Below are 216,573 nucleotides of genomic sequence, written 5' to 3'. Positions count from 1 at the left end.
CTGCCAAGGAATTTTCTCAACCTCCATCAGCGCAGTGAGGTAATGGGGGAGGGGGGGCGCGGGGGGAGGGGGCGGATGATGCAGACACGGGAGGGGGGGGGGAAATCACGGGACCCCCCCGCTGCCCCCCCCAGGGTCCCCCACCCCGTGGGTCACGCCTGGTCCCCGTCCCCCACCCCCAACGTGGTTGATGTGTGTGTCCCCCCCTACCCCCTCCCCCCCCCGTGCCAGCTGTCCCCCCCCCGCCCCCCCCCTCTGTCCCTGCTCCCCCGCCCCGCTCTGCCGTCCCCATCCCCCCCCCATCCTCTCCTGTCCCCATTGTCCCCTTCCCCCTGCCCCCCCCCACTGTCACCTGGTGGCTGGCACCTCCGGGGCATGTCACCCCCCCTCCCCCAGTGTCCCCATCCCAGCTCCTGGGGTCCCTCCCCCTCCTTCCCCGTATCCCCATTGTCCCCCGCTGTCCCCCACTGTCCCCATTGTCCCCCACTGTCCCCCTGTTACCCCCACATTGTGCCCTGTTGTCCCCCACTGTCCCCATTGTCCCCCACTGTCCCCATTGTCCCCCATTGTCCCCCTGTTGCCCCCACATTGTGCCCTGTTGTCCCCCGCTGTCCCCCACCCCGCAGCAGGAGCTCCCAGGGGGGACCCAGCAGCCCCCGACCCCCCCTTGGCCACCCGCGGCGAGTGACATCGTCAGTGGGGACCCCCCGGGTGTGGGGACACGGGGGACGTGGGGACCAGGAACCGAGGGGACACGGGGAGTGGGGACCCGGCGGACGTGGGGGGCAGGGACCCAGGGGATGTGGGGACAAGGGACGCAGGGGACACAGGGGTTGGGGACCAAGGGGACACGGGGACATGGGAGCAGTGACCCAGGGGACACGGGGACCAGGGACTCATGGGACACTGGAAGAGGGGACCCAGGGGACACCAGGACTGGGGGCCAAGGGAGCCCAGGGACCCGGGGGACAGGGGACCAAGGGGACACTGGGCCTGGGGACAAAGGGGACAATGTAAAGAGGAGACCCAGGGGGACTGAGGGGACACGGGGACAGTGAGGGGGTGGCCACCTGCTACCTGTGTCATAGCCCCGGTGCAGGCGGGTGACAAGGGTGACAAAGGGCTGCCACCATCACCTGCACCCAGCTCAAGGTCCTGGGGACATGGTGGGGACAGTGGGGACATGGCGGGGATGGCTGGGGACACTGCAGGGGACACGACAGGGACAGCTGGGGACATGGTGGGGACACAACAAGGGAGGTGGCAGCGTCATGGTGGGGCCGTGGGGACACTGCAGGGACATGGGGATGTGGCTGGGGACATGGTGGTGACAGGGCAGGGGACACTTCCAGCGTGTGGTGGGGATGAGAGAGGGGACATGGAGAGGACAGCTGGGGACATGGCAGGGTTGCAGTGGTGACATGGCGGGGACGGCTGGGGGCACTGCAGGTGACATGACAGGAACGGCTGGGGACACGGGGGGGACACAGTGGGGACAGGGTAGGACATGTTGGGGATGGCTGGGGACACTGTAGGGGTCACAGCAGGGATGCAGTGGGGACAGCTGGGGACACAGTGGGGATGCGATGGGGAGGGTGGCGACACGGTGGGGACATGGTGGGGACAGCTGGGGACACAGTGGGGATGCGATGGGGAGGGTGGCGACACGGTGGGGACATGGTGGGGACAGCTGGGGACACGGTGGGGACACAGTGGGGATGGGTGGCGACACGGTGCGGACGTGGCAGGGACATGGAGGGGACAGCTGGGGACGCAGTGGGGACACGGTGGGGACAGGTGGCGACACGACTGGGAGGTGGCAGCACCGTGGTGGGGATGGCGGGGGACACTGCAGGGCCGTGGGGCTGTGTCAGGGGACAGTTGGGGACACGGGGGGACGTGGGGGTGTCACGGCTCGAGCCCAGAGGCCACCGAGCCCCCGGCAGCCGCTGGCCCCCCCCTTCCCCCCCCAGCGCTGGGAAGGAGGGAAATGGCTCCGGGGGGGGCAGGGAGATGAGGGGGGGGAGGTCACACACCCGTTAGGGTCCCGGGCAGGGGGCGGACTCGCCGGGGGGGGAAAATCGTCAACTGAACCCCAAGGTGACGATAATGACACGTGACAGGCGGGGGGTCACGTCCCGCCCGGACGGGGGCCACGAGTGACTCGTGTTGGTAAATCCCCGACGGGGCGGGCGGGGGGGGGGGGGGCGAGTCTTGGAGTCCAGACGTTTATTAACGACCCGCAAGGTGCTAATTGGATGCGGGGTAATTAGCTGATGTGTAACGAGCCGGGGGGGGGGAGGGACGGGGACAGGGACAACCGGGCCAGGCCAGAGCCGACCTGAGGGTGAATCCTACAAGAGCCGGAGCCGGAGCGACCGGCCCCGAGCCGAACGTAACTCCGCGTGGAACCGTCGGTGGGACGTGTGCGGAAAATGGAGCGCAAACATCATCGACCGTCTCCGTCCCCAAGAGATCTTTCCCTTTCTCTGTGTGTGGATAAAATAACGGGCTCACAGAGACAGTGCTGTGACCCCGGGACCTGGCGTGTGACCTCGCTCATAAATCCATCCGATAATCAGGGAAACTCCTTTAGCTTCTCCCCCGAGGCCTGGCCAGGCTCCGGGGGAATCTCCCGGGAGAGCCAAACCCGATTATTTCCGCCCAAAACCGAGGCGCCGGCTCTTCTGCCTGCCTGATTTTGGGGTCTCTAAGGCCGGGCCCGCTCCCAGCGACCCTGGAGGCCTCAGCTCCGGGCGGAGGCACCGCGGAGGATTTCCCCCCGCCCGGGAGAGGTTCCCCAAACCCGCGTGGAACCGGGGCTGCCCAGCGCCGCGGGGCCGGGCTGGTGCAGGCTGTGGCGGGGAGGGATGTTCCTGAAGCGCCATTTTCTCCCTCCTGCAGCGATGATTGGATGCGTTACCCCGTGTTTTCCTGTTTGTCTGACTGCACTGCTCTGTCCTTTCTTACCGCGTGTTTTCTGTATCGTTCTGTTACACTATTTGGTTATCCCCAGTAAAACACACCTGCTCTTTTCACTCTGCTCTAGTTTATTTGGTATCCTTACTCAGCAAAGCAGAGGTGGGGGGAGAAGGGGCAGAAATCCCCACTCTGGGCTCTGCGTCCACCCCGCCCGCGAGGCTGAGGGGAGACCTCCCGGCCCCCCGCAACTCCCTGCCAGGAGGGGGCAGAGAGGGGGGATGAGTCTCTGGAGCCAAGGCCCCAGCGCCAGGCCCCGAGGGAATGGCCTCAAGCTGCCCAGGGCAGGGTCAGGCTGGCTCTGAGGAAGGATTTCTGTGCAGAAGGGGCTGTTGGGCGTTGGAATGGGCTGCCCAGGGCAGGGGGGAGTCCCCGGGATCCCTGGGGGGGTTGAAGAGTTGGGCTGAGCCAGCGCTGAGGGATCTGGGGGAGCTGGGAAGGGTCAGGGGGAGGGTCATGGTGGGGCTGGAGGAGCTTCAGGGGCTTTTCCAACCCTGATGGTTCTGGGATTGTGTGTGAGGCTCCAGGAGGGCTCCGTCATCTTTGCTCCACTGTGCTTTCTGCCCTCCCCCCTCCACCTCCACCCCCCTCATTTTAGAACCCCAGAACCATCCAGGTTGGAAAAGCCCCTCGGGGTCAGCGAGTCCGACCCTCAGCCCGACTCCACACAGCTCTCCCGTACCCCACATCCCCCCCAGCTCATCCCAACGGCCCTTAAACCCCCCCCGGGATGGGGACTGCCCCTCCCTGGGCAGCCTGTTCCCCTCTCTGGTGAAACATTTTCTCCTCCTGCCCAGCCTGAGCCTCCCCTGGGGCAGTTTCCAGCCGTTCCCTCTTGTCCTGTCCCCGATCCCCTGGGAGCAGAGCCCAGCCCCCGCCTCTCTGCAATGTCCCGTCAGGAGCTGCAGAGAGGGATGAGGGCTCCCCTCAGCCTCCTCCTCCTCACACTGAACACCCCCGGCCCCTTCCCTGGCTCCGCGCAGGATTTACTCTCCAGCCCTTCCCCAGCCTCGCTGCCCTCCTCTGCCCTCGCTCCAGCCCCCCCAGATCTCTCTGGGATTGAGGTGCCCAAACCCGGACACAACCTCCAGGTGTGGCCTCCCCAGTGCCGAGCACAGGGACTGTCACCTCCCCGCTCCTGCTGGCCACGCTGGTGCTGACACAAGCCAGGGTGCCGTTGGCTTTCTTGGCCCCCTGGGCACGCTGCTGGCCCGTTATCCATCAATCACCCCCCAGGTCCCTCTCTGACTGGCAGCTCTCCAGCCGCCCCTCCCCGCGCCTGTAGCCACACCGGGGGTTGTTGTGGCCCAAGGGCAGGACCTGGCACTTGCCCTGGCTGAAGCTCACCCTGTTGACGTTGGCCACCGACCCCGTTCTATCCAGGTCTCTCTGCAGCCTCCCTGTCCTCCTGCAGATCGACACTCCCGCTGCACTTGGAGTCACCTGTGCCCTCACGCATGACACCCTCTGTGTCCTTATCTGTCCAGCCAGCCAGGGCTTGACCCAGCAGACCCTTCGCTCCTCCAGGCCACGGGCAGCCAGTTTTTCTATGAGAATTCCATGGGGAAGCGTGTCGAATGCTTTTCAAAAATCCAGGTAGACAATTTCCACAGCGTTTCCCTCGTCTAATAGCCGGGTCATCTTGTCGTAGAAGGAGATGAGGTTTGTCAGGCAGGTCCTGCCTTTCCTAAACCCGTGCTGGCTGGGCCTGATCCCCTGGCTGTCCGTTACATGACTTCTAATGGCACCCGAGGTGACCTGCTCCAGGACCTCCCTGGCTCCGAGGTCACACTGACACGTCTGTAGTTCCCTGGATCCTCCTTTCTGCCTCTCCCGTAGACGGGTGTCACATCTGCCACCCTCCAGCCCCATGGGCCCTCCCCAGTCAGCCACGACTCCAGGGAAATCATGGACAGCGGCTTGGCGAGCACATCTGCCGGCTGCCTCAGCACCCTTGGGTGTAACCACAGACGTGTGTGCATCCCAGGGGTGCAGCAGGTCTCTGAGCCCCTCCTGTTCCCCTGCGCTGCCCTCAGCCTGCTCCCCCTGCCCATCTCCCAGCTCCTGGGGCTGGGGCTCCCGGGAACAGCCAGTTCCTCTGCTACGGGCTGAGGCAAAGGAGGTGTCGGGCACCTCAGCCTTTTCCTCATCCTTAGTTACCAGGTTTCCCTCCGCATCCAGGAAGGGAGGGAGATTTTCCCTCATCCTCCTTTTGCTGTTAAGGAATGTAGAGAAACATTTTTTATTATCGTTAAGAGCTGTGGCCAAGTTGAGCTCTACCTGCGCTTTGGCTCTCCTAACGTTCTCCCTGCACAGCTTCACGACATCTTTGGAGTCCTCATGAGAGACCTGCCCCCTCTTCCAAAGGTCACAGATTCTCCTTTTTCTTGAGAAAAATTCTCGAGATCCAGCCCAAGGTCCCTGTTTAGCCCGGCGGGTCTCCTTCCCCGCCTGCGTGTTCCCCGGCACACGGGAACAGCCGCCTCCTGTGCCTTTAACGCTTCTCTCCTGAAGCGCGTCCAGCCTTGCCGGGCTCCCATTTCCTTCAGGGCAGCCTCCCGAGGGATTTTGTTAATCAGGTCACAGTCTGCCCTCCGGAAGGCTAAGGCGGCAGTTTTACTAACCCCTCGCTTTGTTTCTCCTCCATCATCTCATGATCGCTGCGCCCTAGACGACCTCTGACCTTGACCCCCTTTACAAGCTCCCCCTGTCCCCGGGCAGCAGGTCCAGGAGGGCACCTTCCCTGGCTCTGCTTTCTGGCCGCTGCCGGCATTTCCCACCCCCCGTCCCCCCTGTGCCGACCCTCCTCCCAGCCCCGTAGCGGGGACGTGTGGGAGAGGTCGTGTCTCCCCTCTGGTGCTGGTGGCACCGTCAGCAAGACCCCAGAGCAGCGGGTTGGGGACAGGGAGGTGGCCCTGGGTGACACCGTCTCTTCCTCTGGTCCCCGCAGTGATTAACACGTGACCGCCCGAGGAGGGGCCGGCGCGTGGCTGGATGCGGCCCCCTGCCCTCTCACCGCCTGGACAAAGGCCGAGGACGCGGCCGCGGCGGTGGCTCTTCTGGTTGCCGATACTTTTAAAATCAGGCAGTGCAGTTGTTACGAATGTTATTTATGGTTTAATCTTTGAAGTTCTTCAATTTAAAGTTCTTTCTTTGGGTTTTTTTTAATCCTACGTGCCGGTACCGAGTTGCTGATAATCCTGCGCCGCCGTTATTACCGATGTGCTTTAATTTCTGGGTGTAACCGATTCCTGCTCCACGTGCACATGCCCTGTGTCCTGGTTTCGGCCAGGATAGAATTAACTTCCCCTGGGCTGAGAGGGAGCACAGCCGAGGGCCGGGTCCGCGTGGATCAGCTGAGCATTCCGCGTCATGTGGCGTCACGCTCAGTATCCAGGCGGACGCTGCTCTCTCTCACCCCGTTTTGCTTTCCGGGTCGCTGTGGCGGGATTTTCTGGTGCGGCCAGGTCGCTGCTGAGGGGGGGGACTGTGTGTGTGGGGGGGGCTGCGTAGCTGTCACCGCGCTTGGTGACCATTGCTGCATTTTGCCCGTTTTGGACCTACAGCTATTACTGTTGGATTTTTTTCTGTTAGTAAATTTATTTGTAGTTAACCTATGAATTTCCTCTTTTGTCCCTCCCCTATTTCACCACGGCGGGGCGGGGGGGGAAGTAAACAGCTGCCCACGTGATGACCGGCTACCGGCTGAGTTCAAACCACAACATCCTGGCGCACACAACAAACGCTTTCCCCCCCGTCGGGGCTGTGCCTCCTCTCCCGGGGCCTGGGCTGCTCTCGCAGCCTCGCCTCGAGCCTGGGCCGGTTTTGGCTGGAGCTGAGTTGATTTTCTTGCTGGCAGCCCCGCAGGGCGCGGTGGGACAGAGACCCCCCCTCTGTCTCTGCGTCCATCCTGCCCGTGAGGGGCCAGGAGGGCCCCATCGCCTTCGCTTCACTGCGCTCTCTGCCCCCCCTTACCCCCCCTCGATTTATACCCCCTTGCCTTGGGTCCGTCCCCAAGGTCGCCCCCACACCTACGAACCCCCTGTACGGGGCGGGGTCAGGTGTGTCAGGGGATGCTGTAATTAGCGCGATCCTGTCGGCCTTCATTAGCATATTGAGGGTGTTCACTTCAATCTCATTTGGTGGCTAACGAAGCAAAGGTCGGTCACCGCACAGATGCCCCTCGGAGCTCGGGGGGGTGCCCCAGAGCAGAACCCTCCTGTCCCCACCGGGCCCCCCCTCCAGCCGCCCCCCGTGTTACTGGGGCGGCCTCGTCAGCTCCGGCCTCCCCTCCACCCTCCCCGCGAGCGGAGTTTCCCCCTGCGAGAGTCTGAGACGCCCCTCGGCTCGGAGGGCCCCCGCTCCCCCCGGCCTTTCTCTCTCGCCCAGGCTGGTTTTCTCGCTCCGGGTTTCTCACGGGCCAGTTTCTTCCAGGGCCGGTTTTTACAAGGCGTCTCTCACGGAGGGGGCAGGGGGAAGCGTCGACGGTTCTTAAAAATACAAACCCCCCAGCGTCCCCCCCGCGCTTCCTTCCTCCCGGGCTCAGTTTTGGTCCCGATCCTCCACCCGCCCCCCCCGCGCAGGGGTGGGGGTGCGGCCAGCCCTGCTGCTTCTTCCACCCGGAGGGGGGGTCCCTGCTCCCCCCGAGGACCCCCCCGGGCTGCGGGTGGGCGTCTGCCCCCCCCCCGGACCTCCACAAACCGCGGGAGTGGCCCAGACCCCCTGTCGCAGCAGGACGACGTTCCCGGCTGGTGGCCCTCCGCCCCCCCGCACTGGCCCCGGGGCTCCGGCCGCGACCCCCGGGCGCCGGGATGGCCGACGGCGACCGCGGCCAGCGCTCCCGAGGGGCTGGTGGCCTCGTCCCACCGCTCCCGGCGCGTCCCCACGCGGGCGGGGCCACGGGCTGAGTCTGCTCTGAGGGACGGCGGGACCGAGGGACACGGGGGGGCCCCGGGCTGGCGGCGGGGGGGTCCCGGGGATCCCCTGCCCCCCCCGCCCCCCGCGCTGCCTCCGGCGCTTTCGCTTTCGCTTCTCAACCTGCGCAGACGGGATCTGCCCGGCGACCGGTGACGTCAGAGGCGAGTCGGGCTGCCATTGGCGGGAGGGCGGTAGCTGCACCAATAGCGAGAAGCGGTGGGGCTGGTGGGCGGAGTTTGCCGGTGGGAGGGGCGGGGCTTGTGTCGGGAGCGCGGCGGAGCGGAGCAGCGCGATGGGCCCGGGCCGGGCGCTGGCTCTGGGGCTGCTGCTGGGGGTCCTGGGCGCGGCGGCGAGCGGTGAGCGGGGACCCGGGAGCCCCCCGGGCACCGGGACCCCTCGGACCCCCCCGCCCCCCCGTGCCCCGATCCCCGTCCTTGGCCCCGGGAGCCTCCCCGCACCCCTCTGCCCGGCACCCCAGGTCTCCCGCCCCCCCGGACCCCCCTTTTCCTTGACACCGGGACCCCCCGGGCTCCCCTTCCCGGGAGCCAGGACCCCCCTCAGGACACCCCTCGCTGCCCCCATCCCCCCCAGTCCCGCCCCCCCGGTGCCCCTGACGCTGCCCCTTCCTCCGCCCCTGCTCCCCTGGGACCCCCCAGCCTCGCTGCCCACCCCCGGGCCCCCTCACCCCTGTCCCCCCCACCCCTCACCACCCCCCGTGTCCCCGCAGGCCCCCACTCCCTGCGGTACTTCTACGTTGGGGTGCGGGATCCCAGCCCGGGGGTGCCCGAGTTCATGTTCGTGGGGTACGTGGACGGGAACCTCATCTCACGCTACGACAGCGAGACGGGGAGGATGGTGCCCCGGGCGGGCTGGGTGGAGGGAGCTGTGGACCCCCAGTTCTGGGACAGGAACACCCGGATCGGACAGAACAACCAGGAGATCAACCGCGTGGACCATGAGACTCTACAGCGCCGCTACAACCAGAGCGGGAGTGAGTGCGGGCTGGGACGGGCTCCGTGGGGCAAGAGAGCTCCCCCCAACCCCCCCCAGCTCCTGCCCTGCCCCCCGCTGCTGCCCCGGCTTGTGCCAGCCCTTCCCTGCCCGGTGTCATTGTCACGGGGCTCCGGCCACCCTGTGCCCCAGCCCGGGGGGTCCCGGCTGCCCTGTCCCAGCCCCACAGTGTCGGGGATCCCCTGTCCCAGATCCTGGGGGGTTCTGGCCACCCCAGCCCAGCGCATACCCCGCCCCACAGTGCCCAGTACGGCACTGGGCACCGCATCACAGCCCCTCGCCAGCCCCACGGCAGCCGAGACCCCCAGAGCCAGAGGGACCCCCACCACCAGTGTCCCACCCCTCGCCCCCCAGTGGTACTCAGGCACCATCCCAGAGGCACAGGGGCTCCCCCCACCCCATCCCATCTCCTGGTCTCCCCCCAGGGCATTTGGGACCCCCTCCCAGCACCTCACTGTCTGTGGGTGCCGTGGGGATGGGTGTCAGTCCCCACCCCCCCAAACCCTGGGTGCAGGGGGGCTGCATGGTGGCTTGACGTGACACCTCGAGGGCTGTGGGCCCCGGGCAGGACGGGGGCAGCTCTCATGCCGGTGCCCGATCCCCCCAAAGCCTCCCGCAGGGCTGGAGTGGGGGGTGCTGCCGGGGGCTCCGCGCCCCACTGCAGGCCCAGGGCTGCCGCAGCCCCTCAGCCCCGTCTCGGGTTCTGTTTCAGGGGGTCACACGCTGCAGCGCATGATCGGCTGTGACATCCGGGAGGACGGGACGTTTATCAAAGGGTTTAATCAGCACGCGTACGACGGGCAGGACTTCATATCCTTGGACATGGACACGATGACGTTCACTGCGGCGGACGCAGCGGCAGAAATGACCAAGAGGAAGTGGGAGGCGGACGGGACGGAAGCTGAGCGGCAGAAGCACTACCTGGAGAACACCTGCGTGGAGTGGCTGAGGAAATACGTGAGCTACGGGCGGGCCGTGCTGGAGAGGAAAGGTGAGGGCGAGCCGGGGGGCCGGGGAGCGGGTGCTGTGGGGCGTGTGCCGGCCCTCACCCGCACCCCCTCCCCAGAGCCCCCCACGGTCCGAGTGTCGGGGAAGGAGGCCGACGGGTTCCTGACCTTGTACTGCCGCGCTTACGGCTTCTACCCGCGGCCCATCGCCGTCAGCTGGCTGAAGGGCGGCGAGGTCAGGGACCAGGACACCGAGCGGGGCAGCGTCGCGCCCAACAGCGACGGCACCTACTACACCTGGGCCTCCATCGAGGCGCGCCCGGAGGAGAAGGACGAGTACCGGTGCCGCGTGGAGCACGCCAGCCTGCCCGAGCCCGGGCTCTTCGCGTGGGGTGAGCCCGGTGGCCTTGGGCACGGGGAGCGGTGGGCCGGGCTGGTTGCCCTCCCCCTCCTCACGGCCCTGCTCTCCCCCAGAGCCGGAGTCCAGCCTGTTGCCCATCGTGGCGGGGGTGGTTGTTGCCGTCGTGGCTGTCGTCGCCATCATCACCGGATACATCACATGGAAGATCAAGTCAGGTAAAGCGCTGGGGCCGGCGAGGCAGAGGGGTGCGGGAGGAAGGCAGGGCCTGGGGGTCCGGGAGGGGCTGCGGGCAGGAGCCGCTGCGCTGTGGGGAGCCCCCGAGCCTGGCGGTGGAGTGCGGTGGATGCTGACGCCTCTTTCCCTCTGCAGGGAGGAAGGACAAGGACAACAACTCGGTGTCAAGTGAGTACCGGTCTGGCTCCAGCCGCTGCCCAGTGCCGGGGCCGTCTCCCGTCTCCTGGCTCTGGTTTCTGGCCGCTGCCGGCATTTCCCGCCCCCCCGTCCCCCCTGTGCCGCCCCTATTCCCAGCCCTGTAGCAGGGACGTGTGGGAGAGGTCGTGTCTCCCCTCCGGCGCTGGCGGCACCGTCACCGAGTCATGGAATCGTGGAATCCCGGGTTGGGAGGGACCTCAAGGATCTTCTGGTCCAACCCTCCTGGCACAAGCCCGGCCTGGACAAGGTGGCCCAGCCCCAGCCCAGCTGAATCTTCAAAGTGCCCAGAGTTGGGGAATCCACCCCTTCCCGGGGGAGATTATTCCGGTGGCTGCTTGTTCTCGGTGTGAGAAATTTCCCGGTTGTGTCCCAGCGGCCTCTCCCCAGCAGAAACTTGTACCCGTTACCCCTCGTCTTTCCCATGAGCCTCCCCGCCACAAGGGAGTCGCCGTCTCCTCTGCAGCCCCCCTGACCACTGGGACGTGGGGGTAAGGTCTGCCCTGAGCCCCGCAGGAATCCCGGCAGGCAATGCCCACCGCTCGCCCCCGTCAGCCGAGCAGGTCCCTGTGTCGGAGCAGGCGACCGTCCTCCTCTCCCAGGGCTGCAGCGCGGCCGTGGCTCCCGGGCGGCTCCTGGCCCCTGCCCGTAGCCAGCCCAGGGCGGCAGCTCACGGTTCTTTCTCTCTCGCAGGCTCGGCCGGGGGCTCTGGCAGCTCGGGCACAGGTACGGCGTGGGACAGGGGGGATGGACGGGGCGGCCCCAGCTCTCTGCTCCCCCGCGGGACCCGCAGCCGGAGCAACACGGGGCTGTGGGAGGGGGACACCGAGACCCCCAGAGCAGCGGGTTGGGGACAGGGTGGCCCTGGGTGACACCGTCTCTTCCTCTGGTCCCCACAGGTTTGATCGCCTGAGCGCTCGAGGAGGGGCCGGCGCGTGGCTGGATGCAGCCCCCTGCCCTCTCACCGGCCGGACGCAGAGAGAGGCCGTGGCTGTGGCGGTGGCTCTTCTGGCCGTGAACTTGCTGTTCGCAGAGGCTTTGGGAATCCTTAAAGACGAAAAGTTTGTTAAGTTGAAGTTTGTAATGCTAAAGTTTGTTCAGCTCAACCAGATTTAGCTGAACATTCGTTACAATCCAATTTGTTACGCTCAGATTTGTTAAGATCATGTTGGTTAGGCTCACGTTTGATAAGCTAAAGATCGTTTAGCTAAGGTACGTTAAGCTAAATTTCGTTAAGGTAAAATTTCAAAAGCTAAAGTTCATTAAGCTAAAGATTCTTAAGGTAAAGTTTGTAACGCTAAAGTGTGTAACGCTAAAGTTTGTTTAGCTAAATTTTGTTAAGCTAAACTTCATTAAGGTCAAGTTTGTTAAGCTCAGGTTTGTTAAGCTAAATGTCGTTTAGCTAAGGTACGTTAAGCTATATTTCGTTAAGTTAATTTTTAAGCTAAAGTTCATTAAGCTCGAGTTTGTTAAACTGAAATTTTTTTAAGCTCACATTTCTTAAGCTACAGGTCCTTAAGTTAAAGTTTGTTACGCTTACATTTGCTTAGCTAAATTGTTTTTAAGCTCAAATTTGTTATGCTCAAATTCTTTTAGCTCGTTTGTTTTGCTCAGGTTCGTTTACCTGTAGTTTTTTAAGATAAACTTTATTAAAGTAAAGTTCATTAAATTTTGTTAAGCCAAATTTTGTTAAGACGAAGTTCATCAAGGTCAAGTTTGTTAAACAAATTTCTTAAGATCACATTTGTTAAACTGAAGGTCGTTAAGCTAAATTTCATTCAGCTCAAGTTTGTTAAACTCACGTTTGTTAAGCTCATGTCTGTTAAGCTAAAGGTGGTTTAGCTACAGTTCATTAAGCTAAAGTTCATTAAGTTAAAGTTAAATAAGTTTGTTAAAATCCGTTAAGTTAAAGTTCTTTAAATTAAAGTTCTTCAGTCTTTTTTTAACCCTCTTTGCTGATGCTTTTAAAACCCGTCACTGCCGTTATTACCGATGTATTTTCATTTTGAGGCTGCAACTGATTTCTGCTCCACGAGTACTTGCCCTGGCAAATAAAATAAACCCTTGTCCCCCCCTCGGGGGGCTGTGCCTCCTCTCCCGGGGCCTGGGCTGCTCTCGCAGCCTCGCCTCGAGCCTGGGCCGGTTTTGGCTGGGGTTGAGTTGATTTTCTGGCTCAGGGCCCAGCAGGGCGCGGAGTTGGGTGTTTGTGACCCCGGCAGCGTTGGTGACACAGCGATGGGCCTGAACAGCGTTGGCACAGCGTCAAGGCCGTCTCTGTCACTCGGCCACCCCAGTGAATAGACGGGGGTTGTGCAGGAGGTCAGGAGGGGACACAACCAGGCAGACGACCCAACCTGCCGGAGAGATCCCCGCCCCATCAGATTGTACTCGATGCTAAAAAGGCAAAAGAGAGGGTTGAGTGGGGCCGGCTCTTCCTCAGGCCCTGGCTGGGTGTCGCTGTCCCTGGGCTGAGGTGGTGTTGTGAGGCTCTCGAGAGAAACGGATAATAACTAACAGAAAATTTATTTTACAACAACCACTTGGCACTCCAGCCATCACTCAGAAAGGGCAGATCCACACGTCGGTGAGAGGAAAGAACTGTCACTGCACAGACTCCTCGGATTTATCGACAATCCCAAGCGCAGGAGGGTGGTGCCTGTGCCCAGTCCTGGCAACGCAGCCTGGGCAAGAGAGACGCGGGCTCCTCTCGGGGTGAGGACGGGTTTGTTTTGCCAATTATCAGGCCTAGCATAAAGGACACAGCCAGCACAAAGATGAACCGATAACCAAATTGTATTTGATACAAAAGGGTCAGTCCATGGGTGAGCGCTGGGGGTACAGACAAGTCAGTCAGATTGTACATAATTGACATCAATCCCACTGACCCCAGCAACGACACCGCACGACCAGCAATGGGGGGGATAAATGGTGACATGCAGTTTCCCGTAGAAGGGACGGGAGACAACCGAGTCAGCAAGCCAAACACACAGAGCAAGGCAGCCACACACTGAATCTCTGCACAGCCCGCGTTTACAACAGCCAGACCTGAGTGGAGCCCAGTCCCAGGGAGGCGGGAGGTCCTTCCCCACCAGGGAACTCTGCACAGGGCATCCACCCCACACACAGACACTGCCCCTCCTGCCAGGGGTCCCAGCTGTTATCCCTGCGTGGGACCCCTGACCTTGGGTTACTCACTGCGGGACCCCCGGGGCTCCTTTACCCCATGGCTCTGTCTGCCAGGCCGGCCCACCCTGGGGGGAAGCCTAAAGGGAACCTCACCCCCCTTGGGAAGGGCTGGGGGAATCACCCGTATGTCAGCCTTAATTTGGGGCTTGGGGTTGAAACCCCAGCAGTTCAGGGGTTTGGGTTGCGGCGGCCGCAGTCGGGTAACGGACGCTCTGAGAGGGACGAGGGGTCCTGCCCCCGGCTGGGCTGAGGAAAGGGACAAACGGCTGCGACGGCTTCGAGAGGGACCGTCCTTCACTGGGTCAGGTTGCTCAAAGGTCCCGTCCAGCCTGGGCTCGGTCACTCCCAGTGAGGGCGTCTCCCCAACATCTTGTTGGGGGTGGCCAGTGCCCTGCGGGGGTGGCTACAGCGCTGGTGGCAGAGGTGGAGCCCCCCGGGCCGCTGCGTTCTGGCAGCAGGACCTCGCTGCCTGGGTAGAGCCCCGTCGCGGAGATGCCAAGAGCCAGGCCCCTGGGGACCATCAGCGCGAGGAGCACGTAGAGCGGGAGGCAGCAATGGGAGCGGTTCAGGTAGTCCTGGGCTGGGAACGTCCCTGGGAGCTGGTCACAGCTCGGGGGGGCCGTGGGGGAGACACGACGTACGGGTGGGCTCGTGAGGGAGGGGTGGAACCGGCCTGAGCACTGCAGCCCCGCACAGGCCCTTCACCCGCGGCGGTGATGCGCCGGGATGGAGCGCGGGAGCCTCTGGGCTATGAAGGACGGTGGCTGCGGCCTCACGAGGGGGAGGCAGCAGATTAATCACCTCCCCCCGCGGCGAGCGCCACGCGCTTCCCGGGCCGGCGGCCACAACCCGCGGGCGAGCGCGTGGCTTCGGTGGCCGAGACCCCGCAACCAGGCTGGGCGGCTCCCCCCGGCCCCCGCGACCCCGGGGGCTCCTCACTGAGCCATTCTGCTTTATTTGGTACAAATTTCTGTCCCAATGGGGCCACACTTTTCCCCCCAGCCCCCCACTGCTGCCCCCACCCCTGCAACCCTTTTCCCCCGCCGCTCCAGCGTCCCCCGACACACCCTGGGTACAAGCGGAAGGATTTATTTCAAACTCCGTGTCCTGTGGCCAGCCCTGTCGGTCACCACCCCCGCAGGCACCTGCTGGCTCCCGGTGTCACCCGATGTCACCGTCCCACGGCAGGGACAGGGCTCCCCCCTCACAGCTCTCACAGTCCCTTGTCGCAGCTTTTCCTGTCCCCACACCTGCTCTCGCTGTCCCCACCCCTGCTCCTCCTGTCCCCGTTGCAGCTTCCAGTGTCCCCAACGCCGAGCCTGGTGGCCACATCCCATGTCTCCTTGTCCCCACCCGTATTCTCACTGTCCCCTTCCATCGGTGTTCCCAGCTCCTGCTGTCCCTCCCCCTCGTTCCCCGCTGTCCCCCGTTGTCCCCCGCCCTGCAGCAGGTGCCAGTAGCGGCTGCCGGGGCGCAGGAGCTCCCCAGGGGACCCCAGCTCGTGCAGTCGCCCCCCCTCCAGCACGGCCACCCTCTGCGCCCGCGTGGCCAGGGCCACCTGCCCGGTCACCAGCAGCACCGCGCGCCCGGCCCCGCTGGCTCCGAAGATCTCCTGCTCCACCTGGGGAGGGGGACATCGTCAGTGGGGACCCCCCGGGTGTGGGGATACGGGGTACGTGGGCACTGGGAACCGAGGGGACACGGGGAGTGGGGATCCAGGGCACATGGGGGACATGGGGCACAAGGATACAGGGGACATGGGGACAAGGACTGAGGGGACATGGAGAGCTGGGACCCAGGGGATGTGGGGACAAGGGACACAGGGGACACAGGGATTGGGGATCCAAGGGAAACAGGGGGACATGGGGACTGGGGACAAGGGACTTGGGGAACATGGGGACAAGGGATGCGGGACCCCGGGGACATGGGGAGCAGAGACCCAGGGGACACCAGGATTGGGAACAAAGGGACCAGGGACCAGGGGTTCATGGGACACTGGAAGAGGGGACAAGGGGGAAAACCCCCCCTCCGGACATTGGGGCTCCTGGGAGACAGACCCAGGGCACACCAGGACTGGGGGCCAAGGGAACCCAGGGACCCAGGGGACACGTGACAAAGGGGACACGGGTGTCCCCTTCCACCTGCAGCTGGCTGTCGGCGTCCAGGGCGCTGGTGGGCTCATCGAGGACGAGGACACGGGGGTCCCTCACCAGGGCACGAGCGATGGCCACCGCCTGCCGCTGTCCCCCGGAGAGCTGCACCCCCAGCTCGCCCACCTCTGCGCGAGACGGGGGTCAGGGTGGGGACGCGGGGACACGGGGATGATGGGGGGGGGGGGGCCACCTCCTACCTGTGTCATAGCCCTGGGGCAGGCGGGTGACAAAGGCGTGCGCACCCGCTCGGCGAGCTGCCACCGTCACCTGCGCCCGGCTCCAGGTCCCCGGCCCGTAGGCGATGTTGGCGTGGAGCGAGCGGGAGAAGAGCACCGGCTCCTGGGGGACGGCGGCCACCTGCGGCGGAGGGGACAGCTGGGGACACGGCAGGGGACGTGGCGGGGATGGCTGGGGACACGGCAGGGGACATGGCAGTGACATGGCAGGGAAGTAGCAGGGATGGCTGAGGACTTGGCGGGGAGGTGGCAGGGGACAATGCAGGGACGTGGGGATGTGGCTGGGGACATGGGGACAGAGCAGGGGACACTGCTGGCATGTGGTGGGGACAGGGCGTGGGCCGTGGTGGGGACATGGAGGGGACAGCTGGGGACGTGGCAGAGTTGCAGCAGTGACATGGTGGGGACATGGGGGTGATGGCCGGAGACACTGCAGGGGACACGACACGGACAGCTGGGGACACAGTGGGGACACGGCGGGGATGGGTGGAGACATAGCGGGGACACAGCGGTGACATGGCGGAGATGGCTGGGGACACAGCAGAGATGCGGTGGGGACATCTGGGGACGTGTTGGGGACATGGGACGTGTCGGGGATGGCCGGGGACACCTGGGGACGCAGCAGGGATGCCTTGGGGACGTGGTGGGGACACGGCCTGGACGTGGCAGGGACGTCTGGGGGCACGGGGTGGTGGCGGGGCCTCGGTGGGGCCAGCCGGTGACACGGGGGGGCAGTGGGGACCCGTTGGGGACATCGCGTGAGCGGGGCGGTGGTGGCACCTGGCAGCGCAGGGTCCGGTGCTGGTAGGCAGGGAGGGGGTGACCGTCCAGCAGCACCCGCCCGGCCCCCGGCGGGCGCAGGCGCAGCACCAGGGACACCAGGGTGCTCTTCCCCGCCCCCGGGGGGGCCACCACCGCCAGCACCTCCCCGGGGCGCAGCTCCAGGGACACGCCCTGGGGGGACAGAGGTGACACCCCACGCCCCCTCCCTCGGTGTCCCCGTGCCGTCCCCGTGCCCTCCCTGACATGGCCCCACCCTGTCCCCATGGCCCCCCACCGTGTCCCCACACCCTCCCCAACACCCCTGGGTCCCCATGTCCTTCCCCGCCATGTCCCCATGTCCCCACCATGTCCCTGTATCCCCCCACCGTGTCCCCACACCCTCCCCGCCTCCTCTGTGTCCCTGTACCCTTCCACAACATGTCCCTGTGTCCCCCCACCGTGTGACCATGTCCCCCCACCATGTCCCCGTGCCCTCCTCACCACCTCTGTGTCCCCATGTCCCCCTACCATGTCCCCATGTCCCCACCACGTCCTTCTGTCCCCCTCCCAAGTCCGCACAGTGTCCCCATGAACTCCCACCATGTCCCATGTCCCCACCGTGTCCCCGCACCATGTCCCTGTCCCCATGCTCTCCCCACCACATCCCCCCACGGTGTCCCCGTGTCCCCTGCCCTGTCCCTGTGCCCACCTTCAGGACGGGCTCTTGGTGCTCGGGGTAGGAGAACCAGACGTCCTCCAGCTGGAGGTGGCCCCGCACGACATCGGGTGCCAGCGTCCCCGCGGGTGTCACCTGCTCCTCCTGGTCCAGGAACTCAAAGATCTTCTCGGAGGAGCCCACGGCCTTGGTCATGTTGGGGTAGTAGTGCAGCAGGACCTGGGGACACAGAGGGGACATGGGGACACAGGGGATGGGGACAGGGATGCACCCAGGAGGGAATGGGGACATGGGGACACGGGGAATGGACATGGGGACATGGGGACACAGGGGATGGGGATGCATCCAGGAGACATGGGGACCTGGGGAATGGGCATGGGGACACTGCTGGGAGGGCGTGGGGACACGGAGGACATGGGGACATGGTGGGGGGGACAGAGGAGGGCACAGGGACACGGTGAGGCCAGCACAGGGACGTGGCAGGGAGGATACGGGGACACAGCAGGGGACACAGGGACATGGAGAGATGGGCACGGGGACACAGGGATGTGGCGGGGAGGGCGTGGGGACATGGGTGGCCATGGGGACACACTGGGACTGGCACGGGGACACGCAGGGAGGACGTTGGGGACACGGGCTCACCTCCACAGCCTCGGTGAACTGCATCTGGTAGATGAGGAAGGTGACGAGGTCCCCGGTGGTGATGGTCCCCAAGGCCACCAGCTGTCCCCCGTAGCAGAGGAGCCCCAACTTCAGGGCCAGCGCCGAGAACTGGGGACACCACAGGGAGGTCACTGCTGGGGGACTCCAACGGGGGGGTGGCCCTGTCACCCTCCTCACCCTGGGCACCTCTCCAGAGGGACACCGAGGTCCCAGCCTTGCTCTGTCACCTCCCCCGTGCCACCACGCTCCCCCCATGTCCCAGAGATGTCACATCCCCCATGTCACCGAGCCCTGTGCCCCACAGCCCCCGTGCTGTCCTGCCGCTGGGTCCTGGTGTCCCCACCTCATCACGTGCCCCACCCCTGTGCCACAATGTCCCCATGTCCCAAACCCCTGCATGACCACGTTCCCCCAGCTTCGGGCCACCTTGTCCCCGTGTCCCTCAGCCCCGTGCCACCATGTCCCTGTGCCACCCCATCCCCATGTCCCATCGCTCCCCCACATCACATCCACCTGCCCCCGTGCCACCGTGTCCCCGTGTCCCCCAGCCCTGTGTCACCACGTCCCCATGTCCCTCATCCTTGTGCCATCGTGTCCCCCAGCACCGTGCCGCTGTGCCCCCACGTCCTGTCACCCCCACACCATCACATCGCCCAGCCCCATGTCCTCATGTCACCACATCCCCACGTCCCGTTGTTCCCATATCTTCGTGTCCCCCAGTCCCATGCCACCATGTCCCCATGTCCCCAGCCCCGTGCCAGCCCATCCGCACGTCCCCCAGCCCCGTGCCACCATGTCCCTGTGCCACCCCATCCCCACATCCCATCACTCCCCACCACCACGTGTCCCCAGCCCCGTGCCATGTCCACATGTCCTGTCACCCTCACGCTGTCACATCCCCCAGCCCTGAGCCACCCCATCCCCATGTCCCCAGACCCCGCAGCCCCCCCGTCCCCGTGTCCCCGTGTCCCCAGACCCCGCTGGCCCAGACGCTGCTGGCGTAGGTGGCCGCCTCCTTCGCCTCCAGGCGCTGGACGTGCCGCAGGCGCTGGTGGTACCGCTCGGCCGCCCCGGCCTCGTGGGCGAAGCTGCGGATGGTGGCCATGGCCTGGAAGGTCTCCACCGCCACCTTGGTGGCACCCGCCAGCGCCTCCTGCACCTGCCGCGACAGCCCCTGGGGACAGCGGTGTCACCTCAGGGCTGGTGGGGACAAAGAGGGGGGACAGGGGGAGCAGGGAGGGGACAGGGAGGGAATGGGGGGAGCAGGGAGGGGACAGGACGAGCAGGGAGGGGACAGGGAGGGGATGGTGGGGACAGGGAGGGGACAGGGAGGGGACAAGTGGGCATATGGAGGGGATGGGGAGCAAGGAAGGGGCAGCGGGGGGACAGCAGGTACGGGGGACAAGCAGGCACAGGGAGGGGACACGGAGGGGACGGCAGGCACACGGAGAGGACAGGGGGCATGGGGAGGTGAGCAGGGGTGCAGAGAGGGGACAGTGGGTGCAGGGAGGGGACAGGGACATAGGGAGGGGGACAACGGGCACAGGAGGGGACAGCGGACACGGGAAGGGGACAAGGGACCTGTGCCGTGTCCCACAGCCCCGGTACCTGCTGGATCTGGCCGATGCCCCGGGGCAGCAGCAGGAGGACGGGCAGTGACAGGAGGGTGACAAAGGCCAGGTGGGGGGACAACCAGGCCATGGTGACCAGGAGACAAAGGCCCCGCGCCAGGTACCACAGCAAGAGGCTGAGCGCCTCGGCCACCGCCGCGTGGGTGGCCTCCACGTCCCCCGTCACCCGCGCTGTCACCGCCCCGGCCCCCGTCACCCGCAGCGAGGTGACATCCCGGCGCAGGACGGCGCCCAAGACGCGGCGTTGGAGACGCCCCAAGGCCCGGCTCAACGTCCCCGTGTAGGTGACGTCGCAGGTGAATTCGGTGACGGCGCTGCGGGGGTGGCACCGGGGGGGCTCAGCCTGGGGGACGCGAGTGGCCCCCCCGCCCCGCGGGACACCCCCGCTGCCACCGTCCTACCTGCTGAGCCCCAGCAGCGCCATGGGCCAGGCGGCCGCCACCTCGTCCTCGCTGGCCACCCAGTCGGTGACGCGCCCCGTGAAGTAGGGGACGGCCACCTCCCCTGGGGGGGGCACGACACACGCGGCGTCAGGGTGAGGCGCCCCCCCCGCGGCCGTCTGTCACCCCCGCCAGGGTGCGGGGACCCCGCGGTGGGACCCCGAGGGGCTGCTGAGGCATCTGCTCCCCCTGACCCCGTCCCACTGGGTGCTGCCCCCCCCGACGAGCTCACAGCACCCCCCCCGGGTGCTGCCCCCCAAAACGATGTGCTGACCCCCCCACATTGAGTGCTGCCCCCCCCAAGCTGGCTGCTGACCCCTCTGTAGCTCAGAGTATCCCACCCTTGGGTGCTGCCCCCCCACAAGCTCAGAGAGTCCCCCCCCCAGGATACTGCTGCCCCCCCGAGTTGGGTGCTGCCCCCCAAAGCTTAGAGCATCCTCCCCCGGGTGCTGCCCCCCCCAATTGGGTGCTACCCCCCCATGCTGAGTGCTTCCTCCCCCCCCCAAACTGCCCCCTGACCCCCTCCCAGCTCAGAGCATCCCCCCTCCCCCCACCTGGGTGCTGCCCCCCCCCAAAGCTTCATCCTGCCCCCCCCAAGCTCAGAGCATCCCCCCACAGGATACTGCTGCCCCCCCAAAGCTGGGTGCCGCCCCCCATAGCACAGAGCATGCCCCCCCCACCTTGGTGCTGCCCCCCCCAAGCTGCATCCTGCCCCCCCCAGCTCACAGCACAGACCCCCCCGCGTGCTTCGTGCACAAATCTGGGTGCTGCCCCCCCCAGCTCAGAGCATCCCCCCCCCCCCCAGGTGCGCCCCCCAAAAGTTAGGTGCTCCCCCCCCCCAGCAAGCTCAGAGCACCCCCCCGGGTGCTCCCCGCTGCTCCCCCCGAAATCTGGGTGCTCCCCCCCCGCTCAGAGCATCCCCCCCCGGCTGCTCCCCCCGGCCTGGGGGTGCCCCCCCTCCAGCCCCCCGGTACCGAGGACCGAGGCCGCCATCAGCGCCGCCACCCCCGCGCAGCGCCGGCGCTCGGGGCTCAGCAGCGCCAGGAGCCGGCGGGCGGGGGCCGCCCCCATCGGCCGGGCCCCCCCAAACGCTCCCGGTGCCGCTCCCGGACCCGGGCCCGGGCCCCCCCGGCAGCCGCCGCCGTCCCTCGGAAAACGAAACCGGCGGGGCGGGGCCGGCGGCGGCTGCGCAGGGTCCAGCCCCGGCACCGGGGGGCACCGGGGGGGCACCGGGGGGCACCGGGGGGGGCAGCGGGGGGTCCCTGCGGGTCCCGGGCACTGAAGGGGGGTCCCGGGGGTCCCCGCGCCCCGAGTCGCTGCTCAGGGGGGTCCCTGGGGGAGGGGGAAGCGGAGCGGGAGAGGGAGGGGCGAGAGCCGGGAGAGCGGCGCTGATTGGCCGAGTGGGAGGCGTCATCGGTTGCTGGGCAGATCGGGCGGGAGAAGGTTAGAACGGCGCGAGGCGAGGGGCGGGGTGAGGGGCGGGGCGAGGGGCGGAGGGGGCGTGGCCGAGGAAACGAAAGAGACCGGGGGCATCGTGCTGGGAGGTACTGGGTGCGACTGGGACTACTGGGGGGCTGTACTGGGAGCACTGGGTGAGCCTCAGGGTGTTGGGAGGGGCTGAGGAGCGGCCCAGGGGAGATGATGGGGCTGGACTGGGAGCACTGGTGTTGACTGGTGAGCACCCCAGGGTGCTGGTCAGGGTCAGGGGGATCCAGGCTGGGACTGGGAGGCGAGACTGGGAGCACTGGTATAGACTGGTGAGCACCCAGCGTGCTGCTCAGGGTCTCGTGGATCAAGGCTGGGACTGGGAGCACTGGTGTTGACTGGTGAGCACCCCAGGGTGCTGGTCAGGGTCAAGGGGATCCAGGCTAGAACTAGGGGGCCGTACTGGGAGCACTGGTGTTGACTGGCATCTTCTCTAGGGTGCTGACACCGTCCAGCAGTGCTGCTCTGGGAGCACTGGTCTTTACTGGTGAGCACCCCCGGCCATGGCGCTGCTCCCCGCCGTCCGCCTGGCCTGCCTCCTCCTCCTGGTTGACCTGGTGGTGCTGGCGGCGCTGGCCCGCTTGGCCCCGGCACTGGCCCCCCTGGGCCCGGCAGCCGCCTGGCTGGAGGCCGCGCTGCGGCTGCCGGCGTTGGCCGTGACCGCGCGGCTGCTGGCGCCGGGGGGTCCCCGCGGAGCCGCCGTCGTCCTCGGCCTCAGCCCCGCCACCTTCCTCACCCTCCGGAGCCTCGTTGCGCCGGACGGTGCCGCGCCGGCGCTGCTGGCGACGGCCTCGCCGCTTTGGTTGGCCTTGACCCACGGCGCGGCCGCCGCGGCGCTGCTGCTCTGGGCCGCGCCGTCGCCCGGCGGGGCCGCGGGCGTCGAGTCGTCGGCGGCCGTGTGGCGGCTCTTGGCGCTGGCCTGGGCCGAGTGGCCCGTCCTTGGCGGCGCCTTCGTCTTCCTGGCGTTGGCCGTGTTGGGTGAGTGATGGCGGACGGGGGGTGGGCGTGGGGGGGTCCCGGCATCGCCGCCGGCGCCGCTACGGCACTGACCCCCCTCCCCGCCAACCGGTGCCTTCCAGGGGAGACCGCGGGGCCGTATTGCACCGGCAAAGCCCTGGACGCCGTCCGGCACGGGGACGGGCTGACCGCCGCCACCGTGGGGCTGGTTCTCGCCGCCGAATTGGGCAGGTGGGGGTCCCTGTGTCCCCCTTGGCCGTCCGTCTGTCCCCCACGGCCGGGCTGACGGGGGCCCCCGTGTCCGTCTGTCCGTCCCCTCCCTCCCAGGTCGCTGTTTGCCGGCTGCCGCGGGGGTCTCTTCGTCCTGGCGCGAGCCCGGCTCAAACTGAGCACCCGCCACCGGCTCTTCTCCCGCCTGGTGCGCCAGGATCTGGCCTTCTTCCAGGAGACCCCGGCAGGTAGGGGGGGTCCCCGTCACCCCCAAGCCCCCACCCCAGGACCCCCAACCCCCCCACTGACCCCTCACCATCTCCGCAGCTGACTTGTCTGCCCGGCTGAACAACGACGTGCCCTTGCTGTGCGAGGCGGTGCCGTACACCGCCAACGTGGCGTTGAGGAGCTTGGGGCTGGCGTTGGGGCTGGGGGGCTTCATGGTGGGGCTCTCGCCCCGCCTGGCGCTGCTGGCGCTGCTGGAGGTGCCCCTCGGCATCACCGCGCGCAAGGTCTACGATGTCCGGCACCAGGTGACAGCGAGGACGGGGTGGGATGGGGACGAGGTGGGATGGTGGGAATGGGATGGGGTCAGGGAATGGGGATTGAGGGGGATGGGATGGTGGGGACAGTACGGGAGAGTGGAACGGTGGGAATGAGAATGGTGGGGATAGGATGGGAATGGTGGGAACAGGATGGGATGGGATGGGATGGGGCCAGGGTGGAGAACAGGGGGATTGTGGGAATGGGGACAGTTGAGATGGGACGGTGACCAGGAGCATGGAATGGTGGGGACAGGATGGGAATTGTGTGGATGGGATGGGGCCAGGATGGAGACCAAGGAGGGCAGGAAGGTTGGAATGGGAATGGTGGGGATGGGATGGTGGGGATGGAGGCAGTATGATGGGATGGGGGCTGGGGGGGCTGATGGTGGGGACAGGATGGAGACCAGGGGAATGGGAATGGTGGGGATGGGGACAGGAGGGGATGTGGGATGAGAAGGGCGTGAGGGGGATGGGATGGTGGGATACAGACTGGGTGGGGTGGGCTGGTGGGAATGGGAATGATGGGGATGGGATGGGACAGTGAGGAAGGGATGGAGACCAGGAGCATGGGATGGTGGGGATGAGAATGGTGGGGACTGGATGTTGGTGGGATGGGGATGGTGGGGACTGGAATGGCGCCAGGATGGGACAGTGGGGACTGGAGGGGTCAGTGGGGACGGGTCAGTGGGATGAGGACAGGGAGACGGGATGGCACGGTGGGGGTGGGGACCCTGGGATAGGGGAGGGACCGAGGTTTGGGGCTGGTGGGGGTGTCCCATTGCCACCCCGCGGGCGCTGGATCCAGACCCCCCCTCCCCAAGGCGCTGCAGCGAGCCTCGCTGGACGCCGCGGCCAAGACGGCGGCGGTGGTGCAGGAGGCCGTCGCCTCCATCGAGACGGTGCGGACCTTCGCCGGGGAGGAGGAGGAGGAGCGCCGCCACAGCCAGGCCCTGGCTGAGAGGCTGAGGCTGAAGAACCAGATGGACGTGGAGTGGGCGCTCTTCATCCTCATCCGGCGGGTGAGGCGGGTGTGGGAGGGGACCCCGTTTTCCTGCTGTCCCCCATTCCCTGCCTGCTGACCCTCATCCTTGTAGGGGCTGCAGTTGGCCATGAAGGTGCTGCTGCTCTGCCACGGGCACCGGCAGCTCCGCCAAGGGACCATCACCGCCGGCAGCCTCGTCACCTTCCTCCTCTACCAGGAGAAAGTCGGCCGCTATGTACAGGTGAGACCACGCGACACGTGTCTCCCTCCCGTGTCCCCCCCGTGTCCCCCCGTCCCCGCTGCCAGCTCCTCTGCCCCGCGCAGAACCTGGTGTTCGGCCACGGCGACTTGCTGAGCAAAGCAGTAACCGGTCGCGAGATCTTGGACTACCTGGACCGGGAGCCCACGGGGGACACAGGGGGCACCCATGCGCCCGCCGCGCTGCAGGGCCACGTCACCTTCCAGCATGTCTCCTTCGCCTACCCCACGTGCCCCAAAGACCTTGTGCTGCAGGTAGAGTTGGGGGTCTCGGGGGTCCCCAAGGAGGGGCCAGGGGGGTGCCTGAGCACCCGCCACCGCCTCCTGCCCTGCCCTCTCCCCCGTCCAGGACGTCTCCTTCGAGCTGCTCCCCGGCGAGGTGACGGCGTTGGCGGGACTCAACGGCAGCGGGAAAAGCACCTGCGCGGGGCTGCTGGAGCGATTTTACGAGCCCGGGGCCGGGGAGGTGCTGCTGGACGGGGTGCCGCTGCGGGACTACGAGCACCGCTACCTGCACCGCCAGGTGAGGGCAGCAGCGGGCAGGCGGGCGGGCAGCACAACGGCACCGAGCGGTGCCGGAGCTCAGCCTGCGCCTGGGGGCAGGTGGCGTTGGTGGGGCAGGAGCCCGTGCTTTTCTCCGGCACCATCCGAGACAACATCACCCTGGGGCTGGAGGGCTGCGGGGAGGAGGAGGTGAGGGCGGCCGCTGATGCCGCCGGCGCCCTGGGCTTCATCTCGGCGCTGGACCAGGGTTTTGACACCGGTGAGTGCCGCGGGGACTGGCACGGGGACCCCCAGGGTCCTGGGTCCCGCTCAAGCCCCAGCCTTTCGTCCCACAGATGTGGGGGAGAAAGGGGGGCAGCTCTCGGTGGGGGAGAAGCAGCGCATCGCCATCGCCCGGGCCCTGGTGCGCCGACCCACCGTCCTCATCCTCGACGAAGCCACCGGCGCCTTGGAAGGGCAGGGCGAGGCAGTGGTGAGTGGTGGGAGATACCGGGGGTGGGGGGTCCCAGCCCCACGGCGGGGTCTGAGGGGTGCGGCTATCTCCCACAGCAGCGGGTGCGGAGCTGGGGGGTCCGGACGGTGCTGCTGATCACCCACTGCCCGCGGACGCTGGAGGCGGCCGATCGCGTCGTGGTGCTGGAACGCGGCACCGTGGTGGAGACGGGGACCCCGGCCGAGCTGCGGGGCCGCCGCGGGCCCTACAGCCGCCTGCTGCAGCACTGCCCCGGCGCGGGGCGGCCAGAGGCCACGGGGATGGGCTGCGGGGAGCGGCGACCACCTCCTGGCCAGGAGGAGGGGGCTGCTCCCACCCGGATGAGGATTTGAGTGAAATAAAGCAGAATTGCTTCAGCGAGGTGTCAGCGGGGTCGCGGGGGCCGGGGGGAGCCGCCCAGCCTGGCTGCGGGGTCTCGGCCACCGAAGCCACGCGCTCGCCCGCGGGTTGTGGCCGCCGCCCCGGGAAGCGCGTCGCGCTCGCCGCGGGGGGAGGTGATTAATCTGCTGCCTCCCCCTCGTGAGGCCGCAGCCACCGTCCTTCATAGCCCAGAGGCTCCCGCGCTCCATCCCGGCGCATCACCGCCGCGGGTGAAGGGCCTGTGCGGGGCTGCAGTGCTCAGGCCGGGTCCACCCCTCCCTCACGAGCCCACCCGTACGTCGTGTCTCCCCCACGGCCCCCCCGAGCTGTGACCAGCTCCCAGGGACGTTCCCAGCCCAGGACTACCTGAACCGCTCCCATTGCTGCCTCCCGCTCTACGTGCTCCTCGCGCTGATGGTCCCCAGGGGCCTGGCTCTTGGCATCTCCGCGACGGGGCTCTACCCAGGCAGCGAGGTCCTGCTGCCAGAACGCAGCGGCCCGGGGGGCTCCACCTCTGCCACCAGCGCTGTAGCCACCCCCACAGGGCACTGGCCACCCCCAACAAGATGTTGGGGAGACGCCCTCACTGGGAGTGACTGAGCCCAGGCTGGACGGGACCTTTGAGCAACCTGACCCAGTGAAGGACGGTCCCTCTCGAAGCCGTCGCAGCCATTTGTCCCTTTCCTCAGCCCAGCCGGGGGCAGGACCCCTCATCCCTCTCAGAGCGTCTGTTACCCGACTGCGGCCGCCGCAATCCAAACCCCTCCTCACCCCGAGAGGAGCCCCGTCCCTCACCCAGGCTGCGTTGCCAGGACTGGGCACAGGCACCACCCTCCTGCGCTTGGGATTGTCGATAAATCCGAGGAGCCTGTGCAGTGACAGTTCTTTCCTCTCACGGACATGTGGATCTGCCCTTTCTGAATGATGGCTGGAGTGCCAAGTGGTTGTTGTAAAATAAATTTTCTGTTAGTTATTATCTGTTTCTCTCGAGAGCCTCACAACACCACCTCAGCCCAGGGACAGCGACACCCAGCCAGGGCCTGAGGAAGAGCCGGCCCCACTCAACCCTCTCTTTTGCCTTTTTAGCATCGAGTACAATCTGATGGGGCGGGGATCTCTCCGGGCAGGTTGGGTCGTCTGCCTGGTTGTGTCCCCTCTTGATCCTCCTGCACAACCCCCGTCTATTCACTGGGGTGGCCGAGTGACAGAGACGGCCTTGACGCTGTGCCAACGCTGTTCAGGCCCATCGCTGTGTCACCAACGCTGCCGGGGTCACAAACACCCAACACCGCGCCCTGCTGGGCCATGAGCCAGAAAATCAACTCAACCCCAGCGAAAACCAGCCCAGGCTCGGGGCGAGGATGTGAGAGCAGCCCAGGCTGCGGGAGAGGAGACACAGCCCCACAGAGGGTGGGGACAAGCGTTTATTTTATTTGCCGGGACAAGTGCACGCGGAGTAGCCATTGGTTACAATCACAAAATGGAAGGACGTTGGTAATAACTGCAGGATGTGATTCTCAGCAACTCAGTATCAGCGAATGAGATTAAAAAAATATTGAAGAACCTTAAACTGAAGATCATTAAAAACTAAATATTCCCAAAGCCACTGCAAACAGCAAGTTCACGGCCAGAAGAGCCACCGCCACAGCCACGGCCTCTCTCTGCGTCCGGCCGGTGAGAGGGCAGGGGGCTGCATCCAGCCACGCGCCGGCCCCTCCTCGAGCGCTCAGGCGTTAATCACTGCGGGGACCAGAGGAAGAGACGGTGTCACCCAGGGCCACCCTGTCCCCAACCCGCTGCTCTGGGGGTCTCGGTGTCCCCCTCCCACAGCCCCGTGTTGCTCCGGCTGCGGGTCCCGCGGGGGAGCAGAGAGCTGGGGCCGCCCCGTCCATCCCCCCTGTCCCACGCCGTACCTGTGCCCGAGCTGCCAGAGCCCCCGTCCGAGCCTGCGAGAGAGAAAGAACCGTGAGCTGCCGCCCTGGGCTGGCTACGGGCAGGGGCCAGGAGCCGCCCGGGAGCCACGGCCGCGCTGCAGCCCTGGGAGAGGAGGACGGTCGCCTGCTCCGACACAGGGACCTGCTCGGCTGACGGGGGCGAGCGGTGGGCATTGCCTGCCGGGATTCCTGCGGGGCTCAGGGCAGACCTTACCCCCACGTCCCAGTGGTCAGGGGGGCTGCAGAGGAGACGGCGACTCCCTTGTGACGGGGAGGCTCATGGGAAAGACGAGGGGTAACGGGTACAAGTTTCTGCTGGGGAGAGGCCGCTGGGACACAACCGGGAAATTTCTCACCCCGAGAACAAGCAGCCACCGGAATAATCTCCCCCGGGAAGGGGTGGATTCCCCAACTCTGGGCACTTTGAAGATTCAGCTGGGCTGGGGCTGGGCCACCTTGTCCAGGCCGGGCTTGTGCCAGGAGGGTTGGACCAGAAGATCCTTGAGGTCCCTCCCAACCCGGGATTCCACGATTCCATGACTCGGTGACGGTGCCACCAGCGCCGGAGGGGAGACACGACCTCTCCCACACGTCCCTGCTACAGGGCTGGGAATAGGGGCGGCACAGGGGGGACGGGGGGGCGGGAAATGCTGGCAGCGGCCAGAAACCAGAGCCAGGAGACGGGAGACGGCCCCGGCACTGGGCAGCGGCTGGAGCCGGACCTGCCGCCGGTACTCACTTGGCGCCATCTTGTAGTCCTTGTCCTTCCTCCCTGCAGAGGGAAAGAGGCGTCAGCATCCACCGCACTCCACCGCCAGGCTCGGGGGCTCCCCACAGCGCAGCGGCTCCTGCCCGCAGCCCCTCCCGGACCCCCAGGCCCTGCCTTCCTCCCGCACCCCTCTGCCTCGCCGGCCCCAGCGCTTTACCTGACTTGATCTTCCATGCGACGTATCCGGTGATGATGGCGATGACAGCCATGATGGCAACAACCACCCCCGCCACGATGGGCAACAGGCTGGACTCCGGCTCTGGGGGAGAGCAGGGCCGTGAGGAGGGGGAGGGCAACCAGCCCGGCCCACCGCTCCCCGTGCCCAAGGCCACCGGGCTCACCCCACGCGAAGAGCCCGGGCTCGGGCAGGCTGGCGTGCTCCACGCGGCACCGGTACTCGTCCTTCTCCTCCGGGCGGGCCTCGATGGAGGCCCAGGTGTAGTAGGTGCCGTCGCTGTTGGGCGCGACGCTGCCCCGCTCGGTGTCCTGGTCCCTGACCTCGCCGCCCTTCAGCCAGCTGACGGCGATGGGCCGCGGGTAGAAGCCGTAAGCGCGGCAGTACAAGGTCAGGAACCCGTCGGCCTCCTTCCCCGACACTCGGACCGTGGGGGGCTCTGGGGAGGGGGTGCGGGTGAGGGCCGGCACACGCCCCACAGCACCCGCTCCCCGGCCCCCCGGCTCGCCCTCACCTTTCCTCTCCAGCACGGCCCGCCCGTAGCTCACGTATTTCCTCAGCCACTCCACGCAGGTGTTCTCCAGGTAGTGCTTCTGCCGCTCAGCTTCCGTCCCGTCCGCCTCCCACTTCCTCTTGGTGATTTCTGCCGCTGCGTCCGCCGCAGTGAACGTCATCGTGTCCATGTCCAAGGAGATGAAGTCCTGCCCGTCGTACCCGTACTGATAAAACCCTTTGATAAACGTCCCGTCCTCCCGGATGTCACAGCCGACCATGCGCTGCAGCGTGTGACCCCCTGAAACAGAACCCGAGACGGGGCTGAGGGGCTGCGGCAGCCCTGGGCCTGCAGTGGGGCGCGGAGCCCCCGGCAGCACCCCCCACTCCAGCCCTGCGGGAGGCTTTGGGGGGATCGGGCACCGGCATGAGAGCTGCCCCCGTCCTGCCCGGGGCCCACAGCCCTCGAGGTGTCACGTCAAGCCACCATGCAGCCCCCCTGCACCCAGGTTTAGTGGGGTGGGGACTGACACCTCCCCACGGCACCCACAGACAGTGAGGGGCTGGGAGGGGGTTCCAAATGCCCTGGGGGGAGACCAGGAGATGGGATGGGGTGGGCGGAGCCCCTGTGCCTCTGGGATGGGGCCTGAGCACCACTGGGGGGCGAGGGGTGGGACACTGGGGTGGGGGTCCCTCTGGCTCTGGGGGTCTCGGCTGCCGTGGGGCTGGCGAGGGGCTGTGATGCGGTGCCCAGTGCCGTACTGGGCACTGTGGGGCGGGGGATGCGCTGGGCTGGGGTGGCCAGAACCCCCCCGGATCTGGGACAGGGGATCCCCGGCACTGTGGGGCTGGGACAGGGCAGCCGGGACCCCCCGCGCTGGGGCACAGGGTGGCCGGAGCCCCGTGACAATGACACCGGGCAGGGAAGGGCTGGCACAAGCCGGGGCAGCAGCGGGGGGCAGGGCAGGAGCTGGGGGGGGTTGGGGGGAGCTCTCTTGCCCCACGGAGCCCGTCCCAGCCCGCACTCACTCCCGCTCTGGTTGTAGCGGCGCTGTAGAGTCTCATGGCCCTCGCGGTAAAACTGCTGGTTGTGCTGTCCGATCCGGGTGTCTCTGTCCCAGAACTGGGGGTCCACAGCTCCCTCCACCCAGCCCGCCCGGGGCACGGCCCTCCCCGTCTCGCTGTCGTAGCGTGAGATGAGGTTCCCGTCCACGTACCCCACGAACATGAACTCGGGCACCCCCGGGCTGGGCTCTTTCACGGCAACATCGAAGTACCGCAGGGAGTGGGGGCCTGCGGGGACACGGGGGGTGGTGAGGGGTGGGGGGGGACAGGGGTGAGGGGGCCCGGGGGTGGGCAGCGAGGCTGGGGGGGTCCCAGGGGAGCAGGGGCGGAGGAAGGGGCAGCGTCAGGGGCACCGGGGGGGCGGGACTGGGGGGGGATGGGGGCAGCGAGGGGTGTCCTGAGGGGGGTCCTGGCTCCCGGGAAGGGGAGCCCGGGGGGTCCCGGTGTCAAGGAAAAGGGGGGTCCGGGGGGGCGGGAGACCTGGGGTGCCGGGCAGAGGGGTGCGGGGAGGGTCCCGGGGCCAAGGACGGGGATCGGGGCACGGGGGGGCGGGGGGGTCCGAGGGGTCCCGGTGCCGGGGATGGAGGGGTGGAGCCAAGGGGGGTCCCGGTGCCAAGAACAGGGGGTCCGTGGGGTCCCGGTGCCCGGGGGGCTCCCGGGTCCCCGCTCACCGCTCGCCGCCGCGCCCAGGACCCCCAGCAGCAGCCCCAGAGCCAGCGCCCGGCCCGGGCCCATCGCGCTGCTCCGCTCCGCCGCGCTCCCGACACAAGCCCCGCCCCTCCCACCGGCAAACTCCGCCCACCAGCCCCACCGCTTCTCGCTATTGGTGCAGCTACCGCCCTCCCGCCAATGGCAGCCCGACTCGCCTCTGACGTCACCGGTCGCCGGGCAGATCCCGTCTGCGCAGGTTGAGAAGCGAAAGCGAAAGCGCCGGAGGCAGCGCGGGGGGCGGGGGGGGCAGGGGATCCCCGGGACCCCCCCGCCGCCAGCCCGGGGCCCCCCCGTGTCCCTCGGTCCCGCCGTCCCTCAGAGCAGACTCAGCCCGTGGCCCCGCCCGCGTGGGGACGCGCCGGGAGCGGTGGGACGAGGCCACCAGCCCCTCGGGAGCGCTGGCCGCGGTCGCCGTCGGCCATCCCGGCGCCCGGGGGTCGCGGCCGGAGCCCCGGGGCCAGTGCGGGGGGGCGGAGGGCCACCAGCCGGGAACGTCGTCCTGCTGCGACAGGGGGTCTGGGCCACTCCCGCGGTTTGTGGAGGTCCGGGGGGGGGGCAGACGCCCACCCGCAGCCCGGGGGGGTCCTCGGGGGGAGCAGGGACCCCCCCTCCGGGTGGAAGAAGCAGCAGGGCTGGCCGCACCCCCACCCCTGCGCGGGGGGGGCGGGTGGAGGATCGGGACCAAAACTGAGCCCGGGAGGAAGGAAGCGCGGGGGGGACGCTGGGGGGTTTGTATTTTTAAGAACCGTCGACGCTTCCCCCTGCCCCCTCCGTGAGAGACGCCTTGTAAAAACCGGCCCTGGAAGAAACTGGCCCGTGAGAAACCCGGAGCGGGAAAACCAGCCTGGGCGAGAGAGAAAGGCCGGGGGGAGCGGGGGCCCTCCGAGCCGAGGGGCGTCTCAGACTCTCGCAGGGGGAAACTCCGCTCGCGGGGAGGGTGGAGGGGAGGCCGGAGCTGACGAGGCCGCCCCAGTAACACGGGGGGCGGCTGGAGGGGGGGCCCGGTGGGGACAGGAGGGTTCTGCTCTGGGGCACCCCCCCGAGCTCCGAGGGGCATCTGTGCGGTGACCGACCTTTGCTTCGTTAGCCACCAAATGAGATTGAAGTGAACACCCTCAATATGCTAATGAAGGCCGACAGGATCGCGCTAATTACAGCATCCCCTGACACACCTGACCCCGCCCCGTACAGGGGGTTCGTAGGTGTGGGGGCGACCTTGGGGACGGACCCAAGGCAAGGGGGTATAAATCGAGGGGGGGTAAGGGGGGGCAGAGAGCGCAGTGAAGCGAAGGCGATGGGGCCCTCCTGGCCCCTCACGGGCAGGATGGACGCAGAGACAGAGCGGGGGTCTCTGTCCCACCGCGCCCTGCGGGGCTGCCAGCAAGAAAATCAACTCAGCTCCAGCCAAAACCGGCCCAGGCTCGAGGCGAGGCTGCGAGAGCAGCCCAGGCCCCGGGAGAGGAGGCACAGCCCCGACGGGGGGGGAAAAGCGTTTGTTGTGTGCGCCAGGATGTTGTGGTTTGAACTCAGCCGGTAGCCAGTCGTCACTGGGCAGCTGTTTACTTCCCCCCCCGCCCCGCCGTGGTGAAATAGGGGAGGGACAAAAGAGGAAATTCATAGGTTAACTACAAATAAATTTACTAACAGAAAAAAATCCAACAGTAATAGCAGTAGGTCCAAAACGGGCAAAATGCAGCAATGGTCACCAAGCGCGGTGACAGCTACGCAGCCCCCCACACACACACAGTCCCCCCCCTCAGCAGCGACCCGGCCGCACCAAAAAATCCCGCCACAGCGACCCGGAAAGCAAAACGGGGTGAGAGAGAGCAGCGTCCGCCTGGATACTGAGCGTGACGCCACATGACGCGGAATGCTCAGCCGATCCACGCGGACCCGGCCCTCGGCTGTGCTCCCTCTCAGCCCAGGGGAAGTTAATTCTATCCTGGCCGAAACCAGGACACAGGGCATGTGCACGTGGAGCAGGAATCGGTTACACCCAGAAATTAAAGCACATCGGTAATAACGGCGGCGCAGGATTATCAGCAACTCGGTACCGGTACGTAGGATTAAAAAAAACCCAAAGAAAGAACTTTAAATTGAAGAACTTCAAAGATTAAACCATAAATAACATTCGTAACAACTGCACTGCCTGATTTTAAAAGTATCGGCAACCAGAAGAGCCACCGCCGCGGCCGCGTCCTCGGCCTTTGTCCAGGCGGTGAGAGGGCAGGGGGCCGCATCCAGCCACGCGCCGGCCCCTCCTCGGGCGGTCACGTGTTAATCACTGCGGGGACCAGAGGAAGAGACGGTCTCACCCAGGGCCACCTCCCTGTCCCCAACCCGCTGCTCTGGGGTCTTGCTGATGGTGCCACCAGCACCAGAGGGGAGACACGACCTCTCCCACACGTCCCCGCTACGGGGCTGGGAGGAGGGTCGGCACAGGGGGGGCGGGGGGTGGGAAATGCCGGCAGCGGCCAGAAAGCAGAGCCAGGGAAGGTGCCCTCCTGGACCTGCTGCCCGGGGACAGGGGGAGCTTGTAAAGGGGGTCAAGGTCAGAGGTCGTCTAGGGCGCAGCGATCATGAGATGATGGAGGAGAAACAAAGCGAGGGGTTAGTAAAACTGCCGCCTTAGCCTTCCGGAGGGCAGACTGTGACCTGATTAACAAAATCCCTCGGGAGGCTGCCCTGAAGGAAATGGGAGCCCGGCAAGGCTGGACGCGCTTCAGGAGAGAAGCGTTAAAGGCACAGGAGGCGGCTGTTCCCGTGTGCCGGGGAACACGCAGGCGGGGAAGGAGACCCGCCGGGCTAAACAGGGACCTTGGGCTGGATCTCGAGAATTTTTCTCAAGAAAAAGGAGAATCTGTGACCTTTGGAAGAGGGGGCAGGTCTCTCATGAGGACTCCAAAGATGTCGTGAAGCTGTGCAGGGAGAACGTTAGGAGAGCCAAAGCGCAGGTAGAGCTCAACTTGGCCACAGCTCTTAACGATAATAAAAAATGTTTCTCTACATTCCTTAACAGCAAAAGGAGGATGAGGGAAAATCTCCCTCCCTTCCTGGATGCGGAGGGAAACCTGGTAACTAAGGATGAGGAAAAGGCTGAGGTGCCCGACACCTCCTTTGCCTCAGCCCGTAGCAGAGGAACTGGCTGTTCCCGGGAGCCCCAGCCCCAGGAGCTGGGAGATGGGCAGGGGGAGCAGGCTGAGGGCAGCGCAGGGGAACAGGAGGGGCTCAGAGACCTGCTGCACCCCTGGGATGCACACACCTCTGTGGTTACACCCAAGGGTGCTGAGGCAGCCGGCAGATGTGCTCGCCAAGCCGCTGTCCATGATTTCCCTGGAGTCGTGGCTGACTGGGGAGGGCCCATGGGGCTGGAGGGTGGCAGATGTGACACCCGTCTACGGGAGAGGCAGAAAGGAGGATCCAGGGAACTACAGACCTGTCAGTGTGACCTCGGAGCCAGGGAGGTCCTGGAGCAGGTCACCTCGGGTGCCATTAGAAGTCATATAACGGACAGCCAGGGGATCAGGCCCAGCCAGCACGGGTTTAGGAAAGGCAGGACCTGCCTGACAAACCTCATCTCCTTCTACGACAAGATGACCCGGCTATTAGACGAGGGAAACGCTGTGGAAATTGTCTACCTGGATTTTTGAAAAGCATTCGACACGCTTCCCCATGGAATTCTCATAGAAAAACTGGCTGCCCGTGGCCTGGAGGAGCGAAGGGTCTGCTGGGTCAAGCCCTGGCTGGCTGGACAGATAAGGACACAGAGGGTGTCATGCGTGAGGGCACAGGTGACCCCAAGTGCAGCGGGAGTGTCGATCTGCAGGAGGACAGGGAGGCTGCAGAGAGACCTGGATAGAACGGGGTCGGTGGCCAACGTCAACGGGGTGAGCTTCAGCCAGGGCAAGTGCCAGGTCCTGCCCTTGGGCCACAACAACCCCCGGTGTGGCTACAGGCGCGGGGAGGGGCGGCTGGAGAGCTGCCGGTCAGAGAGGGACCTGGGGGGTGATTGATGGATAACGGGCCAGCAGCGTGCCCAGGGGGCCAAGAAAGCCAACGGCACCCTGGCTTGTGTCAGCACCAGCGTGGCCAGCAGGAGCGGGGAGGTGACAGTCCCTGTGCTCGGCACTGGGGAGGCCACACCTGGAGGTTGTGTCCGGGTTTGGGCACCTCAATCCCAGAGAGATCTGGGGGGGCTGGAGCGAGGGCAGAGGAGGGCAGCGAGGCTGGGGAAGGGCTGGAGAGTAAATCCTGCGCGGAGCCAGGGAAGGGGCCGGGGGTGTTCAGTGTGAGGAGGAGGAGGCTGAGGGGAGCCCTCATCCCTCTCTGCAGCTCCTGACGGGACACTGCAGAGAGGCGGGGGCTGGGCTCTGCTCCCAGGGGATCGGGGACAGGACAAGAGGGAACGGCTGGAAACTGCCCCAGGGGAGGGTCAGGCTGGGCAGGAGGAGAAAATGTTTCACCAGAGAGGGGAACAGGCTGCCCAGGGAGGGGCAGTCCCCATCCCGGGGGGGGTTTAAGGGCCGTTGGGATGAGCTGGGGGGGGATGTGGGGTACGGGAGAGCTGTGTGGAGTCAGGCTCAGGGTTGGACTCGATCCCAAGGATCTTTTCCAACCTGAATGATTCTGTGATTCTGTGAAACCAGAGCCAGGAGACGGCTCCAGCACTGGGCAGCGGCTGGAGCCAGACCTGCTGTTGGTACTGACTGCGCGCCATGTTGTATTCCTTGTCCTTCCTCCCTGCAGAGGGAAAGAGGCGTCAGCATCCACCGCACTCCACCACCAGGCTCGGGAGCTCCCCAGAGCGCAGCGGCTCCTGCCCGCAGCCCCTCCCGGACCCCCAGGCCCTGCCTTCCTCCCGCACCCCTCTGCCTCGCCGGCCCCAGCGCTTTACCTGACTTGATCTTCCATGCGACGTATCCGGCGATGATGGCGATGACAGCCACGACGACAACAATCACCCCCGCCACGATGGGCAACAGGCTGGACTCCGGCTCTGGGGGAGAGCAGGGCCGTGAGGAGGGGGAGGGCAACCAGCCCGGCCCACCGCTCCCCGTGCCCAAGGCCACCGGGCTCACCCCACGCGAAGAGCCCGGGCTCGGGCAGGCTGGCGTGCTCCACGCGGCACCGGTACTCGTCCTTCTCCTCCGGGCGGGCCTCGATGGAGGCCCAGGTGTAGTAGGTGCCGTCGCTGTTGGGCGCGACGCTGCCCCGCTCGGTGTCCTGGTCCCTGACCTCGCCGCCCTTCAGCCAGCTGACGGCGATGGGCCGCGGGTAGAAGCCGTAAGCGCGGCAGTACAAGGTCAGGAACCCGTCGGCCTCCTTCCCCGACACTCGGACCGTGGGGGGCTCTGGGGAGGGGGTGCGGGTGAGGGCCGGCACACGCCCCACAGCACCCGCTCCCCGGCCCCCCGGCTCGCCCTCACCTTTCCTCTCCAGCACGGCCCGCCCGTAGCTCACGTATTTCCTCAGCCACTCCACGCAGGTGTTCTCCAGGTAGTGCTTCCACCGCTCAGCTTCTGTCCCGTCCGCCTCCCACTTCCTCTTGGTCATTTCTGCCGCTGCATCCGCCGCAGTGAACGTCATCGTGTCCATGTCCAAGGCGAGGAAGTCCTGCCCGTCGTACGCGTGCTGATTAAACCCTTTGATAAACGTCCCGTCCTCTCGGATGTCACAGCCGTACATGCGCTGCCGTGTGTGACCCCCTGAAACACAACACAAGACGGGGCTGAGGGGCTGCGGCAGCCCTGGGCCTGCAGTGGGGCGCAGAGCCCCCGGCAGCACCCCCCACTCCAGCCCTGCGGGAGGCTTTGGGGGGATCGGGCACCGGCACGAGAGCTGCCCCCGTCCTGCCCGGGGCCCCCGGAGCCCGTCCCAGCCCGCACTCACTCCCGCTCTGGTTGTAGCGGCCCCGCACTGTGTCCAGGCTCATGCGGTTGATCTGCTGGCTGCCCTGTGCAATCCGGGTGTTCTTGTCCCAGAACTCTCGATACAGGTTTTTCTCCACCCAGCCCGCCCGGGGCACCATCCTCCCCGTCTCGCTGTCGTAGCGTGAGATGAGGTTCCCGTCCACGTACCCCACGATCACAAACTCGGGCACCCCCGGGCTGGGCTCCCGCACCCCAACGTAGAAGTACCGCAGGGAGTGGGGGCCTGCGGGGACACGGGGGGTGGTGAGGGGTGGGGGGGGATAGGGGTGAGGGGGCCCGGGGGTGGGCAGCGAGGCTGGGGGGGTCCCAGGGGAGCAGGGGCGGAGGAAGGGGCAGCGTCAGGGGCACCGGGGGGGCGGGACTGGGGGGGATGGGGGCAGCGAGGGGTGTCCTGAGGGGGGTCCTGGCTCCCGGGAAGGGGAGCCCGGGGGGTCTCGGTGTCAAGGAAAAGGGGGGTCCGGGGGGGCGGGAGACCTGGGGTGCCGGGCAGAGGGGTGCGGGGAGGCTCCCGGGGCCAAGGACGGGGATCGGGGCACGGGGGGGCGGGGGGGTCCGAGGGGTCCCGGTGCCGGGATGGAGGGGTGGAGCCAAGGGGGGTCCCGGTGCCAAGAACAGGGGGTCCGTGGGGTCCCGGTGCCCGGGGGGCTCCCGGGTCCCCGCTCACCGCTCGCCGCCGCGCCCAGGACCCCCAGCAGCAGCCCCAGAGCCAGCGCCCGGCCCGGGCCCATCGCGCTGCTCCGCTCCGCCGCGCTCCCGACACAAGCCCCGCCATTGGCCGCGCCACCGCCCTCCCGCCAATGGCAGCCCGATCCGTCTCTGACGTCACCGGTCGCCGGGCAGATCCCGTCTGCGCAGGTTGAGACGAGAAAGTTAAATGCCGGAGGCAGCGCGGGGACGGGGGAGGGTGGGGGGAGGTTGGGGGGAGGGGTCCCTCAGGCCTCCCGGGGACCCCCCAGCCCCCAACACAGGGTCACCCCGTGTCCCCCCCGTCCCGCTGTCCCTCGTGCTGGTGTCCCCGACACCCTCGTGTCCTCTGGGACCCGAGCAAAGGGGGGATGCGCAAGGAACCACCCCAGGGAGAGCCCCGGGTCCTGCCAGGCTTCGGGGTGCTCCGTGCCAGGAGCCAGCGCCGAGGGGACCCCTCGTGTGGGACTTGGGGACATCTGGGCTCTGCAGGCAGAGTGACAAGCCCATCAGTCCCAGGTGACCCACAGCAGCTCATGCTGACGTCAGCCAGCTCGCCCAGCACCCATGGGTGCCCCCCGCCGCGGCCCGGGGGGACCCCGATGCGGCCCGCGGGCTGACACCTCCCCTGGGCGGAGGGGACGTGGCTCTTGCTCCTTTCCCGAGACTCCCGGCAGCTGCTCCCGTTGCTCCCGTGGGAGCCGTGAGGCCGCTCCGTGCCTCCGCCTTTCCCGGGTCCCGTGTCGCCGCGTCCCCCGTCCTTGCTCCCACCCTCCGAACGTTTCCTTTTGGGTTTGAGTTTGGCCAAGAGCTCTATGCCCGTCCCCGCAGCCCTCCGGGCCTCGCTGCCCGACCTCCCGCTCGCTGGGTTCTTCCTCTCCTGCGTGTAGGATCACAGAATCCCCGAGGTGGAAAAGACCCTCAAGACCATCGAGTCCAACCATCTGTTTTGCCCAAAAATCCTGCCCAGGGGCTTCCAGGAAACGACCCTTAAGGTCATCCAGTTGTTTGCCCCACAATTCTTGCCCACGGGGTTCCAGGGCTGAGGTAGATGCACCGTCCCCTCCCTCGTGTCCTCCCCACGCTCAGGCAGGCAGAACCCTGCCAGGTGGCACGTGGCGTGTGCCCACGGTCCCCGTTGCCTTGAGCGGGCTCCTGGTAGCCCAGATGCCGGCCTCCAGCAGAAGGAGGGTGGTGGCTCTCCACCTGCTCTTCGAGGGGCTGGTGTCGCCTCCTGGCCGCAGAGGAAGGGACCGACGAGAGGTTCGTTAGCTGATACCTTGGGGCGAATCAAGGTGAAACGACACCAAATGGTCAAAAGGAATAAAGTTTATTGATTCCACATTTGAATCACCTGAGGAGTTAATTCTCTGGCATTAAAGCAAAGCAATTAGCCTTTGTGCCTGATGTTACTAAAAGCAAAGTCAGGAAAGAAAGGGAAAAAGAAAAGGAGAGAGAGAGAGTTCACCACCCTGGGATCCAGCGATGTCCTGCACAGTCGGGCCTTCTGGGGGTGGTGGGTGCACACACAGCAACGCAAACCCTGAGTATTTAAGCACAAAAGTCTCTGCCCTGTCTCCTCCCTCATCCTATCACAGGGAGGAATTGCCATTGGGAGAACCACCATGCGCCAGGAGTCCAGCATCACGCACTCAGCTCCTGCACCAATGGGCCTGGGACTGCACAAATCACCCCGGGGGGCATGGGATGGCGGGAGCCCCCAGTGTTCCCAAGGAAGTTCCGTGCCACAAGGCCATATCTTGGTGCCGCGTCACCAGTTTTCGCCAGCGCCGTCTCCTGTTGTTGCAGTCGCTGAGGCGCTGAGTTCCCGTAGCAAAGTGTGTTTAAGACAGTAAAGTTCTTACACAAGGGCCACAGCCGGGCCTTGGGGAACAGCCTGTCCCCAGCAGAGACCACGAGCCGTGCTGGGGAGGGGGAGCAGAGGTTCTCCTGCATTCGCTGGGGCTGGCAGACCAGGCCACGGCCAGTTGGCTCCTCGATGGCTGCCCAATCCACCACGGACAAATAGCCACTGCACAGACCTTCTGGGTGCCCGCCTACAACCCCCCAGGACAGGAGAGCTTCTCAGCATCCGTCTGCATCTCACAGCTCCAAACCTCCACTGCAGGACAGCGACACCCAGCCAGGGCCTGGGGATGAGCCGGCCCCACTCAACCCTCTCTTTTGCCTTTTTAGCATCGAGTACAATCTGATGGGGCGGGGATCTCTCCGGGCAGGTTGGGTCGTTATCCTGGTTGTGTCCCCTCCTGACCTCCTGCACAACCCCCGTCTATTCACCGTGTGGCCATGTGACAAACAGAGATCTTGACGCTGTGCTGACGCTGTGCCAACGCTCTTCAGACCCATCGCTGCGTCACCAACGCCGCCAGGGTCACAACCCCCCAACACCGCGCCCTGCTGGTCTGCCAGCAAGAAAATCAACTCAACCCCAGCCAAAACCGGCCCAGGCTCGAGGCGAGGCTGCGAGAGCAGCCCAGGCCCCGGGAGAGGAGGCACAGCCCCACGGAGGGTGGGGACAAGCGTTTGTTGTTGTGTGCACCAGGACATGTACGCACGCAGCAGCAAACGGTTACAAGCGGAAAAGGAAAGCACAACGGTAATAACGGCCGTGCCAGATTATCAGCGACTCAGTATCAGCAAATGGGATTAAAATACCCTGAAAACTTTAATTTAATGCACTTTAACTTAACAAAATGTAACAAACTTTAATTTACTGAACTTTAACTTAAGGAACTTTAGCTTGACGAATTTAGCTAAATGACGTTTAGCTTAACAAACGTGAGCTTAACAATTGTGGGTTTAACAATTGTGGGCTTAACAGACTTGAGCTTAACGAACTTCAGTTTAACGCATTTTAACCAACTTGAACTTAACCAACTTTAGCTAAACAAAGTTTAAGTTAAAAAATTTTAGATAAAAGAACTCGATCTTAACGAAAGTGAGCTAAAAGAATTTGAGCTTAACAAATTTGAGTTTAACAAATTTTAGATAAACAGCTTAATGAACTTTAACTTGACTCACTTTGCATAACAAACTTTAGGTAAACGAACTTGAGCTAAATGACATTTAGCTAAAGGAATTTCAGCATAACAAACTTTTGATAAACAAATTTAGCTTAACAAACTTTCATCTTCAAAGATTCTAAAAGCCTTTCCAAACAAAACAGCAAGTCTCTCTGCATCCAGCTGGTGAGAGGGGAGGGGGCCGCATCCAGCCACGCGCCAGCCCCTCGCCCAGCGGTCAGGTGCTCCTCCCTATGGGGACCAGAGGAAGAGGTGTCACCCAGGGCCACCTCCCTGTCCCCAACCCGCTGCTCTGGGGGTCTGGCTGACGGTGCCACCAGCACCAGAGGGGAGACACGACCTCTCCCACACGTCCCCGCTACGGGGCTTGGAAGAGGGTCGGCACAGGGGTGACGGGGGGGTGGGAAATGCCGGCAGCTGCAGCTGCAACTGCCGCCATGTTGTAGTCCTTGTTCTTCTTCCCTGCAGAGGGAAAGAGGCGTCAGCATCCACCGCACTTCACCGCCAGGCTCGGGGGCTCCCCAGAGCGCAGCGGCTCCTGCCCGCAGCCCCTCCCGGACCCCCAGGCCAACTTACTCTTCTATATGACCTATCTGATGCACATAGTGATGATGACCATGACAGCCAGGACGGCAATGTCCATCCACAGAGAGATGTCCACCTGGCTGGACTCCGGCTCTGGGGGAGAGCAGGGCCGTGAGGAGGGGAAGGGCAACCAGCCCAGCCCACCGCTCCCCGTGCCCAAGGCCACCGGGCTCACCCCACGCGAAGAGCCCGGGCTCGGGCAGGCTGGCGTGCTCCACGCGGCACCGGTACTCGTCCTTCTCCTCCGGGCGGGCCTCGATGGAGGCCCAGGTGTAGTAGGTGCCGTCGCTGTTGGGCGCGACGCTGCCCCGCTCGGTGTCCTGGTCCCTGACCTCGCCGCCCTTCAGCCAGCTGACGGCGATGGGCCGCGGGTAGAAGCCGTAAGCGCGGCAGTACAAGGTCAGGAACCCGTCGGCCTCCTTCCCCGACACTCGGACCGTGGGGGGCTCTGGGGAGGGGGTGCGGGTGAGGGCCGGCACACGCCCCACAGCACCCGCTCCCCGGCCCCCCGGCTCGCCCTCACCTTTCCTCTCCAGCACGGCCCGCCCGTAGCTCACGTATTTCCTCAGCCACTCCACGCAGGTGTCCTCCAGGAAGTGTTTCAGCAGCTGAAAGCCTGCCCCAGCCTCACACTCCCTCTTGGACATTTGTGCCGTCGTGTCCGTCGCGGTGAGTGTCATCTTGTCTGCGTCCAAGGCCATGAAGTCCTGCCCATCAAAGGCCGTCTGATAAACCCCCCTGCTGCTCCCGTCCTCCAGGATGTCACAGCCATACATCTGCTGCAATGTTTGACCCCCTGAAACAGAACCCGAGACGGGGCTGAGGGGCTGCGGCAGCCCTGGGCCTGCAGTGGGGCGCGGAGCCCCCGGCAGCACCCCCCACTCCAGCCCTGCGGGAGGCTTTGGGGGATCGGGCACCGGCACGAGAGCTGCCCCCGTCCTGCCCGGGGCCCACGGAGCCCGTCCCAGCCCGCACTCACTCCCGCTCTGGTTGTAGCGGCCCCGCACTCTGTCCAGGTGCATGTGGTGATACTGCTGCTGGCTCTGTCCGATCTCGGTCAGGCTGTCCCAGTGATCCTCATCCAGGTTTTTCTCCACCCAGCCCGCCCGGGGCACGGCCCTCCCCACGTCGCTGTCGTAGCGTGAGATGAGGTTCCCGTCCAGGTACCCCACGATCACAAACTCGGGCACCCCCGGGCTGGGCTCCGACACCGCAACATGGAAGTACCGCAGGGAGTGGGGGCCTGCGGGGACACGGGGGGTGGTGAGGGGTGGGGGGGGACAGGGGTGAGGGGGCCCGGGGGTGGGCAGCGAGGCTGGGGGGGTCCCAGGGGAGCAGGGGCGGAGGAAGGGGCAGCGTCAGGGGCACCGGGGGGGCGGGACTGGGGGGGATGGGGGCAGCGAGGGGGGTCCTGAGGGGGGTCCTGGCTCCCGGGAAGGGGAGCCCGGGGGGCCCCGGTGTTAAGAAAAGGGGTCTGTGGCAACAGGAGAGCTGGGTTGCCCGGGCAGAGGGGTGCAGGGAGGGTGCCGATGCCCAGGGATGGGGGCACTGGGGTGTCCAGTGTCGGTTCCCGGTGGGGGGGGGCTACCGGGTCCCCGCTCACCGCTCGCTGCCCAGCCGAGGATCCCCAGCAGCAGCCCCAGATCCAGCGCCCGGCCTGGACTCATCGAGCTGCTCTGCTCCGCTCCTGTCTCCCCACAAGCCCCGCCTCTCCCCATCAGAAGCTCCGCCCACCAACCCCACCTTTCCCAGCTATTGGCCCCCACCACCTGCCCACCAATGGCAGACCGAGCCGATTCTGACGGTTTCTTGACACTGGCGTCGTCTTAAGACGCTTGGTTTTACGTCCCTCTTATCAGGGAGTTTTTCATATTGTCCAAGCTCGGTCTTATCTCCACTAGGCAAGGAGTTTCAGGTTTCAAAACATCTGACAAGTGGGTAATGACTAGAGAGGGTAGTTAGGAAAAGATTATAAAGGAAATTACATCCATTGCAGTAAAAGATGGGAAAAAGAAAAGCTAGTAAAACACAAGTGACGGTTAATATTAAAACTAAATGTCCTACTTTATTGGTCCCTGTAAGGTCAGGGGGCTTGTAATTTCAAGTATAATTGTAGCCACTCCCCTTCAGCTGGAGTGCCAACCGATTTTTGTAAAGTACATTTTCTGTTAGTTATTATCTCTTTCTCTCGAGAGCCTCACAACACCACCTCAGCCCAGGGACAGCGACACCCAGCCAGGGCCTGAGGAAGAGCCGGCCCCACTCAACCCTCTCTTTTGCCTTTTTAGCATCGAGTACAATCTGATGGGGCGGGGATCTCTCCGGGCAGGTTGGGTCGTCTGCCGGGTTGTGTCCCCTCCTGACCTCCTGCACAACCCCCGTCTATTCACCGTGTGGCCGAGTGACAGAGACGGCCTTGACGCTGTGCCAACGCTGTTCAGGCCCATCGCTGTGTCACCAACGCTGCCGGGGTCACAAACACCCAACACCGCGCCCTGCTGGGCCCTGAGCCAGAAAATCAACTCAACCCCAGCCAAAACCGGCCCAGGCTCGAGGCGAGGCTGCGAGAGCAGCCCAGGCCCCGGGAGAGGAGGCACAGCCCCCCGAGGGGGGGACAAGGGTTTATTTTATTTGCCAGGGCAAGTACTCGTGGAGCAGAAATCAGTTGCAGCCTCAAAATGAAAATACATCGGTAATAACGGCAGTGACGGGTTTTAAAAGCATCAGCAAAGAGGGTTAAAAAAAGACTGAAGAACTTTAATTTAAAGAACTTTAACTTAACGGATTTTAACAAACTTTAACTTATTTAACTTTAACTTAATGAACTTTAGCTTAATGAACTGTAGCTAAACCACCTTTAGCTTAACAGACATGAGCTTAACAAGCGTGAGCTTAACAAACGTGAGCTTAAAAAACATAAGCTTAACAAACTTGAGCTGAATGAAATTTAGCTTAACGACCTTCAGTTTAACAAATGTGATCTTAAGAAATTTGTTTAACAAACTTGACCTTGATGAACTTCGTCTTAACAAAATTTGGCTTAACAAAATTTAATGAACTTTACTTTAATAAAGTTTATCTTAAAAAACTACAGGTAAACGAACCTGAGCAAAACAAACGAGCTAAAAGAATTTGAGCATAACAAATTTGAGCTTAAAAAAAATTTAGCTAAGCAAATGTAAGCGTAACAAACTTTAACTTAAGGACCTTTAGCTTAAGAAATGTGAGCTTAAAAAAATTTCAGTTTAACAAACTCGAGCTTAACGAACTTTAGCTTAAAAATTTTTAACTTAACGAAATATAGCTTAACGTACCTTAGCTAAACGACATTTAGCTTAACAAACCTGAGCTTAACAAACTTGACCTTAATGAAGTTTAGCTTAACAAAATTTAGCTAAACAAACTTTAGTGTTACACAATTTAGCGTTACAAACTTTCCCTTAAAAAACTTTAGCTTAATGAACTTTAGCTTTTGAAATTTTACCTTAACGAAATTTAGCTTAACGTACCTTAGCTAAACGATCTTTAGCTTATCAAACGTGAGCCTAACCAACATGATCTTAACAAATCTGAGCGTAACAAATTGGATTGTAACGAACCTCAGCTCAACCAGATTTAGCTGAACAAACTTTAGCATTACAAACTTCAACTTAACAAACTTTTCGTCTTTAAGGATTCCCAAAGCCTCTGCGAACAGCAAGTTCACGGCCAGAAGAGCCACCGCCACAGCCACGGCCTCTCTCTGCGTCCGGCCGGTGAGAGGGCAGGGGGCTGCATCCAGCCACGCGCCGGCCCCTCCTTGAGCGCTCAGGCGATCAAACCTGTGGGGACCAGAGGAAGAGACGGTGTCACCCAGGGCCACCCTGTCCCCAACCCGCTGCTCTGGGGGTCTCGGTGTCCCCCTCCCACAGCCCCGTGTTGCTCCGGCTGCGGGTCCCGCGGGGGAGCAGAGAGCTGGGGCCGCCCCGTCCATCCCCCCTGTCCCACGCCGTACCTGTGCCCGAGCTGCCAGAGCCCCCGTCCGAGCCTGCGAGAGAGAAAGAACCGTGAGCTGCCGCCCTGGGCTGGCTACGGGCAGGGGCCAGGAGCCGCCCGGGAGCCACGGCCGCGCTGCAGCCCTGGGAGAGGAGGACGGTCGCCTGCTCCGACACAGGGACCTGCTCGGCTGACGGGGGCGAGCGGTGGGCATTGCCTGCCGGGATTCCTGCGGGGCTCAGGGCAGACCTTACCCCCACGTCCCAGTGGTCAGGGGGGCTGCAGAGGAGACGGCGACTCCCTTGTGACGGGGAGGCTCATGGGAAAGACGAGGGGTAACGGGTACAAGTTTCTGCTGGGGAGAGGCCGCTGGGACACAACCGGGAAATTTCTCACATCGAGAACAAGCAGCCACCGGAATAATCTCCCCCGGGAAGGGGTGGATTCCCCAACTCTGGGCACTTTGAAGATTCAGCTGGGCTGGGGCTGGGCCACCTTGTCCAGGCCGGGCTTGTGCCAGGAGGGTTGGACCAGAAGATCCTTGAGGTCCCTCCCAACCCGGGATTCCACGATTCCATGACTCGGTGACGGTGCCGCCAGCGCCGGAGGGGAGACACGACCTCTCCCACACGTCCCTGCTACAGGGCTGGGAATAGGGGCGGCACAGGGGGGACGGGGGGGCGGGAAATGCCGGCAGCGGCCAGAAACCAGAGCCAGGAGACGGGAGACGGCCCCGGCACTGGGCAGCGGCTGGAGCCAGACCGGTACTCACTTGACACCGAGTTGTTGTCCTTGTCCTTCCTCCCTGCAGAGGGAAAGAGGCGTCAGCATCCACCGCACTCCACCGCCAGGCTCGGGGGCTCCCCAGAGAGCAGCAGCTCCTGCCCGCAGCCCCTCCCGGACCCCCAGGCCCTGCCTTCCTCCCGCACCCCTCTGCCTCGCCGGCCCCAGCGCTTTACCTGACTTGATCTTCCATGCGACGTATCCGGCGATGATGATGATGACAGCCACGACGGCAACAACCACCACCGCCACTATGGCCAACAGGCTGGACTCCGGCTCTGGGGGAGAGCAGGGCCGTGAGGAGGGGGAGGGCAACCAGCCCGGCCCACCGCTCCCCGTGCCCAAGGCCACCGGGCTCACCCCACGCGAAGAGCCCGGGCTCGGGCAGGCTGGCGTGCTCCACGCGGCACCGGTACTCGTCCTTCTCCTCCGGGCGGGCCTCGATGGAGGCCCAGGTGTAGTAGGTGCCGTCGCTGTTGGGCGCGACGCCGCCCCGCTCGGTGTCCTGGTCCCTGACCTCGCCGCCCTTCAGCCAGCTGACGGCGATGGGCCGCGGGTAGAAGCCGTAAGCGCGGCAGTACAAGGTCAGGAACCCGTCGGCCTCCTTCCCCGACACTCGGACCGTGGGGGGCTCTGGGGAGGGGGTGCGGGTGAGGGCCGGCACACGCCCCACAGCACCCGCTCCCCGGCCCCCCGGCTCGCCCTCACCTTTCCTCTCCAGCACGGCCCGCCCGTAGCTCACGTATTTCTTCAGCCACTCCACGCAGGTGTTCTCCAGGAAGTGTTTCAGCAGCTGAAAACCTGCCCCAGCCTCACACTCCCTCTTGGACATTTGTGCCGTCGTGTCCGTCGCGGTGAGCGTCATCTTGTCTGCGTCCAAGGCCATGAAGTCCTGCCCATCAAAGGCCGTCTGATAAACCCCCCTGCTGCTCCCGTCCTCCAGGATGTCACAGCCATACATCTGCTGCAATGTTTGACCCCCTGAAACAGAACCCGAGACGGGGCTGAGGGGCTGCGGCAGCCCTGGGCCTGCAGTGGGGCGCGGAGCCCCCGGCAGCACCCCCCACTCCAGCCCTGCGGGAGGCTTTGGGGGGATCGGGCACCGGCACGAGAGCTGCCCCCGTCCTGCCCGGGGCCCACGGAGCCCGTCCCAGCCCGCACTCACTCCCGCTCTGGTTGTAGCGGCCCCGCACTCTGTCCATGTTCACGTGGTGATACTGCTGGTTGGTCATTCCTCTCTCCGTCTGGGTGTCCCAGTGATCCCCATGCAGGGTTTTCTCCATCCAGCCCGCCCGGGGCACGGCCCTCCCCGTCTCGCTGTCGTAGCGTGAGATGAGGTTCCCGTCCAAGTACGCCACAGACACGAACTCGGGCACCCCCGGGCTGGGCTCCGACACCGCAACATCGAAGTACCGCAGGGAGTGGGGGCCTGCGGGGACACGGGGGGTGGTGAGGGGTGGGGGGGGACAGGGGTGAGGGGGCCCGGGGGTGGGCAGCGAGGCTGGGGGGTCCCAGGGGAGCAGGGGCGGAGGAAGGGGCAGCGTCAGGGGCACCGGGGGGGCGGGACTGGGGGCGATGGGGGCAGCGAGGGGTGTCCTGAGGGGGGTCCTGGCTCCCGGGAAGGGGAGCCCGGGGGGTCCCGGTGTCAAGGAAAAGGGGGGTCCGGGGGGGCGGGAGACCTGGGGTGCCGGGCAGAGGGGTGCGGGGAGGGTCCCGGGGCCAAGGACGGGGATCGGGGCACGGGGGGGCGGGGTGGTCCGAGGGGTCCCGGTGCCGGGGATGGAGGGGTGGAGTCAAGGGGGGTCCCGGTGCCCGGGGGGCTCCCGGGTCCCCGCTCACCGCTCGCCGCCGCGCCCAGGACCCCCAGCAGCAGCCCCAGAGCCAGCGCCCGGCCCGGGCCCATCGCGCTGCTCCGCTCCACTGCGCTGTCACCATAAGCACCACCCCTCCCACCGACAAGCCCTGCCCTCCAGTTGGCCCCTCTCCGCTATTGGCCGCGCCACGCCCTGCCCGCCAATGGCAGCCGCAGTCGTCTCTGACGCTACCGGTCGCCGGGCAGATCCCGTCTGGGCAGGTTGAGAAGAGAAAGCGAAAGCGTCGGAGGCAGCGCTGGGGGGGGGCGGAGGAGGGGACAGAGGATCCCCGGGACCCCCCAGCCAGGAGCCCGGGGTCACCCCGTGTCCCTCGGTCCCACTGTCCCTCGTGCTGGTGACCCTTCACAGGAAGCGGGTCCCCCAGGCTATAAGGGTGATACTGACCCCAGGCCACATTCAGCTCTGGTGCCGATGGAGGCCCCTGGGGAGCCGTTCTGAGCCAGTCCCCCCGCGAGCAGCACGGTTGCAGGCGAGGACTGTCCCCTTGGGTCGGGATGCTGCCCAAGGAAATTCCTCAAGGTTGAGAGCCCTCACTTTTTTGGGCAAAGAAGCAAGCCTTTTGGAATGTCGATAAATCCGAGGAGTCTGTGCAGTGATAGTTCTTTCCTTTCACGGATACGTCGATCTGCCCTTTCTGAATGATGGCTGATTGTTGTAAAATTAATTATCTTTTAATTATTATCTGTTTCTCTTGAGAGCCTCACAACACCACCTCAGCCCAGGGACAGCGACACCCAGCCAGGGCCTGAGGAAGAGCCGGCCCCACTCAACCCTCTCTTTTGCCTTTTTAGCATCGAGTACAATCTGATGGGGCGGGGATCTCTCCGGGCAGGTTGGGTCGTCTGCCTGGTTGTGTCCCCTCCTGACCTCCTGCACAACCCCCGTCTATTCACCGTGTGGCCGAGTGACAAACGGAGTGTTAAAGAATTTTGCCAGGCTGTGGCTCTCTCGGGGGTTGCTTTATTAGCAAGTCGAGTTGGGCCACCACCAAAGCGCCTCATTCTATATACACGATTCTCCAGAAAATTACGCGCTACAAAAGTTTTTAGTGTTTTCCCACGAACTCTCAGCTCTTGATTCTTCATCAGTTTCAAAAGTCCATTATAGCCCGCAGCTTCCGCTGATCCTCATCTTTCCGTTCCAATTCTTCTTTTGAAGCCACTGCTCACTGGTGCAGTCTTTGCTCAGCACGGTTACTCATCTTAAACAATCTTCATCATAATTCACTTTTAAACTTCTGAGAAAAACTCAGGATGTCCTGTTTAACATATACTTAGTTTATGTCTAACTTTTAATTACCCAGCCTTTCTAAATCGCTTTCTCCAAGCCGATCACTTATTTCTTATCTTTTGTTGTGTCTTAAACTTAGTACCCAAGATTGATCTTTGGTAATTCAGCTTGACTGGGTTTTAAGCCAGCCCTGACGAGGGCTGTACGGGGGGCAAATGAGCGGTATTGGCATCGAACTGTCAGTGTTGTTCTTAGAGCACCTGTACCCTATTAATTAAACCAATAAGACAGTATCTATTTATCAATTATTCCTACTATTAATAATATCCTATTAAAAGAGTCTTCTAAAAGCTTGTTCCTTTTACAAATTCCCTCTGTTTACAAATTCCCTCGGTTTTTTCATCACATTCCTGCGCTCGCTCTTATTTATAACTCCCCATCTCCCTCTTTTCTGCATCATAAAAGAACAACAGGCAATACAACACTGAAATAAAACAATCCCACAGACCATTATAACTATAATCGTTAAAACAATAACAGTTCTACTGACACTGGCATCCCGATATCTCAGTGCAGACTTTGTCTACAGGTGTCACCCCAGGAAAAGATACAGGTAAGTACAGACAAGACTAACTCTGTACAACAGTCCCTTACGCTTCGGGCTCCTGGCGGGCGTGAGAAGGACGGACCCGAGTCCCTTTCCCAGATATCTTAACAGCATAAAAAGAAGTTAGCACAACAGCAGGCGGCCTTTCCCATTTTGCTTCTAATCTGTTTTTCCTTTTACAATTCTTAATGAAAACTTTGTCTCCTGGTTGGATGTCGTGAACCTGAATCTCGGGGGTAACTCCCTGATACCAATAAGCGTGATTACGCATTTGAAAAAAAAAAGAAAAAAAAGAATTTTGCAAGTATAAAAGATATTGTGTAACCTGTTCATCTCCATCCAAAAGACCTGGTTTTGCTGGCGTGTACGTACCGGGCACAGCAAGTCTTCTCCCAAATAAAATTTCAGCTGGGGAAATCCCAGTTGGCTCTCTTGGGCTGTTCCTTATATCCCACAACACTAAATTTAAAGCATTGGGCCACTTTAGGCCAGTCTGCTACAAACCTTAACTAATTTTTCTTTTAAGGTTCTGTTCATTCGTTCTACTTGGCCGGATGATTGGGGGTGATGTGGAGTATGAAGTTGACTAAAAATTCCTAAAGTTTTATAAATTTGAATTAAAATTGCAGCTGTGAAATGAGCCCCTCGATCAGAATCAGTAACTTCAGTACCTCAGAATTATTTCCCTCAGTAAAATTTTTACGACTGCTTTTGAATCATTTTTCCTAGTAGGAAAAGCTTCTACCCATCCTGTCAGCTGGTCAGCTATCACTCACATGCCATTGTTTTTGGCATTTCAGCGTAATCCATTTGGAGTTTTTGAAAAAGGAAAGGTGGCTGGAGGCCTTTTTTCCACTGGGAGCCTTAATTCGTACAGAAGCATACTGTTTACAAAATTTACATCCTTCACAGATTCTTTTGGCTGCTGCACAAATTCCTGGGGCAGCCCAAAGTCTTTGAATCCAGAGCATGAAGCTCTCTGGCCCCCCATGAGATTTTTCATGACACCATCGTGCAATAAATACCTTTTTGGATGAAAAGGCTTATTATTGAGCATCCACGGTCCTCCTCGTCGCTGGGCTCCACGCCGGATCCACTGCTCCTTTTCTTCATCAGGGAGCTCTTCACAGAATTTATTTATATCCGGGAATTCAGATGTCGCCTCATGTTGCGAGAGTGACGTGATGGACACAACCTGTCGCGCTGCAGCTCTGGCTGCTTGGTCAGCTAAAAAATTTCCTTTCGAAATCACATCTTGCCTCTGAGTATGTGCTTTTATGTACACGACAGGAACTTCTGAGGGGGGTTGTATCGCCTCTAATAATTCCTCGATCTGCTTTCCACGAGACTTCCCTGCTGATAAGAAACTCCATTCTCTCCATAATGTCCCAGTTACATAGCAGATACCAAAGGCATATTTAGAGTCCCTATAAATATCAATTCTTGTCCCAATTGCATATTTAACAGCATCTGTAACGGCGATTATTTCCGTTCCCTGTGCCCCTAAAGGTGCAGGGAAAGGTCCCGCCACCAGTACCTGCGTTTCCGTAGTCACTGCGAAACCGGTTCGTCTTTGGCCTTTTTCATAACAGGAGGAGCTGCCCGTGAAGAGGTTCAGGTCAGGGTTATCCAAAGGTTGATCCTTCAAATCATCCAACGGTCTGCTGGTTTCACCTAATAGTTGGAACACAGTCATGGTTAACTTGTTCTCCACCAGAGGGTAAAGGCATGAGGGTGGCAGGGTTCAATGTGCAGTACCTTTCCAATTTCAGATTATCAGGCAATACCAGAATTTTCTCGTATCTCTGCACCCTCGGAGGAGATCGAGCTTTTTCTGCATATTATTTTAACAATCTCTCTACTTCATGGGGTACACAGGCGGTCAGTGGATGTCCCAGGACAATTGTCTTGGGTTTTTTCTACCATTTCAGCTGCTGCTGCTATTGCTCTAATGCAAAAGGAGTTCCTTTAGTCACTGGGAGGAGGAGGAGGAGGAGGAAATATGGCAATATGAGGAAATATGGCAAAAATGGAGGAGGAAAATAGGCAACAGGTGGTTCACGTGGTCCTAAAGTCTGTACTAGCAGTCCTCTCGCAGTGCCTTTGTTTTCATCTGTCGTGGTTTGAACTCAGCCAGTAGCCAACTGCCACACAATCCCAGAATCATCCGGGTTGGAAAAGCCCCTGAAGCTCCTCCAGCCCCACCATGACCCTCACCCTGACCCTTCCCAGCCCCCCCAGATCCCTCAGCGCTGGCTCAGCCCGACTCTTCAACCCCCCCAGGGATCCCGGGGACTCCCCCCTGCCCTGGGCAGCCCATTCCAACGCCCAACAGCCCCTTCTGCACAGAAATCCTTCCTCAGAGCCAGCCTGACCCTGCCCTGGGCAGCTTGAGGCCATTCCCTCGGGGCCTGGCGCTGGGGCCTTGGCTCCAGAGACTCACCCCCCCTCTCTGCCCCCTCCTGGCAGGGAGTTGCAGAGGGCCAGGAGGTCTCCCCTCAGCCTCCTCTGCTCCAGACTGAACCCCCCCAGTTCCCCCAGCCGCTCCCCAGCAGACCTGTGCTCCAGACCCTGCCCCAGCTCCGTTGCCCTTCTCTGGCCACGCTCGAGTCATTCAATGGCCTTTTTGGGGTGAGGGGCCCAACACTGAGCCCAGGAATCGAGGGGCGGCCTCCCCAGGGGGCAGATCCCTTCCCTGTCCCTGCTGGCCACGCTGGTGCTGACACAAGCCAGGATGCCATTGGCCTCCTTGGCCCCCTGGGCACCTGCTGGCTCGTTATCCATCGATTAACCCCCCAGTCCCTCTCTGGCTGGCCGCTCTCCAGCCACTCCTCCCCAGGCCTGTAGCCCTGCTGGGGGTTGTTGTGGCCCAAGGGCAGCCCCCGGCATTTGCCCTCAGTGAAACTCCCCCAGTTGAGCTCAGCCTGTTGTTCCTCATTATAATTCTAAATTGTATTATATTCATTATAATTTTAAAAATTCTCCAATTCTTCATTATAATACTAAAAATCCTGCTTACAGGTCAAGAAAATCCCTGCCCTGGTGATGACCCTTCCCCTAAGCATGTGTCGTAGTAGAAGCATTGTGTCAGCAATATTATAATTTTATGGAAACTACCAACCAATCACCGCAGAGAGGATGGGGGTTGGAAAATTGCAAACTTTGCAAATTTTATGTATAAATCTAACGCAGGAAGTCCTGTCGGTGCGGGTGTTAGGAAGAGAAATCCCCCGTGCACCCTGCGCTGCAATAAACTGATGTAATTTTTCTAATCTCCCGTTTGGTTTGGGGAGTTTTCTTGCGGAGGATTTTTGGTGCCAAACCCAATCGCCCGCCTGGGGATAAAATCTCCCACTTCATTCCGCGGCGACCAACCCCACACAGCCGGAGGTCGGTGTTGGTGTTTGGGTCCAGCCCCAGGAGACCCTACAGTAACACCGGGAGGCCTCCGTTAGTGCCTCTGCACAACCCCAGGAGGCCCCAGAGCAACACCCGGAGCTTTTTCCAGCCCTTTCGCCCCTCCCCGGCCCCGCTCCCGCCCCACGGAGGCGGCTGCAGCGCCTCAGCCCCCACCCAAAATGGCGGCGCCGGGCCTCCCCCTTCCCCTCACAAACCCCTTTCCCGCCTTCGCGTCTCAGCCAATGGAATAACGAGAAGCTCTCAGCGTCACGAGTCGCCGGGTAGAACAGAGCAGGGCGGTGGTTGCCCTAGGGGCTGTCGGGATAGTGGTGGTTCCGCGGCGGGTGGGGCCGCGCCGCAACGGGAGGACCGGAGCGGCCGAGGTGGGGGGATCCGGCCCTGGGGTGCGGGGGGGGATCGTGGGTCCGGGGGGCTCATCCCGGGTCTCTCCGCAGGTCCCCGCCGAGATGTTTTTCACGTGTGGCCCCAACGAGGCCATGGTGGTGTCGGGTGAGTCGGGGGGGGGCTCCCCCCACCCCGTCCCTCAGCCTCCTGGTGTTCCCTCCCCACCTTTATTTCTGTGTCCGTCCCCCCCCCCCCCCCAGGTTTCTGCCGCAGCCCCCCCGTGATGGTGGCCGGGGGGCGGGTGCTGGTGGTGCCGTGTCTGCAGCAGATCCAGCGGTGAGGGGACACCGGGGGGGGACACACCGAGGGGGGGGGACACACACGCAGGGTGGCAGCAATGGGGGGGGGAGTGGGGGACATTGCGGGGGAACAGGGCGGCGAGGGGGGGACGTGGTGACACGGGGGGTGATGTAGGGGGGGGTGGGACAGCAGGGACATGGCGGGGGGGGTGTGACACGGGGTGACACCGGCGTGGCCCGTCCTCTCCCCCCCCCCCCCCAGGATCTCCCTGAACACCCTGACCCTGAACGTGCGCAGTGAGAAGGTTTACACCCGCCACGGCGTCCCCATCTCCGTCACCGGCATCGCCCAGGTACCCCCGTGTGTGTGTGTGTGTGTCCCCGTGTCCCCACCCCACGCGTGTCCCTACAGTTGCCACCACCCCTCCCCAGGACAGCCCCTTTTAAGAGGTGGACCCCACCCAGTGTTGCTCTGGGGGTCCTCTTAAAGCGGCACTGCCATGGTGGTTACACCCCACCCCGGCAGGGGCAACAGCCCTTTAAAAGGGGCATGATGTGGTGGGGCCCACTGTGAGAGGCCAGGTAGCATTCTTAAAAGGGCACTGACATAACAAGCTCTTAAAGGGGCCGCGCAGGGCGGTTGGGCTCCGCTCGGGGAGCGTGCGAGCATGCAAAGCGCGTGTGCAAGGCCAGGCGTTCCCCCGGGGTGTAGGTGAAGATCCAAGGGCAGAACAAGGAGATGCTGGCGGCCGCCTGCCAGATGTTCCTGGGCAAGTCAGAGAGCGAGATCGCCCAGATCGCCCTGGAGACCCTCGAGGGCCACCAACGTGCCATCATGGCCCACATGACCGTGGAGGTGAGAAGGGTGGGGCCAGCCACTCCCTCTTGGAAGCCTCACACCCCCCCCGAGGCTCCACCCACCCTAAGCCCCGCCCCATGCCCCTCACCCAGGAGATCTACAAGGACCGGCAGAAGTTTTCAGAACAAGTTTTCAACGTGGCCTCGTCCGACCTCGTCAACATGGGGATCAGCGTGGTCAGCTACACCCTGAAGGACATCCACGATGACCAGGTGGCACCGGGGGTGACACACGAGGGGACAAGGGTGTCAGCATGGTCAGCGACACCCCAAAGAACATCCACGATGAGCAAGGGGCACCGGGGGGGTGGACACGAGGGGACAAGGGTGTCAGCATGGTCAGTGACACCCCAAAGAACATCCACGATGAGCAGGTGACACCGGGGGGGACACACAAGGGGACAAGGGTGTCAGCATGGTCAGTGACACCCCAAAGAACATCCACGATGAGCAGGTGGCACTGGGGGGGGGGACACAAGGGGACAAGGGTGTCAGCATAGTTAGGGACACCCCAAGAACATCCACGATGAGCAGGTGGCACCGGGGGGACACACGAGGGGACAAGGGTGTCAGCATAGTTAGGGACACCCCAGAGAACATCCATGATGAGCAGGTGGCACCGGGGACAGTGACATGAGGGGGAACATGAGGGGACAAGGGTGTCAGCTACACCCTGAAAGAGAGTTGTAGTGGCCGTGTGGCACCAGGGACATGGGGACATGGTGGGGACAGAGACATTAGTGTGGTTGGTGGCGCTGGGGACATGGGGGGTACAGGGAGCTGTGGGGCGGGGAACAGTGATCCCAGGGGTGGGGACAGAGGGGGACACAGGGACGGAAATATTGGGACAAAGAGGAATGGTGGTATGGGGACAGTGACACAGGGCCACAGAAAAAGGGACATGGGGACAGAGAAGGGGACACAGACAGAAATATTGGGACAAGGACAGAGGAATGGTGGTGTGGGGACAGGGAGATGGGGACAGGGACACAGAGTCACACGAAAAGGGACGTGGGGACAGAAGTGGGGACGGAAATATTGAAAAAAGGACAGAGGAACGGTGGTATGGGGACAGGGACACAGGGTCACAGAAAAAGGGACGTGGGGACAGAGCAACAGAAATATTGGGACAAAGGAACGGTGGTATGGGGACAGGGACACTGGAACGGGGACACGGACGCTGTCCCAGAGTGGGAACGGGGTCAGCAGGGTGGGTGCAGAGGCTGGGGACATCCAGACAGGGACGGGGACGGGGCTGTCCCCAGGGCCACCGGCGCTTGCTGGGGCAGGGCTGGCCGGAGTCGGGGTGTGACGGTGTCCCTGTGTGTCCCCCCCCTCTGTCCCCAGGACTACCTGCACTCGCTGGGGAAGGGCCGCACGGCGCAGGTCCAGCGCGACGCCCGCGTCGGGGAGGCCGAGGCCAAGCGGGACGCCGGCATCCGCGTGAGACTGTCACCTCTGTCACCCCTGGGGCTCTCTGGGGGCCCCCCCAGTCCCACCTATGCCCATGTCCCCCCCATTCCCTCACTGAGGTCTCGAATTCCCCCCTCAGTGTGCCAGCGGCCACCCCGCACTGTCCCCAGGGTCCCCAAATGTCTCCACATCCCCCTCCAATGTCCTTGGACCCTTCCCCAAGTCTCCCCATGTCACCCAACCCCCGGTGTCCCCCTGTGTCCACATATATCCCCCCCATGTCCTCTGGTTTCCCAGTATCCCCCTTGTTCCCTGGTGTCCCCAATGTCCCCCCCCCCCCCATCCTGTGGTGTTCCCCAACGTCCCCCAGTGTTCCCCATATGCCTCCCCGTCCCCCTCTAATGTCCTTAGACCCCCCCAGTCTCCTCATGTCCCCCAACCCCTGGTGTCCTCCTGTGTCCCCCTCAATGTCCCCATGTCCTCTGGTTTCCCAGAATCCCCCTTGTCCCCTCACGCTGCAGTGTTCCCCCAGTGTCCCCACACCTCTCCAGTCCCATGGTGTCACTGTGCCCCGGCGTCCCCCATCTCCACACGTGGTCCCCCATCCCCACAGCCCTCAGTGTCCCCCCGCGTCCCTCCTTGTCCCCACGTCCCCGTGTCCCCGCAGGAGGCCCGGGCGCGCCAGGAGCAGGTCTCGGCGCAGCTGCTGAGCGAGACGGCGATGGCGCAGGCCCAGCGCGACTTCCAGGTGCAGCAGGCGTTGTGCGACGCCGCCGTCAGCGCCCGCAAGGCCCAGGCCGACCTGGCTTACCAGCTGCAGGTACAGCCGACCCCTCGCTGTCCCCCCAAGACACCTGGGTGTGCCCCCGCAAACACCAAGGTCTTCTCCCTGCGATGTTTGAGACCCCTCCTGGGTCACCTGGGACCCCCCCACATACCCGAGTCCCTCCTTGATGGTGTCTTGGACACGAAGGTCCCTTCTCTAGGAGATCTGGGTGCCTCTGTGGGGGGCCTGGGTCCCTCCCCAGATGTCTGGGTGCTCCCTGAATACCTGCATCCCCTAGATTCTGGGGTGCCCCTTAAGACCTGGGTGTCACCTGGGATGCTTGGGTCCCCCCTGAACACCTGGGTCACACCTGGGTCCCCCCTAGATGCCTCAATCCCCCATGGACACCTAGGTCACACCTGGGTCCCCCCCCAGATGCCTCAGTCCCCCCTGAACACCTGGGTCACGCCTGGGTCCCCCCCCCAGATGCCTCAGTCCCCCCTGAACACCTGGGTGACGCCTGGGTCCCCCCCAGATGCCTCAAACCCCCATGGACACCTGCGTCTCCCCAGCACCTTGGGTCCCCCCCTAACACCAGAGGCCCCCTGGGGTGCCTGAATTCTCCCACTTGCCTGGGTCCTGCCCCCCAGATGCCAGAGTGTCCCCCCACATCCCCCTGCCAGCCCCCCGGGTGCCGTCGCGGGGCTGAGGGGTGCTGTGGGTGCAGGTGGCGAGGACGAAGCAGCAGATCGAGGAGCAGCGGGCGCAGGTGCTGGTGGTGGAACGGGCGCAGCAGGCGCAGCTGCAGGAGCATGAGATCGGCCGCCGCGAGCGGGAGCTGGAGGCCACCGTCCGCAAACCCGCCGAGGCCGAGCGCTACCGCCTCGAGCGCCTGGCCGAGGCCCAGCGGTGAGCCCCGACCCTTCCCCGGCGAGCCCCATCTCCAGCTGGGGGTACCCCCACCTTGAGTGAAAGCATGACCCCTTTAAGGGATGCCTCGCCCCTTTAAAGAGAAGCCACATCCCCACTTTGGTGGGTCCCACCACTTACAGTGATGCCATACCCCCTTTAAGGGAGCCTTGCCCCTTTAAGGAGGAGCCACACCCCAGCCTACCAAGCCACACCCTCACCTTGGAGGGTCCCACCACTTTGGGTGACGCCCTGCCCCTTTTAATGGTAGTCACATGCTTTAAAGGGGCGCTGTGCTCCCAGGTACTGGGCCCCACCGCTCTGAAGTTACGCCCTTTTTAAAGGGGGTGGTGCCTTTTTGAAGGGAGCCCTGTCCCCTTCCAGTAAACCACACCCCCATATGGGTGGGCCCCATCACACTGAAGTCATGACCTGTTTAAGAGGAGACTGCCCTCTTATAGGCCACACTCCTCTGGGAAGGCCACGCCTTCAACTCACCAGGCCACACCCCCCTTATCACCTTGCCCAGACCCTCAATGGGAGGCCTCACCCCTTCCCCAAGCCCCACCCACCTCGAAGCTCTGCCCCCCTCAAGCCCCACCCACCTCGAAGCTCTGCCCCCTCAAGCCCCACCCACCTCAAAGCTCTGCCCCCTCAAGCCCCGCCCCTCTGCAGGTCCCAGATGATGATGCAGGCGGAGGCTGAGGCCGAGGCCATGAAGGTGAGTAGGGGGGGTGGAGCCTTCGGGGGTGGAGCCCAAAAGGGGGTGGAGCCATAGGGAAGGGGTGGAGTTTTGGAGGGGCAGAGCCATAGGGTGGGGGGACCCTGGTGACTGGCCAGGGGGCGGAGTCCTAGGGACGGGTGGAGCCATGAGGGACCTGGGTGTGGGTGGGCGGAGCCAGAGTGGGTGGAGTCATAGGGGCCCAGATGTGGGTGGGTGGAGCCATAGAGTGGGCGGAGCCATGGGGAGGACCCACATGTGTGTGGGTGGAGCCACAGCAGGACCCATGTGATGGGTGGAGCTGGGGGGGCGGAGCTATAGGGAGGGGCGAGGCTGTAGGACAAGCACACCCGGGGGAGGTGGAGCCATAGAGTGGAGGGACCGGGTGGGGCGGGGCCATAGGGAGGGGCGGGGCCGTGGGGCGGGGCACCCACTCTTCCCCGGGGGGGGGGCGCAGGTGACGGGGGCGGCGCGGGCAGCGGCGGTGGCCGCCCGGGCGCGGGCGGAGGCGGCGCAGACGGCGGCCAAGGCCGAGGCCTTCGGGCAGTACCAGGAGGCCGCCGTCGTCGACATGGTGCTGCAGCGGCTCCCCCAGGTATTTTGGGGGGTCCCCCCCTTCCAACCATCAGTTTGGGGGTCCCTCCTGTGGAGGTGGGGGTGGTTTGAAGGATCCTGGGGGGGAATCTGGGGGTCCCTGGGGTGGATTTGAGGTCCCTGGGGGTCTCAAGGGGGGATTTCAGGGGTTCCCCCATGGGTTTGGGGTCCCTCCTATGGAGTAGGGGTGGTTTTGGGGTGCCCCAGGGAGGATTTGGGGTCATAATGAGGCATCTCGGTGTTCCCAGGTAATTTAGGGGGTCCTTCTGTGGGGTGGGGGTAGTTTTGGGGTGCTCCAGGGGGAATTTGGGGATCCCTGCGGGGACCTGGGGTCCTAATGGGGTATCCGGGGGTCACCAGGGGGTAATTTGGGGTCCCTCCTAGGGTGTGGGGATGGTTTGAAGGGTCCTGGGGGGGGGATTTGGGGTCCCTGCTATGGAGTAGGGGTGGTTTTGGGGTGCTCCAGGGGGAATTTGGGGATCCCTGAGGGGACCTGGGGTCCTAATGGGGTATCCGGGGGTCACCAGGGGGTAATTTGGGGGTTCCTCCTATGGGGTGGGGGTGGTTTGAAGGGTCCTGCGGGGGAATTTGGGGCCCCAAGGGGGGATTTCAGGGGTCCCTTCTATGGAGTAGGGGTGGTTTTGGGGTGCCCTAGGGGGGATTTGCGGATCCCTGGGGGAAACTGGGGCCATAATGGGGTATCCGGGGGTCACCAGGGGGTAATTTGGGGTCCCTCCTAGGGTGTGGGGATGGTTTGAAGGGTCCTGGGGGGGGATTTGGGGTCCCTCCTATGGAGTAGGGGTGGTTTTGGGGGGCCCCAGGGGAAGATTTGGGGTCATAATGGGGTATCTGGGGGTCTCCAGGGGGTAATTTGGGGTCCCTCCTAGGGTGTGGGGGCACTTCAGAGGGTCTCAGGGGGGATTTGAGGTCCCTCTGGGGTACCTGGGCATTGCTATGGGGTATTTTGGGGTCCCCCCCCATTTATTTGGGGTCCCTCCTCTGGAGTGGGGGTGGTCCCTGGGGTGTTTTGGGGTCTCTCCTGTGGGGCGGGGGCAGTTTGGGGGTTTTGGGGTCCCTCTGGGGTATCTGGTGGCCTCAAGGAGAGATTTTTGGGGTGGTTTTGGGGTTCCCCCCCAGATTTGGGGTCCCTCTTAATAGGGTGGGGGCAGTTTGGGGGGGTCCCTGGGGGCTTTGGGGTCCCTCTGGGGTATCTGGTGGCCTCAAGGAAGGATTTTTGGGGTCCCCCCATGGATTTGGGGTCCCTCATATGGGGTGGGGGTGGTTTGGGGGGTCCCTGGGGGGGAACTTGGGGTACTTTGGGGTCCTGAGGGAATATTTTGAGGTGAAACTTGGCGATTTAGGAACAGGAGAGATTGGAACAGGTTTTGGGGTGAAATGAGGGGATTTGGGCAAACAGGTAGGTAAATCTGGGGGTACCGCAGGGCAATTTTTGGGGTGAAATACAGAGATTTCAAGCGCCTTCTGGAGCTGGAGGGATTTTGGGGTGCTGTGGGCAAATTTTGGGGCAAAATCTGGGATTTTTGGGGACCTGGATCCCAGGGTTTGAGGGTACTGATAGATTATTTTGGGGTGAAACGTGATGATTTTGGAATGGGGATGGGGGGGGTGGGATTTGGTGGTGCTGCGGGCGGATTTTTGGGGTGAAACGCGCCGTTTTGGGGACAGGTGGCAGAGGCGGTGGCGCAGCCGCTGTTGGGGACGCGCCGAGTGACGCTGGTGGCCGGTGGCTCTGGGGACATCGGGGTGTCACGGCTCCCGGGGGAGATCCTGGACGTTGTCACCCGCCTGCCCGCCACCGTCGAGGCGCTCACGGGCGTCAGCGTCACCAAGGTCTGCATCGATGGGGGGGTCCCCTGGGGGGGGGGGGGGGGACATCGGGGTCCCCTCGGGGTGGGGACACACACACAACACCTGGGTCCCCGGGGGAGGGAAAAGGGGGGGACATGGGGGTCCCCTGGAGGGGGGGGGACGGAACATGACAGGGAAATGGGTGACACTTGGGTGCCCTGGGGGGGGTGACAGGGACACTTGGGACAGGTGAGTCTCCTTGGGGAGGGGACAGGGACATGGGGGGGGGGGGTCCCCTGGGGGGGGTGGGGGAATGGGGACACACACACACACGCCCCCCGGCTCTATTCCTAAGTCCCCTGTCTGTCCCCACAGGCCACCCAGAAGTCGTCGGAGTGCCAGGCCTGAGGCAGTGCCACCCTGTCCCCAAAGTGCCACCAAGCACTGGGGCTACCCTGCCTGCGAGGTGACACCACCCTCCGGAGCCTGTGTCCCCAAGGTGTCCCCACCATCCCCCTGGAGCTCGTCCTGCCAAATGCCACCACCCCCCAGGGATATCATGTCCCCGAAGTGCCACTGTGCCACCACCCACTGGAGCCCCTGTCCCCAAGGTGCCACCACCCCCTGAAGCCTGTTATGCCAAGTGCCACCACCTCCCGGTGCCACTGTGTCCCCAAAGTGCCACCACGCCACTGTGCTACCCTGTTCCTGTGGTGCCACCACTCCAGAGTGTCACTGTGTCCCCAAAGTGCCACTACTCCACTGTTCTACCACATCCCCATGGTGTCACCATGTCACCAAAGTGTCACCCAGGGGCTGGCGTGTCCCCGTGTCCCCAAATCATTAAAGCTGCAGCGGCTGCACTGGATGGAGCTGGGTCCCTCGGGTGGCTTTGGGGACACAGGGAGGGGACATGGGTGACCCCAGAAAGGACCTTATGGCAGGGGGACCCAGAGGGGACTTGGGGGGGGGGGTCACCAAAAGTGACACAAGGACTGGCAGACCCCAAGAGGGACACTGGGGAAACAAAGGACATGGGGACATCTAGAAGTGGGGGGACACAGGTAGGACCCCCCCACCCCCCTCCCGTGAGGGCCTGGAAGGGACAAGGGGACCCCAAAATGGCAAAGGGACCTCAAGGGGACCCACAAAGACCATGGGGGGGGGACCCCAGGGGAGCCATGGGGACAGGAAGGGGACAAGGGACACGGTGGTGGCTTTACATCCCGGGTTTATTCCTCGCCCGGGCGTGGCTTTTCAATATGAAAAAAAAAAAAAAAAAAAAAAGGAAAAAAAAAAAGCTTAAAAAGGGAAAAACCAAACCAAAACCAGGATGGATTTGGGGGGGGAGGGGACGTGGAGGGGACAGGAGAGCCCCCGGTTGGGGACACAGGGGATGGGGCCACCTGGGAGCCCCCTGCAGCTGGAGTGGTGATTTTGGGTGGAAATGGGAACAAATTGGTGCCCGGGGGGCTGCAATAATTTAGTGGTGATGTCACCCCCCAGCGGGGGAGGGGGGGACACAGGGAGGGGTGACATGGAGGGGACAGTGACTCGGCGGTGACAAGGGGCCTTCTGGTGACAACGGAGAGGGGACGGGGGTGACAATGATGGCAGTGAAGGACGGGGACGCTCGAGGACTCTCCGGTGACGATGATGAAGGACGAGGACTCTTCTGGTGACGATGATGAAGGGCTCAGGTGACGATGACGAAGAACGAGGACTCTCTGGTGACAATCATGATGAAGGACTCTTCGGTGACCATGATGAAGGACTGGGACTCTCCGGTGACGATGAGGAAGGACTGGTGACCAGGATGAAGGACGAGGACTCTCCCGTGATGATGGTGGACTCTAGTGACCATGATGAAGGACGAGGACTCTCTGGGTGACGCCGCTGAAGACCGAAGGCTCTCCGAGGACAATGACAAAGGCTGAGGGCTCTTCGAGGATGATGATGACGAAGGCCAAGGGCTCTCCAGTGACAACAGCGAAGGCCAAGGGCTTTGAGGACAACCATGATGAAGGCCAAGAGCTTTTTGGTGACAACAGTGAAGGCCAAGAGCTTTTTTGGTGACAGTGACAAAGGGCGAGGGCTTTCTGGTGACGATGAAGGGCAGCAGCTCTCTGAGGATGATGATGAAGGCCAAGAGCTCTCCAAGGACCGCAGCGAAGGCCAAGGGTGCTCTGAAGACAAGTGATGAAGGCCATGGGTTCTCCGATGACGATGGCCTTCTGGCGCCAACAGCAAGACCAAGGGCTCTCCGAGGACACCGATGAAGATCAAAGGGCTCCCCGAGGACGCTGATGAAGGCTGAGGAGGATGACGAAGGACAAGGACTCTCCGAGGACGACGAAGGCTGAGGGCTCTCCAAGGACAACGGTGAAGGACGCGGGCTCTCCGAAGACGATGACGGCAGAAGGACGAGGGCTCTCCAAGGACAACACTGAAGGACGAGGAGCTCTCCGAGGATGATGAGGGCTCTCCGAGGACAACCAATCCCCTCAGGCCTCCTCTTCGGCCTCTTCACCGAAGTCCTCCTCCTCCTCGGCGGTGGCATCTTGGTACTGTTGATACTCCGAGACGAGGTCGTTCATGTTGCTCTCGGCCTCGGTGAACTCCATCTCATCCATCCCCTCACCCGTGTACCAGTGGAGGAAGGCTTTGCGGCGGAACATGGCGGTGAACTGCTCCGAGATGCGTTTGAAGAGCTCCTGGATGGCCGTGCTGTTGCCGATGAAGGTGACGGCCATCTTGAGGCCGCGCGGCGGGATGTCGCAAACGGCCGTCTTGACGTTGTTGGGGATCCACTCGACGAAGTAAGAGCTGTTCTTGTTCTGCACGTTGAGCATCTGCTCGTCCACCTCCTTCATGGACATGCGGCCTCGGAAAACGGCCGCCACCGTCAGGTACCGGCCGTGACGCGGGTCGCAGGCGGCCATCATGTTTTTGGCGTCGAAGACCTGCTGGGTGAGCTCGGGGACGGTGAGGGCACGGTACTGTTGGCTGCCGCGGGAGGTCAAGGGAGCAAAACCGGGCATGAAGAAATGGAGACGCGGGAAGGGCACCATGTTGACGGCCAACTTGCGAAGATCGGCGTTGAGTTGACCGGGGAAACGGAGGCAAGTGGTGACGCCGCTCATGGTGGCCGAGACGAGGTGGTTGAGGTCACCGTAGGTGGGCGTGGTCAACTTGAGGGTGCGGAAGCAGATGTCGTAGAGGGCTTCGTTGTCGATGCAGTAGGTCTCGTCCGTGTTCTCCACCAGCTGGTGGACGGACAAGGTGGCGTTGTAGGGTTCCACCACCGTATCCGAGACCTTGGGGGACGGGACGACGCTGAAGGTGTTCATGATGCGGTCGGGATATTCCTCACGGATCTTGGAGATGAGGAGGGTGCCCATGCCGGAGCCGGTGCCGCCGCCCAGCGAGTGGGTCAGCTGGAAGCCCTGGAGGCAATCGCAACTCTCCGCTTCCTTCCTCACCACGTCCAAGACCGAGTCCACCAGTTCGGCCCCTTCCGTGTAGTGACCTTTGGCCCAGTTGTTGCCAGCGCCGCTCTGGCCTGGGGAGGGGGGACGACAGGGGACACGGTGGGGACGTCATGGAGTAGCTCCCCAGGGGAAACTGAGGTCTTGGGAGGTGGGGGGGCTTTGGTTGCTCAGCTTGGGGGCTTTCAGGACAACCCTAGGGACTATGGGGACCTCCAGCCAAATCCTGGGGACCCTGAGCTCCTTGGGGACCTCCATCGCCCTCCTTGGGGACCTTCAGCCCACCTTTGGGGACTCTGCGCTTCTTGGGGACACCCATCACCCTCCTTGGGGAACACCAGCCCACCCTTGGGGACTTTGCTCCTTGGGGACATCCATCACCACTTCTGAACACATCCACCAAACCCTTGGGGACCTTCACTGTTCTTCTTGCCTACCTCCAGGCCAACCTTGAGGACCTCCATCCCACTTCTGGGGACCACCAAACCAACCTTCATCAGCTTGGGGACCTCCAGCCCACCTTGTGGGAACCCCCATCAACATCCTTGGGGATGTGCAGCCAAATCCTGGGGACCCCGAGCTCCTTGGGGACCTCCCTCACCTTCCTTGGGGACCTCCAGCCCACCCTTGAGGACTTCATGCTCCTTGGGGACATCCACCACCATCTTCAAAGACATCCAACAAACCCCTGAGGACCGTAACAGCCTTGGGGACCTCCACTGTTCTTCTCACCTACCTCCAGGGCAAGCTTGGGGGTCTCCACCAACACCCTTGGGACCCTTGAGCTCCTTGGGGACCTTCAGCCCATATATGGAGACCTTCAGTCCCCCCTTGAGCACTTTATGCTCCTTGGGGACATCCACCACTATTTTTGAAGACATCAAACAAATCCCTGAGGATGCTGAAGGCCTTGTGAAGCCCTTAAGTATTCTTCTTGGCTACTCCCAGGCCAGCCTTGAGGACCTTGGGGACCTCCATCCCACCTTTGGGGACATCCAAACCAACCTTCGTCACCCTGATCCCACTCTTGTAGGAACCCCCATCAACACTCTTGGGGGATGTCCAGCCAAACCCTGGGTACCCTTCATCTCCTTGAGGATCTCCAGCCTACCCTTGAGGATTTTATGCTCCTTGGGGACAGCCATCACCATCTTTGAAGACATCCAGCAAACCCCCGAAGACCCTAAGGGCTTTGGGGACCTTCACTGCTCTTCTTGATTATCTTCATCCCACCTTTGGAGACCACCAAACCAATCTTCATCACCTTGAGGGCCTCCATCCCACCCTTGTGGGAACCCCCATCCACACCCTTGCGGATGTCCAGCCAAACCCCTGGGACCCTGAGCTCCTTGGGGACCTCCAGCCCACCCTTGAGGACTTCATGCTCCTTGGGGACATCCATCACCATCTTTGAAGACATCCAGCAAAGCCTTGAGAACGCTTCAGGGCCTTGAGGACCTTCACTGCTCTTCTTGCCTATCTCCAGGCCCATTTTGAGAACCCCCACCAACACCCTTGAGGATGCCCAGTCAAACCTTGAGGACCCTGAGCTCCTTGGGGACATCCAACCCATGTGTGGGGACATCCATCACTGTCTTTGAAGACATCTAACAAACCCGTAGGGACACCAAGGGCCTTGGGGACCTCCATCAGCCTCTCTGGGGACTTGATGCTCTTTGGGGACACAGATCACCGTCTCTGAAGACATCCAGTAAACCCTTCAGAACACTAAGGGACTTGGGGACATTCATTCTTGTTCTTGCCTATCTCCAGGCCAACCTTGAGGACCTTGGGGACCCCCCTCCCACCTTCAAGAACCTTGAGCACCTCCATCACCCTTGCGGAGTATCTTTACCTGACCCTTGGGGACCTCTATCCTCCTCCTTTGAGATCTCCAAGTGGTGGAGAAGAGGATCACCCCCCTTCTCCATCTTCATGCCAACCTTGGGTACCCTGAGCACCTCAGGGACCTCTGTCCAACTCTTGGGGACCTCCAGTCCACACCTGAGCTCCTTGGGGACCACCATCACTCTTTTTGGGGACCTCCAAGCACTGAGAACCTCTTGTTACCTTTCCTGGGGACATCCAGCCCACCCTTAAAGTCCTCACGGACCTCCACTGTTCTCTTTAGGTATCTCCATCCCACCCATGGGCACCCTGAGCTCCTAAGAGACACCCATCTCCTAGAGGACCCCCATTGCCCCGATGTGGGGATCCCTGACCCCTTTGGGGACCCAAATAACCCTCCCAGAATCCAAGGGCTGCAGCTCTGGGGACACAATGAGACACCTGGCCACCAAGAAGGGGACAATAAGGACCTACCACCCCACTGTGAGGGCCATCAAGGAGTGAGGGGTCACTCCACTGGGACTGGCACCCATAGGCCACCACAGTGAGGACAGCGGGGACCCACCACCCCACTCCATGGTGATGATCACCTGAAGGTGGCCACCATGAGGAGCTTCATAGCCAAGTGAAAGGAACTGCCACCCTGCCACGATGGGATATCCTGGGGTCACCTACAAGGAAGGAGGTGGCATGGGGGACATGGGGGGACACCAGGTAACATGGAAACTCACCAAAAACGAAGTTGTCCGGCCTGAAGATCTGCCCAAAGGGTCCCGAGCGCACAGAGTCCATGGTGCCCGGCTCCAGGTCCACCAAGATGGCCCTCGGCACGTACTTACCCCCTGGAGACATCACCATGTCACCGGGGTGGGGACAGTGACAACTGCGTCACCTCCCCACCCCACCAAAGCCCCCAGAAAACACCCCAAAACCCGAGAAGGTGGAGGGAGGGTGGGGAGGGTGTGGGGAGTGGAATGGGCAAGCTGAGCGTGTCAGGTCTCGGGTGGAGAGGGATGAGGGGGGGTGATGGGGACAGAAGGGTGACAGTGGGAGGGTGACGGGGTGACACCATACCGGTGGCCTCGTTGTAGTAGACGCTGATGCGGTCGAGCTGGAGGTCGCTGTCGCCGTGGTAAGTGCCAGTGGGGTCGATACCGTGTTCATCGCTGATCACCTCCCAAAACTGGTGATGGGGGGCAGGGTTAGAAAGGCTCTGACCCCACCCCCAACCTGGGGTACCCCCGAGTTGGGCTGGGGTGGGAAGATCTGGGTCCTCCCTCGGGGCTTTAGGGTGGGAAGAGTCTGTATAAGGAGTGGAGCTTGGTCTGAGGGTGTGTCCGAGGGGGAGGAGCCTTGGGGAGGAGGGGGAGCCTCACTGGATGAACACACCCTGGGGGCTGAGCCTGGAATCTTGATTGAGGTGTCAGTCCAGGGGGTGGAGACTTTAAAAGTGGGTGTGACATGGTACTAAAAGGGGCGTGGCCTCACTGCAGGAGCAACTCCTGGAGCAAGATCAACCCTGGGGGTGGAGCCAAGCCAAGCAGCACCAACTGGGACCAAGGGGGAGGAGCCAACCATGGGGGAGGCATGGTCTAAGTGAAGGGGTGGGGCCATCACCGAGGGGGCAGAGTCTCATCACCCGCAGGGGCGTGGCCAAAGTGGGGCGTAACCACCCCCCCACCCCCCTCCCAGAAAAAACGGGCGGGCGGGAACCGGAAACCGCATTTGAATCGTGGAAGCGCTTCCAAAAACGTTTAATTTCAGAAATACCCCAAATTTGCTTTTTCCATCCCGCCCTGATAATACCCATCTCTTCCCTCAAAAAAATAAAATTCAGAAATTCCCATTTCCCTCCTCAAAATCTTCCTGTAGGGGGTGGGGCGGCTGGAAACAAAGGGTGGGGGAGGGGCGGGCACTCCGGGGACCCCGACACCCCCCCAAGGTCATGGGGAGGGGGGAGACAGGGCCACGCCCTTTAGGTGAAAACAAGCCCAAACCCCGCAATTTTGGGCTGATGGTGGAAGAATGAGTTAAAAATGGCGATTTGGGTTAAAAAAGATCATTTGGGAAACTGAAAAACTGCATTTATGGGCATCCAAGCATTGCAGGGTTTAGCGGGTTAAAATTGCAGGTTTTGGTGAAAAATGCTGGTGTGGGGCAGTAAAAAGAGAATTTTGTGGCTAAAATTTTTAATCGTGGGATGAAAAAGTCCCGTTTTGGGAGTAAAAAGAAAAAAAACCTCATTCAGGCGTTGAAAAGTTTGAGGCCAAAAAACGCTTCTTGCAAACAAAAAGGATTTTTTTTTAATTTGAAGCTGCAGAAAAGTAGTAATTCTGGAGTAAGAAAAGCCTATCTCAGGACGAAAAAGGGCCATTGTGAATTTTAAAACCCCATTCCGGGGCAGAAAAAAAATGCTTTTTGCAATCGAAAAGGCTCATTTTAGACATTTCTGAGAACAAAGATCCTATTCTGAGGCTGAAAACGTCCATTTTGGCAGCTGAAAACTCTGTTTGGAGACACCAAGGTCCTGTACTGCGGCCGAAAACGCCCATTTTACAACAAAACCTGCTGTTTGTGAGGGAAAAGCCTCATTTTGGTATTAAAAAAAAAAATGGGGCTAAAAAGATGTTTAGGGATGAAAAACCCTATTGTGAAAAAGAAAAAATACTGTTCTGGCGTGGAAAATAACCTATTCCGAGGCCTAAACCATCCATTTTGGGCCCGAAAGCACCGTTTTGCATGAAAAATCCCCTATTCGGTGGTGAAAAATCTGTATTTTGGAGAGAATTCCCCGAATTTGGGGCAGAAAAATAGGCATTTGGGAGCACAAAGATCCTATTCGTGAGCTGAGGACCTCCATTTTGGGGCTGGATACCTCCATTTTGGGGGCTGAAATCCCCCATTTTAGCTGTAAAAATAAAAATTCTATTTCGGACTGAAAAAAATAAATCCTTGTTGGGGCTGAAAAGCTGCTTTTCGATCCTCAAAAAACCCACTCTGAGGCAAAAATAAAGCTGTTTGGGGACTGAAAAACGACATTTCAAAGAACAAAGATGTTACTTTGAAGCTGAAAACCTCCATTTTGGGTCTGGAAAATGCTTTTGGGGGCAGAAATCCTTATGTTAGCGCTAAAAAAAATCATTTGGGGAACAAAAAAAATAATTTGGGACTAAAAACTTTTATTGCAGGGCGATAATCTCTCTTGGGGGACAAAAAATGCCCATTTTAAGACTAAAAAATTTATTTCAAGGAACAAAGCTTGTTCCGAGGCCGAAAAAAACTCCATTTTGGGGCCGGAAACTCTGATTTTGAGGCTAAATCCCTTCGTTTTCATCTGAAAATTCTCTATTTTGCGTCCCAAAACCCTATGTTAGGGCTGGCAAAGAAAAACCTCTATTTCGGGAGAAAAAGGATCCCATTTTAAGGACGAAAAATACGCACTTTGGAATCAAGAGTCTCCTGAGAGGCGGCACGCCCCTGTTTTGGGGCTGAAAACCTTTATTTTGAGCTTAGGAAATCCTTTAAGGATGGAAAAGCCCCGCTTCGCGGCCGAAAACGCCGTGGGCGGCACACACCCCATTTGGGGGAAGAAATCTTTATTTTGGGTTCCAAAGCTCTCATTTTAGATTAAAAAAAAAACGCCAATGTGGTGGTCAAAAGACCTAACACGGGGGGTGCAGAGCCCATTTTTTGGGGCTAATACACGCCATTCTGGGGCTCAACAAGCTGCAAGGCGCGGGATGCCGCGATTTTGAGGTAAAAATAGTAAAATTTAAGCTTTTAACACATCGCTTGGGGAAGGTGTGTGTGAAAACTTGTGGTTTTGCGCTAAACCGCCCCGTTTTTTAGGTTCTAACCTCTCGTTTTCAGGGATGATTTTGCCCCAATCGAGGCAAAAATCGCGAATTTGCGGTTGAATATCGCTAAGGGGGAATTCAGGGGGGCGAATAATTTTTTTTTTTTTTTTCATAAAAAGCTATTTTAAGGCTGAAAATCCGCATCCCGGGGCTGCTGCCCTGAGGCGCGGCGGGAAACCGCCATTTTGGGGCCGCGTGAGAAGAAGAGGGGGAGGGGCGGGGCGCCCCCATTTTGAGGCCGGAAACCTCCATTTTGGGGCCGAACCTCTTCACTTTTGTGGCCGAACCCCTCTATTTCGGAGCCGCGCTTTGCATTTTAACCCCTCGCCTAGCGAGAAAAGCTCGATTTTAAGCTGAAATCGGCCCCATTCGGGTCCGCCTTTGTCTGCGAGCGGAGGGGGAGGAGCTTCTTAAAAGGGGCCGCGCCGCTGCGGGAGGGAAGAATGAGGGGGGGCCGCCATCCCGCCCCCGACCCGATGCCGCCCGCCCGCTGTTCACCTTGGCCCCGATCTGGTTGCCGCACTGGCCCGCCTGGATGTGGACGATCTCCCTCATGTTGGCGGCGCGGGTCGGGCTGGGCGCGGTGACGGTGCCGGAAAGGTGGGCCCCACCCGGTCTTGATGGGCGATTCGGTGGCGCAGCCCCTTTAAGGCGGGAGCGCTGGTGCGAGCGCGGCGGCGGCGACAATGGCGGCTCCCGCGATCCCGCGGCGCCTCATATAGACAAAGCGGCGGCGGCCGGCCCCGCGCTCCCATTGGACGGCGACGCCCGCTCGCCGCGTTCCCATTGGACGGGGATGGTGGGAGGCCCCGCCCCCGGCGCGCTGCTTGCACCGCCTGCTCGCTGCCGCCGCTCCGCCGCCTTCTCTATGGTAGGAGGCGGGCGCTCTGCCCCGCCCACAGCTGCGCTGCTACGCTTCGGAGGACCGTCCCGGCCCCTCTCTATGCTCCGCGCTGGACGGACGCGCTCGATAGCCAATGGGAGCGGCCGCTGGGCCGTGACGCGCAGAGGTGACGGCCAATCGAAGCCGGAAGGGCGGGGCAGGCGGCCGGCAGAGCGGGAGGGGTGAGTGTCGGGGCCTTGTGAGGTGGTTTGGGGGCTCTGCGGGGCGGTTTGGGGGGGCCCCTGAGGCACTTGGAGGGTGAGAAGCACTTGGGAGGGGTGTGGAGCGGTTTAGGGGGTCCCTGAGGCAGTTTAGGGCCCTGTGGGGCAGTTGGAGGTGGGGCTCCCTGAGGTACTTTGGGGCTCTGGGGCAATTTGGAGGGGACCGTTGGGCAGTTTGTGGCTCCCTGGGACAGTTTAGGGGGTCCCTGAGGCAGTTTAGGGCCCTGTGGGGTAGTTGGTGGGGGGGTCCCTGGGGTAGTTTGGGGCTCTGGGGCAATTTGGGGGGTTGGTCCCTGGGGTAGTTTGGGGCTCTCCGGGACAGTTTAGGGGGTCCCTGAAGTAGTTTGGGCCTCTGGGGCAATTTGGGGGGTCCCTGGGGTAGTTTGTGGCTCTCTAGGTCAATTTGGGCGTTGGTCCCTGGGGTAGTTTGTGGCTCGGCCAATTCGGGGGGCTCTCTGCGACAATTTGGGGGTTTCTGGGGCAGGATAACGGGCTGGGGAGGGCAATTTGAGGGGGCAGTTAGAAACCAGGGGGGCATAAAGAGCCGGGGGGCAGTTGGGGGGGCAGCTGGAGGATGGGGGAGGGAGTTGAGGGGGTCCGTTGGATCCAGAGGGGCGGCTGGGGGGGCAGTGGTGACCAAGGGCCATTTGAGGTGGGCACTTGTAGCTGAAGGGGGGCAGTTTGAGAGGTACTTGGGGGGGGGGGAGGGCAAGTTGTATCTGTGGGGCAGTTGTTCCCCCCCTCTCAGACCATGAACCGAAGATGTCACCAAGGCCTCAGCACCGTGGGGGGCACAGGTAGGTGTGGTGTGTGTGCGTGTGTCCCCCGACGTTGGGGTCCCCTCCTGGACACCTGAATCCCTTTGAGGGCCAGGAGGGGGCTCCTGGACACTGGCACCCCCATGAAGGGGGGTGTCCTGCAGCCCCCCGGATGCCTGGATCATCTTTAGGGTGGAGGCCGGAGCCGGGGGCCCCCCTCGCCAGCGATTCGGAGGACGACGAGCTGCCCTGGCGTGAGTGTGCGGGGACGGGGCGGTGGGGGAACACGCTGTTATTGTAGGGCCTACACAAACGCGACAAGGTGGTGGTTATGGTAGGACCTACGTAAACACCACCCAAACAGGGAAAGACAGTGGGCGGAGGGAGATAAGCCTGGATGTCTGGGTCTGATAGGACTCTTTGGAGTTACTGTAGGTCCTACAATAATAGTTGTTGCTCTGCTCCCCTAGGCCCTGCCCTCAGAGGTGCTGCCTCACCCCGAGTCGTGCCGGAGAGGTGGGTGAAGCGTGAGAACTTGTTTCCCTTTGGGGGTTCAGGATCTTTGGGGTCCTTTTAGGGGGTGAGCCCAGATGCCTGAACCCCCGGCTTTCACCCCTGCAGTGATCCGGAGGAGCCAGATGTGCACCCAGATGTTCAGAGGCCTCGAAAACGCTGCCATGCCCCTACGTGGGGCCACCTCCCAGATGTGGCCAAACCCTGCCCAGATCCAAACGTCGGAGGACCCAAAAAGCGCCGTTTTGGCCCCCAAGCTGCCCCAGATCCAGATGTGGGGAAAAAACCAGCTACTCCAAGTGTTCAGCCCCCAAATCACCCTCCGAACCCCGGAAAGGTGGCGGGTCCAGATGCTGATCCAGATGCAGAACATCTAGAAGGCACCAACACACGTCTCGATGTCAAAAGGGGTACAGCTGTGGAGGTGCTCCCCAAATCTGCCTTTTTTCACTCAAGTAGCTGTGACCAGGCCGCCCTGGAGATCAGCAGTGACACAGATGTGGAGGAAAAGGGCTCGAATCCAGATGTTGGAGGTACCAAAAATGGATGTCAGATGCTTGTGGTGGACAGCGACACAGATGTAGAAGAAGCTGAGTTTTGCCCCGACGTTGAGAGAACAAAAATACAGCAAATGGCCCAAAATGTGACTAAAACCTCAGGTGTGGAGTTGGAGCCCCGGAATCCAGATGTTGGAGGTCCCAAAAATGGATGTCGGACACTTTTGGGGGACAGTGATACAGATGTGGAGATGGAGAGCTCAAACTCAGCTGTCGAAGGGGCCCAAAGTCAGATGCTCACTGTGGACAGCGATACAGATGTGGAGGAGGATAGAGCCTATCCAGATGTTGGACGCTCCCAAACCCATCAAACGACCCAAAATGTACCAAAATCCCACAATATTGAGATGGAGACTCCCCGTGCAGATGTTGGAGGTTCACAAAAGGGACATCGGCTGCTCGTAGAGGACAGCGATACAGATGTGGAGGAGGATGAAGCCAATCCAGATGTTGGATGCTCTAAAACCCACCAAAGAACCCCAAACATCCCCAAATCCCAAATTATTACAATGGAGACACAAAGTGCAGATGTTGAAAGTTCGCAAAAGGCTCGTGACACGCTCGTGGTGGACAGCGATACAGATGTGGAGGAGAATGCTTCCAATCCAGATGTTGTGTGTCCAAAAAGCCCTGGAAGAACCCCCAGAGACCCAGATGTGAAGGTCGAGACCATAAATCGCGATGTTGAAGGGCGACAGATTCTCCTGGTGGAGAGCGATACAGATGTGGAAGATGACACTTCCAGTCCAGATGTTTGTACTCTAAAAAGCCATCAAGCAACCCAAAATGTACCGAGAAACCCACATCTGGAGACGGAGAGCCTGAATCCACATGTTGTAAGACCACAAAACAACCGTTACACGCTTGTGGTGGACAGTGATACAGATGTGGAGGAGAATGAGGTGGATCCAGATGTTGAGCGACCAAAATCCCATAGAACTGCCCACCGAAACCCAGATGTGAAGATTAAAACCTCAAATCCAGATGTTGAAGAAGCCCAGAATGAACATCAGAATCTGGAGGTGGACAGTGACACCGATGTGGAAGAAAACAACCTGAGTCAAGGCGTTCTTCACCTAAAAAGCCACAAAACACCCCAAAACACCCGGAAAGACCCAACGGTGGTGATGGAGACCCCGAATCCAGATGTTGGGGGCTTCAGCCACAGCTCAGTGGCCTCCAGTGGTGACAGAGATACAGATGTGGAGGACCTCAACCCCCTTCCCGACGCTGGAGCTCCGGAACCGCACGCAGCAGCCCGTGAGGTCCCAGATCCAGTTGCCAAGATGGCCACTGCACCAGATGTTGACCCCAAGGGGCAGACAAGGACCAATGACGATCCAGATGTGAAGGCCTCATTCCCAAATCCAGATGTTGACACCCTCAAGGCCCAGTGCCCAGTTCCGAATGCAGACAACGATACGATCGCTGGGCGCAACGGTGTCGTTCCAGATGTTGGGGTGGTGCAGGGATGTCAAGGCACCTCTGGTGACCCAGATGTGACGGCGACGCCCCCAAATCCAGATGTTCCCCTTCCCATGAGCCCCCAGGATAGCAGCGACGCCGATGTGGAGGAGGTGGCCCCCACTCCAGCTGTTCGGGGCCTCCGGAGCCGAATCCGATTCCAAAATCACCCCCATCCAGATGTTGCATCTCCCACCCCAGACAACGATACCGATGCGGACCCAAAACGCTGCAAATTGTCCCCAAAAAGGCAGGATTTCCCTCCCGAAGCTGAGCGCGACACGGATGCGGAAAAGTTGTTCCCAACCCATCCCGGCGTAGCCCCAAATCCAGATGTGGAGCCCTCGCCTCCAGATGTTGGGCCCCAGCGCCACAGTGGGGAGACCCCGGCCGGGGGCAGGGATCCAGCTGTGCCGCCAGATGTTTTCACCCCTAAATCCCCCCGTTTGGACCCAAATCGGAGCGTCGGCGCGGGTGGTGGAGCCGGGACCGCTGGGACCACGGGTGCAGCGGTGACAGAGAGTGACACCGAGGGTAAGTGGGGGCCCCCCCCAGATGCTTTGGGGTCCCCCCAGATGTCTGGGACATCCCCCCCCGAATCCTGGGACTCATCTCATGGCTTTTCTCTTCTCCCCCCACCCTGCTCCGCAAGACCCCGACCTCTTTTTGGAGCCCACCCAGAGCTTCTTGCCACCAGTAGCTGAGGGTAGGTGGCCCCCCCACCCCAGAACACCCGGGTGTCCCCCAAAACACCCCGATGCCCCCCCCCCCCGGCCACCTGGGTCCCCAACGTGACTCTCCCGCAGGCGCAGCCTCAAGTTGGGACCCCGAGGAGCCCACCCAGCGCTTTTGCCCCCCTGAGGAGGAAGAGGAGGAAGAGCAGGAGGAACAGCCCCCCCCAACCCCCCCCAAGGACTCACTGGATATTGGGGTCCCCCCAACGGTGACACTGGCCCAGGAGGGGACAGAGAGCAGAGCAGCCACCGGCGGGGAGATGAGTGTGAGGGGAGAACCGCCCCCCAACCCTGGGACCCCCTTTCCCCCCAAGGTAGGGGAGGGGCCTCGCCGCAGCCAGCGCCTGGCCAGGAGCCGAGGGGGTGGAGCCTCAGGGGGTGGAGCCTCAGGAGAAGGTGGAGCCAGCAGGGCAAGGGGCGGAGCTCCCTCTGTCCCCGCCCCCGTGCGGCGCAGCCCCCGCCTCCAGGCCCGTCCACCACCACCCTCGGAGCTGCCAGTCACAAGGGGGCAGGGTCAAGCAGAGCCCCGCCCCCCGGCTAAACCACGCCCCCGTCGAGCAAGTCCTGCCCCATCACCGATGCAAGTGGAGGTGGGTGTGGCTTGGGGGTGGAGCTTAATGGTGGTGGGTGTGGCCAAAATAATGGGCATGGGTGAGTGGGGTCTCCATGGGGCCCCAGCCTTGCTGGCTGCTGATTGGTGGAGACCAGGGTGGGATGTGGCTAAAGGGGGAGTGGGTGGGGCTTGTTGGGATGGGGTGGGGTCTCATCCCATGGCTCCGCCCCCCCAGGAGCAAGAGAAGGAGCCGCCAGAGGTCACCGGGCCCCAGCTCCGCCCCCGGGGGGTCCCTGGCTCCGCCCCCCCCAAGGTATTGTAGGAGAAGAGGGGGGGGCAGCACCCAGGGGTGTCCCCAGTGTCACCCTTGAGTGTCCCCGTGGTGTCCCCAGGTGCTGTTCATAGGGGTGGGGGTGGCCACAGGGATGTCCCCAACGTGTCCCCATGGTGTCCCCATGTCCCCAGGTCCTATTCATGGGGGTGGTGGCCACCCCAGGGATGTCCCCAACGTGTCCCCATGTCCCCAGGTACTGTTCACAGGGGTGGGGGTGGCCCCAGGGATGTCCCCATGGTGTCCCCTTGTCCCCCGGTACTGTTCACAGGGGTGGTGGCCTCCCCAGGGATGTCCCCAACATGTCCCCACATCCCCAGTTCTCTTCATAGGGGTGGTGGCCTCCCCAGGGACGTCCCTAATGTGTCCCCATAGTGTCCCTGCATCATTCACTGTTCTTTAGAGTGGTGGTGGCCACCCCAGGGATGTCCCCACAACGTCCTCACAGTGTCCCCTTGTCCCCAGGTGCTGTTCATGGGAGTGGTGGCCACCCCTAGGGATGTCTCCAACATGTCCCCAAATCCCCAGATGCTCTTTACAGGAGTAGTGGCCACCCCAGGGATGTCCCCAACGTGTCCCCATGGTGTCCCTGTGTCCCCAGGTGCTGGTCACGTGGGTGGTGGCCTCCCCAGGGATGTCCCCAATGTGTCCTCACGGTGTGACTATGTCCCCAGGTGCTGTTCACGGGGGTGGTGGCCTCCCCGGGGATGGAGGTGGCCCTGAAGACACTGGGGGGGTCCATGGCCACCTCCATCTTCGACTGCACCCACCTGGTGACAGACCGCGTCCGACGCACCGTCAAGTTCCTCTGCGCGGTGGCCCGTGGTGTCCCCATCGTCACCCCTGAGTGGCTCCACAAGGTCCCAAAGGGGTGGGGGACGGGGGGGGGGGGGCTTGGGGACAAGGGGAGGTGTCCTTGGGCACAGCAGATGGTGTCCTTGGGGACAAGGGGGTCCTTGGGGTCAGGGGGGGGTCCTTGAGGACAATGGAGGGGTCTTTGGGGACAACAGGGGTCCTTGGGGATGGGGGATGGTGGCCTTGGGGACAAGTGGGGGGTCCTTGGGAACAGAGGATGATGGCCTTGGGGACAGGGGGTGGGATCCTTGGGGACGAGGGGCCTTTGGGTGACAAGGGAGGGCCCCATTTGGGGACAGGAGGGAGCTGGGAGTGGGGATGTCCCTGAGGTCGGGGGGTGCCATCACATGTCCCCTGTGTGTCCCCAGAGCGCCAGCAGCGGCCGTGTCCTGGGGGCGGGTCCCTTCCTGGTGCGGGACAGGCAACAGGAGCAACACTTCGGCTTCAGCCTGGCCCAGGCCCTGCGCTGCGCCCGCCGCCACCCCCTGCTCCAGGTGACAGTCCCCAACTGTCCCAACTGTCCCCAAGTGGCCACAACCCTTCCCAAGTGGCCCTAACACTCCCTGAGGGGCCCTGAACCCCGTAACAGGTGGCCCTGTCCCCCCACCGAGTGGGGCACCCACTGGGTGACACAGCAACCGATGTCCTCTGCTGTCCCCCAATGTCACCTGATGTCCCCTGCTGTCACCCGATGTCCCCCGATAGCGCCACAGTGGCCCCTCGGGCCTCAGGGGCTTGGGGTGGCCGCGAGGGACCAACCTGTCCCCAAAAGTGTCCTCTGTTCCCCAAATTGTGTCACCACTCTCTCCCCCCGCCCATATGGCCTTGGTCCAGCATGGTGGACTTGGGGACAACCCCAAGGGCTGTCCTTTGATGTCCCTTAGTGTCCCCAAGGTGTCCTTGTCCCCCAGGAGACATTCCGGGAGCTCAGGGAGGGACTGACAGACGTGCCCCCCTGTGTCCCCTCCATGTCCCCAGGGCTACGAGGTCCATGTCACCCCCAACGTCCGCCCTGAGCCCGAGCAGATGAGGGACATTGTCACCTGCAGCGGTGGCACCTTCCTGCCCACGATGCCCGACACTTACGGGGTGAGGGGACAGTGGTTGGAGGGGGACGTGGGTGGCCCGGAGCCACTGGAAAGGGGACCAAGGGGACATGGGGGGCCCAGAGCCACCAAGGAGTGCACATTGGGGGTCCCAGAGCCACCAGGGAGGGGACCAAGGGAACATCAGGGGCCCCAGAGCCGCTGGGGAGGGGACCAGGGGGACATCAGGGGACACTGGGGGTCCCAGAGCCACCAGGGAGGGGACCAAGGGGACATGGGGAGTCTCAGAGCCACCGGGGAGGGGACCAAGGGGACATCGGGGGACATGGGGGTCCCAGAGCCACCAGGGAGGGGACCAAGGGGACATTGGGGGACATGGGGGGTTCCAGAGCCACCAAGGAGGGGACCAAGGGGACATTGGGGAACATGAGGGTCCCAGAGCCACTGCGGAGGGGACCAAAGGGACATTGGGGGACATGGGGGGTCCCAGAGCCACCAGGGAGGTGACTAAGGGGACGTTGGGGGACATTGGGGGTCCCAGAGCCACCAGGGAGGGGACCAAGGGGACGTCGGGGGACATTGGGGGTCCCAGAGCCACCAGGGAGGGGACCAAAGGGACATCAGGGGACATGGGGGTCCCAGAGCCACCAGGGAGGGGACCAGAGGCATGTTGGGGTGACACTGGGGGGGGTCACAAAAGGGGTTGGGGGGAGGTGTCAGGGGGTCCTGGGGACTCCGGGGTACCCCAGGGGAATTGGGGGGGGTCCATTGGAGTTTCAGGGTCCTGGGGGGGGTAAAGGTGTCTTGGGGGGGTCCCATTGGGATTGGGGGGCTCCTGGGGGCGTTCTGGGGGTCCCAGGGGAGTCTGGGTGCCTGGGGGGGGGTCAGGACATCCGGGGGGGCCCCATTTGGGTTAGTGGGGTCCTGAGGAGGTAATTGGGGGTGTGGGGGGGTTCCATTGGGGTTGGGGGGTCCTGGGGGGGGGAGTGAGGAGCTGCTGAGGGTCCCAGGGGGGGTTGGGGTCCCACTGTAGGGGGGGGGGGTCAGGACATCCCAGGGGTCTTGGGGAGTCCCATTTGGGGTTTTGGGGTCCTAGAGGGGGAATTGGGGGTGTGGGGGGGTCCCATTGGTGTTGGGGCCTCCTGGGGGGGGGTCAGGGCATCCTGGGGGTCTTGGGGGGCCATATTGGGGTCAGGGGCTTCAGGGGGGATTTGAGGGGGGGGTCATGGAGTCCCAGGGGTCTTGGGGGGGTTCCCATTGGGGTTGGGGGGGTCTCATTAGACTTGGGGGAACCTGGGGGGGAGTGGGGAGCTACTGGGGGTCCCGGGGGGGGGTTGGGGTCCCACTGTAGCACAACGGGGTGTGTGTGGGGGGGGGGGGTATCAGAGCATCCCAGTGTCTCCTGCAGAGGATCCCACTGGGATTCCTGAGGTTGGGGGAGGGATACTGGGGACCCCAGAATTTTTGGGGTGCTCGGGGAGGGGTCCTACCCCCCACACACACCCCAGTGACCCCCCCCCCCCACCCCTCAGCCGCGGCGCCTGGTGATCTCGTGCGAGGCGGACGCGGGGTGCTGGGCCCCGGCGCTGGGGGCCCGTTTGCCCTTGACCTCGGCCGAGCTGCTGCTGACGGGGCTCCTGCGCCAGCGCCTCCAGGTCCAGTCCTTCCTCCTGCCCCCCCCCAGTTCCCACGGGACCCCCCCAAATCTCCCGACGGCTCCTACAGCTCAATCGGGGATCCCTCATCCCCTCCCCGAAGGGTCGGGGGAGGCGCAGACACGTGGGCGGAATCGGGGACCCCCCCGGGATCCCCCCGGCACCCGGCGGAGGCCGGCGGCCCCCCCCACCCGCCAATAAAAAGGCATTTGGCAGAAAAAAAAAAAAAAAAAAAAAAAAAAAAAAGGGTGATTTGGGGGGTGGCGGGGGGAGACATGGGGGTGTCACCTCCCAGATGGGACCCCAAGCTCCGCCCCCTCAAGGTTTCTGGGGACACGGGGGTGTCCTTGGGGGTGGGGGATCCCTAGATGTCCCCTCTTTGGAGTCACCTCCTGGGTGGGGAGCCCCAAACCCCCCTTTTTTGGGGGGACACAGGGGTGTCACCCCCCCGCAATGGGGTGGGGGACCCCAACTCTCCTTTTTGGGGGGACAGAGGGGTGTCACCTCCCTGATGGTGTGGGAGACCACAACCCCACCTTTGGTTTTGGGGGGACACAGGGACATATGGGGACACGCAGGAGGTGACGGGGATGTGGAAGGGACACGGAGGGGGGAGCAGGTCCCTGTACATGGCCGTGGTGGCCCTGGGGCCACCAAGATCCTCTTGGGCCACTGTGGTGGCCTTGGGGACATCGGGACCCCCTTGCGTGGTCCTGGTGGCTTTGGGGACACCAGGAACCCACTTAGAGGGGACATGAGAGAGGGTGACACTTAGGCACAGGGAGGGGACATGGGGACGCAGGAGGGAATGTGGGGACACGGGGGGATGTGGGGACATGGGATGGGGACACAGGGACATGGGAGGGGACATGGGGACACTGGGGGTATGGCATATGGGATGGAGTCATGGGGACACTGGGGGGACATGGGGACACTGGGGGGGACAAGGGGACACAGGATAAGGACATGGACACAGGAGGGAAAGTGGGGACACAGGATGGGGACACAGGGACATGGGAGGGACTGTGGGGACACGGGAAGGGATGTGGGATGGAGTCACGGGGACACGGGAGGGGACATGGGGACACGGGAGGGGACATGGGGACACGGGATGGGAACAAGGGGACACGGGGGGAATGTGGGGACATGGGGACACAGGATGAGGATGTGGGGACATGGGGACACTGGAGGGGACATGGGGACATGGGATAGAGACAGTGACACTTGGGGAGAGATGTGGGGACACAGGAGGGGACATGGGGGCACAAGGGGACATGGCATGGGGACACACAGGAGTGAATGTGGGGACCCGGGGGGGTGGGGACACACACTTGGGGACAAAGTGACCCAGAGCCAAGATTGGAACAGTGACACATTGATGCCAGTGGTCCCCAAGGAAGCCACTTGTCCCCAACGAAGCCACCGTCCCCTACCGCGGTCCCTGTGACAGTAGCCCCGGGAGGGCGGCAGTGGCCTCCCGGCAGCGCTGGGCCACAGTGGTGGCCCCGGTGGCATTGGGGGTGACCAACAGCCCCCGGACCTTCTGCAGTGTCCCCAGGAGGTAGACACTGGCCAGGCGGGCACTCGCGTCCCACAGCACCTCAGCCACTGCCACCGCTGCCAGCAGGTCCTTGGGGCCACCAGGACCCCCCTGGGCCACCCCAGGAGCCTCGGGGCCACCGTGTCTGGTGGTCTCGATGTCCTCGAGGTGACGCCGCAGGTGACGGTAGAAGAGGGTGGCCCCATGGCAGGCGGCCACCAAGCGTCCCAGGGGCTCGTGGGCCACCGCCACCAGCCGTCCCCGGTCCCTGGCCACCATCGCATCCAACATTGTCACCACGGTCGCCTCGGTGGCCTTGGTGGCCGCCTGCAGCCCCGCGCTGGCCTCAGCCACTCGTGTCTTGTGGGCTGCCACTGCCTCAGCCACCGTGGCCCACTCCGAGGCCGTCGGCAGGGCCCGGGCGGCCTCCAGCACGTCCCGACACGCGCTGTTCTCACGGGCCACCGCCTCCGCCAGGTTGCCCTTGCTGACCCCAGTGGTAGCCCCCGTGGTAGCCACGGCCCCACAGGCATCCCGCAAGCACGTGGCGTCCTCCGCTATCGTGGCCCAGGCGGCCTCTACCGATGCCACCGACTCCTGCCACTTATGGGTGATGGTGGCCACGGTGGCCCAGTTGTCCCCCGCAGTGGCCCAGTTGTCCCCTGCGGTGGCCAGCGCACGACGGAGGTAGGTGGCCTCTCCCTGGCGGTGCTCCATGGCCCGGCAGATCTTGAGAATGAGGGCGACCAGCCCAGCCCGCAGCGAGCCCGGGGGCTTGGGCAGGGGGACGTCCCCCGGGGTGGCCCCCAGCTCGCCCAGGGTGGCCACCACGGTCACCAATGGCTCCAGCAGCTTTGGGGACACCTGGGGACAGGGACACGGCTGGTGGCAGGGTCCCCCCGTGGCCCTTGTCCCCTCTGGGGTCCCCTGATGGCAGCTCGGGGTCCCCCAGTGTCCCCCGTCCCCGCCATTGTCCCTATGGTCCCCCTGGGGTGTCCCCCCCATTCCCGGTGACCCCACGTCCCTCCCCACCCCCTGTCCCTGCTCTTGCTGTCCCCTGTCACCGCTGTCCCCTCTGTCACCCCCATGACACCCCCATCCCATCCCCCTGCCACCTCCTGTCCCCTCTGTCACCCCCTTGCTACCCTGATCCTGTCCCCCTGCCACCCCCATCCCCTCTGTCACCCTCCTGCTCCCAATGTCACCCCCCTGCCACCCTGATCCTGTCCCTCTGTCACCCCATCCCCTCCGCCACCTCCCTGCCACTCCTGTCCCCTCTGCTACACCCTCTGTCACCCCCTGTCCCCTCTGTCACCCCTTCTGTGACCCCCTATCCCCTCTGTCACCCCCCTGCCACCCTGATCCTGTCCCCCTGCCACCCTCCTGCCACCCTTGTCCCCTCTGTCACCCCTTCTGTGACCCCCCATCCCCTCTGTCACCCCCCTGCCACCCTGATCCTGTCCCCCTGCCACCCTCCTGCCACCCTTGTCCCCTCTGTCACCCCTTCTGTGACCCCCCATCCCCTCTGTCACCCCCCTGCCACCCTGATCCTGTCCCCCTGCCACCCCTGTCCCCTCTTCCACCCTCTCTGCCAACTCCTGTCCCCTCTGCCACCGCCGTCCACTCTGTCACCTCCCTGTCCCCTCTGTCACCCCTCTGCCACCCTGATCCTGTCCCTCGGCCACCCCCCTCCCCCTTCCCCATCCCCCACGTTCCCCCCTGCCCCTCCCCCCACCAGCCAGTTCCGAGATTTGTCCCACCTCGAGGGGGACGGTGGCCCCGGTGGCCTCAGGCGTCTCCATAGGTGGTGGCAGCGATGGGGACGAGTTGGGGGACACGCTGGGGACACGGCGGGGGGACACGGCGGGGGGACACGCGGGGCTGGGACGGGGCGGCAGCGGTGGCCTCACCCGGTCCTGGGCCTGGGCCAAGCTCAGCCCACAGGGGTTGGGCAAGGGGACGCTGCCAGTGGGGACGTCACCCGCCCCGTGACACCGCCACGGCCACCCACCGCCCTCGGGGGGTCCCCCTCCGTGTCCCTAACGGGACCCCACGGCCCCCCAGTGTCCCCTCCATGTCCCCAGTGAGACCCCACGGCTCCCAGTGTCCCCCCACGGGTGCTGTTCTCAGCAGGTCCCCGCGGCCTCCATTGTCCCCCCCGATGTCCCCCGATGGGCCATCCACAGCCCCTGGTGTCCTCTGATGTCCCCTGCTAGTGTCCCCCATTGTCCCCAATGTCCCCAACAGGGTCCCACAACCCCCGATGTCCCCCAGTGTCCCCAGTGCACCCCCATGCTCCTGATGTCCCCCCAGAGCCCCAGCACAGCCACTGATGGGCCTCAGTGTCCCCCAATGTCCCCCCTGATGTCCCTCAATGTCCCCAACAGGGTCCCCTGACCCCAAGTGTCCCCCGATGTCCCAAATGCACCCCCACGCTCCCTGAGGTCCCCCTAAAATGTCCCTAGTGGGGTCCCAGCATGGCCAGCCACAGCCCTCAGTGTCCCTCGATGACCCTCTGGTGTCCCAATGTCCCCCGATGTCCCAAATGTCCCCAAAAGGGTCCCCTGACCCCCAGTGTCCCCCGATGTCCCAAATGCACCCCCATACTCCCTGAGGTCCCCCTAAAATGTCCCCAGTGGGGTCCAAGCATGGCCAGCCACAGCCCTCGGTGTCCCCCGATGACCCTCTGGTGTCCCAATCTCCCCCGATGTCCCTAATGTCCCCAAAAGGGTCCCCTGACCCCCAGTGTCCCCCGATGTCCCCAATGCAGCCCCATGCTCCTGATGTCCCCCCAAAATGTCCCAAATGGCTACTTACAGCCCTCGATGTCCCTCAATGTCTTCCCCGGTGTCCCAGTGTTGCCTGATGTCCCTCAATGTCCCCCAATGTCCCCAATGTACCCCCATGCTCCTGATGTCCCCCCAAAATGTCCCCAATGGGGCCCAGCATGGCCACCCACAGTCCTTGATGTCCTCAGTGCTGGCCCCAGCATGTCCCTTTGCAATGTCCCCAGAGTGTCCACAATGTTGGGGCCAAGGTGGCCTCAGAGATGTCCCCAACACAGCCCCAGTGTGTCCCCAATAATGTCCCCAGTGTCCCCAACACAGCTCTGCGGATGGCCCTGCTGTGTCCTCGCCATGTTTCCCATGGCTTGGGGACATCCAGCTTGGGGACACTGGGGACACTCCTGATCCTTGATGGCTTGGGGACATCCTGGTGTCCTCTGAAGGGGGTGAGGTGGGGGGGTGTCCCCTTCCCCTGGTGTCCCCATGTCCCTGTCGTGTCCCCAACCCCCAGTAACAGGTCAGGGGCTCAGTGTGTCCCTGAGGTTTATTGGGGGGGACAGGGGATGGTGTCACCTACCTGTCCCTGGTGGCCTTGGACCAGGACGGGGACATCCTTAACGTCCCCAGGTGGTACAGGGGACATTGGGGTGTCCCCAGGACAGAGAAGGGACATCCTGGTGTCCCCAAAATCAGGAAGACCCTCCTAGTGTCCCCAGATGGGACACCAGGGTGTCCCCAAGACGAGGAGGATCCTCCTGGTGTCCCCAAATGGGACAGGGGACATCGGGGTGTCCCCAAGACAAGGAGGACCCTCCCAGTGTCCCCATCCCTACTTGTCCCCTGGCAGAGCCTCGCGTGCCCGGGCCAACCTCTGCATCCCCTCCTTGTCCCCCATCTCTGTCGCCAAGGCCACCACGATGTCCCCAAGGGCCTGGGCGCTGGCGGGGAAGCCTTGGTCCAACTCCAGGTCCTGGGTGACAGCGTCCACCAAGGTCCTCAGCTGACGGGTCACCTCCTCCAGCGTCCCCAGGGTGTCACTGAAGGTGGTGGTGGTCTCGGCGGTGGCCTTGGTGACAGCGGCGATGGCCCTGGCCCGGTGGCGGTAGTGGTCGGCTTGCTGACGTTGGTCGCTGAGGGCGGTGGCCAGGTGACGCTGGGCTGTCTCCGTGCCGTACAGGGCCGCCTGGCACGTGATGATGACGGTGGCCAGGGCGGTGACAAATTCACTCTCCTGGGTCACCCCCAGCGCCTCCCGCACCACGTCCAGGGACACTGCGGGGACATCGGGGACACACACACACAGGGACATCAACCACTGTCCTCAGCCCCTCCCAGTGGCTCAATCCCCTCCCAGTTGCCCCAGTCCCCTCCCAGTGGCTCCTGTCCCCTCCCAGTGGCTCCAGTCCCCTCCCAGTGGCCCCTGTCCCATCCCAGTGTGCCCAGTCCCTCCCAGTGGCCCCAGTCCTCTTCCTGTGTCCTTATCCCCTCCTGATGTCCCCCATCCCAGTGTCCCCATCCCATCCCAGTGTCCCCCATCCCAGTTTCCTTGTCCTCTCCCAGTTTCCCCAGTCCCCTCCCACTGTCCCCAGTCCACTCCCAGCGTCCCCAGTCTTGAGTCAGTGTCCTTATCTTCTCCCAGTGTCCACAGTTCCATCCCAGTGGCTCCAGTTGTGTCCCAGTGTCCCCAGTCCCCTCCCAGTGGCCCCAGTCTTGTCCCAGTGTCCCCGTCCCTTTCTGGTGTGGCAATGCACTCCCCGTGTCTCCTTCCAGTGTCCCCAGTCCACTTCCAGTAGCCCCAGTCTTGAGCCAGTGTCCTCATCCCCTCCCAGTGTCCCCCATCCCATTGTCCCCAGTCTTCTCCCAGTTTTCCCCCAGTCCATACTGGTTGAGGCAAGGGAAGCTCTATACTGGTCTATACTGGTCTATAGGGCATTCTACTGGTCTTTACTAGCCCCTACTGGTCTACAGTGGCTCCTACTGGTCCCTATTGGTATATACTGTTTTGAACTGGTCTGTAGAGCTCCAGACTGGTTTATAGTGCTCAGAACAGTGGAAAGCTTCTACTGGTCTGTAGGGTTCTCTACTGGTCCCTACTGGTCTATAAAGTCTTCTGCTGGTCCCTACTGGTCTATAGGGTCTTCTGTTGGTATTACTGGTCTGAAACGGTCCGTACTGGTCAGGGCAGGGTAAAGTCTCTACTTGTCTGTACAGCTCCTTTGTAAGGTTCCCTACTGGCATTACTGGTGCATGCAGATCTGCAGGACTCCTTACTGGTCTGAACTGGTCCATTCTGATCTCTACTGGGCAGGGCAAGAGAAAGTCTCTATTGGCCTGTAGGGCTTTCCTACTGGTCTGAACTGGTCTGTAGGGTTCTCTGTCACCAGTACTGGTTTTTAAAATTGTCTACCAGCATTACTGGTTCAAGGAGATCTGTAGGGATCCTTACTGGTCTGAACTGGTCCATTCTGATCATTCAGAATGAATCCATTCTAAGCAGGGCAAGAGAAAGTCTCTGCTGGCCTGTACAGCTTCCTACTGGTCTGTACTGGTCTGTAAGGTTCTCTATTGGCATTACTGGTCCAAGCGGATCTGCAGCGTTCCTTACTGGTCTGAACTGGCCCCTTCTAGTCCATACTGGTCCGTACTCACGCAGGGGGGTGCAGAGAAGCATCAGCACTATGGCGATGTCTCGGGCCACGCGCAGCACCCGTCGGCGCCGGCGGGTCTGACGCAGTTCCCGCTCCAGTTCGGCAGCGCGGGCGGCGGCCAGTGTTCCCAGTGCGCCGTAAACACCTTCGGCATCGACCCCCGGCGGTGGTATCACCGGCGCCGCCGCCGCCATCGTCTCCACCAGCACCGTGTTCAGCCTCTCCCGAGCCTCCTCCGCATCCTCCAGCACCCCTTTCGCCTCCGCCAGCGCCTTCGTCACGGTCCCCGGTGTCCCCAGTGCCTCCGCCAGTCCCACCAGTGCCCCCATTGCACGCTCCAAGGTTGCCTTGGCCCAGGCCACGTCAGGGGAGGACATCCTGGGGGGGACACAGGTGTCTGGGGGGGACACGGGGGTCCGGGGGAGAGGACACAGGGTCTGGGGGGACACACAGAGGTTTGGGGGGGAACACAGGGGTCCTGGGTAGGGACCCAGGTGTGCTTGGGGGGGACACAGGGGTCAGGGGGAGGGACACAGGGATCCAGGAGGGGACACAGGGGTCCGGAGGAGGGACACAGGGGTCCGGGGGAGGGACACAGGGGTCCGGAGGAGGGACACAGGGGTCAGGGGGAGCGACACAGGGGTCCTGGGAGGGGACACAGGGGTCCGGGGAAGGGACACAGGGGTCCTGGGAGGGGACACAGGGGTCCGGGGGAGGGACACAGGGGTCCGGGGGAGGGACACAGGAGTCCGGAGGAGGGACACAGGAGTCCGGGGGAGGGACACAGGGGTCAGGGGGAGGGACACAGGGGTCCTGGGAGGGGACACAGGGGTCCGGGGAAGGGACACAGGGGTCCTGGGAGGGGACACAGGGGTCCGGGGGAGGGACACAGGGGTCCGGGGGAGGGACACAGGGGTTTGGGGAGGGGACACAGCGGTCCAGGAGAGGGACACAGGGGTCAGGGGGAGGGACACAGGGGTCCGGAGAAGGGACACAGGGGTCCTGGGAGGGGACACAGGGGTCCGGGGAAGGGACACAGGGGTCTAGGGAGGGGACACAGGGGTTTGGGGGGGGACACAGGTATCCAGGGGGGGACACACAGGGGTCCAGCGGAGGGACACAGGGGTCTGGGGGAGAGAACTCAGGGGTCCAGGGAGGGGGACAAAGGGGTCCTGGGAGGGGACACGGTGGTCCTGGGGTGGGGGACACAGGGGTCAGGGGGAGGAGATCCACTCTCAGGACGCAGGTGTCCTTGGCGGAACCCAGGGGTGTGGGGAGGGGACACACAGGGGTGCTGGGGAGGGGACACAAAGGAGTCTGGGATGGGGACAGAGGGGTCTGAAGAGGGGCCACACCGTGGGGGCCCAGGTGTCCTGGGGGGAAACCACGGGTCTGGGGAGGGACACAGTGGTCCGAAGAGGGGACATCGGGGTCCTGGGGGGGGTCACGGCAGTCCTGGGGTGGGGGACACAGGGGTCCGGGGAGGGGGACACACCCTGGGGACCCAAGTGTTTTGGGTGCGGGGTGTCACACACCCCTAGAAGAGGGACCCAGGCTTCTGGGTGTGGCCGCCATTGCGGCTCCGAGGGACCCAGGCGTTGGGTGCAGGAACCCATCGACTTCCTTTCGCACAGCCGCAGAGGGACCCAGGCAGCCGGGTGTGGGAGGCTCCCCTTTTCCTCAACCTCCCCCTCCACCCCTGGGGTCCCCCCATAAAGGTCCCAGGCATCCGGGTGTGGGTGACCGCCCCCCACCCCCAGCACCTACCTCCTTGTGGCCCTTGTTTCCAGGCCACAACGCTGGTGGCATCTGCGTCACCTGCTCCTCCCATGTGGTATCGAGGCATCTGGGGCAATGGGAGGGACCCAGAAATCTGAGTCCAGTCACCCCTTGGACCCCATTATCACCCTCAGGTCCGAGATTTAACCCCTTAGGGACCAAAATGTATATTCCAGAGACCAGATTTACCCCTCAGGGGCCAGGTTCATGCTCCAGAGCCCAGATTGGCCCCCTCAGGTTTCCATTTCCCCACTCAGGACCCAGATTTAGTTCCTCAGGACGTAGATTTAACCCCTAAAGGCTCCCTTTATCACCTCAGGGCACAGATTTAGCCCCTCAGAGCCAAGACTGACCCCCTCAGGGCACCCTTTGTCCCATCAGGTCCAAGATTTACCACCTCAGGGCTCAATTTATCCTCTCAGGACAAAGATTTCCCCCCTCAGGTCTCCATTTCTCCCCTCAGGACCCAGATGTAGCCCCTTGGAGGTCAGATTTACCCCCTCAGGACCCAGATTTACCCCCACAGGACTCCATCTATCCTGAAAGGGTTCAAACCAGGGAATTTCTGATGAAGACTAAACTGCGATGCAGGAAAGTTTTGCTTGCGTTTGTTTCCCAAGGACTCCTCAACCGTTTTCCCTCGGCTTCTTTGGCTGGACAAAAGTAAAACGCTCCCTCGGTAACTCACTGGAAGCAGACTCGAAGCCCTCCCTGGGCGCTTGGGCAAAGTAAGATGAGGGGAACTCGAACAAAAGGACACGGAGCTGCAGTCTGGGGAGGGTGATCTCCCGATCGAGGAAGAAGACACCTGGGCTTTACTGTGCGTGTTCTGGAAAGAGCCGACAGCGTGAAGAGGGGCACGTGCTTCTGCCCCCACCCCCAAGCCCCTCACCCCATGGTCACTGCACACGCCGGGACTGTGTGAATGGATCCCGGGAACTCGTGATCGGAAGACACCCCTGCCCGGGGAATCTCCTGCATCTGTACGATTTGTGGGTGTGTAAACTGATGTCCCCGCTAGTTCGGGGGAGCCCTTATGGTGGCGAATCCCCAGGGCGACCCCGGCGCTGCTGATCGAGAACATCTGCCGAACGGTAAAAACTTCACTCTTGAGGCAGTTTCTGTGTTTCAGTCGGTGACCCGGGTGGGACCCTCTCTGCCCGGCTGCAGGACCCGTCGGGATTGGGACTCTCTCGGGCACCCCGGGGCTTTCTCCGGAGAGACTCCTCTCCTCGATCGGATCGCTGCGGGGACAGAGGAGGAGCATCAATCAAAAGGGTGTTCTTTAAAATTTCTTTTGGGAAAGTAACTGTGCGGAGGCATTGGTTGTACAGGAGCTTGACACTCACTGAAATTTGGGGTTGGAACCGGTTCATTTGGTTCCCACAAGTCGTTACTGTTTAGACGCAGGGTCAGCGTATGCGGGACTGCTGGTGTCAGTACCCACAGGTTTGGTAACTTCGTAACTCGAGTGCCTCTGCTCATCCCCTCAGGATTTGTAGAGTGAACAGATGTTTGGTAAAATACTTGTTTGCATTGGGTAACTTTATGAGTTCTATGCCTCTGCTCACCTGAAAAGCGAACAGAGGTTTGTGAAAGAAATGGGTTTAAAATTTTAAAGTTTAACAGCTGTTGGCTTGCTTTGTCTCCTGTGTTTGTGCACCGTGTTTGTGCGTGAGATGTACAAATAAGAACACAGTGAGTGCGGAGTCTGGATCTGTGGTTCTGTTATCCCAAGAGGGACAGAGCCGGAGACGGAACAAATGATTGATAAATAACTGTTGTTATCTTAATATATGTAATTTTGAATGAATGTGAGAACGCGAGTGCTCTCTGTTACACCCAGAAAATGATTGTAAACATTTGCATGTTTTGGAATATCTGTGGTGTGAGCAAAACCTGTCAGTCAAGTTTAGGCAGGGACTGACTGCCCTAAGTGTCAGGTTGGGAATTCCCGGGAAAACTGAGAACACCGATCATCGTACGTGATAAAGGTGGTTTGTGGCTGGAGGAATAGAAATCAGACGTGGGAGGCAAGCAAAGTGGAGGAATTTCAAAGCAAAGTCCCCTGGGGTGTATTTTGAAACATCGGAAGGATACAGGGGGGTCTGCAGGTGATGAAAGACTTTGCTAAAATATTGAGATCAGTGGAGGCCGTTGTATAAGCTAGAGGATGGAGAAAAATGCCCCAGGAATGGTGCTTTAAAATAGGATCTTTTGCTGCAGTTGATGTTGTTCCTAAGCCGAGAGGAAAAGGGGGGTGAGGGGCTGTATGCAGATATGTTTTTCACCTGAAGAAACCGTCCTGAGCGGCTGAAGGAACGTGGCATTAACTCAGCCCCCCAGGATCCTCTCGTACTGGCGCTGGAGAAAGAAGAGAAAAAGGACCCGGGCGGGTCGAAAGGGTGTTTGTTGTTCGGGTGTAGTGTTGGAGAGAGAGGCCTGAAAAGAAAAGTTGGAGAGGAAAAGGCAGAAGAGGGAGTTGAGGATTATGTGTCCCCACCTCTCTAAATGCCAGCAGCATTCCCCGGAGAGGAGGAAGAACGCAGGAGAGGGGCGGTGGGAGGCAGCATCGCAATCGCTGCCCGGACTCGTAAAACAGGTCCAGCGCCAGGTCCAAGTCTACAGGCACCGCTCAGCCCCGCGATGGGACCGGGAGGAACAACCCGAGTTTCAGTCCCCTTTCACATGAGCGACTTGGACAGAGGTGGTGAGAAACTGAACGGGATGACCCGTTAGGGGTCGCAACAAGATTTGAATTCATAGTTAACAACCAGGACCCCGACTGGGAAGATACAGACTAGACAGAGACACAACCGGCTCTGGAAACAGCTCGTACTCACGTACAGGCACTAATTACTGCTAATGTCTTGACGGGGGTAGTTGATCCATATGTTCCCCCAGCCGACACGACCCGGGATCCAAAGCATAACACCGCCTATCAGCTGTTAAAACCAGGATTGGGTGAAATAGGGATTAGAGAATGCAATCCCTGGAGCCGTAAATTGGTCGGAGTTATACGCCGTGAAACAAGGTCAAACTGAAACCCCTAGGGAGTTTTTGGATGGGCTGAGAGCTGCAGTGCACAAATACACCGCTCAGACCCCTCGTCTGATGGGGGGCAGCAGCAACTGGTATCGCTGTTCCTGGGACAATCGGCTGAGGATGTTAGAAAGAAGCTTCGAAAACGTAAAGAACCGGAAATGTGAGATTGAGAAAAGCCGATTGAGGAAGCTTGGAGAGCGTCTAGAAATCGGGATGGTGGCAGGAGGAAATTGGGAAGGGCAAGAGCCAGGGCCGCTGTCGCTGCTCTGAATCGGCAGCATAAGGGCAGACGCACAGGGAGGGGGAGCGGAGCGGGGGGTGAGGTGCTGGAAGAGGGGGAGTCAGTTCGGGGATCAGAGTGGAGTCGAAAAGCGCTCGGTGTGCCTGCTGTAGGGAGAGCGGCACCGGGAGGGGCAGCGGCCCGAGGTGGAACAAGGTTCTCCGGGGGTTGGGACGGCGGCAGAACCGGAGCGACGGGGAATCCACCCCGGCGGCTCCACTGGTTAAAATAAATCTGGGGCACAGCGGTGAGGAAGTTAATTTCTAATAGACACCGGAGCCTCTCGCTCTCTTTGGAACCAACATTTGATAGCTGTGGACAGAGATTTTGTAACTGCGGGCGGAGCAACGGCCTGTATATTTATCCTATAAAGTCTCAAGGAGGGAAACAAAGAGCTACACACAAGTTTATTTGCCCGGACCCCCTAAACCATTATTAGGGGGAGACCAGTTAGGGCAGCTAGGGGCAAAGATTGGGTTTGGTGCCGAAGGAACTGAGTTCAAAACAAAGGAAGATCAATTAATCAAAATTTCGAGCTTGTCTCTGTTACAGAGTGAGAAGGAGAGCACGATGCCGACAGAAATTCTGGGCCAGGTGTACCCAGGAGCGTGGGCTTCTGCAGCACCAGGTAAGGCTCAGGATGCCAAATTAACAGAAACCAAATTAAAACCAGGTGGGGCTTAAACAACGTGCTTTGCGTGCAGAAGATCCGATAGGGATAAAAGAAATTACTGATAAATTTTTGCAATTCGGGCTGTTAATTGAATGCGAATCAGAGTATAATACCCCCATCTTGCCTGTAAAGAAATCTGGTGGCAAGCGCGAAAGATTAGTTCAGCATTTAAGGGCAATACAGAAAATTGTACAAGCCCTGTGTCCTGTGGTGGCAAACCCTTGTACTTCGTTAACTGAATTGGAAGGAGATCAAGTATGGTTTACCCTCTTGGATCTCCAGGGTGCCTTTTTCTGCCTGGCCTTAGCAACAGGAAGCCCAAACTCATTTGCTTTTGGATGGGAGAACCCTGATAGAGGGAGAAAAACCCCGTTACCCCGGACAGTGTCACCCCAAGGTGTAAAAACCAGCCCCACTCTCGTGGGGAATCAGTTGGCCCAGGAACATGAACCCTGGACCCTGCCCTCACCAGAAGGAGCTTTACTACAATACGCAGAGACCTTTTCCTAGCTACAGGGGCGCAGGAAGGTTGTGTACAAGGCACCGTCAGTTTGCTTCAGTTTCTGGGCCTCGGTGGCGATCGAGTCTCTCAACAGAAAGCTCAACTGCTCCCGCAGCAGGTGACCTACTCAGGATTCGGGATGTGGGGAGGACAACGAGAGCGGGGATCGGAGAGGCAAGAGGCCATCTGTCACACGCCCGAACCCGAGGTGGTAAAAGGACTCTGAACCTTCCTCGGGATGGCAGGTGGGTGCCGATTGTGGATAAATAAATATTGACCTTTGGTAAAGCCGTTGTATTCCTTGCTCAAGGAAAACCCGTCAAGGTCAATGTGGACCGGAGAGGCTGGAAAGGCTTTTGAGCAATTAAAGAAGGAATTGATGAGAGCTCCCGCCTTGGGCCTCCCTGATGTTTCGACGCCCTTTTGGCTGTTTTCCCGCGGGAGACAAGGCGTGGCACTGGCCGCGCTGGCCCAGCAGCTGGGACCCTGTGAGCCGGCAGCCGCTCACTTTTCTGAGCAGCTGGGTGAAGGGAGCAGAGGACGGCCCGGATGGTCGAGAGCAGCTGCAGCCGTCGTTCTCAACATTCAGGGAGCCTGAAATTTTCCTACGGGCCAGAAGATGACGGTATTGGTGTCCCATCCTGTCTCGGCCGTCCTAGAACAAAAGGGGGCCATCGGCTTTCTCCTTCAGACTGGTCAAATACCGAGCCATCCTGGTGGGACAGGGTGATGTAAACATTGTGGCCACTAACCCTGTGAACCCAGCCTCGTTCCTCAGCGGGACCACACCAGAGCCTGTGACCGTGACTGTCTGGAGACCACGGAGGCAGTTTATTCACAGAATCTGAGCATCCCAGAATCATCCGGGTTGGAAAAGCCCCTGAATCTCCTCCAGCCCAACCCTGACCCTCCCCCTGAGCACCACTCCTCACCAGACCCCCCCTCCTTGGGGAGGGCCCAGCACAGCACAGCCCCTCTCCTGTTCTCCATCACTCCCAGAAGGAAGTTCTCATCGCTGCGGTGCAGGATCCTCCTGGATTGCTTGTCCCCTGCTGGGTTGTGCCCCCCAACAGCTTGGGGCGGGGGGGGGGGGGGGTGTTGAAGTGCCCCCCGTAAGGGTGAGGGGGGCCCAGGTGGGGACTGGGGGGGTCTGGGATGGACAGTGGGCGGTGACAGAGCAGATCCATGGGGGCTGGAGAGATTTTGGGAGAGCTGGGGCAGGGAAAGGGGGGAAATGTGCAACTGGGGTGTGCTGGGTGCTGCTTTGGCCTGGGGGAGAACAGGGCACCTGAAACAGGGCCAAGGTCAATGTCGGAGCAGGGGCAGCCCCTGCCCCATGCACAGGACACACCCCAGCACACACACACACACCCCCAGTGTCCCCAGCACTGGGATGGGGGGGGATGGAGCAGCGGGGCCACCCCGCACGCCTGTCCCCAGCCTGTCCCAGAGCCAGTGGGTCAAGTGGGGCCAGTGCAGCCCCCACACATGCCCTGGGGGGTGCGGGGTGCTGGGAGGGGGCTCAGAGGCTGGAAGCGGCTGTCAGGGGGAGAGATGGAGAGTGGGAGCGTCCTCAGCCACGGAGATAACGGGTGGCCAGAACTTGCCCATGCAGCAGGGCAAGAGGTTGAGGTGCTCCAGCTCCGCTCAGTGCTTGAGGAACATCGTCTCCTCGGCGGGAGGGAGCTGGGGACACCCCAGGAGTTAGTACTGCCCTAGAGCCTGGGCTCAGCCCGACCCCACAGCACCTGGGGCACGCAGGAAAGGCTCCGCTGTGCCCCACAGCCAACCCAGGTAGACCCCACACCATTTGCTTGGGGCAGTGACCAGGTGTCCCCATTGTGGGGGGGGCAGGGTGCTGGGCAAGGTCCCCAGGGGAAGGCAGTGGCCGGACCGTGGCCGGGTTCTTCCCTCAAGGGCTCTGGGGGAGGGTGCAGCCCTTGGCCAGACAGTACAGCCACAACTTGTCCCCGCTGCTGCTCTGCAGAGCAACCTGCACCCCACAGCTCAACAAAGTCCCGCACTCACACAGGCGCCAGACGCTCTCCTGCTTCTGCAGATCAGAGGGAAGGTCTCATCGGCCTTGAACAACATCCCAGAATCAATCCAAGAATCATCTCACTTGGAAAAGCCCCTGAAGCTCCTCCAGCTCAACCATGACCCTCACCCTGACCGTTCCCAACTCCCCCAGATCCCTCAGCGCTGGCTCAGCCCGACTCTTCAACCCCCCCAGGGATCCCGGGGACTCCCCCCTGCCCTGGGCAGCCCATTCCAACGCCCAACAGCCCCTTCTGCACAGAAATCCTTCCTCAGAGCCAGCCTGACCCTGCCCTGGGCAGCTTGAGGCCATTCCCTCGGGGCCTGGCGCTGGGGCCTTGGCTCCAGAGACTCATCCCCCCTCTCTGCCCCCTCCTGGCAGGGAGTTGCAGAGGGCCAGGAGGTCTCCCCTCAGCCTCCTCTGCTCCAGACTGAACCCCCCCAGTTCCCCCAGCCGCTCCCCAGCAGACCTGTGCTCCAGACCCTGCCCCAGCTCCGTTGCCCTTCTCTGGCCACGCTCGAGTCATTCAATGGCCTTTTTGGGGTGAGGGGCCCAACACTGAGCCCAGGAATCGAGGGGCGGCCTCCCCAGGGGGCAGATCCCTTCCCTGTCCCTGCTGGCCACGCTGGTGCTGACACAAGCCAGGATGCCATTGGCCTCCTTGGCCCCCTGGGCACCTGCTGGCTCGTTATCCATCGATTAACCCCCCAGCCCCTCTCTGACCGGCCGCTCTCCAGCCACTCCTCCCCAGGCCTGTAGCCCTGCTGGGGGTTGTTGTGGCCCAAGGGCAGCCCCCGGCATTTGCCCTCAGTGAAACTCCCCCAGTTGGGCTCAGCCCATGGCTCCAGCCTGGCCAGGTCTCTCTGCAGCCTCCCCACCCTCGAGCAGACCAACACTCCCACCCAGCTGGGTGTCGTCCGCAAACTGACTGCGGGGGTACTCGATCCACCATCGAGGCCATGAAGATGAACAGTGCCCACTCGGGAGGTCGGGACAGAGCCCAGGGTGCCCCCCAGCTCCGCTCCACCTGCCTGCTACCCCCTTGCCCAGCCCCACGGGACCCCCTGAGCGGGGCACTGCCTTCCCGGGCTCTGGGGCGCATCCCAGCAGCAGGAAAGGTGCTTGGGGACGGCCTGGCACCGCCCGGTCTCTCTGTCAGCGCCTCATCCCACCCCTGCTCATCCCGGGGACAAGGGGTGGTGAGGAGCGGGGTGACTGGGAGGCCCTTGGGTCTGGTGGGGCTGCGGGAGGGCTCTGAGGGGGCAGCAGCGGCAGCAGGGTGGGGGCGGGACGCCTGGGTCCTGTCAGGGGGTGCTGAGTGCCGTGTCGGGGTGCAGGGCAGCGTCCTGTGACGCGGAACTGCAGGAGGGACGGCAGCAGCCATCAGCGCTGGGGCTGGATGGGGTGACTCCCCCAAAACCCCCCACCCCAAAGCCCTCTTCCCCTCTCCCACCCCCCCCAGCAGGGTCAGGCACCAGCACAGGGCCACGGAGCCACCGGCCAGAGCACGTGAGGGGACATGGGAGCCCTCGGCCCCGTCCCCGGGCCCGTCCGCAGGCGGACGGAAGATGCCGGATGTCGTACCCCTCGCAGTGTGTCCCCCCCGATCCCGCTGAGGACACAGCCCCATCCAGGCCACATGAGCCCGAGGAAGGGAGAACCCCCCCGCCCCATTGTCCCCAGACGAGCAGGGCTGGGGGGTCCCGGGACACTTTATTGGGCAGAGCCGGAGCAGCCGAAGACCACTGTGCGAGAGAGGGAGGGAGGGAGACAGCCCGGGGATGAGCGCGGGGCCAGGGGGCTCCGGGCCGGGTCGGTGCGAGGCAGAGGTGACGCGGGGGGGCAGAGGACGGGCATCGGCGCAGCGGAGCCGCGGGGGCAGGAGGTCGCTCAGGAGCCCTGTGGGGAGAAGAGGGGGTGAGCGCCGGGACGGGGGACGGCGCGTCCCCAGGGCTCTGCCCCGGCACCAGCGGGGGACACGCTCCCATCGGACATGCTGGCCCTGAGCATGAGGGGGACCCCGGCCCATGCAGGGAGCGGGGAGCGGGGCGGGGGGGGATGGATGGTACCTGCAGCCCGGGCAACGGGGCACCCTGAAACACAGAGAGAGCAGGTCAGTGGGCGTCCGGGAGACGCCCCGGGGCCCCCCCCAGTGCCCCCCCACTCACCTTCTTGCGCACGTAGAGGCCGAGCCCCAGCGCCAGGAAGATGAGCCCCAGCACGAAGCCCCCCACCCCCGTCAGCATCTTGCTGCGGGCGCTGTCCGACTGCAGCTCTGCGGGGCCCAGAGCAGGGGGTCAGGGCTGGGGGGGCCCGGCCCCCTCCCCACCCTCCCGCCCCAGGGGGCCGCGCAGGGCCTTACCCCAGCGCTGCCCGACGGGCTGCTGCAGGCTGACGTGCTCCACCTGGCACGTGTAGGTGTCCCCGCGCCGCGGGCTGGTTTCCAGCATCACCAGCACCTGGTAGGTCCAGTCTCCGTTGGGGATCACGTCCGTGGACACCACGCGCTCCGTCTCCTCCCGCCCGTTCTGGAACCACTTCACCTCGATCTCCGCCGGGTAAAAGCCCGTCACGTAGCAAGCCAGCCTGTCGATCTGGGGCAGGGAGCTCGACTGCACGGGGGCGACCCTCACCTTGGGCGGCACTGGGAGAGAGCGGGAGGGCGCTGGGCCGGGGCCGGGCACAGAGCCCCGGGGCCGCCCCGCACGCCTGCCCCCAGCCGGGCCCAGCGCTGGCCCTGTGCTCCCCACGCAGGACGTGCCCGGGGAGGGGCCGAGGGACTCGCGCCCCCAGGGAAGGGCGCAGGGGCTTTGCTGGGGGCTGCCCGGGGCCCTGCCCCAGCACGGCACGGACACGCTCTGCCCGCTGCGAGCCCGGGGGCTCGGCTTGTGCCCGGCCGGGGGCAACGCGCGGCCACGCGCTCACCTTTCCTCTCCGTGACGAAGGGGGTAAAAACCTGGTAGTTGTGCCGGCAGAACGTGTCCAACGAAGCCCGTCTGTCCTCCAGTATCTCCGGCTGGCTGTTCCAGTACTTGGCTTGGGGCTCACCCATGGGGGTGTCGCCCACATAGAGCCCCACGTCGCTGTCGAAGTGCGCAAACTGCTCCCGGTTGTGGATGTACCGATTCACATACCTCACCCGCTCGGTGCCGTTGAGGTACTGACACTCATGCTCACCCATCTCCAGGAAAACCCCTGCGTGTGCAGGGAGGCCGTCACGGGGGGGCAGGGAGGCCCCGAGGAGCCCCCTCCCCATCCCCAGCCTCCTCCCGGCTGGCCCCACAGCCCCACAGCCGCCATAGGGCCGGCGCTGGGATCCTGCCCCCCAGGCCGCCAGTTCTCAGCCTGGGCACTGGGCAGAGCTGGGGGGCACAGAGCCCCGGGGAAGGGGGGCAGGAGGGGGCCGGGGCACAGCTGAGCCCAGAGGCTGCTCCTGGGCTGCAGCAGCGGGGGGAGCGTCTCCCCCACACGCAGCACCCCCACCCCAGAGCCCCCCGCGGCACGGGGGGGCCCGTCCCCACCAACAGCCCCCCCGTGCCGGGCTCGGAGCTCACCCGAGGGCTCCTGGCCACCAGCCGCGTGGGCTCCCAGCACCACCAGTGCCGCCAGCACGGCCCCAGCTCCCGGGACACGACCAGTGTCCATCGCTGACACGGCAGAGGCTGGGCGAGTGCTGGGACCCCCGAGCCGGCCGCACTCTGCCCGCTGGGGCACGGCCCCGCTCCTGCCCAGTGCGGGACTGGGAGTCCCAGTGAGGCCCAGTGAGGAGCGAGGCTGGGCAGCATCACCCGTCACCAGGCAGAGCCGGACCCCGCAGGGCTCCCCCCGACACTTGTCCTGCGCTGGAGCAGTGGCCCCCGGGCAGCGGTTGCCGGCCCCAGGCAGCGCTGGGGCTCCCCAGGCTCGGCGACCCCAACCTGCCCCCTCCCCAACAGCCTCTGCGGGGGGGTGCAGGGCCCAAGGTCAAAGGTGAAGCCCCCGGGCCCCTGCCTGGGCGTCCGTCTGTCTGTTTGCTCTGCAGGGTGCCCTGTGCTGCCGCTCTGCCCGGGAACAGCCGCGTCTGCCTCGGGGCTCCCGCCGATTGGGCAGATTCCGGGGGGCCCTGTCCCCCAGGCTCGGGGTCCCCCAGCCCTCAGCACAACGCCTGCCCCTCGCCTGCTCCCGCTCTCGCTGCCCGCTGCCAGGAGAGGCGATGGCCGGGGGACGGGGCGTCCCGCTGGCGCTGCTGGCAGTGCTGACCCTGCCGGGCGCGGGGGCCCTCAGAGGTGCGTGAGGGGCCGGGGGGGGCTGGGGCAGAGGTGGGGAGGGGGCTGCCCCGCACCCGGAGGGGACTGGCACCGGGGCAGGATCGGGCCCTGGATCAGGATGTGGGCAGCTCCGTCCCTCCAAGTGCAGGGAACCGCTGGGGGGGTTCCCTCGTGCACCCCATGGGGGCAGACAGCCTGGGGAGGAAGTTGCCCAAGACACTCAGTCGTCAAAGTCCTTGGGCCCTCGCCCCCACCCCCCAGGACATGCCCCAGACGTGCCCCTGTGGTCCCCACAGCCTGTCAGTGGCCCCGGGCTCAGGGGTGTGGGAGGGCAACTGCCTGACGGCACCGAGATGCTGGAGTCGGGGCCGGGGCAGGGCGGGTGTCCGAGCGCTCCCGTTCCTGGGCAGGGGGGTTCCGCATCGCCACAGCCCTGCGGGATTCCGGAGGGAAGGGAGAGGCTCAGGGGTGCTCCTGTACCCCTCGGGGCCTCCCTTCCCCCATACGGGGTCCCCAGGGGAACTGTGGGGAGCCCCGTGGCAGTGGGGGAGCACCCTGAGCCTAACGCCGGTCCCCTCCCAGTGGGGAACGTGTTGATCCAGACTGACTTCTACCAGCGGGACGAGCGGCTGCAGCAGGAGGGCGGCGAGTTCATCTTCGATTTCGACGGCGACGAGATCTTCCACGTGGACCTGCAGAAGACGGAGACCGTCTGGCGCCTGCCCGAGTTCGGGACCTTCGCCAGCTTCGAGGCGCAGGGAGCTCTGCAGAACATGGCTGTGGACAAACAGAACCTGGAGATCATGACCAAAAATTCCAACTACTCACGAGGAAACATCGGTAAGAAACCGGCCACGGCCCGGCCGCTGCCTTCCCCCGGGGACCTGCACCACAACCTGCTCCACCCCGGAGCGGGGGCACCCGGGCACCGCCCCACACTGGGGTTTGGGGTCCCCCTGGCTGGGCCGTGGGGCACAGCGGGGCCTTTCCTACGTGCCCTGGGTGCTGTGGGGCCGGGCTGAGCCCAGGCTCGAGGCCAGCACTAACTCCTGGGGTGTGCCCAGCCCCCCCCGAGGTGACGATGTTCCCCAAGCACCGAGTGGAGCTGGGGGACCCCAACGTCCTGACCTGCTACGTGGACAAGTTCTGGCCCCCCGTGCTCTCCATCACGTGGCTGAAGAACGGGCAGCAGGTGACCGAGGGCGTCCTGGAGACCGTTTTCTACCGGGGGCCGGACAGCACCTTCCGCAAGTTCTCCTACCTGCCCTTCATCCCCAGCCGCGGGGACCAATACGACTGTCGCGTGGGGCACGAGGGGCTGCCCACCCCCCTCATGAGGCACTGGGGTGAGCAGGGGCTGGGCCTGGGTCCCCTCCCCTTGCAGGCGGCGAGGGGGGGCTCAGCGCCCCGTCCTCACCCCTCCTCGTCCCTCCGCAGAGCCCCAAGTGCCCCTCCCCGCCTCCGAGAGCACCGAGACCCTGGTGTGCGCCCTGGGCCTGGCCGTGGGCATCGTCGGCATCATCGCGGGCACCGTCCTCATCATCAAGGCGATGAAGATGAACAGCGCCCGCAGCCAGCGGGGCATCTTGTGAGGGGGCAGAGCCCAGGGTGCCCCCAAAGCCCTGCGACCCCCCAGCCCTCACCAGTCCCATGCCCCACAGCTCGACCACGAGCCCCACAGCTCGTCCCCTTCCCCTGTCCCTGCCCTGACCCCCCCGCTGCCCCCTTGCCCAGCCCCACGGGCACCCCCTGAGCGGGGCGCTGCCTTCCCGGGCTCTGGGGCGCTTCCAGCAGCAGGAAAGGTGCTTGGGGACGGCCTGGCACCGCCCGGTCTCTCTGTTCCTGGGGAGCTGCTCCAGGGCCCCAGGGCTGGGCGCGGATGCAAGGGGACCCCCCCACCTCTCTGCCATCCCGCTCCCCCTCTCCAACTGCCCAGATCCTCCCCCAGCCACTTCCAGCCTCTGAGCCCCCTCCCAGCACCCAGGACCGCCCAGGGCATGTGTGGGACCTGCCCTGGTCCCACTTGCCCCACTGATCCTGGGACAGGCTGGGGTCAGGAGTGCGGGGTGACCCCGCTGCTCTCCCAGCCCAACCCAGAGCCCCATTTCTCCCCTTCCCCCACTCCAGCTCCCACAAAATCACTCCAGCCCCTGTGGATCTGCTCTCTCACCCCAAAAGTCTGCCCTAGATAGCCCCGGTCCCCGCGTGGCCCCCCCACCCTCTCGGGGGCACTTCAAAACCCCCAGAGCTGTTGGGGGGCACAACCCAGCAGGGGACAAGCAATACAGGAGCTTCGTGCACCAGAGCGATGAGAATTTCCTTCTGCGAGCGAAGGAGGAGCCCAAGAGAGGGGCTGGGCTGGGCTGGGCTGGGCTGGGCTGGGCTGGGCCCCCCCCAGGGACGGGGCTCTGGTCGGGAGGGTGAAGGACAAGGACCGTAAGCTGGGTCCCGGGGGCTTCACCTTTGACCTTGGGCCCTGCACCCCCCCGCAGAGGCTGTTGGGGAGGGGGCAGGTTGGGGTCGCCGAGCCCGGGGAGCCCCAGCGCTGCCTGGGGCCGGCAACCGCTGCCCGGGGGCCACTGCTCCAGCGCAGGACAAGTGTCGGGGGGAGCCCTGCGGGGCCCGGCTCTGCCTGGTGACGGGTGATGCTGCCCAGCCTCGCTCCTCACTGGGCCTCACTGGGACTCCCAGTCCCGCACTGGGCAGGAGCGGGGCCGTGCCCCAGCGGGCAGAGTGCGGCCGGCTCGGGGGTCCCAGCACTCGCCCAGCCTCTGCCGTGTCAGCGATGGACACTGGTCGTGTCCCGGGAGCTGGGGCCGTGCTGGCGGCACTGGTGGTGCTGGGAGCCCACGCGGCTGGTGGCCAGGAGCCCTCGGGTGAGCTCAGAGCCCGGCACGGGGGGGCTGTTGGTGGGGACGGGCCCCCCCGTGCCGCGGGGGGCTCTGGGGTGGGGGTGCTGCGTGTGGGGGAGACGCTCCCCCCGCTGCTGCAGCCCAGGAGCAGCCTCTGGGCTCAGCTGTGCCCCGGCCCCCTCCTGCCCCCCTTCCCCGGGGCTCTGTGCCCCCCAGCTCTGCCCAGTGCCCAGGCTGAGAACTGGCGCCCCGGGGGGCAGGATCCCAGCGCCGGCCCTATGGCGGCTGTGGGGCTGTGGGGCCGGCCGGGAGGAGGCTGGGGATGGGGAGGGGGCTCCCCGGGGCCTCCCTGCCCCCCCGTGACGGCCTCCCTGCACACACAGGGGTTTTCCTGGAGGTGGGTGAGCATGAGTGTCAGTACCTCAACGGCACCGAGCGGGTGAGGTATGTGAATCGGTACATCCACAACCGGGAGCAGTTTGCGCACTTCGACAGCGACGTGGGGCTCTTTGTGGGCGACACCCCCCTGGGTGAGCCCCAAGCCGAGTACTGGAACAGCCTGCCAGAGAATTTGGAGCAGAAACGGGCTGAGGTGGACAGGCTTTGCCGGCACAACTACCAGGTTTTTACCCCCTTCATCACGGAGAGGAAAGGTGAGCGCGTGGCCGCGCGTTGCCCCTGGCCGGGCACAAGCCGAGCCCCCGGGCTCGCAGCGGGCAGAGCGTGTCCGTGCCGTGCTGGGGCAGGGCCCCGGGCAGCCCCCAGCAAAGCCCCTGCGCCCTTCCCTGGGGGCGCGAGTCCCTCGGCCCCTCCCCGGGCACGTCCTGCGTGGGGAGCACAGGGCCAGCGCTGGGCCCGGCTGGGGGCAGGCGTGCGGGGCGGCCCCGGGGCTCTGTGCCCGGCCCCGGCCCAGCGCCCTCCCGCTCTCTCCCAGTGCCGCCCCAGGTGGAAATCTACCTCGTGCAGTCGAGCTCCCTGCCCCAGACCGACAGGCTGGTTTGTGCCGTGATGGATTTCTACCCGGCGGAGATCGAGGTGAAGTGGTTCCAGAACGGGCGGGAGGAGACGGAGCGCGTGGTGTCCACGGACGTGATCCCCAACGGAGACTGGACCTACCAGGTGCTGGTGATGCTGGAAACCAGCCCGCGGCGCGGGAACACCTACACGTGCCAGGTGGAGCACGTCAGCCTGCAGCAGCCCGTCGGGCAGCGCTGGGGTAAGGCCCTGCGCGGCCCCCTGGGGCGGGAGGGTGGGGAGGGGGCCGGGCCCCCCCAGCCCTGACCCCCTGCTCTGGGCCCCGCAGAGCTGCAGTCGGACGGCGCCCGCAGCAAGATGCTGACGGGGGTGGGGGGCTTCGTGCTGGGGCTCATCTTCCTGGCGCTGGGGCTCGGCCTCTACGTGCGCAAGAAGGTGAGTGGGGGGGCACTGGGGGGGGCCCCGGGGCATCTCCCGGACGCCCACTGACCTGCTCTCTCTGTGTTTCAGGGTGCTCCGTTGCCCGGGCTGCAGGTACCATCCATCCCCCCCCGCCCCGCTCCCCGCTCCCTGCATGGGCCGGGGTCCCCCCCGCGCCCAGGGGCAGCGCGTCCGGCGGGAGCGTGTCCCCCGCTGGTGCCGGGGCAGAGCCCTGGGGACGCGCCGTCCCCCGTCCCGGCGCTCACCCCCTCTTCTCCCCACAGGGCTCCTGAGCGACCTCCTGCCCCCGCGGCTCCGCTGCGCCGATGCCCGTCCTCTGCCCCCCCGCGCCACCTCTGCCTCGCACCGCCCGACATGGAGCCCCCCAGCCCAACGCTCATCCCTCACCCATCACCCATCACCCCCTCCCTCCCTCCCTGGCTCCCAGCTGGGCTGTCGTGGTCTGAAGCCCCGGGGTTCCCAGGGCTCCCCCACTGTGGCCTTCAGCTGCTCCAGCTCTGCCCAGTAAAGTGTCCCAGGACCCACCGGCCCTGCTCGTCTGGGGACAGGGGGGCGGGGGGGGGACTCTCTTCCCCAGGCCCAGGTGGCCGGGACGGGGCTGTGCATCCTCAGCGGGATGGGGGGACACACATTGCGAGGTGAGTGACATCGTCCGGCCGCCTGCGGGCTGGCCCAGGGGTGGGGATGGTGTTGAGGGGTCCCGTGTCCCCTCCCCTGCTCTGGTCGGTGGCTCCGTGTCCCCCTCCTGGTGCCTGACCCCGCTGGGGGAGGTGGGAGTGGGGGGCTTGCTCTGGGCTGGGGGGTTTTGGGGGGGTCACTCTGTCCAGCCCAGGCGCTGATGGCCGCTGCTGTCTGACCTGCAGTGCCCCGTCATGGGACGCTGCCCTGCACCCCGGCACGGCACCCAGCACCCCCCGACAGGACCCAGGCGTTCTGCCCCCACCCTGCCGCCACTGCTACCCCCCCCAGAGCCCTCCCGCAGCCTCGCCAGCCCCAGGGGCCCCCCAGTCACCCTGTTCCCCACCACCCGTGTCCCCAGGACGAGCAGGGTGTGGGTGAGGCAGTGACAGAGACCAGGCGGTGCCAGGCTGTCCCCAGGCACCTTTCCTGCTGCTGGGAAGCGCCCCAGAGCCCGGGAAGGCAGCGCCCCGCTCAGGGGGTCCCGTGGGGCTGGGCAAGGGGGCAGCAGGGGGTTGGAGCGGGGCTGGGGGCACTCTGGGCTCTAATTCCTCTGCCGAGAGGCCCCGCTGGCTGCGGGCGCTGTTCATGGCCTTGATGATGAAGACGTTGCCCACAATGATGCCAACAGTGCCCACGGCCAGGCGCAGGGTCACCCCTGGGTCTTGCTGCTCTCAGGGGCAGGGAGGGGCCTCTGGGGCTCTGTGGAGGGGACAGGGGGGTGAGGATGGGGCGCTGAGCCCCCCCTGAGAGAATCACAGAACCATCTAGGTTGGAAAAGACCTTGAAGGTCATCCAGTCCAACCGTTAACCTACACTGACAGTTCCCCACTACACCAGATCCCTCGGTGGGAGACGTCGGCCTGTCAGCCCTGCACAGCCCCTGAGAAGGAGCAGGGCTTTGATGAGAAAGAGGCCTTGGGAGAAAGAGCAGAAACTGCTGAGTTGTGCCAAAGTGGCGGGGAAAAAACAGTGGGCAGCTGCAACAGTGAACTGTGGAAAAGTCCTGAACTGTGAGAAGTTACCGCCGCGTGAACAAGAAGGTGATTGGTCTGCACAGCGTGTGACAGTGGCCTTGTGCTGATAGGAGAAAGGATTGATAACTGTCTAATTGCTGATTTGCTAATTAAGAAGTGAGAGCTTTAATGAGAGTGTAATTATGTAATAAATGTTTTTGCTTGATAACCCTCATGGAGTTGTGCGGGTCCAATATCCTCCCGCAACACCTCAGCGCTGGGTCTGCCCGACTCTTCAACCCCCCCAGGGATCCCGGGGACTCCCCCCTGCCCTGGGCAGCCCATTCCAACGCCCAACAGCCCCTTCTGCACAGAAATCCTTCCTCAGAGCCAGCCTGACCCTGCCCTGGGCAGCTTGAGGCCATTCCCTCGGGGCCTGGCGCTGGGGCCTTGGCTCCAGAGACTCATCCCCCCTCTCTGCCCCCTCCTGGCAGGGAGTTGCAGAGGGCCAGGAGGTCTCCCCTCAGCCTCCTCTTCTCCAGACTGAACCCCCCCAGTTCCCCCAGCCGCTCCCCAGCAGACCTGTGCTCCAGACCCTGCCCCAGCTCCGTTGCCCTTCTCTGGCCACGCTCGAGTCATTCAATGGCCTTTTTGGGGTGAGGGGCCCAACACTGAGCCCAGGAATCGAGGGGCGGCCTCCCCAGGGGGCAGATCCCTTCCCTGTCCCTGCTGGCCACGCTGGTGCTGACACAAGCCAGGATGCCATTGGCCTCCTCGGCCCCCTGGGCACCTGCTGGCTCGTTATCCATCGATTAACCCCCCAGCCCCTCTCTGACCGGCCGCTCTCCAGCCACTCCTCCCCAGGCCTGTAGCCCTGCTGGGGGTTGTTGTGGCCCAAGGGCAGCCCCCGGCATTTGCCCTCAGTGAAACTCCCCCAGTTGGGCTCAGCCCATGGCTCCAGCCTGGCCAGGTCTCTCTGCAGCCTCCCCACCCTCGAGCAGACCAACACTCCCACCCAGCTGGGTGTCATCCGCAAACTGACCGAGGGTGCACTCGATCCCCTGGTCTAGATCATCAATAAAGATGTTAAACATGAGCAGCCCCAACACCCAGCCCTGGGGACACCGCTCATTACCAACCACCAACCAGATTTAACTCCCTTCCCCACAACTCTCTGGGCCCGGCCATCAGCCAGTTTTTGACCCAGCGAAGCGTTTGCCCACCCAAGCTGCGAGCAGCCAGTGTCGCCAGGAGAATGCTGTGGGAAACGGTGTCAAAGGCCTCGCTAAAGTCAAGGCAGACAAAACCCCAGCCTCTCCCTCATCCAGTGAGCAGGTTTCCCTCCGCATCCAGGAAGGGAGGGAGATTTTCCCTCATCCTCCTTTTGCTGTTAAGGAATGTAGAGAAACATTTTTTATTATCGTTAAGAGCTGTGGCCAAGTTGAGCTCTACCTGCGCTTTGGCTCTCCTAACGTTCTCCCTGCACAGCTTCACGACATCTTTGGAGTCCTCATGAGAGACCTGCCCCCTCTTCCAAAGGTCACAGATTCTCCTTTTTCTTGAGAAAAATTCTCGAGATCCAGCCCAAGGTCCCTGTTTAGCCCGGCCGGTCTCCTTCCCCGCCTGCGTGTTCCCCGGCTCACGGGAACAGCCGCCTCCTGTGCCTTTAACGCTTCTCTCCTGAAGCGCGTCCAGCCTTGCCGGGCTCCCATTTCCTTCAGGGCAGCCTCCCGAGGGATTTTGTTAATCAGGTCACAGTCTGCCCTCCGGAAGGCTAAGGCGGCAGTTTTACTAACCCCTCGCTTTGTTTCTCCTCCATCATCTCATGATCGCTGCGCCCTAGACGACCTCCGACCTTGACCCCCCCCACAAGCTCCCCCTGTCCCCAGGCAGCAGGTCCAGGAGGGCACCTTCCCCAGCCGGCTGGGTGAGGAAGTTATCCTCCACATATTCCAGGAACCTTCCAGATTGTTCCCTCTCTGCTGTGCTGTGATCCCAGCAGGCACCCAGGAGGTTCAAGTTCCCCCCCAAGAACAAGGGTAAGTGACCGCGAGATTTCTCCCAACTGTTTGTAGAAAGCTTCACCCACCTCACCGCTTTGCTGGGGGGTCTGTAGCAGACTCCCACAGCAAGATCTGCGTTTTTGGCCCTTAACCTAATCCACACACTCTCACCCCATTATCACTAAACTTGATTTCTGAGCCCTCCCAGCATCCTCTACCACACAGGCCACTCCACCACCTCTCCTGCCCTGTCTGTCCCTCCTGAAGAGCTTGCAGCCATGGATTGCCGCGCTCCAGCCGTGTGAGGCATCCCACCACGATCGTGTTAGAGCTACTCTGTCATAGTTCTCGTGCTGCAGCATGGCCTCCTCACCGCTCCCTGCGGGGACACGGAGCCCTTGGCCACAGCTCTGGGAGTGCCACCACCCCGCCAATCCCTCCCCCCCGAGTGCTCCAGACGGCAAATCCTCCTCTCTCCGCCCGAGAGACAAGGACGTGGGGCGGGACAGGGGCAGAACTTTGCACCAGCCCAGGCAGGTGACGGCAGCGGCTCTTCCCTTCCCCCGCGTGCGGGGTTCTGTGTGCTGGGGCTACTGGTAGCCGGGGAGGGGGCTACAGCCGTGGCCCCCGTGAGAAGCTGCTCCAAGCTGCCCCGGCCCCAGGTCACAGCCTCCTCTGGCCAAGGCCGGGGCAAAGAGTGACAGTGGATGTGCATCTGCAAAAATGTTTTTAAGAAGGAGAAACTGAGGCGGGGTTTGGGGGCACATTGCGCAGGATTTGGGGGGAGAACAGCTCTGCGCAGCCTGAGATCAGCGGGAGGAATGAGGAGGAAGGGGGCAGGTGCTATTGCAGAGCCCCCCTGTTTCCCTGGTGAGACAGCAGGGCCCCCCCCACACTCATGGGGGTCATTGGGGAGCAGGGACCCACCTGCAGCCAGGGGGGACCCCCGGGACTCTGAGGGGAGAAGCCGCCCGCGCTGGTGTGGTTCAGTGTTGGGAGGTGTGACATGGGGAGGGGGGACCCACGGGGGAGCATCTCGAGAAAAATGCGTCCTGTGGGGGGGACTCGTGTGGGGAGAGTCTGTGGAGGCGAGGGGAAGCACGTGGAGCGGGGGGGAATGCGGAGGAGTCCTCCCCCCGAGGAGGAAGCAGCAGAGGATTGACTGCACCCCCATCCCCTGCCCCTGCGCCGAGGGGCGAGGAGGGAGAGAGATGGGGCCCAGGCTGGGGCCGGGAAGGAGGGAGGGGGGCCGGGAGGTGGGGAGGGGGTTTAAGCTGCTGGAACATCCCTCCCTGTCCCCTCCTGCCTGTTCAGTGTCGCGTTTGTTGGTGTTCGAATTAAAGGGATGGGCTCGTTTCCTTCCCCTAAGGAGGCGCCTTTTGCCTGGGGCCGGTAAGGGGGGGGCACCCTCCCTGTCCTTAACTCCATTCCGGAGCCTTTTGGGTCACTCTTCTCCTTCCCAACGCGCGGGCAGGGCCCGGTGACCGCCTGCCTGGGGCTCGGTTGCCCCCTGGGCTCACCCCGTGACACCACCAGCGCTGTCACCCGCTCACAGGCGGCCACCGACTCCCCCAGGGACGATTTGCCCTCAGTGACGCCGCGTTGGTGTCACCAACCACCTCCCGATTGTCCCTGTGCCCCGGCAGTTTCCAGCGGGATCCGCTGCGGGATCTTGATGGGCGCAGAGGTGGGACTGACAGGCCTGGAGCTCACTGGAGCTTCTTTTTTTATTTCTTTTAAGAAAATCAGGGGTTACGTTTCCCCGTTCACCATCAGCAGGAACTTGACGACACTGCCAGGGCTTCTTCAATCGGAGGGAGAGAGGCTGAGCCGCTTCACCCCCCAGTTCCCTCAGGCCCCTCGGGTGCGTCTCATCAGGTCCCATGACCTTGGGCACCTCCTGGTTCCTTCCATGACCTTGACCCTGACCTTCTCCAACCCCGGGCGGTTCTTCCTCCTCCCAGGCCTCTCCCTTTGCCCCTCGGGCCGTGTGCCGGCAGCTCTTGCCGCTGGAGATGGAGGAAAAAAAGCATTTGGGTGCCTCAGCCTCCTCCTCAGCCCGGGTAACCAGGTCTCCTGTTTTGTCCTGTGACACCCCACGTTTTCCCTGCTCTTCTCTCCTCCCTGGTGACCTAGAGAAGATTTTCTTCTTGCCCTCGACCTCTGTGGCCAGCCTGAACTCTCTCGGGGCTTTGCCCTTCCTGATCTGATTCCCGGTGGCTCACACAGATTCTCCGTGTCCCTGCCAGGCTCCCTGCCCTTGCTGCCACCCTCCGTGGGTTCCTTTTTGTGTCTGAGCTTGCCCACGAGCTCCCCGCGCAGCCTCACCCGCCTCCCTCTCTGTTGGGCTGAGCTGCGGTGCTCGGAGGAGCTGATCCTTGAACCCTCCCCCGCAGCTTTCTTGGGCCCCTCTTCCCCCCCGGGCTCCAGCCCAGGGGACTCTGCCAAGCAGGTCCCTGCAGAGGCCCGTGGCCGCTCTCCGCAGTCCCCGGGCATGAGATTGCTGCGCGCCCTCCTTGCTGCCGGGAGGCTCTTGGCATCCTCCACTTCATGGGCGCTGCAGCCGCGGCTGCCCTTGGCCTTCACCCTCCCCACAAGTCCCTCCTCCTTGGGGAGGGGAGGGCCCGGCCCAGGTTCCTCCATCTCTCACAGAATGAATATCTCATCTCCAGTGCAGGAACCGTCTGTATTGCTTGTCCCCTGCTGGGTTGTGCGCCCCAACCGCTTGGGGGGGGAGTTGAAGTGTCCACCGTGAGGGTGGGGGGGCACAGGCGGGGACTGGGGGCGTCTGGGACGGACAGTGGTGTGTGTGAGAGAGCAGATCCAGAGATCTGCAGAGGCTGGAGTGGTTTTGGTAGAGCTGGGGTGGGAAAGGGGGAGAAATGGGGCGCTGGGGTGGACTGGGGGCTGCTCAAGCCTGGGTGAGGAAAAGGCACCCGGAAACAGGGCCAAGGTCAATGTGGGAGCAGGGGCAGCCCCACCCACAAGAGACACCCACAAGAGATACCCAAGGCACCCACGCCCCGCAGCGTCCCCAGCGCTGGCATGGGGTGGGGGAGTAGCGGAGACACCCCGCATTCCTGTCCCGAGACTGGCCCAGGGCCAGCGGGGGAAGTGAGGCCAGGACTGGTCCCATACGTGCCCTGGGGGGTCCTGGGTGCTGGGAGGGGGCTCAGAGGCTGGAAGTGGCTGGGGGAGGATCTGGGCAGTTGGAGAGGGGGAGCGGGATGGCAGAGAGGTGGGGGGATCCCCTTGCATCCTCTCCAAACTGTGGGGCCCTGGAGCAGCTCCCCAGGAACAGAGAGACCGGGCGGTGCCAGGCCGTTCCCAAGCACCTTTCCTGCTGCTGGAAGCGCCCCAGAGCCCGGGAAGGCAGCGCCCCGCTCAGGGGGTGCCCGTGGGGCTGGGCAAGGGGGCAGCGGGGGGGGACAGGGCAGGGACAGGGGAAGGGGACGACCTGTGGGGCCCGTGGTTGAGCTGTGGGGCATGGGACTGGTGAGGGCTGGGGGGTCGCAGGGCTTTGGGGGCACCCTGGGCTCTGCCCCCTCACAAGATGCCCCGCTGGTTGCGGGCACTGTTCATCTTCATCACCTTGATGATGAGGACGGTGCCCGCGATGATGCCGACGATGCCCACGGCCAGGCCCAGGGCGCACACCAGGGTCTCGGTGCTCTCGGAGGCGGGGAGGGGCACTTGGGGCTCTGCGGAGGGACGAGGAGGGGTGAGGACGGGGCGCTGAGCCCCCCCTCGCCGCCTGCAAGGGGAGGGGACCCAGGCCCAGCCCCTGCTCACCCCAGTGCCTCATGAGGGGGGTGGGCAGCCCCTCGTGCCCCACGCGACAGTCGTATTGGTCCCCGCGGCTGGGGATGAAGGGCAGGTAGGAGAACTTGCGGAAGGTGCTGTCCGGCCCCCAGTAGAAAACGGTCTCCAGGACGCCCTCGGTCACCTGCTGCCCGTTCTTCAGCCACGTGATGGAGAGCACGGGGGGCCAGAAGTTGTCCACGTAGCAGGTCAGGACGTTGGGGTCCCCCAGCTCGACGGGATCCTCAGAGAACACCGTCATGTCGGGGGGGGCTGTGGGCAGAGGGAGAAGGGGTTAGTGCAGACGGGGCTGTGCCCGGGTGCCCCCGCTCTGGGGAGGGGGAGCAGGGTGCTGGGCAGAATCCCCAGGGAAAAGGCACCATCCGGACCGTGCCCGGCTCGTTACCGATGTTTGCCCGCGAGTGGTTGGAATTTTTGGTCATGATCTCCAGGTTCTGTTTTAGCACAGCCATGTTCTGCAGAGCTCCCTGCGCCTCGAAGCTGGCGAAGGTCCCGAACTCGGGCAGGCGCCAGACGGTCTCCGTCTTCTGCAGGTCCACGTGGAAGATCTCGTCGCCGTCGAAATCGAAGAGGAACTCGCCGCCCTCCTGCTGCAGCCGCTCGTCCCGCTGGTAGTAGGCAGCCTGGATCAACACGTTCCCCACTGGGAGGGGACAAGTATTTGGTTCAAGGTCCTCCCCCACCCCTACGGCTCACCCAGGGACCCCCCCGCGGGACAGGAGCCCACCCTGAGCCTGCCCCTTCCCTGTGGGGTCCCGCAGGGCTGGGGGACACCGACACCCCCCTCCCCAGGAACGGGAGCGCTCGGACACCCGCCCTGCCCCGGCCCCAACTCCGGCGTCTCGGTGCCGTCAGGCAGTTGCCCTCCCACACCCCTGAGCCCGGGGCCACTGACAGGCTGTGGGGACCACAGGGGCACGTCTGGGGGGTGCGGAGTGGCCCCACGGCCCCGAGGACTTGGGGAAATGAGTGTCCTGGCCCCCCCAACCCCGCAGGCGACAGGTGAACCTGGGGAACCCCCCCAGGGCTTCCCTGCCCTTGGAGGGACGAGCTCCTCATACCATGATCCAGGGCCCGATCCTGCCCCAGTGACAGTCCCCTCCGGGTGCGGGGCAGCCCCCTCCCCACCTCTGCCCCAGCCCCCCCCGGCCCCTCACGCACCTCTGAGGGCCCCCGCGCCCGGCAGGGTCAGCACTGCCAGCAGCGCCAGCGGGACGCCCCGTCCCCCGGCCATCGCCTCTCCTGGCAGCGGGCAGCGAGAGCGGGAGCAGGCGAGGGGCAGGCGTTGTGCTGAGGGCTGGGGGACCCCGAGCCTGGGGGACAGGGCCCCCCGGAATCTGCCCAATTGGCGGGAGCCCCGAGGCAGACGCGGCTGTTCCCGGGCAGAGCGGCAGCACAGGGCACCCTGCAGAGCAAACAGACAGACGGACGCCCAGGCAGGGGCCCGGGGGCTTCACCTTTGACCTTGGGCCCTGCACCCCCCCGCAGAGGCTGTTGGGGAGGGGGCAGGTTGGGGTCGCCGAGCCCGGGGAGCCCCAGCGCTGCCTGGGGCCGGCAACCGCTGCCCGGGGGCCACTGCTCCAGCGCAGGACAAGTGTCGGGGGGAGCCCTGCGGGGCCCGGCTCTGCCTGGTGACGGGTGATGCTGCCCAGCCTCGCTCCTCACTGGGCCTCACTGGGACTCCCAGTCCCGCACTGGGCAGGAGCGGGGCCGTGCCCCAGCGGGCAGAGTGCGGCCGGCTCGGGGGTCCCAGCACTCGCCCAGCCTCTGCCGTGTCAGCGATGGACGCTGGTCGTGTCCCGGGAGCTGGGGCCGTGCTGGTGGCACTGGTGGTGCTGGGAGCCCACGCGGCTGGTGGCCAGGAGCCCTCGGGTGAGCTCGGAGCCCGGCACGGGGGGGCTGTTGGTGGGGACGGGTCCCTCCGTGCCGCGGGGGGCTCTGGGGTGGGGGTGCTGCGTGTGGGGGAGACGCTCCCCCCGCTGCTGCAGCCCAGGAGCAGCCTCTGGGCTCAGCTGTGCCCCGGCCCCCTCCTGCCCCCCTTCCCCGGGGCTCTGTGCCCCCCAGCTCTGCCCCGTGCCCAGGCGGAGAACTGGCGCCCTGGGGGGCAGGATCCCAGCGCCGGCCCTATGGCAGCTGTGGGGCTGTGGGGCCGGCCGGGAGGAGGCTGGGGATGGGGAGGGGGCTCCCCGGGGCCTCCCTGCCCCCCGTGACGGCCTCCCTGCACACACAGGGGTTTTCCTGGAGATGTTCGAGGCCGAGTGTCAGTACCTCAACGGCACCGAGCGGGTGAGGTATGTGAATCGGTACATCTACAACCGGGAGCAGTACACGCACTTCGACAGCGACGTGGGGCTCTATGTGGCCGACACCCCCCTGGGTGAGCCCCAAGCCAAGTACTACAACAGCCAGCCGGAGATACTGGAGCAGAAACGGGCTGCAGTGGACACGTTCTGCCGGCACAACTACCAGGTTTTTACCCCCTTCGTCACGGAAAGGAAAGGTGAGCGCGTGGCCGCGCGTTGCCCCCGGCCGGGCACAAGCCGAGCCCCCGGGCTCGCAGCGGGCAGAGCGTGTCCGTGCCGTGCTGGGGCAGGGCCCCGGGCAGCCCCCAGCAAAGCCCCTGCGCCCTTCCCTGGGGGCGCGAGTCCCTCGGCCCCTCCCCGGGCACGTCCTGCGTGGGGAGCACAGGGCCAGCGCTGGGCCCGGCTGGGGGCAGGCGTGCGGGGCGGCCCCGGGGCTCTGTGCCCGGCCCCGGCCCAGCGCCCTCCCGCTCTCTCCCAGTGCCGCCCCAGGTGGAAATCTACCCCGTGCAGTCGAGCTCCCTGCCCCAGACCGACAGGCTGGTTTGTGCCGTGATGGATTTCTACCCGGCGGAGATCGAGGTGAAGTGGTTCCAGAACGGGCGGGAGGAGACGGAGCGCGTGGTGTCCACGGACGTGATCCCCAACGGAGACTGGACCTACCAGGTGCTGGTGATGCTGGAAACCAGCCCGCGGCGCGGGGACACCTACACGTGCCAGGTGGAGCACGTCAGCCTGCAGCAGCCCGTCGGGCAGCGCTGGGGTAAGGCCCTGCGCGGCCCCCTGGGGCGGGAGGGTGGGGAGGGGGCCGGGCCCCCCCAGCCCTGACCCCCTGCTCTGGGCCCCGCAGAGCTGCAGTCGGACGGCGCCCGCAGCAAGATGCTGACGGGGGTGGGGGGCTTCGTGCTGGGGCTCATCTTCCTGGCGCTGGGGCTCGGCCTCTACGTGCGCAAGAAGGTGAGTGGGGGGGCACTGGGGGGGGCCCCGGGGCGTCTCCCGGACGCCCACTGACCTGCTCTCTCTGTGTTTCAGGGTGCTCCATTCCCCGGGCTGCAGGTACCATCCATCCCCCCCCGCCCCGCTCCCCGCTCCCTGCATGGGCCGGGGTCCCCCCGCGCCCAGGGGCAGCGCGTCCGGCGGGAGCGTTTCCCCCGCCGGTGCCGGGGCAGAGCCCTGGGGACGCGCCGTCCCCCGTCCCGGCGCTCACCCCCTCTTCTCCCCACAGGGCTCCTGAGCGACCTCCTGCCCCCGCGGCTCCGCTGCGCCGATGCCCGTCCTCTGCCCCCCCGCGTCACCTCTGCCTCGCACCGACCCGGCCCGGAGCCCCCCAGCCCCGCACTCATTCCCGGGGACCCCCCCTCACTCCCTCCCTCCCTCCCTGGCTCCCAGCTGGGCTGTCGCTGCTCTGCAGCCCCGGGGTCCCCAGGGCCCCCCCACCGTGGCCCTCGGTCCATCCAGCTCTGCCTAATAAAGTGTCCCGGGACCTGCCAGTCCTGCTCGTCTGGGGACAGGGGGGCAGGGGGGGGCAATCCCTTCCCCAGGCCCGGGTGGCCGGGACGGTGCTCCGCATCCTCAGCGGGATGCTTGGAGCACACACCGCGAGGGGGGCGACACCCGGCATCCGTGGGCTGCCTGCGGGCTGGCCCAGGGGTGCGGACAGGGCCGAGGGCTCCTGCGTCCCCTCCCCTGCTCTGGTCGGTTGCTCCAGGTCCCCCTCCTGGTGCCTGAACCTGCTGGGGGGGGGGCGGGAGAGTGGAGCAGGGCTCTGGGGTGGGGGGTTTTTTGGGGGTCACCTTCTGCAGTGCCCCATCATGGGACGCTGCCCTACACCCCGACACAGCACCCATCACCCCCCGCCAGGACCCAGACATCCTTTCCCCACCCTGCCCCACTGCTGCCCCCCCCAGAGCCCTCCCGCAGCCCCGCCAGCCCCAGGGGCCCCCCAGTCACCCTGTTCCCCACCACCTGTGTCCCCAGGACGAGCAGGGTGTGGGTGAGGCAGTGACAGAGACCGGGCGGTGCCAGGCTGTCCCCAAGCACCTTTCCTGCTCCTGGGAAGCGCCCCAGAGCCCGGGAAGGCAGTGCCCCGCTCAGGGGGTCCCGTGGGGCTGGGCAAGGGGGCAGTGGGGGGGTGGAGTGGCATGGGTGGCGGCCTGGTGTCTGGCCCCCACTCTCAAGAGGCCCCGCTGGCTGCGGGCGCTGTTCATGGCCTCGATGATGCCGACGATGCCCACAGCCACGTCCAGGGTCACCCCGGGGTCTCGATGCTCTTCGGGGTGCGGAGGGGCCTCTGGAACTCTGCAGGGGGGACCGGGGGGTGAGGACGGGGCACTGAGCCCCCCCCTTGTCACTGCTCTCCATGCGGTCATCAAGGCCTTGACCACAGCTCTTGGAGTGTCACCACCCCGCCAATCCCTCCCCCCCGAGTGCTCCAGACGGCAAATCCTCCTCTCTCCGCCCGAGAGACAAGGACGTGGGGCGGGACAGGGGCAGAACTTTGTACCAGCCCAGGCAGGTGACGGCAGCGGCTCTTCCCTCGTCCCCCAGCACTGGAACCCCAGCGCAGCCCAACTCCCCCAGGGACGATTTGCCCTCAGTGACGCCGCGTTGGTGTCACCAACCACCTCCCGATTGTCCCTGTGCCCCGGCAGTTTCCAGCGGGATCCGCTGCGGGATCTTGATGGGCGCAGAGGTGGGACTGACAGGCCTGGAGCTCCCTGGAGCTTCGATTTTTGTTATTTGTTTTGTTTTGTTTTTTTAAATTGTGGGTTACGTTTCCGCGTTTACCGTCAGCGGGAACTTCACGGCACTGCCAGGGCTTCTCCAATCGGAGGGAGAGAGGCTGAGCCGCTTCACCCCCCAGTTCCCTCAGGCCCCGCGGGTGCGTCTCATCAGGTCCCACGACCTTGGGCACCTCCCGGTTCCTTCCATGACCTTGACCCTGACCTTCTCCAACCCCGGGAGGTTCTTCCTCCTCCCAGGCCTCTCCCTTTGCCCCTCGGGCCGTGTGCCGGCAGCTCTTGCCGCTGGAGATGGAGGAAAAAAAGCGTTTGGGTGCCTCAGCCTCCTCCTCAGCCCGGGTAACCAGGTCTCCTGTTTTGTCCTGTGACACCCCACGTTTTCCCTGCTCTTCTCTCCTCCCTGGTGACCTAGAGAAGCTTTTCTTGTTGCCCTCGACCTCCGTGGCCAGCCTGAACTCTCTCGGGGCTTTGCCCTTCCTGATCTGATTCCCGGTGCCTCACACAGATTCTCCGTGTCCCTGCCAGGCTCCCTGCCCTTGCTGCCACCCTCCGTGGGTTCCTTTTTGTGTCTGAGCTTGCCCACGCGCTCCCCGCGCAGCCTCACCCGCCTCCCTCTCTGTTGGGCTGAGCTGGGGAGCTCGGAGGAGCTGATCCTTGAACCCTCCCCCGCAGCTTTCTTGGGCCCCTCTTCCCCCCCGGGCTCCAGCCCAGGGGACTCTGCCAAGCAGGTCCCTGCAGAGGCCCGTGGCCGCTCTCCGCAGTCCCCGGGCATGAGATTGCTGCGCGCCCTCCTTGCTGCCGGGAGGCTCTTGGCATCCTCCACTTCATGGGCGCTGCAGCCGCGGCTGCCCTTGGCCTTCACCCTCCCCACCAGAGCCCCCTCCCTGGGGGGGGCCCAGCCCAGCCCAGCCCAGCCCAGCCCAGCCCAGCCCAGCCCAGCCCCTCTCTTGGGCTCCTCCTTCGCTCGCAGAAGGAAATTCTCATCGCTCTGGTGCACGAAGCTCCTGTATTGCTTGTCCCCTGCTGGGTTGTGCCCCCCAACAGCTCTGGGGGTTTTGAAGTGCCCCCGAGAGGGTGGGGGGGCCACGCGGGGACCGGGGCTATCTAGGGCAGACTTTTGGGGTGAGAGAGCAGATCCACAGGGGCTGGAGTGATTTTGTGGGAGCTGGAGCGGGGGAAGGGGAGAAAGGGGGCTCTGGGTTGGGCTGGGAGAGCAGCGGGGTCACCCCGCACTCCTGACCCCAGCCTGTCCCAGGATCAGTGGGGCAAGTGGGACCAGGGCAGGTCCCACACATGCCCTGGGCGGTCCTGGGTGCTGGGAGGGGGCTCAGAGGCTGGAAGTGGCTGGGGGAGGATCTGGGCAGTTGGAGAGGGGGAGCGGGATGGCAGAGAGGTGGGGGGGTCCCCTTGCATCCGCGCCCAGCCCTGGGGCCCTGGAGCAGCTCCCCAGGAACAGAGAGACCGGGCGGTGCCAGGCTGTCCCCAAGCACCTTTCCTGCTGCTGGAAGTGCCCCAGAGCCCGGGAAGGCAGCGCCCTGCTCAGGGGGTGCCCGTGGGGCTGGGCAAGGGGGCAGCGGGGGGGTCAGGGCAGGGACAGGGGAAGGGGACGAGCTGTGGGGCTCGTGGTCGAGCTGTGGGGCATGGGACTGGTGAGGGCTGGGGGGTCGCAGGGCTTTGGGGGCACCCTGGGCTCTGCCCCCTCACAAGATGCCCCGCTGGCTGCGGGCACTGTTCATCTTCATCGCCTTGATGATGAGGACGGTGCCCGCGATGATGCCGACGATGCCCACGGCCAGGCCCAGGGCGCACACCAGGGTCTCGGTGCTCTCGGAGGCGGGGAGGGGCACTTGGGGCTCTGCGGAGGGACGAGGAGGGGTGAGGACGGGGCGCTGAGCCCCCCCTCGCCGCCTGCAAGGGGAGGGGACCCAGGCCCAGCCCCTGCTCACCCCAGTGCCTCATGAGGGGGGTGGGCAGCCCCTCGTGCCCCACGCGACAGTCGTATTGGTCCCCGCGGCTGGGGATGAAGGGCAGGTAGGAGAACTTGCGGAAGGTGCTGTCCGGCCCCCGGTAGAAAACGGTCTCCAGGACGCCCTCGGTCACCTGCTGCCCGTTCTTCAGCCACGTCATGGAGAGCACGGGGGGCCAGAACTTGTCCACGTAGCAGGTCAGGACGTTGGGGTCCCCCAGCTCCACTCGGTGCTTGGGGAACATCGTCACCTCGGGGGGGGCTGGGCACACCCCAGGAGTTAGTGCTGGCCTCGAGCCTGGGCTCAGCCCGGCCCCACAGCACCCAGGGCACGTAGGAAAGGCCCCGCTGTGCCCCACGGCCCAGCCAGGGGGACCCCAAACCCCAGTGTGGGGCGGTGCCCGGGTGCCCCCGCTCCGGGGTGGAGCAGGTTGTGGTGCAGGTCCCCGGGGGAAGGCAGCGGCCGGGCCGTGGCCGGTTTCTTACCGATGTTTCCTCGTGAGTAGTTGGAATTTTTGGTCATGATCTCCAGGTTCTGTTTGTCCACAGCCATGTTCTGCAGAGCTCCCTGCGCCTCGAAGCTGGCGAAGGTCCCGAACTCGGGCAGGCGCCAGACGGTCTCCGTCTTCTGCAGGTCCACGTGGAAGATCTCGTCGCCGTCGAAATCGAAGATGAACTCGCCGCCCTCCTGCTGCAGCCGCTCGTCCCGCTGGTAGAAGTCAGTCTGGATCAACACGTTCCCCACTGGGAGGGGACCGGCGTTAGGCTCAGGGTGCTCCCCCACTGCCACGGGGCTCCCCACAGTTCCCCTGGGGACCCCGTATGGGGGAAGGGAGGCCCCGAGGGGTACAGGAGCACCCCTGAGCCTCTCCCTTCCCTCCGGAATCCCGCAGGGCTGTGGCGATGCGGAACCCCCCTGCCCAGGAACGGGAGCGCTCGGACACCCACCCTGCCCCGGCCCCGACTCCGGCATCTCGGTGCCGTCAGGCAGTTGCCCTCCCACACCCCTGAGCCCGGGGCCACTGACAGGCTGTGGGGACCACAGGGGCACGTCTGGGGGGTGCGGAGTGGCCCCACGGCCCCGAGGACTTGGGGAAATGAGTGTCCTGGCCCCCCCAACCCCGCAGGCGACAGGTGAACCTGGGGAACCCCCCCAGGGCTTCCCTGCCCTTGGAGGGACGGAGCTCCTCATGCCCTGATCCAGGGCCCGATCCTGCCCCGGTGCCAGTCCCCTCCGGGTGCGGGGCAGCCCCCTCCCCACCTCTGCCCCAGCCCCCCCCGGCCCCTCACGCACCTCTGAGGGCCCCCGCGCCCGGCAGGGTCAGCACTGCCAGCAGCGCCAGCGGGACGCCCCGTCCCCCGGCCATCGCCTCTCCTGGCAGCGGGCAGCGAGAGCGGGAGCAGGCGAGGGGCAGGCGTTGTGCTGAGGGCTGGGGGACCCCGAGCCTGGGGGACAGGGCCCCCCGGAATCTGCCCAATCGGCGGGAGCCCCGAGGCAGACGCGGCTGTTCCCGGGCAGAGCGGCAGCACAGGGCACCCTGCAGAGCAAACAGACAGACGGACGCCCAGGCAGGGGCCCGGGGGCTTCACCTTTGACCTTGGGCCCTGCACCCCCCCGCAGAGGCTGTTGGGGAGGGGGCAGGTTGGGGTCGCCGAGCCCGGGGAGCCCCAGCGCTGCCTGGGGCCGGCAACCGCTGCCCGGGGGCCACTGCTCCAGCGCAGGACAAGTGTCGGGGGGAGCCCTGCGGGGCCCGGCTCTGCCTGGTGACGGGTGATGCTGCCCAGCCTCGCTCCTCACTGGGCCTCACTGGGACTCCCAGTCCCGCACTGGGCAGGAGCGGGGCCGTGCCCCAGCGGGCAGAGTGCGGCCGGCTCGGGGGTCCCAGCACTCGCCCAGCCTCTGCCGTGTCAGCGATGGACACTGGTCGTGTCCCGGGAGCTGGGGCCGTGCTGGCGGCACTGGTGGTGCTGGGAGCCCACGCGGCTGGTGGCCAGGAGCCCTCGGGTGAGCTCAGAGCCCGGCACGGGGGGGCTGTTGGTGGGGACGGGCCCCCCCGTGCCGCGGGGGGCTCTGGGGTGGGGGTGCTGCGTGTGGGGGAGACGCTCCCCCCGCTGCTGCAGCCCAGGAGCAGCCTCTGGGCTCAGCTGTGCCCCGGCCCCCTCCTGCCCCCCTTCCCCGGGGCTCTGTGCCCCCCAGCTCTGCCCAGTGCCCAGGCTGAGAACTGGCGGCCTGGGGGGCAGGATCCCAGCGCCGGCCCTATGGCGGCTGTGGGGCTGTGGGGCCGGCCGGGAGGAGGCTGGGGATGGGGAGGGGGCTCCCCGGGGCCTCCCTGCCCCCCCGTGACGGCCTCCCTGCACACACAGGGGTTTTCCTGGAGATGGGTGTGTGTGAGTGTCAGTACCTCAACGGCACCGAGCGGGTGAGGTATGTGGATAGGTACATCCACAACCGGGAGCAGTTTGCGCACTTCGACAGCGACGTGGGGCTCTTTGTGGGCGACACCCCCCTGGGTGAGCCCCAAGCCGAGTACTGGAACAGCCTGCCAGAGAATTTGGAGCAGAAACGGGCTGAGGTGGACAGGCTTTGCCGGCACAACTACCAGGTTTCGACCCCCTTCATCACGGAGAGGAAAGGTGAGCGCATGGCCGCGCGTTGCCCCCGGCCGGGCACAAGCCGAGCCCCCGGGCTCGCAGCGGGCAGAGCGTGTCCGTGCCATGCTGGGGCAGGGCCCCGGGCAGCCCCCAGCAAAGCCCCTGCGCCCTTCCCTGGGGGCGCGAGTCCCTCGGCCCCTCCCCGGGCACGTCCTGCGTGGGGAGCACAGGGCCAGCGCTGGGCCCGGCTGGGGGCAGGCGTGCGGGGCGGCCCCGGGGCTCTGTGCCCGGCCCCGGCCCAGCGCCCTCCCGCTCTCTCCCAGTGCCGCCCCAGGTGGAAATCTACCCCGTGCAGTCGAGCTCCCTGCCCCAGATCGACAGGCTGGTTTGTGCCGTGATGGATTTCTACCCGGCGGAGATCGAGGTGAAGTGGTTCCAGAACGGGCGGGAGGAGACGGAGCGCGTGGTGTCCACGGACGTGATCCCCAACGGAGACTGGACCTACCAGGTGCTGGTGATGCTGGAAACCAGCCCGCGGCGCGGGGACACCTACACGTGCCAGGTGGAGCACGTCAGCCTGCAGCAGCCCGTCGGGCAGCGCTGGGGTAAGGCCCTGCGCGGCCCCCTGGGGCGGGAGGGTGGGGAGGGGGCCGGGCCCCCCCAGCCCTGACCCCCTGCTCTGGGCCCCGCAGAGCTGCAGTCGGACGGCGCCCGCAGCAAGATGCTGACGGGGGTGGGGGGCTTCGTGCTGGGGCTCATCTTCCTGGCGCTGGGGCTCGGCCTCTACGTGCGCAAGAAGGTGAGTGGGGGGGCACTGGGTGGAGGGCCCCTGAGTGTGTCCCCTGCTGTCGCCGGGGCAGAGCCCTCCGGACATGCCGTCCCCTGTCCCGGCGCTCACCCCCTCTTCTCCCCACAGGGCTCCTGAGCGACCTCCTGACCTCGCGGCTCTGCTGCACTGCTGTCCATCCTCTCACCCCACGTCTCCTCTGCCTCGCACCGACCCGGCCCGGAGCCCCTGGCCCCAGGCTCACCCCCGGGGTCCCCCCCACAGTGTCCCTCGCTCCCAGCTTGGCTGTCACTGCTCTGCAGCCCCGGGGTCCCCAGGGCCCCCCACAGTGGTCTTGGGCCTCTCCGGCTCTGCCTAATAAAGTGTCCCAGGACCCTCTGGCCCTGCTCGTCTGGGGACAGGGAGGCAGGGGTGGCACTCCCTGGGCCTGGATGGCAGGGACAGGTCTGTGTGTCCTCAGCAGGATGGGGGGGGGACACACTAGTAGGGGGGGTGACACCCGACATCATCTGGCCGCCTGCGGGCTGGCCCAGGGGTGCGGACGGGGCCGAGGGCTCCTGCGTCCCCTCCCCTGCTCTGGTCGGTGGCTCCGTGTCCCCCTCCCGGTGCCTGACCCCGCTGGGGGGCACAGGAACGGGGAGCTAGTCTCTGGAGTGGGGGTTTTTAGGGGAGTCACCCCTTCCAGCCCCAGTGCTGATGGCCGCTGCCATCCCTCCTGCAGTGCCCCGTCACAGGACGCTGCCCTGCACCCTGATACGGCACCCAGCACCCCCCGACAGGACCCAGGCGTTCTGCCCCCACCCTGCTGCCGCTGCTGCCACCCCCTGAGCCTTCCCGCAGCCCCGCCAGCCCCAGGGGCCCCCCAGTCACCCTGTTCCCCACCACCTGTGTCCCCAGGACGAGCAGAGTACGGATGAGGCGCTGGCAGAGAGACCGGGCGGTGCCAGTCCCAGCACCCCAGAGCCCGGGAAGGCAGCGCCCCACTCAGCTGGTGCCCGTGGGGCTGGGCAAGGGGGAGTGGGAGGTTGGAGTTAGGCTGGGGGCACCCTGGGCTCTGCCCCCACCTCCTGAGAGGCCCCGCTGGCTGTGGGCAGTGTTCGTGGCATTGATGGTGGATTGAGTGCCCCTGCAGACAGTTTGCAGATGACACCCAGCTGGGTGGGAGTGTTGGTCTGCTCGAGGGTGGGGAGGCTGCAGAGAGACCTGGCCAGGCTGGAGCCATGGGCTGAGCCCAACTGGGGGAGTTTCACTGAGGGCAAATGCCGGGGGCTGCCCTTGGGCCACAACAACCCCCAGCAGCGCTACAGGCCTGGGGAGGAGTGGCTGGAGAGCGGCCAGCCAGAGAGGGACTGGGGGGTTAATCGATGGATAACGAGCCAGCAGGTGCCCAGGGGGCCAAGGAGGCCAATGGCATCCTGGCTTGTGTCAGCACCAGCGTGGCCAGCAGGGACAGGGAAGGGATCTGCCCCCTGTGCTCAGCACTGGTGAGCACACACGTTGCATTTAAGGTGAGGCTAAATTTGTTAAGAGATAAATCCCCTTGCGTTCTAGCCGATCCTCAGAGATTAGGGCGGCTGGGGGCGGCTGGATTTATTCCAGTTGGGGCCGTAACTATAGGCCTGACAGCAGAGTAGCCGTAGGTCTGGTTGCATTCAAAAGAAGCCGTTAGATTCAGGAATAGCGCGGTTTATTCTCATTCAACTTTTACAGATTCTTTAAGATTGCCTGTGACAAATGCCCAGACTGCCGGTTGGCTCTATAGCAATGCACACAAAAAAACGGAAACGATTGACATCACACATTAATTCCCAGGTCATCACTTGGTGTAGCCGAGGGTTCAAATCTTACCAAAAAATGTCCCTTCTGGGGAGGGGGAGGTGCACAAACCCGTCCATCTGTCCCTCTGATTTGGTGTCGGATTATCATCCTCCCAAGTTAGGGACAAACTCGGTGTAGTATTTACCATAGCGCGTAGGTGTGAGCGGGTGGGACTGTGGTCAAGCCGTTAGCTGTTGAATCACGGCGCGGCACATTCCTTGGCGCGAGGGGCGCGCTGGTTTTTGTGAGAGAGGAGACACAAGGTGGCAGACTGCTGCAACACACTCCTCGAGAGGAGAGAAGTGAAAGAACCCACCCGCCTGACCTCCACCTCGCTTCGCCTTCCTCCTTGGCGCAAATACGAATCACTGGGTCTTCATCCCATCCTTGTTTGGGCGCCACGTGCCAAGGAATTTGCAGATTTTTCATTGTTTCGCTTTTCCCGTACTTCCACCCCGTGGACTCCAGTCACCGCCACACACGTGAATCTGATCTCTAATTGAGGTCGTCAGGACCAGGAACATCGATCGGGTTCTCCCCCCTCTAAAGGGATAGAGTTAGTTTGCTGAATCGTTTTTATGTTGACAGTTTTCATTAGAGTCGGTTTTATACAACTTATTGCTACACCCATGGCAGTGACAAGCACAATGAACATTAACACATACTGCAGCGAGTTTTGGATCCAACCATCAACACCAAGTCCAAACGAACTGAAGAATTTAGAAAACCAGCCGCCATCCATGGACTCTCATAGCCCGCGGGTGTCTTCTGCTACTTGGCGTCTCAGTGCAGACTAACGTTGGCTAATTAATTAGCTAAATTTCTCTACTTCATAAGCTAATTTGCTTAACGATGTTCGTGTTGTTTCCAATTAAAAACAATTTATTACACGCTGGCAAGACCACAGCGCTGATTCATTTGATTTTGAGGTACAAGAGGATTTCTGATCCAACGGTACGTAACCTTGGAGGCCGTCGTCAGACCCAAACCAAGGAACAACCACGACTACGACCGTTTCTTTTTAGAGCAGCTTTGCCCTCCGCTCCCCTGCACGCACCAGGAGGTTTTTACAGGTCGATTTTATTGAAGTTATGTTGGTTGCTCGTCCCCAAGGCTGCAAATCTGTGGTACCCCGTGTGATCCGATTACCGGGGAGAGTTATACTGTTCTTTGTCTAAAAGGCGCGGGGTGTTCTGTCAATGGCAGAAAAACTGAACGGCTGGTCAGGTCGCGCAGCCGCTTGCTCTTTAGCTGAGGAATAAGGATTTATTATGTGGATGATGCCAGTCGTGTTCCACAGTCTTGGCAGACTTCCTGCTACATCTGTGGGAAGAATACCCACGGGAAGGGGGTGTTCCACAGGTTTGGGGAGGGCTGGATTTATTGAGGACAATTGCAAATCCCTTTACCAATTTAAAACCAGATTATCGTCTAAGCCACGGGTGGTTTGGACAGGTAGAGTTCACTTATTCGGAGTGTTTTCTCGATTCCGGTGAGGGGTCACCCGTACCCATAATACACAAAAGGACGTTATGCCACAGCATATCTTTCCAATCCTGGTTATAAACATTGTGTTTGCTAATCCTAACTACAAGCGTTATCCAACTAAACATGCGAACGCGGACCTTGCAGCTGACATCCTTGGTCACAACTAAAAGTTACATTCCCCAAAAATAATTGATTTCCGAGCACAAATTCAAACCAGAATCATGCCAAACATAAAAATTAATAATCCTCATGGATATGTGAGATTAGTAGGGGAGTCCTTCGCTCCAGGTGCAGTTGGCCAACGTCTATCTGGGGTACTGGTAACCTGTAGAACAAAAGAAAGAATCGCTTGGCTTCTGGCACAGTGGGTTAGAAAGAGGGCGTGATCCATCTGGTGTTGATCCGATGGATTTTCCCAGAACTGGCCTTTTCTTCCCAAGCACAGAGGTTCTTTGGAGCGGTCAGTCCCGCTGCTACCATTCCAATATGCCGTAGCTTGACTAACACAGGTTGTCCTGCATAGAAACCCACGGGATAGTCTCCAGGGGGTTTTTTTATACACCCGTGGTGCTACGGTGGTGGCAGTAACACAAAAAGCTCCCGGCTTGGGGCAGCCGTTTCCACTCCATCTGTTGTTTAACTGATAGATGGCATCAGAGAGTTGTAAATCCCATCCAGCCTCACGGGTTTTAGCAAATCGCTTGACCAGCCCGTTCCTTCTCTCAACGATACCGTTGGCCTGGGGATAGTATGGAGTATGAAACACCCAGCGGATACCTTCCTCTTTTGCCCATTCTTGTACTGTTGCAGAAAAAAAATTAAAAAATTATCCCTTTGAATCTCTTCTGGAAGGGATAAGGTGCTAAACCAGCCTCTCACACTAAGGACTGTATTTTCTCCAGGGGCAGCGGTAACACCTGTGGCCATGGGAATTCCTGAGATGACTTCTACTCTCACCAGGATATATATATATATATATTTTTATTTTTTTTCCCCTTGAGGGTCATAGAGGGCCTACAGAATCTATTTTCCAGGTGTGCCACAGCGTTTTCCCGTCCCGGATGTGTAAGGGAGGTGCTCTACCGGGATGATCCTTGCTGTAAGCGGCAGTGTGAGCAGGCAGTTACTCTTTGCTCACATAATTTCACAGAAACGGGCCATCCTCAGGCTATACCTTCCCCATACAGATCGGCTCATCCAGTGCGGCCTCGTTTTATGTGCAGCCACTCAAGTAAATGTTCCCGTTCGCGATCCTCATTCACGATGTCCACTTGCCGCAGTCGGGTAAGCTGATGAAATCGAGCAGCTCTTGATGTTGCCGGATCATGTCCTTTCACCCATCCGATATATTCGCTGTTCTATTTCTAACAGTTTCTAGCTGTCAGGTTGCCAAACTGGGGCTCTTCGCTTGCCAATTATTAACTGCCCAGTGGCCTCTCCACTCTGTTGCTCCTTTAAAGGCTGCGTAGGAATCAGAGTAACTATGATCAGCACCCTGCTGTGCTGCTAGCGGGACTGCCCTGGGGTCTCCTACTTTGCCTGTCTCCTGTAGCGACGTTCCATGCCGCTTGTAATTCCACTCAGCGTTTCGTCTGTCGGATGAGGCATCAGCGAACCACACCCCTTTAAGGTCGGTGTCCTCACAGAGGTGCTTCCTTAATGGGAGATGGTCTGCTCGGTGGGGTTTGAAATAGCAGATGGTTATCTGTGTCTTTTTGGATTTTAGTTTGACGTTACCCTCCGTAACATGGCACATTCTCATTAATGCTTTCCAAATAAACACACCACTTACGGACTGTTGGCTCCTGAGCAAGCCAGTGGGTAGCGAGGTGCCTTTCAGGTTACACCCAGAGGTAAAAATGTCCCCTGATAATTACACTTTGTTCCCATCTTATTTGTTCCACTCGATTCAGGGCTCGTACCAGCGTCAGCAGACCCTTCCCGACATCTAAAGACCTGGTTTCAGTATCACTGAGGGAGCAAGAGGTAAATTCCCATGGTCTCTCTGGTCCCCGTTGCCATAGTTTGCGCTGGGAGCCGTGTTCACTGAACCCCCATTCTATGTGGATTGAGTCACCTGGGTATACAGGGCCTAATTGCTGGAAAAGCCTTAATTCTTTCATCAGTAAATTTAATGAAATCTCACGTTGTTCAGTCCACTCCCATGATCTGCCCCTTTTGAGGAGGTTGTACGAAGGACAGGCCATAATAGAAAAGCCAAGGGTGTGTTTACACCAATAACCCGAAGTCCCTCAAACTTGTTGTAATTCTTTTTTACCAGCCGGATTCTGTCCGTTTTCTATTTTTTTTTTTTTTTTAAGGTGTCAGGGGGAACAGAGGCAGCTCCTTTAATCCACCAAACTCCTAGGAATTTAACCTCTTGTGCTGGCCCCTGGCATTTGGGTGGTGGAATGTGCAGCTCCAAAGCTGTTAATCTCTGCTGTATGTTTTCCATGGCGTGCCTGACTTCACCAGACTTTCCCCCTCCTATTAGCCTATCATCAATCTATTGATGCACAGTAAAACTTGTCAAATGAGAAATCTCTGCTAAAATTTTCGCCAAGGCATCGCGAGCAACGGTGGGGGAACGTTTGTACCCCTGGGGTAGCCTGTTCAAGGTGTACTGTATTCCTTGCCATGGAAATGAAAACTGATCCTTACCCCGTTCCTGGCGTGGGATCGTGTAAAACTTACCTTTAATATCTAGGGTCATCCAGGAATGAGACGCTCCCTCTATCTGAGTCACGAATTCTGCTGTATTTGGCACGGCGGCTGCCGGCAGCGTCAGCGTTCAGTCACCTGTAGTCGACTGTAAATCGTCACTGTCCGTTCGCTTTTCTCACTGGCCGCACTGGGAGAATGTGCGCGAGTCGTAATAACTCTTTTTTCTAGGTCTGCAGCCACCCCGGCAATACCAGAGTGTGCAGCTGACGGCAGGGGGTATTGTTTAACGTTACTAATTTTTACTGGGGGCAGAGGTATCGCTATTTCTAACGAACTGATACTTTTAGGTTCAGCAAAACTCCACGCTGTCCCATCAGGGTGTTTCCACGCTCTGACATACAATAGGTCAAATCCCAAAATATTACTGCTGGCAGCTCCCACCAGAACTTCAGCTCGGGTCAGTCTTTTTTTGCAGTGGTTTTTGCAGTGGGACCTTTCTTTATGATGCCGTTAATTCCTGTAACAGCCACTTTTGCGGCGTCAAGGTTCCACGTTTTTATTAATTACTGACCCTTGTGCACCCGTGTCAATGAGGAAATCTACGCAAATTTCCCTTGGGCCAGTCGGGATACTAATAATTGGGTCAGGACATTTTTAAGAGCCACCGCAAAGCTAAAACCCGCCGGGGAGGGTGGCTCACTGCCCTTCCCGGGGATGCACTTTTTTTACTGGGGGATCTTTTAAATCAGTCAAGTCCTGCTGTGGGGCTGAGGGTGCAGCTCTGGCAGTCTGATGGCTAGATTTATCTCCTGATTTTTGTTCTAATACTCAAACCAGAGCTCGGCTGTACTCACGCCATGTAAAAGTTACTCCTCGGGTTAGAGCTTGTCACCATAAAGCATTCCGATCTGGATCAGTTTGCCTCTTAGAGCCTGACCTCTCTGTATCAGCCTGAATTTGATGGGGACCCTCAGGGGGTTTCCCTGAGGTTGTTCCAATCCACCCCGTGCGGTGCCCGTAGCTCACCAATTCCTGAACAAATTCACTCCAGGTCGGAACGTGAAGTTGCTCTCTAGGGGGTTGGGCTGCTGCAGCCGCTGATTCATGCTCTGATGTGCCTGAACACGATCTTGGACATTTGATATATATTTTTTCAGACTGTCTGGAAGGCAACAAACGAGAGGGCTCGATCTGGCCGGATCGATAGGAGCCAGCACTGGGGATCGATGCAATCCATTCCTCTCCTACGATGCCCGGGTGTAGGCTGCCTTCTCCACAGGTCTGAAAATCCTGAAGTTGTAAGAGAGGATCTCCTCTCTCCCGCGGGTCTGTGCCTCCAGCCCAATAAGCAGCTCGAGTAGTTATTGAATAATTATGATCACCTGGAGTGAATATTTAGGAAAACTCCAAGTCCTCAGTAGCCTTCCTCCTCTTCCTCACTTAACAAGACCCGATCTCCACCCGTGAGGGAAACTCATCACACATCCTCTGATTCCGTTTCATCTGGGCGTCTAGAATATTCTTCTTTCAATTTAGCTAATTCAGCAGGGGACCAAGGTACGGTACGGGTGGTAGCTTGTGGATCCCCGAGTCCATCATTAATTAACTCAGTCTTAATTACTGGCCAGACTTCTATAGGCTCTGAAATAGTGTCTTCTCCTAAATCCCTGTCATCACACGGATTGTCCCAAGTCTCAGTATCGTCACAGCGGGCTACTGAAATGGACTGAACTGAAATTGGAATATGTTTGATCAAATAATGAACCTTTCCTGCAGCCAGTCCTCTCATTTCCCAGCTTCAGCCAAGAGCTTTTCCAGCAGCTCTGTTTCACTTAAAAATTTATCTATTCGTTTTTCCTTTTTTCCCCGTGTCTCTCTCTCAAGAGCCAGTGATGCTTTAAGCACCTTATTTTCTGACTCCACAGACTCATATTCTACATTTGCAATCTATCTGGGGAGGAGGTGGGGGTGACTTTTTGATTTCCTGGTCCGCACATGATAAACAAGCCCCCAAGATGACGGAAATAATTCCTTTACCTTTTCCTAGTTTTATTTTTCATTGATTCTTACACTCCAGTATTCATTCTACTACTTTATCCTCATTCTTCCGAAATTTCTGAGCCCATTCCACCCCTGCCAGGGATGGAGCCCACTTATGATCCCGCAGCAGTTTATTCCCAGCAATCCTGTCTGTGACACCAATTTAATGTTGCATTCTGTGTGATAATAAATTTGGCGAGATAAATGCCCTTGAGTTCTAGCCAGTCCTCAGAGACTGGAGGAGCTGGAGGTGGCTGGACTTACATCATAGCAAATTTATTCTCAAGCTAAATGCAACACCCCCAATTTTCTCAAAAGAAAAATTAAATCGAAGCTCCAGGGAGCTCCAGGCCTGTCAGTCCCACCTCTGCGCCCATCAAGATCCCGCAGCGGATCCCGCTGGAAACTGCCGGGGCACAGGGACAATCGGGAGGTGGTTGGTGACACCAACGCGGCGTCACTGAGGGCAAATCGTCCCTGGGGGAGTCGGTGGCCGCCTGTGAGCGGGTGACAGCGCTGGTGGTGTCACGGGGTGAGCCCAGGGGGCAACCGAGCCCCAGGCAGGCGGTCACCGGGCCCTGCCCGCGCGCTGGGAAGGAGAAGAGTGACCCAAAAGGCTCCGGAATGGAGTTAAGGACAGGGAGGGTGCCCCCCCCTTACCGGCCCCAGGCAAAAGGTGCCTCCTTAGGGGAAGGAAACGAGCCCATCCCTTTAATTCGAACACCAACAAACGCGACACTGAACAGGCAGGAGGGGACAGGGAGGGATGTTCCAGCAGCTTAAACTCCCTCCCCACCTCCCGGCCCCCCTCCCTCCTTCCCGGCCCCAGCCTGGGCCCCATCTCTCTCCCTCCTCGCCCCTCGGCGCAGGGGCAGGGGATGGGGGTGCAGTCAATCCTCTGCTGCTTCCTCCTCGGGGGGAGGACTCCTCTGCATTCCCCCCCGCTCCACGTGCTTCCCCTCGCCTCCACAGACTGGTCTGCTGGGGAGCAGCTGGGGGAACTGGGGGGGTTCAGTCTGGAGAAGAGGAGGCTGAGGGGAGACCTCCTGGCCCTCTGCAACTCCCTGCCAGGAGGGGGCAGAGAGGGGGGATGAGTCTCTGGAGCCAAGGCCCCAGCGCCAGGCCCCGAGGGAATGGCCTCAAGCTGCCCAGGGCAGGGTCAGGCTGGCTCTGAGGAAGGATTTCTGTGCAGAAGGGGCTGTTGGGCGTTGGAATGGGCTGCCCAGGGCAGGGGGGAGTCCCCGGGATCCCTGGGGGGGTTGAAGAGTCGGGCAGACCCAGCGCTGAGGGATCTGGGGGAGTTGGGAACGGTCAGGGGGAGGGTCATGGTTGGGCTGGAGGAGCTTCAGGGGCTTTTCCAACCAGGATGATTCTGGGATGCTCAGATTCTGTGAATAAACTGCCTCCGTGGTCTCCAGACAGTCACGGTCACAGGCTCTGGTGTGGTCCCGCTGAGGAACGAGGCTGGGTTCACAGGGTTAGTGGCCACAATGTTTACATCACCCTGTCCCACCAGGATGGCTCGGTATTTGACCCGTCTGAAGGAGAAAGCCGATGGCCCCCTTTTGTTCTAGGACGGCCGAGACAGGATGGGACACCAATACCGTCATCTTCTGGCCCGTAGGAAAATTTCAGGCTCCCTGAATGTTGAGAACGACGGCTGCAGCTGCTCTCGACCATCCGGGCCGTCCTCTGCTCCCTTCACCCAGCTGCTCAGAAAAGTGAGCGGCTGCCGGCTCACAGGGTCCCAGCTGCTGGGCCAGCGCGGCCAGTGCCACGCCTTGTCTCCCGCGGGAAAACAGCCAAAAGGGCGTCGAAACATCAGGGAGGCCCAAGGCGGGAGCTCTCATCAATTCCTTCTTTAATTGCTCAAAAGCCTTTCCAGCCTCTCCGGTCCACATTGACCTTGATGGGTTTTCCTTGAGCAAGGAATACAACGGCTTTACCAAAGGTCAATATTTATTTATCCACAATCGGCACCCACCTGCCATCCCGAGGAAGGTTCAGAGTCCTTTTACCACCTCGGGTTCGGGCGTGTGACAGATGGCCTCTTGCCTCTCCGATCCCCGCTCTCGTTGTCCTCCCCACATCCCGAATCCTGAGTAGGTCACCTGCTGCGGGAGCAGTTGAGCTTTCTGTTGAGAGACTCGATCGCCACCGAGGCCCAGAAACTGAAGCAAACTGACGGTGCCTTGTACACAACCTTCCTGCGCCCCTGTAGCTAGGAAAAGGTCTCTGCGTATTGTAGTAAAGCTCCTTCTGGTGAGGGCAGGGTCCAGGGTTCATGTTCCTGGGCCAACTGATTCCCCACGAGAGTGGGGCTGGTTTTTACACCTTGGGGTGACACTGTCCGGGGTAACGGGGTTTTTCTCCCTCTATCAGGGTTCTCCCATCCAAAAGCAAATGAGTTTGGGCTTCCTGTTGCTAAGGCCAGGCAGAAAAAGGCACCCTGGAGATCCAAGAGGGTAAACCATACTTGATCTCCTTCCAATTCAGTTAACGAAGTACAAGGGTTTGCCACCACAGGACACAGGGCTTGTACAATTTTCTGTATTGCCCTTAAATCCTGAACTAATCTTTCGCGCTTGCCACCAGATTTCTTTACAGGCAAGATGGGGGTATTATACTCTGATTCGCATTCAATTAACAGCCCGAATTGCAAAAATTTATCAGTAATTTCTTTTATCCCTATCGGATCTTCTGCACGCAAAGCACGTTGTTTAAGCCCCACCTGGTTTTAATTTGGTTTCTGTTAATTTGGCATCCTGAGCCTTACCTGGTGCTGCAGAAGCCCACGCTCCTGGGTACACCTGGCCCAGAATTTCTGTCGGCATCGTGCTCTCCTTCTCACTCTGTAACAGAGACAAGCTCGAAATTTTGATTAATTGATCTTCCTTTGTTTTGAACTCAGTTCCTTCGGCACCAAACCCAATCTTTGCCCCTAGCTGCCCTAACTGGTCTCCCCCTAATAATGGTTTAGGGGGTCCGGGCAAATAAACTTGTGTGTAGCTCTTTGTTTCCCTCCTTGAGACTTTATAGGATAAATATACAGGCCGTTGCTCCGCCCGCAGTTACAAAATCTCTGTCCACAGCTATCAAATGTTGGTTCCAAAGAGAGCGAGAGGCTCCGGTGTCTATTAGAAATTAACTTCCTCACCGCTGTGCCCCAGATTTATTTTAACCAGTGGAGCCGCCGGGGTGGATTCCCCGTCCCTCCGGTTCTGCCGCCGTCCCAACCCCCGGAGAACCTTGTTCCACCTCGGGCCGCTGCCCCTCCCGGTGCCGCTCTCCCTACAGCAGGCACACCGAGCGCTTTTCGACTCCACTCTGATCCCCGAACTGACTCCCCCTCTTCCAGCACCTCACCCCCCGCTCCGCTCCCCCTCCCTGTGCGTCTGCCCTTATGCTGCCGATTCAGAGCAGCGACAGCGGCCCTGGCTCTTGCCCTTCCCAATTTCCTCCTGCCACCATCCCGATTTCTAGACGCTCTCCAAGCTTCCTCAATCGGCTTTTCTCAATCTCACATTTCCAGTTCTTTACGTTTTCGAAGCTTCTTTCTAACATCCTCCTACGATTGTCCCAGGAACAGCGATACCAGTTGCTGCTGCCCCCCATCAGACGAGGGGTCTGAGCGGTGTATTTGTGCACTGCAGCTCTCAGCCCATCCAAAAACTCCCTAGGGGTTTCAGTTTGACCTTGTTTCACGGCGTATAACTCCGACCAATTTACGGCTCCAGGGATTGCATTCTCTAATCCCGATTTCACCCAGTCCTGGTTTTAACAGCTGATAGGTGGTGTTATGCTTTGGATCCTGGGTCGTGTCGGCTGGGGGAACATATGGATCAACTACCCCCGTCAAGACATTAGCAGTAATTAGTGCCTGTACGTGAGTACGAGCTGTTTCCAGAGCCGGTTGTGTCTCTGTCTCATCTGTATCTTCCCAGTCGGGGTCCTGGTTGTTAACTATGAATTCAAATCTTGTTGCGACCCCTAACGGGTCATCCCGTTCAGTTTCTCACCACCTCTGTCCAAGTCGCTCATGTGAAAGGGGACTGAAACTCGGGTTGTTCCTCCCGGTCCCATCGCGGGGCTGAGCGGTGCCTGTAGACTTGGACCTGGCGCTGGACCTGTTTTACGAGTCCGGGCAGCGATTGCGATGCTGCCTCCCACCGCCCCTCTCCTGCGTTCTTCCTCCTCTCCGGGGAATGCTGCTGGCATTTAGAGAGGTGGGGACACATAATCCTCAACTCCCTCTTCTGCCTTTTCCTCTCCAACTTTTCTTTTCAGGCCTCTCTCTCCAACACTACACCCGAACAACAAACACCCTTTCGACCCGCCCGGGTCCTTTTTCTCTTCTTTCTCCAGCGCCAGTACGAGAGGATCCTGGGGGGCTGAGTTAATGCCACGTTCCTTCAGCCGCTCAGGACGGTTTCTTCAGGTGAAAAACATATCTGCATACAGCCCCTCACCCCCCTTTTCCTCTCGGCTTAGGAACAACATCAACTGCAGCAAAAGATCCTATTTTAAAGCACCATTCCTGGGGCATTTTTCTCCATCCTCTAGCTTATACAACGGCCTCCACTGATCTCAATATTTTAGCAAAGTCTTTCATCACCTGCAGACCCCCCTGTATCCTTCCGATGTTTCAAAATACACCCCAGGGGACTTTGCTTTGAAATTCCTCCACTTTGCTTGCCTCCCACGTCTGATTTCTATTCCTCCAGCCACAAACCACCTTTACCACCTATGATTCTCAGTGTTCTCCGTTTTCTCAGGAATTCCCAACCTGACACTTAGGGCAGTCAATATCCGGCCCAAACTTGACCGACAGGTTTTGCTCACACCACAGATATTCTAAAACATACAAAGGTTTCTGATTGTTTTCTGGGTGTAACAGACAGCACTCGCGTTCTCACATTCATTCAAAATTACATATATTAAGATAACAACAGTTATTTATCAATCATTTGTTCCGTCTCCGGCTCTGTCCCTCTTGGGATAACAGAACCACAGATCCAGACTCCGCACTCACTGTGTTCTTATTTGTACATCTCACGCACAAACACGGTGCACAAACACAGGAGACAAAGCAAGCCAACAGCTGTTAAACTTTAAAATTTTAAACCCATTTCTTTCACAAACCTCTGTTCGCTTTTCAGGTGAGCAGAGGCATAGAACTCATAAAGTTACCCAATGCAAACAAGTATTTTACCAAACATCTGTTCACTCTACAAATCCTGAGGGGATGAGCAGAGGCACTCGAGTTACGAAGTTACCAAACCTGTGGGTACTGACACCAGCAGTCCCGCATACGCTGACCCTGCGTCTAAACAGTAACGACTTGTGGGAACCAAATGAACCGGTTCCAACCCCAAATTTCAGTGAGTGTCAAGCTCCTGTACAACCAATGCCTCCGCACAGTTACTTTCCCAAAAGAAATTTTAAAGAACACCCTTTTGATTGATGCTCCTCCTCTGTCCCCGCAGCGATCCGATCGAGGAGAGGAGTCTCTCCGGAGAAAGCCCCGGGGTACCCGAGAGAGTCCCAATCCCGACGGGTCCTGCAGCCGGGCAGAGAGGGTCCCACCCGGGTCACCGACTGAAACACAGAAACTGCCTCAAGAGTGAAGTTTTTACCGTTCGGCAGATGTTCTCGATCAGTAGCGCCGGGGTCGCCCTGGGGATTCGCCACCATAAGGGCTCCCCCGAACTAGCGGGGACATCAGTTTACACACCCACAAATCGTACAGATGCAGGAGATTCCCCGGGCAGGGGTGTCTTACGATCACGAGTTCCCGGGATCCATTCACACAGTCCCGGCGTGTGCAGTGACCATGGGGTGAGGGGCTTGGGGGTGGGGGGCAGAAGCACGTGCCCCTCTTCACGCTGTCGGCTCTTTCCAGAACACGCACAGTAAAGCCCAGGTGTCTTCTTCCTCGATCGGGAGATCACCCTCCCCAGACTGCAGCTCCGTGTCCTTTTGTTCGAGTTCCCCTCATCTTACTTTGCCCAAGCGCCCAGGGAGGGCTTCGAGTCTGCTTCCAGTGAGTTACCGAGGGAGCGTTTTACTTTTGTCCAGCCAAAGAGGCCGAGGGAAAACGGTTGAGGAGTCCTTGGGAAACAAACGCAAGCAAAACTTTCCTGCATCGCAGTTTAGTCTTCATCAGAAATTCCCTGGTTTGAACCCTTTCAGGATAGATGGAGTCCTGTGGGGGTAAATCTGGTCCCTGAGGAGGTAAATCTGACCTCCAAGGGGCTACATCTGGGTCCTGAGGGGAGAAATGGAGACCTGAGGGGGGAAATTGTGGACCTGAGGAACTAAATCTGGGCTCTGAGGGGACAAAAGGAGCCTTGAGGGGATAAATTTTGGCCCTGAGGGGCTAAATCTGGTCCATGAGGTGATAAAGGGAGCCCTGAGGGGGTAAATCTGGGTCCTGAGGGGGTAAATCTGACCTCCAAGGGGCTACATCTGGGTCCTGAGGGGAGAAATGGAGACCTGAGGGGGGAAATTGTGGACCTGAGGAACTAAATCTGGGCTCTGAGGGGACAAAAGGAGCCTTGAGGGGATAAATTTTGTCTCTGAGGGGCTAAATCTGGTCCGTGAGGTGATAAAGGGAGCCCTGAGGGGGTAAATCTGGGTCCTGAGGGGGTAAATGGAAACCTGAAGGAGCCAATCTGGGCTGTGGAGCATGAATTTGGCCTCTGAGGGGTAAATCTGAGCTCTGGAATATACATTTTTGTCCCTAAGGGGTTAAATCTCGGACCTGAGGGCGTAAATGGGGTCCAAGGGGTGACAGGACCCAGACTTTGGGTCCCTCCCCTCGCCCCAGATGCTTAGATACGGCATGGGAGTGGCAGGTGACGCAGATGCCACCAGTGTTGTGGCCTGGAAACAAGGGACACAAGGAGGTAAGTGCTTGGGTTGGGGGCTGTCACCCACACCCGGATGCCTGGGACCTTTATGGGGGGACCCCAGGGGTGGAGGGGGAGGTGGGTGAAAGGGGGGGGACACCCACACCCAGATGCCTGGGTCCTTTATGGGGGGACCCCAGGGGTGGAGGGGGAGGTGGGTGAAAGGGGGGGGACACCCACACCCAGATGCCTGGGTCCTTTATGGGGCGGCCCCAGGGGTGGAGGGGGAGGTGGGTGAAAGAGGGGGACACCCACACCCGGATGCCTGGGTCCTTTATGGGGGGACCCCAGGGGTGGAGGGGGAGGTGAGTGAAAGGGGGGGACACCCACACCCGGATGCCTGGGACCTTTATGGGGGGACCCCAGGGGTGGAGGGGGAGGTGGGTGAAAGGGGGGGGGACACCCACACCCGGATGCCTGGGTCCTTTATGGGGGGACCCCAGGGGTGGAGGGGGAGGTGAGTGAAAGGGGGGGTCACCCATACTCGGATGCCTGAGACCCTTGTGGGGTGACCCCAGGGGTGGAGGGGGAGGTGGGTGAAAGGGGGGGTCACCCATACTCGGATGCCTGAGACCCTTGTGGGGTGACCCCAGGGGTGGAGGGGGAGGTGAGTGAAAGGGGGGGTCACCCATACTCGGATGCCTGAGACCCTTGTGGGGTGACCCCAGGGGTGGAGGGGGAGGTGAGTGAAAGGGGGGGGGACACCCACACCCGGATGCCTGGGACCCTTATGGGGGGACCCCAGGGGTGGAGGGGGAGGTGAGTGAAAGGGGGGGTCACCCATACTCGGATGCCTGAGACCCTTGTGGGGTGACCCCAGGGGTGGAGGGGGAGGTGGGTGAAAGGGGGGGGGACACCCACACCCGGATGCCTGGGACCCTTATGGGGGGACCCCAGGGGTGGAGGGGGAGGTGGGTGAAAGGGGGGGGGACACCCACACCCGGATGCCTGGGACCCTTATGGGGGGACCCCAGGGGTGGAGGGGGAGGTGGGTGAAAGGGGGGGTCACCCATACTCGGATGCCTGGGACCCTTATGGTGTGACCCCAGGGGTGGAGGGGGAGGTGAGTGAAAGGGGGGGACACCCACACCCGGATGCCTGGGTCCTTTATGGGGGGGCCCCAGGGGTGGAGGGGGAGGTTGAGGAAAAGGGGGGCCTCCCACACCCGGCTGCCTGGGTCCCTCTGCGGCTGTGCGAAAGGAAGTCGATGGGTTCCTGCACCCAACGCCTGGGTCCCTCGGAGCCGCAATGGCGGCCACACCCAGACGCCTGGGTCCCTCTTCTAGGGGTGTGTGACACCCCGCACCCAAAACACTTGGGTCCCTGGAGACGGTCCTCCACCTCGGACCTCTGGGTCAGCCCCAGGACACCTGGGTCCCCAGGGTGTGTCCCCCTCCTGGGCCCCTGTGTCCCCTCCCTAGACCCCTGTGTCCCCTCCCCCGACCCCTGTGTCCCCTCCCCAGCACTTGCATGTCCCTCCTCCAGGACCCCCATGTCCTCCCCCCAGACACCTGTGTCCCCCCCAGGATGTCCTCCCCTGATGTGGCCTGGGCCAAGGCAACCTTGGAGCGTGCAATGGGGGCACTGGTGGGACTGGCGGAGGCACTGGGGACACCGGGGACGGTGACAAAGGCGCTGGCGGAGGCGAAAGGGGTGCTGGAGGATGCGGAGGAGGCTCGGGAGAGGCTGAACACGGTGCTGGTGGAGACGATGGCGGCGGCGGCGCCGGTGATACCACCGCCGGGGGTCGATGCCGAAGGTGTTTACAGTTCACTGGGAGCACTGGCCGCCGCCCGCGCTGCCGAACTGGAGCGGGAACTGCGTCAGACCCGCCGGCGCCGACGGGTGCTGCGCGTGGCCCGAGACGTCGCCATAGTGCTGATGCTTCTCTGCACCCCCCTGCGTGAGTACGGACCAGTATGGACTAGAAGGGGCCAGTTCAGACCAGTAAGGAACCCTGCAGATATGCTTGGACCAGTAATGCCAGTAGAGAATCTTACAGACCAGTACAGACTGGTAGGGAACCTTACAGACCAGTAAGGAGCTGTACAGACAAGTAGAGACTTTCCCCTGCCCTGACCAGTATGGACCATTTCAAACCAATAATACCAGCAGAAGACCCTATAGACTAGGAGGGACCAATAGAAAACCATACAGACCAGTAGACCAGTAGAAGCTTTCCACTGTTCTGACCACTATAAACCAGTCTGGAGCTCTACAGACCAGTTCAAACCAGTATATACCAATAGGGACAAGTAGGAGCCGCTGTAGACCAGTAGGGGCTAGTAAAGACCAGTAGAATGCCCTATAGACCAGTGCAGAGCTTCCCTTGCCCCAACCAGTATGAACTGGGAGACACTAGGACAAGACTGGGGACACTGGGACAGGACAGGGGACACTGGGAGGAGACAAGGACACTGGCTCAAGACTGGGACCTCTGGGAGTGGACTGGGGCCACTGGGAGGGGACTGGAGAAACTGGGAGGGGACAAGGACACTGGGATGGGGACACTGTCCTGGGGAGACTGGGAGTGGGTTGGGGACACCGAAATGAGGGGGCATCAGGAGGGGATGGGGACACTGCAAGAGGACTGAGGCTACTGGAAGGGGACAGGGGACACTGGGAAGGAACACCAGGAAGGGGTAGGTGACACCAGGAGGGCACTGCCACACCAGAAAGGGACATGGACATTGGGACAAGACTGGGGGCACTGGGATGGGACTGGAGCTACTGGGATGGGGGATACCAGGAGGAGATGGGGCCACTGGGAGGGGACTGGGGCAACTGGGAGGGTCTGGGGATACTGTGAGGGTCTGGGGACACTGGGAGGGGACAGCAGGAAGGGGTAGAGGACACCAGGAGCGCACTGCCACAGCAGAAAGGGACTGGGGCCACTGAGAGGGGACAGGGCCCACTGGGATGGGACTGGAGCCACTGGGAGGGGACAGAGGCCACTGGAAGGGGATTGAGCCACTGGGAGGGGCCAAGGACAGGAGCTGATGTCCCTGTGTCCCTCCCGATGTCCCCGCAGTGTCCCTGGACGTGGTGCGGGAGGCGCTGGGTGTGACCCAGGAGAGTGAATTTGTCACCGCCCTGGCCACCGTCATCATCACGTGCCAGGCGGCCCTGTACGGCACGGAGACAGCCCAGCGTCACCTGGCCACCGCCCTCAGCGACCAACGTCAGCAAGCCAAACGCTACCGCAACAAGGCTAAGGCCATCACCGATGCCACCAAGGCCACCTCTGAGGCCACCGCCGCTTTCAGTGACACCCTGGGGACGCTGGAGGAGGTGACCCGTCAGCTGAGGACCTTGGTGGACGCTGTCACCCAGGACCTGAAGATGTCTCAAGGCTTCCCCGCCAGCGCCCAGGCCCTTGGGGACATCGTGGTGGCCTTGGCGACAGAGATGGGGGACAAGGAGGGGATGCAGAGGTTGGCCCGGGCACGCGAGGCTCTGCCAGGGGACAAGTAGGGATGGGGACACTGGGAGAGTCCTCCTCGTCTTGGGGACACCCCGATGTCCCCTGTCCCATTTGGGGACACCAGGAGGATCCTCCTCATCTTGGGGACACCCTGGTGTCCCATCTGGGGACACTGGGAGGTTCTTCCTCATTTGGGGGACACCAGGATGTTCCTTCTCTGTCCTGGGGACACCCCGATGTCCCCTGTACCACCTGGGGACGTTGAGCATGTCCCCTTCCTGGTCCAAGGCCACCAGGGACAGGTAGGTGACACCGTCCCCTGTCCCCCCCAATAAACCTCAGGGACACACTGAGCCCCTGACCTGTTACTGGGGGTTGGGGACACGACAGGGACATGGGGACACCAGGGGAAGGGGACACCCCCCCACCTCACCCCCTTCAGAGGACACCAGGATGTCCCCAAGCCATCAAGGATCAGGAGTGTCCCCAGTGTCCCCAAGCTGGATGTCCCCAAGCCATGGGGAACATGGCGAGGACACAGCAGGGCCATCCGCAGAGCTGTGTTGGGGACACTGGGGACATTATTGGGGACACACTGGGGCTGTGTTGGGGACATCTCTGAGGCCACCTTGGTCCCAACATTGTGGACACTCTGGGGACATCACAAGGGCCAGCACTGGGGCCACACTGGGGCCACCATTGAGGACATCCTGGGGACACTGAGGCCACCACTGTGGCCAGCATGGGGGGGACACATTGGGGACATGCCGGAGCCAGCCCTGGGGACATACTGGGGACATCAGGGGACATAGGGGGGCCATTAAAGTTTGCGGGTGGCCATGTTGGGGCCCCACAGGGGACATTGAGGGGGAACACTGGGAGCCATGGGGCTGCACTGGAGACAGTGGGGGAGATCAGGGGCTTTGAGGACATTGGGGGACATTGGGACATCATGGGGGGGGCATTGGGGGACACTGAGGACCGCGGGTGGCTGTGCTGGGCCCCGCTGGGGACATTTTGGGGGGACGTCAGGAGCATGGGGGTGCATTGGGGACATCAGGGGACAACGGGGGTGTGGGATCCTTTCAGGGACACTGAGGACATTGGGACATCATGGGGGGGACATCGGGGAACACCGAGGGCTGTGGGTGGCCGTGCTGGGTCCCCACTGGGGACATCAGGGGGGACATTGGGGGCCGCGGGTCCTGCGGAGAACAGTCCGGAGGGGGGGGACACTGGGAGCCGTGGGGTCCCACTGGGGATGTGGAGGGGACACTGGGGGGCCGTGGTGCCCCGTTGGGGACATGGAGGGGGACCCCCTGAGGGCGGTGGGTGGCCGTGGCGGTGTCACGGGGCAGGTGACGTCCCCACTGGCAGCGTCCCCTCGCCCAACCCCTGTGGGCTGAGCTTGGCCCAGGCCCAGGACTGGGTGAGGCCACCGCTGCCGCCCCGTCCCAGCCCTGCGTGTCCCCCCGCCGTGTCCCCCCGCCGTGTCCCCAGCGTGTCCCCCAACTCGTCCCCATCGCTGCCACCACCTATGGAGACGCCTGAGGCCACCGGGGCCACCGTCCCCCTCGAGGTGGGACAAATCTCGGAACTGGCTGGTGGGGGGAGGGGCAGGGGGAACGTGGGGGACAGGGAGGAGGGGGGTGGTCAAGGGGGCAGGGGGTGGCAGGGGGACAGGATCGGGGTGGCAGGGGGGTGACAGAGGGGACAGGGGTTGGCAGGGGGGTGGCAGAGGGGCTGAAAGAGGGGACAGCGGTGGCAGAGGGGTAGCAGAGGGGACAGGATCAGGGTGGCAGGGAGGTGACAGAGGGGACGGGGGTGGCAGACAAGGTGGCAGAGGGGATGAGGTGGCAGGGGGACAGGATCAGGGTGGTAGGGGGGGTGACAGTGGGAACAGGAGGGTGACAGAGGTGGTGGAGGTGTCAGGGGGGGACAGGGCTTGGCAGGGGACAGCGGTGACAGGGGACAGCAAGAGCAGGGACAGGGGGTGGGGAGGGACGTGGTGTCACCAGGAATGGGGGGGACACCCCAGGGGGACCATAGGGACAATGGCGGGGACGGGGGACACTGGGGGACCCCAAGCTGCCATCAGGGGACCCCAGAGGGGACAAGGGCCACGGGGGGACCCTGCCACCAGCCGTGTCCCTGTCCCCAGGTGTCCCCAAAGCTTCTGGAGCCATTGGTGACCGTGGTGGCCACCCTGGGCGAGCTGGGGGCCACCCCGGGGGACGTCCCCCTGCCCAAGCCCCCGGGCTCGCTGCGGACTGGGCTGGTTGACCTTATTTTCAATATCTCCCGGGCCATGGAGCACCACCAGGGAGAGGCCACCTACCTCCAGTATGATGCACTGGCCACCGCGGGTGACAACTGGGCCACGGTGGGCACCATCATCCCTAAGTGGCGGGAGTCGGTGGCATCGGTAGAGGCCGCCTGGGCCAAAATAGAGGAGAAGGTCACGCTCTTGCAGGATGCCTGTGGGGCTGTGGCTACCACAGAGGCTACCACTGGGGTCAGCAAGAGCGAAGTGGCAGAGGCGCTGGCCCGTGAGAACAGCGCATACCAGAATCTGCTGAAGGCCACCCGGGACCTGCCCATGGCCTTGGAGCGGGACATGATGGATGAGGCAGTGAAAACCCACGAGACACAAGTGGCTGAGGCCAGCACGGAGCTGCAGGCGGCCACCAAGGCCACTGAGGCCACCGTGGATGCAGCGTTGCATGCCAGGAATGTCAAGGAGTGGGAACGGCTGGTGGCGGTGGCCCAAGAGCCCCTGGGACGCTTGGTGGCCGCCTGCCAAAGGGCCACCCTCTTCTACCGTCACCTGTGGCACTGCCTCAAGGACATCGAGGCCACCAGACATGGTGGCCCCGAGGCTCCTGGGGTGGCCCAGGGGGGTCCTGGTGGCCCCAAGGACCCGCTGGCAGCGGTGGCAGTGGCCAAGACGCTGTGGGACGCAAGTGCCCGCCTGGCCAGTGTCTACCTCCTGCGGACACTGCGGAAGGTCCGGGGGCTGTTGGTCACCCCCAATGCCACCGGGGCCACCGCCGTGGCCCAGTGCTGCCGGGAGGCCACTGCCGCCCTCCCGGGGCTACTGTCACAGGGACCGCGGTAGGGGACGGTGGCTTCATTGGGGACAAGTGGCTTCCTTGGGGACCACTGGCATCAACTTGTCACTGCTGCAATCCTGGCTGAGTCACTTTGTCCCCAAATGTGTGTCCCCAACACCCTGGGTCCCCATGTCCCCCATGTCCCTATCCTGTGTCCCCATGTCCCCATCCTGTGTCCCCACATCCCTCCCAGTGTCCCCACATCCCCTCCCATGTCCCTGTGTCCCTATCCCACGTCCCCATGTCCCCTCCCGTATCCCCACATCCCTCCCAGTGTCCCCACATCCGCTCCCATATCCCCATGTCGCCCATCCCATGTCCCCACATCCCCCCCAGTGTCTCCACATTCCCTCCCGTGTCCCCATGTCCCCTCCTGTGTCCCCATCTGCTTTGCTGAGTAAGGATACCAAATAAACTAGAGCAGAGTGAAAAGAGCAGGTGTGTTTTACTGGGGATAACCAAATAGTGTAACAGAACGATACAGAAAACACGCGGTAAGAAAGGACAGAGCAGTGCAGTCAGACAAACAGGAAAACACGGGGTAACGCATCCAATCATCGCTGCAGGAGGGAGAAAATGGCGCTTCAGGAACATCCCTCCCCGCCACAGCCTGCACCAGCCCGGCCCCGCGGCGCTGGGCAGCCCCGGTTCCACGCGGGTTTGGGGAACCTCTCCCGGGCGGGGGGAAATCCTCCGCGGTGCCTCCGCCCGGAGCTGAGGCCTCCAGGGTCGCTGGGAGCGGGCCCGGCCTTAGAGACCCCAAAATCAGGCAGGCAGAAGAGCCGGCGCCTCGGTTTTGGGCGGAAATAATCGGGTTTGGCTCTCCCGGGAGATTCCCCCGGAGCCTGGCCAGGCCTCGGGGGAGAAGCTAAAGGAGTTTCCCTGATTATCGGATGGATTTATGAGCGAGGTCACACGCCAGGTCCCGGGGTCACAGCACTGTCTCTGTGAGCCCGTTATTTTATCCACACACAGAGAAAGGGAAAGATCTCTTGGGGACGGAGACGGTCGATGATGTTTGCGCTCCATTTTCCGCACACGTCCCACCGACGGTTACACGCGGAGTTACGTTCGGCTCGGGGCCGGTTGCTTAGGCTCCAATACTTCCACTTTTTACATCAGAATACGTGGTTTGATGTAACTTAGTACAATCCCTGTTAGCACGGCGGTTATCAGTTATAAAATATACAGGATTCATCTATAGGTCGGCTCTGGTTTGGGCTGGATGTACAAACGTCAGCACTTCAGGGCGTTCAGTCTGGAGAAGAGGAGGCTGAGGGGAGACCTCCCGGCCCTCTGCAACTCCCTGCCAGGAGGGGGCAGAGAGGGGGGATGAGTCTCTGGAGCCAAGGAACAGCGCCAGGCCCCGAGGGAATGGCCTCAAGCTGCCCAGGGCAGGGTCAGGCTGGCTCTGAGGAAGGATTTCTGTGCAGAAGGGGCTGTTGGGCGTTGGAATGGGCTGCCCAGGGCAGGGGGGGAGTCCCCGGGATCCCTGGGGGGGTTGAAGAGTCGGGCTGAGCCAGCGCTGAGGGATCTGGGGGAGTTGGGAAGGGTCAGGGGGAGGGTCAGGGTTGGGCTGGAGGAGCTTCAGGGGCTTTTCCAACCAGGATGATTTTGGGATTATGGGAGGTTGAGGGCAACAAGAAAAGCTTCTCTAGGACCATCAGGGAGGAGAGGAAGAGCAGGGAAAATGTGGGCCTTTGGGGGGGGAATTGGCAGACCTGGTTACCTGGGCTGAGGAGGAGCCTGAGGCACCCAACCATGTTTTTGCTCTGTGTCCAGCGGCAAGAGCTGCCGGCACACGGCCCGGGGGGCAAAGGGAAAGAGAAGGAAGAACTTCCTGGGGTAGGAGAAGGTCAGGATCAAGGTCATGGAAGGAACCGGGAGGTGCCCAAGTCCTTGGGAGCTGATGAGACACACCCGCGGGGCCTGAGGGAACTGGGGGGTGAAGCGGCTCAGCCTCCCTCCCTCCGATTGGAGAAGCCCTGGCAGTGCCGTCAAGTTCCCGCTGACGGTAAACGCGGAAACGTAACCCACAATTTAAAAAAACAAAACAAAACAAATAACAAAAATCGAAGCTCCAGGGAGCTCCAGGCCTGTCAGTCCCACCTCTGCGCCCATCAAGATCCCGCAGCGGATCCCGCTGGAAACTGCCGGGGCACAGGGACAATCGGGAGGTGGTTGGTGACACCAACGCGGCGTCACTGAGGGCAAATCGTCCCTGGGGGAGTCGGTGGCCGCCTGTGAGCGGGTGACAGCGCTGGTGGTGTCACGGGGTGAGCCCAGGGGGCAACCGAGCCCCAGGCAGGTGGTCACCGGGCCCTGCCCGCGCGCTGGGAAGGAGAAGAGTGACCCAAAAGGCTCCGGAATGGAGTTAAGGACAGGGAGGGTGCCCCCCCCTTACCGGCCCCAGGCAAAAGGCGCCTCCTTAGGGGAAGGAAACGAGCCCATCCCTTTAATTCGAACACCAACAAACGCGACACTGAACAGGCAGGAGGGGACAGGGAGGGATGTTCCAGCAGCTTAAACCCCCTCCCCACCTCCCGGCCCCCCTCCCTCCTTCCCGGCCCCAGCCTGGGCCCCATCTCTCTCCCTCCTCGCCCCTCGGCGCAGGGGCAGGGGATGGGGGTGCAGTCAATCCTCTGCTGCTTCCTCCTCGGGGGGAGGACTCCTCCGCATTCCCCCCCGCTCCACGTGCTTCCCCTCGCCTCCACAGACTCTCCCCACACGAGTCCCCCCCACAGGACGCATTTTTCTCGAGATGCTCCCCCGTGGGTCCCCCCTCCCCATGTCACACCTCCCAACACTGAACCACACCAGCGCGGGCGGCTTCTCCCCTCAGAGTCCCGGGGGTCCCCCCCGGCTGCAGGTGGGTCCCTGCTCCCCAATGACCCCCATGAGTGTGGGGGGGGCCCTGCTGTCTCACCAGGGAAACAGGGGGGCTCTGCAATAGCACCTGCCCCCTTCCTCCTCATTCCTCCCGCTGATCTCAGGCTGCGCAGAGCTGTTCTCGCCCCAAATCCTCTGCAATGTGCCCCCAAACCCCGCCTCAGTTTCTCCTTCTTAAAAACATTTTTGCAGATGCACATCCACTGTCACTCTTTGCCCCGGCCTTGGCCAGAGGAGGCTGTGACCTGGGGCCGGGGCAGCTTGGAGCAGCTTCTCACGGGGGCCACGGCTGTAGCCCCCTCCCCGGCTACCAGTAGCCCCAGCACACAGAACCCCGCACGCGGGGGAAGGGAAGAGCCGCTGCCGTCACCTGCCTGGGCTGGTGCAAAGTTCTGCCCCTGTCCCGCCCCACGTCCTTGTCTCTCGGGCGGAGAGAGGAGGATTTGCCGTCTGGAGCACTCGGGGGGGAGGGATTGGCGGGGTGGTGGCACTCCCAGAGCTGTGGCCAAGGGCTCCGTGTCCCCGCAGGGAGCGGTGAGGAGGCCATGCTGCAGCACGAGAACTATGACAGAGTAGCTCTAACACGATCGTGGTGGGATGCCTCACACGGCTGGAGCGCGGCAATCCATGGCTGCAAGCTCTTCAGGAGGGACAGACAGGGCAGGAGAGGTGGTGGAGTGGCCTGTGTGGTAGAGGATGCTGGGAGGGCTCAGAAATCAAGTTTAGTGATAATGGGGTGAGAGTGTGTGGATTAGGTTAAGGGCCAAAAACGCAGATCTTGCTGTGGGAGTCTGCTACAGACCCCCCAGCAAAGCGGTGAGGTGGGTGAAGCTTTCTACAAACAGTTGGGAGAAATCTCGCGGTCACTTACCCTTGTTCTTGGGGGGGAACTTGAACCTCCCGGGTGCCTGCTGGGATCACAGCACAGCAGAGAGGGAACAATCTGGAAGGTTCCTGGAATATGTGGAGGATAACTTCCTCACCCAGCCGGCTGGGGAAGGTGCCCTCCTGGACCTGCTGCCCGGGGACAGGGGGAGCTTGTGGGGGGGGTCAAGGTCGGAGGCCGTCTAGGGCGCAGCGATCATGAGATGATGGAGGAGAAACAAAGCGAGGGGTTAGTAAAACTGCCGCCTTAGCCTTCCGGAGGGCAGACTGTGACCTGATTAACAAAATCCCTCGGGAGGCTGCCCTGAAGGAAATGGGAGCCCGGCAAGGCTGGACGCGCTTCAGGAGAGAAGCGTTAAAGGCACAGGAGGCGGCTGTTCCCGTGTGCCGGGGAACACGCAGGCAGGGAAGGAGACCGGCCGGGCTAAACAGGGACCTTGGGCTGGATCTCGAGAATTTTTCTCAAGAAAAAGGAGAATCTGTGACCTTTGGAAGAGGGGGCAGGTCTCTCATGAGGACTCCAAAGATGTCGTGAAGCTGTGCAGGGAGAACGTTAGGAGAGCCAAAGCGCAGGTAGAGCTCAACTTGGCCACAGCTCTTAAAGATAATAAAAAATGTTTCTCTACATTCCTTAACAGCAAAAGGAGGATGAGGGAAAATCTCCCTCCCTTCCTGGATGCGGAGGGAAACCTGCTCACTGGATGAGGGAGAGACTGGGGTTTTGTCTGCCTTGACTTTAGCGAGGCCTTTGACACCGTTTCCCACAGCATTCTCCTGGCGACACTGGCTGCTCGCAGCTTGGGTGGGCAAACGCTTCGCTGGGTCAAAAACTGGCTGATGGCCGGGCCCAGAGAGTTGTGGGGAAGGGAGTTAAACCTGGTTGGTGGTTGGTAATGAGCGGTGTCCCCAGGGCTGGGTGTTGGGGCTGCTCCTGTTTAACATCTTTATTGATGATCTAGACCAGGGGATCGAGTGCACCCTCGGTCAGTTTGCAGATGACACCCAGCTGGGTGGGAGTGTTGGTCTGCTCGAGGGTGGGGAGGCTGCAGAGAGACCTGGCCAGGCTGGAGCCATGGGCTGAGCCCAACTGGGGGAGTTTCACTGAGGGCAAATGCCGGGGGCTGCCCTTGGGCCACAACAACCCCCAGCAGGGCTACAGGCCTGGGGAGGAGTGGCTGGAGAGCGGCCAGCCAGAGAGGGACTGGGGGGTTAATCGATGGATAACGAGCCAGCAGGTGCCCAGGGGGCCAAGGAGGCCAATGGCATCCTGGCTTGTGTCAGCACCAGCGTGGCCAGCAGGGACAGGGAAGGGATCTGCCCCCTGGGGAGGCCGCCCCTCGATTCCTGGGCTCAGTGTTGGGCCCCTCACCCCAAAAAGGCCATTGAATGACTCGAGCGTGGCCAGAGAAGGGCAACGGAGCTGGGGCAGGGTCTGGAGCACAGGTCTGCTGGGGAGCGGCTGGGGGAACTGGGGGGGTTCAGTCTGGAGCAGAGGAGGCTGAGGGGAGACCTCCTGGCCCTCTGCAACTCCCTGCCAGGAGGGGGCAGAGAGGGGGGATGAGTCTCTGGAGCCAAGGCCCCAGCGCCAGGCCCCGAGGGAATGGCCTCAAGCTGCCCAGGGCAGGGTCAGGCTGGCTCTGAGGAAGGATTTCTGTGCAGAAGGGGCTGTTGGGCGTTGGAATGGGCTGCCCAGGGCAGGGGGGAGTCCCCGGGATCCCTGGGGGGGTTGAAGAGTCGGGCAGACCCAGCGCTGAGGTGTTGCGGGAGGATATTGGACCCGCACAACTCCATGAGGGTTATCAAGCAAAAACATTTATTACATAATTACACTCTCATTAAAGCTCTCACTCCTTAATTAGCAAATCAGCAATTAGACAGTTATCAATCCTTTCTCCTATCAGCACAAGGCCACTCTCACACACTGTGCAGACCAATCACCTTCTTGTTCACGCGGCGGTAACTTCTCACAGTTCAGGACTTGTCCACAGTTCACTGTTGCAGCTGCCCACTGTTTTTTCCGCGCCACTTTGGCACAACTCAGCAGTTTCTGCTCTTTCTCCCAAGGCCTCTTTCTCATCAAAGCCCTGCTCCTTCTCAGGGGCTGTGCAGGGCTGACAGGCCGACGTCTCCCACCGAGGGATCTGGTGTAGTGGGGAACTGTCAGTGTAGGTTAACGGTTGGACTGGATGACCTTCAAGGTCTTTTCCAACCTAGATGGTTCTGTGATTCTCTCAGGGGGGGCTCAGCGCCCCATCCTCACCCCCCTGTCCCCTCCACAGAGCCCCAGAAGCCCCTCCCCTCCCCTGAGAGCAGCAAGACCCAGGGTTGACCCTGCGCCTGGCCGTGGGCACTGTTGGCATCATTGTGGGCAACGTCTTCATCATCAAGGCCATGAACAGCGCCCGCAGCCAGGGGGGCCTCTCGGCAGAGGAATTAAGAGCCCAGAGTGCCCCCAGCCCCGCTCCAACCCCCTGCTGCCCCCTTGCCCAGCCCCACGGGACCCCCTGAGCGGGGCGCTGCCTTCCCGGGCTCTGGGGCGCTTCCCAGCAGCAGGAAAGGTGCTTGGGGACAGCCTGGCACCGCCCGGTCTCTCTGTCACTGCCTCACCCACACCCTGCTCATCCTGGGGACACGGGTGGTGGGGAACAGGGTGACTGGGGGGCCCCTGGGGCTGGCGAGGCTGCGGGAGGGCTCTGGGGGGGGTAGCAGTGGCGGCAGGGTGGGGGCAGAACGCCTGGGTCCTGTCGGGGGGTGCTGGGTGCTGTGCCGGGGTGCAGGGCAGCGTCCCATGACGGGGCACTGCAGGTCAGACAGCAGCGGCCATCAGCGCCTGGGCTGGACAGAGTGACCCCCCCCAAAACCCCCCAGCCCAGAGCAAGCCCCCCACTCCCACCTCCCCCAGCGGGGTCAGGCACCAGGAGGGGGACACGGAGCCACCGACCAGAGCAGGGGAGGGGACACGGGACCCCTCAACACCATCCCCACCCCTGGGCCAGCCCGCAGGCGGCCGGACGATGTCACTCACCTCGCAATGTGTGTCCCCCCATCCCGCTGAGGATGCACAGCCCCGTCCCGGCCACCTGGGCCTGGGGAAGAGAGTCCCCCCCCCGCCCCCCTGTCCCCAGACGAGCAGGGCCGGTGGGTTCTGGGACACTTTACTGGGCAGAGCTGGAGCAGCTGAAGGCCACAGTGGGGGGGCACTGGGAACCCCGGGGCTTCAGACCACGACAGCCCAGCTGGGAGCCAGGGAGGGAGGGAGGGGGTGATGGGGGGACACCAGGGATGAGCGTTGGGCTGGGGGGCTCCGGGCCGGGTCGGTGCGAGGCAGAGGTGACGCGGGGGGGCAGAGGACGGGCATCGGCGCAGCGGAGCCGCGGGGGCAGGAGGTCGCTCAGGAGCCCTGTGGGGAGAAAGGGGGTGAGCGCCGGGACGGGGGACGGCGCGTCCCCAGGGCTCTGCCCCGGCACCGGCGGGGGATACGCTCCCGCCGGACGCGCTGCCCCTGGGCGCGGGGGGGACCCCGGCCCATGCAGGGAGCGGGGAGCGGGGCGGGGGGGGATGGATGGTACCTGCAGCCCGGGGAACGGGGCACCCTGAAACACAGAGAGAGCAGGTCAGTGGGTGTCCGGGAGACGCCCCGGGGCCCCCCCCAGTGCCCCCCCACTCACCTTCTTGCGCACGTAGAGGCCGAGCCCCAGCGCCAGGAAGATGAGCCCCAGCACGAAGCCCCCCACCCCCGTCAGCATCTTGCTGCGGGCGCCGTCCGACTGCAGCTCTGCGGGGCCCAGAGCAGGGGGTCAGGGCTGGGGGGGCCCGGCCCCCTCCCCACCCTCCCGCCCCAGGGGGCCGCGCAGGGCCTTACCCCAGCGCTGCCCGACGGGCTGCTGCAGGCTGACGTGCTCCACCTGGCACGTGTAGGTGTCCCCGCGCCGCGGGCTGGTTTCCAGCATCACCAGCACCTGGTAGGTCCAGTCTCCGTTGGGGATCACGTCCGTGGACACCACGCGCTCCGTCTCCTCCCGCCCGTTCTGGAACCACTTCACCTCGATCTCCGCCGGGTAAAAGCCCGTCACGTAGCAAGCCAGCCTGTCGGTCTGGGGCAGGGAGCTCGACTGCACGGGGGCGACCCTCACCTTGGGCGGCACTGGGAGAGAGCGGGAGGGCGCTGGGCCGGGGCCGGGCACAGAGCCCCGGGGCCGCCCCGCACGCCTGCCCCCAGCCGGGCCCAGCGCTGGCCCTGTGCTCCCCACGCAGGACGTGCCCGGGGAGGGGCCGAGGGACTCGCGCCCCCAGGGAAGGGCGCAGGGGCTTTGCTGGGGGCTGCCCGGGGCCCTGCCCCAGCACGGCACGGACACGCTCTGCCCGCTGCGAGCCCGGGGGCTCGGCTTGTGCCCGGCCGGGGGCAACGCGTGGCCACGCGCTCACCTTTCCTCTCCGTGACGAAGGGGGTAAAAACCTGGTAGTTGTGCCGGCAGAACGTGTCCAACGAAGCCCGTCTGTCCTCCAGTATCTCCGGCTGGCTGTTCCAGTACTTGGCTTGGGGCTCACCCAGGGGGGTGTCGCCCACATAGAGCCCCACGTCGCTGTCGAAGTGCGCAAACTGCTCCCGGTTGTGGATGTACCGATTCACAAACCTCACCCGCTCGGTGCCGTTGAGGTACTGACACTCATGCTCACCCACCTCCAGGAAAACCCCTGTGTGTGCAGGGAGGCCGTCACGGGGGGGCAGGGAGGCCCCGGGGAGCCCCCTCCCCATCCCCAGCCTCCTCCCGGCCGGCCCCACAGCCCCACAGCCGCCATAGGGCCGGCGCTGGGATCCTGCCCCCCGGGCCGCCAGTTCTCAGCCTGGGCACTGGGCAGAGCTGGGGGGCACAGAGCCCCGGGGAAGGGGGGCAGGAGGGGGCCGGGGCACAGCTGAGCCCAGAGGCTGCTCCTGGGCTGCAGCAGCGGGGGGAGCGTCTCCCCCACACGCAGCACCCCCACCCCAGAGCCCCCCGCGGCACGGGGGGGCCCGTCCCCACCAACAGCCCCCCCGTGCCGGGCTCCGAGCTCACCCGAGGGCTCCTGGCCACCAGCCGCGTGGGCTCCCAGCACCACCAGTGCCACCAGCACGGCCCCAGCTCCCGGGACACGACCAGCGTCCATCGCTGACACGGCAGAGGCTGGGCGAGTGCTGGGACCCCCGAGCCGGCCGCACTCTGCCCGCTGGGGCACGGCCCCGCTCCTGCCCAGTGCGGGACTGGGAGTCCCAGTGAGGCCCAGTGAGGAGCGAGGCTGGGCAGCATCACCCGTCACCAGGCAGAGCCGGGCCCCGCAGGGCTCCCCCCGACACTTGTCCTGCGCTGGAGCAGTGGCCCCCGGGCAGCGGTTGCCGGCCCCAGGCAGCGCTGGGGCTCCCCGGGCTCGGCGACCCCAACCTGCCCCCTCCCCAACAGCCTCTGCGGGGGGGTGCAGGGCCCAAGGTCAAAGGTGAAGCCCCCGGGCCCCTGCCTGGGCGTCCGTCTGTCTGTTTGCTCTGCAGGGTGCCCTGTGCTGCCGCTCTGCCCAGGAACAGCCGCATCTGCCTCGGGGCTCCCGCCGATTGGGCAGAGGCACAGAATCACCGAATCATCTCAGTTGGAAGAGACCGTGAAGATCATCTACCCCAACTATTAACCGGTGTCTGAAAAAAAACCTCTCTAGGTCCTTCGGGGAGGAGAAGAAGAACAGAGAAAACGTGGGGCAGGAGGAAAGGGCAGACCCGGTTATGGGGTCTGAGGAGGAGGCTGAGGCACCCAAACGCTTTTTTTCCTCCATCTCCAGCGGCAAGAGCTGCCGGCACACGGCCCGAGGGGCAAAGGGAGAGGCCTGGGAGGAGGAAGAACCGCCCGGGGTTGGAGAAGCTCAGGGTCAAGGTCATGGAAGGAACCGGGAGGTGCCCACGTCCTTGGGAGCTGATGAGACACACCCGCGGGGCCTGAGGGAACTGGGGGGTGAAGCGGCTCAGCCTCCCTCCCTCCGATTGGAGAAGCCCTGGCAGTGCCGTGAAGTTCCCGCTGACGGTAAACGCGGAAACGTAACCCACAATTTAAAAAAACAAAACAAAACAAATAACAAAAATCGAAGCTCCAGGGAGCTCCAGGCCTGTCAGTCCCACCTCTGCGCCCATCAAGATCCCGCAGCGGATCCCGCTGGAAACTGCCGGGGCACAGGGACAATCGGGAGGGGGTTGGTGACACCAACGCGGCGTCACTGAGGGCAAATCGTCCCTGGGGGAGTCGGTGGCCGCCTGTGAGCGGGTGACAGCGCTGGTGGTGTCACGGGGTGAGCCCAGGGGGCAACCGAGCCCCAGGCAAGCGTTCTGGAAAAGAATCTTGTAAAATATCGTCAAGATGATTCTGTAAAGGATGATTCTTCTTTAGGCTTTGAAGAAATACGGGACAAACTTCATGGCTGCCGAACTTCAAATGGTTAAAACAATTATTTTGATCGCAGGGGACAGCTGTGATGATTGTTACACCTTGTTTGACAATTCAGCGTTGTACCTGCTGTTCCCGATATAGCAAATTCATTTAACTGAGGGGTAGAGCTGTAAGCACGGCACCCTCAAAAGAAAACGGGGAATGAAATGCTCAAACCAATGAATTTCTGATGAAGACTAAACTGCGATGAAGGAAAGTTTTGCTTGTGTTTGTTTCCCAAGGACTCCTCAACCGTTTTCCCTCGGCCTCTTTGGCTGGACAAAAGTAAAACGCTCCCTCGGTAACTCACTGGAAGCAGACTCGAAGCCCTCCCTGGGCGCTTGGGCAAAGTAAGATGAGGGGAACTCGAACAAAAGGACACGGAGCTGCAGTCTGGGGAGGGTGATCTCCCGATCGAGGAAGAAGACACCTGGGCTTTACTGTGCGTGTTCTGGAAAGAGCCGACAGCGTGAAGAGGGGCACGTGCTTCTGCCCCCACCCCCAAGCCCCTCACCCCATGGTCACTGCACACGCCGGGACTGTGTGAATGGATCCTGGGAACTCGTGATCGGAAGACACCCCTGCCCGGGGAATCTCCTGCATCTGTACGATTTGTGGGTGTGTAAACTGATGTCCCTGCTAGTTTGGGGGAGCCCTTATGGTGGCGAATCCCCAGGGCGACCCCGGCGCTGCTGATCGAGAACATCTGCCGAACGGTAAAAACTTCACTCTTGAGGCAGTTTCTGTGTTTCAGTCCCCTCGGGGCCCAGATTTACCCCCTCAGGGTCCATATATACCTTTGCAGCCCCAGTTTTAGCCCCTTTGAGCCCAGATTTACCCCCTTAGGGCTCATATTTAGCCCCTCAGGACTCCCTTTATCTCCTCAGGGTCAAGATACAGCCCCTTGGAGCCCAAATTGCCTCTCTGCGCTCCAATTTACCCTCTCAGGACCCCATTTACTACCCCAGGGCCAAAATTTGCCCTCTCAGGACTAACTTTCTCCCCTCAGGACCCAGATTTTTGCCCTTCAAGCCCAGATTTAGCCCTTCAGGGCTCCCTGTACCCTTCCAGGGCTCAGATTTAGCCCCTAAGAGCTCCCATTTATCACCCCAGGGCCCACATTTACCCCCTTAGGGACCACATTTAGCCTCTTTGAGCCCAGATTTACCCCCTTGGGGCTCATATTTAGCCCCTCAGGACTCCCTTTATCTCCTCAGGGTCAAGATTCAGCTCCTTGGAGCCCAGATTTCCCCCCTCAGCGCTCCCATTTCCCCCCTCAGAGCTCCGCTTTACCACCCCAGGACTCAGATTTACCCACTCAGGCCCTGATTTACACCTCCAAAGCCCTGATTTACTCCCCCGGCCTTAAATTTATGCCTTCAGCATTCCCTTTATCCCCTCAGAGCCCAGATTTACCCCCTCAGGGCTCCCTTTACCCCTTCAGTGTCACTGTAGAGACAGACAAAGCGACACACACCCCCCCCACATGGGTGAACCAGCAGCTAGTTGTTTTATTACCAAAAGCAGACATTTTCATAGATTTCAGGTGCCAGAGTGTTACAGTATAATTGGTCACCAAGTTGTTTTGAACATTCTCATTGGATAACCTTTATCAGGCTCCTCCCTGCTGGCTTCATCCTGCTCTGTAGTCAGCAGCTCCTTGGAAGTCATTTGCTTTAAGCAAAGCTTCCTTATCTCGAGGCTACACCGGAATCTTGTCAAGGTCAAACACTTTTCAGTCAGGTTATCGGCAGAGCAGCCGCCTGCCCCGACACTTCAGGGACCAGATTCACCCTCTCAGGGCTCCCTTTACCCCATCAGGGGGCAGATTTACCCCCTCAGAGCGTCCTTTTATCACACCAGGGCCCACATTTCCCCCATCAGGGCTCCAATTTATATCCTCAGGGCCCAAATTTACCCCCTTGGGTCTCATATTTAGACTCTCAGGACTCCTTTTATCTCCCTGGGGTCAAGATTCAACCTCTCGGAGCCCAGATTTACACCCTCAGTGCTCCCATTTACCTTCCCAGGACCCCATTTACCCCCTCAGTGTCAAGATTCAGACTCTTGGAGCCCAGATTTACCCCCTGAGCGCTCCCATTTCCCCTCTTAGAACTTCTATTTACCACCCCAGGGCTCAGATTTATCCACTCAGGTCCTGATTTACCCCCCAGCCTTAGATTTACACCCTCAGGGCCCAGATTTACCTCCTCAGAGCTCAGATTTAACCTCTCAGGGCTCCCTTTACCCACTTAGACCCAGATTTAGCCTCTTAGGGCCCTGATTTACTCTCTTGGAGCTCCCTTTACCCGTTCAGGGCCCAGAATTTCCCCCTCACAGCACCCTTTACTCCCTCAGGGCCCAGATTTAGCCCCTCAAAACTCCCATCATCTCCTAGGGCCAAGATTCAGTCCCTTGGAGCCCAGATTTAACCCCTCTGAGCTTCCATTTAGCCCCTCAGGGCCCAGATTTACGCCCTTGGGGCTCATATTTAGCCCCTCAGGACTCCCTTCATCTCCTCAGGGTCAAGATTCAGACCCTCAGTGCTCCCATTTCCTCCCTCAGAGCTTCCATTTACCACCCCAGGGCCCGGATTTATCCCCCAGCCTTAGATTTACCCCCTCAGGGCTCCCTTTATTCTCTCAGGGCCCAGATTTACCCCCTCAGAGCTCAGATTTACCCTCCCAGGGCTCTCTTTATTGCCTCAGGACCCAGATTTAATTTCTCAGGGCTCTCGTTATCCCCTTTAAGCCCGTATTTATCCCCTCAGGTCTCCCTTTATCCCTTTCAGGGCCCAGATTTACCTTTCAGGGCTCTATTTATCCCCTCAGGGTCCAGATTTACCCCCTCAAGGCTCCCTTTATTCACTCAGGGCCCAGATATCCCCTCTCAGCCCCAGATTTACCCCCTTGGGGCTCACATTTAGCACCTCAGGACTCCCTTTATCTCCTCAGGGTCAAGATTCAGACCCTCAGTGCTCACATTTCCCCTGCTCAGAGATCCAATTTACCATCCCAGGGCACAGATTTATCCACTCAGGCCCTGATGTGCACCTCCAAAGCACTGATTTACCCCCCAGCCTTAGATTTACCCCCTCAGGGCCCAGATTTAGCCCCTTCAAGCCCAGGTTTATCCTCTCAGGCCTCCCTTTATCGCCTCAGGGCCCAGATTTGCCATCTCAGTGCTCCCTTTATCCCCTCAGGGACCAGATTTTCCCACTCAGGGCTCCCTTTAGCCCCTCAGGGCCTGAATTTACCCCCTCAGGGCCCAAATTTAGCCTCTTTGAGCCCAGATTTACCCCCTTGGGACTCATATTTCAGCCCTCAGGACTCCCTTTATCTCCTCAGGGCCAAGATTCAGCTCCTTGGAGCCCAGATTTCCCCCCTCAGCACTCCCATTTCCCCCCTCAGAGCTTTCATTTACCACTCCAGGGCTCAAATATATCCACTCAGGCCCTGATTTACACTTCCAAAGCCCTGGTTTACTCCCTGGCCTTACATTTACCCCCTCAGGGCTCCCTTTATCCCCTCAGGGCCCAGATTTAGCCCCTTCAAGCCCAGGTTTATCCTCTCAGGCCTCCCTTTATCGCCTCAGGCCCAGATTTAGTTTCTCAGGGCTCTCTTTATCCTCTTCGAGCCTACATTCACCCCCTCAGGTCTCCCTTTATCCCCTTCAGGGCCCAGATTTACCCCCTCACGGCTTTGTTTATCCCCTCTGGGTCCAGATTTACCCCCTCAGGGCCCATATATCCCCTCTCAGCCCCAGGTTTAGCCCCTTTAAACCCAGATTTACACCCTTGGGACTCATATTTAGCCCCTCAGGACTCCCTTTATCTCCTCAGGGCCCAGATTTCCCCCCTCAGCGCACCCATTTTCCACCCCAGGGCTCAGATTTATCCACTCAGGCCCTGATTTACACCTCCAAAACCCTAATTTACCCCCTGGCCTTAGATTTACCCCCTCAGGGCTCAGATTATCATCCCCCCCCCCCCCCGCCCAGTTTCTACCCCAGTCCCCTCCCCTCGATCTCTGATTGGTCGAGTTTCCGCGAGGGGGCGGGACAAGCCGCCGCGCTCTCCGCACCGCCCCCCAAGTCCAGGCGCAGCCTCTCATTGGTCAGCGGGGAGGAGGGTCCTGCTTGCGCTCTGCAGCGTTTCATTGGCTGTTGCTTTCGCGCTTCTGGAGTGAGGGGGTGGGCTTTTCACTCGGCTCTGTGCGCTGATTGGCTGCGCCGCGCGGAGCGGGCAGAGCGGCGGCGGCGGCGCGTTCCCGGCGTGCACCGCGCGGCTGTGAGCGGACCCCGGGGGCTTGGCGTGTACTGGGTGTACTGGGAGGTACTGGGAGCTACTGGGAGGGAAACTGGGAGTTAGTGGGAGCCGTTGGGACCGTGGGGAAGGGGAAATGTGGAGCGACTGGAAGTTACTGGGAGCAGGGAGGGGGGGAACTGGGAATCACTGGGAGTGTGAGTGGGACGTCACTGGGAGTTACTGGGTGTACTGGGATCCTCTGGGCCCTTGACGGGGACAGTGGAGAGCCGCTGGGAGGGTCTGTGGGGGTTGAACTGGGAGTCACTGGGAATATGAGGGAGCAGTTACTGGGAGTCACTGGGCGTACTGGGATCGTGAGGCGGGGACAACGGGGAGTCACTGGGGCCTGCTGGGAGTGCGCTGGAGTGTACTGGGAGTCACTGGGAATATGAATGAGTGGTTACTGGGAGCCACTGGGAGTGTGTATGTGAGAACTGGGAGTCACTGGGAATACGAGAGAGGAGTCACTGGCCGTACTGGGATCATGAAGGGGGACAATGGGGAGCCACTGGGGCCTACTGGGAGTCACTGGGAATATGAGGGTGTGGTTACTGGGAGCCACTGCAACCACAGTGGGGGGAATGGGGAGCTACTGGTAATTACTGGGAGTGTGTGTGTATGTGATAACTGGGAGTCACAGGGAATGTGAGTGGGAGGTCACTGGGCATACTGGGATCACGAGGGGGGTGGGAATGGGGAGCCACTGTGGGCTGCTGGGAGTGTGTTGGAGTGTACTGGGAGTCACTGGGCATACTGGGATTGTGAGGGGAGGGAATAGGGAGCCACTATGGGCTACTGGGAGTGTGTTGGAGTGTACTGGGAGTCGCAGGGGATACTGGCACCGTGGTAGGGGGAATGGGGAGATACTGGGAGTCACTGGGGCTGGGCGGGGAGTAAATTGGGAGCCACTGGTTGGAACTGGGAGTCACTGAGGCTGGGGGGGCTGTGTCTGGGAATGACAGTAGAGGTCAGCAGGCCCTTACTGGGAATTACTGGGAGGCTTCTGGGAGTTGAGCCATGGGGCAGTTACTGGGAGATTCTGGGATACTGGAACTTACTGGGATTTACTGGGAGTTGTCCCACCCCAAGGTGCCACCAATGGCTGAGAGTCACCCGGAGCCACCGGGCACTGGTGAGCCCCAGATGTCTGGGGGTGTCGTCCCCCGCCCTTACACCCCCCTCCGGATTCTGGGGACCCCCCCGACCCCCCCTGATTTCTGGGGACCCCCCTGACCCCCCCCAACACTGGGGACCCCCCTGACCCCCCCCAACACTGGGGCCCCCCCAAACCCCCCTGGATGCCAGGGGCCCCCCCAGACACCTGGGTCTGTGTCCCCCCCTCCCAGGTCTGCGGGGCCTCGTCCCCCCATCACACTTCGTGCTCCGCCCCCCCGGCCCCAGCACCAGGTAAGGGTTCCCAGTAACCTCCCAGTGCTCCCAGTAACCACCCAGTACTCCCAGTAGCCGCCAAATAACACCCCCCCACTGAGGTGTTCCTGATAACCCTCCCAGTAACCCCCAGTGCTCCCTCTATTCCCCCAGTTTCCCCCTCCCAGTGTTCCCAGTAATCTGCCAGTTGCCCCCTCCCAGTGCTCCCAGTAACCCTGCAGTGTTCCCAGAGTCCCCCACTAACCCTCCCAGTAACCGCCTAGTACACCCAGTAACCTCCAAATAACACCACCCCCCCCCGAGGTGTTCCCTGGTAACCCTCCCAGTAACCCCCAGTGCTCCCTCTACTCCCCCAGTTTCCCCCTCCCAGCAGCCTCCAGTAATCCCCCACTGACCCTCCCAGTAGCTTCCAGTATTCCTAGTAATCCCCCACTGACCCTCCCAGTGCTCCCAGTAGCCTCCAATGTTCCCAATAATCCCCCACTGACCCTCCCAGTGCACCCAGTAGCCTCCAGTGTTCCCAATAATCCCGCGCTGACCCTCCCAGTAGCCTCCAATGTCCCCAGTAATCCCCTACTAACCCTCCCAGTGCTCCCAGTAACCCCCAGAGCCTGGGCACCTCAGTCTCCTTTGGCAGGCCCCTGGAGGCGGAGCTTGAGGCCGAGAAGAGGCGGGGACAAGCCCTGGAGGCGGAGCTTGAGGCTGAGAGGAGGCGGGGACAAGCCCTGAGGGAGGAGCTTGAGGCTGAGAAGAGGCGGGGACAAGCCCTGGAGGCGGAGCTTGAGGCCGAGAAGAGGCGGGGACAAGCCCTGAGGGAGGAGCTTGAGGCTGAGAAGAGGCGGGGACAAGCCCTGAGGGAGGAGCTTGAGGCTGAGAAGAGGCGGGGACAAGCCCTGAGGGAGGAGCTTGAGGCTGAGAAGAGGCGGGGACAAGCCCTGGAGGCGGAGCTTGAGGCCGAGAAGAGGCGGGGACAAGCCCTGAGGGAGGAGCTTGAGGCCGAGAAGAGGCGTGGCCAGACAGAGGCAGAGTTTGAGGCTGAGAAGAGGCGGGGCCAAGCCTTGGAGGTGGAGCTTGAGGCTGAGAGGAAGCGTGGTCAAGCACTGGGGGTGGAGCTTGAGAGTGAGAAGAGGCGTGGCCAGGCTCTGGAGGCAGAGCTTGAGGCTGAGAAGAGGCGTGGCCAAGCCCAGGGGGCGGAGCCTGATGAGGGGCAGCCCCTGGAGGAGGTGAGCCTGGGCAGTTGGATCTCCTGGGGACCCTGTCCCCTCCCCTTGGGGACAGGGTGGCCCTGTCCCCACGGTGTCCCCAGGATGTCCCCATGTGCCCTGTCCCTCTGGTGTCCCCAGGGTGTCCCCAGGGTGTCCCCTGTCCCGCTGGGGTCCTCACAATGTCTTCCTGTCCCCAGGGTGTCCCCATGGGGGGACACACGTGGTGTCCCCCGTCCCTCTGGTGTCCCCAGGGTGTCCCCTTGGGGGTGAACACGTACGGGCCCTGTCCCTCTGGTGTCCCCAGGGTGTCTCCCTGTCCCCAGGTTGTCCCTTTGGCAGGGGACACATATGGTGGCCCTGTCTCTCTGATGTCCCATGGGTGTCCCCATGTTCCTCTAGTGTCCTCAGGATGTCTCCCTGGCCCCGCGGGGGGGGGGGGGGGGGGGGGGCGACATGTGGTGGCCCTGTCCCTTGGGTGTCCCCTGGGGGAACACACACATGGTGTCTCCTGTCCCTCTGGTGTCCCCAGGATGTGTCTGTGTCCCTAGGGTGTCCCCATGGCAGGGGACACGTATGATGGCCCTGTCCCCCTCGTGTCCCCAGGGTGTCCCCATGGAGAGAGGGCAGTGGACACAACACATGGTGGCTCTGTCTCTCTGGTGTCCCTACATCCCCTCTCCCCAGGATGTCCCCATGCCCCCTGTCCCCACGGTGTACCCATGGTGTCCCCACACTGTCCCCATTCTCTCCCCCAGTGCCAGGCCCAGGTGCTGCTCCAGGCCCGGCTCAGCGCCCTCGGCCACATCCTGACCCTGCAGGAGCAGGAGCTGGGCCGTGAGGTGGGGTTGGGGGGGCCACAAGGGGTGATTTTGGGGTGCTGAGGGGCCTGGTATGCTTTGGATACCCCCAGGGTGCCACTGGGGGGGATTTGGGGGGGGGCTGGGGGAGCCGTAGAATGCTGTGAGTTGCCCCTGAGGGGGCAATGTGTGGCCACAGGGGGTTCTGGGGGGGGTGGTAAGGGGGCAACCCAGGGAGTTAGGGCAGAGTGAGTCTTGGGGTGCCCTGGGGGGGTCCAGCATATCCCTGGGATGCTGGAGGGGCTGGGGATGCCTTGGGGTGGTTTTTGGGGTGCCACAGGGAGTGGGGGTGACTCAGGGTGCTGGGGGGGGGGGGATTTGGAGCCACCCTGGGGTGCCATCAGGTGCCACTAATGGGGATTTTGGGGGTGCTGGGGGGGCATTGAGGTGCAACGAGGAGGTTCTGGGGTGTTCAGGGGGTCTCAGGTGCCCTTGGAATGGACATGGGTGCTTGTGGGGAGGGGACAGGATGTCAAGGGGGTGTCTGGGTGCCCCAGAGCACCCACACCTCCCCCTCTTACCCCCCAGCTGCCACCCCCTGGGGTGCCCATGGCAATGGCCCCCCCCCGGCTGCAGGCGCTTCTGGGGCGCTGGCGGGAGAAGGTCTTCACCCTCCTGGTGCAGCTGCGGGTGCAGGAGGAGGTGCAGCGGGTGCTGCGGGCGCAGGTGGGTGCCTGGATGCCTGGGTCCCTCGTGGGGGGGTACCTGGGTCCCATCTGGGGGTTTTGGGGGTGCCTAGACTCCTGGATTCTTCCTGGGGGTGGTACTTGGGTCCCATCTGGGGGTTTTGGGGATGCCCAGGCACTAGGGCCCCTGCTGAGGGGTTCCTGGGTCCCATGTTGGGGGGTTTAGGGGGTGCATGGATGCCTGGGTCCCTCCCGGGGGTGGCACCTGGGTCTCATCCAGGGAGGTTTGGGGTGCCCGGACACCTGGGTTCTTCCTGGGGTGACACCTGGGTCCCATCTGGGGGCTTAGGGGGTGCCCAGACACCTGGATCCCTACTGAGGGGTTCCTGCGTCCCATCTAGGGGGGTTTAGGGGACACCCAGACTCCTGGGTCCCTCCTAGGGTTGGCACCTGGGTCCCATTTGGGGGATTTTGGGGTGTCCGGACACCTGGGTCCTTCCTGGGGGTGACACCTGGATCCCATCTCGGGGGGTTTGGGGGGTTACCGAACTCCTGGGTCCCTTCTGGTGGTGGCACCTGGGTCCCACCCAGGGGGTTTTGGGGTGCCTGGACACCTGGGTCCCTCCCAGGGACGTTCCTGAGTCTCTTCTAGGGGTGCTGGGGGCTTTCCAGGGGCCTGGGTCCCTTTTGGGGACGTCACCTATTTCCATCTGGGGGGGTCTCCTGGCTGTCTGGGTCCCTCCTGGGCTGTTCCTGGACGTTTGGGTGCCTCAGGTGGGGACACTGGGGGCAGCGGTGACAGCGGGGACACGGCGTGTGAGGCGGCTGGAGCTGAGCCTGCGCGAGGGGGCGGCCACCGCTGAGCTGCAGCGGCGGGACAGAGAGGTCAGAGGGGACACGGGGGACAGCGGGGACACGCGTGGGACGGGGAGGGGGCATACGGGGACATGCTGGGGAAACGGGGACCCCCTGGGGACATATGGGGACATGATGGGGAAATGGGGACCCTCAGGGGATGTGGAGGGACGCTTTGCGGAAATAGGGACGTGGAGGGACATGGTGGGGACATATGGGGACCCCCTGGGGAAACGGGGACCCCCTGGGGTCATGCTGGGGACATGCTGGGGAAACAGGGACATGCTGGGGAAATGGGGACCCCCTGGGGAAACAGAGATCCCCTGGGAATGTGGTGGGGACATAAGGGGACCCGCTGGGGACATATGGGGTCACCCTGGGGAAATGGGGACATGCTGGGGAAATGGGGACCCCTAGGGGACATTTTGTGAACATATGGGGACATGCTGGGGAAACAGGGACCTGTTGGGGACATGGAGGGACATGATGGGTATGTATGGGGACACCCTGGGGAAATGGGAAACCCCTGGGGATGTATAGGGACCCCATGGGGACATGGTGGGGACACATGGGGACCCCCTGGAGAAACAGGGACCCCCTGGGAATGTGGTCGGGACATAGGGGGACCCACTGGGGACATGGAGGGACATGGTGGGGACATATGGGGTCACCCTGGGGAAACACGGACCCCCTGGGGACATGCTGGGGAAATGGGGACCCCTAGGGGACATTTTGTAAACATATGGGGACATGCTGTGGAAACAGGGACCTGTTGGGGACATGGAGGGACATGGTGGGGATGTATGGGATCATCCTGGGGAAATGGGGACCCCATAGGGACATGGTGGGGACATATGGGGACCCCCTGGGAATGTGGTGGGGACATAGCGGGACACGTTGGGGACATGAAGAGACATTTGGGGACATGCTAGGGAAATGGAGACATGGAGGGACATGCTGGGGACACATGGGGACCCCCTGGGGAAACTGGACCCCCCCTGGGGACATGGAGGGGACATAGGGGACACACATGGGGTAAAGGGGGGGCCTGGTGGGTACACGAGGACCTGCTGGGGACATGGAGGGACACAATGGGGACCTGTGGGACATGTGGGGACATGCCTGGGAAATGGGGGGATATGCTGGGGACACAAAGGGCCCCACCGGGGACATGTGGGGACATGGAGGGGGACGTGCCAGAGATATGGGGACATGGTGGGGATACCCAGGGCCACGCTGGGGGCATGGGGACACTGGGATGGGTTGGGGATGGCTTGGGGACATCATGAGGGGCCACTTGAGGGGTTGGGGACATGGTGGGGACATCAATGACTGGTGTCCCAGTACCTGGTTAGGGAGGTGACCCAGAGTGGGGACATCTTGGGGACACGGGAGGGCTTGGGGACAGCTTGGGGACAAAGTGGCACTTGTCCCAGCACCTGGCACAGGAGGTGACACGGCAGCGGGGACGGGCAGAGGCGGCTGAGGAGGCACTGGGAGGACTGGTGCGGGCGGCTGCCAGGTACTGGGAGGGGACTGGGAGGAACTGGAGGGACAGGGGACACTGGGAGGGACTGGGGGACAACTGGGAGGGGCACTAAGGGACTGGGGAGGAACGGGGCACTGAGAGGAAACTGGGGGGCACTGGGGGAGGAGCTGGGGTGACACTGGGACAGGGGCTGGGGGAGTACTGGGAGGCACTGGGGACACTGGTGGGGGGAACCTGGAAGGAACTGAGAGGCATCTGGGGAATACTGGGAGGAGACCAGTGTGGGGAAACTGGGAGGGCACCAGTGTCACCGTCCCTGTATGTCACTGCTGGTCCTGTCCCCGCTGTCCCTGTGTCATGTGTGTCCCCTTGTCCCCCTGTTGTGTCCCCTTGTCCCCTTGTCATGTTCCCCTGTCCCCCATCCTGTCCCCTTGTCCCCCTATTATGTCCCCTTGTACCCCTGTTGCATCCCCTTGTCCCCTGTCCTGTCCCCCATCCTGTCCCACGTCCCCTTGTCCTTCTGTCCTGTCACCCTTTCATGTCCCTCTGTCCTCTTGTCCCCATCCTGTCCCCCTGTTCTCTTGTCACCTTGTCATGTCCCCTTGTCCCCCTGTCCCCCAGGCTGGCCGAGGTGGTGACAGCACGCGAGGCTGAGGTGACAGCAGCCACCAGGACCATGGTCACCCTCAGCGCCCGCCTGCGCCGGGCGGGACAGCGGCTCCGTGTCCTTCAGGGTATGGGGACGGGGGGACAAGGGGGCACAGGGGAGGGGGACACGGGGACAGGAAAGGTGACACAGGGGCAGGGAGAGAGATGTGGGGACAGATGAGGACACAGGGACGCAAAGATGGGGGGGGGGACATGGGGATGGGGACAGGGGGAGGGAGGGGTGGGGACAGGGGGGGGAATGGGGACACAGGGACAGGGATGGGGACATGGGGATGGGGACAGGACAGGTGTGAGGAGAGGAACGGGGTGGCCCAGATGTCGCTGTGACCGCTTCTCCACACCAGGTGGTTCTGGACTCACCCTGTCCCCAGGGCTGATGACCCTGGTGTCACCCTGTCCCCTGTCCCCAGGGCTGGTGGCCCCGGTGGTGGCCTTGGACCAGCCACGGTGGCAGCAGGACCCGATGGGGGACAAGTGAGTGGTGGGTGAGGGCCTCGACGCCTGGGTCCACTCGGGGTGTTGAGGGACACCAAGGGTGACATTGGGACCCCAAGGGGGGACATTGGGACCCTGGGAGTGACTTTGGGACCCCAGGGGTGACATGGGGACACTGGGAGGGGACTTTGGTCTCCCAGGGGTGGCAGGGGACCCTGTCCTCACTCTTGGGGACCCCAGCAGTGACATGGGGACCCTGGGAGGTGACTTTGGGACCCCGGGAGTGACTTTGGGACCCCAGAAGTGGCAGGTGACCCCGTCCTCACTCTTGAGGACCCCAGGAGTGACATGGGGACACTGGCAGGGACTTTGGGACCCTGGGAAGGGACTTTGGGACCCCAGGGGTGAATGGGGACACTGGGAGGGGATTTTGGACCCCCAGGGGTGGCAGGGGACCCTGTCCTCATTCTTGGGGACCCCAGGGGTGACTTGGTGACGCTGTCCCCAGCCCAGTGGCCAAGGTGACAGGCGGCACCCATCGGCTTGAGGGGACAGTGGCCAAGGTCCGGTGCAGCGGTGAGTAGGGACACGCTGGGGACACTTTTGGTGGGGTGGACACTGGGTAGGGGACATCGGTGATGGGACAAGAGGGGATACTAGGCAGGTGCCACCCTGTGTCCCTGTGGTGGCTGCCATGTCCCCGCCCTGTCCCCGCAGTGGTGACCTTGGGAGCGGCTGAGGAGGTGCCACACAGCTGGGTGACAGAGCATGAGGTGACACAGGACAAGGTGAGGTGGGTTGGGGACACGGGTGGGCGTGTGGGGGGCTGGAGACGGGGGAAAGGGTGACAAAGGGGGACACCGGACTGAGGGGGGAGCTGTGCTTGGGGACAGGGGTGGCTCCTGTCTCTGTGTCACCCCTCGTGTCACCCCCAGGTCATCCCCCACCAGGACAGGAGGGGACACCCCCCCAGCAGAGGTAGGTCTGCCCCTTGTGGCACCCACAAATGTCCCCATGTCCCCCTCGTCCCCATGTCCCCTGACACCTCTGGGTGCCCCCCAATGTCCCTCTCAGCCTTAAATGTCCCCCCCAGCGGCGCTGGGCTCCCTTGTGACTCAGCTGCAGGCCCTGGGCGCCGCCATCCTCGAGGACAACGGTGACAACCCTGACCCCCCCTTAACCCCACTGCAGACCCAGCCATCCCAGGTGAGTCACCCCCACCACCCCAACCGGTGGGGAGGGGACCAGTTTGACCCAGTCTGTCACTGGTGTGACCCACACGTCACCTCGGGTCACTTCCCAGGGGTCACTCAGCTGAAGGCCGAGGTTGGTGGGGTCGTAGTTTCCGTTGGGGACTTTGTCCCCAGACCCAGAGCCCTCCTCTTCCCCTCGAGGGTGCTGAGCGCTGTTTAATACCACCCGGTAAGCGCAGCCTAAGCCCCAGCGTCTTGCAGTGAGCTGGGCCTTTCCGGAATTACCCGGGTGCCAACATACTTTTTCCAAATATTTTACTACTTCTTCAGGATTCCGTGAAGTTCCGCTGTTGTAGGTGCCTTGCCCACGCTGCTCCACACCCCCAACCGCTCATAATTCTCCGATTTTGGGGTGGATTTTCCAGGGATAGTCTTAAATAGTTGCTTAACCCTGAACTAAACCCCGAACCACGTGCACACGAGCTCCCAGCAGTAAGACGACCCGTTAATATCAACATTCCGAAAGTATCTGAAATTCCTGAATTTCTAAAATCCTTCAGGTTGGAAAAGCCCCTCGGGGTCAGCGAGTCCAACCCTCGGCCCAACTCCACACAGCTCTCCCGTACCCCACATCCCCCCCAGCTCATCCCAACGGCCCTTAAACCCCCCCCGGGATGGGGACTGCCCCTCCCTGGGCAGCCTGTTCCCCTCTCTGGTGAAACATTTTCTCCTCCTGCCCAGCCTGACCCTCCCCTGGGGCAGTTTCCAGCCGTTCCCTCTTGTCCTGTCCCCGATCCCCTGGGAGCAGAGCCCAGCCCCAGCCTCTCTGCAGTGTCCCGTCAGGAGCTGCAGAGAGGGATGAGGGCTCCCCTCAGCCTCCTCCTCCTCACACTGAACACCCCCGGCCCCTTCCCTGGCTCCGCGCAGGATTTACTCTCCAGCCCTTCCCCAGCCTCGCTGCCCTCCTCTGCCCTCGCTCCAGCCCCCCCAGATCTCTCTGGGATTGAGGTGCCCAAACCCGGACACAACCTCCAGGTGTGGCCTCCCCAGTGCCGAGCACAGGGACTGTCACCTCCCCGCTCCTGCTGGCCACGCTGGTGCTGACACAAGCCAGGGTGCCGTTGGCTTTCTTGGCCCCCTGGGCACGCTGCTGGCCCGTTATCCATCAATCACCCCCCAGGTCCCGCTCTGACTGGCAGCTCTCCAGCCGCCCCTCCCCGCGCCTGTAGCCACACCGGGGGTTGTTGTGGCCCAAGGGCAGGACCTGGCACTTGCCCTGGCTGAAGCTCACCCTGTTGACGTTGGCCACCGACCCCGTTCTATCCAGGTCTCTCTGCAGCCTCCCTGTCCTCCTGCAGATCGACACTCCCGCTGCACTTGGGGTCACCTGTGCCCTCACGCATGACACCCTCTGTGTCCTTATCGAGATCATCCGTGAAGATGTTGAACCAGAACGGTCCAACTCCGAGCCCTGAGGAGCACAACTGTAAATAGCCCCGGGGCGGTTGTTCCCTCCCCTGACACCACGGTGAAGTAAGGGAGGGACAAAAGAATCTGGCCAGGCTGGAGCCATGGGCTGAGCCCAACTGGGGGAGTTTCACTGAGGGCAAATGCCGGGGGCTGCCCTTGGGCCACAACAACCCCCAGCAGGGCTACAGGCCTGGGGAGGAGTGGCTGGAGAGCGGCCGGTCAGAGAGGGGCTGGGGGGTTAATCGATGGATAACGAGCCAGCAGGTGCCCAGGGGGCCAAGGAGGCCAATGGCATCCTGGCTTGTGTCAGCACCAGCGTGGCCAGCAGGGACAGGGAAGGGATCTGCCCCCTGGGGAGGCCGCCCCTCGATTCCTGGGCTCAGTGTTGGGCCCCTCACCCCAAAAAGGCCATTGAATGACTCGAGCGTGGCCAGAGAAGGGCAACGGAGCTGGGGCAGGGTCTGGAGCACAGGTCTGCTGGGGAGCGGCTGGGGGAACTGGGGGGGTTCAGTCTGGAGCAGAGGAGGCTGAGGGGAGACCTCCTGGCCCTCTGCAACTCCCTGCCAGGAGGGGGCAGAGAGGGGGGATGAGTCTCTGGAGCCAAGGCCCCAGCGCCAGGCCCCGAGGGAATGGCCTCAAGCTGCCCAGGGCAGGGTCAGGCTGGCTCTGAGGAAGGATTTCTGTGCAGAAGGGGCTGTTGGGCCTTGGAATGGGCTGCCCAGGGCAGGGGGGAGTCCCCGGGATCCCTGGGGGGGTTGAAGAGTCGGGCTGAGCCAGCGCTGAGGGATCTGGGGGAGTTGGGAAGGGTCAGGGTGAGGGTCATGGTGGGGCTGGAGGAGCTTCAGGGGCTTTTCCAGCCAAGAGGATTCTTTGAAGAAATTTTGTAGGTTAAAAAAAAATCTAGCAAACCCAGTAATAATAGTAGGCCCCAAACGGGTACAGTGCAGCAGCGGTCACCCAGCGGTGACCGGTGACCCAACCGCACCAGAAAATCCCACCATGACCCAGCAACCGAGACCACCGCAAGGCGTGTGCCCGCCCGTAGGCCGAGCTTTGGCGTCCCATGACACGGAATGCCCCAAGGATCCACCCGGCCCCGACCCTCCATGTGGGCTCACTCAACCCAAGGACATTGAAGTCTGTCCTGGCCAAACCCAGGATGGACCCGCAAGTGTTGGAGGCACAGCGCAGCCCCACGGGAGGTCCAGTGCTGACGTTGAGTCCTCGAGACAACCCCCGGGTGGGGAAAAATAAAACTTTTGCGGGAAAGAAATATGGGAAACGCGACCTAAAACCTTGGCTTTCTTCTTCCGCAGGAAGCGTTGAGTTGGATGAGCACAAACCCATCGTTGAACCTTCATCCGATGGAAAGAATCCACCTAAAAAGTGCGGCGAGTGTCCCCGGGAGCTCCGGTAGCGCCCGCTGAGGTGTCACCACCCCGGGAGATGTGGAGAACGACCCCCCAAAAAAAAAAAAAAAAAAGGCAAGAACCTCCCCGAGATGGACAATCCCAACCCTTCGGCGGGGGAACCCTCACGGAGAGGTTGGTGGGTGATCAGGGAACCAGCCCATGAATCCATCGTCGCGTCCCAGCTGGTGACCGCCACCGTAACGGGGACACGGACACCCAACGCGCCCAGAACCCACCGGTGGGGCGACGGGTCCCCCCCGCCACACGCACCCCACTTTGGTGTGGGTGGTGGTAGGGTGGGTCCAGGAATGGGGACCAGTTTGGCACTGGTGGGACCCCCATGTCACGTTATAGGTGACAGCATCATCCCAGTTTGGCACTGGTGGGACCCCCACATCACCCCATAGGGGACAGTCCCATCCCAGTTGGGCACTGGTGGGACCCCCACATCACCCCATAGGTGACAGCATCATCCCAGTTTGGCACTGGTGGGAGCCACAGCCCTGTGTGTCACCCAGTAGATGACCATGCCATCCCAGTTTGGCACTGGTGGGACCCCACATCACCCCAGAGGTGACTGCATCATCCCAGTTTGGCACTGGTGGGAGCCACAGCCCTGTGTGTCACCCAGTAGATGACCATTCCATCCCAGTTTGGCACTGGTGGGACCCCACATCACCCCAGAGGTGACAGCATCATCCCAGTTTGGCACTGGTGGGACCCCCATTTCACCTCCCGTGTGGCAGCACCATTCCAGTTTGGCCCAGTCACTTACTGGTTCTCCCCATCCTGGTGACCCAACACTTTATTTCTTTTTTTTTTTTTTTTTTTTTTACAGCTTTGCCCCATTTTCGCACCGTTTCAGCCTATTAAAGCTCATGGGGTGACATCACCAGTGGCACCGTGTCCTGTTGGGGTGGCACTTGGGGACACGAGTGTCCCTGCAGAACTTGGGGGGGTGTCCAAGAAGGATTGGAGGGTCCTGGGGGGACACTGGGCCCCCCCATGGGGACAGGGGGGTCCCCAGGAGGGGTGGGAGGGGACACTGGGACCCCCCTTGGGGGTTGGGGGGTCCCCAGGAGGGGACAAGGGTGTCCCCTGGGGGGGACATTGGGGTCCTGGGGGTGGCTGCAGGCGGGCAGAAGGACCCGGGGGGGGCCCGCACCCGCTCCCGTTGCCATAGCGACCCGGCAGTGCAGTCCCCATGGCAACACTCGGCCCGCCCCCACGCTCTGCTATTGGCTACTGCGCTCCTGCTTTACGTGCGCTGATTGGCCGGTGGGGAAGCGGAAGTAAGATGGTGGGGAGGGGCACCTGAACTGGGGATGCCCTTAACTGGGAACCGGCCCCAAACTGGGAGAGATCCCCGAGCTGGGCCAGGGCTGCGGCCTCACACCAGTACGGGGCCTCAGCTGGTCCCAGAGCCCTAAACTGGGGCAGACAGACCCCTAAAGCGGGCCAGATCCTGAACTGGGCTGGGAGCTGAGCTGGGCCCAGAGCCCTGAACTGGGCCAGGAAGTGAGCTTGGCCTAGGGCCTGAACTGGGCCAGGAGGTGAGCTTGGCCTAGGGCCTGAGCTGGGCCTAGAGGCCTGAACTGGGCCAAGATGTGAGCTTGGCCTAGGGCCTGAGCTTGGCCTAGGGCCTGAACTGGGCCAAGAGGTGAGCTTGGCCTAGGGCCTGAGCTGCGCCTAGAGGCCTGAACTGGGCCAGGAGATGAGCTGGGCCTAGAGCCCTAAACTGGGCTAAAGCCCTGAACTGGGCCAGGTGAGCTTGGCCTAGGGCCTGAGCTGGGCCTAGAGGCCTGAACTGGGCCAAGAAGTGAGCTTGGCCTAGGGCCTGAGCTGCGCCTAGAGGCCTGAACTGGGCCAGGAGGTGAGCTGGGCCTAGAGCCCTAAACTGGGCCTGGACCCCTGAACTGGGCTCAGAGCCGTGACCTGGGCCTGGAGCCCTAAACTGGGCCAGAAGGTGAGCTGGGCCTAGAGCTCTGAGCTGGGTCTAAAGCCTGGAGCTGGGCCAGACCTTTGAGCTGAGCCCAGATCCCTCCACCCCACCCAACGCCTTCCTTAAAGCCCCCAACCTCCCGTGAGCCAGACTTTAACCCTCTCCCCCTCCAGCCCCAGGCCCGGCTTTCCCCTCCGCCATCACTCGCAGGCCCAACACCCCCCTCCCCACCGCGCCCCCTGACAGAGCGGCCGATGTTTGGCCAATCCGCTGCGGAGGCGGAAGCGGCGCCCGCAGCGCTCGCAGGCCCGCGCCGCCCCGTCGTGGGTCTTCATGTGCTCCGTCAGGTGGTGCTTCAGCTTGAAGCGCTTGTGGCAGGCGGCGCAGGCGAAGGGCCGCAGGCTGAACGTCAACATGATGTGCCGATCCCTCTTGGGCTTCACCGCGAAGCGTTTCCCGCACAAACAACCGAAGCGTTTGCCGTCGGGAGCCGCGCCTAACTTCACCGGGGCGTGAAGAGCTTGACCTCGGCCTAAAATCTCATTCCCGTGGAGATCTACCGGTTTCCAAGATGGCTGCGGGAAAATGGCCGCCGCCGCTCCGCCGCCGCCTGTCGACATCACGGCGGCGCCGCCCGTCGTCATCATGGCGCCGCCGCCCGCCGGGATGACGTAACTCACCTCCGCCAGCTCCGACGGCGCCAGGAGCCCCTCGGCGGCGGCGGCGGCGGCGTCACCACCCGCTTCCTGCTTGATGTAGAAAATTTTAGGCGGGTCGCGGGTGTCTCCGGGGGCCCCGTCTTCCTCCTCCTCCTCCTCCAGCACGATCTGGAGGGCGTCGGCGGGGCGGTGATGGCGGCGGTGGGCGCCGTCTTCTTCCTCGTCGTCTTCTTCTTCCTCGTCCTCCTCCACGCAGATCTTGAGGACTTCCTCGCCGGCGTCCTGCAGGAGGGAGCCCGGCGCCGCCGGCGCCATGTCGGTGGCCACGCGGATTTTGAGGACCTCCTCGCCCCCGTCTTTGGCGAAGGACAGCGGTGGCGGCGCCGTGTCGCCACCACGGTTGGGCCACGAAGATGATGAAGCCCCATCGCCACCGCGGTTGGGCCACGAAGACCCGTCGCCGCCGCGGTTGGGCCACGAGGACGATGAAGACCCGTCGCCGCCGCGGTTGGGCCACGAGGATGATGAAGACCCGTCGCCGCCACGGTTGGGCCACGAGGATGATGAAGACCCATCGCCGCCGCGGTTGGACCCATCGCCGCCGCGGTTGGGACACGCTGACCCATCGCCGCCACGGTTGGGCCAAGAGGATGACGAGGAGTCGCCGCCACCACCGCGGTTGGGCCACGACGAAGCAGCTTCGCGGCCACTCGATGACGATGACGTCACCTCGCCGCCCCGCCCGGCCCACCGACACGCCCCGCCCTCCAATTCCCTCAGGATCTCCGAGCATTGATCCACCACGTGCCACATCTGGAGGCCACTAGCCACCAAGAGATGACCCGGTAGAGCCTCCAACAGCAACGTCAAGCGCCCCGAGTAGATGAGGTGCAGGAGCCCCTCGAAAGCGTCGGGGTCGATCGCGGGGGGCAACAAGAGGCGCCCCCCATCCTGTAGAAGCAACTTGTCGTGGAAAAAGGGCGACGCGGCCGCCAAGACGCTCTTGTGGGCCGGGAAGATGCGGCCGCCCACGTGAACGGCCACGTCGCAGAACTTGCCCTCCAAGCGCAGGCGGTTGAGGGAGTCCAGGAGCGCCGCCGCGTGCTGGGGGAAGGAGATCTGCACCCGGCCCCCCTCGGCCGCCATCTTCCCCGCGACGAGCCTGCGGGGGACAGGGATGTCACGCGGGGTGGGCCGGGGCATCTGGTTGCCCCCCTTGGGTGCCCTGTTGCCCCCCTTGGGTGTCTTGTTGCTCCACCGGGTGTCCTCTCGCCCCATGAACTGTTCTACTGCTCCATAGGGTGCCCTGTTGCCCCCTTGGTTGCCCAGTTACCCCACAGGATGTCCTGTTGCCCCGTGGGCCACCCTGTTGCCCAACAGATGTTCTACTGGCCCGTGAGGTCCTTTAGGACACCCTTGGGTGCCCTGTTGCCCCACCAGGTGTTCTCTTGCCCCATGACCTGTTCTACTGCCCCATAAGGTGCCCAGTTGCCCCCTCAGGTGCCCCGTTGCCCCCTTGGTTGGCCAGTTGCCCCACAGGATATCCCGTTGCCCCATGGGCCACCCTCTTGCCCAATGTTCTAGTGACCCATGGGGTCTCTTGGGTGCCCTGTTGCCCCCTCAGGTACCCTGTTACCCCATGAACTGCTCTAAAGTTGCCCCTTTGAGTGCCCTGTAGCCCCCTTGGGTGCCCTGTTGCCTCACTGGGTGCCCTCCCGCCCCATGAACTGTTCTGCTCCACAGGGTGCTCTGTTGCCCCACAGGATGGCTTGTTGCCCCCTGAGGTGCCCTGTTGCCTCCTTGGTTGACCAGTTGCCCTGTGGGGTGCCCTATTGCCCCATGAACTGTTCTACTGTTCCATGGGGTGCCCAGTTGCCCCCTTGGGCACCCTGTTGCCCCACTTGGTGTCGTCTTGCCCCATGAACTGTTCTACTGCCCCATAAGGTGCCCAGTTGCCCACTTGAGTGCCCCGTTGCCCCATAGGGTGCCCAGGTGCCCACTCGAGTGCTCCATTGCCCCATGGGGTGCCCTGTTGCCCCTCTCAGGTGCCCAGTTGCCCACTTGAGTGCCCCGTTGCCCCACAGGGTGCCCAGGCGCCCTCTTGGGTGCCCAGTTGCCCACTCGAGTGCCCAGTTGCCCCATGGGGTGCCCTGTTGCCACTCTCAGGTGCCCAGTTTCCCCCTTGGGTGCCCAGTTGCCCACTTGGCTGCCCTGTTGCCCCCTTGGGGTGCCCAGTTGTCCCACATAATGCCCTGATACCCCCCTCGGGTGCCCAGGTGCACCACAGGGTGCCCAGTTGCCACCTCAGGTTCCCAGTTGCCCCCCTCGGGTGCCCCGTTGCCCCACGGGGCCCGTCCTGGCCCCGGGGGGGACACACCCCAGTAGCCCCGGGGCCATCCCGTCGCCCACCCGCCCCCCGCCCCTGCCCCGCGGTTCCCCCCATCGCCCTCCGCCCCCCCGCGGTACCGGGACCCCCCGGGACTGCCCCGCACCCCCCGGAACTGGGGGGGGGGGGGAACCCTCCCGGTCCCGTCACGTGACCGCGCGCCCCGCGCTCACCCCCGGCCACCGGCGCCTCCGAGCGGTGACGTCACCAGCGAAGCCCCGCCCCCTCCCTCCCGCGGGCAGAACGGTGACGTCACCAGCGAAGCACCGCCTCCCCCTTCCTCCGCGTAGTGCCGCTCTTCGCCCGCCCTCCACGAAGCCACGCCCCCCCCGCTCGAAAGGCCACGCCCTTTCCCATTGTTAACACCCGCCGCGACGCCACGCCCCTTCAAGATAAGCCCCTCCCCCTCCAGCCCTTCCATCGCGAAACCGGCGCAGAAGCCGCGCCCCCTCCCCCTTTGGCCGCGCCCCCTCCCCGTCCCAAACGGCGCCGCCATTGGCTGCCCCGCCCCGCCCCGCCCCATGTAGGCGGGGCTACAAGACCGATCCGAGTTTATTAAAGGCTCCGCGGGCAGCGGCGGCCCCGGCGGGGGTTGGAGCCAGCCCAGACCCGCCCTGGGGCCGCCCGCGGGCGGCGGATTGTCGGGGCTGCGGCGGGCCCGGGCCGGGGCACCGGGGGGGGGCACCGGGGGCCGCTGAACGGGGGGTGGGGGGGGCCGGTGAAGCGGAGGGGCCTGATGCGGGGGTTTTGGGGGGGGGGGTGAGGGGAGTCCCGGTGCATTGAGGAGTCCCGGTGCACGGTGAGGGGGGGGTGGGGGGGTGTCCCGGTGCATTGTGGGGGGGGGTCCTGGTGAATGGGGGGGATGGGGGGGGTGCATTGGGGATCGGGGAGGGGGAGGGGGGGATGTCCTGGTGAATGGGGGGTGACACACAAGTGTCCCCCCCCACCCTCCCGGTGCCGGGGGGGGGTGGGGGTGTGATGCCGGTAGCACGTGGTGGGGAAAGGGGGGGGGGGGGGGGGGGGGGGATGATGCTGATGCACGGGGACACCCCCCCCCACCCCCCCCCCCCGGCCCGGTCCTGGTGCACAGGGACACACACCCCCCCCCCCTCCGCCGACCCCCCCCCCCCCCGTGATGGGGACACCCCGATCGAGCTGGACACGCGGGGGGGGGGGGTGGGGGGGGTGTCCTGCGGCTCCTGGTGCACGGGAAGGGGGGAAGTGGGGGTGCGATGCACGAGAGAGACGATGCACGAGGAAAAAAAAGGAAGGGGGAGGGGGAGAGAAAAAAAACGGGGGGGGGGGGTGTCCCCCCCAGCGTGGGGCACGGGGATAAGGGGGTGCCGCTGCACGAGGAGGTGTCGCCCGGGGAGCTCCGGCGCTGGTGCACGAGGGTGGTGATGCACGAGGAAGGTCCGAGCCCGGTGCACGAGGAGGCTGGTGCACGCGGAGTGTTGGGGGGTAAAAACGTGATGCACGAGGGTGGTGATGCACGAGGTGGGGAAGGGGCATGTGGGGGGTGTGGGGGTGTCCCGGTGCACGAGGAGGTGACGCACAAGGGCTGCCCGGTGCGTGGTGACGTGATGCACGAGGGGAAGGTTCCGGGCCTTGGTGCACGAGGAGCTGATGCACGACGGGGAGGTCCGGTCCTGGTGCGAGGTGATGCACAAGGAGGAGAAAAAGAGGAGGGGGTGGGGAGTTGGGGGGGGGGGGGGGGGGCTGGCCTGGTCCTGGTGCACGGGGAGGTGATGCACGGGGAGGTCCTGGTGCACAGGGAGGTGCCACACGAGGGATGCCCGGTCCTGGAGCACAAGAAGCCGTTGCACAAGGCCGCCCCGATCCTGTTGCACGAGGCCCCCGTGATCCTGATGCAGGAGGGCCCCCCCCCCTCACCTCCCCCCCCCGTCGCCCCGATTCGCACTGCACGAGGAGCCGATGCACGAAGCCGCCCCAGTTCCGATGCACGAGGAGCTGATGCACGAGGCCTGGCCTGATCCTGGTGCACGAGGAGCCGATGCCCAAGGCCAACCCAGTCCTGGTGCACGAGGCTGTCCTGCTCCCGGTGCACGAGGTTGCCCCAGTCCTGGTGCACGAGGAGCTGTTGCACGAGGAGCCGCTGCACAAGGCCTCCCCACCCCCATTGCACAAGGACCCGATGCACGAGGAGCTGATGCACGAGGCCACCCCTGTCCCTGGTGCACAAGGAGCCGTCGCACGAGGCCTCCTTGATCCCATCACACGAGGAGATGTTGCACAAGGCCTCCCCCAATCCTGGTGCACGAGGAGCTGTTGCACGAGGTCTCCCTGCTCCCCTGGCCTGAGGTGCTGTTGCACAAGGAGCTGTCTCATGAGGCCTCCCCGCTCCCGTTGCACGAGGTGCTGGTGCACAAGGTGCCCTCGCATGAAGCCTCTCCACTCCCGTCGCACAAGGAGCCCTTGCACGAGGCGCTGTCGCACGAGAAGCCCTTGCACGAAGCCTCCCCACTCCTGTCGCACGAGGAGCCGTTGCACGAGGCCTCCCCGCTCCCGTTGCACGAGGGGCCGTTGCACGAAGAGCCCTTGCACGAGGCCACCCCGCTCCAGTTGCACGAGGGGCCGTTGCACGAAGAGCCCTTGCACGAGGCCACCCCGCCCCCGTCGCACGAGGAGCCCTTGCACGAGGCCTCGAGGCTCCCGTCGCACGAGGGCCTCCCCATCTCGCGCGAGGCCGGGGCAGGAGGGAGTAGGGGGGGGGGGAAAGGGGTGGGGGGGGGGATGGAGGAGGGGGGGGGGGGTGTATGAATCTTCCCCCCCCCCCTCACCCCTCCCCCTCCTCCCCCTCCCCCCCCCCCCTCCCCTCCGCCTCCTCTTCCCCGGGGGTCGCCGGGGGCCGCCGCCAGCCCCGGGGCGGGGGGTTGGGGGGGGTCCCGGTGGCCCCCGGGGCGGGGGCTAGTGCTCAGCAGCGGGGCCGCGCAGCTCGCCGTTGGCCGTGATCGGGGGTGGCGGGGGCGGAGGCGGGGGCCGCGCGGGGACCCCCCCGGCCCAGCTCACACCCGGGTCTGCTGCACCCACGGCGGAAAGCTGCCTCTCCTGCAAGGCACCGAGGGGGCTCATTCACCCCCCCGCCCCCCCTTTGTCCCCTCGAAATGTCCCCAAGCCACCCACCAACCCCCCCCCCCCCCATCCCACACACCACAAACCCCCCCCCCCGCCTTTCCCCGTCGCGGCGCAGGACTCACCTACAGCAGCTCGCTGGGACCCTCCGGCGCTGGCAGGACCCCCCCCCACCCCCCACCCCACCCCCCCCCCCAAAAAAAAGAAATGTCCCCATCCCACCCCACCCCGGACAGGACATGGCACAGGGACGCGCGTGTCACCTCCCCGTCCCCCCGCCCCGTCCCCCCCCGCCCGGGTGAGGTGAGATGGGGACAGACACGAGACACGAGGATGGAGACGAGGCGGGTGACGGCGGGCGCCAGCGCTGGGGGACGGTGGGTGGCCCCCCCGCCCTCCCCTCCCCCCCCTCAAAGCCACCCCCAGAGGGGACGGTGACACTCTTGTCCCCACTGTTGTCACCCCCGTGGGGGACGTGAGCAGGACAGGGACAAGCCAGAGCCGTGTCCCCAAGGGCTCCTTGGTGGCCCCGGGGGGACACCCCAGACCTCATGTCCCTAAGGGGGACATGGGGACACAGGATGGAAACGGGGACACAGGGACACCTGGGTCGATGTCCCCAAGGGCTCCCAGTGTCCCTGAGGGACATGGGGACACCCCAGATCCATGTCCCCAAGGGCTCCCAGTGTCCCTGAGGGACATGGGGACACCCCAGATCCATGTCCCCAAGGGCTTCCAGTGTCCCTGGGGGACATGGAGACACAAGAAGGACATGGGGACGCCCCAGATCCGTGTCCCCAAGGGCTCCCAGTGTCCCTGGGGGACACAGAAAGGACATGGGGACATCCCAGATCCATGTCCCCATCGGTTCTCAGTGTCCCTGAGGGACATGGGGACACCCCAGATCCATGTCCCCAAGACTCCTTGATGTCCCAAGGGACATAGGGACACCCTGGATCTGTGTCCCCAAGAGGATATGGGGACACAGGAGGGACATGGGGACACCCCAGATCCACGTCCCCAAGGGTTCCCAGTGTCCCTGGGGGACATGGGGACACCCCAGATCCATGTCCCCAAGACTCCTTGATGTCCCAAGGGACATAGGGACACCCCAGATCCATGTCCCAAACGGTTCCCAGTGTCCCTGGGGGACATGGGGACACAGGAAGGACATAGGGACACCCCAGATCCATGTCCCCAACGGTTCCCAGTGTCCCTGAGGGACATGGGGACACAGGAAGGACATGGGGACACCCCAGATCCATGTCCCCAACGGTTCCCAGATGTCCCTTGATGTCCCTGAGGGACATGGGGACACAGGAAGGACATGGTGACACCGCAAATCCATGTCCCCAAGACTCCTTGATGTCCCAAGGGACATAGGGACACCCCAGATCCATGTCCCCAACGGTTCCCAGTGTCCCTGGGGGACATGGGGACACAGGAAGGACATGGGGACACCCCAGATCCATGTTCCCAAGACTCCCTGGTGTCCCAAGGGACATGGGGACACCCTGGATCCATGTCCCCAAGAGGATATGGGGACATAGAAGGGACATGGGGACACAAGACAGACATGGGGACAGTCTGGATCCGTGTCCCCTGGGATGAAGAGGGGGCAAGGGACACCGGGAGGGGACAAGGATGTCCCCGTGGCACGTCCTGGTCATGGCACAGGAGGGTCAGGGACACCCGGATCCATGTCACGGGGGTGCCAGGGGGGGACATGGGACAAGGAGAGGGACATGGGGACATCCCAGATCGATGTCACCTGGGATGAATCAGGATGGGGGAGGAGACAAAGTCCTACCAGGACACAGGAGGGACATGGGGACACCTGGGGAATGTGTCCCCAGGGGGGGGAGAGGGACACAAGAGGGACATGGGGACACCCTGGAGCCATGTCCCCAAAAGTTCCCACTGTCCTGGGGACATGAGGATACCCCAGATCTGTGTCCCCAGGGGTCTCAGTGTCCCTAAGGGTCCCCAGTGTCCTTGGGGGACATGGGGACACAAGGGGGACATGGGGACACAAAGGGGACATGGGGACACATGGCTCCATGTTCCTATGGGTCACCAGTGTCCATGATGGACCATGGAGACGCAAGTGGGACATGGGGACGCCCTGGATCCATGTCCCCAAGGGTTCCCAGTGTCCTTGGACGGACATGAGGACACAAGGGGGACATGGGGACACATGGATCCATGTCCCTAAGGGTCCCCAATGTCCCTAGGGGATACAGGGACACAAAGAGGGACATGGGGACATGCCAATGTCCATGTCCCCAGGGGTTCCCCAGTGTCCTGGGGACATGGGGACACCACAAATCCATGTCCTCGAGGGTTCCCAGTGTCCCCAAGGAAACATGGAGACAGAAAAGGGACCATGGGGACACCTGGATCCATGTCCCCAGGAGATCCAGGTGTCCAGGAGACATGGGGACACAGGAGGGACTTGGGGACACCCTGGAACCTCAAAGGTTCCGTGTCCCACAGGGATGTGGGGACACCACGGATCCGTGTCCTTGAGGGTTTCCCAGTGTCCCTCAGGGGACATAAGGACATGGGTGACCCTACACCCATGTCCCAAAGACGTGGGGACACAAGAGGGTCTTGGGGACATCCTGGATCCATGTCCCCAGGGCTTCCCAGTGTCCCTGGAGGACAAGGGGACACCACAGAGCCATGGCCTTAAGGGCTTCCCAGGGGTCCCTCAGGGGACAAGGGGACACAAGAAGGACATGGGTCACCCTAGATCTGTGTCCCCAAGAGTTCCCAGTGTCTAGAGGACATGGGGACACCCCAGCATTGTGTCCCCCTAATGGTCCTCAGTGTCCCTGGGGGACATGGGGACACAAAAGGGTCTTGGGGACACCTGGATCCATGTCCCCAAGCATTCCCAGTGTCCCTGGGAGACACAGAAGGGACATGGGGACATCTAGATCCATGTCCCCAGGGGTTCCTAGTGTCCCTGGAGGACAAGGGGACACAAGAGGGTCTTGGGGACATTCTGGATCCGTGTCCCCAGGGGTTCCCAATGTCCCTGGGGGACAGAGAATGGACATGGGGACACCTGGATCCATGTCCCCAAGGGTTCCCAGTGTCCCTGAGGGACATGGGGACACAAGAGCATCTTGGGGACATTCTGAATCCATGTCCCCAGGGGTTCCCAATGTCCCTGGGGGACATGGGGACACAAGAGGGTCCTCGGAGACACCTGGAGCCATGTCCCCAAGGGCTCCCAGTGTCCCTGGGGGACACAGAAGGGACATCAGGACACCTGGATCCACATCCCAAAGAGTTCCCAGTGTCCCTTGGGGACAAGGGGACACAAGAGGGTCTTGGGGACATGCTGGATCCACGTCCCCAAGGCTTCCCAGTGCCCATGGGGGACAGAGAAGGGACATGGGGACACCTGGATCCACGTCCCCAGGGTTTCCAGTGTCCCTGGGGGACATGAAGACACAAAAGCTTCATGGGGACATTCTGGATCCACGTCCCCAAGGGTTCCCAGTGTCCCTGGGAGACACAAAAGGGACATAGGGACACCTGGAGCCATGTCCCCAAGGGCTTCCAGTGTCCCTCAGGGACATGAGGACACAAGAGGGTCTTGGGGACAGGCTGGATCCACGTCCCCAAGGCTTCCCAGTGTCCCTGAGGGACATGGGGACACAAGAGGGTCTTGAGGACATTCTGGATCCATGTCCCCAGGGGTTCCCAATGTCCCTGGGGGACATGGGGACACAAGAGGGTCCTTGGAGACACCTGGAGCCATGTCCCTAAGGGCTCCCAATGTCCCTGAGGGACATGGGGACACAAGAGGGTCTTGGGGACATGCTGGATCCATGTCCCCAAGGCTTCCCAGTGTCCCTGGGGGAGAGAGAAGGGACATGGGGACACCTGGATCCATGTCCCCAGGGTTTCCAGTGTCCCTGGGGGACATGGAGACACAAAAGCATCATGGGAACGTTATGGATCCATGTCCCCAGGGGTTCCCAATGTCCCTGAGGGACATGGGGACAGAAGAGGGTCTTGGGGACATGCTGGATCCACGTCCCCAAGGCTTCCCAGTGTCCCTGGGGGACAGAGAAGGGACATGGGGACACCTGGATCCATGTCCCCAAGGGTTCCCAGTGTCCCTGGGGGACACAGAAGGGACATCAGGACACTTGGATCCACATCCCAAAGAGTTCCCAGTGTCCCTGAGGGACATGGGGACACAAGAGTGTCTTGGGGACATTCCGGATCCATGTCTCCAGGGGTTCCCAATGTCCCTGGGGGACATGGGGACACAAGAGGGTCCTCGGAGACACCTGGATCCATGTCCCTAAGGGCTCCCAATGTCCCTGAGGGACATGGGGACACAAAAGGGTCTTGGGGACGTTCTGGATCCATGTCCCCAAGGGTTCCCAGTGTCCCTGAGGGACATGGAGACACAAAAGGGTCTTGGGGACATTCTGGATCCGTGTCCCCAAGGGTTCCCAGTGTCCCTGGGGGACACAGAAGGGACATCAGGACACCTGGATCCACATCCCAAAGAGTTCCCAGTGTCCCTGAGGGACATGGGGACACAAGAGTGTCTTGGGGACATTCCGGATCCACGTCCCCAAGGGTTCCCAGTGTCCCTGAGGGACACGAGGGCATAGGAGGAACATGGGGGACACTCCAGCATCGTGTCCCCAAAGGTTCCCCGATGTCCCCTGAGCGCTACCTAAGGGGAAGGAGGGGGGGGGACGGGGACGGGGACGGGGACGGGAGGACCCACCTGGCGTGTCACCGGAGGCCGAGGGTCCCGTGACAAAGGCAGGGCTGGCCCGCGCTACCTGACGGACAGCTAGGATGAAGAGAGACACGGGGGTCAGGGCCACCGCGGGGGGACACGCTCGTCCCCATGGGGAGGGAAGGGTGCTGGGGGGTGGGGGGGACTTGGGGACACACCGTGTCCCATTGGTGGCCTTGGGGGAGGGTGAGGTGGCCCTGAGGTGGCTGGGGGTGACCCCAACCCAAGGAGGGGGTCCGTCACCGGCTCCGTCACTTGGGGGGGGGGAAAAGGTGGCCTTGGGGACACGCTGGTGGCCCTGTCCCTAGGTTGAGGGCGAGGAGGCGGGGGGGCTGTGGCTTTGTCACACCCCCCTCACCACCATGTCCCTCTGGTGTCCTCGCTGAAGGTGGCCCTGTCTCCTCTGGGGGTGACTTGTGTCCCCCCAGGGTGGCCCTGTCCACACTGGGGAAGGCCTTATGCCCCCCAGGGGGTCACTGTGTCCCCCCTGGGGTGGCCCTGTCCCCCACTGAGGTGGCTCTGGGCCCCCCAGGGGTGGCCTTGTCCCCCCAGGGGTGGCCATGTTCCCCCCCAGGGGTCACTTTGTCCCCTCAGGGGTGGCCCTGTGTTCCCCAGCGGGGTCACTTTGTCCCCCCTGGGGTGGCCCTAACCCCCCCCAGGGGTGACCATGTCCCCCCAGGAGTGGCTCTGTCCCCCCCCCGGGGGTGACTGTGTACCCCCAGGAGTGGCCCTGTCCCCCAGAGGGGTCCCCATGTCCCCCCCGGAGGTGGCCCTGTCCCCACTGGGGATGGCCCTGTCCCCTCCCAGGGGTGACCTTGTCCCCCCAGGAGTGACTCTGTCCCCCTTGGGGGTGGCCCTATACCCCCCCCACAACCCCCTGTGGGTCATCAGGTCCCCCCAGGAAGTGGGGGGGCCCTGTCCCCACTGGGGGTGGCCCTGTCCCCCCCAGGGGTGGCTGTGTCCCCCCTGGGGTCCCTATGTTCCCCCCAGGGGTGCCTGTATCCACCCCAGAGGCCCCCCCATATGCCCCCCAGGGGTGGTGGCCCTGTCCTCCCCCATATCCCCCTACAGGTCCCCATGTTCCCCCCCCCAGGGTCCCCATGTCCCCCCCAGAAGTGGCTCTATCCCCCTGTGCCCCCCCCCCCCCCAAGGGCAACCATATCCCCCCAGGGGCCATCATGCCCCCCCCCCCCCCAGGCATCCCCGTCCCCTCTAGGGATGTCCCTGTCCCCCTACATGCCCCAGAGGTGACCATGCCCCCCCCCTCCCCCGTAGGTCACCAACCCCTCTCCCCCCCCACGCCAAGATGCCACCACCCCCCCCCAGGAGTGACAATCTGCCCCCAGGGATCCCCACAGCCCCCCCTACTCCCCCCCCAGGGCTGCCAATACCCCCCCAGGGGTGCCCGTAACCCCCCCAGTACCCCCTTCCCCCCCCAGGGCTGCCCTCCCCAAGGGTGCCCATAACCCCCCCCCACCCATGGGTGCCCACACCCCACCTGGGCTGCCCATAGACCCTCAGGATGCCCCCAGAGGGTGCCCAGACCCCCCCCCCCACCCCCCCACCCCCGCTATGGGTGCCCCCCCCAGGGATGCCAATAACCCCCCCCATGGGTGCCCATACCCCCCCCCCACGGATGCCCAGACACACCCCACACCTACCCACAGACCCCCCAACACCCACCCCTCAGCGGCGCCCACACCCCCACCCATGGGTGCCCCCACCCCCAAGGGTGCCCATACCCCTCCTGGGGTGCCCGAAGTCCCCCAATCCCCCCCCCCCCCCCCTCCAACTTCAGCGATGTCCAAACACCCTTCTAGGGGCGCCCATACCCCCCTCCGCGGGTGCCTGTAACCCCCCCCTTAGGGTCTAGCCATACCCCCACCCATGGGTGCCCCCCACCCCGGGCCCCGCCCCCAGCGCGGCGTGGGATGGCCGATGTCACACGGAGCAGAGCAATGACATTGTAATTTCCACCTGAGCGTCGAGCAGCCGCCGCCGGCCCTCGGGGGGGTCGTGGGCGCCCAAGTGATCCCTGCGCAGCTCCTGCTCCACCAGCATCAGCCTGCGGGGCCAGGCTTCACCGGGGTCACGCTGCCACCCCCGGGGGGGCACCCCGGGGACACGGGGACACCCCCCGGGGTCCCGCTGCCACCCCCGGGGACGCGCCTCCGCCCTGGGGACACCCTCCCCCCCCCCCCCTTTCCCCCGGGATCAGGCTTCATCAGGGGTATGGGGACAGCCCAGGGACACCCCGGGGCATGGGGACACCCCAGGGACACCCCAGGTCCTGGGGACACCCCATGGACACCCTGGGTCATGGGGACACCCCAAGGACACCCCAGGGGACACCCCAGGTCATGGGGACACCCCAAGGACACCCCTGGGGACATCCCGGGTCATGGGGACACCCCAAGGACACCCCAGGGGACACCCCAGGTCATGGGGACACCCCAAGGACACCCCTGGGGACATCCCGGGTCATGGGGGCACCCCAAGGACACCCCAGGGGACACCCCAGGTCATGGGGACACCCCAAGGACAACCCTGGGTAATGGAGACACCCCTGGGGACACCCTGAGGACACGGGGACACCCCCCGGGGTCCCGCTGCCACCCCCGGGGACGCGCCTCCGCCCTGGGGACACCCTCCCGCCCCCCCCCTTTCCCCCGGGATCAGGCTTCATCAGGGGTATGGGGACAGCCCAGGGACACCCCGGGGCATGGGGAAACCCCAGGGACACCCCAGGTCCTGGGGACACCCCATGGACACCCTGGGTCATGGGGACACCCCAAGGACACCCCAGGGGACACCCCAGGTCATGGGGACACCCCAAGGACACCCCTGGGGACATCCCGGGTCATGGGGACACCCCAAGGACACCCCAGGGGACACCCCAGGTCATGGGGACACCCCAAGGACACCCCTGGGGACATCCCGGGTCATGGGGGCACCCCAAGGACACCCCAGGGGACACCCCAGGTCATGGGGACACCCCAAGGACAACCCTGGGTAATGGAGACACCCCTGGGGACACCCTGAGGACACGGGGACACCCCCCGGGGTCCCGCTGCCACCCCCGGGGACGCGCCTCCGCCCTGGGGACACCCTCCCGCCCCCCCCCTTTCCCCCGGGATCAGGCTTCATCAGGGGTATGGGGACAGCCCAGGGACACCCCGGGGCATGGGGAAACCCCAGGGACACCCCAGGTCCTGGGGACACCCCATGGACACCCTGGGTCATGGGGACACCCCAAGGACACCCCAGGGGACACCCCAGGTCATGGGGACACCCCAAGGACACCCCTGGGGACATCCCGGGTCATGGGGACACCCCAAGGACACCCCAGGGGACACCCCAGGTCATGGGGACACCCCAAGGACACCCCTGGGGACATCCCGGGTCATGGGGGCACCCCAAGGACACCCCAGGGGACACCCCAGGTCATGGGGACACCCCAAGGACAACCCTGGGTAATGGAGACACCCCTGGGGACACCCTGAGGACACGGGGACACCCCCCGGGGTCCCGCTGCCACCCCCGGGGACGCGCCTCCGCCCTGGGGACACCCTCCCGCCCCCCCCCTTTCCCCCGGGATCAGGCTTCATCAGGGGTATGGGGACAGCCCAGGGACACCCCGGGGCATGGGGAAACCCCAGGGACACCCCAGGTCCTGGGGACACCCCATGGACACCCTGGGTCATGGGGACACCCCAAGGACACCCCAGGGGACACCCCAGGTCATGGGGACACCCCAAGGACACCCCTGGGGACACCCCAGGTCATGGGGACACCCCAAGGACACCCCTGGGGACATCCCGGGTCATGGGGACACCCCTGAGGACACCCCATAGACACCCCGGGTCATGGGGACACCCCTGGGGACATCCCATATGGACACCCTGGGTCATGGGGACACCCCAGGGACACCCTGGGTAATGGAGACACCCCTGGGGACACCCTGAGGACACGGGGACACCCCCCAGAGTCCTGCTGCCACCACCGGGGACGCGCCTCCGCCCTGGGGACACCCTCCTCCCTCCTTCCCCCAGGGAGGACACCCCTGGGAACAGCCCAGGGACACCTCGGGGTATGGGGACACCCCTGGGGACATTCCAGGGGACACCTTTGGTCATGGGGACACACCTGAGGACACCCGAGGGGACACCCTGGGTCATGGGGACACCCCTGAGGAGGGACATCTTGCCACCCCCGAGGGACACCCCCAGGGGACACCCTCCCCAGGGCCAGGCTTCATCAGGGTCACGGGGACACCCCTGGGGACACCCCCTGGGGACACACTGCCACCCCCGGGGTCTCCCAGGAACAGGCCTGGGACACGGGGACAACCCCAAGGACAACCCCAGGTCATGGGGACACCCCATGGGACATCCCCTGGGGACACCCTAGGAACAAGGAGACACCCCGTGGGACATCCCCTGGGGAGACCCACCCAGGACCACGGGGACACTCCAGGGACACCTCGGGACACCCAGGGTCAGGGGACAACCTGCGCTGCCACCCCTGGGGACACCCCCAGGTCACAGGGACACCTCCCTGGGGACACACTATGACCCCAGGGACACCGTGGGGATGGGGACACCCACCCGAGGGACACGCTGCCATCCCTGGGGACACCCACTGCCACTCACCCCAAGGACATGTGGGGACACCCCAGTGACACAGCAGGGACACCCCAGGGTCACACTGCCACCCCCCAGGGACACCCCGGGGACACAGCATGGACAGGCCACACTGGGGGTCACATTGCCACCACCCTGGGGACACTCAGGGACACAAGGGGACACCCTGCTATGTCCAGGTGTCCCCCATGTCCCTCTGTGTCCCCATGTCCCCGTGTCCCCATGTCCCCAGATCCCCCATGTCCGTCTATTGCCTCCAAGTCCTCTGACGTCCCCATGTCCCTCCATGTCCCCTGGTGTCCCCATGTCCCTCTGTGTCCCCATATCCTCCAAGTCCTTCAACGTCCCCATGTCCCTCTATGTCCCTGTGTCTCTGTCCCCGTGTCACCATGTCCCCATATGTCACCATGTCCCTGTGTCCCCAGATCTCCCATGTCCATCTATTGCCTCCAAGCCCTTCGATGTCCGCATGTCCCTCCATGTCCCCATGTCCCTCTGTGTCCCAATATCCTCCATGTCCATGTCCCCATGTCCCCTGGTGTCCCCATGTCCTTCTGTGTCCCCATGTCCCCCTGCGTCCCCCGAACCTCCATGTCCATCTATTGCCTCCAAGCCCTTTGATGTCCCCATGTCCCTCTGCGTTCCCATGTCTATGTCCCCATGTCCCCATGTCCCTCTGTCTCCATATCCCTTTGTGTCCCCATATCCTCCATGTCCCTCTGTGTCCCCAAGTCCCTCTGAGTCCCCATGTCTCTCTATGTCCCCATATGTCACCATGTCCCTGTGTCCCCATGTCCTCCATGTCCCTCTATGTCCCCATGTCCTGCATCCCCATGTCCTTCTGTGTCCCCATGTCCCTCTGTCTCCATATCCCTTTGTGTCCCCATATCCTCCATGTCCCTCTGTGTCCCCATGTCCTTCTGCGTCCCCATGTCCCTCTGTGTCCCTGTGTCTATGTCCCCATGTCCCTCTGTGTCCCCATGTCCCTCTGCATCCCCATGTCCCTCTGTGTCCCTGTGTCTATGTCCCCATGTCCCTCTGTGTCCCCATGTCCCTCTGTGTCCCTGTGTCTATGTCCCCATGTCCCTCTTTGTCCCCATGTCCCTCTGTGTCCCCATGTCCCTCTGCATCCCCATGTCCCTCTGTGTCCCTGTGTCTATGTCCCCATGTCCCTCTGTGTCCCCATGTCCCTCTGCATCCCCATGTCCCTCTGTGTCCCTGTGTCTATGTCCCCATGTCCCTCTTTGTCCCCATGTCCCTCTGTGTCCCCATGTCCCTCTGCATCCCCATGTCCCTCTGTGTCCCTGTGTCTATGTCCCCATGTCCCTCTGCGTCCCCATGTCCCTCTGTGTCCCTGTGTCTATGTCCCCATGTCCCTCTTTGTCCCCATGTCCCTCTGTGTCCCCATGTCCTTCTGCGTCCCCACATCCCTCTGTGTCCCTGTGTCTATGTCCCCATGTCCCTCTGTGTCCCCATGTCCCTCTGTGTCCCTGTGTCTATGTCCCCATGTCCCTCTGTGTCCCCATGTCCCTCTGCGTCCCCATGTCCCTCTGTGTCCCTGTGTCTATGTCCCCATGTCCCTCTGTGTCCCCATGTCCCTCTGCGTCCCCATCTCCCTCCGCACCCTTCCCGTTCTTCTGTGTCCCCACGTCACCCACGTCCCTTTATGTCCCTCACATCCTTCCACGTCCCCATCTCCCCCACATCCCCACCAGGCCCCCACCCCCCTCCACTCTCCCACATCCCTCTCCCTCCCCACACACACCCCATCCCCCCAGCGTCCCCGGTGTCCCCTCGTTGTCCCCGGGGCCGGGTCCCTCCCTCACCTGCCGATGATGCTCTTGATCTGGGAGTCCTTCTCCGCCTGCTGCTGCCGCAGGCGCTTCTCGCTCTGCTCCAGGCGGTGCTGGTACTGCAGCAGGATGCGGCTCGTCTGCTCCTCCTGCGACACCAGGCGCCGCTCGTACTCCTCCAGCTTGCGGTTGGACATGTGCAGCCGCTCCTTCAGCGAGTGGATCTCCTCCTCGTACTCCTTCACCTGCCACAGCCCACACTGCAGGGCGCCGAGGGCAGCCCCCCGGCCCCGCCACGCCAGGGACCTCCCCAACCGGGACGCCCGAACTGCTGGGACCACACCGTGGGAGTGACCGAACACGTGGGACCACCCATGGTGACACCTGGACACCGGGGTCCCAACCATGGGTATGACACCGAACACGTGGGACCACCCATGGTGACACCTGAGCCCCCATCATGGTGACACCCAAACACCTGAGACCCCACCATGGGTGTGACTGAACATGTGGGACCACCCATGGTGACACCTGGACACCGGGGTCCCCACCATGGGCGTGACTGAACACATGGGACCACCCATGGTGACACATGGGTCCCCATCATGGTGATGCCCAAACACCTGGGACCCCACCATGGGCGTGACCGAACACGTGAGACCACCCATGGTGACACCTGAGCCCCCATCATGGTGACACCCAAACACCTGGGACCCCACCATGGGCATGACTGAACATGTGGGACCACCCATGGTGACACATGAGGCCACCCATGGTGACACCTGAGTCCCCATCATGGTGACACCCAAACACCTGGGACCCCACCATGGGCGTGACTGAACAAGTGGGACCACCCATGGTGACACCTGGACACCGAGGTCCCCACCATGGGCGTGACCGAACACATGGGACCACCCATGGTGACACATGGACATCTGAGACCACCCCTGGTGATGCCTGAACACCTGGGACCACCCATGGTGACTCCTGGACATGCGGGTCCCCACCATGCTGACAGCCAGACACCTGGGTGCCCCCCAGAATGATGTCCGGACATTTTGGTTTCCACCCTGGTCCATCAGGGTCATCTCCTGGGACCTGGACACTTGGGTCCATCAGGGACATCTCCTGGGGTCCATCAGGGACATCTCCTGGGACCTGGGGTCCATCAGGGACATCTCCTGGGGTCCATCAGGGACATCTCCTGGGACCTGGGGTCCATCAGGGACATCTCCTGGGCCCTGAACACTTGAGTCTATCGGGGTCATCCCTTGGGACCTCGACACTTGGGATCTGGGGTCCACTAGGGTCATCTCCTGGGGCCTGGACACTTGGGGTCCATCAGGGTCATCTCCTGGGGTTCATCAAGGTCATCTCCTGGGACTTGAGCACCTGGGACCCACCAGGGTCATATCTTGGGACCTGGACACGTGGGTCCATCAGGGTCATCTCCTGGGGTCCATCAGGGACATCTCCTGGGACCTGGGGTCCATCAGGGACATCTCCTGGGGTCCATCAGGGACATCTCCTGGGACCTGGACACTTGAGTCTATCGGGGTCATCCCTTGGGACCTCGACACTTGGGATCTGGGGTCCACTAGGGTCATCTCCTGGGGCCTGGACACTTGGGGTCCATCAAGGTCATCTCCTGGGGCCTGGACACCTGGGACCTGGAGTCCATCAGGGACATCTCCTGGGGCCCATCAGGAACATCTCCTGGGACCTGGGGTCCATCAGGGTCATCTCCTGGGACCTGGGGTCCATCAGGGACATCTCCTGGGGTCCATCAGGAACATCTCCTGGGACCTGGGGTCCATCAGGGACATCTCCTGGGGCCCATCAGGAACATCTCCTGGGACCTGGGGTCCATCAGGGACATCTCCTGGGGCCCATCAGGAACATCTCCTGGGACCTGGGGTCCATCAGGGTCATCTCCTGGGACCTGGGGTCCATCAGGGACATCTCCTGGGGTCCATCAGGAACATCTCCTGGGACCTGGAGTCCATCAGGGACATCTCCTGGGGCCCATCAGGAACATCTCCTGGGACCTGGGGTCCATCAGGGACATCTCCTGGGACCTGGGGTCCATCAGGGACATCTCCTGGGGTCCATCAGGGACATCTCCTGGGCCCTGGACACTTGAGTCTATCGGGGTCATCCCTTGGGACCTCGACACTTGGGATCTGGGGTCCACTAGGGTCATCTCCTGGGGCCTGGACACTTGGGGTCCATCAAGGTCATCTCCTGGGGCCTGGACACCTGGGACCTGGGGTCCATCAGGGACATCTCCTGGGGTCCATCAGGGACATCTCCTGGGACCTGGACACTTGGGGTCCATCAAGGTCATCTCTCCTGGGACATGGACACTTGGGTCTCCAAGACCTGGGAGTCCCCCAGAGTCACCTCCTGAGCCTTGGGACACCTGGTTTCTGGCCACCCCTGCCACCCCCCACCCCCGTGCCCCCATCTCCCTGCCACCTCTCCAGCCCTTTGGGGGGCAGGGTGGGGGACCCGTGGGGACACCGGCCCCATCGGTGGTCCCTACCCGGTCCAGCCGGCTCTCGTCCATGGACTTGGAGTACTCCTTGAGCTTGTACTCCTCGCGCTCGATGTGGGAGCTCTCGATGTCGGCCGAGAGGTGCGGCATGTTGGACACCCAGGCCACCGTGCGCTCGGCCGCCGGCATCACCGGGTTCAGCGTCGACGGCGTCTGCGAGGCCTTGGGGGGGGACGGGGGGGGACGGGGAGGGGACACGGGGACACACACACACACACACACACACACACACGGTGGGTTCGGTCCCTCACGTCCCCGCGGTGTGTCCCTGTCACCGTCATGGCACCGCAGATCCACCCAGCTCTGCCACGGCCCCGTGTCCTGCACGGCCCCCCCGCCCCCGCCGTGTCCCCACAATGTCCCCTGTGTCCATCCGTGTCCCTCTGTCCCCTCCGTGCCCCGTGTCACCTGTGTCCTTCATGTCCCCAATGTCCCCCGTGGTCCCTTACGCCCCCAAGGTCCCTCATATCCTTCATGTCCCCCATGTCACCACGTCCCCCGCTCATGTCCTCCATGTCCCCATCGTGTCCCCACATCCCCTACCCCCACCCTGTCCCCACGTCCCCCACAGCCCCACCATGTCCCCAGTGTGTCCCCCTGTCCCCCCCATGTCCTCCATAGCCCCCACATCCCCACCACATCCATCCACGTCCCTCTATCCCCACCACGCCCCGTGTCCCCCATGTCCCCAACGTCCCTCATGTCCCCATGGTCCCTTACGCCCCCAAGGTCCCCCATATCCTTCATGTCCCCACGTCCCCCCACGTCCTCCGTAGCCCCACGTCCCCACCACGTCCCCCACATCCTCCATCCCTATCTTGTCCCCATGTCCCCCATCGCCCCCACATCCCCCATCCCCATGTCCCCACGTGTCCCCCCACCTGCTTGGTGACCGGTGGCTTCATCCCAGCCACCGACGCCTCCTTGGCCAGGGAGGGTTGTCGGGACCGGGGGGGTCCGTAAGCCGGTTCGGGGGACGCCAGCAAGTTCCCGCTGGCCGGCCGTGGTTTAGGGGGCACCCCCAGAGCCGCCGGCCCCGGCCCCCCACCTTTCCCCGCCCGAGCCCCCCGAGGGGTGGGGGGCGGGGGGGCCCCGATGGTGATCTGGGGGGGGGCCAGGCTGTCCTGCAGGGAGAGCTGCCGTCGGCCGAAGTCCCCCCCCGGCCGGGCGAACTCGTCGCTGTAGCTGTGGCTGTGGGTGATGTGTTTAGGGGGGGGCGCCGCCAGCTCCTCGCTCTTGCTGTACCCGTGCAGGGGGGGGGCGAAGGGCCCCTCACCCCCCGGCTCGGGCCCTCGCAAGGGTCCGTCGGCCGCCAAATGAAAAAGAGGGTTCTGGAAGGAGAGGGGGACCCGCAGTTGCGGCCCCCCCGGCTCGGGTACCCCCAGGCGAGGGGGGGCCAGGCTGGAGGCGCTGCCCTGCGAGAGGCGGCCGGGACGCAGCCCCCCTCCGGCCCCCCCCGGGGCTGGACCACCGGCGGCGAGCAGCTCGGCGGGCAAACTAGGGACGCTGTCAACGCGGCCATCTTGGAGGTCCAGCATGGAGACGCTCTTGCCCACCCCCAGAGCCCCCCGGCCGCCCTCGGGCTCCGTCAGGTCGGAGCTGCTGGTGCAGTAGGCGGGGGAGGAGCGGGCCAGGGGGGGGCGGCTGAGGACCAGCACCTCCTGTGGCCCCTTCTCCTGCGGCGGGGAGGGCAGGCGGGGCACCTCCATGGAGCTGGGGGGGATGGACGGGGGTTAAGGGGGGGATCTCCGGCGAGGTGGGGCTGCGGAGAGGTCCCCACGCCGGCCTCAGCCACATCCCATCCTCTGTGCCCGTCCCAGTCCCAGCTCCATCCCCATCCCACCCCAGTGCTATCTCCATCCCCATCCCATTCCAGCCCCATCCCAGTCCCTTCCCACTTCTATCTCCATCCTCATCCCCATCCCCAACCCCATTTCCTCTCCCTCCTATCCCCATCCCCATCCCAGTCCCATCCCAGTCCCATCCCAGTCCTATCTCCATCCCATCCTCATCCCCATCTCTATCTCCATCCCAGTCCTATCTCCACTCCCAATCCCATTTCATCCCCATCCCAGCTCCAGCTCATGCTCCATCCTCATCCTCATCCCAATCCCATCCCTGTCTCCATCTCACTTTTGTCCCCATCCCACCATTGTCCCTGTCCCCATCCCGTCCCCGTCACCCACCTGTTAAGGCCCCGCACCATGTAGGACTGGAGGTCAACGGAGCTGCGGGGACAGCGAGTGGGTGACCACAGGGACCCGTGGAGGGGGGAGACGCCCCTGAGGGCCACCGGGGTGACATGGGGGGACCCCGCAGGGACGTGGCGAGGAACACAGAGTTGGGGGAGGGCGTGGAGGTACCACGGGGGATGTGGGGGGGTACCACAAGGACGTGGGGGGGTACCACAAGGACGTGGAGGCATCGTGAGAATGTAGAGGTACCGTGAGGGTGTGGGGGGACACAGGGGAGCTCTTGGGGGGTCCTCACCTGTTGAGGTCACGGACGAGGTAGGGCTGGAGGTCGGCCGAGGGCCCCCGCAGCACCAGCCCCTTGGGGGGCAGCCGCTCCCCCTGGCTCGGCTGCCGCTGCAGGTGGGGGTTGCGCAGGGCCACGCTGATGTCCGTCAGCAGCCGGGGCAGCGGGCCCAGCTTCAGCAGGGCCTCCTGGGGGGCAGGTCAGCCACGCGTCCCCACCCCACCCCCAGCAGCCCAGGAACCTCCCCGTTGGGGTTAAGACCCCACTGAGCACCTCTGTGGGAGTACAGGTGGGTGGGACCCCAGTGACCACCCGTGGGGGGTTAATGGGGGGCCGGGATCCCAAGGATCATCCCTGGGGGGACACGGTTTGATGGGACCCCAATGATCTCCTGCAGTAGGACACGGGTGGGTGGGACCCCAATGATCTCCCCTTGGGGGGCAGAGGTGGATGGGACCCCAATGACCTCCCATGGTGGGACAGGGTGGGGCTGGGATCTCAGTGACCACCCATGGGTGACATGGGGGGACTGGGACCCCAAAGACCTTCCCTCGGGGGGAAGAGGAGGATGAGACCTCAATGACCTCCCATGGTGGGACACGGGGGAACTGGGACCCCAGTGACCTCCCATGGTGGGACATGGGTGTACCCCAACGACCTCCCCTTTGGGGGCCAGGGCAGGATGGGCCCCCAAAATGCCCCTCCAGGGCCCCCCAGATGTCCAGAATGCCAAAACCTCCCCGGGGGAGAACCTCACCATCGAGGCCTCTGCTCACCACCCAGGAGAGGGCCCAGGCGACCCCACCCCACCCCACCCCGGGGGTCCCAGGTGCCCGGCGTACCTTGCTGAGCTGGGACATGACCTCCCAGAGGAGGGCGTGCAGGGTGGAGAGCTCGCGGCCCAGGTCGATGTAGCCCTCGAAGCTGGTGCTGTTGGTCAGGGTGTCCAGGTTGGAGATCTCGTAGAGGAACTGCTGCATGCTGGTCCACTCCAGCTCCAGGAACTCATTCATGAAGGCCATGTACTCCTCCTTGCTGCCAAACCTGCGGGCAGGTGCTCGGCAGGGTCTGCACTGGCCACCCCCAATGGCTATTGGCCCCCCCGCTGGCCCGTGCCCACCACCCTCTGTTCCTCCAGCTTCCAGGAGGCTCTTTGTGAAGGCACGTCTGGCCTTCAGCCCGCTCTGCTGTCCGTTTGTTCTCCATCCGTCCATCATCCATCCATCCATCATCCATCATCCATCCATCATCCATCATCCATCCACCATCCATCCATCCATCCATCATCCATCCACCATCCATCCATCCATCATCCATCCATCATCCATCATCCATCATCCATCATCCATCCATCATCCATCCATCATCCATCCATCATCCATCCATCATCCATCCATCCATCATCCATCCCATCATCCATCTATCCATCCATCCATCCATCATCCATCATCCATCCATCATCCATCCATCCATCATCCATCCATCCATCCATCCATCACCCATCATCCATCCATCATCCATCCATCCATCATCCATCCATCATCCATCCATCATCCATCCATCATCCATCCATCCATCATCCATCCATCATCCATCCATCATCCATCCATCATCCATCCATCATCCATCCATCCATCATCCATCCATCATCCATCCATCCTCCATCATCCATCCATCCATCCATCATCCATCCATCATCCATCCATCATCCATCCATCATCCATCATCCATCCATCCATCCATCCATCCGTCCATCCATCCATCATCGATCATCCCTCCCTCCTCCATCCATCCATCTGCCCACCAAACTCATCCATCCAGCTCATCCCCCACCTCCCATCCACCCATCTTCTGCTCACCCACCTTCCCTCCATCCACCACCTCGGCCACCCATCAACTCATTTTCCACCCACCATCCATCAGCTGACCCACCTTCTGTCCACCGGGGCATCTCCCGTACTCATCTATCCACCAAGTCATCCATCCTTGTTCTATCTGTCCACCTTCTGTCCGTCCCTCCACCCATCCCTCATCTGCCGTCCACCTTCTGTCCGTCCGTCCACCCCTCCCTCCATCTGCTGTCCATCTTCTGTCCGTCCGTCCACCCATCCCTCATCTGCCGTCCATCTTCTGTCCGTCCGTCCACCCATCCCTCATCTGCCGTCCATCTTCTGTCCGTCCCTCCACCCATCCCTCATCTGCCGTCCACCTTCTGTCCGTCCGTCCACCCATCCCTCATCTGCCGTCCACCTTCTGTCCGTCCCTCCACCCATCCCTCATCTGCCGTCCACCTTCTGTCCGTCCGTCCACCCGTCCCTCATCTGCCGTCCACCTTCTGTCCGTCCGTCCACCCATCCCTCATCTGCCGTCCACCTTCTGTCCGTCCGTCCACCCGTCCCTCATCTGCCGTCCACCTTCTGTCCGTCCGTCCACCCGTCCCTCATCTGCCGTCCATCTTCTGTCCGTCCGTCCACCCCTCCCTCCATCTGCTGTCCATCTTCTGTCCGTCCGTCCACCCATCCCTCATCTGCCGTCCATCTTCTGTCCGTCCGTCCACCCATCCCTCATCTGCCGTCCATCTTCTGTCCGTCCGTCCACCCATCCCTCATCTGCCGTCCATCTTCTGTCCGTCCCTCCACCCATCCCTCATCTGCCGTCCATCTTCTGTCCGTCCGTCCACCCATCCCTCATCTGCCGTCCATCTTCTGTCCGTCCCTCCACCCATCCCTCATCTGCCGTCCATCTTCTGTCTGTCCGTCCACCCCTCCCTCCATCTGCCGTCCATCTACCCGTCTTCCCTCTATCCACCAGCTCATCCATCCATTTTCAATTTTCTTTCCATTCAACTCATCCGTCTTTCACCCATCATCCATCAACCCACCCATCCACCTTCTGTCCATCTTCTGTCCATCAACCCACCCATCCATCTACTCTCCATCCACCCACAGACCACCTTCCCTCCACCAATCCCTCCTCCCTGTCCCCACCTGACCGCCGCCACCCCTCCCTCCGCCACGCTGGCCGCTCACTTGGTGAAGTTGGCCAAGTTCTGGATGACCTTGGCGATGAGGGTGAGGGTGCGGGCAGTCTGCTCGTCGGGGTACTCCTGCATGAGGCCGAAGAGGCTGGGGGACATCACGGCGGGGCAGAGGAACCGCAGGAAGAGCGAGGCGCTGATCAACCGGTCGGCGATGTCCTCGCGGCCCCGCTCGGCGCATCGCAGCCGCCACGAGGCGAAGACCTCCTTCAGCTCCCGTGGGAACACGCTGCCGTGGGTTGGGGGGGGAACGGACAGACGGACACACGGTCAGAAATCCGCGGTGGGGACACTGCGGGGAATGTCCCCGAGCCCCGAGGACTCACCAGTGCGAGTTGACCACCTTGCAGAGGGCGAGCTCGCAGCACATGCGGAGGTTGGCCTGGTGGTCGGCCAAGGTGGAGGCCGAGCACTTCATGGGGTCGACCTCGCAGTTCTCCTCTGACTCGTAAAGCGCCCGGATGAACTCGCCTTTGGGTGGGGACGGGGACGTCAGAGGGGACTGAGGACCACCACCCCCCCCCCCCCCACCTCGCTGTCCCACAGCCAAGCCAGCCCCATGGGCACATGGCCATGAGAAGGGACCACCCAACCATCTCCGGACCATGCCGATGGGGACTTGGAAAGGAGCAGGGGCTGGGGACCACCCAACGTCCCATGGCCATGAGAAGGGACCACCCAACGTCCCATGGCCATGAGAAGGGACTACCCAGTGTCCCATGGCCATGAGAAGGGACCACCCAACGTCCCATGGCCATGAGAAGGGACTACGCCGTGTCCCATGGCCATGAGAAGGGACCACCCAACGTCCCATGGCCATGAGAAGGGACTACCCCGTGTCCCATGGCCATGAGAAGGGACCACCCAACGTCCCATGGCCATGAGAAGGGTCTACCCCGTGTCCCACGGCCATGAGAAGGGACCACCCAACGTCCCATGGCCATCCCACCTCAATGGAGACACAGCCGTGAGAAGAACAACCCAACCGTCCCCTGACCATCTCAACGGGGACGTGATCATAAGAAGGGATCACCCAACCATCTCATGGCCAAAAGAATGGGGGGACAGCCATGAGAGGGGACCACCAAACTGTCCCATGGCCATGACCTGGCTATGAGCAGGGACTGGGGACCACCAAATTGTACCTTAACAGGGACACAGCCATGACAAGGGACCACCCAACGTCCCATGGCTACATCAGTGGGGACAGAGCCATGAGGAGAGACTACCCAACCATCTCATGGCCATCACCTGGCTATGAGCAAGGCCTGGGGACCATCAAATTGTAGCCTAACGGGGACATGGCCATGAGAGGGGACCACCCAACCATCCCATGGCCATGAGAAGGGACCACCCAACCATCCCATGGCCATGAGAAGGGACCACCCAACCATCTCATGGCCATGAGAGGGGACCACCCAACCATCCCATGGCCATGAGAAGGGACCACCCAACCATCTCATGGCCATGAGAGGGGACCACCCAACCATCCCATGGCCATGAGAAGGGACCACCCAGCCATCCCATGGCCATGAGAGGGGACCACCCAACCATCCCATGGCCATGAGAAGGGACCACCCAACCATCCCATGGCCATGAGAGGGGACCACCCAACCATCCCATGGCCATGAGAAGGGACCACCCAACCATCCCATGGCCATGAGAGGGGACCACCCAACCATCCCATGGCCATGAGAAGGGACCACCCAACCATCCCATGGCCATGAGAAGGGACCTCCCAACCATCTCATGGCCATGAGAGGGGACCACCCAACCATCCCATGGCCAGGCCAACAGGGACATGATCATAAGAAGGGACCACCCAACCATCCCATGGCCATGTTGGGGGGACCCTTGGCCACAATGGGGACCCCCCCAGTGCCGGTGGAGCTCACCGATGGCATCCTTGAGGTATTTCTGGCCGATGAGTTTCAGGTACTCCTCTATGGCTTTCGTGGCGAGGGTGTTTTCCCGGAAGATCAGGTGCTCCCGGTCCATGAAGCGATCCACCTCCGTCATGGCCATGTCCGACAGGAAGTCCTGCCCACAGCCGTCAGGGCAGCCCAATGCCTGCCCGTGTCCCAGCAGCCCGGCCAGGCTGGCCCAGCCAACCCCCCTGCATCCTTCTGTCCTTCCTCCTTCTCCTGTCCATCCAGCCACCTCTTCATCACCATCCATGCATCATCCATCATCCATCCATCATCCATCCGTCATCCATCCATCCATCCGTCATCCATCCATCATCCATCCATCATCCATCCATCCATCATCCATCATCCATCCGTCATCCATCCATCATCCATCCATCATCCATCCATCCATCCATCCATCATCCATCCATCCATCATCCATCATCCATCCATCATCCATCCATCCATCCATCCATCCATCCATCCATCATCCATCCATCATCCATCCATCCATCCATCCATCATCCATCCATCCATCATCCATCATCCATCCATCATCCATCCATCCATCCATCCATCATCCATCCATCATCCATCCATCCATCCATCCATCATCCATCCATCATCCATCCATCATCCATCATCCATCCATCATCCATCCATCCGTCATCCATCCATCATCCATCCATCCATCATCCATCCGTCATCCATCCATCCATCATCCATCCATCATCCATCCATCCATCCATCCATCATCCATCCATCCATCATCCATCCACCATCCATCCATCATCCATCCATCCATCATCCATCATCCATCCATCATCCATCCATCCATCCATCCATCATCCATCCATCATCCATCCATCCATCCATCCATCATCCATCCATCCATCATCCATCATCCATCCATCATCCATCCATCCATCCATCCATCATCCATCCATCCTCCCTCACTCCACCATCCATCCTTCATCCCTCCATCCTCCTTCCAACCCTTCCAACCACCTCCCTTCCACCCTCCCCCCTCCACCCACCCATTCTCTCTCCCTCCCTCCCTCCTCCTTCCATCCACCCACCCCTCCCCCCTCAATCCTCCCCCCTTTCCCCTCCCCACCCTCCCTCCCAGCCCCCCACCTTAGCCTTGCCGGTGCTCTGCAAGATGTGCACCAACGCGCAGGCCACCTCCTCCTTGCTCTTAACGCTGAGCACGGGCTCCAAGACGGCGCAAAGCATCCGGTAATTGTTGGTGACGTACTCGGCGAACTCCTTGTAGAGCTCCATGGGGAGGATACTCATGGTTTGGAAGCGACTCTTGACGCGAAGAGCTGGACAACCCGCCTTGCTCTTGCTGCCGCTGGGTTGGCTGAGGGGATACCACTGCTCGGCGAAGTGCCGCCCGGTGACGCTGGCGATGGGGATGCTCACCATCCCCACGTAGTTACTCTTGTCCTTCTTCCGTTTCTTATCGGTGTCCTTGTAGAGGTGGAGGCGGATGGTGCGGACGGCCGGGAGGTTGTTGAACTCAAAATGTTCCCCCCAGAAGACGTTGTCGGTGCGGGCCTTGCTGGTGGTGCGGGCGTAGAGCATGTCGTCCAGGCACAGCTCGCAGTAGTAGCGTTTCTTGGGGGGAAGGTCTCGCGCCTCGATCACCCACAGCTTCAGGACATTGTCCACCCGCCGGCTGTTGTCCTGAGGAGCAGCGGGGAGGGCGGGTGGTCAGCGGGGGGATGTGGGGGACAGCTGGGGGGGGAAGGGGAGGATGGGGGGGGGGACCCAGCGGTGGGACGGGTGGGGGTAGGGAGAGCTGGGGGGGGTGGATAGGGACAGTGACCCTGGGGCAGGGGTGAGACCGGGGGAAAAGCCCAGCTGAGGGCGGCCACCGGGACCAGCAGCCCCTGGGGACGTCCCTGCCAGTGACCACCTCCACCCCCACCAGATGGCCACTTCGTCGCCACCAGTTGACCGTCAACATCCTCACCAGTTGACCATTCCCACCAGTTGACCATCCTCATCCTCACCAGTTGACCATCCCCACCCATACCAGTTAACCATCCCCATCCTCACCAGCCGACAGTCAACATCTCCACCAGTTGACCATCCCCCCAACTGACCATCACCATTGTCATCAGTTGACCATCAACGTCCCCACCAGTTGACCATACACACCAGCTGACCATCCTCATCTTCACCAGTTGACCATCCCCATCCCCACCAGTTGACCATCCTCATCCTCACCGGCTGACCATACACACCAGCTGACCATCCTCATCTTCACCAGTTGACCATCCCCATCCCCACCAGTTGACCATCCTCATCCTCACCAGCTGACCATACACACCAGCTGACCATCCTCATCTTCACCAGTTAACCATCCCCATCCCCACCAATTGACCATCCCACCAGCTGATCATCCCCATCCTCACCAGTTGACCATTCCCACCAGCTGACCATCCTCATCCTCACCAGCTGACCATCCCCATCCATACCAGTTAACCATCCCCACCAGCTGACAGTCAACATCTCCACCAGCTATCTTCACCAGTTAACCATCCTCATCCCCACCAACTGACCATCCCCACCAATTGACCATCCCCATCCCCACCAATTAACCATCAACATTCCCACCAGTTGACCATCAGCATCCCCACCAGTTGACCATACACACCAGCTGACCATCCTCATCTTCACCAGTTGACCGTCCCCCCCAACTGACCATCCCCATCGCCATCAGTTGACCATCCCCATCCCCACCAACTGACCATCCTCACCAGTTGACCATCCCCATCTTCACGTTGACCATCCTCTTCCCCACCAGTTGACCATCCCCCAACTGACCATCCCTATCGCCATCAATTGACCATCAACATCCCCACCAATTGACCATTCCCATCCCCATCAACTGACCATCCTCACCAGCTGACCATCCTCATCTTCACCAGTTGACCATCCCCATCCCCACCAGTTGACCATTCCCATCCCCACCAGCTGACCATCCTCACCAGTTGACCACCCCCATCCCCACCAGTTGACCACCCTACCAGCTGACCATCCTCATCTTCACCAGTTGACCATCCCCATCCCCACCAGTTGACCCCCACCACCACCACGGTGATGCCCCCTCCTCACCTTGTTGGGCTTCACCGCCCTCTGCAGATTCTCGATCCACTTGTCCCTCTCCGCGGCCGAGCGGCAGGCGAAGCACTTGGTGCCCGAGGCCGTGGTCACCTGCGGGTTCCCGCCACCGGTGACCAACTGCCACGACGACGACCCCCGGGGGCAGAAAGGGACGGGGAGGGTGACCACGAGGTTTTACCTCGAAGCAGAACTCCTGACCCAGGATGCTGCTGTGGACGGCCTTGATGATGGAGTCCTCATCCAGGTTGAGCTCCAGCGCCTCGGCCGCGCTGCTGGGGCTCAGCAGGGACTCGTGGGAGTGCGACTCCTTGAAGCTCTGCATCAGCCGGGCCCTGCGGGGAGGCGGGGGGACGCTCGGGGGGGGGGTGGTGGCGGGGTCAAGGGTCGGGGGAGGTATGGGGACAAGGGTGGAGGTGCCCAGGGGGGTGGGTGGTGGTAGAGGGTTGGAGGAGGGGGGGGGGGGGTGTGAGGGTGGTGACATGCGAGCGGGGGGTGACGGTGGAGGTAGAGGGGGGGCTGGGAGAAGGGGGGCGGGGGGGGGGGGTACCTGGGGCATCCGCGCGGGACCTGGGGACACGTCCACGGCGCCGGGACGGACAGAGAGAGACAGAGTCAGGGCGGGGGGGGGGGGGAGGGAGGGGTGGACATGGAGGGGGGGACACACACCCGGAGCGACCCCCCCACACACACCTCAATCCCCAGTGTCACCTCCCTGGGGGGACCCCAGGAGTCTGGGGAGCGCCCCCCCCACCCTGATGGGAAGGACCCGGGTGGGACCCGCAAAGGGATCAAGGGGGGACCCAGGTGTCCCAGCACATTCCCCCCCCCCCCCAAATAAAACACCAGAGGGGACCCGGGCATCCAGCCCCAAAAAACAGGGGGACCCCCTGTCCCCCAAAACAGGGAGACACAAAACTCCGGGTCCCCCCAGTCCCCTCCACGTTCCCCCAAAAAGGGGACCCAGGCGTCTGTACCCCCCCAGGCAGGAGGGAACCAGGTATCCGGTGTCCCCCCCCAAAAAAACAGGGGGACAGAGGCATCTGGACTCCCAAAATAAGGGGACGCGGGTGTCTGCCCCCCCCCAAAACAGGGGGACGCAGGCATATGGCCCCCCAAAATAAGGGGATGCAGGTGTTTGCCCCCCCTCCAAAAAGAGGGAGACACGGGTGTCTGGCCCCCCAAAACAAGGGGACCCAGGCATCACGCCCCCCAAAAGAGGGGGACCCAGCTGTCTGCCCCCCCCCCAAAAAAAAAGAGGGGTTCAGGTGTCTGCCTCCCCCCACGGAAGGGGGCCCAGGCATCCAGCCCCACAAAACCAGGGGACCCAGGCATCTGCCCCCCCCAAAATAGCAGGACCCAGGCGTCCTTCTCCCCCAAAAGAGGGGGCCCCCGGCATCCGGCCCCCCCCGCGCACTCGGCAGCTGGCGCAGGTGAGCCGCCCCCGGGCGCTATATTTAGGCCCGGGGCTGCGTAAGCAGCGGCCCCGCCACGTCGTCGTCGTCGTCCCCCCCCCCCCGCGGCCGCCACTCGCGGCTGCCGTCACCGTGTCACCGGCACCCAGCGTGGCGGGGGCGGCGCGGCTAAAAATACCCCGGCGAGTGGGTACCCCCCCTCCCCTTGGGGATAAGGGACCCCCCCCCCATCCCTGCCCGCCTCCCCCAGGGCATCCCCCTGGGGCTGGGGACGAGGGATGTCCCCAAGGGATGTCCCCATCGAAGGGAGGGGGCAAGAGATGCAGCTGGGGACACCCCAGGGATGCTCCTTGGGGACAGGGGACAAGGGACACCCCTCCCTTGAGGATTAAGGGGACAAAGGGGACACACACATACACCCCCAACCCAAGACAGGGAGCAGCAAGGACCCGTGTCCCTCCCCAGGGAAAAGGACAAGGGACTGTCTTGGGGACAAGGGGACAGAAGACCATCTCCCTGGGGACACGGGACATCCCAGGGGACAAGGGACCCCCCTGGGGACAAGTGGCCTCCTTAGGGATATCCCCAGGGGACGTGGGGACAGGACACGCCAACCCCTGGGGACAAGGGACATCCCTGGGGACATGGGGAGAGGACACCCCATCCCCTGGGGACAAGGGACATCCTTGGGGACAAGGGACCCCCCCTGGGGACGTGGGACTCCCCAGAGGATATGGGGACAGGTCACCCCGTCCCCTGGGGACAAGGGACACCTCTGGGGACATGGGGAAAGGACACCCCATCCCCTGGGGACAAGGGACACCTCTGGGGACATGGGGAGAGGACACCCCATCCCCTGGGGACAAGGGACACCTCTGGGGACATGGGACTCCCCAGGGGGCAGGACACCCCATCCCCTGGGGACCACGTCCTGGGGACAAGGGACACCTTGGGGACATGGGAGTCCCCAGGGGCCATGGGGATATTCTGGGCACCATCTCCTGGTGACAAGGGACAACCCGAGGGGACACCGGGGACATGGGACACTCCCCCCCACCCCCTTCCCTGGGGACAAGGGACCGTACCCCATCCGCGGCGGCGGTGACGGTGACAGTGACGCTGGGCCGGGTGCCAGCCCGGATCCTGCGCCCGGTTCCCACCCACCGGCTCCAGCTATAAACGGCGCCGACGCCACCCGCCACCTGCCCGGCCACCCGGTCCCCAACGTGTCCCCAAGGCGGGGCGAGGGGGGGTGACACGGCAGGGACCCGCCTTGCAGGGGTGGGGGGGACGTGCCCCATACGGTGACCGTGGGGACACTGGGGACCTGCCCCCCATGGGCATGGGGACAGCAAACACCTGCCCCGCATGGGGACAAGGACACGGGGGACCTGCCCCCCATGGGGACGTTGGGGACATCGGGGTCCTGCCCCACGCAGGGGGATTGTCCCTGAAGGACACCTGGAGCAGCCACCACCCCACCAGGCGTGGGGACATCGGGGGAATGGGGACGTCCCCTCGCCTGGCCTGGGGGACACCGGGGGAGCACAACTGTCCCCAGCATGGGGACACCCAGACACCGGGACTGTCCCCGTGCCTGACCCGGTGCCACTTGGGCAGCAAGATTGTCCCCATGCCCTCGCCTGGTGACATCAAGACCAAAGACTGTCCCCATGTCCATCCTGGTGTCACCTGAGCACCACAAGTGTCACCGTGTCTGTCCTGGTGACACCTGAGCATCAGGACTGTCCCCAAGACCAGCTTGGTGATATCAAGACCAGGCCTGTCCCCATGTCCACCCTGGTGACACCTGGGCAGCAAGATCGTCCTCAAGACCAGCTTGGTGACATCCAGAGGCCAGGACTGTCCCCATGCCCAGCCTGGTGTCACCTGAGCACCACAACTGTCCCCATGTCCACTCTGGTGACACCTGGGCAGCAAGATCGTCCCCAAGACCAGCTTGGTGACATCCAGAGGCCAGGACTGTCCCCATGCCCGGCCTGGTGTCACCTGAGCACCACAACTGTCCCCATGTCCACTCTGGTGACACCTGGGCAGCAAGACTGTCCCCAAGACCAGCTTGGTGACATCCAGAGGCCAGGACTGTCCCCATGCCCGGCCTGGTGTCACCTGAGCACCACAACTGTCCCCATGTCCACTCTGGTGACACCTGGGCAGCAAGACCGTCCCCAAAACCAGCTTGGTGACACCCAGACACCAGGACTGTCCACCCCAGTGCCACCAGGACATCAGGCCTGTCCCCAAACCCAGCTTTGGTGACACCAAGACCGGGGACTGTCCCCACACCCACCCTGGTACCACCTGAGCAGAACCATCGGCCACGTTCACCCCTCAACCCCCGGCCTCCCGCACACCCGGCTCATCCCCAAGCCTGGCCGGGGTGTCCCCGCGGTGTCCCCGCGGTGTCCCCGCGGTGTCCCCACCTGTCGTGGTCGGCGCTGCGGAAGCGGGGCAGGATCTGCCGGAAGCTGCTGGTGCGGTCGAGCTTGGGTTGACTCTTGGTGCGCTTGATGGAGCTCTTCAGGCGGCGGCTCAGGAAGCCTTGCTGGGGTACAGGCGGCTGAGGGGGGGCGGGGGGGGGCCGGCGGGGGCGGGGGGGACACACCCCGACAGCGATGGGGTGGTAACCAGGGGCAACGGGCAGCGGAGGGCCGGGGTTGCTGCGGCAACGGGCAGCTTTAGGGGACCGGGGTGGGGAGTTGTAGAGGACCTGGGGTACCACGGCGATGGGTGGTAGAGGGTTGGGGTTACCACGGCGACGGGTGGTAGAGGGCCGAGGTTACCATGGTGACGGGCAGCATAGGGCTGGGGTTACCATGACAATGGGTGGTAGAGGACCAGGGTTACCATGGTGACGGGCAGCATAGGGCTGGGGTTACCATGACAATGGGTGGTAGAGGACCAGGGTTACCATGGTGACGGGCAGCATAGGACCGGGGTTACCATGGTGACGGGCAGCATAGGGCTGGGGTTACCATGACGATGGGTGGTAGAGGACCAGGGTTACCATGGTGACGGGCAGCATAGGACCGGGGTTACCATGGTGACGGGCAGCATAGGGCTGGGGTTACCATGGCGATGGGTAGTGTAGGACCGGGGTTGCCGCGGCAACGGGTGGTATAGGGCCAGGGTTGCCATGGTGCTGGGTGGTATGGGAGTGAGGTTGCCATGGCGATGGGGGGTATAGGACCAGGGTTACCATGGTGACAGGTTTTATAGGGCCAGGGTTACCATGGCAACAGTCAGCATAGGGCTGGGGTTACCGTGGCGACGGGCGGCTTAGGACCAGGGTTACCACAGGGATGGGTGGTATAGGACCGGGGTTACCATGGTGATGGGTGGTATAGGATGGGGGTTACCATGGCAACGGGCGAGTGGAGGAGCAAGGGGGGGGGGGGGGGTGTCATGGAGATGTAGGAGCTGGGTAACCATGGCAACATACGTGTGCGGGAGCCAGGGGACTGCAGTAACATGGGAACGGGGTCACCGGGTGGGCAGGACCAGGGTAACCACGGCAACACGGTGCCACGTGCGATGGTAACCATGGCAACAGGCATGTGCGCGGCCCCGGTAACTATGGTGACGTGTGTGCGTGGGCAGGGCCTGAGTAACCATGGCAACACGTGTGTAGGGCCAAGGTTGCCATGGCAACGTCCACATGCAGGGCCCGGGCCCCGGTCACATGTGCGTGCGTCACCAGCGTAACCATGAGGACACACGTGTGCAGGACCGCGGTAACCATGACAACACATGTGTGCCAGAGCGGGGTAACCGTGTTGGGGTGTACATGCAGGACCGGGGTAACCACAGCAACATACGTGTGCGGGATGGGGTAACCATGGTGACAGGTGTGGTGCGTAACTGCGGCAACATACATGTGCAGGACCAGGGTAACCGTGTGCGACCAGGGCCACACGTGTGTGCAAGATGGGGGTAACCACGGCAACATATGTGTGCAGAATGAGGTAACCATGGCAACAGACACGTGCACGGTCAAGGTAACCACAACAACACGCGTGTGTGTGATGGTGTAACCATGATGACATACATGTGCAGGATGGGGTAACCACGACAACACGCATGTGCATGCTGATGTAACCATGACGACATACATGTGCGTGCTGGGGTAACCATGATGACATACGTGTGCGGGATGGGGCAACCACAGCAACATATGTGTGGAGGATGGGGTAACCACGGCAACAGACATGTGCAGGGTCAAGGTAACCATGACAACACGTGTGTGCGGGCTGGCGTAACCATGACAACATACACGTACAGGATAGTGTAACCACAATAACATACATGTGCGGGATGGAGTAACCATGAAAACATACATGTGCAGGACGGAATAACCATGACGACACGTGCGTGTGGGGTGGCGTAACCATGACAACGTACATGTGCAGGGCGGCGTAACCGTGACAACATACATGTGCGGGACAGCGTAACCATGACAACATACGTGTGCGGGACGGCGTAACCACGTCAGGAGAAGCGTAGCTCCGGCGACACGCGTGTGCACGACAGCGCAACCACGACAAGGCCCGCCGGTAACCATGGCAACAAGCGTGTAGCAGCCCCACAGTACCCACACGCATGCACAAGAACCAACCCCCCCCCCCTCCCCAACCCCGCAGCACCAGGGTGATGGGGGGGGGGGAAGGCATGTGGGGGGGGGGGGTGGGATCACGGTAACCATGACGACAGGCGTGTGCGGGACGCGGGTAACCGTGGCGACAGGCGTGTGCTCACCGAGGGCCGGAAGGGGGGGGCGGGCGGGGCGTCCATGTTGATGCTGTACTGCTTCCCCCCGGGGACGCTCTTCCTGCGGGAGCGGCCGCCGTGGTAATCTGGGGGGGGGGGGGGAGGAAAAAAAAAAAAAAAAAAAAAGGGGGGGACGGGGGGGAGGGGACAGGAGGCTGAGGGGACAGCGGGGACAAGTGGGGACACACAGACATGGACACAAACGGGGGGGGACCCCCCCATATTCCGCTCTCCCCCCCCCTTCGCAACTTGCTGTGTGGGGTTCAGGTGTCCAGGGGGAATTTGGGGGGGTCCAGGTGTTTGTGGGGGGGGGTGAAGGTGTCCAGAGACAATTTGGGGGGGGCCCAGATGTTTGTTTATTTTTGGGGGGGGGGCCCAGATGTCCAGAGAGGATATGGGGGGGGCCCAGAAGTCATGGGAGGGGTATGAGGGGGGGACTCAGGTGTCCAGAGAAAATCGGGGGGGGCCCAGATGTCCTGTGGGGGGGTTTGGGGGGGGCCCAGGCATCCAGATATGATTTGGGGGGGGGGTAGGTGTCCTGTGGGGGGCCCAGGTGTCCAGAAAGAATTTGGGGGGGGGGGGCCAAAAGTCTTGGAAGGGGTTTGGGGGGGGGGGGGGCAGGCATCCAGAGAGGATTTGGGGGGGCCCCAGAAGTCCGGGGGGGGCCCCCAGGCATCCCTGGGGAGGGGTATGGAGGGGGCCCCAGATATCCAGAAAAAATTTGGGGGGGGCCCAGAAGTCCTGGGAGGGGTTTGGGGGGACCCAGGTGTCCTGGGGGGGGGGGGGGGTTATGGGGGGGTCCCCAGGACTTCAGGGAGAAACTGGGGGGGCCCCAGATGTCCCAGAAGAGGGATGGGGGGGTCATGGGGTCACCCCAGTGTCAGGGAGGGCCATGAGGGCCCCCCCCCCCTTAATTTCCCAGCACCCCCCGGGGTCCCCTCGCCCCCTCCCCCATCCCTATGCCCCTCCCCCCAGCACCGACGTCACCCCCCCGCCCCCCCCCCCCCCCCCAAAAAAAAACCCAAGGGACAACCCGGAGCTCCTGGGGTCCCCCAAACTCTGCCCCCCCCCCTCAAATCCCCTCAACTTTGCCCCCCCCCAACGCCCCCCCAAATTTCACCTCCAATTTGGGGTCCCCTTAACACTGCCCCCCCCAATCTCCCCCCCCCCCCCAATTTCCCCCTTCACTCTACCCCCCCACCTCAGCATCCCCCTAATTCCACCCCCCGCCCAACCTCTGTCCCCAATTTTTGGGGGTCACACCCCCCCCCCCCCCAAAACACACCCCCCCCCCCAAATTTCCTACCGGCCACGGTCCTGCTGCCGCCCTCCAGGCTGAGTCGGGTGCCGGGGGGGGGCCCCAGGGTGCCCCGAAGCGCCCAGGGGGGGCCCGGTTGGGGGGGGCCCCACATGGCGCCTCCCCGGCCCTAGAGTCGCCCCGGGGGCCCCCCACGAGCCCCGCGGGCTCCCGGGGGGGAACCGGCCCCCGGCCGCATCCCCGCACGCTTTGCACACGCGTGTGCCACGGGCACGACGGGGCTTCGGGGCCGACGGGGGGGGATTGTGAGCGGTGAGGAGGGGGGTGGGTGCACGAGCGGCGGGAATTTGGGGGTTCCGAGGGGGGGGGGGCACACTCACGGGGCTGGGGGCACGCTCAGCCCCGGGCCTTGCACGCTCACTTGCACGCTCACTCCTAGCCTTGCACGCTTATGCTCTCCGCCCCCCCCCCCCCCCGCCCTGCCAAGCAGTGCACGCTCCCCCCCGGGGCCTCACACACTCACCTCAGGCCTTGCACGCTCACCTCAGGTCTTGCACGCTCACCCCGGGCCATGCGTGTGCTCACACCTGGAGCTTCGCACGCTCACGCTCGCCTCAGGCTGTGCACGCTCACCCCTGGAGCCGTGCACACTCACACTCACCCTGGGACCCTTGCACGCTCCCCCCAGGCTGTGCACGCTCACCCTGGAGCCGTGCACACTCACACTCACCCTGGAGCCTTGCACGCTCCCCCCAGGCTGTGCACGCTCACTCCTGGAGCCGTGCACACTCACACTCACCCTAGGAGCCTTGCACACTCACCACAGGCCGTGCACACTCACTCTCCTCCCTGAGCCATAGCTTCCCACACACACACACCGTGCACACTCACCCTGGGCCTTGCACACGCACGGTCACCCCCGAGCCATGCACAAGCCCCCTGAGAGCCCTTGTCACACTCACCCCTGCCCGTGCATTGCTCACACTCACCCCTCGAGCCTTGCACACTCACCCTCACCCCTCTGGCCGGGCACACTCACCGGCAAAGCCATGCACGCTCCAGGCCTTGCACGCTCACTCCCCGCAGCCCCGCGGCTCCCGCTCGCTCCCAGCCGCGCACACTCACTCGTGCACGCTCACCCCCCGGCTCTGCACGCTGGGTCCCTCCGAGCCTTGCACGCTCCCTGGCACCCCCCCCACCCCAGCCTTGCACACTCACCCTGCAGCCGGGCAACGCTCCCCGGCACCCCCAGAGCCTTGCACGCTCCCTGCGACCCCTCGAGCCTTGCACGCTCACCCCCAAGCCCTCCACACTCCCTATCCCCCCCAGAGCCTTGCACACTCACCCTGCAGCCCTGCACGCTCCCTGCTACCCCCTAGAGCCTTGCACGCTCACCCCCGAGACGTGCACGCTCACCCTCACCCCCCCAAGCCTTGCACACTCACCCCCAGCCCTACACACTCCCTGTCACCCCCTAGAGCCTTGCACGCTCCCCCCTGAGCTGTGCACGCTCGCCGGCACCCCTAGAGCCTTGCACACTCACCCCTGAACCTTGCACGCTCAGCCCGGAGCCTTGCACGCTCCCTATCCCCCCCCAAAACCCTTGCACACTCACCCTGCAGCCCTGCACGCTCCCTGCCACCCCTAGAGCCTTGCACGCTCCTCCCTGAGCCGTGTACGCTCCTATCCCCCCCCCTACAGCCTTGCACGCTCACCCCGCAGCCTTGCACGCTCGCTATCCCCCCCCCAGCCCCTTGCACACTCACCCTGCAGCACCTCGCACGCTCCCTCTTCCCCCCCCCGCCTCCTCCTCCTCCAGCCTTGCACACTCACCCCGCAGCCGGGCAACGCTCCCTCTTCACACCCCCCCACCCAGCCAAGCCTTGCACACTCACCCCCAAACCCTTGCACACTCACCCCCCCCCCTCCTCTCCCAGCGCCTTGCACGCTCCCTCTCTCCCCCCCCCTCCTTCCTCCAAGCCCTTGCACACTCACCCGCAGCCGGGCAGCGCTTCCCCCCCCCCCCCTTTCCCTTGCACACTCGCTCGCCCCCCCCCGCCGTTGCACACTCACCCCCCGCCGCTCCCGCTCCCGCCGCCGCCGCCGCCCCGCGCGCGCGCACGCTCCGCCCCCGCCGCGCGCCCCCCCCGCAGGGCCCCGCCCCCTCTCTTCCTCCTCCTCCTCCTCTCCTCCTCCTCCCCCCCCCCCCCCAACATCGGGCGCGCGCGGCCCCGCCCCGGGAAGGCGGGGGGGGGGGGGAAGGGGGGGGAGGCGTTGCCGGGGTGACGTGGCCCCGCCCCCGCCGCGTGTCCGTGGGTCCGTGTCGCGTCGTGTGTCCCCTCCCCCCCCCCCGGATCTTGCGTGGGACCCCCCGAGGGACTGGGGGGGGGGGGACGGGACACGGGTGTCCCCCAGTGACACCTGCGGTGGCACCAGAACGGCTTGGGGGGGGACAGTGGTGGCACTGGGGACGCTGGGGACAGGGACACTGGTGGCACTGGTGGCCGTGGGGACAGTGACAGTGCTGACACTGGTGGCACTGGTGGCGGTGACACCGGTGCGGGAGGACAGTGGTGGCACTGGTGGCCATGGAGACAGTGACACTGGTGATGGCGGTGACAGTGGTGGCACTGGGGACAAGGATGCTGGTGACACTGGTGACACCGGTGATGGTGGTGGCACTGGGGACAGGGACACTGGTAACACTGGTGATGATGGCAGCGGTGGCACTGGTGGCCATGGGGACAGTCACGGTGCTGACACTGGTGACACTGGTGATAATGGTGACAGTGGTGGCACTGGAGACAGGGACACGGGTGACACTGGTGGTGGTGGCACCGAGCGGTGGCCATGGCAGTGGTGATGGTGACAAGTGACAGCGGTGGCAGTGGGGACAGTGACAGTGGTGGCCACGGTAACGGGGATGGGGGTGACAGTGGTGGCACCGGTGGCCGTGGTGACAGTGGCAGGGGGACAGTGATGACAGCAGTGACAGGGACGGTGACAGGGGTGGCCGTGGCGATGGTGGTGGCAGCAGGGATGGTGACAATGGTGGCACTGGGGACAGGGACACTGGTGACACCGGTGATGGTGGTGACACGGAGGACACTGGTGACAGTGGTGGCATGGGGACAGGGACGCCGGTGACACTGGTGACAGTGGAGCTGGTGGGGACAGCAACACCAGTAACACTGATGACACCAGTGACAGTGGTGGCATGGGGACAGGGGCATGGGTGACACTGGTGACAGTGGGGACAGGGACACTGGTGACACCAGTGACAGTGGTGACACAGGTGAGAGTGGTGACACAGGTGACAATGGTGACAGTGGGTGACACAGCGACAGGGGACACTGGTGACACAGGTGACAGTGGTGACACTGGTGATGGTGATGGCATGGGGACAGGGATGCTGGTGACACTGGTGACACAGGTGATGGTGATGGCATGGGGACAGGGACGCTGGTGACACTGGTGATGGCATGGGGACAGGGACACTGGTGACACAGGTGACGGGTGACACTGGTGATGGTGATGGCATGGGGACAGGGACGCTGGTGACACTGGTGACACTGGTGATGGCATGGGGACAGGGACACTGGTGACACAGGTGACACTGGTGACACAGGTGACACTGGTGATGGCATGGGGACAGGGACACTGGTGACACAGGTGACACTGGTGACACAGGTGACACTGGTGATGGCATGGGACAGGGACACTGGTGACACAGGTGACACTGGTGACACTGGTGACACTGGTGACACAGCGACAGGGACACTGGTGACACCGGTGACAGTGACCGGGGGGGGGGTGTGTGTGTGTGTGTGTGTCCCCACACCGGTGGCCCTGGTGACAGCGCTGGTGTCACACGTGTGTGTGTGTCCCCTGTCCCCCCCCCGCACCCCCCCACATTTTTTTTTTTTAATATAAATTTTTTTTTAATTTTTTTTTTTTTTTTTGTCCCCGTCGCCATGGCGACGCTTTTCCAGCCCAACTTCGCCGGGAGACAAAAATCTTTTTTTAAAATGCCGGGAGGAAGCGGGGGAGGGGGGGGGGGGGGACACACACAAGGGGGGGGGGCAGGGGGGGGGGGGGCGGGGCGACGCCGTGTCCCCCCGTGTCCCCACAACACCCCCCCCCCCAAAAAGTCCCCACACAGGGGGGGGGTCCCACACCTGAGCCCCCATTTTGAGGGGGGGGTCCCCCACCTGAGCCCTTTCTTTATTTTTTTTTTTGGGGGGGGGGACACACCTGAGCCCCCATTTTTTTTTTGGGGGGGGGGGGGGTAGGGATTTGAGGGGCGATTTTGGGGGGGGGGTCACACACCTGAACCCTTTTTTTTTTTCAGGAGGGGGTCAAGCCCTCAGACACCTGATCCCCATTTTTTTTTTTTGGGGGGGGGGGGTCACACACCTGAACCCTTTTTTTAGGGGGGGGGGGGTCAAGGCCACAGACACCTAAACCCCCTTTAACCCCCTTTTTTTTTTTTTTTTTTTTTTGGGACACCTGAGCCCTTTTTTTTTTTTTTTTTGGGGGGGGGGGTCAACTCCCCAGACACCTGATCCCCCTTTTTTTTTTTTTTTTTTTGGGGGGGGGGTCACACACCTGAACCCTTTATCAGGGCAGGGAGTGTGTGTGGGGGGGGGGGGTGTTAACTCCGCGACCACCTGACCCCCCATTTTTGTTGCGGGGGGGTGTGGGGGGGGGATATTAAAGTTGGGGGGGGGGTAGGACCAACCTCCCTGCGCCGCGGGGTTTCCCTGGCAACCGTTGCCGGGCACCACGCGCGCCTCGGCCGAGCATTATGGGATGTCAATTTTTTTTTTTTTTTTTTTTTTTCCACGGGAGGAGGCGGGCAGGAGGGGGGGTCACAAGGGTATATATATATATATATTTACGCCCCCCCCCTCCCTCCGTGCCCCCCCGGTACCGTGCTCGGGGTGGGGTCTCCCCTCCACCGGGACGCTGACGGTTCGGCGCAGCAGTTTGCTCCGACACGGTTCGCTCCGGCGATCCCGGATGAGCAACGGGTGGATCTTATATATATATATTTTTTTTTTAGGGTCAAAAAAAAAACATTTGGGGGACACACACCCCCCCGGTATTTATTTTATCCCCCCCCACCCTTAAAAAAAAAAAAAAAAAAACCCACGCTGCCCCCACTCACCTCCTCCTCATCCAGCATCAGCAGCTGGTTCCCGGAGATGATGCAGAAACGGGGGTTCCAGGGTGGGCGCTCGTACGGGGAGGGGGCGTAAGGCCCGCGGGCCAGGGGGGCTCCTCGCACATCTACGGAGTGGGGGAGGGCAGAAGGGGGGAGGGGGGTCATGCCTGGACCCCCCATCCCCACCCAAAAGCTTCCCCCCCCCCCCCACCCATGGGTGCTGGCGGAGAGCATCCTGCAGCCCCGCCGTTGCTCCGGCAACTGCAGCCCACGGCCTTTTCGGGAAAAGAGAAAAAGGGGGGGGGGGGGGGGGGTGGTGGTGGGAAAATGGGGCTCCCCCCACAATCCTCAGCCCCCCCCACAATCCTCAGCCCCCCCCACAATCCTCAGCTCCCCCCCTCAAGGCTTTGGGGGATCGTTAATTAAGGGGGGGGGGGGGGGGGCCCAGGCCCGGCCGCTTGAGGCCTCCCCACGCTTTTAAAGATGGGGAGGGGGGGGGGGCGGGGGGAGAAGTGAGGCCCGGACGCCCCCCACGGGACACCGGGATCCCCCCCCCCCCCTTTGGATACCGGAGGGCCCCCCTCGGGTGTCCGGGCCGCGGGGTAGGTCCTGGTTGTGTCTCTGTCCTGTGTGTCCCCCCCCCCGCCCCGTTCTCTCGGCCTCAACCCCCGCCGCCCCCCCCCAACCCGGCCCCGTTTCTCCGAAGTGGGTCAAACCGGTCCCCGGGGACGCCCCCACCGGCCCCGCCGCCGCCGCCCGCACCCCCCCCCTACACTTTCTTCACCTTCTCTCCCCGGTACCGGAGCCCCCCCGCCCCCCCCCCAGGGCCGGGCCCTGCCCGCGGGGATGAAGCCGCCACCGGTACCGGCGACAACCGGGACCCCCCCGCACTGCTCCGAACGCGGGTACCAGCATCCCCCCCCCCAACACACACACACCCCCGGTACCGGCAACCCCACCGGTAGCGGTATCTCACCGGTAGCACCTTCCAGCCCCGGCAGCGGCACCCCCGGCCCCCCCGGGACCGGCATCACCCCGGCACCGGCATCACCCCGGGACCGGCGCCCCCCCCACCCCCCCACATCCATTCCCCAACCGGTACCGGTGTCCTCCGGTAACAACATCAACCCGGTACCGGTAAGCCCGCACTTCAGCAAACCTCCGGTACCGGTTGCCCCCCCCCACCGCCCGCCTCACATCACTCCTCCCCGTACCGGTACCCCGCGGGAGCAGCATCCTCCCCGGTACCGGCATCCCCGGGTACCGGCATCCCGCCGCTCCCGGCATCCCCCGCTCCCTCCAGCAACCGGACACCCCCCCTTTCTTTAGCCCGGGGTGTGTGTGTGTCCCCCACCAAAAAAAAAAAAAACCCCACCGGGTCCCGGTACCGACCCCGCCCCGGTGTTTCTCACCCCCCCCCCTCCTTCCCCGCGCCGCTTTTTCACACCTGCCCGGTACCGGGCCGGGCCCGCCGCCCCCCCCCAGGTGTGTGACCCCCCCCGCACGGTGTGTGACCCCCCCCCGCCGCCGCCGGTGCCCCCCCCCGCCGGTGCCGGTACCTCGGAAGGGGACATAGGACATGGTTCCTCCGCCGTTCGCTTCCCCCGGGCGCCGGTACCGGCGGCGCGGGGGGACCCAGGCGGCCGGGGGAGGGACCCGGGGGGGGGGAGGGAGGGGGGGAGGGAGGGGGGGAGGGGGGGGGCGGACCCAGGCGGCCGGGGGAGGAGTGGGGGGGGGAGGGAGGGGGGGACACACACGCAGGCGTCGGGGGAGGGGACGGGGGGGGAGGGGGGGAGGGGTTTGGGGGGAGGGGGGGGGAGGGGGGAGGCGGCGACTGTAACGGGAACCAACCCCCCCCCGGACACACACCGCGCGATGGCGGCAGCGGCGGAACCAGCGACAGCAGGGACACCAGTAACACCAGTAACACCAGTAACACCAGCGACAGCAGCGACAGCAGGGACACCAGTAACACCAGTAACACCAGCGACAGCAGCGACAGCAGGGACACCAGTAACACCAGCGACACCAGCGACAGCAGCGACAGCAGCGACAGCAGGGACACCAGTAACACCAGTAACACCAGCGACAGCAGCGACAGCAGGGAAACCAGTAACACCAGTAACACCAGCGACAGCAGCGACAGCAGCGACAGCAGCGACAGCAGGGAAACCAGTAACACCAGTAACACCAGGGACAGCAGGGACAGCAGGGAAACCAGTAACACCAGGGACAGCAGCGACACCGGTGACACCAGGGACAACAGGGACAACAGGACAACAGGGACAACAGGGACAACAGGGACACCGGTGACACCAGGGAAACCAGTGATACCACAGAAACCAGTGACAGCAGGAAAAACAGGGACACCAGTACCATCAGGG

General features: G+C 63.0%; 23 protein-coding genes across 46 annotated transcripts; 10 read left to right on the top strand and 13 right to left on the bottom strand.

Moving 5' to 3' along the window:
• The first annotated feature begins 8,155 nt into the window (after positions 1-8,155).
• LOC141972682 (class I histocompatibility antigen, F10 alpha chain-like) lies at positions 8,156-12,590 on the top strand. Of its 2 annotated transcripts, none has more exons than XM_074930647.1 (8): positions 8,156-8,249; positions 8,624-8,887; positions 9,620-9,898; positions 9,974-10,246; positions 10,329-10,430; positions 10,585-10,617; positions 11,338-11,370; positions 11,544-12,590. In XM_074930647.1, exons 1-8 carry the CDS (start codon positions 8,189-8,191, stop codon positions 11,555-11,557), a joined length of 1,059 nt encoding a protein of 352 aa, XP_074786748.1. In that variant the 5' UTR covers positions 8,156-8,188; the 3' UTR covers positions 11,558-12,590. The 2 variants fall into 2 exon arrangements, with proteins under 2 accessions (XP_074786748.1, XP_074786747.1); XM_074930646.1 differs by having other exon boundaries at positions 8,156-8,252.
• Positions 12,591-14,879: 2,289 nt separating this feature from the next.
• On the bottom strand, positions 14,880-21,566 carry TAP1 (transporter 1, ATP binding cassette subfamily B member). Of its 2 annotated transcripts, XM_074930631.1 has the most exons (10): positions 21,366-21,566; positions 20,353-20,455; positions 19,929-20,265; positions 19,297-19,494; positions 18,300-18,428; positions 17,691-17,876; positions 17,000-17,173; positions 16,181-16,340; positions 15,972-16,108; positions 14,880-15,451 (listed from the first exon to the last, which is right to left on the bottom strand). In XM_074930631.1, the coding sequence occupies exons 1-10, from the start codon at positions 21,460-21,462 to the stop codon at positions 15,044-15,046; spliced, it is 1,929 nt and encodes a 642-aa protein (XP_074786732.1). In that variant the 5' UTR covers positions 21,463-21,566; the 3' UTR covers positions 14,880-15,043. The 2 variants fall into 2 exon arrangements, with proteins under 2 accessions (XP_074786732.1, XP_074786733.1); XM_074930632.1 differs by lacking the exon at positions 17,000-17,173.
• Positions 21,567-21,872: 306 nt separating this feature from the next.
• On the top strand, positions 21,873-26,175 carry TAP2 (transporter 2, ATP binding cassette subfamily B member). Of its 2 annotated transcripts, none has more exons than XM_074930630.1 (12): positions 21,873-21,935; positions 22,314-22,854; positions 22,956-23,064; positions 23,161-23,291; positions 23,371-23,576; positions 24,410-24,607; positions 24,683-24,811; positions 24,895-25,083; positions 25,178-25,351; positions 25,432-25,591; positions 25,668-25,804; positions 25,885-26,175. In XM_074930630.1, exons 2-12 carry the CDS (start codon positions 22,380-22,382, stop codon positions 26,155-26,157), a joined length of 2,181 nt encoding a protein of 726 aa, XP_074786731.1. In that variant the 5' UTR covers positions 21,873-21,935; positions 22,314-22,379; the 3' UTR covers positions 26,158-26,175. The 2 variants fall into 2 exon arrangements, with proteins under 2 accessions (XP_074786731.1, XP_074786730.1); XM_074930629.1 differs by having other exon boundaries at positions 25,882-26,175.
• Positions 26,176-27,591: 1,416 nt separating this feature from the next.
• On the bottom strand, positions 27,592-38,024 carry LOC141972680 (class I histocompatibility antigen, F10 alpha chain-like). 4 transcript variants are annotated; one of them, XM_074930644.1, is made up of 8 exons: positions 37,926-38,024; positions 37,221-37,484; positions 36,758-37,036; positions 36,410-36,682; positions 36,226-36,327; positions 28,859-28,891; positions 28,099-28,131; positions 27,592-27,925 (listed from the first exon to the last, which is right to left on the bottom strand). In XM_074930644.1, the coding sequence occupies exons 1-8, from the start codon at positions 37,987-37,989 to the stop codon at positions 27,912-27,914; spliced, it is 1,062 nt and encodes a 353-aa protein (XP_074786745.1). In that variant the 5' UTR covers positions 37,990-38,024; the 3' UTR covers positions 27,592-27,911. The 4 variants fall into 4 exon arrangements, with proteins under 4 accessions (XP_074786745.1, XP_074786744.1, XP_074786743.1 ...); XM_074930643.1 differs by lacking the exons at positions 36,226-36,327; positions 36,410-36,682; positions 36,758-37,036; positions 37,221-37,484; positions 37,926-38,024 and adding exons at positions 29,046-29,147; positions 29,230-29,502; positions 29,578-29,856; positions 30,585-30,848; positions 31,292-31,423; XM_074930642.1 differs by lacking the exons at positions 27,592-27,925; positions 28,099-28,131; positions 28,859-28,891 and adding an exon at positions 33,393-36,071.
• A 2,598-nt stretch (positions 38,025-40,622) lies between these two features.
• LOC141972685 (class I histocompatibility antigen, F10 alpha chain-like) lies at positions 40,623-43,258 on the bottom strand. Its single transcript, XM_074930651.1, has 6 exons — positions 43,178-43,258; positions 42,554-42,817; positions 42,098-42,370; positions 41,750-42,022; positions 41,566-41,667; positions 40,623-41,451 (listed from the first exon to the last, which is right to left on the bottom strand). Exons 1-5 carry the CDS (start codon positions 43,239-43,241, stop codon positions 41,579-41,581), a joined length of 963 nt encoding a protein of 320 aa, XP_074786752.1. The 5' UTR covers positions 43,242-43,258; the 3' UTR covers positions 40,623-41,451; positions 41,566-41,578.
• Positions 43,259-44,310: 1,052 nt separating this feature from the next.
• LOC141972683 (class I histocompatibility antigen, F10 alpha chain-like) lies at positions 44,311-48,273 on the bottom strand. The gene is made up of 8 exons (XM_074930648.1): positions 48,172-48,273; positions 47,498-47,761; positions 47,041-47,313; positions 46,693-46,965; positions 46,509-46,610; positions 46,322-46,354; positions 45,569-45,601; positions 44,311-45,395 (listed from the first exon to the last, which is right to left on the bottom strand). The coding sequence occupies exons 1-8, from the start codon at positions 48,233-48,235 to the stop codon at positions 45,382-45,384; spliced, it is 1,056 nt and encodes a 351-aa protein (XP_074786749.1). The 5' UTR covers positions 48,236-48,273; the 3' UTR covers positions 44,311-45,381.
• Positions 48,274-53,725: 5,452 nt separating this feature from the next.
• FLOT1 (flotillin 1) lies at positions 53,726-62,029 on the top strand. The gene is made up of 13 exons (XM_074930641.1): positions 53,726-53,825; positions 53,898-53,952; positions 54,048-54,123; positions 54,349-54,439; positions 54,799-54,942; positions 55,038-55,157; positions 56,292-56,387; positions 57,025-57,177; positions 57,851-58,032; positions 58,708-58,753; positions 59,211-59,348; positions 61,034-61,198; positions 61,532-62,029. Exons 2-13 carry the CDS (start codon positions 53,910-53,912, stop codon positions 61,562-61,564), a joined length of 1,287 nt encoding a protein of 428 aa, XP_074786742.1. The 5' UTR covers positions 53,726-53,825; positions 53,898-53,909; the 3' UTR covers positions 61,565-62,029.
• Positions 62,030-63,659: 1,630 nt separating this feature from the next.
• Positions 63,660-71,058, bottom strand: LOC141972678 (tubulin beta chain). 7 transcript variants are annotated; one of them, XM_074930639.1, is made up of 5 exons: positions 70,848-71,058; positions 67,567-67,675; positions 67,224-67,334; positions 64,607-64,718; positions 63,660-64,264 (listed from the first exon to the last, which is right to left on the bottom strand). In XM_074930639.1, the coding sequence occupies exons 1-5, from the start codon at positions 70,902-70,904 to the stop codon at positions 63,661-63,663; spliced, it is 993 nt and encodes a 330-aa protein (XP_074786740.1). In that variant the 5' UTR covers positions 70,905-71,058; the 3' UTR covers position 63,660. The 7 variants fall into 7 exon arrangements, with proteins under 7 accessions (XP_074786740.1, XP_074786741.1, XP_074786737.1 ...); XM_074930640.1 differs by having other exon boundaries at positions 63,660-64,020; positions 64,627-64,718; XM_074930636.1 differs by having other exon boundaries at positions 63,660-64,474; positions 64,574-64,718; positions 70,848-71,056.
• A 343-nt stretch (positions 71,059-71,401) lies between these two features.
• MDC1 (mediator of DNA damage checkpoint 1) lies at positions 71,402-80,129 on the top strand. The gene is made up of 12 exons (XM_074930628.1): positions 71,402-71,414; positions 72,202-72,250; positions 72,376-72,465; positions 72,682-72,727; positions 72,833-75,279; positions 75,398-75,451; positions 75,552-76,069; positions 76,268-76,345; positions 77,038-77,223; positions 77,587-77,712; positions 78,197-78,307; positions 79,797-80,129. Exons 2-12 carry the CDS (start codon positions 72,205-72,207, stop codon positions 80,118-80,120), a joined length of 4,026 nt encoding a protein of 1,341 aa, XP_074786729.1. The 5' UTR covers positions 71,402-71,414; positions 72,202-72,204; the 3' UTR covers positions 80,121-80,129.
• A 1,158-nt stretch (positions 80,130-81,287) lies between these two features.
• On the bottom strand, positions 81,288-83,508 carry LOC141972684 (uncharacterized). The gene is made up of 2 exons (XM_074930650.1): positions 83,220-83,508; positions 81,288-82,323 (listed from the first exon to the last, which is right to left on the bottom strand). Exons 1-2 carry the CDS (start codon positions 83,259-83,261, stop codon positions 81,349-81,351), a joined length of 1,017 nt encoding a protein of 338 aa, XP_074786751.1. The 5' UTR covers positions 83,262-83,508; the 3' UTR covers positions 81,288-81,348.
• A 1,313-nt stretch (positions 83,509-84,821) lies between these two features.
• LOC141972686 (uncharacterized) lies at positions 84,822-87,117 on the bottom strand. Its single transcript, XM_074930652.1, has 2 exons — positions 86,895-87,117; positions 84,822-85,517 (listed from the first exon to the last, which is right to left on the bottom strand). The coding sequence occupies exons 1-2, from the start codon at positions 87,085-87,087 to the stop codon at positions 85,075-85,077; spliced, it is 636 nt and encodes a 211-aa protein (XP_074786753.1). The 5' UTR covers positions 87,088-87,117; the 3' UTR covers positions 84,822-85,074.
• Positions 87,118-96,918: 9,801 nt separating this feature from the next.
• Positions 96,919-98,926, bottom strand: LOC141972689 (class II histocompatibility antigen, B-L beta chain-like). Its single transcript, XM_074930655.1, has 6 exons — positions 98,765-98,926; positions 98,136-98,405; positions 97,573-97,854; positions 97,379-97,485; positions 97,280-97,303; positions 96,919-97,109 (listed from the first exon to the last, which is right to left on the bottom strand). Exons 1-6 carry the CDS (start codon positions 98,853-98,855, stop codon positions 97,101-97,103), a joined length of 783 nt encoding a protein of 260 aa, XP_074786756.1. The 5' UTR covers positions 98,856-98,926; the 3' UTR covers positions 96,919-97,100.
• A 219-nt stretch (positions 98,927-99,145) lies between these two features.
• Positions 99,146-101,751, top strand: LOC141972658 (HLA class II histocompatibility antigen, DR alpha chain-like). The gene is made up of 4 exons (XM_074930597.1): positions 99,146-99,475; positions 100,040-100,297; positions 100,522-100,803; positions 100,895-101,751. The coding sequence occupies exons 1-4, from the start codon at positions 99,403-99,405 to the stop codon at positions 101,047-101,049; spliced, it is 768 nt and encodes a 255-aa protein (XP_074786698.1). The 5' UTR covers positions 99,146-99,402; the 3' UTR covers positions 101,050-101,751.
• Positions 101,752-101,972: 221 nt separating this feature from the next.
• Positions 101,973-104,093, top strand: LOC141972668 (class II histocompatibility antigen, B-L beta chain-like). Its single transcript, XM_074930621.1, has 6 exons — positions 101,973-102,333; positions 102,693-102,962; positions 103,244-103,525; positions 103,613-103,719; positions 103,795-103,818; positions 103,989-104,093. The coding sequence occupies exons 1-6, from the start codon at positions 102,243-102,245 to the stop codon at positions 103,995-103,997; spliced, it is 783 nt and encodes a 260-aa protein (XP_074786722.1). The 5' UTR covers positions 101,973-102,242; the 3' UTR covers positions 103,998-104,093.
• Positions 104,094-109,162: 5,069 nt separating this feature from the next.
• Positions 109,163-112,512, bottom strand: LOC141972666 (HLA class II histocompatibility antigen, DR alpha chain-like). Of its 2 annotated transcripts, XM_074930618.1 has the most exons (5): positions 112,346-112,512; positions 111,570-111,827; positions 111,155-111,436; positions 110,954-111,063; positions 109,163-109,371 (listed from the first exon to the last, which is right to left on the bottom strand). In XM_074930618.1, exons 1-5 carry the CDS (start codon positions 112,416-112,418, stop codon positions 109,237-109,239), a joined length of 858 nt encoding a protein of 285 aa, XP_074786719.1. In that variant the 5' UTR covers positions 112,419-112,512; the 3' UTR covers positions 109,163-109,236. The 2 variants fall into 2 exon arrangements, with proteins under 2 accessions (XP_074786719.1, XP_074786720.1); XM_074930619.1 differs by lacking the exon at positions 109,163-109,371 and having other exon boundaries at positions 110,909-111,063.
• A 357-nt stretch (positions 112,513-112,869) lies between these two features.
• Positions 112,870-114,849, top strand: LOC141972667 (class II histocompatibility antigen, B-L beta chain-like). Its single transcript, XM_074930620.1, has 6 exons — positions 112,870-113,056; positions 113,415-113,684; positions 113,966-114,247; positions 114,335-114,441; positions 114,517-114,540; positions 114,710-114,849. The coding sequence occupies exons 1-6, from the start codon at positions 112,966-112,968 to the stop codon at positions 114,716-114,718; spliced, it is 783 nt and encodes a 260-aa protein (XP_074786721.1). The 5' UTR covers positions 112,870-112,965; the 3' UTR covers positions 114,719-114,849.
• Positions 114,850-117,220: 2,371 nt separating this feature from the next.
• Positions 117,221-119,928, bottom strand: LOC141972669 (HLA class II histocompatibility antigen, DR alpha chain-like). Its single transcript, XM_074930622.1, has 4 exons — positions 119,486-119,928; positions 118,678-118,935; positions 118,172-118,453; positions 117,221-118,080 (listed from the first exon to the last, which is right to left on the bottom strand). The coding sequence occupies exons 1-4, from the start codon at positions 119,556-119,558 to the stop codon at positions 117,926-117,928; spliced, it is 768 nt and encodes a 255-aa protein (XP_074786723.1). The 5' UTR covers positions 119,559-119,928; the 3' UTR covers positions 117,221-117,925.
• On the top strand, positions 119,856-121,833 carry LOC141972670 (class II histocompatibility antigen, B-L beta chain-like). The gene is made up of 5 exons (XM_074930624.1): positions 119,856-120,196; positions 120,556-120,825; positions 121,107-121,388; positions 121,476-121,582; positions 121,700-121,833. The coding sequence occupies exons 1-5, from the start codon at positions 120,106-120,108 to the stop codon at positions 121,706-121,708; spliced, it is 759 nt and encodes a 252-aa protein (XP_074786725.1). The 5' UTR covers positions 119,856-120,105; the 3' UTR covers positions 121,709-121,833.
• A 19,533-nt stretch (positions 121,834-141,366) lies between these two features.
• Positions 141,367-143,443, top strand: LOC141972687 (uncharacterized). Its single transcript, XM_074930653.1, has 2 exons — positions 141,367-141,494; positions 142,077-143,443. Exons 1-2 carry the CDS (start codon positions 141,453-141,455, stop codon positions 143,031-143,033), a joined length of 999 nt encoding a protein of 332 aa, XP_074786754.1. The 5' UTR covers positions 141,367-141,452; the 3' UTR covers positions 143,034-143,443.
• A 5,309-nt stretch (positions 143,444-148,752) lies between these two features.
• Positions 148,753-152,187, bottom strand: LOC141972688 (class II histocompatibility antigen, B-L beta chain-like). The gene is made up of 7 exons (XM_074930654.1): positions 151,857-152,187; positions 151,228-151,497; positions 150,665-150,946; positions 150,471-150,577; positions 150,372-150,395; positions 149,828-150,202; positions 148,753-148,943 (listed from the first exon to the last, which is right to left on the bottom strand). Exons 1-6 carry the CDS (start codon positions 151,945-151,947, stop codon positions 150,194-150,196), a joined length of 783 nt encoding a protein of 260 aa, XP_074786755.1. The 5' UTR covers positions 151,948-152,187; the 3' UTR covers positions 148,753-148,943; positions 149,828-150,193.
• Positions 152,188-157,523: 5,336 nt separating this feature from the next.
• LOC141972672 (uncharacterized) lies at positions 157,524-171,235 on the top strand. Its single transcript, XM_074930626.1, has 15 exons — positions 157,524-157,575; positions 158,638-158,680; positions 158,895-158,955; positions 159,575-160,160; positions 160,898-160,981; positions 161,528-161,665; positions 162,400-162,510; positions 163,917-164,002; positions 164,591-164,703; positions 165,049-165,112; positions 165,582-165,649; positions 165,791-165,861; positions 166,009-166,051; positions 166,167-166,279; positions 169,053-171,235. The coding sequence occupies exons 2-15, from the start codon at positions 158,647-158,649 to the stop codon at positions 169,161-169,163; spliced, it is 1,683 nt and encodes a 560-aa protein (XP_074786727.1). The 5' UTR covers positions 157,524-157,575; positions 158,638-158,646; the 3' UTR covers positions 169,164-171,235.
• A 55-nt stretch (positions 171,236-171,290) lies between these two features.
• ZBTB9 (zinc finger and BTB domain containing 9) lies at positions 171,291-174,337 on the bottom strand. Its single transcript, XM_074930616.1, has 2 exons — positions 174,309-174,337; positions 171,291-172,911 (listed from the first exon to the last, which is right to left on the bottom strand). The coding sequence occupies exon 2, from the start codon at positions 172,893-172,895 to the stop codon at positions 171,291-171,293; it is 1,605 nt and encodes a 534-aa protein (XP_074786717.1). The 5' UTR covers positions 172,896-172,911; positions 174,309-174,337.
• Positions 174,338-176,972: 2,635 nt separating this feature from the next.
• On the bottom strand, positions 176,973-215,849 carry SYNGAP1 (synaptic Ras GTPase activating protein 1). Of its 11 annotated transcripts, none has more exons than XM_074930602.1 (20): positions 215,749-215,849; positions 214,193-214,314; positions 213,956-214,061; positions 207,753-207,850; positions 205,421-205,542; positions 201,743-201,896; positions 201,556-201,654; positions 199,564-200,118; positions 198,412-198,556; positions 196,843-196,987; positions 196,509-196,745; positions 194,322-194,523; positions 193,492-193,667; positions 193,188-193,229; positions 191,883-192,714; positions 190,990-191,163; positions 188,478-188,689; positions 183,986-184,086; positions 181,994-182,062; positions 176,973-177,204 (listed from the first exon to the last, which is right to left on the bottom strand). In XM_074930602.1, the coding sequence occupies exons 1-20, from the start codon at positions 215,768-215,770 to the stop codon at positions 177,071-177,073; spliced, it is 3,747 nt and encodes a 1,248-aa protein (XP_074786703.1). In that variant the 5' UTR covers positions 215,771-215,849; the 3' UTR covers positions 176,973-177,070. The 11 variants fall into 11 exon arrangements, 10 of the variants coding, with proteins under 10 accessions (XP_074786703.1, XP_074786704.1, XP_074786707.1 ...); XM_074930603.1 differs by having other exon boundaries at positions 188,478-188,683; XM_074930606.1 differs by lacking the exon at positions 215,749-215,849 and adding an exon at positions 202,112-202,131 and having other exon boundaries at positions 205,421-205,538; positions 214,193-214,305.
• Between the last annotated feature and the right edge of the window lie 724 nt (positions 215,850-216,573).

Source organism: Athene noctua, chromosome 34, assembly GCF_965140245.1.
Source record: "Athene noctua chromosome 34, bAthNoc1.hap1.1, whole genome shotgun sequence".
Lineage (NCBI taxonomy): Eukaryota > Metazoa > Chordata > Aves > Strigiformes > Strigidae > Athene > Athene noctua.
The sequence above is the reverse complement of the archived record's forward strand: the minus strand, read 5'-3'. Positions and strand labels throughout refer to the sequence as shown.

Bases quoted from the DNA above. Each gene is read 5' to 3' on its own strand.
- LOC141972678 (XM_074930633.1), bottom strand. From the start codon at position 70,904: ATGAGGGAGATCGTCCACATCCAGGCGGGCCAGTGCGGCAACCAGATC. The intron at 67,676-70,847 runs GTGAACAGCGGG...CCCCATCACCAG, and splicing joins GCAACCAGATCGGGGCCAAG to TTTTGGGAGGTGATCAGCGA. The intron at 67,335-67,476 runs GCTTGCCCATTC...TGATGTCTCCAG, and splicing joins CCCGAGACCTGACACGCTCA to GGGGTAAGTACGTGCCGAGG.
- LOC141972686 (XM_074930652.1), bottom strand. From the start codon at position 87,087: ATGGCGGCGGCGGCGCCGGTGATACCACCGCCGGGGGTCGATGCCGAA. The intron at 85,518-86,894 runs GTGAGTACGGAC...ATGTCCCCGCAG, and splicing joins GCTTCTCTGCACCCCCCTGC to TGTCCCTGGACGTGGTGCGG.
- TAP1 (XM_074930631.1), bottom strand. From the start codon at position 21,462: ATGGGGGCGGCCCCCGCCCGCCGGCTCCTGGCGCTGCTGAGCCCCGAG. The intron at 17,174-17,690 runs GTGGGCACAGGG...CTGTCCCCCCAG, and splicing joins ACCAAGAGCCCGTCCTGAAG to GGCGTGTCCCTGGAGCTGCG. The intron at 16,341-16,999 runs GTGCCACCACCG...CCTCCGCCGCAG, and splicing joins ACCGGACCCTGCGCTGCCAG to GTGGCCGCCGTCCCCCAGGA.
- SYNGAP1 (XM_074930602.1), bottom strand. From the start codon at position 215,770: ATGTCCTATGTCCCCTTCCGAG. The intron at 214,062-214,192 runs GTGAGTGGGGGC...TATATATATAAG, and splicing joins TGATGCTGGATGAGGAGGAG to ATCCACCCGTTGCTCATCCG. The intron at 193,668-194,321 runs GTACGCCGGGCA...CCTGCCCCCCAG, and splicing joins TCATGTCCCAGCTCAGCAAG to GAGGCCCTGCTGAAGCTGGG.
- LOC141972669 (XM_074930622.1), bottom strand. From the start codon at position 119,558: ATGGCCGGGGGACGGGGCGTCCCGCTGGCGCTGCTGGCAGTGCTGACC. The intron at 118,936-119,485 runs GTGCGTGAGGGG...GTCCCCTCCCAG, and splicing joins GGGCGCGGGGGCCCTCAGAG to TGGGGAACGTGTTGATCCAG. The intron at 118,454-118,677 runs GTAAGAAACCGG...GGGTGTGCCCAG, and splicing joins CTACTCACGAGGAAACATCG to CCCCCCCCGAGGTGACGATG.
- LOC141972658 (XM_074930597.1), top strand. From the start codon at position 99,403: ATGGCCGGGGGACGGGGCGTCCCGCTGGCGCTGCTGGCAGTGCTGACC. The intron at 100,298-100,521 runs GTAAGAAACCGG...GGGTGTGCCCAG, and splicing joins CTACTCACGAGGAAACATCG to CCCCCCCCGAGGTGACGATG. The intron at 100,804-100,894 runs GTGAGCAGGGGC...GTCCCTCCGCAG, and splicing joins CCCCCTCATGAGGCACTGGG to AGCCCCAAGTGCCCCTCCCC.
- FLOT1 (XM_074930641.1), top strand. From the start codon at position 53,910: ATGTTTTTCACGTGTGGCCCCAACGAGGCCATGGTGGTGTCGG. The intron at 54,943-55,037 runs GTGAGAAGGGTG...CCCCTCACCCAG, and splicing joins TGGCCCACATGACCGTGGAG to GAGATCTACAAGGACCGGCA. The intron at 61,199-61,531 runs GTCTGCATCGAT...CTGTCCCCACAG, and splicing joins CGGGCGTCAGCGTCACCAAG to GCCACCCAGAAGTCGTCGGA.
- LOC141972688 (XM_074930654.1), bottom strand. From the start codon at position 151,947: ATGGACGCTGGTCGTGTCCCGGGAGCTGGGGCCGTGCTGGTGGCACTG. The intron at 151,498-151,856 runs GTGAGCTCGGAG...CTGCACACACAG, and splicing joins TGGTGGCCAGGAGCCCTCGG to GGGTTTTCCTGGAGGTGGGT. The intron at 150,947-151,227 runs GTGAGCGCGTGG...GCTCTCTCCCAG, and splicing joins CTTCGTCACGGAGAGGAAAG to TGCCGCCCAAGGTGAGGGTC.
- LOC141972667 (XM_074930620.1), top strand. From the start codon at position 112,966: ATGGACGCTGGTCGTGTCCCGGGAGCTGGGGCCGTGCTGGTGGCACTG. The intron at 113,685-113,965 runs GTGAGCGCGTGG...GCTCTCTCCCAG, and splicing joins CTTCGTCACGGAAAGGAAAG to TGCCGCCCCAGGTGGAAATC. The intron at 114,442-114,516 runs GTGAGTGGGGGG...TCTGTGTTTCAG, and splicing joins GCCTCTACGTGCGCAAGAAG to GGTGCTCCATTCCCCGGGCT.
- LOC141972682 (XM_074930646.1), top strand. From the start codon at position 8,189: ATGGGCCCGGGCCGGGCGCTGGCTCTGGGGCTGCTGCTGGGGGTCCTG. The intron at 8,253-8,623 runs GTGAGCGGGGAC...GTGTCCCCGCAG, and splicing joins CCTGGGCGCGGCGGCGAGCG to GCCCCCACTCCCTGCGGTAC. The intron at 10,431-10,584 runs GTAAAGCGCTGG...TTCCCTCTGCAG, and splicing joins CACATGGAAGATCAAGTCAG to GGAGGAAGGACAAGGACAAC.
- LOC141972689 (XM_074930655.1), bottom strand. From the start codon at position 98,855: ATGGACACTGGTCGTGTCCCGGGAGCTGGGGCCGTGCTGGCGGCACTG. The intron at 97,855-98,135 runs GTGAGCGCGTGG...GCTCTCTCCCAG, and splicing joins CTTCGTCACGGAGAGGAAAG to TGCCGCCCAAGGTGAGGGTC. The intron at 97,304-97,378 runs GTGAGTGGGGGG...TCTGTGTTTCAG, and splicing joins GCCTCTACGTGCGCAAGAAG to GGTGCCCCGTTGCCCGGGCT.
- LOC141972668 (XM_074930621.1), top strand. From the start codon at position 102,243: ATGGACACTGGTCGTGTCCCGGGAGCTGGGGCCGTGCTGGCGGCACTG. The intron at 102,334-102,692 runs GTGAGCTCAGAG...CTGCACACACAG, and splicing joins TGGTGGCCAGGAGCCCTCGG to GGGTTTTCCTGGAGGTGGGT. The intron at 103,720-103,794 runs GTGAGTGGGGGG...TCTGTGTTTCAG, and splicing joins GCCTCTACGTGCGCAAGAAG to GGTGCTCCGTTGCCCGGGCT.
- MDC1 (XM_074930628.1), top strand. From the start codon at position 72,205: ATGAACCGAAGATGTCACCAAGGCCTCAGCACCGTGGGGGGCACAG. The intron at 76,070-76,267 runs GTGGGTGTGGCT...CCGCCCCCCCAG, and splicing joins CATCACCGATGCAAGTGGAG to GAGCAAGAGAAGGAGCCGCC. The intron at 77,713-78,196 runs GTGACAGTCCCC...CCATGTCCCCAG, and splicing joins GCCGCCACCCCCTGCTCCAG to GGCTACGAGGTCCATGTCAC.
- TAP2 (XM_074930629.1), top strand. From the start codon at position 22,380: ATGGCGCTGCTCCCCGCCGTCCGCCTGGCCTGCCTCCTCCTCCTGGTT. The intron at 23,065-23,160 runs GTGGGGGTCCCT...CCTCCCTCCCAG, and splicing joins CTCGCCGCCGAATTGGGCAG to GTCGCTGTTTGCCGGCTGCC. The intron at 24,812-24,894 runs GTGAGACCACGC...TGCCCCGCGCAG, and splicing joins AAGTCGGCCGCTATGTACAG to AACCTGGTGTTCGGCCACGG.
- ZBTB9 (XM_074930616.1), bottom strand. From the start codon at position 172,895: ATGGCGGCCGAGGGGGGCCGGGTGCAGATCTCCTTCCCCCAGCACGCG.
- LOC141972672 (XM_074930626.1), top strand. From the start codon at position 158,647: ATGGCTGAGAGTCACCCGGAGCCACCGGGCACTG. The intron at 161,666-162,399 runs GTGGGTGCCTGG...TGGGTGCCTCAG, and splicing joins AGCGGGTGCTGCGGGCGCAG to GTGGGGACACTGGGGGCAGC. The intron at 164,003-164,590 runs GTACTGGGAGGG...CCTGTCCCCCAG, and splicing joins CTGGTGCGGGCGGCTGCCAG to GCTGGCCGAGGTGGTGACAG.
- LOC141972680 (XM_074930642.1), bottom strand. From the start codon at position 37,989: ATGGGCCCGGGCCGGGCGCTGGCTCTGGGGCTGCTGCTGGGGGTCCTG. The intron at 37,037-37,220 runs GTGAGTGCGGGC...GTTGTGTTTCAG, and splicing joins CCGCTACAACCAGAGCGGGA to GGGGTCACACACGGCAGCGC. The intron at 36,328-36,409 runs GTGAGCCCGGTG...GCTCTCCCCCAG, and splicing joins GCCCGGGCTCTTCGCGTGGG to AGCCGGAGTCCAGCCTGTTG.
- LOC141972685 (XM_074930651.1), bottom strand. From the start codon at position 43,241: ATGAGTCCAGGCCGGGCGCTGGATCTGGGGCTGCTGCTGGGGATCCTC. The intron at 42,818-43,177 runs GTGAGCGGGGAC...GTGTCCCCGCAG, and splicing joins CCTCGGCTGGGCAGCGAGCG to GCCCCCACTCCCTGCGGTAC. The intron at 41,668-41,749 runs GTGAGCCCGGTG...GCTCTCCCCCAG, and splicing joins GCCCGGGCTCTTCGCGTGGG to AGCCGGAGTCCAGCCAGGTG.
- LOC141972683 (XM_074930648.1), bottom strand. From the start codon at position 48,235: ATGGGCCCGGGCCGGGCGCTGGCTCTGGGGCTGCTGCTGGGGGTCCTG. The intron at 47,314-47,497 runs GTGAGTGCGGGC...GTTCTGTTTCAG, and splicing joins CCGCTACAACCAGAGCGGGA to GGGGTCAAACATTGCAGCAG. The intron at 46,966-47,040 runs GTGAGGGCGAGC...CCCCCTCCCCAG, and splicing joins GGCCGTGCTGGAGAGGAAAG to AGCCCCCCACGGTCCGAGTG.
- LOC141972670 (XM_074930624.1), top strand. From the start codon at position 120,106: ATGGACACTGGTCGTGTCCCGGGAGCTGGGGCCGTGCTGGCGGCACTG. The intron at 120,197-120,555 runs GTGAGCTCAGAG...CTGCACACACAG, and splicing joins TGGTGGCCAGGAGCCCTCGG to GGGTTTTCCTGGAGATGGGT. The intron at 120,826-121,106 runs GTGAGCGCATGG...GCTCTCTCCCAG, and splicing joins CTTCATCACGGAGAGGAAAG to TGCCGCCCCAGGTGGAAATC.
- LOC141972684 (XM_074930650.1), bottom strand. From the start codon at position 83,261: ATGGAGACGCCTGAGGCCACCGGGGCCACCGTCCCCCTCGAG. The intron at 82,324-83,219 runs GTGGGACAAATC...CCCTGTCCCCAG, and splicing joins GGGCCACCGTCCCCCTCGAG to GTGTCCCCAAAGCTGCTGGA.
- LOC141972687 (XM_074930653.1), top strand. From the start codon at position 141,453: ATGGAGACGCCTGAGGCCACCGGGGCCACCGTCCCCCTCGAG. The intron at 141,495-142,076 runs GTGGGACAAATC...CCCTGTCCCCAG, and splicing joins GGGCCACCGTCCCCCTCGAG to GTGTCCCCAAAGCTTCTGGA.
- LOC141972666 (XM_074930618.1), bottom strand. From the start codon at position 112,418: ATGGCCGGGGGACGGGGCGTCCCGCTGGCGCTGCTGGCAGTGCTGACC. The intron at 111,828-112,345 runs GTGCGTGAGGGG...GTCCCCTCCCAG, and splicing joins GGGCGCGGGGGCCCTCAGAG to TGGGGAACGTGTTGATCCAG. The intron at 111,437-111,569 runs GTAACGAGCCGG...CTCTGCCCACAG, and splicing joins CCACTCGCGGGCAAACATCG to CCCCCCCCGACATGACGGTG.